The 261609-nt window shown below is 40.7% G+C and overlaps 18 protein-coding genes, 1 long non-coding RNA gene and 245 other non-coding genes across 271 annotated transcripts in view; 252 read left to right on the top strand and 12 right to left on the bottom strand.

The window, feature by feature from the left end:
* Nucleotides 1-4237: 4237 nt before the first annotated feature.
* Nucleotides 4238-10078, top strand: LOC116609540 (pancreatic secretory granule membrane major glycoprotein GP2). The gene is made up of 2 exons (XM_032370342.2): nt 4238-4575; nt 9708-10078. Exons 1-2 carry the CDS (start codon nt 4275-4277, stop codon nt 10076-10078), a joined length of 672 nt encoding a protein of 223 aa, XP_032226233.2. The 5' UTR covers nt 4238-4274.
* A 9906-nt stretch (nt 10079-19984) lies between these two features.
* On the bottom strand, nt 19985-36245 carry LOC5502060 (kinesin-like protein KIF2A). 3 transcript variants are annotated; one of them, XM_032370323.2, is made up of 13 exons: nt 35579-36245; nt 34719-34854; nt 33977-34232; nt 33500-33597; nt 33110-33328; nt 32586-32673; nt 29950-30180; nt 29713-29784; nt 28986-29119; nt 27653-27800; nt 25083-26131; nt 22401-22560; nt 19985-21064 (listed from the first exon to the last, which is right to left on the bottom strand). In XM_032370323.2, the coding sequence occupies exons 1-13, from the start codon at nt 35820-35822 to the stop codon at nt 20957-20959; spliced, it is 2943 nt and encodes a 980-aa protein (XP_032226214.2). In that variant the 5' UTR covers nt 35823-36245; the 3' UTR covers nt 19985-20956. The 3 variants fall into 3 exon arrangements, with proteins under 3 accessions (XP_032226214.2, XP_001623288.3, XP_032226215.2); XM_001623238.3 differs by having other exon boundaries at nt 29010-29119; XM_032370324.2 differs by having other exon boundaries at nt 34719-34851.
* Nucleotides 36246-36606: 361 nt separating this feature from the next.
* On the top strand, nt 36607-40971 carry LOC5502067 (OTU domain-containing protein 7B). Its single transcript, XM_032370325.2, has 2 exons — nt 36607-37112; nt 38527-40971. Exons 1-2 carry the CDS (start codon nt 36707-36709, stop codon nt 40422-40424), a joined length of 2304 nt encoding a protein of 767 aa, XP_032226216.2. The 5' UTR covers nt 36607-36706; the 3' UTR covers nt 40425-40971.
* A 1125-nt stretch (nt 40972-42096) lies between these two features.
* Nucleotides 42097-42738, top strand: LOC125563119. The gene has a single exon (XM_048727948.1). The coding sequence runs from the start codon at nt 42097-42099 to the stop codon at nt 42736-42738; it is 642 nt and encodes a 213-aa protein (XP_048583905.1).
* A 1861-nt stretch (nt 42739-44599) lies between these two features.
* LOC5502061 (ubiquitin-conjugating enzyme E2 R2) lies at nt 44600-49951 on the bottom strand. The gene is made up of 5 exons (XM_001623239.3): nt 49633-49951; nt 49472-49558; nt 49287-49384; nt 47251-47385; nt 44600-45792 (listed from the first exon to the last, which is right to left on the bottom strand). Exons 1-5 carry the CDS (start codon nt 49807-49809, stop codon nt 45576-45578), a joined length of 714 nt encoding a protein of 237 aa, XP_001623289.1. The 5' UTR covers nt 49810-49951; the 3' UTR covers nt 44600-45575.
* Nucleotides 49952-51844: 1893 nt separating this feature from the next.
* On the bottom strand, nt 51845-62119 carry LOC5502062 (galactose-1-phosphate uridylyltransferase). Of its 2 annotated transcripts, XM_048727624.1 has the most exons (14): nt 61840-62119; nt 60143-60270; nt 59748-59877; nt 59555-59611; nt 59136-59177; nt 58807-58887; nt 57154-57203; nt 56346-56428; nt 56149-56232; nt 55858-55897; nt 55408-55459; nt 55263-55328; nt 53284-53325; nt 51845-52566 (listed from the first exon to the last, which is right to left on the bottom strand). In XM_048727624.1, exons 1-14 carry the CDS (start codon nt 62116-62118, stop codon nt 52552-52554), a joined length of 1149 nt encoding a protein of 382 aa, XP_048583581.1. In that variant the 5' UTR covers nt 62119; the 3' UTR covers nt 51845-52551. The 2 variants fall into 2 exon arrangements, with proteins under 2 accessions (XP_048583581.1, XP_048583582.1); XM_048727625.1 differs by lacking the exon at nt 55263-55328.
* A 3484-nt stretch (nt 62120-65603) lies between these two features.
* LOC5502069 (trithorax group protein osa) lies at nt 65604-72279 on the bottom strand. The gene is made up of 7 exons (XM_001623241.3): nt 72084-72279; nt 71866-71992; nt 71657-71778; nt 71439-71566; nt 70796-70922; nt 69733-69908; nt 65604-68885 (listed from the first exon to the last, which is right to left on the bottom strand). Exons 1-7 carry the CDS (start codon nt 72232-72234, stop codon nt 65772-65774), a joined length of 3945 nt encoding a protein of 1314 aa, XP_001623291.2. The 5' UTR covers nt 72235-72279; the 3' UTR covers nt 65604-65771.
* Nucleotides 72280-74523: 2244 nt separating this feature from the next.
* LOC5502070 lies at nt 74524-76664 on the bottom strand. The gene is made up of 2 exons (XM_001623242.3): nt 75785-76664; nt 74524-74980 (listed from the first exon to the last, which is right to left on the bottom strand). Exons 1-2 carry the CDS (start codon nt 76337-76339, stop codon nt 74645-74647), a joined length of 891 nt encoding a protein of 296 aa, XP_001623292.2. The 5' UTR covers nt 76340-76664; the 3' UTR covers nt 74524-74644.
* An 11651-nt stretch (nt 76665-88315) lies between these two features.
* On the top strand, nt 88316-96076 carry LOC5502071. The gene is made up of 10 exons (XM_032370336.2): nt 88316-88531; nt 88765-89025; nt 90851-91114; nt 91201-91284; nt 91583-91657; nt 92340-92396; nt 93070-93360; nt 93677-94024; nt 94388-94639; nt 95072-96076. Exons 1-10 carry the CDS (start codon nt 88465-88467, stop codon nt 95287-95289), a joined length of 1917 nt encoding a protein of 638 aa, XP_032226227.2. The 5' UTR covers nt 88316-88464; the 3' UTR covers nt 95290-96076.
* A 1760-nt stretch (nt 96077-97836) lies between these two features.
* LOC116609537 (helicase-like transcription factor) lies at nt 97837-115048 on the top strand. 2 transcript variants are annotated; one of them, XM_048727812.1, is made up of 16 exons: nt 97837-98306; nt 98600-99388; nt 99584-100193; nt 101332-101406; nt 101582-101866; nt 102345-102535; nt 105412-105486; nt 105943-106282; nt 107068-107214; nt 107377-107645; nt 108197-108379; nt 108685-108827; nt 109350-109690; nt 110932-111219; nt 113002-113082; nt 113304-115048. In XM_048727812.1, exons 1-16 carry the CDS (start codon nt 98062-98064, stop codon nt 113511-113513), a joined length of 4272 nt encoding a protein of 1423 aa, XP_048583769.1. In that variant the 5' UTR covers nt 97837-98061; the 3' UTR covers nt 113514-115048. The 2 variants fall into 2 exon arrangements, with proteins under 2 accessions (XP_048583769.1, XP_048583768.1); XM_048727811.1 differs by having other exon boundaries at nt 98600-99505.
* Nucleotides 101053-104545, bottom strand: LOC116609538 (mediator of RNA polymerase II transcription subunit 1.1). Its single transcript, XM_032370334.2, has one exon. The coding sequence runs from the start codon at nt 104293-104295 to the stop codon at nt 103474-103476; it is 822 nt and encodes a 273-aa protein (XP_032226225.2). The 5' UTR covers nt 104296-104545; the 3' UTR covers nt 101053-103473.
* Nucleotides 115049-120523: 5475 nt separating the features above from the next.
* LOC5502063 (calumenin) lies at nt 120524-126458 on the top strand. Its single transcript, XM_032370330.2, has 9 exons — nt 120524-120807; nt 121593-121769; nt 122032-122245; nt 122809-122999; nt 123073-123236; nt 123620-123680; nt 124136-124236; nt 125543-125611; nt 126115-126458. The coding sequence occupies exons 1-9, from the start codon at nt 120645-120647 to the stop codon at nt 126361-126363; spliced, it is 1389 nt and encodes a 462-aa protein (XP_032226221.1). The 5' UTR covers nt 120524-120644; the 3' UTR covers nt 126364-126458.
* Nucleotides 126459-127994: 1536 nt separating this feature from the next.
* LOC116609536 lies at nt 127995-140692 on the top strand. Of its 3 annotated transcripts, XM_048727389.1 has the most exons (11): nt 128000-128205; nt 128284-128663; nt 132053-132255; nt 132747-133053; nt 133458-133547; nt 133643-133696; nt 134332-134643; nt 135019-135357; nt 136874-137037; nt 137275-137359; nt 138694-140692. In XM_048727389.1, the coding sequence occupies exons 2-11, from the start codon at nt 128495-128497 to the stop codon at nt 138885-138887; spliced, it is 1917 nt and encodes a 638-aa protein (XP_048583346.1). In that variant the 5' UTR covers nt 128000-128205; nt 128284-128494; the 3' UTR covers nt 138888-140692. The 3 variants fall into 3 exon arrangements, with proteins under 3 accessions (XP_048583347.1, XP_048583346.1, XP_048583345.1); XM_048727390.1 differs by having other exon boundaries at nt 127995-128663; nt 136833-137037; nt 138694-138851; XM_048727388.1 differs by having other exon boundaries at nt 128000-128663.
* A 2566-nt stretch (nt 140693-143258) lies between these two features.
* Nucleotides 143259-161194, bottom strand: LOC5502064 (threonine--tRNA ligase 1, cytoplasmic). 2 transcript variants are annotated; one of them, XM_048727385.1, is made up of 19 exons: nt 160764-161194; nt 159955-160036; nt 158677-158776; nt 157135-157168; nt 156948-157029; nt 156132-156379; nt 155658-155722; nt 155423-155501; nt 154985-155068; nt 154624-154686; nt 154329-154427; nt 153766-153861; nt 147894-147964; nt 147448-147610; nt 146559-146875; nt 146005-146109; nt 145507-145579; nt 144448-144562; nt 143259-144042 (listed from the first exon to the last, which is right to left on the bottom strand). In XM_048727385.1, exons 1-19 carry the CDS (start codon nt 160956-160958, stop codon nt 143894-143896), a joined length of 2220 nt encoding a protein of 739 aa, XP_048583342.1. In that variant the 5' UTR covers nt 160959-161194; the 3' UTR covers nt 143259-143893. The 2 variants fall into 2 exon arrangements, with proteins under 2 accessions (XP_048583342.1, XP_048583343.1); XM_048727386.1 differs by lacking the exon at nt 160764-161194 and adding an exon at nt 160247-160469.
* Nucleotides 161195-162606: 1412 nt separating this feature from the next.
* On the bottom strand, nt 162607-166108 carry LOC116609535 (ganglioside GM2 activator). The gene is made up of 4 exons (XM_032370328.2): nt 165964-166108; nt 164941-165139; nt 163344-163485; nt 162607-162752 (listed from the first exon to the last, which is right to left on the bottom strand). Exons 1-4 carry the CDS (start codon nt 166037-166039, stop codon nt 162663-162665), a joined length of 507 nt encoding a protein of 168 aa, XP_032226219.1. The 5' UTR covers nt 166040-166108; the 3' UTR covers nt 162607-162662.
* Nucleotides 166109-167246: 1138 nt separating this feature from the next.
* On the top strand, nt 167247-167328 carry Trnas-gcu. Its single transcript has one exon. It is a non-coding gene; the product is annotated as a tRNA-Ser (tRNA).
* A 75-nt stretch (nt 167329-167403) lies between these two features.
* On the top strand, nt 167404-167485 carry Trnas-gcu. Its single transcript has one exon. It is a non-coding gene; the product is annotated as a tRNA-Ser (tRNA).
* A 75-nt stretch (nt 167486-167560) lies between these two features.
* On the top strand, nt 167561-167642 carry Trnas-gcu. The gene has a single exon. It is a non-coding gene; the product is annotated as a tRNA-Ser (tRNA).
* Nucleotides 167643-167717: 75 nt separating this feature from the next.
* Nucleotides 167718-167799, top strand: Trnas-gcu. The gene has a single exon. It is a non-coding gene; the product is annotated as a tRNA-Ser (tRNA).
* A 70-nt stretch (nt 167800-167869) lies between these two features.
* On the top strand, nt 167870-167951 carry Trnaf-gaa. Its single transcript has one exon. It is a non-coding gene; the product is annotated as a tRNA-Ser (tRNA).
* Nucleotides 167952-168021: 70 nt separating this feature from the next.
* On the top strand, nt 168022-168103 carry Trnas-gcu. The gene has a single exon. It is a non-coding gene; the product is annotated as a tRNA-Ser (tRNA).
* A 70-nt stretch (nt 168104-168173) lies between these two features.
* On the top strand, nt 168174-168255 carry Trnas-gcu. The gene has a single exon. It is a non-coding gene; the product is annotated as a tRNA-Ser (tRNA).
* A 75-nt stretch (nt 168256-168330) lies between these two features.
* Nucleotides 168331-168412, top strand: Trnas-gcu. Its single transcript has one exon. It is a non-coding gene; the product is annotated as a tRNA-Ser (tRNA).
* Nucleotides 168413-168488: 76 nt separating this feature from the next.
* Trnas-gcu lies at nt 168489-168570 on the top strand. Its single transcript has one exon. It is a non-coding gene; the product is annotated as a tRNA-Ser (tRNA).
* A 75-nt stretch (nt 168571-168645) lies between these two features.
* On the top strand, nt 168646-168727 carry Trnas-gcu. The gene has a single exon. It is a non-coding gene; the product is annotated as a tRNA-Ser (tRNA).
* A 76-nt stretch (nt 168728-168803) lies between these two features.
* Nucleotides 168804-168888, top strand: Trnas-gcu. The gene has a single exon. It is a non-coding gene; the product is annotated as a tRNA-Ser (tRNA).
* A 688-nt stretch (nt 168889-169576) lies between these two features.
* On the top strand, nt 169577-169658 carry Trnas-gcu. The gene has a single exon. It is a non-coding gene; the product is annotated as a tRNA-Ser (tRNA).
* Nucleotides 169659-169892: 234 nt separating this feature from the next.
* On the top strand, nt 169893-169974 carry Trnas-gcu. Its single transcript has one exon. It is a non-coding gene; the product is annotated as a tRNA-Ser (tRNA).
* A 248-nt stretch (nt 169975-170222) lies between these two features.
* Trnas-gcu lies at nt 170223-170304 on the top strand. The gene has a single exon. It is a non-coding gene; the product is annotated as a tRNA-Ser (tRNA).
* Nucleotides 170305-170380: 76 nt separating this feature from the next.
* On the top strand, nt 170381-170462 carry Trnas-gcu. The gene has a single exon. It is a non-coding gene; the product is annotated as a tRNA-Ser (tRNA).
* A 75-nt stretch (nt 170463-170537) lies between these two features.
* On the top strand, nt 170538-170619 carry Trnas-gcu. The gene has a single exon. It is a non-coding gene; the product is annotated as a tRNA-Ser (tRNA).
* Nucleotides 170620-170694: 75 nt separating this feature from the next.
* On the top strand, nt 170695-170779 carry Trnas-gcu. The gene has a single exon. It is a non-coding gene; the product is annotated as a tRNA-Ser (tRNA).
* A 688-nt stretch (nt 170780-171467) lies between these two features.
* Nucleotides 171468-171549, top strand: Trnas-gcu. Its single transcript has one exon. It is a non-coding gene; the product is annotated as a tRNA-Ser (tRNA).
* Nucleotides 171550-171782: 233 nt separating this feature from the next.
* Nucleotides 171783-171864, top strand: Trnas-gcu. Its single transcript has one exon. It is a non-coding gene; the product is annotated as a tRNA-Ser (tRNA).
* A 406-nt stretch (nt 171865-172270) lies between these two features.
* Nucleotides 172271-172352, top strand: Trnas-gcu. The gene has a single exon. It is a non-coding gene; the product is annotated as a tRNA-Ser (tRNA).
* A 75-nt stretch (nt 172353-172427) lies between these two features.
* On the top strand, nt 172428-172509 carry Trnas-gcu. The gene has a single exon. It is a non-coding gene; the product is annotated as a tRNA-Ser (tRNA).
* A 76-nt stretch (nt 172510-172585) lies between these two features.
* On the top strand, nt 172586-172667 carry Trnas-gcu. The gene has a single exon. It is a non-coding gene; the product is annotated as a tRNA-Ser (tRNA).
* A 75-nt stretch (nt 172668-172742) lies between these two features.
* Nucleotides 172743-172824, top strand: Trnas-gcu. The gene has a single exon. It is a non-coding gene; the product is annotated as a tRNA-Ser (tRNA).
* Nucleotides 172825-172899: 75 nt separating this feature from the next.
* Nucleotides 172900-172984, top strand: Trnas-gcu. The gene has a single exon. It is a non-coding gene; the product is annotated as a tRNA-Ser (tRNA).
* Nucleotides 172985-173056: 72 nt separating this feature from the next.
* Nucleotides 173057-173138, top strand: Trnas-gcu. Its single transcript has one exon. It is a non-coding gene; the product is annotated as a tRNA-Ser (tRNA).
* A 74-nt stretch (nt 173139-173212) lies between these two features.
* On the top strand, nt 173213-173294 carry Trnas-gcu. The gene has a single exon. It is a non-coding gene; the product is annotated as a tRNA-Ser (tRNA).
* Nucleotides 173295-173369: 75 nt separating this feature from the next.
* Nucleotides 173370-173451, top strand: Trnas-gcu. Its single transcript has one exon. It is a non-coding gene; the product is annotated as a tRNA-Ser (tRNA).
* A 75-nt stretch (nt 173452-173526) lies between these two features.
* Trnas-gcu lies at nt 173527-173608 on the top strand. Its single transcript has one exon. It is a non-coding gene; the product is annotated as a tRNA-Ser (tRNA).
* Nucleotides 173609-173856: 248 nt separating this feature from the next.
* Trnas-gcu lies at nt 173857-173938 on the top strand. The gene has a single exon. It is a non-coding gene; the product is annotated as a tRNA-Ser (tRNA).
* A 76-nt stretch (nt 173939-174014) lies between these two features.
* Trnas-gcu lies at nt 174015-174096 on the top strand. The gene has a single exon. It is a non-coding gene; the product is annotated as a tRNA-Ser (tRNA).
* A 75-nt stretch (nt 174097-174171) lies between these two features.
* Nucleotides 174172-174253, top strand: Trnas-gcu. The gene has a single exon. It is a non-coding gene; the product is annotated as a tRNA-Ser (tRNA).
* Nucleotides 174254-174328: 75 nt separating this feature from the next.
* On the top strand, nt 174329-174410 carry Trnas-gcu. The gene has a single exon. It is a non-coding gene; the product is annotated as a tRNA-Ser (tRNA).
* A 70-nt stretch (nt 174411-174480) lies between these two features.
* On the top strand, nt 174481-174562 carry Trnas-gcu. Its single transcript has one exon. It is a non-coding gene; the product is annotated as a tRNA-Ser (tRNA).
* Nucleotides 174563-174632: 70 nt separating this feature from the next.
* Trnas-gcu lies at nt 174633-174714 on the top strand. Its single transcript has one exon. It is a non-coding gene; the product is annotated as a tRNA-Ser (tRNA).
* Nucleotides 174715-174962: 248 nt separating this feature from the next.
* Nucleotides 174963-175044, top strand: Trnas-gcu. Its single transcript has one exon. It is a non-coding gene; the product is annotated as a tRNA-Ser (tRNA).
* A 76-nt stretch (nt 175045-175120) lies between these two features.
* Trnas-gcu lies at nt 175121-175202 on the top strand. Its single transcript has one exon. It is a non-coding gene; the product is annotated as a tRNA-Ser (tRNA).
* A 75-nt stretch (nt 175203-175277) lies between these two features.
* Nucleotides 175278-175359, top strand: Trnas-gcu. Its single transcript has one exon. It is a non-coding gene; the product is annotated as a tRNA-Ser (tRNA).
* A 70-nt stretch (nt 175360-175429) lies between these two features.
* Trnas-gcu lies at nt 175430-175511 on the top strand. Its single transcript has one exon. It is a non-coding gene; the product is annotated as a tRNA-Ser (tRNA).
* Nucleotides 175512-175581: 70 nt separating this feature from the next.
* On the top strand, nt 175582-175663 carry Trnas-gcu. The gene has a single exon. It is a non-coding gene; the product is annotated as a tRNA-Ser (tRNA).
* A 248-nt stretch (nt 175664-175911) lies between these two features.
* Nucleotides 175912-175993, top strand: Trnas-gcu. The gene has a single exon. It is a non-coding gene; the product is annotated as a tRNA-Ser (tRNA).
* Nucleotides 175994-176069: 76 nt separating this feature from the next.
* Nucleotides 176070-176151, top strand: Trnas-gcu. The gene has a single exon. It is a non-coding gene; the product is annotated as a tRNA-Ser (tRNA).
* A 75-nt stretch (nt 176152-176226) lies between these two features.
* On the top strand, nt 176227-176308 carry Trnas-gcu. Its single transcript has one exon. It is a non-coding gene; the product is annotated as a tRNA-Ser (tRNA).
* A 70-nt stretch (nt 176309-176378) lies between these two features.
* Nucleotides 176379-176460, top strand: Trnas-gcu. Its single transcript has one exon. It is a non-coding gene; the product is annotated as a tRNA-Ser (tRNA).
* A 406-nt stretch (nt 176461-176866) lies between these two features.
* On the top strand, nt 176867-176948 carry Trnas-gcu. Its single transcript has one exon. It is a non-coding gene; the product is annotated as a tRNA-Ser (tRNA).
* Nucleotides 176949-177023: 75 nt separating this feature from the next.
* Nucleotides 177024-177105, top strand: Trnas-gcu. The gene has a single exon. It is a non-coding gene; the product is annotated as a tRNA-Ser (tRNA).
* A 70-nt stretch (nt 177106-177175) lies between these two features.
* Trnas-gcu lies at nt 177176-177257 on the top strand. Its single transcript has one exon. It is a non-coding gene; the product is annotated as a tRNA-Ser (tRNA).
* A 233-nt stretch (nt 177258-177490) lies between these two features.
* Trnas-gcu lies at nt 177491-177572 on the top strand. The gene has a single exon. It is a non-coding gene; the product is annotated as a tRNA-Ser (tRNA).
* Nucleotides 177573-177648: 76 nt separating this feature from the next.
* Nucleotides 177649-177730, top strand: Trnas-gcu. Its single transcript has one exon. It is a non-coding gene; the product is annotated as a tRNA-Ser (tRNA).
* A 75-nt stretch (nt 177731-177805) lies between these two features.
* Trnas-gcu lies at nt 177806-177890 on the top strand. Its single transcript has one exon. It is a non-coding gene; the product is annotated as a tRNA-Ser (tRNA).
* Nucleotides 177891-178578: 688 nt separating this feature from the next.
* Nucleotides 178579-178660, top strand: Trnas-gcu. Its single transcript has one exon. It is a non-coding gene; the product is annotated as a tRNA-Ser (tRNA).
* Nucleotides 178661-178893: 233 nt separating this feature from the next.
* On the top strand, nt 178894-178975 carry Trnas-gcu. The gene has a single exon. It is a non-coding gene; the product is annotated as a tRNA-Ser (tRNA).
* A 406-nt stretch (nt 178976-179381) lies between these two features.
* On the top strand, nt 179382-179463 carry Trnas-gcu. Its single transcript has one exon. It is a non-coding gene; the product is annotated as a tRNA-Ser (tRNA).
* A 75-nt stretch (nt 179464-179538) lies between these two features.
* Trnas-gcu lies at nt 179539-179620 on the top strand. Its single transcript has one exon. It is a non-coding gene; the product is annotated as a tRNA-Ser (tRNA).
* Nucleotides 179621-179696: 76 nt separating this feature from the next.
* Nucleotides 179697-179778, top strand: Trnas-gcu. Its single transcript has one exon. It is a non-coding gene; the product is annotated as a tRNA-Ser (tRNA).
* A 75-nt stretch (nt 179779-179853) lies between these two features.
* On the top strand, nt 179854-179935 carry Trnas-gcu. The gene has a single exon. It is a non-coding gene; the product is annotated as a tRNA-Ser (tRNA).
* Nucleotides 179936-180010: 75 nt separating this feature from the next.
* Trnas-gcu lies at nt 180011-180095 on the top strand. The gene has a single exon. It is a non-coding gene; the product is annotated as a tRNA-Ser (tRNA).
* A 72-nt stretch (nt 180096-180167) lies between these two features.
* On the top strand, nt 180168-180249 carry Trnas-gcu. Its single transcript has one exon. It is a non-coding gene; the product is annotated as a tRNA-Ser (tRNA).
* A 74-nt stretch (nt 180250-180323) lies between these two features.
* Trnas-gcu lies at nt 180324-180405 on the top strand. Its single transcript has one exon. It is a non-coding gene; the product is annotated as a tRNA-Ser (tRNA).
* Nucleotides 180406-180480: 75 nt separating this feature from the next.
* Nucleotides 180481-180562, top strand: Trnas-gcu. The gene has a single exon. It is a non-coding gene; the product is annotated as a tRNA-Ser (tRNA).
* Nucleotides 180563-180637: 75 nt separating this feature from the next.
* Nucleotides 180638-180719, top strand: Trnas-gcu. The gene has a single exon. It is a non-coding gene; the product is annotated as a tRNA-Ser (tRNA).
* Nucleotides 180720-180967: 248 nt separating this feature from the next.
* On the top strand, nt 180968-181049 carry Trnas-gcu. The gene has a single exon. It is a non-coding gene; the product is annotated as a tRNA-Ser (tRNA).
* A 76-nt stretch (nt 181050-181125) lies between these two features.
* Nucleotides 181126-181207, top strand: Trnas-gcu. Its single transcript has one exon. It is a non-coding gene; the product is annotated as a tRNA-Ser (tRNA).
* Nucleotides 181208-181282: 75 nt separating this feature from the next.
* Nucleotides 181283-181364, top strand: Trnas-gcu. Its single transcript has one exon. It is a non-coding gene; the product is annotated as a tRNA-Ser (tRNA).
* Nucleotides 181365-181440: 76 nt separating this feature from the next.
* Trnas-gcu lies at nt 181441-181522 on the top strand. Its single transcript has one exon. It is a non-coding gene; the product is annotated as a tRNA-Ser (tRNA).
* Nucleotides 181523-181769: 247 nt separating this feature from the next.
* Trnas-gcu lies at nt 181770-181851 on the top strand. Its single transcript has one exon. It is a non-coding gene; the product is annotated as a tRNA-Ser (tRNA).
* A 76-nt stretch (nt 181852-181927) lies between these two features.
* Trnas-gcu lies at nt 181928-182009 on the top strand. Its single transcript has one exon. It is a non-coding gene; the product is annotated as a tRNA-Ser (tRNA).
* A 247-nt stretch (nt 182010-182256) lies between these two features.
* On the top strand, nt 182257-182343 carry Trnas-gcu. The gene has a single exon. It is a non-coding gene; the product is annotated as a tRNA-Ser (tRNA).
* A 71-nt stretch (nt 182344-182414) lies between these two features.
* On the top strand, nt 182415-182496 carry Trnas-gcu. Its single transcript has one exon. It is a non-coding gene; the product is annotated as a tRNA-Ser (tRNA).
* Nucleotides 182497-182743: 247 nt separating this feature from the next.
* Nucleotides 182744-182825, top strand: Trnas-gcu. The gene has a single exon. It is a non-coding gene; the product is annotated as a tRNA-Ser (tRNA).
* A 76-nt stretch (nt 182826-182901) lies between these two features.
* Nucleotides 182902-182983, top strand: Trnas-gcu. The gene has a single exon. It is a non-coding gene; the product is annotated as a tRNA-Ser (tRNA).
* Nucleotides 182984-183058: 75 nt separating this feature from the next.
* Nucleotides 183059-183140, top strand: Trnas-gcu. The gene has a single exon. It is a non-coding gene; the product is annotated as a tRNA-Ser (tRNA).
* A 75-nt stretch (nt 183141-183215) lies between these two features.
* Trnas-gcu lies at nt 183216-183297 on the top strand. The gene has a single exon. It is a non-coding gene; the product is annotated as a tRNA-Ser (tRNA).
* A 247-nt stretch (nt 183298-183544) lies between these two features.
* On the top strand, nt 183545-183631 carry Trnas-gcu. The gene has a single exon. It is a non-coding gene; the product is annotated as a tRNA-Ser (tRNA).
* Nucleotides 183632-183702: 71 nt separating this feature from the next.
* On the top strand, nt 183703-183784 carry Trnas-gcu. The gene has a single exon. It is a non-coding gene; the product is annotated as a tRNA-Ser (tRNA).
* A 247-nt stretch (nt 183785-184031) lies between these two features.
* Trnas-gcu lies at nt 184032-184113 on the top strand. Its single transcript has one exon. It is a non-coding gene; the product is annotated as a tRNA-Ser (tRNA).
* A 76-nt stretch (nt 184114-184189) lies between these two features.
* Nucleotides 184190-184271, top strand: Trnas-gcu. Its single transcript has one exon. It is a non-coding gene; the product is annotated as a tRNA-Ser (tRNA).
* Nucleotides 184272-184346: 75 nt separating this feature from the next.
* Trnas-gcu lies at nt 184347-184428 on the top strand. Its single transcript has one exon. It is a non-coding gene; the product is annotated as a tRNA-Ser (tRNA).
* Nucleotides 184429-184504: 76 nt separating this feature from the next.
* Nucleotides 184505-184586, top strand: Trnas-gcu. The gene has a single exon. It is a non-coding gene; the product is annotated as a tRNA-Ser (tRNA).
* Nucleotides 184587-184661: 75 nt separating this feature from the next.
* Nucleotides 184662-184743, top strand: Trnas-gcu. Its single transcript has one exon. It is a non-coding gene; the product is annotated as a tRNA-Ser (tRNA).
* A 75-nt stretch (nt 184744-184818) lies between these two features.
* Nucleotides 184819-184900, top strand: Trnas-gcu. Its single transcript has one exon. It is a non-coding gene; the product is annotated as a tRNA-Ser (tRNA).
* Nucleotides 184901-184973: 73 nt separating this feature from the next.
* Nucleotides 184974-185055, top strand: Trnas-gcu. Its single transcript has one exon. It is a non-coding gene; the product is annotated as a tRNA-Ser (tRNA).
* A 247-nt stretch (nt 185056-185302) lies between these two features.
* Trnas-gcu lies at nt 185303-185384 on the top strand. The gene has a single exon. It is a non-coding gene; the product is annotated as a tRNA-Ser (tRNA).
* A 75-nt stretch (nt 185385-185459) lies between these two features.
* Trnas-gcu lies at nt 185460-185541 on the top strand. Its single transcript has one exon. It is a non-coding gene; the product is annotated as a tRNA-Ser (tRNA).
* Nucleotides 185542-185618: 77 nt separating this feature from the next.
* Trnas-gcu lies at nt 185619-185700 on the top strand. Its single transcript has one exon. It is a non-coding gene; the product is annotated as a tRNA-Ser (tRNA).
* A 75-nt stretch (nt 185701-185775) lies between these two features.
* On the top strand, nt 185776-185857 carry Trnas-gcu. Its single transcript has one exon. It is a non-coding gene; the product is annotated as a tRNA-Ser (tRNA).
* Nucleotides 185858-185932: 75 nt separating this feature from the next.
* Nucleotides 185933-186014, top strand: Trnas-gcu. Its single transcript has one exon. It is a non-coding gene; the product is annotated as a tRNA-Ser (tRNA).
* A 75-nt stretch (nt 186015-186089) lies between these two features.
* On the top strand, nt 186090-186171 carry Trnas-gcu. Its single transcript has one exon. It is a non-coding gene; the product is annotated as a tRNA-Ser (tRNA).
* Nucleotides 186172-186247: 76 nt separating this feature from the next.
* Trnas-gcu lies at nt 186248-186329 on the top strand. The gene has a single exon. It is a non-coding gene; the product is annotated as a tRNA-Ser (tRNA).
* A 74-nt stretch (nt 186330-186403) lies between these two features.
* Nucleotides 186404-186485, top strand: Trnas-gcu. The gene has a single exon. It is a non-coding gene; the product is annotated as a tRNA-Ser (tRNA).
* A 75-nt stretch (nt 186486-186560) lies between these two features.
* Nucleotides 186561-186642, top strand: Trnas-gcu. The gene has a single exon. It is a non-coding gene; the product is annotated as a tRNA-Ser (tRNA).
* A 75-nt stretch (nt 186643-186717) lies between these two features.
* Nucleotides 186718-186802, top strand: Trnas-gcu. The gene has a single exon. It is a non-coding gene; the product is annotated as a tRNA-Ser (tRNA).
* Nucleotides 186803-186874: 72 nt separating this feature from the next.
* On the top strand, nt 186875-186956 carry Trnas-gcu. The gene has a single exon. It is a non-coding gene; the product is annotated as a tRNA-Ser (tRNA).
* A 75-nt stretch (nt 186957-187031) lies between these two features.
* On the top strand, nt 187032-187113 carry Trnas-gcu. The gene has a single exon. It is a non-coding gene; the product is annotated as a tRNA-Ser (tRNA).
* A 75-nt stretch (nt 187114-187188) lies between these two features.
* On the top strand, nt 187189-187270 carry Trnas-gcu. Its single transcript has one exon. It is a non-coding gene; the product is annotated as a tRNA-Ser (tRNA).
* A 75-nt stretch (nt 187271-187345) lies between these two features.
* Nucleotides 187346-187427, top strand: Trnas-gcu. The gene has a single exon. It is a non-coding gene; the product is annotated as a tRNA-Ser (tRNA).
* A 230-nt stretch (nt 187428-187657) lies between these two features.
* On the top strand, nt 187658-187739 carry Trnas-gcu. The gene has a single exon. It is a non-coding gene; the product is annotated as a tRNA-Ser (tRNA).
* Nucleotides 187740-187814: 75 nt separating this feature from the next.
* On the top strand, nt 187815-187896 carry Trnas-gcu. The gene has a single exon. It is a non-coding gene; the product is annotated as a tRNA-Ser (tRNA).
* Nucleotides 187897-187971: 75 nt separating this feature from the next.
* Trnas-gcu lies at nt 187972-188053 on the top strand. The gene has a single exon. It is a non-coding gene; the product is annotated as a tRNA-Ser (tRNA).
* A 247-nt stretch (nt 188054-188300) lies between these two features.
* Nucleotides 188301-188387, top strand: Trnas-gcu. Its single transcript has one exon. It is a non-coding gene; the product is annotated as a tRNA-Ser (tRNA).
* A 71-nt stretch (nt 188388-188458) lies between these two features.
* Nucleotides 188459-188540, top strand: Trnas-gcu. Its single transcript has one exon. It is a non-coding gene; the product is annotated as a tRNA-Ser (tRNA).
* Nucleotides 188541-188616: 76 nt separating this feature from the next.
* Nucleotides 188617-188698, top strand: Trnas-gcu. Its single transcript has one exon. It is a non-coding gene; the product is annotated as a tRNA-Ser (tRNA).
* Nucleotides 188699-188945: 247 nt separating this feature from the next.
* On the top strand, nt 188946-189027 carry Trnas-gcu. The gene has a single exon. It is a non-coding gene; the product is annotated as a tRNA-Ser (tRNA).
* A 76-nt stretch (nt 189028-189103) lies between these two features.
* Trnas-gcu lies at nt 189104-189185 on the top strand. The gene has a single exon. It is a non-coding gene; the product is annotated as a tRNA-Ser (tRNA).
* Nucleotides 189186-189259: 74 nt separating this feature from the next.
* Nucleotides 189260-189341, top strand: Trnas-gcu. The gene has a single exon. It is a non-coding gene; the product is annotated as a tRNA-Ser (tRNA).
* A 73-nt stretch (nt 189342-189414) lies between these two features.
* Trnas-gcu lies at nt 189415-189496 on the top strand. Its single transcript has one exon. It is a non-coding gene; the product is annotated as a tRNA-Ser (tRNA).
* A 75-nt stretch (nt 189497-189571) lies between these two features.
* Nucleotides 189572-189653, top strand: Trnas-gcu. The gene has a single exon. It is a non-coding gene; the product is annotated as a tRNA-Ser (tRNA).
* Nucleotides 189654-189728: 75 nt separating this feature from the next.
* Nucleotides 189729-189810, top strand: Trnas-gcu. Its single transcript has one exon. It is a non-coding gene; the product is annotated as a tRNA-Ser (tRNA).
* A 75-nt stretch (nt 189811-189885) lies between these two features.
* On the top strand, nt 189886-189967 carry Trnas-gcu. The gene has a single exon. It is a non-coding gene; the product is annotated as a tRNA-Ser (tRNA).
* A 76-nt stretch (nt 189968-190043) lies between these two features.
* Nucleotides 190044-190125, top strand: Trnas-gcu. Its single transcript has one exon. It is a non-coding gene; the product is annotated as a tRNA-Ser (tRNA).
* A 72-nt stretch (nt 190126-190197) lies between these two features.
* Trnas-gcu lies at nt 190198-190279 on the top strand. The gene has a single exon. It is a non-coding gene; the product is annotated as a tRNA-Ser (tRNA).
* Nucleotides 190280-190526: 247 nt separating this feature from the next.
* Trnas-gcu lies at nt 190527-190608 on the top strand. Its single transcript has one exon. It is a non-coding gene; the product is annotated as a tRNA-Ser (tRNA).
* A 76-nt stretch (nt 190609-190684) lies between these two features.
* Trnas-gcu lies at nt 190685-190766 on the top strand. Its single transcript has one exon. It is a non-coding gene; the product is annotated as a tRNA-Ser (tRNA).
* A 75-nt stretch (nt 190767-190841) lies between these two features.
* Trnas-gcu lies at nt 190842-190923 on the top strand. The gene has a single exon. It is a non-coding gene; the product is annotated as a tRNA-Ser (tRNA).
* Nucleotides 190924-190999: 76 nt separating this feature from the next.
* On the top strand, nt 191000-191081 carry Trnas-gcu. The gene has a single exon. It is a non-coding gene; the product is annotated as a tRNA-Ser (tRNA).
* Nucleotides 191082-191156: 75 nt separating this feature from the next.
* Nucleotides 191157-191238, top strand: Trnas-gcu. The gene has a single exon. It is a non-coding gene; the product is annotated as a tRNA-Ser (tRNA).
* A 75-nt stretch (nt 191239-191313) lies between these two features.
* Trnas-gcu lies at nt 191314-191395 on the top strand. The gene has a single exon. It is a non-coding gene; the product is annotated as a tRNA-Ser (tRNA).
* A 73-nt stretch (nt 191396-191468) lies between these two features.
* Trnas-gcu lies at nt 191469-191550 on the top strand. Its single transcript has one exon. It is a non-coding gene; the product is annotated as a tRNA-Ser (tRNA).
* Nucleotides 191551-191799: 249 nt separating this feature from the next.
* Trnas-gcu lies at nt 191800-191879 on the top strand. The gene has a single exon. It is a non-coding gene; the product is annotated as a tRNA-Ser (tRNA).
* Nucleotides 191880-191954: 75 nt separating this feature from the next.
* Trnas-gcu lies at nt 191955-192036 on the top strand. The gene has a single exon. It is a non-coding gene; the product is annotated as a tRNA-Ser (tRNA).
* Nucleotides 192037-192110: 74 nt separating this feature from the next.
* On the top strand, nt 192111-192192 carry Trnas-gcu. The gene has a single exon. It is a non-coding gene; the product is annotated as a tRNA-Ser (tRNA).
* A 75-nt stretch (nt 192193-192267) lies between these two features.
* On the top strand, nt 192268-192349 carry Trnas-gcu. Its single transcript has one exon. It is a non-coding gene; the product is annotated as a tRNA-Ser (tRNA).
* A 75-nt stretch (nt 192350-192424) lies between these two features.
* On the top strand, nt 192425-192506 carry Trnas-gcu. The gene has a single exon. It is a non-coding gene; the product is annotated as a tRNA-Ser (tRNA).
* Nucleotides 192507-192581: 75 nt separating this feature from the next.
* Trnas-gcu lies at nt 192582-192663 on the top strand. The gene has a single exon. It is a non-coding gene; the product is annotated as a tRNA-Ser (tRNA).
* Nucleotides 192664-192910: 247 nt separating this feature from the next.
* On the top strand, nt 192911-192992 carry Trnas-gcu. Its single transcript has one exon. It is a non-coding gene; the product is annotated as a tRNA-Ser (tRNA).
* Nucleotides 192993-193068: 76 nt separating this feature from the next.
* Trnas-gcu lies at nt 193069-193150 on the top strand. The gene has a single exon. It is a non-coding gene; the product is annotated as a tRNA-Ser (tRNA).
* Nucleotides 193151-193225: 75 nt separating this feature from the next.
* Nucleotides 193226-193307, top strand: Trnas-gcu. Its single transcript has one exon. It is a non-coding gene; the product is annotated as a tRNA-Ser (tRNA).
* Nucleotides 193308-193381: 74 nt separating this feature from the next.
* Trnas-gcu lies at nt 193382-193463 on the top strand. The gene has a single exon. It is a non-coding gene; the product is annotated as a tRNA-Ser (tRNA).
* Nucleotides 193464-193538: 75 nt separating this feature from the next.
* Trnas-gcu lies at nt 193539-193620 on the top strand. Its single transcript has one exon. It is a non-coding gene; the product is annotated as a tRNA-Ser (tRNA).
* A 75-nt stretch (nt 193621-193695) lies between these two features.
* On the top strand, nt 193696-193780 carry Trnas-gcu. The gene has a single exon. It is a non-coding gene; the product is annotated as a tRNA-Ser (tRNA).
* A 72-nt stretch (nt 193781-193852) lies between these two features.
* On the top strand, nt 193853-193934 carry Trnas-gcu. Its single transcript has one exon. It is a non-coding gene; the product is annotated as a tRNA-Ser (tRNA).
* A 75-nt stretch (nt 193935-194009) lies between these two features.
* Nucleotides 194010-194091, top strand: Trnas-gcu. Its single transcript has one exon. It is a non-coding gene; the product is annotated as a tRNA-Ser (tRNA).
* A 75-nt stretch (nt 194092-194166) lies between these two features.
* On the top strand, nt 194167-194248 carry Trnas-gcu. The gene has a single exon. It is a non-coding gene; the product is annotated as a tRNA-Ser (tRNA).
* A 75-nt stretch (nt 194249-194323) lies between these two features.
* On the top strand, nt 194324-194405 carry Trnas-gcu. Its single transcript has one exon. It is a non-coding gene; the product is annotated as a tRNA-Ser (tRNA).
* Nucleotides 194406-194635: 230 nt separating this feature from the next.
* On the top strand, nt 194636-194717 carry Trnas-gcu. The gene has a single exon. It is a non-coding gene; the product is annotated as a tRNA-Ser (tRNA).
* Nucleotides 194718-194792: 75 nt separating this feature from the next.
* Trnas-gcu lies at nt 194793-194874 on the top strand. The gene has a single exon. It is a non-coding gene; the product is annotated as a tRNA-Ser (tRNA).
* A 75-nt stretch (nt 194875-194949) lies between these two features.
* Nucleotides 194950-195031, top strand: Trnas-gcu. Its single transcript has one exon. It is a non-coding gene; the product is annotated as a tRNA-Ser (tRNA).
* Nucleotides 195032-195278: 247 nt separating this feature from the next.
* On the top strand, nt 195279-195365 carry Trnas-gcu. The gene has a single exon. It is a non-coding gene; the product is annotated as a tRNA-Ser (tRNA).
* Nucleotides 195366-195436: 71 nt separating this feature from the next.
* Trnas-gcu lies at nt 195437-195518 on the top strand. The gene has a single exon. It is a non-coding gene; the product is annotated as a tRNA-Ser (tRNA).
* Nucleotides 195519-195594: 76 nt separating this feature from the next.
* Trnas-gcu lies at nt 195595-195676 on the top strand. Its single transcript has one exon. It is a non-coding gene; the product is annotated as a tRNA-Ser (tRNA).
* A 247-nt stretch (nt 195677-195923) lies between these two features.
* Trnas-gcu lies at nt 195924-196005 on the top strand. The gene has a single exon. It is a non-coding gene; the product is annotated as a tRNA-Ser (tRNA).
* Nucleotides 196006-196079: 74 nt separating this feature from the next.
* Nucleotides 196080-196161, top strand: Trnas-gcu. The gene has a single exon. It is a non-coding gene; the product is annotated as a tRNA-Ser (tRNA).
* A 73-nt stretch (nt 196162-196234) lies between these two features.
* Nucleotides 196235-196316, top strand: Trnas-gcu. The gene has a single exon. It is a non-coding gene; the product is annotated as a tRNA-Ser (tRNA).
* Nucleotides 196317-196391: 75 nt separating this feature from the next.
* Trnas-gcu lies at nt 196392-196473 on the top strand. The gene has a single exon. It is a non-coding gene; the product is annotated as a tRNA-Ser (tRNA).
* Nucleotides 196474-196548: 75 nt separating this feature from the next.
* Nucleotides 196549-196630, top strand: Trnas-gcu. The gene has a single exon. It is a non-coding gene; the product is annotated as a tRNA-Ser (tRNA).
* A 75-nt stretch (nt 196631-196705) lies between these two features.
* Nucleotides 196706-196787, top strand: Trnas-gcu. The gene has a single exon. It is a non-coding gene; the product is annotated as a tRNA-Ser (tRNA).
* A 75-nt stretch (nt 196788-196862) lies between these two features.
* Nucleotides 196863-196944, top strand: Trnas-gcu. Its single transcript has one exon. It is a non-coding gene; the product is annotated as a tRNA-Ser (tRNA).
* Nucleotides 196945-197020: 76 nt separating this feature from the next.
* Trnas-gcu lies at nt 197021-197103 on the top strand. The gene has a single exon. It is a non-coding gene; the product is annotated as a tRNA-Ser (tRNA).
* A 72-nt stretch (nt 197104-197175) lies between these two features.
* On the top strand, nt 197176-197257 carry Trnas-gcu. The gene has a single exon. It is a non-coding gene; the product is annotated as a tRNA-Ser (tRNA).
* A 75-nt stretch (nt 197258-197332) lies between these two features.
* On the top strand, nt 197333-197414 carry Trnas-gcu. Its single transcript has one exon. It is a non-coding gene; the product is annotated as a tRNA-Ser (tRNA).
* A 75-nt stretch (nt 197415-197489) lies between these two features.
* On the top strand, nt 197490-197571 carry Trnas-gcu. Its single transcript has one exon. It is a non-coding gene; the product is annotated as a tRNA-Ser (tRNA).
* Nucleotides 197572-197646: 75 nt separating this feature from the next.
* Nucleotides 197647-197728, top strand: Trnas-gcu. Its single transcript has one exon. It is a non-coding gene; the product is annotated as a tRNA-Ser (tRNA).
* A 76-nt stretch (nt 197729-197804) lies between these two features.
* Trnas-gcu lies at nt 197805-197886 on the top strand. The gene has a single exon. It is a non-coding gene; the product is annotated as a tRNA-Ser (tRNA).
* Nucleotides 197887-197958: 72 nt separating this feature from the next.
* Trnas-gcu lies at nt 197959-198040 on the top strand. The gene has a single exon. It is a non-coding gene; the product is annotated as a tRNA-Ser (tRNA).
* A 247-nt stretch (nt 198041-198287) lies between these two features.
* Trnas-gcu lies at nt 198288-198369 on the top strand. The gene has a single exon. It is a non-coding gene; the product is annotated as a tRNA-Ser (tRNA).
* A 76-nt stretch (nt 198370-198445) lies between these two features.
* Nucleotides 198446-198527, top strand: Trnas-gcu. The gene has a single exon. It is a non-coding gene; the product is annotated as a tRNA-Ser (tRNA).
* Nucleotides 198528-198602: 75 nt separating this feature from the next.
* On the top strand, nt 198603-198684 carry Trnas-gcu. The gene has a single exon. It is a non-coding gene; the product is annotated as a tRNA-Ser (tRNA).
* A 76-nt stretch (nt 198685-198760) lies between these two features.
* Trnas-gcu lies at nt 198761-198842 on the top strand. The gene has a single exon. It is a non-coding gene; the product is annotated as a tRNA-Ser (tRNA).
* A 74-nt stretch (nt 198843-198916) lies between these two features.
* Nucleotides 198917-198998, top strand: Trnas-gcu. The gene has a single exon. It is a non-coding gene; the product is annotated as a tRNA-Ser (tRNA).
* Nucleotides 198999-199073: 75 nt separating this feature from the next.
* On the top strand, nt 199074-199155 carry Trnas-gcu. Its single transcript has one exon. It is a non-coding gene; the product is annotated as a tRNA-Ser (tRNA).
* Nucleotides 199156-199230: 75 nt separating this feature from the next.
* Nucleotides 199231-199312, top strand: Trnas-gcu. The gene has a single exon. It is a non-coding gene; the product is annotated as a tRNA-Ser (tRNA).
* Nucleotides 199313-199388: 76 nt separating this feature from the next.
* Trnas-gcu lies at nt 199389-199470 on the top strand. Its single transcript has one exon. It is a non-coding gene; the product is annotated as a tRNA-Ser (tRNA).
* Nucleotides 199471-199543: 73 nt separating this feature from the next.
* Nucleotides 199544-199625, top strand: Trnas-gcu. Its single transcript has one exon. It is a non-coding gene; the product is annotated as a tRNA-Ser (tRNA).
* Nucleotides 199626-199700: 75 nt separating this feature from the next.
* Nucleotides 199701-199782, top strand: Trnas-gcu. The gene has a single exon. It is a non-coding gene; the product is annotated as a tRNA-Ser (tRNA).
* Nucleotides 199783-199857: 75 nt separating this feature from the next.
* Trnas-acu lies at nt 199858-199939 on the top strand. Its single transcript has one exon. It is a non-coding gene; the product is annotated as a tRNA-Ser (tRNA).
* A 75-nt stretch (nt 199940-200014) lies between these two features.
* Nucleotides 200015-200096, top strand: Trnas-gcu. Its single transcript has one exon. It is a non-coding gene; the product is annotated as a tRNA-Ser (tRNA).
* Nucleotides 200097-200171: 75 nt separating this feature from the next.
* Trnas-gcu lies at nt 200172-200253 on the top strand. Its single transcript has one exon. It is a non-coding gene; the product is annotated as a tRNA-Ser (tRNA).
* Nucleotides 200254-200328: 75 nt separating this feature from the next.
* Nucleotides 200329-200410, top strand: Trnas-gcu. Its single transcript has one exon. It is a non-coding gene; the product is annotated as a tRNA-Ser (tRNA).
* Nucleotides 200411-200640: 230 nt separating this feature from the next.
* Trnas-gcu lies at nt 200641-200722 on the top strand. Its single transcript has one exon. It is a non-coding gene; the product is annotated as a tRNA-Ser (tRNA).
* Nucleotides 200723-200798: 76 nt separating this feature from the next.
* Nucleotides 200799-200880, top strand: Trnas-gcu. Its single transcript has one exon. It is a non-coding gene; the product is annotated as a tRNA-Ser (tRNA).
* A 75-nt stretch (nt 200881-200955) lies between these two features.
* On the top strand, nt 200956-201037 carry Trnas-gcu. Its single transcript has one exon. It is a non-coding gene; the product is annotated as a tRNA-Ser (tRNA).
* Nucleotides 201038-201284: 247 nt separating this feature from the next.
* Nucleotides 201285-201365, top strand: Trnas-gcu. Its single transcript has one exon. It is a non-coding gene; the product is annotated as a tRNA-Ser (tRNA).
* Nucleotides 201366-201441: 76 nt separating this feature from the next.
* Trnas-gcu lies at nt 201442-201523 on the top strand. The gene has a single exon. It is a non-coding gene; the product is annotated as a tRNA-Ser (tRNA).
* Nucleotides 201524-201597: 74 nt separating this feature from the next.
* Nucleotides 201598-201679, top strand: Trnas-gcu. Its single transcript has one exon. It is a non-coding gene; the product is annotated as a tRNA-Ser (tRNA).
* A 75-nt stretch (nt 201680-201754) lies between these two features.
* On the top strand, nt 201755-201836 carry Trnas-gcu. Its single transcript has one exon. It is a non-coding gene; the product is annotated as a tRNA-Ser (tRNA).
* A 247-nt stretch (nt 201837-202083) lies between these two features.
* Nucleotides 202084-202168, top strand: Trnas-gcu. The gene has a single exon. It is a non-coding gene; the product is annotated as a tRNA-Ser (tRNA).
* Nucleotides 202169-202241: 73 nt separating this feature from the next.
* Nucleotides 202242-202323, top strand: Trnas-gcu. Its single transcript has one exon. It is a non-coding gene; the product is annotated as a tRNA-Ser (tRNA).
* Nucleotides 202324-202398: 75 nt separating this feature from the next.
* On the top strand, nt 202399-202480 carry Trnas-gcu. The gene has a single exon. It is a non-coding gene; the product is annotated as a tRNA-Ser (tRNA).
* A 76-nt stretch (nt 202481-202556) lies between these two features.
* Nucleotides 202557-202638, top strand: Trnas-gcu. The gene has a single exon. It is a non-coding gene; the product is annotated as a tRNA-Ser (tRNA).
* A 74-nt stretch (nt 202639-202712) lies between these two features.
* Trnas-gcu lies at nt 202713-202794 on the top strand. Its single transcript has one exon. It is a non-coding gene; the product is annotated as a tRNA-Ser (tRNA).
* A 75-nt stretch (nt 202795-202869) lies between these two features.
* On the top strand, nt 202870-202951 carry Trnas-gcu. Its single transcript has one exon. It is a non-coding gene; the product is annotated as a tRNA-Ser (tRNA).
* A 73-nt stretch (nt 202952-203024) lies between these two features.
* Trnas-gcu lies at nt 203025-203106 on the top strand. The gene has a single exon. It is a non-coding gene; the product is annotated as a tRNA-Ser (tRNA).
* Nucleotides 203107-203181: 75 nt separating this feature from the next.
* Nucleotides 203182-203263, top strand: Trnas-gcu. Its single transcript has one exon. It is a non-coding gene; the product is annotated as a tRNA-Ser (tRNA).
* Nucleotides 203264-203338: 75 nt separating this feature from the next.
* Trnas-gcu lies at nt 203339-203420 on the top strand. Its single transcript has one exon. It is a non-coding gene; the product is annotated as a tRNA-Ser (tRNA).
* Nucleotides 203421-203495: 75 nt separating this feature from the next.
* Trnas-gcu lies at nt 203496-203577 on the top strand. Its single transcript has one exon. It is a non-coding gene; the product is annotated as a tRNA-Ser (tRNA).
* Nucleotides 203578-203652: 75 nt separating this feature from the next.
* Nucleotides 203653-203734, top strand: Trnas-gcu. Its single transcript has one exon. It is a non-coding gene; the product is annotated as a tRNA-Ser (tRNA).
* A 75-nt stretch (nt 203735-203809) lies between these two features.
* Trnas-gcu lies at nt 203810-203891 on the top strand. The gene has a single exon. It is a non-coding gene; the product is annotated as a tRNA-Ser (tRNA).
* Nucleotides 203892-204121: 230 nt separating this feature from the next.
* On the top strand, nt 204122-204203 carry Trnas-gcu. Its single transcript has one exon. It is a non-coding gene; the product is annotated as a tRNA-Ser (tRNA).
* A 74-nt stretch (nt 204204-204277) lies between these two features.
* On the top strand, nt 204278-204359 carry Trnas-gcu. Its single transcript has one exon. It is a non-coding gene; the product is annotated as a tRNA-Ser (tRNA).
* Nucleotides 204360-204434: 75 nt separating this feature from the next.
* On the top strand, nt 204435-204516 carry Trnas-gcu. The gene has a single exon. It is a non-coding gene; the product is annotated as a tRNA-Ser (tRNA).
* Nucleotides 204517-204764: 248 nt separating this feature from the next.
* Nucleotides 204765-204846, top strand: Trnas-gcu. Its single transcript has one exon. It is a non-coding gene; the product is annotated as a tRNA-Ser (tRNA).
* A 76-nt stretch (nt 204847-204922) lies between these two features.
* Trnas-gcu lies at nt 204923-205004 on the top strand. The gene has a single exon. It is a non-coding gene; the product is annotated as a tRNA-Ser (tRNA).
* Nucleotides 205005-205251: 247 nt separating this feature from the next.
* Nucleotides 205252-205333, top strand: Trnas-gcu. Its single transcript has one exon. It is a non-coding gene; the product is annotated as a tRNA-Ser (tRNA).
* Nucleotides 205334-205409: 76 nt separating this feature from the next.
* Nucleotides 205410-205491, top strand: Trnas-gcu. Its single transcript has one exon. It is a non-coding gene; the product is annotated as a tRNA-Ser (tRNA).
* A 74-nt stretch (nt 205492-205565) lies between these two features.
* Trnas-gcu lies at nt 205566-205647 on the top strand. The gene has a single exon. It is a non-coding gene; the product is annotated as a tRNA-Ser (tRNA).
* Nucleotides 205648-205721: 74 nt separating this feature from the next.
* Trnas-gcu lies at nt 205722-205803 on the top strand. The gene has a single exon. It is a non-coding gene; the product is annotated as a tRNA-Ser (tRNA).
* Nucleotides 205804-206207: 404 nt separating this feature from the next.
* Nucleotides 206208-206289, top strand: Trnas-gcu. Its single transcript has one exon. It is a non-coding gene; the product is annotated as a tRNA-Ser (tRNA).
* Nucleotides 206290-206535: 246 nt separating this feature from the next.
* On the top strand, nt 206536-206617 carry Trnas-gcu. Its single transcript has one exon. It is a non-coding gene; the product is annotated as a tRNA-Ser (tRNA).
* A 76-nt stretch (nt 206618-206693) lies between these two features.
* On the top strand, nt 206694-206775 carry Trnas-gcu. Its single transcript has one exon. It is a non-coding gene; the product is annotated as a tRNA-Ser (tRNA).
* Nucleotides 206776-206850: 75 nt separating this feature from the next.
* Trnas-gcu lies at nt 206851-206932 on the top strand. The gene has a single exon. It is a non-coding gene; the product is annotated as a tRNA-Ser (tRNA).
* A 76-nt stretch (nt 206933-207008) lies between these two features.
* Trnas-gcu lies at nt 207009-207090 on the top strand. Its single transcript has one exon. It is a non-coding gene; the product is annotated as a tRNA-Ser (tRNA).
* Nucleotides 207091-207322: 232 nt separating this feature from the next.
* On the top strand, nt 207323-207404 carry Trnas-gcu. The gene has a single exon. It is a non-coding gene; the product is annotated as a tRNA-Ser (tRNA).
* A 75-nt stretch (nt 207405-207479) lies between these two features.
* Nucleotides 207480-207561, top strand: Trnas-gcu. The gene has a single exon. It is a non-coding gene; the product is annotated as a tRNA-Ser (tRNA).
* Nucleotides 207562-207636: 75 nt separating this feature from the next.
* On the top strand, nt 207637-207718 carry Trnas-gcu. Its single transcript has one exon. It is a non-coding gene; the product is annotated as a tRNA-Ser (tRNA).
* Nucleotides 207719-207793: 75 nt separating this feature from the next.
* Nucleotides 207794-207875, top strand: Trnas-gcu. Its single transcript has one exon. It is a non-coding gene; the product is annotated as a tRNA-Ser (tRNA).
* Nucleotides 207876-207950: 75 nt separating this feature from the next.
* Trnas-gcu lies at nt 207951-208032 on the top strand. The gene has a single exon. It is a non-coding gene; the product is annotated as a tRNA-Ser (tRNA).
* A 247-nt stretch (nt 208033-208279) lies between these two features.
* On the top strand, nt 208280-208361 carry Trnas-gcu. Its single transcript has one exon. It is a non-coding gene; the product is annotated as a tRNA-Ser (tRNA).
* A 76-nt stretch (nt 208362-208437) lies between these two features.
* Trnas-gcu lies at nt 208438-208519 on the top strand. Its single transcript has one exon. It is a non-coding gene; the product is annotated as a tRNA-Ser (tRNA).
* A 75-nt stretch (nt 208520-208594) lies between these two features.
* On the top strand, nt 208595-208676 carry Trnas-gcu. Its single transcript has one exon. It is a non-coding gene; the product is annotated as a tRNA-Ser (tRNA).
* Nucleotides 208677-208923: 247 nt separating this feature from the next.
* On the top strand, nt 208924-209005 carry Trnas-gcu. Its single transcript has one exon. It is a non-coding gene; the product is annotated as a tRNA-Ser (tRNA).
* A 76-nt stretch (nt 209006-209081) lies between these two features.
* Nucleotides 209082-209163, top strand: Trnas-gcu. The gene has a single exon. It is a non-coding gene; the product is annotated as a tRNA-Ser (tRNA).
* Nucleotides 209164-209238: 75 nt separating this feature from the next.
* Nucleotides 209239-209320, top strand: Trnas-gcu. Its single transcript has one exon. It is a non-coding gene; the product is annotated as a tRNA-Ser (tRNA).
* Nucleotides 209321-209567: 247 nt separating this feature from the next.
* Trnas-gcu lies at nt 209568-209649 on the top strand. The gene has a single exon. It is a non-coding gene; the product is annotated as a tRNA-Ser (tRNA).
* Nucleotides 209650-209725: 76 nt separating this feature from the next.
* Trnas-gcu lies at nt 209726-209807 on the top strand. The gene has a single exon. It is a non-coding gene; the product is annotated as a tRNA-Ser (tRNA).
* Nucleotides 209808-209882: 75 nt separating this feature from the next.
* On the top strand, nt 209883-209964 carry Trnas-gcu. Its single transcript has one exon. It is a non-coding gene; the product is annotated as a tRNA-Ser (tRNA).
* A 74-nt stretch (nt 209965-210038) lies between these two features.
* Trnas-gcu lies at nt 210039-210120 on the top strand. The gene has a single exon. It is a non-coding gene; the product is annotated as a tRNA-Ser (tRNA).
* Nucleotides 210121-210366: 246 nt separating this feature from the next.
* Trnas-gcu lies at nt 210367-210453 on the top strand. Its single transcript has one exon. It is a non-coding gene; the product is annotated as a tRNA-Ser (tRNA).
* A 71-nt stretch (nt 210454-210524) lies between these two features.
* Nucleotides 210525-210606, top strand: Trnas-gcu. Its single transcript has one exon. It is a non-coding gene; the product is annotated as a tRNA-Ser (tRNA).
* A 405-nt stretch (nt 210607-211011) lies between these two features.
* On the top strand, nt 211012-211093 carry Trnas-gcu. The gene has a single exon. It is a non-coding gene; the product is annotated as a tRNA-Ser (tRNA).
* A 246-nt stretch (nt 211094-211339) lies between these two features.
* Trnas-gcu lies at nt 211340-211421 on the top strand. The gene has a single exon. It is a non-coding gene; the product is annotated as a tRNA-Ser (tRNA).
* A 76-nt stretch (nt 211422-211497) lies between these two features.
* On the top strand, nt 211498-211579 carry Trnas-gcu. The gene has a single exon. It is a non-coding gene; the product is annotated as a tRNA-Ser (tRNA).
* Nucleotides 211580-211654: 75 nt separating this feature from the next.
* On the top strand, nt 211655-211736 carry Trnas-gcu. Its single transcript has one exon. It is a non-coding gene; the product is annotated as a tRNA-Ser (tRNA).
* Nucleotides 211737-211812: 76 nt separating this feature from the next.
* On the top strand, nt 211813-211894 carry Trnas-gcu. The gene has a single exon. It is a non-coding gene; the product is annotated as a tRNA-Ser (tRNA).
* A 232-nt stretch (nt 211895-212126) lies between these two features.
* Nucleotides 212127-212208, top strand: Trnas-gcu. Its single transcript has one exon. It is a non-coding gene; the product is annotated as a tRNA-Ser (tRNA).
* A 75-nt stretch (nt 212209-212283) lies between these two features.
* Trnas-gcu lies at nt 212284-212365 on the top strand. Its single transcript has one exon. It is a non-coding gene; the product is annotated as a tRNA-Ser (tRNA).
* Nucleotides 212366-212440: 75 nt separating this feature from the next.
* Nucleotides 212441-212522, top strand: Trnas-gcu. The gene has a single exon. It is a non-coding gene; the product is annotated as a tRNA-Ser (tRNA).
* Nucleotides 212523-212597: 75 nt separating this feature from the next.
* On the top strand, nt 212598-212679 carry Trnas-gcu. Its single transcript has one exon. It is a non-coding gene; the product is annotated as a tRNA-Ser (tRNA).
* Nucleotides 212680-212926: 247 nt separating this feature from the next.
* On the top strand, nt 212927-213008 carry Trnas-gcu. The gene has a single exon. It is a non-coding gene; the product is annotated as a tRNA-Ser (tRNA).
* A 76-nt stretch (nt 213009-213084) lies between these two features.
* Nucleotides 213085-213166, top strand: Trnas-gcu. The gene has a single exon. It is a non-coding gene; the product is annotated as a tRNA-Ser (tRNA).
* A 75-nt stretch (nt 213167-213241) lies between these two features.
* Trnas-gcu lies at nt 213242-213323 on the top strand. Its single transcript has one exon. It is a non-coding gene; the product is annotated as a tRNA-Ser (tRNA).
* A 247-nt stretch (nt 213324-213570) lies between these two features.
* Nucleotides 213571-213652, top strand: Trnas-gcu. Its single transcript has one exon. It is a non-coding gene; the product is annotated as a tRNA-Ser (tRNA).
* Nucleotides 213653-213728: 76 nt separating this feature from the next.
* Nucleotides 213729-213810, top strand: Trnas-gcu. The gene has a single exon. It is a non-coding gene; the product is annotated as a tRNA-Ser (tRNA).
* Nucleotides 213811-213885: 75 nt separating this feature from the next.
* Trnas-gcu lies at nt 213886-213967 on the top strand. Its single transcript has one exon. It is a non-coding gene; the product is annotated as a tRNA-Ser (tRNA).
* A 247-nt stretch (nt 213968-214214) lies between these two features.
* Trnas-gcu lies at nt 214215-214296 on the top strand. The gene has a single exon. It is a non-coding gene; the product is annotated as a tRNA-Ser (tRNA).
* A 76-nt stretch (nt 214297-214372) lies between these two features.
* Trnas-gcu lies at nt 214373-214454 on the top strand. Its single transcript has one exon. It is a non-coding gene; the product is annotated as a tRNA-Ser (tRNA).
* A 75-nt stretch (nt 214455-214529) lies between these two features.
* On the top strand, nt 214530-214611 carry Trnas-gcu. The gene has a single exon. It is a non-coding gene; the product is annotated as a tRNA-Ser (tRNA).
* A 247-nt stretch (nt 214612-214858) lies between these two features.
* Nucleotides 214859-214940, top strand: Trnas-gcu. Its single transcript has one exon. It is a non-coding gene; the product is annotated as a tRNA-Ser (tRNA).
* A 76-nt stretch (nt 214941-215016) lies between these two features.
* Trnas-gcu lies at nt 215017-215098 on the top strand. The gene has a single exon. It is a non-coding gene; the product is annotated as a tRNA-Ser (tRNA).
* Nucleotides 215099-215173: 75 nt separating this feature from the next.
* On the top strand, nt 215174-215255 carry Trnas-gcu. The gene has a single exon. It is a non-coding gene; the product is annotated as a tRNA-Ser (tRNA).
* Nucleotides 215256-215502: 247 nt separating this feature from the next.
* On the top strand, nt 215503-215584 carry Trnas-gcu. Its single transcript has one exon. It is a non-coding gene; the product is annotated as a tRNA-Ser (tRNA).
* Nucleotides 215585-215660: 76 nt separating this feature from the next.
* Trnas-gcu lies at nt 215661-215742 on the top strand. Its single transcript has one exon. It is a non-coding gene; the product is annotated as a tRNA-Ser (tRNA).
* Nucleotides 215743-215817: 75 nt separating this feature from the next.
* Trnas-gcu lies at nt 215818-215899 on the top strand. Its single transcript has one exon. It is a non-coding gene; the product is annotated as a tRNA-Ser (tRNA).
* A 247-nt stretch (nt 215900-216146) lies between these two features.
* Nucleotides 216147-216228, top strand: Trnas-gcu. The gene has a single exon. It is a non-coding gene; the product is annotated as a tRNA-Ser (tRNA).
* A 75-nt stretch (nt 216229-216303) lies between these two features.
* On the top strand, nt 216304-216385 carry Trnas-gcu. The gene has a single exon. It is a non-coding gene; the product is annotated as a tRNA-Ser (tRNA).
* Nucleotides 216386-216651: 266 nt separating this feature from the next.
* Trnas-gcu lies at nt 216652-216733 on the top strand. The gene has a single exon. It is a non-coding gene; the product is annotated as a tRNA-Ser (tRNA).
* A 75-nt stretch (nt 216734-216808) lies between these two features.
* Nucleotides 216809-216893, top strand: Trnas-gcu. The gene has a single exon. It is a non-coding gene; the product is annotated as a tRNA-Ser (tRNA).
* Nucleotides 216894-219450: 2557 nt separating this feature from the next.
* On the bottom strand, nt 219451-242136 carry LOC5501963. Its single transcript, XM_032370243.2, has 6 exons — nt 241896-242136; nt 237394-237608; nt 237123-237301; nt 234905-235030; nt 225217-225468; nt 219451-222976 (listed from the first exon to the last, which is right to left on the bottom strand). Exons 1-6 carry the CDS (start codon nt 241977-241979, stop codon nt 222660-222662), a joined length of 1173 nt encoding a protein of 390 aa, XP_032226134.1. The 5' UTR covers nt 241980-242136; the 3' UTR covers nt 219451-222659.
* Nucleotides 242137-245846: 3710 nt separating this feature from the next.
* Nucleotides 245847-248038, bottom strand: LOC116616787 (uncharacterized protein K02A2.6-like). Its single transcript, XM_048727947.1, has 2 exons — nt 247229-248038; nt 245847-247172 (listed from the first exon to the last, which is right to left on the bottom strand). Exons 1-2 carry the CDS (start codon nt 248036-248038, stop codon nt 245847-245849), a joined length of 2136 nt encoding a protein of 711 aa, XP_048583904.1.
* On the bottom strand, nt 247008-249612 carry LOC116603135. The gene is made up of 2 exons (XM_048728150.1): nt 249600-249612; nt 247008-249252 (listed from the first exon to the last, which is right to left on the bottom strand). The coding sequence occupies exon 2, from the start codon at nt 249248-249250 to the stop codon at nt 248099-248101; it is 1152 nt and encodes a 383-aa protein (XP_048584107.1). The 5' UTR covers nt 249251-249252; nt 249600-249612; the 3' UTR covers nt 247008-248098.
* Nucleotides 249613-261533: 11921 nt separating this feature from the next.
* The window catches only part of LOC125563184, a 1862-nt gene continuing 1786 nt past the window's right edge, over nt 261534-261609 (bottom strand). Inside the window, exon 2 of the long non-coding RNA XR_007308198.1 lies at nt 261534-261609. This exon is cut by the window's right edge and continues 431 nt beyond it. This is a non-coding gene — a long non-coding RNA (uncharacterized LOC125563184).

Raw genomic sequence — 261609 nt, 5'->3', positions numbered from 1 at the left:
AAAGTGATTGACAGGTGGGCTTGGCTATCACGTGACAAAGTGATCGACAGGTTTTTGACAAAATGATTGACAGGTGGGCGTGGCTATCACGTGACAAAGTGATTGACAGGTTTTTTACAAAATGATTGACAGGTGGGCGTGGCTATCACGTGACAAAGTGATTGACAGGTTTTTTACAAAGTGATTGACAGGTGGGCGTGGCTATCACGTGACAAAGTGATTGACAGGTTTTTTTACAAAGTGATTGACAGGTGGGCGTGGCTATCGCGTGACAAAGTGATTGACAGGTGGGCGTGGTCGTGCAAGAGATCTTTGGCAAACTCGCGCATGCGCAGGTCGCGAGGCTTGGCGGAGGTGTGCGGAGACTTTTGCGCCATTTTTGGAATGAAATTTGGGGTGATGAAAAAGTTGCGCCAGCTGCGCCAAAACCCTACTACTCATCGGTTAGATGTACTGTGGCACTCATCGGTTAGTTGTACTGCGACACTCATCGCTTAGGTGTACTGTGACACATCGCTTAGGTGTATTGTGACACTCATCGGTTAGGTGTACTGTGACACTCATCGGTTACGTGTACTGTGACACTCATCGATTAGATGTACTGTGGCAATTATCGCTTAGGTGTACTGTGACACTCATCGGTTAGGTGTACTGTGACACTCATCGGTTAGGTGTACTGTAACACTCATCGGTTAGGTGTGCTGTGACACTCATCGGTTAGGTGTACTGTGACACTCATCGGTTAGATGTACTGTGGCACTCATCGGTTAGGTGTACTGTAACACTCATCGGTTAGGTGTACTGTGACACTCATCGGTTAGGTGTACTGTAACACTCATCGGTTAGGTGTACTGTGACACTCATCGCTTAGGTGTACTGCGACACTCATCGCTTAGGTGTACTGCGACACTCATCGGTTAGATGTACTGTGGCACTCATCGGTTAGGTGTACTGTAACACTCATCGGTTAGGTGTACTGTGACACTCATCGCTTAGGTGTACTGTGATACTCATCGGTTAGGTGTACTGTGATATCAATCGCTTAGGTGTACTATGACACTCATCGCTTAGGTGTACTGTGACACTCATCGCTTAGATGAACAGTGACACTCATCGGTTAGGTGTACTGTGACACTCATCGCTTAGATGAACAGTGACACTCATCGCTTAGGTGTACTGCGACACTCGTCAGTTAGATTTACTGTGACATTCATCGGTTAGATGTACTGTGACGCTCATCGCTTAGGTGTTCTGTGACACTCATCGCTTAGATGAACAGCGACACTCATCGGTTAGATGAACAGCGACACTCATCGGTTAGGTGTACTGTGACACTCATCGGTTAGGTGTACTGCGACACTTATCGGTTATATGTACTGCGACACTGATCGGTTAGGTGTACTGTGACACTCATTTAAATTTTTTATTTCTTCGTCGTTCTTTGGTGTGACGGGCGCAGTCATTTCTAATCTTTTTGTTTGATCATTTTGTTTTGTATTTGCCACCCAAACGTCACGTGATCTCTTAGTGCCCTATTGTATGGTTTGACTGAAACGATTTCATCTCGATTGTATGTCCATGTCCTCCTTAAATTCGTTCGGTTAATAAGGAAGCTAAATTGAATTTGTTGTTGTTGTTATTTCTCAACGTTTGAACGTCAATTAACAGGACATACAAAGGTTTACCATGAGACGAAAATCATGAAGAGTCAAGTGCTTTTTTTTTTGGAAAACCGGGAAGTAGATAGTCTGCTTAGGAGTGTCACGCACGTCTAGCCTTCCCCACAAGCTTGTGCGTGACGCTAAAAACAACTGCTAAGCAGACTAGTAAGTAGAGGGAAGACGGACAAATCAGAAGTCGACGTTTTAACACCGTTTTACTTACAATACTTCATAAGCGCAGCTACCGAAACCCTTACAAGGATTGTTTTACACGGTTTTTTCAGCAGGTTCGGATATAGAATCTAATGCTTTAAAAACATAACAATATAAAGTGTAATCAAACGATAACTACTCAGACTCCATGCCCGCCAGCTGGGTGCTTATATCAATTGGATTGACATGAGAAAATACAATTAATTTTATAGTTACTTACAACTTACTTACAACTGCAGTGAAATTTTTTTTAAAGTGCTACATCTAAATCTTCTTAACCTTCCAATTCCTGTAAAATTTTTATACTGATCCAACGGTTACCGCTTGTGCATATCTGCATATCATTGCACGGGCGTGTCTAGACAATAACGCAGGGGGGGGGGGGGGGGGTAGTAATTAACTGTTCGCGGATCAATAGCCTTTCCGAATTACGCTCCACTGCTTCGAAGCTTTTAATCGAGGCCCTGTGCCCATTCTGTTTAATTTACTGTAGTTTAAGCACAGGGCCTCGATTTGAAGCTTTTCTTTGAGAGCACTCCAGCATAATTCGGAAATGGGCTATTAATTTCCAATCGGCATCTTCTGGTATTAAGTTACTAGATCTATCCAGAAACGTTTTTTTTTCCAAATACACACATAAAATCGCCTTCCTAACTACCAAAAAATGGGTCGACCTGAGTCGAACCCATCTCTTCTCGTGTCCCTCTGGACACGTGCCGTGACATTCCGTTCGTCCAATGGTTCATTATGGTGACGGTGACGGGGGCGCTTATTTGATGCTAGACTTAAGAAAAGCATTTACTTGAGAAAATCTGCTAGAGGGTGATAAAGTTTCACGCGCTAGCTAACACCCCAATCACCTCATTATTAAGGTCGGAATACAGGCGCGTTCCCAGGATTGGCCGAGGAGGGTGCGCAGTCATATGAATTATATGGAAAAAGCATAGTATTTAAAGATTCCTTAGTAAGGAATGATGACCCACTTTTTGGCCGCCAAGGGGCCCCTTGGAAATTCCCCCGGGGGAGGAGGGGGGTGCGCGCGCAGCCTGCGAAGCCTGGGAATTTAACAAAGAAGATATGGCGTCTGTCTCCCAGCCATACGCCAGTGCTGAAAAGCGCGATACTAGTCCAGTACCGCGCGGTTAGACCAGCCTTTTTGTTTTGAAATGGCGGCGCTTTACCTGCGAACTGTCACATTTTGGCGAATGCTAAGAAAACTAGACCAAACTTAAGGCTAAAATTTTCTTTATGACTCCATCATTATCAAACAAGTCTGTTATCTTTTGTAAAGTATGGTTTTAATGCTGTACAGCGACTGAAGTCAGCCTTTCGTACCTTTACTCAAACGATTCAACACTATAATTGTGCTTGTTTGCGCCAGAGCACGCGCATGCGCATACGTTATTCAGCACTGTCCAGCCATACTCAATACAATACGATGCCCTGCTATTTAGTTATGTTCTTGCTTGGATATTTCAAAGATCTTCAAACCCTAAGACTAACTAATTCCAAATGGGATTGGACAAATTTGTTTAACAGTGAAAATAGTAAAATATGGGAAAAATTGAAAAATGTTTATTATTAAAAATGCATAAATGGTGAGATGGAATTCCTATCTATTTATTATTAATCAAGTATTTTCTAGCATAATCCTTGGGCCAGCTGTTTAAGACATGGGAATATTTCCTTGTAATATATGTGTAGAAAAACTGAAGTTTATCAAAGACCTTTGGATTTAAAACCTCCAACTCTTGAAATTGTGTATAGGTTCAACTAACGAGTGGTTAAAATTCTATAGATAGATTCTACAGCCGTCTTAATTTGATAGACAACCATCATGCATTGTGCTTGACTATCGTAACCCCCAGTGGTTCATGGGTAACGAAAACCTGGTTGAATCCTGGTTTTTGAAAACCATATGACTATTTACAGGCACATGAACAAGAATGCTGCATTTTTCTTATTGTGGCTCTGTTTTTATTTTCGCTTACATTCTCATTCATTTATAAGAAGAAGGATTGCAAGTAAAATCCGAAACGTTGGCATCTCTCGACTGTTTGTTTGGCTGTTTTTGTTCCACTCATACATACTTCTGCAATTTCTCACGTTTTCGTCAATCCTCATTTATTTGATATCCATAAAGCACTGTGGGCTACGACACCTAAAAAGGTGTACACCACCAAATGGAAAATGGATTAGAAATCTTGGGATTTTTCAAGATTTCGTCACAATGAAGGCTTTCTGGAAGCTCCTCGAATATTTTGGTTGCAAAGCGATGCATTTTGGCGCTAGTACAATAATAATAATAATAATCAATTATTAACAACAAATCTGAATAACTAACTAAGGTATTGAGAGTTATTTTGATAGGAAAGTATTCATTTTAAGAAGTCTCTCATAATGGCACTTCTCCTGTTTTTGAGCACCGTTCTCTTGTGGGGAATCTATCTTCCCCATTCTTCCTCAGGGCAGAACGTCCAATACTCGGAGCCCAACACGGCTTTAGTGGACTCAGCGTACAAGACCATTGACGTATCGAACCTCGGAGAATGCAACCTCAAGTGCGACGAAGATCAGAAATGTCTCAGCGTCAACTACTGGAGGGTGAAAAAGAGGTGTGACTTGAATAACGCGACGAAGGTCATGTATCCAAAACGAGTGAAGAAAGACAGGACTGCCATCTACGCCAACATCCGATGGGGTAAGTTTCTTAAGATTGGCTTATTATTAGACTGAAATACCCTTTGTAATTATGTCACTTCACTATTGAAAGAGATTATAAGGGTTTTATAAAATAGATTTATCAAAAAGGCTGATTTCAAGACATGTAAGAAACCTGGCTTCTGGTCTTGTCACCTAATGTTCTACTAATTTTGCTCAATCTCTGAATTTTCGTATTCTCTCTGTGTCGCGTGTATAATAATTCTCCTCCTGTTCGTTGTGTCCCTCCACTTCGTTGTCGCATTTATACTCGCTCATCAAACCACCTATTTGTTGTCGCATTTATACTCCCTCATCATACCACCTATACGTTATCGCACTTATACTCGGTCATCATACCTCCTCTTCGTTGTCGCACTTGTACTCGGTCATCATACCTTCTCTTCGTTGTCGCACTTATACTCGCTCATCATACCTCCTCTTCGTTGTCACATTTATACTCGCTCATCAAACCACCTATTTGTTGTCGCATTTATACTCCCTCATCATACCACCTATACGTTATCGCACTTATACTCGGTCATCATACCTCCTCTTCGTTGTCGCACTTGTACTCGGTCATCATACCTTCTCTTCGTTGTCGCACTTATACTCACTCATCATACCTCCTCTTCGTTGTCGCACTTATACTCGGTCATCATACCTCCTCTTCGTTGTTTTTCTTATACTCGGTCATCATACCTTCTCTTCGTTGTCGCACTTATACTCGCTCATCATACCTCCTCTTCGTTGTCGCACTTATACTTCCTCATCATACCTCCTCTTCGTTGTTTTACTTATACTCACTCATCATACCTCCTCTTCGTTGTCGCACTTATACTCACTCATCATACCTCCTCTTCGTTGTCGCACTTGTACTCGGTCATCATACCTCCTCTTCGTTGTTTTACTTATACTTCCTCATCATACCTCCTCTTCGTTGTTTTACTTATATATACTCACTCATCATAACTCTTCTTCGTTGTCGCACTTATACTCGCTCATCATACCTCCTCTTCGTTGTCGCACTTGTACACACTCATCATACCTCCTCTTCGTTGTTGTACTTATACTCACTCATCATACCTCCTCTTCGTTGTCGCACTTGTACTTACTCATCATACCTCCTCTTCGTTGTCGCACTTGTACTCACTCATCATACCTCCTCTTCGTTGTTTTACTTATATATACTCACTCATCATAACTCTTCTTCGTTGTCGCACTTGTACTCGGTCATCATACCTCCTCTTCGTTGTCGCACTTATACTCACTCATCGTACCTCCTCTTCGTTGTCGCACTTGTACTCACTCATCATACTTCCTCTTCGTTGTCGCACTTGTACTCGGTCATCATACCTCCTCTTCGTTGTCGCACTTGTACTCACTCATCATACTTCCTCTTCGTTGTTTTACTTATATATACTCACTCATCATACCTCCACTTCGTTGTTTTACTTATACTCGCTCATCATACCTCCTCTTCGTTGTTTTTCTTATACTCACTCATCATACCTCCTCTTCGTTGTCGCACTTGTACTCACTCATCATGCCTCCTCTTCGTTGTTGTACTTATACTCACTCATCATACCTCCTCTTCGTTGTCGCACTTGTACTCACTCATCATACCTCCTCTTCGTTGTCGTACTTGTACTCACTCATCATACCTCCTCTTCGTTGTCGCACTTATACTCGGTCATCATACCTCCTCTTCGTTGTCGCACTTATACTCGCTTATCATACCTCCTCTTCGTTGTTGTACTTATACTCACTCATCATACCTCCTCTTCGTTGTTTTACTTATACTCACTCATCATACCTCCTCTTCGTTGTCGCACTTGTACTCTCTCATCATACCTCCTCTTCGTTGTCGCACTTATACTCACTCATTACACCCCCTCTTCGTTGTCGCACTTGTACTCGGTCATCATACCTCCTCTTCGTTGTTTTACTTATACTTCCTCATCATACCTCCTCTTCGTTGATTTACTTATATATACTCACTCATCATAACTCTTCTTCGTTGTCGCACTTATACTCGCTCATCATACCTCCTCTTCGTTGACGCACTTGTACTCACTCATCATGCCTCCTCTTCGTTGTTGTACTTATACTCACTCATCATACCTCCTCTTCGTTGTTTTACTTATATATACTCACTCATCATACCTCCTCTTCGTTGTCGCACTTGTACTCACTCATCATACCTCCTCTTCGTTGTCGCACTTATACTCGGTCATCATACCTCCTCTTCGTTGTCGCACTTATACTCGCTTATCATACCTCCTCTTCGTTGTTGTACTTATACTCACTCATCATACCTCCTCTTCGTTGTCGCACTTATACTCACTCATTACACCCCCTCTTCGTTGTCGCACTTGTACTCGGTCATCATACCTCCTCTTCGTTGTTTTACTTATACTTCCTCATCATACCTCCTCTTCGTTGTTTTACTTATATATACTCACTCATCATAACTCTTCTTCGTTGTCGCACTTATACTCGCTCATCATACCTCCTCTTCGTTGACGCACTTATACTCACTCATCATACCTCCTCTTCGTTGTCGCACTTGTACTCGGTCATCATACCTCCTCTTCGTTGACGCACTTGTACTCGGTCATCATACCAACTCTTCGTTGTCGCACTTGTACTCGGTCATCATACCTCCTCTTCGTTGTCGCACTTATACTTCCTCATCATACCTCCTCTTCGTTGTTGTGCTTATACTCACTCATCATACTTCCTCTTCGTTGTCGCACTTACACTCGCTCATCATACCTCCTCTTGGTTGTCACACTGATACTCGCTCATCATACCTCCTCTTCGTTGTTTTACTTATACTCACTCATCATACCTCCTCTTCGTTGTTTTACTTATACTCACTCATCATACCTGCTCTTCTTTGTCGCACTTATACTCGGTCATTATACCTCCTCTTCGTTGTTTTACTTATACTCACTCATCATACCTCCTCTTCGTTGTTTTACTTATACTCACTCATCATACCTGCTCTTCTTTGTCGCACTTATACTCGCTCATCATACCTCCTCTTCGTTGTCGCACTTGTACACGGTCATCATACCTCCTCTTCGTTGTCGCACTTGTACTCGGTCATCATACCTTCTCTTCGTTGTCGCACTTGTACACGGTCATCATACCTCTTCTTCGTTGTCGCACTGGTACTCGCTCATCATACCTGCTCTTTGTTGTCGCACTTGTACTCGCTCATCATACCTCCTCTTCGTTGTCGCACTTGTACTCGCTCAGCATACCTCCTCTTCGTTGACCCGCTCATCATACCTCTTCTTCGTTGTCGCACTTGTACCCGCTCATCATACCTCTTTTTCGTTGTCGCACTTGTACTCGCTTATTATACCTCCTCTTCGTTGTTTTACTTATACTCACTCATCATACTTCCTCTTCGTTGACTAGCTCATCAAACCACCTATTCGTTGTCGCATTTATACTCCCTCATCATACCTCCTCTTCGTTGTCGCACTTATAATCGATCAGCATACCTCCTCTTTGTTGTCGCACTTATACTCACTCAACATACCTCCTCTTTGTTGTTTTACTTATACTCACTCAACATACCTCCTCTTTTTTGTTTTACTTATACTCACTCATCATACCTCCTCTCCGTTGTTGCACTTGTACTCGCTCATCATACCTCCTCTTCGTTGTTTTACTTATATTCGCTCATCATACCTCCTTTTCGTTGTTTTACTTATACTCGCTCATCATACCTCCTCTTCGTTGTCGCACTTATACTCGCTCATCATACCTCCTCTTCGTTGTTTTACTTATACTCACTCATCATACCTCCTCTTCGTTGTCGCACTTGTACTCGCTCATCATACCTCCTCTTCGTTGTTTTACTTATACTCACTCATCATATCTCCTCTTCGTTGTTTTACTTATACTCACTAATCATACCTCCTCTTCGTTGTCGCACTTATACTCGGTCATCATACCTCCTCTTCGTTGTTTTACTTATACTCGCTCATCATTTCTCCTCTTCGTTGTTTTACATATACTCACTCATCATACCTCCTCTTCGTTGTCGCACTTATACTCGCTCATCATACCTCCTCTTTGTTGTTTTACTTATACTTACTCATCATACCTCCTCTTTGTTGTTTTACTTATACTCGCTTATCATACCTCCTCTTTGTTGTTTTACTTATACTCGCTTATCATACCTCCTCTTCGTTGTTTTACTTATACTTGCCCATCATACCTCCTCTTCTTTGTCGCACTTATACTCGCTCATCATACCTCCTCTTCGTTGTTTTACTTATACTCACTCATCATACCTCCTCCTGGTTGTTTTACTTATACTCACTCATCATACCTCCTCTTCGTTGTTTTACTTATACTCACTCATCATACCTCCTCCTGGTTGTTTTACTTATACTCACTTATCATACCTCCTGTTTGTTGTCGCACTTATACTCGCTCATCATACCTCCTCTTCGTTGTTTTACTTATACTCACTCATCATACCTCCTCTTCGTTGTCGCACTTATACTCGGTCATTATACCTCCTCTTCGTTGTTTTACTTATACTCACTCATCATACCTCCTCTTCGTTGTCGCACTTATACTCGGTCATTATACCTCTTCTTAGTTGTCGCACTTATACTCACTCATCATACCTCTTTTTCGTTGTCGCACTTATACTCACTCAACATACCTCCTCTTCGTTAGTAGTACGGTAGGTATGGAATTAGCCCCCTTTTTGCGCTGGAATACATTATCTTCCGTTCAGTTCCGACGGCCGTCCCATCGATTCTATCCGACGGCCGTCGTACGACGGCTATTCAGTTCCGACGGCTGTCGCATCTATTCTATTCCGACGGCCGACGACCCGACAGCCATTGGTTGATATTATGTTTCTCAGAACCCCCATCCATTACGACGAGTACCCCACATTCCCTTACTCCATACATACAGTGGGCCAGAGAAGACAACAATATGTGAAGTTCAGACGTGTCTAGATACTTTCAAACACCAAAAAAGGGAACACTAGGGGCGTGGCTGTCCCCCCCTTCCAAGTTATTGCTTCTGTTACGTTCCTCCCCCCTTTTTTGGAGGCCTGCTACAACTCTGATTATCCATTTCGAATCGCAGAAATAGACTACCCGGAATGCGCCTCTTACACAACATTGTCTGATGCAAGCCGCAACGTTAACTCGCCACAGACCACAACACTCTGCGACAGCGGGCTGTTGAAAAAGTGGTACCGCTTTGAAGGCGCCGCAGGGACGGTCATCCCATCTGCCTGTCCTTCTGAAAATTTGTGCAACACTCATGCAACTGGTTGGGTGAACGGCGCGCATCCTACGGTGAAAGAAGGAATTGTAACACGGAGAGTTTGTTATCACTGGTCCACTAACTGCTGCATCTGGTCCAATGACATCAGAATCCTTAACTGCGGCTCGTATTATATCTATGAGCTAATTGGACCTCCGACTTGTTCTCTGCGTTATTGTGGCAAGTGATCTATGTGTTAGGGGAATAAAGGGCCCTACAGGGTTTGACTTAAAATTTTTTGTCATTATTTTATCTTCGTGACGATTTTGAAATAAACAGACACAATGAGAACAATAAGAAAAGGCAACCCAACGAGGGTGGGGGGGTTAAAAAAATCCTATAACCCCCCTCTCGTAGATCCGCTACTTGCCCCAGTTAGCTACAACTTGTTATATTGCGATATTTTCCATTGAATTTGGTATTTCTTGAATAGTGTTATGAACTCTATGTTGTGAATTTAAAGAGTGGATGTAAATCATAATAAATTAACATAGTATGAATAGTCAATAAGAACGCACAATGCTTTGATTTGGGTACATGGATAATCGTAGTATAGATAACAATGGGCTCTTATCAAACGACCAGTGCTATTGACTCCATGAAGGCAAGAAGCGATGTTTTTAAAATACAAATCACAGTTCTAATTGGCCATGTATAGCCCAAAAGATGCCAAAATGTCGGCTTTCAAGTCCAGCACTTTTCACTTAGTCAAACATACAGATTATAGCATCGATGAAGACCACAAGTGCAATCTTGCTAAAACGAATTAAAAAAAAACTTAAACCTATATTTAATGCACCCGATATTGAAGGCCAGGTATATTGGCATCAAGTAATGTCCAACATGAGAATATTGTAATTATTGAGAATATTGTAATATTGTTACCAATTGTAAGTAAATGTCATTTGTAATTGACTTCTTTCGTATTCTCGGTACCCACTAAAAGCAAGCCGTTATGAACACTAATCGAATTGTAATATAACATCTTGCAGTTTGATTCTTTTGATTAAAGTGCACAAAAGTTACCCAATATCACGTTATTTATTTTATGTTTTTATCCTCAAATCCTTGCCTCAAAACAAAAGAAACGTATTTTCATAACAGCATTTTTTGCAAATGTTATACCAAATAACTGACCACCCCCCCTCTCCTTTCGTCATCAAATCCAGGCCACACTCCGACCTGATGGTCACCAACGCATGGTGTATATATACCTCATTGTGTATTAAGCGTCACAAGCAACATAACAATCGTAAGACTGTTTTATTTATTTTTAGCGGTACTCTATGCCTAGCCTTCCCCGGTCACTACCTCCCCCCTCCCCCCCCCCCCCCCCCCCCCCCGGCTATTTCTCACCACCGTGAGAGAGCAGTGCCTTAGCCGAAATATTAGAGACCTTAAAAGATCCCAAGCAACCCTTTGGGCTTCCTGTAGTTTTCTGTGTTTACTTCGGATTACTGTATATGCATTGTGTGTACTTTATATTTTAAGTACTCTATCTTGTACCCATCTACCTGTTTACTATATCTATAGTACTTTGTCTTCTTGTTTTATTCTTGAGTATCTATCAGCTAATGTTTCATCTACTAGTAAGCGCTATCAGTCGTCTTGACCTTTCTTAGGGGTCGTCCACAATAACACGAATTCAAAAGTATCCGGATTCGTTTCGCCAAAAACGCATCACTTGATTCTTTTTCTTTTCTTTGTGTTTATGTTAATCTACTATTCAACAATTCTTCAGAAGCTATGCCCCACTTTTACAATTCCCTCATCGTTTAGTTGTACTGTGACACCCATGTTCACTTGTCGTTCCCTCATCGTTTAGTTGTACTGTGACACCCATGTTCACTTGTCGTTCCCTCATCGTTTATTTGTACTGTGACACCCATTTTCACTTGTCGTTCCCTCATCGTTTAGTTGTACTGTGACACTCATCGCTTAGGTGTGTTGTGACACTCATCGGTTAGATGTACTGTGGCACTCATCGGTTAGTTGTACTGCGACACTCATCGCTTAGGTGTACTGTGACACATCGCTTAGGTGTATTGTGACACTCATCGGTTAGGTGTACTGTGACACTCATCGGTTAAGTGTACTGTGACACTCATCGATTAGATGTACTGTGGCAATTATCGCTTAGGTGTACTGTGACACTCATCGGTTAGGTGTACTGTGACACTCATCGGTTAGGTGTACTGTAACACTCATCGGTTAGGTGTGCTGTGACACTCATCGGTTAGGTGTACTGTGACACTCATCGGTTAGATGTACTGTGGCACTCATCGGTTAGGTGTACTGTAACACTCATCGGTTAGGTGTACTGTGACACTCATCGGTTAGGTGTACTGTAACACTCATCGGTTAGGTGTACTGCGACACTCATCGCTTAGGTGTACTGCGACACTCATCGGTTAGATGTACTGTGGCACTCATCGGTTAGGTGTACTGTAACACTCATCGGTTAGGTGTACTGTGACACTCATCGCTTAGGTGTACTGTGATACTCATCGGTTAGGTGTACTGTGATATCAATCGCTTAGGTGTACTATGACACTCATCGCTTAGGTGTACTGTGACACTCATCGCTTAGATGAACAGTGACACTCATCGGTTAGGTGTACTGTGACACTCATCGCTTAGATGAACAATGACACTCATCGCTTAGGTGTACTGCGACACTCGTCAGTTAGATTTACTGTGACATTCATCGGTTAGATGTACTGTGACGCTTATCGCTTAGGTGTTCTGTGACACTCATCGCTTAGATGAACAGCGACACTCATCGGTTAGATGAACAGCGACACTCATCGGTTAGGTGTACTGTGACACTCATCGGTTAGGTGTACTGCGACACTTATCGGTTATATGTACTGCGACACTGATCGGTTAGGTGTACTGTGACACTCATTTAATTTTTTTATTTCTTCGTCGTTCTTTGGTGTGACGGGCGCAGTCATTTCTAATCTTTTTGTTTGATCATTTTGTTTTGTATTTGCCACCCAAACGTCACGTGATCTCTTAGTGCCCTATTGTATGGTTTGACTGAAACGATTTCATCTCGATTGTATGTCCATGTCCTCCTTAAATTCGTTCGGTTAATATGGAAGCTAAATTGAATTTGTTGTTGTTGTTATTTCTCAACGTTTGAACGTCAATTAACAGGACATACAAAGGTTTACCATGAGACGAAAATCATGAAGAGTCAAGTGCTTTTTTTTTGGAAAACCGGGAAGTAAAAAGTCTGCTTAGGAGTGTCACGCACGTCTAGCCTTCCCCACAAGCTTGTGCGTGACGCTAAAAACGGCTGCTAAGCAGACTAGTAAGAAGAGGGAAGACGGACAAATCAGAAGTCGACGTTGTAACACCGTTTTACTTACAATACTTCATAAGCGCAGCTACCGAAACCCTTACAAGGATTGTTTTACACGGTTTTTTCAGCAGGTTCGGATATAGAATCTAATGCTTTAAAAACATAACAATATATAGTGTAATCAAACGATAACTACTCAGACTCCATGCCCGCCATGTGCTATATCTAAATCTTCTCAACCTTCCAATTCCTGTAAAATTTTTATACTGATCCAACGGTTACTACTTGTGCATATCTGCATATCATTGCAGGGGCGTGTCTAGACAATAACGAAGGGTGGGGGGGTAGTAATTAACTGTTCGCGGATCAGTATCCTTTCCGGATTACGCTCCACTGTTTCGAAGCTTTTAATCGAGGCCCTGTGCCCATTCTGTTTAATTTACTGTAGTTTAAGCACAGGACCTCGATTTGAAGCTTTTCTTTGAGAGCACTCCAGCATAATTCGAAAATGGGCTATTAATTTCCAATCGGCATCTTCTGGTATTAGGTTACTAGATCTATCCAGAAACGGTTTTTTTCCAAATACACACATAAAATCGCCTTCTTAACTACCAAAAAATGGGTCGAACTGAGTCGAACCCATCTCTTCTCGTGTCCCTCTGGACACGTGCCGTGACATTCCGTTCGTCCAATGGTTCATTGGTGACGGTGACGGGGGCGCTTATTTGATGCTAGACTTAAGAGAAGCATTTACTTGAGAAAATCTGCTAGAGGGTGATAAAGTTTCACGCGCTAGCTAACACCGCAATCACCTCATTATTAAGGTCGGAATACAGGCGCGTTCCCAGGATTGGCCGAGGGGGGTGCGCAGTCATATGAATTATATGGAAAAAGCATAGTATTTAAAGATTCCTTAGTAAGGAATGATGACCCACTTTTGGCCGCCAAGGGGCCCCTTGGAAATTCCCCCGGGGGAGGAGGGGGGTGCGCGCGCAGCCTGCGAAGCCTGGGAATTTAACAAAGAAGATATGGCGTCTGTCTCCCAGCCATACGCCAGTGCTGAAAAGCGCGATACTAGTCCAGTACCGCGCGGTTAGACCAGCCTTTTTGTTTTGAAATGGCGGCGTTTTACCTGCGAACTGTCACATTTTGGCAAATGCTAAGAAAATAACTAGACCAAACTTCAGGCTAAAATAAGTAAAGTAATTTATAGCATAATCCTTGGGCCAGCTGTTTAAGACATGGGAATATTTCCTTGTAATACATGTGTAGAAAAACTGAAGTTTATCAAAGACCTTTGGATTTAAAACCTCCAACTCTTGAAATTGTGTATAGGTTCAACTAACGAGTGGTTAAAATTCTATAGATAGATTCTACAGCCGTCTTAATTTGATAGACAACCATCATGCATTGTGCTTGACTATCGTAACCCCCCGCGGTTCATGGGTAACGAAAACCTGGTTGAATCCTGGTTTTTGAAAACCATATGACTATTTACAGGCACATGAACAAGAATGCTGCATTTTTCTTATTGTGGCTCTGTTTTTATTTTCGCTTACATCCTCATTCATTTATAAGTAGAAGGATTGCAAGTAAAATCCGAAACGTTGGCATTTCTCGACTGTTTGTTTGTTTGGCTGTTTTTCTTCTACTTATACATACTTCTGCAGTTTTTCACGTTTTTGTCAATCCTCATTTATTTGATATCCATAAAGCACTGTGGGCTACGACACCTAAAAAGGTGTACACCACCTAATGGAAAACGGATTAGAAATCTTGGGATTTTTCAAGATTTCGTCACAATGAAGGCTTTCTGGAAGCTCCTCGAATATTTTGGTTGCAAAGCGATGCATTTTGGCGCAAGTACAATAGTAATAATAATAATCAATTATTAACAACAAATCTGAATAACTAACTAAGGTATTGAGAGTTATTTTGATAGGAAAGTATTCATTTTAAGAAGTCTCTCATAATGGCACTTCTCCTGTTTTTGAGCACCGTTCTGTTCTGGGGAATCTACCTTCCCCATTCTTCCTCAGGGCAGAACGTCCAATACTCGGAGCCCAACACGGCTTTAGTGGACTCAGCGTACAAGACCATTGACGTAGCGAACCTCGGAGAATGCAACCTCAAGTGCGACGAAGATCAGAAATGTCTCAGCGTCAACTACTGGAGGGTGAAAAAGAAGTGTGACTTGAATAACGCGACCAAGGTCATGTATCCAAAACGAGTGAAGAAAGACAGGACTGCCATCTACGCCAACATCCGATGGGGTAAGTTTCTTAAGATTGGCTTATTATTAAACTGAAATACCCTTTGTAATTATGTCACTTCACTATTGAAAGAGATTATAAGGGTTTTATAAAATAGATATATCAAAAAGGCTGATTTCAAGACATGTAAGACACCTGGCTTCTGGTGTTGTCACCTAATGTTTTACTAATTTTGCTCAATCTCTGAATTTTCGTATTCTCTCTGTATCGCGTGTATAATAATTCTCCTCCTGTTCGTTGTGTCCCTCCTCTTCGTTGTCGCACTTATAATCGATCATCATACCTCCTCTTCGTTGTTTTACTTATACTCACTCATCATACCTCCTCTTCGTTGTTTTACTTATACTCACTCATCATACCTCCTCTTCGTTGACGCACTTATACTCGCTCATCATACCTCCTCTTCGTTGTTTTACTTATACTCACTCATCATACCTCCTCTACGTTGACGCACTTATACTCGCTCATCATACCTCCTCTTCGTTGTTTTACTTATACTCATTCATCATACCTCCTCTTCGTTGTTTTACTTATACTCACTCATCATACCTCCTCCCCGTTGTCGCACTTATACTCGGTCATTATACCTCCTTTTCGTTGTTTTACTTATACTCGCTCATCATACCTCCTCTTCGTTGTTTTACTTATACTCGCCCATCAAACCACCTATTCGTTGTCGCACTTGTACTCGCTCATCATACCTCTTCTTCGTTGACCCGCTCATCATACCTCCTCTTCGTTGACGCACTTATACTCACTCATCATACCTCCTCTTTGTTGACTCGCTCATCATACCTCCTCTCCGTTGACGCACTTATACTCACTCATCATACCTCCTCTTCGTTGTTTTACTTATACTCACTCATCATACCTCCTCTTCGTTGTTTTACTTATACTCACTCATCATACCTCCTCTTCGTTGTTTTACTTATACTCACTCATCATACCTCCTCTTCGTTGTTTTACTTATACTCGCTCATCATACCTCCTCTTCGTTGTTTTACTTATACTCACTCATCATACCTCCTCTTCGTTGTTTTACTTATACTCACTCAGCATACCTCCTCTTCGTTGTCGCACTTGTACTCGCTCATCATACCTCCTCTTCGTTGACGCACTTATACTCACTCATCATACCTCCTCTTCGTTGTTTTACTTATACTCGCACATCATACCTCCTCTTCGTTGTTTTACTTATACTCGCTCATCATACCTCCTCTTCGTTGTCGCACTTATACTCGCTCATCATACCTCCTCTTCGTTGTTTTACTTATACTCACTCATCATACCTCCTCTCCGTTGTTTTACTTATATTCACTCATCATACCTCCTCTTCGTTGTCGCACTTATACTCGCTCATCATACCTCCTCTTCGTTGTTTTACTTATACTCGCTCATCATACCTCCTCTTCGTTGTTTTACTTATACTCGCTCATCATACCTCCTCTTCGTTGTCGCACTTATACTCGCTCATCATACCTCCTCTTCGTTGTTTTACTTATACTCACTCATCATACCTCCTCTCCGTTGTTTTACTTATACTCACTCATCATACCTCCTCTTCGTTGTCGCACTTATACTCGCTCATCATACCTCCTCTTCGTTGTCGCACTTATACTCGCTCATCATACCTCCTCTTCGTTGTTTTACTTATACTCGCTCATCATACCTCCTCTTCGTTGTTTTACTTATACTCACTCATCATACCTCCTCTTCGTTGTTTTACTTATACTCACTCATCATACCTCCTCTTCGTTGTTTTACTTATACTCGCTCATCATACCTCCTCTTCGTTGTTTTACTTATACTCACTCATCATACCTCCTCTTCGTTGTTTTACTTATACTCGCTCATCATACCTCCTCTTCGTTGTTTTTCTTATACTCGCTCATCATACCTTCTCTTCGTTGTCGCACTTATACTCACTCATCATACCTCCTCTTCGTTGTCGCACTTATACTCGCTCATCATACCTCCTCTTCGTTGTTTTACTTATACTCGCTCATCATACCTCCTCTTCGTTGTTTTACTTATACTCGCTCATCATACCTCCTCTTCGTTGTTTTACTTATACTCGCTCATCATACCTCCTCTTCGTTGTTTTACTTATACTCACTCATAATACCTTCTCTTCGTTGTTTTACTTATACTCGCTCATCATACCTCCTCCTCGTTGTTTTACTTATACTCGCTCATAATACCTCCTCTTCGTTGTTGTACTTATACTCACTCATCATACCTCCTCTTTGTTGTTTTACTTATACTCGCTCATCATACCTCCTCTTCGTTGTTTTACTTATACTCGCTCATCATACCTCCTCTTCGTTGTTTTACTTACACTCGCTCATCATACCTCCTCTTCGTTGTTTTACTTATACTCACTCATCATACCTCCTCTTCGTTGTTTTACTTATACTCGCTCATCATACCTCCTCTTCGTTGTTTTACTTATACTCACTCATCATACCTCCTCTTCGTTGTTTTACTTATACTCACTCATCATACCTCCTCTTCGTTGTTTTACTTATACTCGCTCATCATACCTCCTCTTCGTTGTTTTACTTATACTCACTCATCATACCTCCTCTTCGTTGTTTTACTTATACTCGCTCATCATACCTCCTCTTCGTTGTTTTTCTTATACTCGCTCATCATACCTTCTCTTCGTTGTCGCACTTATACTCACTCATCATACCTCCTCTTCGTTGTCGCACTTATACTCGCTCATCATACCTCCTCTTCGTTGTTTTACTTATACTCGCTCATCATACCTCCTCTTCGTTGTTTTACTTATACTCGCTCATCATACCTCCTCTTCGTTGTTTTACTTATACTCGCTCATCATACCTCCTCTTCGTTGTTTTACTTATACTCACTCATCATACCTCCTCTTCGTTGTTTTACTTATACTCGCTCATCATACCTCCTCCTCGTTGTTTTACTTATACTCGCTCATAATACCTCCTCTTCGTTGTTGTACTTATACTCACTCATCATACCTCCTCTTTGTTGTTTTACTTATACTCACTCATCATACCTCCTCTTCGTTGTTTTACTTATACTCGCTCATCATACCTCCTCTTCGTTGTTTTACTTATACTCACTCATCATACCTCCTCTTCGTTGTCGCACTTATACTCACTCATTACAACCCCTCTTTGTTGTCGCACTTGTACTCGGTCATCATACCTCCTCTTCGTTGTTTTACTTATACTTCCTCATCATACCTCCTCTTCGTTGTTTTACTTATATATACTCACTCATCATACCTCTTCTTTGTTGTTTTACTTATACTCCCTCATCATACCTCCTCTTCGTTGTTGTACTTATACTCACTCATCATACCTCCTCTTCGTTGTTTTACTTATACTCGCTCATCATACTTTCTCTTCGTTGTTTTACTTATATTCGCTCATCATACCTCCTCTTCGTTGTTTTACTTATATTCGCTCATCATACCTCCTCTTCGTTGTCGCACTTATACTCGGTCATCATACCTCCTCTTCGTTGTTGTACTTATACTCACTCATCATACCTCCTCTTCGTTGTTTTACTTATACTCACTCATCATACCTCCTCTTCGTTGTTGTACTTATATTCGCTCATCATACCCCTCTTCGTTGTTTTACTTATACTCGCTCAGCATACCTCCTCTTCGTTGTCGCACTTATACTCACTCATCATACCCCTCTTCGTTGTTTTACCTATACTCGCTCATCATACCTCCTATTCGTTGTTGCACTTATACTCACTCATCATACCCCACTTTGTTGTTTTACTTATACTCGCTCATCATACCTCCTCTTCGTTGTTTTACTGATACTCGCTCATCCGCCTCTTCGTTGTTGTTTTACTTATGCTCGCTCGTCATACCTCCTCTTTGTTGTTTTACTGATACTCGCTCATCCGCCTCTTCGTTGTTGTTTTACTTGTACTCGCTCATCATACCTCCTCTTCGTTGTTTTACCTTAACCCGCTCATCATACGTCCTCTTCGTTGCTGCACTGATATTCGCTCAACGCCGCCAGCCTTTCTCTTTCATATGGATGGGAAGAGAAATACAGAAGGATAAGGGAGGGAGGGGGTAGGGGAGGGAGGGGGTAGGGGAGGGAGAAGATAGGGAAGAACAATATAGAACAAAGGTGGTTAAGTATTAGGGGGAAAAGGGGTAAGGAAGGGAAATGAAGGCATGAAAAAAAGGACAAGCGAGGGAGGCTATGCGGAAATGAAAACAAGAGGGATAGTGGATAGAAGTTATGAGTAAAAGGCAACATATTTCCAATCACAAAACAGTATCCTATAATAAGATAACCTGTGAATGTACGGACAGAGGCCAGCCTGGACCGTTTTTACCTGGGTATTCACACAAACAGAGATTCATTGTCATAGACCTGATGAAGCTGTCTCACGGTTCATCTCCAATGGCAGGAAAAGCAGTAAGAAGCATACAGACATATTTTTTTTTTTAAGAAAACCCATCCACCACCCAACGCAGTAATAAACACAGTGACCATACTAGAGACAATAATGTCTCCTATATAATAAATAAGTTATAACTTAAGAGATCCTTTGTTGATACAAACTAAAAAAAGAGCTAATCAGTTATTCTAGAATACCCACAGCAACATTCTTTAAAATAAATTCTCTAGATGCTCATAGCTTCCAGGCTTTCAAAAAACCATCTAAACAAGCTTGTATTTTATGAAATATATTAGTTTTGCACTCCCCTCCCCCCCGCCCGATGGCATGCCGTCAAATAGGGGACATGCGTAAGGAGATCACGCGATAAATTCAAGCCAAAATAAACACCGACTGCGAAGAACAACGAAAAAAAGGAATGTTTTTTTTTATGAAAATAAACCCTTTCTGAAAATAATACATTGTGGCTTTATTCGTAAACACTAAATAAATTGCTTTCTGTTGCTGTTATTTTGTCGCTAAATGCCTTAGTGCACGCGAGTTTGCCACCCAAACAATCACGTGATCTCTTAGCGCAAGTCCCGTACTGCCTACATCATAACAATGTGACGGTTGATTTACTATTTTCCTTCAGCTTCAAAGGGCAAGATGATCGGCATAACCTATATAGACTCACAACACATTACTCAGAGGAGGGCACTCATCACATGATTCCTGTAGTGCCACGCAGCTTGTAGAGTATAGCTGTATCACTGCACAGTCCTGATAAATAATAGACCGTTTTCACGATGTTGCGCGCGAATCCAAAATGCCACAGACAGGGGGCAACAGCTGATCTACAATGTCGTACAAAGTGGAGTTTACAGACGAAGCTATAGAAGCTTTGCTAGAGTGCTTCTTTTGCAGAGTTTTGGCGCTAGAGTCAAATTCCCCTTGTCCGCATCATTTCGGATCAGCTGTGGCCCGCCAGTCTGTGGCATTTTGGACGCGCGCGGAGCATCGCGAAAACTGTCTGTTCATCTTGCCAAGCTGTCTCGAGACGTGGCTTACACTCTCATGTACTGTCAGGTGCATCTTGATTTCCACCGTAGCAGTTTTTCTTGTAAATTATCTATACATGCTTGCTTTTGTATCAAGATGTCCTCCAACTGGGCTACGTACTCCACAAAGTCCTGGAAAATAATGCAAAATTGGTGGTTTACGTTTAAAATATACAAGGTTGTTTAACGTTATGGCAAGTTGCCTTCATCAAGGATAACAGAAAATGTTAACGGTGTCTCTCCTGGATCTCTGGTCCTACCTGCCCCCCCTTGTCTATGTGTTTGTGGTGCCCCCCCCCCTTGTCTATGTGTTTGTGGTGCCCTCTTGTCTATGTGTTTGTGGTGCCCCCTTGTCTATGTGTTTGTGGTGCCCCCCCCCCTTGTCTATGTGTTTGTGGTGCCCCCCTTGTCTATGTGTTTGTGGTGCCCCCCCTTGTCTATGTGTTTGTGGTGCCCCCCCTTGTCTATGTGTTTGTGGTGCCCCCCCTTGTCTATGTGTTTGTGGTGCCCCCCCTTGTCTATGTGTTTGTGGTGCCCCCCCCTTGTCTATGTGTTTGTGGTGCCCCCCTTGTCTATGTGTTTTCAGTGTCCCCCCTTGTCTATGTGTTTGTGGTGCCCCCCCTTGTCTATGTGTTTGTGGTGCCCCCCCCTTGTCTATGTGTTTGTGGTGCCCCCTTGTCTATGTGTTTGTGGTGCCCCCTTGTCTATGTGTTTGTGGTGCCCCCTTGTCTATGTGTTTGTGGTGTTCCCCCTTGTCTATGTGTTTGTGGTACCCCCCCTTGTCTATGTGTTTGTGGTGCCCCCCCTTGTCTATGTGTTTGTGGTGCCCCCCTTGTCTATGTGTTTGTGGTGCCCCCCCTTGTCTATGTGTTTGTGGTGCCCCCCCTTGTCTATGTGTTTTCAGTGTCCCATCCTTGTCTATGTGTTTTCAGTATCCCATCCTTGTCTATGTGTTTGTGGTGCCCCCTTGTCTATGTGTTTGTGGTGCCCCCTTGTCTATGTGTTTGTGGTGCCCCGCCCCCCTTGTCTATGTGTTTGTGGTGCCCCCCCCTTGTCCATGTGTTTGTGGTGTCCCCCCATGTCTATGTGTTTGTGGTGCCCCCCCTTGTCTATGTGTTTGTGGTGCCCCCCCTTGTCTATGTGTTTGTGGTGCCCCCCCTTGTCTATGTGTTTGTGGTGCCCCCTTGTCTATGTGTTTGTGGTGCCCCCCTTGTCTATGTGTTTTCAGTGTCCCCCCTTGTCTATGTGTTTGTGGTGCTCCCCCTTGTCTATGTGTTTGTGGTGCCCCCCTTGTCTATGTGTTTTCAGTGTCCCATCCTTGTCTATGTGTTTGTGGTGCCCCCCCCCCTTCTCTATGTGTTTTTGGTGCCCCCCCTTGTCTATGTGTTTGTGGTGCCCCCTTGTCTATGCATTTATAGTGACCCCCCTTGTCCTTTTGTCTGAGGTTCCCCTGGATCTCTGGTCCTACCTGTTCCCCTTTGTCTATGTGTTTGAGTAGCACCATCTCCTCATGGCATAGCCCTGTCACCATTGCTAGGTGGGTGTGGTGTGCAGCAACTACTTGCTCATCAGTGATGGCACATGGTGATGTCTTGCTGGCAGGAATAGGCTCTAGATGTCTTGTAGGTCTGAAAGTCCAAACAAATTACAAATAATATAAGTTTGTAACTTGATCCATACCAGCAAACATAAAAACAAAACGTCTTCTGATATTAATCTTGAAATTATGGGATATCATCATTGTACAATTATAAATCCAACCTAAGACACCGCACTACACTAAGACACCACACCACACCCATCATATTACACCACTACACCATACCACACCCATCACATTACACCAATACACCACAGCCATCACATTACACCAATACACCACACCACACCCATCAAATTACACCAAGACACCACACCCATCACCTTACACCAAGACACCACACCACACCCATCACATTACACCAAGACACCACACCCATCACATTACACCAAGACACCACACCACACCACACCCATCACATTACACCAAAACACCACACCCATCACATTACACCAAGACACCACACCACACCCATCACATTACACCAAAACACCACACCACACCCATCACATTACACCAAGACACCACACCCATCACATTACACCAAGACACCACACCACACACATCAAATTACACCAAGACACCACACCCATCACATTACACCAAGACACCACACCACACCCATCACATTACACCAAGACACCACACCCATCACATTACACCAAGACACCACACCACACACATCAAATTACACCAAGACACCACACCCATCACATTACACCAAGACACCACACCACACCCATCACATTACACCAAAACACCACACCACACCCATCACATTACACCAAGACACCACACCGCATCCAGCAAATAACAACTGTCTATCTACACTTCATTCAGAACACTACACCCAACACACCACACTACATCTACCACACCAGGGATGGATCCAGGCCTAAAGTCACGGACCAATCAAGGGGGGGGAGGGGTATAGGGGCATGCCCAACAGGAAATTTATGAAATTACGTGTTTGAAACATGGAATCTGCAGAATTTTTAGGGATGCATTTGGCATTTTAGGAATTTATATAGTGAAATCATTAAAACAAGGTTATGTTTCACAGGTGCTGTATTAAACTTTTGGTCATTTTAAAACTGAGTGACTTCATTAATCGATTAGTCAGATAATAAATATACTATTTATACCTAATTCAACCAAATTTGTGTTCTTGAAAGTGTGGCGAGGCAAGTACCAGTTATTCTCTTTGAATACCCCTTGGCAATATCCAAATGATTAGACTCCTTTGCAGCCACCCGAGGTCGGAGTCACGCAAAAACGCTCCCCGCCCCACCTACCAAATGGTGTGATTGTAATATATAAAAAACAACCCCCCCCCTTGTATTATAACGTAGCTTGTGCCACACAGACAGCAACTCGTATCAATAATTGACTCCATGACCTCTCAATTCTAAGCAATTTTACGGTGCATTATCCCATCTAGTTGCTGATCTATTGGCACTTCTCCTCTTTGCATGTTTCTCCTAGATTCATCCATTAGAGGCATCGGTCAATTTTGCTCATGTGTGGTATTTTACCAGCCTATTTACCTTACTAAAATAACAGCCGAAAATCTTCCCAAATAAAACACAGGGCAAACAGAAATGCCATTAATATACTAAGAATACACTGTCCAGGGGTTTTGCTAAAAACATTATGTTTTTCACTCACGAGGGCGACCACTTTCCATTGCCATAACTCATAGAGAATTCTAAAGAGCTATCGTCCTGTCGCCACACTTTCATCATTAATTCCAACTTCTCGGGATCTGAATTCGATCAAATTCTACACCATAATCAAAAGGATAACACTCCTCCTTTCGGCAGACAGGCTCTCCACGAGAAACGTCTGCATTTTATGAAGCCATGCTTCGCTTTTCAAGATTTCGGTTCGAGAGATATGTACAAGAGATCACACGCTAAAGCAAGCAAAGGCCTACTTTCTCATGGGTAGCATCGGGATTTTATTGTCAACTGATTCCAAAGTGATTCACACGTTATAGCAACCAATCAAAACAGAGCTTGAGTAGTTCAGCGTGGGCCGTAGCCAATCGGTGAAGAACTTGAGTGGTTCCAGAACACGCGCAAAATTTTTATACACGCGCAAAATTTCTAAATGGTTCCCCTCCCCCAAACTAGATTTATCATTTACCATCAGGAGCAATATTTCCCGTGGGGGGACCGGAAATGCTGTCTAAGCGCTAAAGGAAATAACAGCGAAATAACTTAGGAAGCAGGTTTTATAGTGTTTAAATAACAGACAGCAGATGGATGTTTATTTTTATTGAACGTTTTAAAATTCAAATCTACAAAAAAACCAAAACATTTTTCTGGGATTTTGATAGTCTCCTTTGCAGCCGCCCGAGGTCGGAGTCACGCAAAAACGCTCCCCGCCCCACCCGACTAGGATTTTGAGTGATTCACTGGAATCAGTTGAATCAGTCTGGATCCACCCCTGCACACCACACCCTCTCACCACATTACATCCAACACACCACACCCACCACATAACATCATACACACACCACACCCAACCAAGTTATACATTCCTTACCGAACAGGAGACTCGTCCACAGTGATGGTATGACTCTCTTCACCTGTCTTCCCGTTAAACAGCCTCGCCAGACGAGCTTTGATCCGCTTGCTGTACCGATTATTCATGTTAGGTGAGACTTCTTGATCCCCTCCCTCTTCTCCTCCCATCTCCTGATGAGACCCGCGTTGTTCGCCTCTAGACTCTACTACCATGGACTTAGTACAGGAAATACTCGTGACGATAGGCGCCTGCTTACGAGGCGGCTTTTCTTCATCTACAACGCGACCCTCATTACCGGAAGTGCAACTGTCTCCTATTACAGCCCTTCCGCCTGTAGGTTTCTCAGTCTTTTTAGCGCCTCCCGGCTTTCCGGACACTTCCTCATCTCCAATAGAAAATCCACGAGAAGACAAGCTACTTTGAGCATTCACATTGCCAACTGAGCGATAGTCACGGCTTCGCTGAGCAAAACGCGAAGTCTTCACTTCACCAGCCTTCTTTCTACCCTTGCCATTCCCCTCGTAACCATAAAACCGTCTTTGGGAAGCGTCCGAATTTCCGGACACTTCTGTGGAATCTTCTAATACTTCCTGGTTGGGTTCTTTAAGCCCCTTAACGTCACGTTTATCTTGGGTTTTGTTTTGCGAAGCATCTGACACCTGTTCCATATTTACATGTTCCATGTTCTCGGCTTTGCCTGCTCTGTTTGTGAATCTCGACTTGGTTCTCCTTTCTGCTGTGCTCGGGTTGACCCTACCCCTAGACACACCCCTTGGTACCTCCTCGTCACTTGGTACCTCCTCATTCACCTTAAGGACATTTGTTATTCGCTTGGTTGCTAATCTGGGTACACCTTGGGTACCCTCACTCGAAGTCTCCGGGGCTCGAGTTGATCTGACTGTCTTTGTACTTCCCGAACTAACTGAAGCACTTGTTCGGGAGGGTGTGGCCATAGTATGGGGTCTGGCGTTACCCCCTGTTAGCTCTGCCTCGTCCATCTTAAGGCGTTTAAGCGCCTTTTGCAGATGAGCCGTGTTTTGAGACTTGGACATCTGAAGACGTGCGTTCTGAAAATGTAAAACACTTTTTTGTTAAGTGAGGAAAATAATGCTATAAATAAGAGGATAGTGCTTGTGCCTTTAGCTCATGATGTTTTTATAAGTTGTTCTTGTTGTTGCTAATTCAATACCGTTGCCACATCTTATGACATGCCACATCTTATGACGATTAGGATGATGATAAATTTAATTTTGATTGAAGATGTTGTTGATGACGATAAGGATGGTGATGGTTCGCTGGGATACCTTGCTGTCATTATACCATACCTGTCGCCTTACCCAGTTCGTTCGCTGTGATACCCTGCTGTCGTTATACCACACCTAACTGGTCGCCTTCACCAGTAAGCTGTGATACCCTGATGTCGTTATACCATACCTGACTGGTCGCCTTACCCAGGTCGCTGTAATACCTTGCTGTCGTTATACCATACCTGACTGGTCGCCTTACCCAGGTCGCTGTATACCTTGCTGTCGTTATACCATACCTGACTGGTCGCCTTAACCAGTACGCTGTAATACCTTGCTGTCGTTTTACCATGCCTAACTGGTCGCCTTACCCAGTTTGCTGTGATACCCTGCTGTCGTTATACCATACCTAACTGGTCGCCTTCACCAGTAAGCTGTGATACCCTGATGTCGTTATACCATACCTGACTGGTCGCCTTACCCAGTTCGCTGTGATACCCTGATGTCGTTATAACATACCTGACTGGTCGCATTACCCAGTTCGCAGTGATACCCTGATGTCGTTACACCATACTCGACCGGTCGCCTTACCCAGGTCGCTGTAATACCTTGCTGTCGTTATACCATACCTGACTGGTCGCCTTAACCAGTTCGCTGTAATACCTTGCTGTCGTTATACCATACCCGACTGGTCGCCTTACCCAGTACGCTGTGATACCCTGATGTCTTTACACCATACCTGACTGGTCGCCTTACCCAGTACGCTGTGATACCCTGATGTCTTTACACCATACCTAACTGGTCGCCTTACCCAGTTTGCTGTGATACCCTGCTGTCGTTATACCATACCTAACAGGTCGCCTTCACCAGTAAGCTGTGATACCCTGATGTCGTTATACCATACCTGACTGGTCGCCTTACCCAGTTCGCTGTGATACCCTGATGTCGTTATAACATACCTGACTGGTCGCATTACCCAGTTCGCAGTGATACCCTGATGTCGTTACAACATACTCGACCGGTCGCCTTACCCAGGTCGCTGTAATACCTTGCTGTCGTTATACCATACCTGACTGGTCGCCTTAACCAGTTCGCTGTGATACCCTGCTGTCGTTATACCATACCTAACTGGTCGCCTTCACCAGTAAGCTGTGATACCCTGATGTCGTTATACCATACCTAACTGGTCGCCTTACCCAGGTCGATGTAATACCTTGCTGTCGTTATACCATACCCGACTGGTCGCCTTACCCAGTACGCTGTGATACCCTGATGTCTTTACACCATACCTGACTGGTCGCCTTACCCAGTTCGCTGTGATACCCTGCTGTCGTTATACCATACCTGACTGGTCACCTTTCCCAGGTCGCTCCCATATGATGCTGTGTCCGAAGCTTGAGTTGAGTCAGGCCAAGACTTGCTATCTGTCCCGTGCACGGTCACGGGTCTCGCAGGCGTCGCGAGTGTTCCTTCTTTCTTCAGCTCCTTCACCCTGAAAGAGAGCATTTACTGTTACACGTTACACTGTTAAACATTGCACTGTTATGTCTGGTGCACACTAGTGACATAACGCGATAACGACACAGGGTGACCATCATACGGTAGCAACTCAACCAGGTAAGACACAGGGAGGCCATTAAACGCTAACGACCCTATTCAGGTAAGACACAGGGAGACCATCAAACGTTAACAACACTGACCAGGTATGACACAGGGAGACCATCAGACACTAACGACCATATTCAGGTAAGAAGGGAGATCGCCAGACATTGATAACACTACCACGTAAGACACAGGAAGACCGCCAGACATTGACAACACTAACCAGGAGTGACACAGGGTGACCATCATACGGTAGCAACTCAACCAGGTAAGACCGTTTATTATGTAATCTCTGGTGCAGACTAGTGACATAACGACATGGGTGCGCGCACTCTTATGTTCGTGTGTTCAAGTGTGAATGGTTCGACATAAGTCCGACAAGACATAAGTCCGACATAACGACATGGGCATAACGACATAAGAGAAATAAACAAGTTTTTTTTTTCTTTTATGTTATTATGTCCTGGTCGTTATGTCGGGCTTAACATAAGAATTTAAGGGTGCGCGCGCCTATGTCGTTATGACACTAGTGACGCTATTACCCATGCATAAATAGCAACGAAATATGAAACGAAATGTTCTGTATTTGTGTATAGCGCAAATTAAGATGGCGAAACATGATCAAATGTTCTTCACGTGTGTCCTTTGCTCGTCAGTGTGTAGATACGGACTGCTCCACGCAGTTTACAATCATGATCGTTGGTTAGTGTATAAGCACTTTAACTGACAATTGTACCACGGACTTATAGCGCCCCTAGCAGTTCTTTTACATCCCCAATACAGGTTAATGATGTGCGGTGAGAGAAGGGACCTCCAGCTCAACGTCCTTCTCCAAGAAGACGAGGAATTAACAGTCCTCAATGTAGAGAGCGAGGAATTGATCTGACCTGAGTTCGCGCACTGGTCATCTTGAGATATGAAGCCCGTACTACTAAGGTATCGCGCAACTCTTTATATCTCGTAAAGAGATATAGAGATTTTAATCAAAATGTATGTTTTAGCAATTTGTTGTTTCATTTGATGGGGCCGCTTGTCGCTGAGCCAAGAGTACACTTTCAGACGACGTTCTCTATACCTGTACACACGCCCTAAGTAATACCTGTCGGCGTATCGCAGGGTGTTCAGCGTGTTCTCGCACGATGACAGGCTTGGCGAGATGTTAGCGATCATGCAAGTCATGGTATTGCCTACAAACGAGTCCTTCAACACCTGAAAGAGAATCCAAACACGCGCAATGGGGTTAAGGTTATACAATGCAATTTTCCCTGCAACTTTGAACAGCAATTTTCTTTTGCGCTACAAGTTGCAAGAAAATTACGGGTGTAACATCCTCTTAATGCAACTTGCAGTGCAATTTTTTGTTGCGTTTCAAGTTGCAAAGAAAGTAAGGAAGGTTTCTACTTTTCGCAGCATTTCGAGAAACATCGCCCTGTGTATCATGTTTCTGCTATCTGTATTCTCTGTAATTCCCCATCGTTGAATTGCGGTACCCTGGTACTACCAAGTACATACGCAGAAAAATACTACAAGATTTATACCCTACTCAGTCACAACTTTGTTGTTATTTTGATACAGCATTGGAAAATAAATTAGAAGATGACATTTCGAAATAACCACCTAAAACATGAGTTTTTAATTCATGTCCCCAAATTTAATCGAAAATATTTTGGAAGGCCCCCCCCCCCCCAAAAAAAAAAAAAAAAATCAGCAGATGGAAATAGATGCTTTCTCACACTTGGTACTTTGCTAGGGTGACAAAATGCCGAGCCCACAGCCCTTCATAGTGTGGAGTCTCGGTTTACCTGGGTGAGCTTGCTCTGTCTGAACGGCGTATGACGTGACTCCTGGTCCAGAGATCTGATGCATTCCTTTAGCTGGACACAAGGATAATGCAGAAGTGATCAGTGAAGGACGCACAGCCGTGTGTCCGGACAAAAAGTTCCGAACCAAGACAACGCGAGTAGCTAAAGCCACGAATACAAGTACAACCGAGAAACACTATGGAAAAGCCTCTGTTAGCAGGGTACCTTGTAACTCACCGCTAAAAGGCTCTGGTTGATCTCCGCGCCCTCCATGCGTGTCTGCTTATCCGTATCTGTCACATCCACCGCGCGCTCGCTTCCCGCGAGATCGATGAAGGAAAATCGACCTATGCCCTCTCCTGACGAGTCGGCTTTGAGTTCTAGCTGCAGGATTGCGTGGGACCGGGACGAGTCGGCGTTGACGCCTGTAGCGCCTGTACTGCGAGCGTTCCCACCAGACTCGATCACCTGCAACGTACATATGTACATATAACTCGCATATGTCTCGTGATGGGATTAGAGTTTCCACTAACATCCGCCCTCAGACATCTAAATGATCACAAGCAGGTAGAGAAAAGTGTAGAAACAATAGACATTGCCAATTCACCTTCACCATTTTTCGCTAAATTTTTTTTTGCGACGCGAGCGCGAAACCGAGGTCAGCAAGTAAACTTCGCCATCTTGTTAACGATTCCCCTGATCTCGGTTTCACGCGGGCGTCGCACTGAATTGTGGGAAGACATGGGGAAGGCGAATGAAAATTTGCTCGCATAGACGACGGCACTTTTAAGAGGATTAAAATCCTCTCCTCTGAAGTGTGTCTGCTGAAATCATCGTTGACGTACAAGAAAAAAAAAATTGCCGATGGAAAATTGCTGGAGGATACATGATACACAGCCAATGTCTATCGTCAATGAAATTTTGACAATGAAAAATTGGTGTTTTTGAAGCGTCACGGGACATTATCAATGACACATCACCAATGGGGAACTGATGGAACATCTACACAGTCAATGTCCATTGTCCATGGAAGTTTGCTAATGAAAATTTACTTGTGTAGACGGCATGGTGAACTGATTATTTGCTACTTTTACTCAGCAACGCGTGAAAACGCCCTTAATGAAATTTGAGTGTTTCAGTGTTCAAACTTTAACCATATTTGTCAGTGCAGGATTATGTATCAAAAGACAACAAAATTATATTATTGAAAATAACATGCTTTTCTCTAACACCAAAGCGCAATTTGAGGTGATTCGGCGGAATATCTTTTTAGATATTCCACCCGCTATAAAGAAATATACACCTTTCTCAAGCAATACATAAGATAATGAAGTTGAAAGTGCACAGAAAACAACAAAACTGTAGACAACTAAAAAAACACACAAAAAACGAATTTTCCTACCACTACCGAAGTCATACCTTTGTCGATAACGAAACGCGATTAGTTACGCGATTATACAACTCTCATCAAATATTTAGGAGTTTATGATTTTTAATGAGATAAAATTTGGGGGAAGTATAATAGACTGCCCTTAAAAGCCCGGCCGCAAAAAATGAATATCTGCTTAGTGGTAAAACAAAGAGCATTGTTAGAAGGGAAAGAAATAAAACAAAAGCCTGCACTTAAAGCCGCATTGTCACCAGTTTACTTCCAGAGGTCCGACGGAAACCTCAACCGTTAGAAGACAAAAGAATCTATTAAAATCCGAGATATTAAACAGGCCATCCGCTCTAAATTATCAATCACATCCTCAAAGAAACTTCCAATAAACACACTGCTTTCAATATTTTGAAATATTTTTCGCGTTTTCCGTTAAATATCATCGGAGATTGTTACGTAATTGACCGGAAGTAAACTGGTGACAATGCGGCTTAATTACAGCCAATTTATTTGAAAAAATATAGCCGAAATACCGATTGCAACAGAATTTACTTCAAAGTTAAAATATCAGAAATAGCAAATAATTGTTTTCGCAACTATCAGACAACTCTAAAAAAAACACATGAATTGGTTCGCAAATCTGGATAATTATAGGTTTTTTTTTCAATAGCACTTAGAAAGGAATGCACCGCCAGCAGGGTTTTTTGGTTGTAATTTTGAGATGTTTCGGTATTTTTGAAAATTTTTAGTATGTCATGGAGGTCACCTCATAATATCATTTAGCGGGAAATTCATTTTTGTCGCAATATCCGTAAATGCTAGTTTTAAGGCTGATTCCTAGACAAAACGATTTAGTCGTATGTGACATGCCTACATGTCGTAGCCCTCAATGACACACTACAACTTTCGTATCCGAACTTCGTAGCGGAGTCGTAGCCTGACTTACACTCTTTGAATTGAGTTGTGGAGGTGTTGCGAGCAAGTCGCATACGACTAAATCAGGCTGTCTAAATCGCAAGTGCTGAAAAACGCAAGACTAGTTCCAGTACCGCGCGGTTAAACCAGCCTTTCTGTTTTGAAATGGCGGCTTTTTACCGGCGAACTGTCACATTTTGGCGAATGCTAAGAAAACTAGACCAAACCAAAGGCTATAGTTTTCTTTATGACTCCCTCATTATCACACAAATCTGTCATTTTTTGTACAGTATGGTTTTAATGCTGTATAGTTAGTCAAATCAGCGACTGAAGTCAGCCTTTCGTACCTTTTTCTCGAACGATTCAACACTACGATTGTGCTTGTTTTCGCCAGAGCACGCGCATGCGCATACGTTATTGAGCACTGTCGTCTACATCAGCCTTTAGAGCAAAGCTTCCAATAAACGCATCGCTTCGAATAAGCCCCCCCCCCCCCCCCCCCGATCAGTGTCTTACTGATCGACGACTTCGTTTTCTTGGTTTCCTTGCGAGAAAATGCAGTCACACTAAAACTGACCTCCATAAGTTGTTCGACGTTCTCAACTCGTTTGTGCGTCAGACCAGCGATGCACACTTGATGCGTGGCATTTTCACGTGCAAACAACCTGTAAATGTCAGAAAAAGCAACTCTGATCTGCACTTTGCAAGCGTCAAATCTATTGAAAACTATTCCAAGCTGTTGAGTATTGTTATTGGACACAAGCTGCGTGTCACCTTTCTAACGCATTATTTATATGTGTCAAATAAGATAATAAAGCAATGAAATTTACTGTCTTTGGTTAAAATGACCAAACGGTTTTTCTGTACTTGCTTTTCAGCCCTGTAGCTAAAAGTTTGAGCGGGGTGGGGTCGTTTACTCATTTATCAGACCATTTTTTCTTATGAAGCTCGTCCTAGCTCAAAGTGGTACTTAATTTTCCTCCATAAGAGCAGACCTCCCAGTTAAGTGTAGCGGTTGTTCCGAACCTCTGAACCACCCCACCCCCCACCCCCCACCCCCTGGCTTCTGTAAAGAAGGTAGGTGGGCTGTCCTTGACTTACTTTTCCCTTCCGTTAAGAAGGTCAAACAGTTGCCCACAGTAGATTTCATAGAAGCTTATCCACATGCTAATTCCGTGGCCATGATGAGATGAGTGCAGCACGGTGAAGATGTCGCTTGCTGCTAGGAGGTACAGTCCGGGTATATCCTCTGTGCCTAGCATGGTGTGGGTCTTACCACTACCAGTGCACCCATACGCGAAGCACGTGGCCTTCACACCTCTGCAAATGTTAATATCACTTTGTCCTGGGGGCTGTACTTATGACAAGTGTGAGGTGGGGTCAGGGGGTATTCTCAAGTGAAGGTGTCCAAATAATGTTAGTCAGCAGAAGACTGGGGGGGGGGGGGGGGAGAATAGAATAGAGGGGAGGGGAGCAACCCTCAATCCTTACCTTGAAAAGATAGCATTGACCATTGGTTTAGCTGTCCTCTCGTACACCTCCCGGTTTGTGTACCGCTCATCAAACACTTCATCAAACATAAATGGGTACTGGAAAACAAGGTCAAATTTCTTAAACTTTTTAACGCTTTTTTTTAACGCTTTTTGGGAATTTGATTTTCAATCACATTTAATCATGTTTTTTATGGAAAACAAATCCCAAGCAGTTCGCTGATACTCCTTCGCATGTACAAAACATTCTTTTCAACTTAGCAATGATCGATTTACGGAGCTCTGCACTCGACAAGGTCTAGCAGGAATCGACCCTTCTTAGGAACGTCCGTAATTGCGCGGGTTTGTATTTCAACTTTTGCCGTGAAGAATGCTGATTGGTACATGTTCGCGCATGCGCATGCAATAAATACTGGACCCTCTTTCCCGCGAGCCAGAATGCCGAGCGCAAAGAGAGTCCCAGGTCTGGACTATGTACCTGTTGAGTATACTTCTTGAGGTCAACCGCTACCTTGGGCGAACTTATTACGATGGAGTCTCTAGCATTCACTGCAGCAACATCTTCCTCACCACTCTCCTTCTCATCTCTGCTCAGTGGTCTCTTCCGCACACACACTCGGATCCTAGACTCATGGCTTGCATGACTTGGGGCCTGAAACATCTGCTTTGCTGCCCCTTTGGATTTGGGTTTGGATGAAGGAACCCCATAGTTGTAGCCAACAGGAGCTTGGCTTCTGTTAACAAAGTGCTTTAAATAAGATAATAGGGACCTTCACATTTAAGACGATGTAGAGTCTATGATGGTACCCATGCAAGATTTCAGCACCCACTACCAACATTTCCTTTAGCATGTGGAATTGTGTGTGTGCCATTGCCGCCATACCTTAAGAATCAAACACACAGTGAGCCATATAACACTATAACACAATATACCACACAAGCTGTAACTAGAAAAAACATGGGCAGTAGGCTTTGGACTAACAAACTGCACCACACAAGCTATACCTACCTACCTACACCACTACCTACCCAGAGCCACATGCACCACATCTGTGAAACTTAAACTTCTTAGAAAATGTGAAGAAACTATCATAGGTAAATGATCTTTGCTAAGTTACTTTATAAATATTACACATGGAAAAATATGATGAAAACATTCATTTATATACGAAATTTGGAGCAAACTTAGGCAATAACCTGTTTTCTGTTGTTGTACTTACTTGATTGGAGTGAGTGTGATTCTTTTTTCCTGCTTGCTTTGGCTTTCTCTGACAAATGTTTTGCTTTTTGCTTTTTCAAGAGCTGGGCTATCATTTGTACTAACTCTTGGTTTCTTTGCAGCAACCTCGGATCCTACTTAAACAAAAAGATTATTCAGTTATTTACTTTACTTCTTTTTATTTACTATATAGTAAGTATAAGAGACAAAACTTCTACTGATTATGAACAAAAACTATAATGAAAAAGCCATTGATAAAACTAAAAAAAAATATGCCCAGCATTATCAGCTGTTTTTGCACTCAGAAACATACCTGTCAACTCTCCCGCTGGAGTCTCAAAATTCCGGACCCCCTCTCCCACTCTTCCACTATTTTTATCGCTATTAAAATTGGACCCCTTCTCCCACTTTCCCAGGTTAAGCACTAGATCTCCAGCTTTTTAGCGATTTTTATCACTATCAAAATTTTGCATTCCATTGTGTAATGCAATTTATCTAACACCCTCACAAGATCTATAAATGGATTTGTGCATGAGAGCTTTCTTATCAACAAATGCCTGCAAGAGTATACCAACACCTCCCCTTAAAAATAAATATACCCCACCCCTACCCCCAAAAATCCTCAAGCCTTGAGTTTTACGGGGGTTGACAGGTATGCAGACAGACCAGACAAACAGACAACGAGCCGACAGGTATTGATGGACAGACAACAGACATTAACAAACAGACAGACAGGCAGCTATTGACAAACAGACCAAAGAAAGACAGATACACATTGACAAACAGACATTAAAAAAACAGACAGTATTGACAAACAGACATTGAGAAACAGACAATATAATTGAGCTATGTCGTGCATACCTGATAGCAATGGATCCAGAGTCCTAGATGACCTTGTTGTCGCCTTGTTCTCCTTGATTCGTTGTATAAGTGCAAACATCATCTCTCTGTCATGCATGCTGGTTATCCCAAAGGCCGGATAGTCTTGCATGGTCAGTGCCACCAAGCTTTCAGGATTCTCAATTCCTTGGGAGGTAAAGTTCTCGTAGTATTTATCTAAAGATGATTGCTGGAGGATTGTATAAAGAATCGTGTCACTCGCCATGTTTCGACAAAACGTGAGTCAGTTTTGTTTTTCCCGCTCAAAATAAGAGTTAGATTTGAGGTAAAAGATATTTAATTCGGGTGTGACAACATGCAAATTTTCACCCATTTCGCGCAGCACATTAGTCGTGTTTTGATTCCGCCAAGCAACGGTCCTTTTTTTACACTTTACGAATCGTTAGTAGCTTTATCCGTTGTTTTCATCTTTTTCCATGACAACTTGCGATTTTTTAAACATCTTCTGAGAGCACTGTCTGGCGTTTCTATCAAAGTCAAAGGTCTACAATATGGATAATTATTTTACGAAGATCCCAACAGTTTAGTTCTTTTAGCTTTCCTGTATGCTTTAGTCGTGAAAAGAGAGTTATTTTTCGTTCGTTCAACAACAAATCGACGCCATCTTGAAAATGTATAGTTTTGTAGTAAGACCGCTGACCGTCAGCAGTGCGGTCAGTTAGCACAAGGTAAAGGAAAAAAAAAACTTTTTCCTTATCATTGTTTCTTATCCTCGTTATTAATCCTTCTTTTTGATTTTCTCTAAAGCCTGGCTTACCAAAATAAAACATACTTCATTGAAAATAAATGAAAATAGCAATTCATAATAAAATAAGATCTTTTAAATTTTAAAACCAGAATCCATGCTAGATGTTTTTTTCTTGGCAGACATCCATTTTTTTATTTCCATTATCATTTAATGGTTTGTTATATTTTATTATCAATTTTAAAAAGTATCCAAGTCCGCTGGCCAGGGAAAAGAGGCTTGCAGCCTCAGCTAGTCCTAGTCCTCCTCAATTCGCGCTAAATAACAACAACTTGACCGACTCGACTCGTGCATCGAGGACAAAGAGAAACTGAATAACTTTTCCTTCACAAAATCCTCCAAAAATGGATGAAACCTTGAGCAGATTTGTAGATCGTACGGGGGCTGATCCTGCTCTCGCCAGAGACTTCCTACAAGGAACGAACTGGAACTTTGAAGAAGCATTGAAGGCTTTTCAAGAGCTTTCCCTCGGAGGGTCCTTTCCGAACAAATCCCAGAATACAGTGAAAACAAAAACTAGTAAACCACAGAGAGGTCTGTCTGTTGTGAACTCAGAGATTGTCCGTGAAGCTAGAAACAAAGTTAGCGAGAAGGATGTTACATCAAGCAACGGATCAAACGAGTGTTTTGATGAAATGGCCAAGTTCACTTTTGTGCTTCCAGATTTGACGAGATATCCACAAGATTTTAGTGAGTTTTTACGTAGGGATCTGATCGAGACATCAACGCTTGTTTCCCTTGAGCAATCAGGTGGGTTCTAAGGAATACAAGTCTGAAAGACGCTTTATTAATAGAGACTTTCAAACCCTATGGGTAACAAGCCTTCATCCTGTAACGTTTTCTAAGGAAACACAACATACTCGCCATTTCCTCTAATGCGGAACGTACTTAGGTAATTTAGCATTGATAATTGATACATAAGGTTATCGTTCTAACATTGTGAGCCGGAAATGACAAATTACGATATCTATTTGACCATTTCTTCAAGTAAGTTGAATTCAAAGAGAGATAAGGTTTTTATTTTGTGTTCAAATTGGTCATTATATTTTATTTAGCATGATATCACCGTCTTTGTCACTATACACCCTATACATGTTTGTCGTTTGTTTGTATGCTTCATTTTGTCTATCTGTATTGCTTATCATCAACTTTGTAAACAGTATTTCGATTAACATATACATTATGTTTGACACTTCTTTTGTGTAAAAGTGTTAGGAATGCCATTAAATGGCAATACAGTCTTCATTTAATATCAAAAACGTAATCAGTGCACAATCAATTATGTGAGCAACACATATATCAAATATTAGTTTAAATCCATTCACATACTATCACGAATCTTGCAATTTGATTGGCTCCCGTACTCACTATCTAATGAGCCATAATTAGTGAGTAGTGAAAAAGCGGCGACAAAAGTGGTTATTTATTACTGAGAATAATTAAATATTTTATTATTTGAAGGTAGTATGTGAGTATATTTATACTACATTAATTAAACCACCCGTTCTCGCTAAGCAACTCGTTGACGACAGAGCAAAAAAAATGTCAAGTTTTTCCAAAATAAGGTCTGGTTAAGTTTGGTAAGCTTGAATTTTTGCATAGCAGGTTTTTTATGTTATGTCAACCAATATATTAAAAAGTATTTTTTTCTAATAGATTTGTCTTCGAGATATGAGGCTTGAAGTGCAATTTTCAAATGTTCAAATTATGAATTTTCCTCGTTTTTAGGGATAAGTTAGGCTCTGATTAGAAATTAAGCCAACTTTGCTCGCTTATATCAAAATTTCTTTAAAATTTGGAATTAAGCTTTTGGTTAGAGGAACTCCGTGTATGCGGAATCTTGAGCTTATATATTGAGAATTGGAAAATTTCATGCCATTTTTTTTCCTCTGTCACTCGTTGACTATCTATTGACTCATAGAAAACTCAGAAAAACTCAGAAAACTTGTAGTCTAATATGACAGTACACAGCATATTATAGCAAGTGCACCATACCATACCGTACCATACACACAAATATTAAATGTGTGACAGTACACATCACATTTAATAGGAAATATGATGACTCTACATGTGTGAGATATGACAGTACATTTATCATATCAAATATGATGACACTATTGTTCTTTGCTGCTGCAATTACATTTATTCGTTTTTATCATAGGACATTTAAACTGGTGGGCAGATATGGGTGTCTGTCAACGCCTTGTTCCCTTAGCAACAGTTGGTGATGGCAACTGTCTTCTGCATGCTGCCTCTCTCGGAATGTGGGGATTTCATGATCGTCTTTTGACTTTGCGCAAGGCATTATTTCGCACTTTGGTAGGTGATAAGGCCAGTGGGGCAATCAAGAGACGTTGGCGACTGCAGCAGTGGGTGAGAAACATGGAGGCAGGGGGACTTATCTATACAGAAGAGGAGTGGGCAAGAGAGTGGGAGGAAGTGTTAAGGATTGCATCTACCGTGAGGCGTCACTCGCAGCATGCTTCAGAAGACAGCCTAAATCCTGGCACTTTGTTAGAGGAAGATGGCGAACCTAGAGAAAATGCTGTCAAGGAATCAGGACTGGATAACTTAGACAATGATTGCAAATCAGATCAAAAGGATGTTTTAAACGGCAATGAAGGTTCTCCTCTTTTCAACGACAACAAAGGAAATAAAACTACTGCTCAGAGCTCTGAGGAGAGTGAGGATGAAATAAAAGGTCTAGGAGCTTTCGAGAGTTTAGAAGAAATTCATGTATTTGTATTAGCTCATGTCCTTCGAAGACCTATTGTTGTTATAGCAGAACAGTTTCTTAGAGATTTCAGTGGAGATGCAATTGCGCCAATACCTTTTGGGGGTATATTTCTACCCCTGGAGTGTCCCCCTGAACAATGCTACAAGAACCCTCTAGTGTTAACATTTGAGTCAGCCCACTTCAGTGCTGTGGTTGCTAGTGATGGCAAGCAAAATGGAAGCAAGAAAGAGAAAGTGGTGGTGAGTGGTGTGCCAGTTGTTGGGCCAAACTATGATCTGCTACCTATTCATTTCTCTGTGGACCCTGGAGCAGACTTTGCTTGGGAAGAGCTCAGTGCTAGAGTAAAGGACCAGCATATGGAGCTGAGCATGGAACAAAAGCTTATACTCTTGGGGAAATATTTAGAAATTGCAGAGGTAAAGATACCTGGAACTGGAAAGGACCTTAGCAAGGATGGGAATAGCGGGGAAAAGTGTACAGCCCATGCAGCAGAGAAAATAGATCCAAAGAATAAGGATGCTAAATCCAAGCAAGACTCCAAATTAAAACTTGGTTCCAATAAAGGGGATAAAGGCAAAGGATCAGGCTCTTGGTTAGCAAACAAGTTAGTCAAGGTAGGGAACCTGGCAGGAGCTTTAGGCACAACTGTGCACTCCATGGTCTATGTCGCAAAACTGCAGGCCAACAACAAGCCAGTTTACTATGATAAAATGATCGAGAATTATATCCAGTCTGCAAAACAAAGATTCGAAGAGGAGAAAAAGAAGCAAGTGGAGGCAAAGAAAAGTGGTCCTCATGACAAGACGAGGCCTTGCATTGCTCCAGGTTGCCAAATGTATGGAACTGCAGCTACTAATTACTTATGCTCAGGGTGTTACAAGACGCAAAAGACAATTAGTGTGTCTGGTGATTATGGAAACAGTCAGGGAGCTACTACAAGCGGTGCGAATGCTACTGTTGGAAAGGCAGACTCAAAGTCCTACTTCCCACCACCTTCTTTCTCTTCGTATGTTCCATATGACTACTTTGGCGCAGTTGGGGGAGGGAATGGACAAAGAGGACCTAAGCCAGAAAAAGCCTTGCCACCTCTCAGGGGTTCAGTTCAACCGTCACCCCCACCTTCCTACAAAGAGGCCACTAAAGCACCATCAAGGCTAGTGTCAATGGGACAGGAAGGAAAAGACACATGGAGCTGTTCCCATGGTAGTAGGTGTGCCACAGAGGGATGTGACTTTTATGGTAACCCTTCAAGTAAGGGGTACTGCTCATCTTGTTTCAAGAAAACAACAACTCAGGGACAGAATACAACTAGAAATGGTTAACTAAACAATCAGAAGGAAAACTATTTCCATTTCTCTAAAGAAAAAGCCAGCTCATGCTAATCAACAGGGGAGATGGTTTAAGCCCTGCATTACCCAGGTGCATGTCCAAAGGGGGTTCCAAGGGATCCGGACGTCACCCTGCTTATGTACCATGATAGGAAATTATATGGGTAACACCTGAATTCGACTCTGTCTGCGTAAAAGACCCAGTACAAACAGCATTAGCATTGCTGGACCAGCAATCTGGGCCAGTAATCAGGGCAGTTTAATTGTACTTAAAAAAACTAGGGGGGGGAGGGGGCCGTCACATGCCTTCTGGTAATTTCATTATACTTTAAGAAAAAAAAAACTGGGAGGTTCCAAATCAACCCACCCCCCTGGTATCTTGTAATTTGTAATGCTGGCTCTGAATGGGGTATCATTTTACTTCATTAATTGGTGACGGTACCACTACAAGCTTCTATTGACAACTTTTTGTAAAAAAGATAACATTGCACTTTTATTTTTTTCAGTGATATAATAATCCTCTTATTGAAAATTACAAAATTACAAAATAATGTCTTACTTTTAGTGGGAATTTTGCTCAACGTAAAAGAACAGTGGGTACCCGTACAGTATCTGCCGGTGCCTTACCCCAGTGACAATTGTTCATTTCAGTTCCTTTCACAATTTTATATTTATTTATTTATTCATTTATTTATTTATTTCCACCAATTTTCACCAGTTATACTGGTGCGGAACGTACAACAGAGCCAGGCTCCAAATCAAGTGCTCCCCTGAGTGTATTGTTAGTAAGCATTGTAAGCACTGTCACTATGGGTGGTCACTGCCAGAGGGTTTATTGCGTCCCCAGTGGTTCTTTTACGTCCCTTCATTTCAGGTTAGTGTAGTGCAGCTTGAAGAGAAATTATTGGTGTAGCCCGAAAAAAATAATGTAAAGAGCAGATGTCATTTTCGAAAAGTATTAATATTTTGAAGGCATTTTTTTCTTTCCCTTCTGCAATCAAAGATGTATCTTGCCGTTTCTCTGTTTATATCTTCAATTATCCACACTTTATCCACACAAAATAGAAAGGCCCTTTTGTTTGTCATCGTCCTGATATCTTTATGCAGGGCCTCTTCCTGGTGTGCAGATCGTGCACATTTTCTTATTCGGGGTTATGGTCTAGCGTGTCTCCCGGTCTGAATGGCTAAAATTGTTGGGCTGAGTCTTCGTTTTGTGAGGGTGACCCTGTGTCGTGCATTATTTATATCAGTTAGGTAATCTTCGCATTTGTAGGTCTCCTTGAAAGTCCTAAAATGTCTCAATTTGTTCTTTCGGATTGGATCTCGTCTATTATTGTAAACTTCGCTTAGCTTCACCTGTCGCTCAATATCTTCTAATATCAGCTTTAAAGTTTGCATTGAGATGTTTAAATTATGAGCATCAAATCATATAAAACCTAATCCTGCGTGAATTTTTTAGCCCAAGTTACCCTGCTATTGTTTTCTGCCGACTCTAGAAGTGTGCTATCAGGGTCACACCAAGTGCTATCAGGGTCACACCATTTGCCATCAGGGTCACACTATGCGCTATCAGGGCCACACTATGCGCAATCAGGGTCACACCATGCGGTATCAGGGTCACACCATACCCTATTAGGGTCACACCATACGCTTTCAGGGTCACACCATGCGCTATCAGGGTCACACCATGCGCTATCAGGGTCACACCATGCGCTATCAGGGTCACACCATGCGCTATCAGGGTCACACCATACGCTATCAGGGTCACACCATGCGCTACCAGGGTCACACCATGTGCTATCAGGGTCACACTATGTGCTATCAGGGTCACACCATACGCTATCAGGGTCACACCATGCGCTATCAGGGTCACACCATACGCTGTCAGGGTCACTTCATGCGCTATCAGGGTCACACCATGTGCTATCAGGGTCACAACATGCGCTATCAGGGTCACACCATGTGCTATCAGGGTCACACCATACGCTATCAGGGTCACACAATGCGCTATCACGGTCACACAATGCGCTATCAGGGTCACACCATGTGCTATCAGGGTCACACCATGTGCTATCATGGCCACACTATGCGCTATCAGGGTTACAACATGCGCTATCAGGGGCACAGTATGCGCTATCAGGGTCACACCATGCGCTATCAGGGCCACACCATACGCTATCAGGGTCACACCATGTGCTATCAGGGTCACACCATGCGCCATCAGGGTCACACCATGTGCTATCAGGGTCACACCATGCGCCATCAGGGTCACACCATGTGCTATCAGGGTCACACCATACCCTATTAGGGTCACACCATGCGCTATCAGGGTCACACCATGCTTTATCAGGGCCACACTATGCGCTATCAGGGTCACAACATGCGCTATCAGGGTCACACTATACGCTATAAGGGTCACACCATACGCTATCAGGGTCAAACCATGCGCTATCAGGGTCACACCATGTGCTATCAGGATCACACCATGCGGTATCAGGGTCACAACATGCGCTATCAGGGGCACAGTATGCGCTATAAGGGTCACACTATGCGCAACAGGGTCACACCATGCGGTATCAGGGTCACACCATGCGCTTTCAGGGTCACAACATGCGCTATCAGGGTCACAACATGCGCTATCAGGGTCACACCATGTGCTATCAGGGTCACACCATACGCTATCAGGGTCACACAATGCGCTATCACGGTCACACAATGCGCTATCAGGGTCACACCATGTGCTATCAGGGTCACACCATGTGCTATCAGGGCCACACTATGCGCTATCAGGGTTACAACATGCGCTATCAGGGGCACAGTATGCGCTATCAGGGTCACACCATGCGCTATCAGGGCCACACCATACGCTATCAGGGTCACACCATGTGCTATCAGGGTCACACCATGCGCCATCAGGGTCACACCATGTGCTATCAGGGTCACACCATGCGCCATCAGGGTCACACCATGTGCTATCAGGGTCACACCATACCCTATTAGGGTCACACCATGCGCTATCAGGGTCACACCATTCGTTATCAGGGCCACACTATGCGCTATCAGGGTCACACCATGTGCTATCAGGGTCACACCATGTGCTATAAGGGCCACACTATGCGCTATCAGGGTTACAACATGCGCTATCAGGGGCACAGTATGCGCTATCAGGGTCACACCATGCGCTATCAGGGCCACACCATACGCTATCAGGGTCACACCATGTGCTATCAGGGTCACACCATGCGCCATCAGGGTCACACCATGTGCTATCAGGGTCACACCATGCGCCATCAGGGTCACACCATGTGCTATCAGGGTCACACCATACCCTATAAGGGTCACACCATGCGCTATCAGGGTCACACCATTCGTTATCAGGGCCACACTATGCGCTATTAGGGTCACAACATGCGCTATCAGGGTCACACTATACGCTATAAGGGTCACACCATACGCTATCAGGGTCAAACCATGCGCTATCAGGGTCACACCATGTGCTATCAGGATCACACCATGCGGTATCAGGGTCACAACATGCGCTATCAGGGGCACAGTATGCGCAACAGGGTCACACCATGCGGTATCAGGGTCACACCATGCGCTTTCAGGGTCACAACATGCGCTATCAGGGTCACACCATGCGCTATCAGGGCCACACTATGCGGTATCAGGGTCACACCATGCGGTATCAGGGTCACACCATGCGCTTTCAGGGTCACACCATGCGCTATCAGGGTCACACCATGTGCTATCGGGGTCACACCATATGCTATCAGGGTCACACCATGCGCTATCATGGTCACACCATGCGCTGTCAGGGTCACACCATATGCTATCAGGGTCACACCATGTGCTATTCTTTTTGATTACTCGCATAGGTAGCTTTCCGAGTCCCTCTCCACTTTTTAGTTAAAACATAGTACGTTTTTCGCGCAATTTGAGCTTTGCCGAGTCTTAATTTATGATAAGGATCCTCCCTGTGTACTCCCATAGTAACGGTAGGCTCAGTACTCCATGCATTTTAAAAGGAGTTGGGGGCCGGCCTTTTTGGTGCGCAGGATTGGGTTTTACATGTTTGGTACATATGCGAGTTTTTTTTTTTTGCAATAGTAGTTATCTTGACCACACAACCTAATCGTAAATTATTTAGATATAGTTTAATGATAGAGTAGCGTGTATTGACATTTATTTTTATATATTCAAAAAGCAGATGCGACTAGAACATAAATCTCTACAAACGAAATAATATGCATTGTACCATGCAGAATATACCACGATTCTCAAAATGCGTCTTCCCGAAAGTCGTACCTGCTTTATAATTTGTAAAGATATCAAACAACCGATATACCTATTTACTAGAAATACACAGGGGTCTTGTTATATACAACTGAAACCAATCTCAACTGAACAAAACCCTGGAAAGCTATTCTTTACCTTTACCCTTCGTGGTTTATCTAAATCATCGCGAAAAAAAAAATCCATAGAAATAAAAGACGGTCGAAAAGCTGAACTTTGATGACTACATCATTTCTCCTGTCAGCCATGTCATAAAAATTCGTCCTTGTTACCGTCAGTAGTCCCTTATAAAAAAAACTAATAGTGGCAATAGCTACGAGCACCTGTTAATCCGGGCACTACTAACACAATTTATTCTACAATATGGCATTACATCGCTTACAGTCACGATGTCACAGTAATACGATATGATAATAGGGTGTATGTATAAGAGTGATGGCTCTTTAATGGACTTTGTTTGCTCTGACTAGCACGATGCCTCTCTGTTAATAATTTAACCTTTCATCTTTCACACTGAATAAAGTATCCTGGATTCAAGGCAGTATTAATATAGAACCTTTTCTAAAAAAAACCATCTTGCACATCATCTTGGCCATTGCGGGCTTAAATGAATGCTCACAGTGAGTGCCAAAGGGAGAGTCTACTACATGCGAGACAAAAAATTCGAGTTACTGACCAAGCTAAGAGCTACAGAACTAAAGAATAGCTTTCAGAAATAGGGCCCTCTGTCGTGGCCCTTTCTTGCAAACTGCACATTTCATATGCCTCAAGAGTTCGCGATTTAAAGGTTATCATACAAGTAACAAAATATACAGCTTTGATTGGGAGCTATAGTATGCTTGACATTTGTCATGTCTCCTCGTTCCCAGAATCCTCACTGTACTCCATGCAGTCATCATCATCATCGTCATCATCTAAATCATCGGCATAATCATCGTCATAGAAGTCATTGAAGTCATCACTGTCCGACTTAGTAGGCTTAGCCTTGACGCAGTATTCTTGCACCGTGGTGGGGACGTGAATGCCATCTTTTTCAGCATCTATCTTTGATCTCTGAACTTGTTTTCTATTTTCAAAAATTAAACCACATTATAAGACTGAAAGAGGAAGTAGAAAGTGGTAACTACAAAGCCATAACCTTCGCTGACCACCATGGTAAATGCAAAGCCACACCCCCAGCACTGGTTACTACAAGTTTACTTCCGGTCGATTAACTAACAATATCTGATGATTTTTAATGAAAAACGCGAAACATATTTCAAAGTATTGAAAGCAGTGTGTCTATTGGAAGTTTCTTTGAGGATGTGATTGATAATTTAAAGCAGATGGCCTGTTAATTATCTCGGATTCTAATAGATTCCTTTTAACTGTTGAGGTTCCCGTCGGACCTCTGGAAGTAAACTGGTGTTAATGTGGCTTTAGGAGTGCGGACTATGAAGCCATAGCCCCACCCATATTTAGATTGGTAACAAAGGCACACCCCCACCACCCTTGTTAAATGTGGTAACTTTGAAGCCAAAGTGGTAAATTTGAAGCCACACATCTCACAATGGTAACTATGATGCCATATCACCCACCATAGTAACTTTAAAGCCATCCACCCCCACCCTTGTTAAGAGTGGTAACTATAATGCCATACCCCCAACATTGGTAACTACAATGCCATACCCCCAACACTGGTAACTACAAAAGACATACCCCCAAACACTGGTAACTACAATGCCATACCCCCAACACTGGTAACTACAAAAGCCATACCCCAAACACTGGTAACTACAAAAGCCATACCCCCAAACACTGGTAACTACAAAAGCCATACCCCCAAACACTGGTAACTACAAAAGCCATATCCTCAAACACTGGTAACTACAAAAGCCATATCCCCAAACACTGGTAACTACAATGCCATACCCCCAACACTGGTAACTACAAAAGCCATACCCCAAACACTGGTAACTACAAAAGCCATACCCCCAAACACTGGCAACTACAAAACCAATACCCCCAAACACTGGTAACTACAAAAGCCATATCCCCAAACACTGGTAACTACAAAAGCCATATCCCCAAACACTGGTAACTACAATGCCATACCCCCAAACACTGGTAACTACAAAAGCCATACCCCAAACACTGGTAACTACAAAAGCCATATCCCCAAACACTGGTAACTACAAAAGTCATATCCCCAAACACTGGTAACTACAAAAGCCATATCCCCAAACACTGGTAACTACAAAAGCCATATCCCCAAACACTGGTAACTACAAAGCCATTCCCCACCCCACCATGGTAAATATGAAGGCAAACCTTCATATAGAAGCGATGTGATCAACTTCTACCCTCCCTCCTAATTGTAGCAATATATGTTATTCTATTGAAATCTTCTTAGAAAATTTCAACCATCATGCATATCTAAATCATGAGTGTCCATTTGGTTAATTGCCTATTCTAAAGGTTAACAAATGAAAATGCAATTGCAGGTAGCAATATAGTGGTTAATTAAGTTTCTGTGCATTTTTACCTAATAATTTTCTCATATTCTGAATCTTTTCCCTTGGTTTCCCTCCACTTGCGGAACATAACTGAAGCATCAACATTTGCTGGCGAGAAGGTGTTTGGCTCATTCAGTAGCGAAATTACACTAAGTAGAATTGTTCTGAAGAAAAAAAAACAAGAATATGTTATAATTTTTTACTGGATTCAACTGGCAATCCCCATGGTACTATTAGTACAACTATCAGTCACAAATAGAGAACAAAAGAGAACAGGTCAGGACAAGATGTTTGGTGGTTAGGTTACGTACTTTTAATTCAGCTGGTACATTCTACACTGAAGCAAAAGATTATCCCAGATTGATGTTGTGATTTTACTTTATTATTGAATGAAAGTGCAAAAACACAAAATGATATCTTGATGTATGTCTTGCAACAAGGGTTAAAAAAAGTGCTGATTTTGTGATAAAATTTACAACTTTGGCTACAATGCATTTTAGACCATGGGATTGGGTATTTTTCCATTAAGGTGAGGAAACCAAGGCCTTGGACAAATTAGGCAATGATATCCACATTTCTTTCGGATTTTAGGCAAGGAAATTCTGCCTAAAGTGATGATGTTGGAAGCTATAAGGCAGCAAAATGAGGAATTCATAAAACCTGAAGAGTAAATTTTAGAAGTTATCCTATACTCTTTTGGAGAATCCTAACAAAGTTCCTGATGTGAATACTGCATCTTTTATTCTCATTGCAAGGGAAAGAGATAAATGTTTATACACCCATTTCAATTAAGGTTGACTATAAGAAAATGGAAAATGATTAATGCCAAACACCCCTGGTAAGGGAAAACAAGTCTTGTATCTGTTAACGACATTTAGTGAGGCTAAATTAAGTTTGTAGTGAGGTCCTTGTAATGAGTAAACGAATTTTAAATACAAGGAAACATTACTATTGGCCAAACTTTGTTCCATTTTCCATTCTCTTATCGTCAAACTTTTTTGAAATAGGTGTATACTGTAGCTTACCTTTTTATTTATTTTTTTCAATGTGAATACCTTGTTTAGACAAACTGTTAAGTAGGTTAATGTAGCATTATTATGTATACATGTAACCAAGGCTGTTGTCGTACTTCTTTGTAGCTTAATTATGAATACGTCATAAGTTTTGTAAAGTGATTGACCAATTAGGTGTAAGACAGGTTGGCATTTTTAGAAAGGAACTTTTTCAAAGGAAAAACAAATATAAGCAAGAACTATAATTTTAGCTGGATATATTCAGTAAAAGATAATTAAGTTATAAAAATTATATTTAGTTTCATTTGATAAATAAAAAATATATATAACATGGATAAAAATTCAAAGTAAAAATAAAAGTAAGGCTTAAGCATAAAAAAATGCGAGTGAAAAGAATGGAAATACCAGCATATTACTTATTCTATAAATGATAATGATACACAATCCACCTGGCTGGTACTTTCATAATACAGAAACAATGGCAACATATACTAGTAAACAATGCAAGAATCGATTGCACACTAGAGAGAAGTATTGTTTCTTGGGCATGCTCTGGGCTTTAAAGAAAAAGCTCAAGGAAATATTCAAGGCCACTGGGCTCATCTCAAACACTATATCTGAACATTTCGAGTTACCAGACTAAAAAGTAATACATTTATGCAACCCGAACTTAGAAAAACTCGATACCACGTTGTGAACGCGTGCGGAATGAAGAATGGCCTGGTGTTTTCTTGTTTTCGCGCATTACAAAAACCCGACTTAAGGTTAAGCTTTAAATTATAGGCAAAGTAATGTTTTTGTGACTATTTCGTCGCAAATCGGATGTTAAAACAACTATATACGGCTCTAACTTAACAATGTAATGGAAATGGACTCATCCATCAGCAGATGCTACTGGGGAAGAAAAGAATGATTGAACTTGGAATCTAAAGGATCTTAATGTATTGGAGGGGATAGTGGTATATATAGCTATCACGTCAAAACGGAATGAAATGAGTGTTCTTGAAAGTAATATACCAGTATTTTGAGAGGAAATATTTATAGTTTCTCACCTAACATTTTGTGTTGGGTTCCATCTTTCCGAAGGGAGCTCTCCACTCTGTGGATCGTCTACAGGCGGATGTAATATTGAAATACAAACATCCCCCGACTAAAAACAAGAACAAATGAAAGATTATTTGTCGTTGTAGATACCAACAGAATGTAAAAAAGATCGGACAAAACTTTGCCAGCTTACCTCGTAGATATTTGGGTGCCACATTTTTGTCAAAAAGCGAAATGTCGGCGGTGAGTATGGGTAATCGTGTGGGAATGACATATGCGCCTAAAAAGCGAAAAACATCACTTGAAATACCACAGTATTAACAGGAATAGAAGGAGAAATAAAGGGAATACTACCTTAAAGTATCCACCAGCATAGAGAGTGCCTGGTGGCCCGAAAATCGCTACATCCCATTCAAAAGTGTTGCTCTCATCAGGGACTTCTACTGTAAAGCCTTCGACTGGCTCTTCTGTTAGCTTCTTTAATTCGAGCTGTAAAGCCCGAACAGCCGATGAACTAGGAGGGGTGGCCATTACACAGGGTAATCTGCCTTCCTATAGTAAAATCTCAGAGAGAGCAGTTTATTTTTTATGGCTTTTTAAGGGAATAAGTAAAACAAGATGGAGCCACAGATTTTTTTCTTTTTCAATGCCAAAAGAAGTTTTGTTGTGTATTTACTAGTTCCAGTCCTTCGAACCGTCTGTGACGTCACAATAAATGCGCAAATTAGGAAACCAGAAGTAAAGACAACAGCCCTGTAATTTTACGGGCTGATTTATATTATATTTCCGGTTAATTTTTTTCTCTTGCCCGATATGAAACACAGTAACAGGACATGCTATCGGTAATCTCTGTATAAATGAATAGTCCAACCCTAAAAATAATTGCTTTCCATCCTCTAATAAAACAATTCTCTATAATGAGAAATGATGAAAAAAAAAACATTTTTTATTTTTCTTAGAATTCAGGTGTTAAGTTCTTTTCTTTTATAAACATATGGCTATTTTTGTGCTCATTTAAAATTTTTGTGCTCATTCAAACAATGCCTTGTTCACACTAGTGACATAATACATACATACATACATACATACATACATACATACATACATACATACATACATACATACATACATACATACATACATACATACATACATACATACATACATACATACATACATACATACATACATACATACATACATACATACATACATACATACATACATACATACATACATACATACATACATACATACATACATACATACATACATACATACATACATACATACATACATACATACATACATACATACATACATACATACATACATACATACATACATAGACTTTATTTAGACACGGACAAGACATCAGTACAAACGTTTACATATTTCAGCAATAAAAATACGAAAACTACTGTTTTACATGTCTGCCGTGTAGTGAGCCCGGCTTACAGATCGAGTTTTGCCAATTCCCTTTTAAATTGATTGAGACTCGTAGCTGTTTCGCAGCGCCTTCGGAAGGTTATTCCATAGAACTGCTCCACTATAGCTGAAAGACCTCCTCATATAATTAGTGCGCGGCTTTGGTATGGCTAGCCTGTTCTCATGATCCCTGAGGGTATAGGGGACATGATTATTGTATTGAAACATATCGCACAAGTATTCGGGCGTCAGGTTATTAAGGACCTTAAACATAACGGTGGCCTTATTCTTAGTCCTAGTAGTGGACACCCTGTCCCAGCCAAGCACACCAAGTAATTCGCTAGATCTGGTGTCATAGTTTGATTTCGTGACCACTCTTGCAGCGCGATTTTGCAATTTTTGGAGTTTGTCAGCCAAATGTACTGCCAACCCATCCCAGACTGCACTGCAGTACTGGAAGTGGGGTTCTATCAGAGAGTTGTAAATTTTGATGGCAGTGGATTTTTTAATAAATGACCTGATGCGCTTTAGTGCTCCAATCGCAGCTGATATTTTCTTGGAAATTTCCTCGATATGCTTGGCCCAAGACAGGGTGTCGTCAATGTATAGGCCAAGCGATTTCGCATGGCGGACCTGATTAATGCGTTTATTATCAATAAATATTTCAATTTCCAAGTCAGATTGGGTTTTTAGTTTTTGTCTAGAGCCTATTACCATAAATTCGGTCTTGGCAATATTTAGGCTTAGTTGATTAGCGATAAGCCAAGAATGAAGATTTTTAATGTCTTTGTTTATAAGCGATTGGAACTCTCACCGCTGAAACTAACGGATGTATCATCCGCGAACATTTTTGGTATTCCAACGTCCAAGCTATTTGGGAGGTCGTTGATATATATTAAAAACAGCAACGGCCCGATTATTGACCCCTGAGGTATGCCGAGCGAAATAGCTTGGGCATTTGAAAGATGGCCGTTGACAGAGCATTTTTGTGATCTTACTTCCAAGTAGGACTGGAACCAATTTATGGCAGACCGGTCGATTCCGTATCGGGAAAGCTTTTTTAAGAGTATTGCGTTATGCGTTAATGACATATGCGCACACTCTTATGTTCGTATGTTTATGCTCTTATGTCATTATGTCGGGCTATATGTATTTATTTCAAACCATTCACACTTATACATATGAACACATGAGTGTGCACGCCTGTGTAATGCCACTAGTGTGCACCAGGTGTAATCCATGTATTTCAATCCTTCTAGAGGTCTCATGGTCTCTGAGTCAATTCCGTCAATTCAATTTTTTGCTAGTAAGAGTATTATGCAATTTTATTTTTCGAAACCTGAAAAGGAAAAATAAGCAGTATATACTTCAAAGGGAACAATGAAAGGTCCTAACACTCGAGCTGGCCTTTTGCTTCATGAGCTTTTTACTCAGAGACTCAGAGATTCACTCTTAGCAAGTCAATTTGTATACTTGTAGCCCAAAACATTGTTTGGTCTGGTCATTTGTCTATCAAATCCGGCAATTTTATAAAACTAATCAGAATGCAGCATTTTATGATAGACCACTAGGGTGACTAATGTATCACACTTCATAAAGTTAACATCCTATCCAGATTTGAAACAGAAAACAAAATCAAAGAAAAAAAGTCATTAGTCAATAGCACAAGTTAAAAATGTAATTATAAGCATTATAATGGCAAATGGTATCAAGGCACGTACATTTCATTGTTAATTGAATATAATCCTGGTTGTTGTCCTCATGCAAGCTACAGCCAGGTTATTACTGTACAATAAAATTCTAAATTACATCTAATACTACTACATCTTATATATGTGAACTCCTTCATGAATCTTGCATCTGTGGGTTTAATAACAAAAAAAAAAATATTTTTAAGAAAAAAACAACAACAAAAAAACAAAGCAAAGTTTCAAGAGCAAAATCTATCAAATATAAAAGAGTTTATTGGCTGTATGCATAACACACCATATCAGTGGTAAAGGCTTAAATTACGCCTGAAAGTTTTGATAATTTTTTAAATTTCACATAAAAAATATTTGCAATACCAGCCAACTGCGACATCTTTTGTCAGGCGCCATCTAGCTTCCTGGTTGAGTCTCCAAAGCTAAGGGCAAAACTAAGAGCTGAATAGAACCCCAATCTTTATGGGTTTTTTTTGGTGTGGAGGTTGGCAGATATGAAGTGTTTTTTTTATTGTTTGCCAAAAAGTAAACATCTTCAGCAGGGGCGGATCTAGCTTTTCGCTAAAGGGAGGGGTTTTGCTGAGTGACAAAGGGGGGAGGGGGTACTTTTTTGTTACACATGGCTTTCGGGCAGCCAAAAGGGGAGGTTTAAACCCCCTAACCCCCTACATATGCTACTGTTCAGTGACAACACCGAGAGAAATTTGTGCAAATTGAGTACAAAAACTTAATGTCTTTAGTGAGAACACGGTGAGAAATTGTGTATATTGTACATATGCTTCTTAAATATAGTCTGCTGTTGCTTAATGTTGTGGAAAATTGTAGATAATAGAGCCTATTCACTTTCATGGACTCAGGCCAGTTCTCATTTTACCTTGTAGTGAACATCAGGTAAATTCCTTAGCTTTTCTGCAGCCTAAAAAAAAAAATTAAAACGGAACAAAAAACAAAACAATCAGTTCAGAGCAAATGTGGGTGTATCGACCAAAAGCAACAAGAGATAAGCACTCTATCCACATACACTATGGATATCATAAGACCTAAGCATTGAGAGGCAGATGCCACTGATCTGATAAGACTTAACCATTGAAAGGCAGACAACACTGATCTGATCTGAAATAAGCATTGAAAGGCAGACGACACTGTTCTTAGAAGACCTAAGCATTGAGAGGCAAACACCAGTGATCACATAAGACTTAAGCATTGAGAGGCAAACACCAGTGATCACATAAGACCTAAGCATTGAGAGGCAAACACCAGTGATCACATAAGACCTAAGCATTGAGAGGCAAACACCAGTGATCACATAAGACCTAAGCATTGAGAGGCAAACACCAGTGATCACATAAACCTAAGCATTGAGAGGCAAACACCAGTGATCACATAAGACCTAAGCATTGAGAGGCAAACACAAGTGATCACATAAGACTTAAGCATTGAGAGGCAAACACCAGTGATCACATAAGACCTAAGCATTGAGAGGCAAACACCAGTGATCACATAAGACCTAAGCATTGAGAGGCAAACACCAGTGATCACATAAGACCTAAGCATTGAGAGGCAAACACCAGTGATCACATAAGACCTAAGCATTGAGAGGCAAACACCAGTGATCACATAAGACCTAAGTATTGAGAGGCAAACACCAGTGATCACATAAGACTTAAGCATTGAGAGGCAAACACCAGTGATCACATAAGACCTAAGCATTGAGAGGCAAACACCAGTGATTACATAAGACCTAAGCATTGAGAGGCAAACACCAGTGATCACATAAGACTTAAGCATTGAGAGGCAAACACCAGTGATCACATAAGACTTAAGCATTGAGAGGCAAACACCAGTGATCACATAAGACCTAAGCATTGAGAGGACCTAAGCATTGAGAGGCAATGAACTTATAAGACCTAAGCATTAAGAGGCAGATGCCAATGAACTTATAAGACCTAAGCATTGAGAGGCAGATGCCAATGATCTCATAAGACCTAAGCATTGAGAGGCAAATGCCAATGAACTTATAAGACCTAAGCATTGAGAGGCAGATGCCAATGATCTCATAAGACCTAAGCATTGAGAGGCAGATGCCAATGATCTTATAAGACCTAAGCATTGAGAGGCAGATGCCAATGATCTCATAAGACCTAAGCATTGAGAGGCAGATGCCAATGAACTTATAAGACCTAAGCATTGAGAGGCAGATGCCAATGAACTTATAAGACCTAAGCATTCACAGGCAGATGCCAATGATCTCATAAGACCTAAGCATTGAGAGGCAGATGCCAATGATATTATAAGACCTAAGCATTGAAAGGCAGATGCCAATGAACTTATAAGACCTAAGCATTGAGAGGCAGATGCCAATGATCTCATAAGACCTAAGCATTGAGAGGCAGATGCCAATGATCTCATAAGACCTAAGCATTGAGAGGCAGATGCCAATGATCTTATAAGACCTAAGCATTGAAAGGCAGATGCCAATGATCTTATAAGACCTAAGCATTGAGAGCCAGACAGCACTGTTCACATAAGACCTAAGCATTGAGAGCCAGACAGTGCCAGTTAACATAACGGACAAACACAACACCAGATCGTGTAAGGGCTTTATAAATGAAACAGCCGAACGGAAGACTAAACAAGGTGGCGGTCCAATAACACAAGAGTGAGGCATATCTCTGCACATGGATAAATAACTAAGTCAGCAACGCTGACTGGCGTAGCATGGGTCTCATATAAAGCCTGTGTATAGCGGCTAAACTGACCTTAGCGGCTGTACACAGGCGAGTCTGATCATAAGGCCATAAAGCCATCATTACCCTATACACATACACCCACTAGTTTCATGTCAACACAAACCTGCTCTGATGTCAAGTCCCTTTGTGACTGAGCCAACATTTCATATCCAACCATAAACTTCTTTACCTAAATATAGTAGGTGGGTAGAGTCAGGAGTGAATTGCAGCAGTAATTAAAGATACCATAAGGAAAATATGAAACTCACACTTGCTGATCGGAGGAGAGGTGGGTAGTAGTGTGCATGAAGTTGCCAATGGCTAAAGAGAAAAAAGTCAAACATTTATCCTTTGATCATGCCATTCTCAGGTGGTAATAACATGTAATAAACCAGGGGCAAATCCGGGAGTTCCTAAGCAAGGGCTCATAGAAAGGGGGGCCAAATGTTCTTCCGTGGACTTCCTTATATTTCTTGTTATTTTTATGCCAAATATATAAGATTAAGTGGGCTGGGGCCAGGCCACCCTAGATCTGCCCCTGAGAGCTATAATAGTAACATACTCATGGAAGTAGATTGGGCCATAAGGTGTGGGTGGGGTACAACAGTGTGTGAGTATAGGCAAGTAATAACATGTTTCCGGTAAGGAATCACCCCCCATCACCTCCCTGTAACCCCCGTACAATTATAGCAGTGTTGTGTGGAATCTGGGTGTTGTACCTGAAATCAGTGTCTTCAGACTCACTGCCTGTTGGTGCCCCTGAAAAATAAGTAAAAATACAAAACGCTCCATTACCACATGAACAATACAGAATATCAATTTTCACAGGGACAACATCAAAAATAGCGAATGTTTTAATGCCATGTCGCAATTTAAAACTGAATAGTAAAGTCAATACATATGGGTTCCACGCCAGGTTATAATATTTCAGACACTGTTGTTACCTTTAAAAGTCTGTTGCTACCTTTAAAAACTACCACTTAAGGCCAAATGCGAAATATGAAACTCACCATGCCACCCCATAGAGTAGGGAAACGAACATTGAAATAAATTGTCATACTTTGTGAGAAACACCTTCATGATCTGAGCAAGGCCTGAAAAAAAAACACAAAAAAACCATGTCTATGCCACAAAAGCCATAATCACTAGTTATGTAGTCTTTATCATACAGATAATAAAAGTAATGGAAATAGTTAGACAGACTGACCCATTTGTTCATCTGAAGAAAGATCTGAGATTCGCTGCACATGACGTTTTGGAAGTAGAAGGACTTCATAAGGCCAGGTTGCCCTGAAAATGAAAAAAAAAGAGAGATCAAGAAGATCAAATATATTACATTTGAAATGAAATAAAAATTTTTCTCTGCTTTATAACACAAATTCATGCAACCTTATTACACATTTGCTATATCAGCTTATCCCCAACTAAGCTTGATGGCTCAGTATACACCAGTTACTATTATTAACTTTTATTGTAAGACACCTTGTATGGTTTAACATACACCTATTTCATAATATATTGTCAGTGCAAATGGCAAATGCCAATTGTCAAATGGCAGTTTTGCTATGAAAAAATAGCAATGGAACTTGTCAAAACTCTACTGAATGTAGAAAAATGTGTATAACTTCTGCGATTATATTACTTATCATCTTTATTCAGCAGCGTAGCCAGAATTTTTAACGGGAGGGGGCCAAAAAGGGACTTTCAAGGCATTTTCTCCTGTATTTAAGATAATGTCTCATATATTTACGGCATTTTTGGCTGCTAAAAGAGGAGGGACCGGGCCTCCTGGCTACGTCTCTGTTATTCTTACGAATAATTATACCAGCAGTGATTGGTCTTGTGTCATTTGCCAATTGCCATTCACCATTTGCCCTGACAATGTTATTTTATGAAAAGGTGTGTACGTCTAAAAGAGATAATAACACCTCTGGCATCTTTACCTTCTTTAACTTGGGCATACACTGTACCAACTAAGTTCAGCTAATTTATATAAGATTTACATGTAGGCTCACCAATAAGGTACAACCACTAGCCAGTATTGGTTTTTAACAACACTTCTAACCTAGGATAAAAATGAAGGGCATATGAGGTCAATTTAGTTCTGTTAAGGGTGTACTGACATTAGTGTTGCTCAGTAACCACGTTGCTACGCTGGTGGCGTTGAGCGCGCGCGTACATAACACGGAATTCGTCATTCACAAGCTTTCTTGAAATAAAAGAAATAAAAATATGCACTTTAATTTCACCAAAATGGACTTTAAGTTGAACTCAACCTTACCTTATTTCCCATGTTTGTAAAAACAAACAAACATTTAAGCGAATATTTTTAAGGCAATGTTTTTAAAGCCCAAGTTTTCAAATTCCACTATATCTGCGCGCACTGCAAACACCGGTCGCAGACGCTCGCGCACGGATTGAAAATCTTATTTCAAAGTAGCGCGCGCTGTACCCGAATTTATAAAAAACTATTTCAGTTTTAATCATGACATGACGGATATCGTTCCTTAGAAGTGTAAATACCACGAAACACTATTGGAATTTGTTTTTAAACTTCATTTCAATTTCATTATCAGATCATCTGAGATATCAGCATGTTTGAGCAGGCCGTCTGTGCACACGCTGGCTTTGTTTTACTCCCGGTTCTGCGTTTTCTAAAGAAAAGTTTTTATTGTCGCCAAATTATTTCAAAACGCAATATTTTTTCATTATATCTTATTGTTGAAATCTCCTTTATATAGTCAAGCATGGATTTAGCGTTAATCTAGCAGAAACGGAAATTATTTCAAATAATCTGGATTTCATGACCTTTGAAAAATTGTCAACAAATAATTCCCAAATTATTCCTAAAATGCATGCTTGGCTTAATGCGCTCAAGATTCCCCAAGATTCATAAAACGTATTGAATAATTATTATCAAGCAAGTTTACTTGAAATATTTGCTTTTTTCTGTATCTATGACGTCACACGATGACATCACGGGATAACATCATCAAAAAAGTCAGCACACTTTTGGTGGTCAACTTAGCAAATATCATACCCTCATTACTTTCTACAAGGATTTTATGCTATATTTAATTTTCCTTAGCAACAGATGTCAGTACACCCTTAAACAATCTTGTAGGCAGCATTCCTCAACATTTTTTTTAGATTCTACAATAAACACAAATAAAAAAAAAAATAAAAATTAAGATAATGCCAATTTCCTACTAGCGACAAAAAATCCCTTCCCAAAAACACTCATGGACAAAAACAGATATATAACCCAGAAAACCCCTATGTCCTGAAGCACCCCTGTACCTATGAACACTTTTGCAGCCCTGGATCACCCCTAGGTCCATGAACAACCCTGCGCCCATAACTCCCTGCACCCTGAACAACCCTGCGCCAATAACCCCCTTTTGCGTCCAAAAGCAATATAACAACCTGCACCCTGAAACAACTTGGAGCTCCTCTGCACCCATGAACACTCCTGCACCCTGGCACATCCCTTGGCCCTGGAAGACCCCTGCACCCTCAAACATCCCTGGGCGTACAAAAAACCCTGTATCCTGGAACACTCCTACACCCTGGAACGGCCCAGCACCCTGTAACACCCCTGCACCCACAAACACCTCTTCACAAGGGACACCCCAGAAACAATCTGTTCAGTATTAGTAATAACCAACCTTTTGCTCTAACTCTAACTTGGCATAGTCCACAAGGAGTGGTACCCCATGTTTCTCTTGATAGTCTTTCTGCATTCTTTCCTATGCACAAGGGGTAAATGAGAATAAATAATTGTAAGAACACCGGAATTAAACTATAACGTTGGTAAATTTAAAAAAAAACATACACAATGAGAAAAAGGATTTTAACCAAATCAAAACAGCACATGCTGAATTAGTCCATAAAAAGCCCTTAAGTTTAAATAAATATTTACGGAGTACTCTTAAAACAGCACCCAATTGATTAAATACTTTTTGCTCAGGACAAACATGAACTTATAGCATTGTACCTCTGCTGCTGGTTCATTTGGAAGAAAAGAACTTGACCAGATCTATCAGAATAGAAAATTGTTAACTGATGTAACAAAAGAGAAACTAAGTAAAGCAAACAACTCTCCCACAAGAACATGTGGATTAATAACAGCAAGGCTGAAATTTGGTAATAAAGGAGTACACTCAGCCTGAAAAATAAAACTTGTGCTTGTATAAAATATACATATATTCCCTTTTACATTAGGAGTGTGCAGTCTTATGCTGTTATTTTTTTTTTGTTAAGATATGAAATTTACAGTCAGCAAAAAAACATGTTCAGCCTATTTTGCATATCCCAATATAAAGAACTCAATCCCACAAATAAATGTACTGTTTTTACTGCATTTTTAAAAGTCTGGGGTGGTCTAGTTAAGTAAACATCCTGTTGTCTCTGCACCTGGCAGTGGGGATGAGGATTGGAACAGCCCATTACAGCTCCTTTATTCTCGAATATCTGTCAAGAAAATAGAGCAAAGCAGACAAATTGTTATGTAATTGACCAGAGGTAAACTGGTGACAATGCGAGTTTAAGAGTTAAAGAAAACTCTGTGCATGCAAGCATATTGGACAGTTTTCATGAGGTTGAGTACCTGGACCCATTTGTAGGTCTTGCTGAGTTCATTAAACTGCTTGATCCATTCCTGGATGACTTTCAGGATTTCAGGGACGGACATCAAAGGCAAAGTCACATCAGACCAGGGATGAAAACACATAACACGACTACAAAAGAGAGAATAAATAACAGGTAACTGAAATCCAATCTGACCATCTTTTTATTGAAGAGAAAAAAATCTGAGATATTAGTCTAATAGAAAACTTTACGACCATAAACTGTACTATCAAAATGGGTCCAGGTTGTTCAGATGGATAGTTAATGATTCAACTGGTAATGAGGGTTAATCGTAATATAGCCATCTTACTCCGTCCCTTCAAAAGTAAATAAATTTTAGAAGCAGGCTTCCATTCAGCAGGTTCCACATCTTACCATGTTCCCTGTGCAGGTTCACTTCTCAGCAAAGGGTGGGTGAGGTAATCTTGTGCCACGGCAACATCTGGTCGTAGAGCGGGGAAGTCATTCTCAAAGACATATGTGCTCTCATAGTCTGGGTTTTCCTGTGGAGGAAGACACATTTTTTTCCCTTTATTTTTTCTTTGTACTCTGCAACTTTGCATTGTTTCAACCAATAGCAAGAGCTATAGAACTCCCCAACATGGTACACATACAGTGCCAGCTTTATTGGACCAGCAAAGCACATTTAAAAGGCTGCTCACACCCAAAAGCCTGCTTTCTAGGATAAAATCACAACCAAAAAATATCATCGGTCCTTGTGGTCTTTAGATTAAAATTTCCTATTATTAGAAGCAAATAAAATAAAAAAAAAACAAATAAAGTATATTTGAAGATTTAAGGCTAATTTTTATTAGGGAAGGAAACAGAGAAGGAAGTGGACTGTAAGATGCTTGTTCACAAAAGGAGAATTATTGCGATTGGATTGTTTCTTTTCGAATGAATGAATGAATGAATGAATGAATAAATGAATGAATGGGTTTATTATCTACATTTGCAGTAGGTTAAAACTGGAGTACAGTGGTGGTCAGATTTACAACACAAATTCACTTAGTTACAAAACTTTCCAAGTGCTTAGTTTTAGGTAACAATCTTTGACCCTCATGCTACCTGATCGAAGGCCATATCCATGGTTTACAGACTCAGTAGTATTTAAAATGGTACAGAGTGGCGCAGCGTTATTGGATGTTGCTTCACCGTGCATGTGCACTTTTTGTTTTCCCCGCTAAAAAAATTTGGCAGACATGTATGAAAAAGAGCAATCCCCATTCTCAGGACAGTAGTAGGGACTAGGGTCATTTGACCCCAGTAATTTTAAAAACTACAAGAAATGACCATTAGAGCATGGCTGTGTCCCCCAATATTTTCTTAATTTTGCCTTCCCCCAATATTCCAAGGCCCGCAAAAGCTCTGATCCTGTATGAATGAAATAAACTTGAGAAGTTTGATTCTAATAAATTAAATAAATAATAGAGCTAGATGGTGAATAAAGAGCCCAGATTTAGACGTGGTCGAATTCATACGTGGTCGTATGAAACAATGAAAAAATAATGAGGTTTAAAGATTCAAGTAAAAAAGAGCAAAGCATGTTTGCTGTTATTTTGTCTATTTATCATCTCATGTAAAAGTTTGTCCTAGCCAGCAGCTGTGCAGAAGGAGAACTTTATTCCTTCTCCCCCCTGTATTTCCTCCGCAGATTTTCACACAAAGATAAGTAATTAGATATCTGCTTCCTTCTCCGTCTCCACTATTGGAATGCCAGGTTTAGAAGACTACCGTTTGTAGTAGCTTAATTCAGTTATTATTTACCAACTTTAACAATTGTTATTTACCTCAGTTGCAAACTTAGCTAGTATGTTTGGCAACAGCATTTTCACCGTATGAGCTCTGGGTATTTGTGATACCATCCCCTTGTTTGCCTTTCCAGGGGCGTATCCAGGAGCTCCAAAAAGGGGGGGGGGGGGGGGGGGGAAGCAAGGGTTTCAAGAAAGGGGGGCCGGATTCAATGTTCTTCTGTGTATTTCCTTATATTACTTGTTATTTTTAAGCCAAATATCTTAAAATAAGGGGGGGAGGCGCTCGGCCTACCCCTAAATACGCCTCTGCTTTCCTACCTTGCCGCTAGCGCGCGCAGTGCGAGGGCACAGAGGGTTATTTTGGTCCCATCTAGGAACTTCCTGTTCACATGCTTTCTCTTTCTGTCCTTGCCACGGTCTTTTCATGCGATGAGGGGACACGAGGATCCACTCTCCCTTCAAGGGATTATATCTCCTATGTTGATGTTCTGTAGGGTCAAACTTCTCGAGTTTGATTTGCTTTGTTATCGGCCAGTGCTCTTCCGCGGAGTCCGCCATATTTATTTTTTTACAGAACCGCGAGGGACTGGGTACCATCACAGGCAACCCAAACGTCAAAGCGTGTACACCAAGCGCAAGTTAGCCTCCCTTGCAGGTGTTATAAGCGCAAGTTAGCCTTTAGTTCGGCTATAAGGCAGGCTACTGTAATGATGCACGAGAAAAGAGAACGAGCCAGAACAAGGCCGGCGGAGAGGGAGAAGAGAAAGGAGCGAGGAGGCGTTGTCTTTCTCTCCTCTCCTGTCCCTTGTTAGGCTGAACTCTACGCCCTGGGTTCCAAAGGAAGACTACGATCTTCACACGTGAAACAAACTTGGCTTTGCTTCGTGTTCGATTTTTTTACTCAAACAATTAATTTGAAGAAATGGTATTTTATTGATGTTTACATGATAAACGGAACTATGCATGGTCACTGGAGATACAATTTTCAAATCAACACTTAGATAAATTCGACCTCCGAGCAGCCATGTTGTAGACCTCTTTCGCTTCTGCGTATTAAATGTTTTTCAATTTCATATCACATGAAGGTCCAATTCGTGCTTTCGTTTTCCGCTATGATTATAAAGGTTTGTGAATATGAAGCTTTCCAAACAAACAAAGCCATGGCAAGGTTATTCATATCAATACCACGTGATCTACCATGGGAAAAAATTCTAGATCATTTACAGTTTTCCATACCCTAGCTTTCAATGTCGCTCGCGGAGCAAAGTTAACGAGCGACACATAAAGCTTTGCGCAGGATGGTAAGTTTTGCATCGAGTCATCTTGTTTACAATAACAATAACATGGCGGTTCAAAAATACCCAAAAATATGAAAAGTCAAAAGTTAATCAGTGATTACCCCGTATGTTATAACCGCCGTCTCCCTATCAGCAGCTGTAGAGAGAGTTGTACCCAGTCGCCACACAACTGAGCGCGCCTAGTTAATCACCACAGGCAACCCGCGCATAAATTATGTTTCCCTTATTTCTTCTTATTTTCTTCTCATTTTGGCGACTGGGTACGAGCTGGCCCGCCCATGGGAACTTGTACCTGGGATCCGGCTCGGCGTGTCGTCGCTCGTGTCCTCGTTCGAGTCGTTGCCACGTTTCTCTTTCCGCGTCATACTCTTCTGAACCGTCACCCGTATCACCATTAGCAAGCGGACATCCTCTTCAGGGGTTATTTCATATGTGACAGAATTATCGGTGCTATAGTGTTCAACTTTGGCAAGAATCCTTTTTGGAGAATTCAAAGCACAACTCTCACCTACCGTGTAAACTTGCCTGTCATCTGTCGAAACGGTGAACCCTTTGAAGTCTACGGGTTTTTCTAGGAAGTTGCCGCCGTCTACTTTATGGACGTCTTCTTTTAGGAGCGCTAACCAGTAGGGTACAACTTCTCTGGTTCGGTTATGGGAATTTGCCACATCATCTCCCTTGTTAAATACCGTTGAAACTTGCACGACTTGCCCGACCCCCTCCCTCACAACCCCCGTTTCCTGACATGCTCCAACAACATCAACGGTTGGACTGAACAGACTAAGCAGACGTGATTTCTGTCGGAAGAAAGCTGATTTGCATTAAGAAGTGTACCTTGTCTTTTGCTTTGTCTTGGCCCTGACGTTGAGTTGACGTACCTCATTCCTAAACCATCTTGCAAACTCTCTATTAGCACCTGCTCCTCTCTTCGGGATTGCAGCTTCGCGTTCTTCCGAGAACAATCGTCGAGATTTGGTGGGCCTTCTTTTATTTTTTCAGGGTAATACGAATTGGGGCCAGTGAAGTACGAGAAATCTTTTTGGTAAATCCTCCTAATATTATCCTTCATAAACCGCGTTTTTTTTGTATGCGTAGTTCACTAAGGCCCGACTGGACATAGAAAATCCGAAATTTGTACTTCGTTCGACTGCGCTCGGCGTCATCCTTTTTTTTGTCAGCAGTTCTATAACAGGTAGGGATTCCAGATGCGATATGTTCTGGATTCCGGATTCCAGTAAGCAATTAATTCCGGATTCCAACGTTAGGTATTTCGTTCCAACGTTAATATTCCGGATTCCAAATTCAAATTTGGGGTATTCCGGATTCCGTATTACCTTACATGAGGCGACAGATGAGAATACTTGGGTCTAGGCTCGTAATTTCATGTTCCCTGCTAGCAGAGGCCTCCTTTCTCTAAATACAGAGAAAAGAGGCCTCTACTAGCAGGGAAAATTTCATGCGACTCGTCCACAAGTCACCCAAGACGATTTTGATCGTCACATATCACGCCTCGGCGGGTAAATCGGTCTCAGGTTGAATTTTAATAAACTGTTGAGGGTGATATGAAGTGCACAGATTTATGGTGACATATTTTTTATGAAGCGCGTTCGTGTTAAAGCAAGGTAAAATGCAATGAAATATGCCAATTGGGAGATCACGTGACTTTTTCGGTGGCAAATAGGCCTGGCACATAATTCCCGAAAAAACGACCGAAAATTAATTCCGGAATTTCCCACAAAATGCTCTACCTTTCCCCTAGAATTCCAAAAAAGTAGTTGGAAATTGCTGATTTATTGTACAGCAAACCCTTATGTAGTAGAAAACCGCTGACTAGTTGTACTGCAGACATTTGTGGGATGGCAAACCACTTTGTATTGAGGTGACCGCCCTGGCCAAACGAGGACACGTTGCCCGCAACTTGGGGAAACATGTTTCTTAAATGTTTCCGAGGGTGGCCACACGGTCACGAAACATGTTAACGCGCGCTTGAAACATGAAATTATTTAGTATTATATTATTATTTAGTCCTTACGAATAAAGACAGAAGTTTCTATCTCAGAAAGGGCTTACTTTTATTGAATTATTAAATTTTGTCGTTCTTTGGCGTGTTTGTTTTGGCTTGCATTTGTCACCAAAAAACGTCACGTGATGTCTTAGCGTAAGTCCCCGATTGGGACCATCCTTTGGTGACCGCGCCCACATAATACGGGTAATCGCTAGATAGAGGTCATATTACAGTAAACAGTACACAGTTGGGTTTTATTTGAAATAGGTCACAACAGGAACGAGTTTAGCCTGCGTAGCAAGCGCAAAGGGCTGGGAAGACGAGGAATAGACCCCGCGCGCTTGCAGCCGACCCTAGTTTATGCCTGGTGTACACTAGTGACATAACGACAACGGTGCGCGCACTCTTATGATCGTGTGTTCAAGTGTGAATGGTTCGGCCTAAAAGCATAAGTCCGACATAACGACATAAGAGAAAAAAAGACGTCTTGCATTTCATGTCAGTATTTCCATGTCGTTATGTTGGGCTTACGTCAAGCCGGTTCTAACGCGACACAACACTTTTACGCTTCCGTCTCCGCTTATATCGCTCGTGAGAACCAGCCTTAACATACGGACATAAGGGTGTGCGGAGCTATTTCGTTTTTCATTATGCCACTATGGTGCACCTGGCATAGAAAAAAACAACAACAACAGGGGGTCGGCTGCAAGCCCCCCGCGCCTCGTCACCGTCTTTTTTTCTTTCTCAACCCCTGGGCTTGCTACGCACGCAAGGAGGAGTTTGAAGACATGATGTCTAGTATAATTAACAACGTGTCAGTTAAATTGTACAGATAATAAACATAAAAACAATAGTGTGATTCATATATATATGTAAAAAGGTAATCAGGGTTTTTTTGTTTTGAAAAGTATAAACTTGTCTCTAAAAAGCTTGAAGTGTCCTGGACATTAAAAATACGGTCGTTTTGGAGGCCCTGCATGCTGGAATGGTGGACCTGGTCTCTTACTGGGAAAATTTCCTTCAGGGCCTAATTGGGGCCGTATTCCCGTATTAGAATGTCTCTCCCATTCAGGGTTTCTAAATCGTTCATTTTCCGTCCACGTGTTCGGCCCATTATCATGGTACGGACGATTTTCAGGAGGGCCTGGACGCTCCCGCCAGAATTCTTCCCGCCTATCAAACCCAGGAGAAATGGGAACTCCTCTAGGAGAGCGATCTCCTGGAGGGTAGCCTCTCCCTCGGCCAGGACCAGGTCGCCCTGGATCAAGTGAGGGTCTGCCTTCATCAAGTGGTGGTCTAGATTGATCATGCCTTGGACCAGGGGGCATACTTGGCCTGCCTTGGTCATAAGGTGGCCTTCTTTGGTCAAAAGAGGGTCTTCCTGGTTCGTGAGGTGGTCTTCCTGGCTCAAAAAGGGGTCCTCCGTGTTCGTGAGAAATTCTTTGATGTTCAAAGGCTTGCCAACTTTTTTCATGCGGAGGTCTTCGTTGTTCATATGGAGGTCTTCCTGGTTCATGTGGAAGTCTTCCTGGCTCATGTGGAGGTCTTCCTGGCTCATGTGGAGGTCTTCCTGGTTCATGTCGAGGTCTGCCTGGTTCGTGTGGAGGTCTTCCTAGCTCATGTGGAGGTCTTCCTGGCTCATGTGGAGGTCTTCCTGGTTCATATGGAGGTCTTCCTGGCTCATGTGGAGGTCTTCCTGGCTCATGTGGAGGTCTTCCTGGTTCGTGTGGAGGTCTTCCTGGCTCGTGTGGAGGTCTTCCTGGCTCATGCGGAGGTCTTCCTGGCTCGTGTGGAGGTCTTCCTGGCTCATGCGGAGGCCTTCCTGGCTCATATGGGGGTCTACCTTGGTCATGAGGTGGTATTCTAGCCTCATGTTGGAGTCTATCGGGCTCAAAAGGTGGTCGACCAGGGGGACCAGGTTTTTGATCATAATATTCCCTCCCTGGCTCTTGCCTTCTCACATCAATGGGCGGTCTCTCTCCTAGTCTAGGGTTATCAGGGTACGGAATTCCAGGGGGTCTCTCCTCTCTGGATGCTCCCTCGTGAGAAGGTCTTCTGTATCCTTCAGGTCCTGGGGGACGATTGGCAAATGATGGCCCTCTATTCATGTAAGGGCTTATTTGCCCATCACTAGGTTGTCTTCCAGTAGATGGTCCTGAATGATCTGATCCAAATGATGGTCGTCGCTGCTCGCTGTGAAACTCTTCTGGTGGAAGACCCCTAGGCGAGTGACCCTCTCTTGAATTAGGTGGAAACTCTATTGGAGACATCAGTTCCCTCTCTTGGTAGGGTACACTTTGTGGCATTCCAGGTAGCCCCGGGTGTCGCAATGGCTTCAAGATGCCCTTAGGAGGTGTGTTGAATCCTTGAGGGCCAGGAAATTGATGCCTTGGACCTGCTAACCCAGGGGATGGAGGTTCTCTTCCTTGCCACTCTGGGCGTGGGTCCCCTAACCTGGCAGAGTGACTTCCATTGTGCCACTGTGGTCTGACGCCTTCAAGGCCCATGTGTCGAAAACCTGGCGAATGGAAGTGTGGATTTAAGTGATCCTCTTTAGGTCTATCAGCCTCTGAATCATCGTCATCCTCAGGGTTCAACTCTATCTTGGCCTCAGGAGACCCCTCTTCAGATGTTGAAGTCGATGCCTCGTTTTCTTTAGTCTTGATCATATTAAGAGATGTAGCAAGTTTAGGAAATAACGAGTCTATCAGATTCTTTAAAGGCCTTCCTGTATTTTCTTGTGGAGGGTGCGGTTCTTCTATCGGTGTTGAGGTACCAGAAGCATCCCCCTGGTCACTTTTGCCCCTGTTTAGCAGCTTTGCTAGGATGTCTGACGCACTGACTGTTTTGGACATATCTGATGACTGTGGGGCACTACCTGTTCCACCAGAGGGTGATTGTGGGTCGCTTTCTCCTGCTTTCTGCATGTAACTAGTAGCTGAAGGAAACTCTATGATTTTCATGTCAAGCGCTTCTCTAGGAGAAGCAGTCTCAGGTGTCTCATCCCCACCCAGGGCAAGCTCAGGGGACCCTGTAGGCGAAGGTGCAGACAGCTCGGAGCTTGGTGACGCACATTCCACACTTGGAAGCTTAGTAGTAGACATGCGTGGGGCAGATAATGATTTTGTTGTGGTGGTTGAAGCTGATGCAGTAGTTGCTACTTGCTGCGCAAGAGGCGCTGTTCCAGGTGATGTGACTGTCGACATTGTGCTCAAGCTTCCTGAAGTAGCTGCTTGGCTTGGATTTCCTTTGCTGGAACTTGTAGCATCCTGATTCGTACTTGACAAGCCAACAGAGTTAGCCTGGGAAGGCAACTGGTGGGGCATTACTGTCGGCATAATTCCTGGTTGCATAGGCTGTAATTGTGTAGGAATGAGCGGCATGCTTGTCATTCCCGGAACCATACCATAAGGGACCATGGGCTGGCCAAACTGACCTAATGGGAGGTATGCCCCTTGGCCTGGCAAACCCATTGTCATCATTGGCATTCCAGACTGATTAGGAATGAATGACATGGTTGGGCGCTGCAGGATCATTGGTGCTTGACCTTGGACTTGTGCTGGAATCACGATAGGCACTGCTGAGGTACTTGCAATATCTGTTGTGGTAGCAGCACTCTTTGTGGTATTTTTAACTGAAGAGCTTGAAGTTTCACTGATCGACACAGCAGACTTAGAGGCTGTTACAGTTGCGGCTGTAGTCATTGCTGTGATAGGGCTATCTTGTGCGGAGGGGGTGGTCTTCTGGCCAGTTGAAGAACTCTCACTGCTTTTACCATTTTCACTATCAGAGTCTTCATCTAAATCCATATCAGCAACTTCGGTATTATCAACTGTCTGATCACTAGGCTTGCCCTGCTTGGCTTCCCCTGTGTCTTGAGGAGGGGTGGTGGAGGGTGTGTCTGTTGACATTTCAGGTAGGCCAGACGACAGAAAAGACGCCTGAGGAGTGGTTATAGGGCCCATCTTCTTTTTCTCGTTTTCAGCTTGGATGAGCTTATCAACCTTGTGATCAAGTTTTTTCTTCAGTGAGTTGAGTCTGTTGCCAAATGTTTTGTAGGCCTGTGAAAAAAAGTTTAAAATAAGATCGATTTTAAGGTGCTGTTATAGACACAAAATAGATAGAGAACAGCAGTCTGATACTAATTTGTGTATTAATGAGTAAGATTGGCTTTATGTACTTTTGTACTTTTATCCAAATAACATAAACAAAATTCATCCCCCATATGCGATTAATATTGCACTCAGCAATGTCTCCTGTCTCATAATATTTCTATTCCTCCTGTCTCATAATATTTCTATTCCTTCCTCCTTGCTATTTTAAACATTAAGTTTAAAATAGCAAGGAAAAAAAAAGTTGCTGACAAGCCACATCCCTCTTCAAAGTTAACTTAATATTTAGGTGCTACATAAAATAGGAAGGGAGTGAAACAACACTCAATTCCATTGTTTGAAAACCTGCTTAGGCACAGCCAATGTTGTCATCTTGTCTTTGAACCTACCTCCCCACCGACACACGCCCAGGTACATGGTTAGTGCTGAGATTGAGGCTGATGTTTAAAATGTTGTCCAGGTGGAAAATAGCATTGTTTTTCTGCTAGTATAGTGAAAGATGTTATGAAACTGCACTTAAGAAGAGGGATGCAGGAAAACTATTATTAGCTTATCATCAGCAACCATTTATTTTTTTGGGCTTAAGCCAAGAAACACAATGGTCCGATAGAAACATTTTAAAAATCAGCCTTTCATCACAATCTAGGGAAAAAGTAGGAAAAATTTGACTCCCCATAATGTAGGGAAAATGACATGAGAATGACACAGATCAAATACAGGGGCCATAATAAGGAAAGCAATGATAACTCAGTCTAAACTAGGAGAGCAAGTCATACTCTAAAAGAGTGACACTCACATGAACAATGACTTTAACCTCTCCATAAGCAGCGTCATAGAACAGACCACCATCCTCGACCACAGAGATAAGCTGGGACCTCTCCTCCTTCTCCTGTTCAATTGTCTTACAGAATTTCTCAAGTTTTTGAGAAGCCATCTCATATTCCTCTGTGAATCGAGCTCCAGTGGATCGATCTGAGACAACCAATGTGAAAAGTGTAAGAAAAAATCAATAAATTAAAAAAAAAACATATAAGGGCTTGATTAAAATATTGTTTGTGGCATTATTGCATGAAACCCAAGATAAGCCTACTTCAAATTTCTGACTGTAAATCAAAGCATAAATCTAACAGAAAAAACTGTGATCTTTGCATCTTCCATCACCATCGCATAGTTTATCTTTTCATTATCTTGTCATCCTTCCACTGGTAAATCTTGGCTTGATTTTTTACATACTTTGCTTTTCACTCAAGCCTCTACTAACGAAGTATTAATTTTCATTAATAACAACAGGCTTCTCTTCAAATAGCTTTTTTAGCTATTTTATAGCTCAACCAAGGAATTGTTTTTCAAAAATCGAAAACAAAATTAAAGAATATTTGTTATTTTCTTTATAATGAATAAACAAGGTCGTAATAATAGAATAAAGCCATATATAACATATTTTGAAGGGAAATAAAAATATATTTTCTGATAAATCAAAGGTATTTTGATCAAACTTTACAGTCTATAACTACACAAATTGCTCCTCTACAGCTCATCCAAATGTATAAATTCATTTAAATCAAGAAACAAACTCCTGTAGCCACTCTCATTCTGTAATTTTATGCCCAAACAAACACTGAATAACACATACTTTACCATCAGCTAATTCAAATAGGTAGCTGAGAGACAGTCAAATATTGTCAATAAGTGTAAGACTTTATCTGTGGATGGTTATTTCGAAGTAAATAGATGGTTGTATTCTAAAATTAAAACAACAAAAAAGTGGTTGATCAACTTTTCTCAAAGCATCCTATTTAGATTGATGTATAGTAATATGACTCAATAAGATATATACAAGGGGGTAGCTTGCAAATCACCTTTTAGTTGTTTGATAGCCTCCATGTCAGATGCATCAATTCTCAGTGAATTCAATTGGGATTCCTGCAGAGTGACTTCTGACTCAAACTTCCGCATGGCATCAAGAGCATCAATCAACTTAGATGGCTGACATGAAAAAAAATACTGGTTAATGAAATACTGGTTAATCTTGACTGACATTTGAGGCTTAATAAATTTCTGTATGGCCCAAGCAAACAAGAAATAAGACATTGATTTTAAAGCCTTTAGAAAAATATTTATAGCAAAGTATTGTGCTGTTTCTAAGTGGGCCGTACTTTTACAGGAATTTACAGCATGTATAGAATAGCCACAAGTTTATAGAATATTATACATGTATACCTTACTTTACTTTTAATTGCTAATTATATGAGGACCACTTGTATTCTATCATTTGATATTTGGTGTTAGCCTCAATAAAAATTTTTATCAAAAATGAAATAGGGAGATTAATGGAGTTTTGACAGTATTTGCATTTCTTGATGTCGTCTATGAATAAATATAATAAAATATTCAAAGAAAATGTTCCAAGAAATGTTTCAATGGTTAAACATGTAAACGAAAAGAATGTTTTGGAATGACTTCTAACATAGAATACATATAGTTATGCTAACGAGTCATTACCTTGAAATCGGCGGGAGGTAGTCTCTTCTCAGGTTTGCTGGGTTTGGAAGCTGGCTTCTCGACGTCCTTAAGATTGGGTTTTTCTTTCTCTTTTTCCTTTTTTCTTACGCTCTTGCTGGGTTGCGAATCTAGGATAACAACAACAGACACACGTTGAAATTAAACAAAATATGCATGCTTTAAAAACATTGTTGACAGCTTTTCGCATTACTACTCACGATTAGAGCTGTTAGATTTGTCCAACTTTCCACGCAGATCGTCAATAAATTCCACTTCAAAGACTTTCCGATCCTGCCAGATTTGTAGAACTCTTTTGACTGCATCTTTTATGGATTTATCGCTGCGAAATTAAGTAGAAATTATGAGAAATATTCGGGAAAATCTCGATGTGAAAGATAGTAAACGATTCTTCATTTGACGTCTTTACCTCAGAAGGGGAACAGCTTCTCGTAAAACCCTTGCAAAGGCGGAGGAAAACTCTTTGCCCTTTTTCCGGCTATTTTGCAGGACGTCATTTGCTAGATAGAATAGTATCAGTCTGCGATCAGTGTTACCTGCAAACGATCAACAATAACAGTTATAAGCCTGAGACCGCGAAAACACATGCTCTTAAAATTGTTTCTCCAAATGCGAGAAGACGCGTACATTTCTTGAGCTGATCTATCCAAACTTTAACGATGTCGTTGGCTGATCTCTTGTGATGAATAATCCATAACGACAGAGTTTGCACGCTATCTTGTGCGGAGGACATGTTCTGTAGTTTGCGAAGGAACGACTTTGGATTGAAGGCCGCCATCTTGCCTCAGCTCCGCACATGACAAGTTAGTGCGCCTGACCAATAGGCTCCGTCCGCTGGTAAACTTTCCGCAGGCCTGCAGGCGCATATCAAATTAAACTACTCATTGACTGATTGACTCAAAAGTCAACCCATCTCTGAATATATATAAAAAAAACTTTTAAAGTTTATTTCCCTTGGATTTTTCAAATGTATTACCTGCATTTTTATACCCCAAATTCTAACCCACGTCCTAAGTCCTTTCGCGGGGATGTACAAGGACGGATTTAGGGGCATGGGCCGAGCGGACCATGGTCCCCCTATTTTCAGATATTTGTCTTTAGAATAACAAAAAATATAAGGAAATACAAGGACGAACATTGAATCCGGCCCCCCTTTCTTCAAACTCTTGCTTCGCCCCCCCCCCCCCCCTTTTTGGAGCTCCTGGATCCGCCCTTGAAGTAGTGAGGGAGAGGTTACAAAAACGTCATTTGTTTGGCATTTTTAACTTTTTCCGTGTGAAGGTGGACACTAATGGGGGGAAATGAACCTGGGGCCGGTTCCTGAAAAGCTGTTTTTTTACCCCCCCCCCCCCCCCCCCGGATTAGTTCTGTTCCCGAAACACTGGCTAGCGCTAACTCTAAGTTAGTTAAGTAAAATCTAACCCTGCTCGCGAGGACAGGCCCCCCAAACTTTGTATTAGAACTAAAGTTTTATAAAATGAAGTTGCCGACAAAAAAGACGCTGCACAAAAATTAGCGATAAAATATCCTAACATTTCGCTTTGTTATGCGACATTCGTTTTGATGCTGACTCGAAAATTGTGCTGGGACAGACAGAAAGTTACATCAAATTTATACTCGAAATGAATCTGTCTCGCTTGTCACCACCAAGTCAAATCATGCAATTGATATTTTGACATTGAAATGGAGGTAATATACTTCTACTACTATAGGCTATATAGAGGTGTTTTGGGACTTCTCTGCGAAAATAAAACACCAAAGGTAAATTTTAGTTGCTCTCTATTAATCTACTGGATTTCCTGTGTGAATTTCAAGGAATTTTACTTGTCAATCAGTTTTTCACTCGCTTAATCCAGGGTTAGTAAATCGGGGGATTACTTGCCTTCGGGAACGTTGAGTTACCCATAGGTTAGCTAACCTACGATTAGCGACTATTAACCTGGGATTAGGGGCTGAACTAGGGTTTAATCGGCCTTTCAGGAACCCCCAGGGCCGTAGCAGAGGGTGGGGCACTGGGGGCGTGTGCTCCCACCCCCAATATTTTCAAACACTATAAGAAAGGAAATGACCAGTAAGGGCGTGGCTGTGCCCTCCAATATTTTCTTAATTTTTCTGTATGGTGCCTCCCCCCCTAATATATCTAGGCCTGCTACCTCACTGACCCCTGATGTTTAGCCATCAACTTCAGAATAACCCTCCACAAAGACGTATTGGTAATTTAGAATAACCCTCCACAAAAACGTGCTGCCCAACTCCAAAGTACCCGTCCACCAAGATAAAGATGTGATGGAACTTCACGACCACAAAGACTGAAGGGAAACAAGTGAGAGTGGGGGGTGTTGCGGCGAGAGGAAAATCGCATTCTTCTGTTATTTCCTGTTTTTTCTCTAGTAGCGAGTATTACAAGAACGTTAATCCGCCGTGACATTTTGTGATGGGTGACCATCAAAAACGGCGCGCGCTCTGACGAATTGTTGGAAAAACGGCGTTGACGTCCGTGACCGCGCGCGTAGAACGTAAAAATAGGGAAAATGCCGTTCTAGATTTCCTGTCACGGCCGTTTTTGATGCCGTTTTTGATGCCGTTTTTGATGCCGTTCGTGTTGACTTGCTTAAGCTCTCTAATAACACTGATCAGTAACGAATCCCTATAATTATCGAGCAAGCAATAAGAGACAATGACACATCTATATCCCAGAGAGAATTAAAAAAAAGCCCGTCAAAAGGCCATTCCAGCTATAATTTTGGGCACGCATTACCATAGAAACTTACCACAACTACCAGAATGCAGCGCGCGCATTTTTAAGCTTGCACCAAACGAAGCGCGCGCTGCATGCAGGTAGTTTAGGTAAGTTTCCATGGTGAGTGCGCGCGCATGCTTATAGCTGGAATGGCCTATTGCGAAATAAACATCGAGCAGAGGACAAAATTGCCAAAACGGGTTTGAAGTGGTATGTTAACGACTCCTTGAAGTAAAACCCCTTGAAACCCACGCTCCCCATCCCTGGAAAGGGAATATTTTTAATAAAAAGCCCATTTTTTAGCAACCACCCCTAGCTACGAAGTGCTCTAACAATAATCTATTTATTTTCGGTAGGGATCGTGTAAGTAACAGACAAAATGTATAATTGTTGTTGCAAGAGAACATCGGGAAGGCGTGAGCCCGCGGTGCCCTGGGTCCCATCTACGTCACAACCTCCAGTCTTTCTTCGGCCGTTCGCCTTCCTGATTTTGCCACACTCCGTCTCTGCACTTAAACTCATTAGCATCAACACAACCAGGTCCATACCAGTCCTCAAGCAGTCTCTCCGGGTTGCGCGGACACAGGCATTCCAAACCCATGTAGTGGCAGCGCTGAAGGGGGAACATATCAGCCTTGTTCATGACAAAACGCTTTCCCTCAGGAAGAGCGAAGAGTTTATCACCGACTTCCACATAGGTGTAAATATCGATGAAGAACCATTTGAGCAAAAGTCGCGCTAATGGATCGACAAACGAGCACGGATCCATCACCTTGTCCACCGCCTATAATGACAGAAAAGGTAAGAACTCGCGCACTCCCTTCCTATGAGCATCTTGTTAGTAAGTTAGCACTATTTTTGAGGTAATGGTCACTTGTTTAGTCTGGTCCCTAGTGGACTTACTACTCTTCTTCTGTGTATATTACTGTAACTTCTTAAAGAAGGCCCCTAAACTGGAAACACAACAAAGAAAGAGGCCCGGGGCAGCAACAGGGAAAATTAACACTACATGGAGTACCCCAATTATTACTACTGGGTCCCCTTTTAACATCCAAAAGACAAACCAATTCATAATGTAGCGGAGAAGTTACTGTTTTTCTGCTCATTGTCGCAATGCGAACAAATCAAGTTTTTTTTTTCAAGCCGGCCTTTAAGGTAAAATGAAGAAAATAATTATTAAATTAAATCCAGTGCAGTCCTGAAAAACAACTTACCAGGCACATCGAGTGGTTTTAGGCTGGACGTGTGTTTTTGGGCTCCCATTAAAAGTCCATATAAATATGTAGTCAATATAATGGAACACGCTTGTTATAGATTTTAGATTAGAAAACAATTCATATAAACAACAACAAAATAAGCGTCATGGAAGTGTCCTCACTCCCCTGCCTACGGGTCTGCTTAAGCTCAAGATGTATTCATTGGTAATCAACAAAGAAATGTTTGTTATAGATTTTAAATTAAAAAAAAGTCTACGGGTCTCCTTAGTCTCTTGACAGGAGTATGACAGCCGATGATGGGCAGGTGATGATAAAGCAAACTGAAAGTTGAATACACGAGGTTGTTATCAATGAATAATTACCATGATTACCTCGCCACGACAAGAAAGCCGCGCACGTTTCTCCGCGGACGTGTTGAAGCTCTTTTCTGGTTCAGCCATGACAGCCAAATGAATATTCCCATCGTTATAGTCGAAAGAACCCTCCGCCTCGGCCAATTTCCTGAGCTTTACCAAGTCCTTTAAACTAACAATCACATCTATGTCATAGTCCCAGGCCATTATATCGTTCGTTCGTAATAAACCTAGGAGTGAACCCCACATTATGGCGTATGAGATATTGTTGTTTTTTGTGAATTTGTTCCAATAGTTCAATAACTCTGTTAATTGAGCTCGCATTTCATTATCGAAGCAACCAGTATCGTTGTAGAACCTCCGCCATCGTGACTTCAACACTTCACCTCTGCTTGAGCCAGTACTGCGTAAAAAAACAAATTCTGTCCTGTTTGAGACCGTCCTTTTTGCTTCACTGGGTCGGGGGAAAACTCTTGTTATTGTCCAATTGGGTTTGTGGTATAAAATTATCACATACACTAAAGTTAATAATATTACACCAAAGAACATTTGCCTTATAAGTCTTGCAGCCATGTTTACATCGACGACTTTAAAAGATGTAAATCTATTACGATCTTTTGAGGCAAGTCTTGCAAGCACTTGTCAACCTTTGAATAACAATCAATGAAAATTATAATCCATGTTTGCTCTTCTGCTTGATGCTTGTCCGCATCAACCGCCAATGATATAAAGTAGAACACATTGCGGCCGACTCTGTTGTAACACGATCCGTTAAAATGAGATAGCGTGACAAGCTTTTCAACTCGCTTCATTCTAAAAAGGGTAGCGAAAGGTAAATCCGAGACTTGCCGAGGCGCCTAGACCCGCGTTTCAGAATCAGAGAGCCCGAGACTTTGTCAAGTTTCCGAATCCGAGCCCGAGCTTTTCCGAGCTTGTTTTCGGATAACTTGCTGGAGGTATGTCATAAACATCAGTCGGGAAAAAAAAGGAGAGTTACAATACAATCTTGCTACAGTAGCTCTGTTTAGAAGCGGAAAGGCTCAAGACTCGAAAAAGAAGGGGAAACCCGTAGCATAGTAACAACATAAAACAGATCGCGTTTAAGGTAATTCCCTTGAAATAGTTCTACATCCCAGAATTTTTTTAAACTTGGCATAAACAATATTGAAGTTAAGGGCTTTCAAAAAATGTAATAATAAAATGGGGGTACCGACCTCGTTTTCACAACAGAGGGGCGTAGAGTTGACGCGTTTTACTGATCGCGCAAGGAAAAATACCAACTCTTAGTTTTCAAAAAGAGTGCCTATAGTCTTTAGAAAATTAAGTTCTGTTTGTCGAGCTGCCAAAATCCGATCTCCTAAACAATAACCCGTAGTAGTTAATGCTCAAAACAAATCACATTTTAAGAGATCGCACTAAAAGACATTGTTTTCGCCAATATTCGTACGGTAAAAAGCGCCATTTTGAAGTATTTTTACGGCTTTTAAAAGAAATAACAAAACTCCTACAACCCAACTTTTTTTCTTCTTTCAGTAAATCATTTTTCCGTATATATTTAACTATTTGAGCAAATAAAAAATGGGGGTAACCGACTTCGTTTTTCTGTCAAAGCGTAAAAAACGTGCGCCTTTTGCTGTGTTTTCTTGTACAACTGTGGCGCGCGCGCACTTAATACCGGAAAATTCGAACAAACAGCGCGCGCCACTATGCGCAGAAGGGGTGCGCAATGCAAGGGAATTACCTTAACACAGACTAGATTGCGTTTAAAAGTCCGAGACTCCGAGACCGTGGTAGAAAAAAACCGAGGCTCCGAGTTAAAATTTAAAGGAAAAAAAAAAAAAACAAAGAAAAAAAAAACGAGACTTCGAGACTTGCGTAAAAAACGCCGAGATTCCGAGACTTTGCAAATATTTTGCGAGACTTCGGAAATTTCAAGGATCGCTACCCCTTCTAAACAGGCATTCAAAATGTCAGTAAAGGGAAAAAACAAACCAATTCCATTCAGGATCCGATATGGAGCCTTGAAGTGTTCGTCTTTGTCTGAAAAATGTAAAAAAGGACCTCTAATCCGAGGGAACCTCCAAAAAAAAACTTAAGATTAACGAACTTACTGGTGAAACCGTCGGAACTTGACATTTACCGTGCGGTTACGAAAAATGTAGAAACAAATGCAATACTGAAAGCAAAACTATCAGGTTCTGACACCAGCCAAAAAGTAGGCAAAAATAAATGGAATGAAACGAAAACGATCGAGCGAAAGGCAACGTGAAAACGAATACATGATGCAAGGCATGGACTTATAAGTATTTATTAACAAATTAAATAATAAATTTTAAGTGATAACAAACATAGTCAAATCCGGAGAAAAGTTGACCTAAGCCAAAGGCTAGTTTTAAAAACAAAGTACTTACAACCGGTAAATCAAACTGAACACAACTGGCATGACAGGCCCGTACGGACAGCGCTCTAAGCTTATAGCTTATCTCTGCTGACTGTCTTCCCTGAGCAACTGCATTTCTCGCTCCCGCATCACGCCGCGCAAGCAATGCGTCTCCTTTGCTCAACGGTACTAAACTAAAAAAAAACTAACAGATACTGTAAAAACAGCCGCTTTTATACTCGCTTTTGGACGCGCATTTTTCTAGGGACGCTAACATTTACTACCGTTCAAATTACTCAGCGTCCATTGACCTGTCAAATTTAGAAACTAATCTTCCTGGGAAATGGTAAAAGGACGCTAAACTTAAGTCAATTATCACTATCAAGCTATTGATACTAATCTAAAGGAATTTGAAACATGTTGAAAGTAAATTCCTAAACGTGTACGGATCGAATTAGAATCACGTTTGAGAAACAATCCGTAAAATACGTAAAACAATTATAATCGCAATCCAAAAATCACTTCCTTAAAATCTTAGCAAAATCTAAAATTACCCAAAATACCACCCGGTCACACTGGCACTCAAATATTGACGAAGTTTCTGTAAAATAGAAATTGTAAAATTGGACCAGCCCATCAGTGAATATAATTTGGTTCTTTTGTTATTTTTTGTTGTTGTTTTTGACGCACCTTGTAAAAAAAAAACTTTACTGCATTTAACTTTACTGTCGGACTCCCCTGTCTTTTGTTGCTTTTTTTTAATACCTTCATTTCGGACAGAACATGTTCTGCGCAAACATCGAGTTTCAACTGAGTCTTGTACATTTATTAGGTGTAACCTAATCTATCCAAACTTTAATTAACGATGTCGTTGGCTGATCTCTTGTGATTTATAATCCATAACGACAGCGTTTGCACACTATCTTCTGCGGAGGACATGTCCTGTGTAGTTTGCGAAGGAACGACTTTGGATTGAAGGCCGCCATCTTGCCTCAGTTCCCCACATGACAAGTTAGTGCGCCTGACCAATAGATTCCATCCGCTAGTAAGAGTTCCGCAGGCCCACAGTCTCATATCAAATTACTCGTTGACTCAAAAGTCAAACCACAGCGGGATTAACAGGAGGGGGCTAAAAAAAGGCCTTTCCATCCTGTGATGGTTTAGAGAATGTCTCATACATTTACTGTATTTTTGGCTGCTAGCGGGCCCTCTTGGCCACCCCCCTGCCTACGCCTATGAACCCCCGCTAAATAAATTTTCTCAATATATTAACTGCATTTTTAAATCCAAAATTGTAACCCTTGTCCTAAGTCCTTTCGCATGCCCGGGTAGGGGGGTGGGGGTTGGGGGGTTAGGCACTCCGATAAAAACAGACAGGGATGATCGTCGGCAAAATCGTCAACCTTTTAGGAAGGCACTTTGGGCGTGAAATCCTTCCCCCTCAGAGATTTTTTTTTGCAAATTTTTTGCAAATTGGATGTGGACGAAGAAATTTTTAACTGTAAGAGATAGCAGAATCGGAAATAAAGTTAAACATCCCCTTAGGAATAGCAATTTGTCGGATTCTATACCCTAAGAGATAACAGAATCTAAAAGAAAAATACATTAAATACCCCTTTTGGAATAGCAGTTGGTCGAATTTTATACCCCAAGAGATAGTGAATTCGGAAAATCCTTCAAAACTCCCTAAGGGATGGCATTTGGTCGAAATTCTTTTTCCCTAAAAGATTAGACGATCACCCCCGTCTACTTTTCTGGAGAGTCCCCCCGGGCCACAATCGGACTTCACAACTATACAGAAAAAGCCAGTAAATACAAGAAAATGCAAAAAAGTGGACGGGTATTCCACCTATCAAGTGTCTGAAGTTTAGCCAGCAATTTCAGTACACCGTCCACAAAGACGTATTGGAAATTTAGAATAACCGTCCACAAAGACGTATTGGAAATTCAGAATACCCGTCTAGAAAGACGTATTGGAGAATTAAAATACTCGTTCACAAAGACGTATTGGAAATTTAGAATACCCGTCCACAAAGACGTATTGGAAATTTAGAATACCCGTCCACAAAGACGTATTGGAAATTCAGAATACCCGTCTAGAAAGACGTATTGGAAAATTAAAATACCCGTTCACAAAGACGTATTCTGGAAATTTAGAATACCCGTCCACAGAGCGTAATGGAAATTTAGAATACCCGTTCACAAAGACGTATTGAAAATTTAGAATACCCGTTCACAAAAACGTATTGGAAAATAAAAATACCCGTTCACAAAGACGTATTAGAAATTTAGCATACCTGTTCACAAAAGACGTATTGAAAATTTAGAATGCCCGTTCACAAAGACCGTATTGGTTCACAAAGACTTATTGGAAATTTAGAGTACACTTCCAGAAAGAGGTATTGAAAATTTAGAATACCCGTGACAAAGTTGTGATGGAACTTCACGACCACAAAGATATGGAAGGGAAACGCGTGGGGAGGGGGGGGGGGGGGGGGTGAAGTAGACTCCGGCTGCGTAACGAGTGTAAAACCGACTTCAGGGATTTCTTCTAACATTAAAACAAGATTAAAACATTTTGGGATAGATAAATGATTACAGTATAACTAAATTACGGGCATATTCCGATCATATTTTAAAAACGATACAGATTTGCAAAACGAAATTTACAAGCAATGGAATTTACACTTGATTTGGCACTCATACTAGATAAAACACACAAATCATGCATTGTAAGGCTGGTATCAATGGATCATGGTACCTGAAGGGTGGATCCCTGCGCGGTCTTGACTTAAACTTGATTCTGCCCTAATCTCGGGTTTTCGTTGTGCGCTCTGTTGAATCTGAATAACCGATCTCAATTTACCGGATGCCTTTTAAACAATAATTATTTACGTCCGTCAATTCATTAGCCTCCCTCGCAGGCGTTTTTAGGCAGGCGTCCCTCGCTTCCCCCTCCTGCGAGGGAGGCTATTAATCCCTCTAAGTTACATATTGAACTTTAGAAGCACACTAGCATACACACATTGGCACCAGTCGGGCCAAGACGGGACGCTAGCACAGTCTATTACCCGTGCAGTTCGGCAACCATGGACAGCTGTTTCGTCCTTATTAGGACTCGTCAGCATGGCATAGCCGGTTTGCCTCAGTTAAACTTCATCGGCAAAATAAACTGCAGGGCGACTTCGACTCGAACGAAGTGCTTTAAACCACAGCTTAGATCCATGTGGGATCTAGAGCTGCGACCGGGCTAGCGTGATGCCAATTGTGCGGATCACGCATGCGACCTTTGCTAGTCTAAAACTCCGTCGGATAGCCAAACTATCCTTGCGAGTATGTATACATAAATGTGAACTTTAGAAGCACACTAGCATACACACATTGGCACCAGTCGGGCCAAGACGGGACGCTAGCACAGTCTATTACCCGTGCAGTTCGGCAACCATGGACAGCTGTTTCGTCCTTATTAGGACTCGTCAGCATGGCATAGCCGGTTTGCCTCAGTTAAACTTCATCGGCAAAATAAACTGCAGGGCGACTTCGACTCGAACGAAGTGCTTTAAACCACAGCTTAGATCCATGTGGGATCTAGAGCTGCGACCGGGCTAGCGTGATGCCAATTGTGCGGATCACGCATGCGACCTTTGCTAGTCTAAAACTCCGTCGGATAGCCAAACTATCCTTGCGAGTATGTATACATAAATGTGAACTTTAGAAGCACACTAGCATACACACATTGGCACCAGTCGGGCCAAGACGGGACGCTAGCACAGTCTATTACCCGTGCAGTTCGGCAACCATGGACAGCTGTTTCGTCCTTATTAGGACTCGTCAGCATGGCATAGCCGGTTTGCCTCAGTTAAACTTCATCGGCAAAATAAACTGCAGGGCGACTTCGACTCGAACGAAGTGCTTTAAACCACAGCTTAGATCCATGTGGGATCTAGAGCTGCGACCGGGCTAGCGTGATGCCAATTGTGCGGATCACGCATGCGACCTTTGCTAGTCTAAAACTCCGTCGGATAGCCAAACTATCCTTGCGAGTATGTATACATAAATGTGAACTTTAGAAGCACACTAGCATACACACATTGGCACCAGTCGGGCCAAGACGGGACGCTAGCACAGTCTATTACCCGTGCAGTTCGGCAACCATGGACAGCTGTTTCGTCCTTATTAGGACTCGTCAGCATGGCATAGCCGGTTTGCCTCAGTTAAACTTCATCGGCAAAATAAACTGCAGGGCGACTTCGACTCGAACGAAGTGCTTTAAACCACAGCTTAGATCCATGTGGGATCTAGAGCTGCGACCGGGCTAGCGTGATGCCAATTGTGCGGATCACGCATGCGACCTTTGCTAGTCTAAAACTCCGTCGGATAGCCAAACTATCCTTGCGAGTATGTATACATAAATGTGAACTTTAGAAGCACACTAGCATACACACATTGGCACCAGTCGGGCCAAGACGGGACGCTAGCACAGTCTATTACCCGTGCAGTTCGGCAACCATGGACAGCTGTTTCGTCCTTATTAGGACTCGTCAGCATGGCATAGCCGGTTTGCCTCAGTTAAACTTCATCGGCAAAATAAACTGCAGGGCGACTTCGACTCGAACGAAGTGCTTTAAACCACAGCTTAGATCCATGTGGGATCTAGAGCTGCGACCGGGCTAGCGTGATGCCAATTGTGCGGATCACGCATGCGACCTTTGCTAGTCTAAAACTCCGTCGGATAGCCAAACTATCCTTGCGAGTATGTATACATAAATGTGAACTTTAGAAGCACACTAGCATACACACATTGGCACCAGTCGGGCCAAGACGGGACGCTAGCACAGTCTATTACCCGTGCAGTTCGGCAACCATGGACAGCTGTTTCGTCCTTATTAGGACTCGTCAGCATGGCATAGCCGGTTTGCCTCAGTTAAACTTCATCGGCAAAATAAACTGCAGGGCGACTTCGACTCGAACGAAGTGCTTTAAACCACAGCTTAGATCCATGTGGGATCTAGAGCTGCGACCGGGCTAGCGTGATGCCAATTGTGCGGATCACGCATGCGACCTTTGCTAGTCTAAAACTCCGTCGGATAGCCAAACTATCCTTGCGAGTATGTATACATAAATGTGAACTTTAGAAGCACACTAGCATACACACATTGGCACCAGTCGGGCCAAGACGGGACGCTAGCACAGTCTATTACCCGTGCAGTTCGGCAACCATGGACAGCTGTTTCGTCCTTATTAGGACTCGTCAGCATGGCATAGCCATGACGAAATAGCTGTCCATGGTTGCCGAACTGCACGGGTAATAGACTGTGCTAGCGTCCCGTCTTGGCCCGACTGGTGCCAATGTGTGTATGCTAGTGTGCTTCTAAAGTTCACATTTACATATTGAATCACTAAGCAAACAAACAAATATTCAATATTAGCCTCCTCCGCAGGCATCTCTTCTCATCGGAAAGAAAAAAAGCGTTTTTTCGATGCGGGGTTTCTGTGGCGAATAGAGAAGAAAAATAACGCTGGGGGAGGTTGGGAGGGCGAAGAAAAGTTACCAGTCTCCCGCATCATTTAATCACAAACACAGGTATCCCGAATCTCTGAATAAAGGCCATTACAGGGTAGAGTTGGCTCTCCAAACTTTATTGATTGCGTTGAGATATTTAATAAAGGCTGACATGTATCATCCTGTCATAAATTGCTTAATAAGACCTTTCTTGTCTTTATATTATGTGTATTATGTATTTAGTCTTTTCGAAGATACAGCAACTTTTTCAACATTATCATAACTACATAAACTACAGTTACAAGAGAATTTTCTCACCAAAAATGCAACTCCTATTACCCTATATATTTTTGCCTAAGCTTTTATTGTCTGATCTTGCATACTATCTAATGTGTTTATTTATTTTTATTCAAATAGTTGTGGAAAATTAGTAAGGTTATAAAATAATGGCATGATGAAAATAATATTGTTTTGAAAGAAAAAATACTTAATTGTTTTCACTTTTATTTAGGTAAAACCAACCAGAAACTACCTGAGGGCCATGATTGATGCTAAATGCTACAAGGCATGAGAATAGGCAAATGTCTTAAAGCTAATATGGTAGGGGATTTCTTACTTTGATACAGCAGTATAAGTGTAATAGTTTTTTTCAGATCAGATATAATTGCTCTCAATGATAAATCTGTAAAGAACACATTTTTTCTTTTAACCTAAAGATAATAAGGAAAGGGGAAATGTTAGGAGAGTGCTCAATCAAGTTGTTAATTTTTTTATCAAAGGTATAGTCCCATTTCTTCCTTTTTTAGTATTTGCTGTTCCCCATCTGCACCCTAAATAAATTAAAATAGGTCTAGGTTTGAAATTAGACATTTTCATTTAGCACTTACAGCAATATCAAAGATTTTTTTAGAATTTACTTCTCATGTTAATTTCTTCTTTTCCATTGCATTCAATTTTGGAGTAGCATTAGCATTGGTGGATAAAAAAAAAAAAACAGTAGGCCACTATGCTAAAGGTTGGGTTCATCAATATGTAATGCATGACTGGAGGTACAGTAAATTTGTGGATTTGAATTTCCTTGGTGATGGACCAGTAAGTGATAGATGAAACTTTTATATGGCACGCATGGCACCTGAAGTGTATAACTTCTCATTCTATCTTTGGAATGCTGTTTCATCAATTATTTGTTTCTTTGCAAGGGCAAAGCTTGTCATAATGTAGCTTTGATACAAGTGTACATTAAGCCTATTCAGACCGGGCTTTTGGGGGCTTCCTCTGACACAATATGACGTCATTATGACGTCATTTAAGGACATATGGTTATCTTTCGAAACCTTTGCAAAAAACATCTAAAATCCAAATAAATTATCATTATCAGTTTGTATTCAATAAGCGACCGATATTCTTAGAAATTGTCATTGTGACGTCATGACGACGTCACTTAAGTGAGCAGAAACGGGCAATATTTCTGTTTTTTTTAGATATGTATTTCTGTATGTCTTATTTCGATAATCTTATTATCTTGCAGTTGACATATATTATTAGTGACACTGTTTCTATGACAACAATATATGACATCATGACGTCATGACGACGTCCTTTCCAAAAATGTTTTTTTCTACTTTCTATTTACAATAGAGGAATATAAAAAGGATTTTTCCAAATTTAGATGTTAATTTTAAAAAATCAGTGATTTTTAGCTAATTATGTGACATCAGCATCCGCCGTCTTGGATCCGCCATCTTGGATTTAATGAAAGTTATTTATTTTAATCAATAAAAACTGGGTAGCAAAATCTAAAGCTTTTTGACATTATTTGATCATCGTTTCAGGCTATATTAATGATTTCAGGTGGATATGAATGTTTTTTTTTATTTTTACAAGCACTATTTCGAAAAGGTAAAAAAAATTAACAAAAAAAAACACCACCCCTCCCCCCCTAAAATAGTCGGGCCAAGACGGGACGCTAGCACAGTCTATTACCCGTGCAGTTCGGCAACCATGGACAGATGTTTCGTCCTTATTAGGACTCGTCAGCATGGCATAGCCGGTTTGCCTCAGTTAAACTTCGTCGGCAAAAAAACTGCAGGGCGACTTCGACTCGAACGAAGTGCTTTAAACACATCCATGTGGGATCTAGAGCTGCGACCGGGCTAGCGTGATGCCAATTGTGCGGATCACGCATGCGACCTTTGCTAGTCTAAAACTCCGTCGGATAGCCAAACTATCCTTGCGAGTATGTATACATAAATGTGGACTTTAGAAGCACACTAGCATTTAAAGTCCTAAAATAGAGATGTAAATTTTTATTGTGTTTTTTTTTCAAAACTTGGTATAAAACGTTTATATGACATGGATTAACGTTGAGCACGTCGTATTAATAGTTGATCTTAACGACTTTTAAGTCTATGTCTCAAAACTTGGTTGCTATGGTTTCCAAGGTGCGCATATCCAAATTTTGTTTACACCAAACTGATCCCAGATAAATTTTAGGGAAAGTCATCAAATTTCAATGCTCTTGCTCTACTAGTTCAAAAATTATTACATCTCAAAGGTACTGGGGGCCTCAAAAGTCTCCCCCGGTATGAATAGGGTTAATAGAACTTCTATATACTTAATTTATATAAAGATAACAACAAACTTGTGCTTTTTTAATAATAAATCTGTAAAGAAAACTGTTTTATATCAAACCTAAAAGTAATAGGAAAATGTTAGGAAAGTGCTCAGTCAAGCTATTATTGCATTATTGTTATTTTAAAAGTAGAGTCACATTTCTCCTTTTTTCTACTCCCCATCGACTTTTTGTTTATTTATTAATTAATTCCTCTCTACCCCCAACATAGGTCAATAAACATGGTTTGGTTTGAAATTAGAAATTGGAATTAAGCACTTTCAGTAATTTAGGATTTGCCTCCATTGCATTCATTTTTTTAGTAGCCAATGGATGATTCCAGGGTTTCTAAAAAACAACAGGCCAAAGGGTGGGTGCACCAATATGTAATGCATGACAGGAGGTATATTTAATTTGTAGATTTTAATTTCAACACATTCTTCAAAATAATCAGTTGCGGTACATGAAATATTATTAAAGTATGGCATCTAAATCTTTGAAATGCTGTTACATCCTTAATATATTCTTCAAGGTCAAAGCTAATACATAGTGAAACTTCTATGAAGGGAAATAAGAATATTAGACTCACTCTTGAAAAACATTCTCATCAGCTAAGACACCTTGAACTTGACAGCCTTTTTCACAGCAAGGCTTGGTATTTGTTAATTTTCATACTGCTTATTTAATTTTATGGATTGAGTGCTTGCTTGATCCATTTGGAGGGGCCAATAAAATTCATAATTACATGGCAGTAGAAAATTGACATATCTTTAATTTAATTAAAAAAATATTCTAAAAGAACCTAGATCCCTCTAAACCTACCCCTATCAGTCAATAGAGATTTAGGCACTGCCTAAATCTATATCTATATATTAGAACCTTTTTTTATAAGTAAGGCCAGCTTTATCCCATGTGTATTTTCCTTCAACGTTTCACTCGCTAAAAAAATCTGGGGACAGTAACAAACGAACGGACTTCGCTGTGTCTACTTGCACGGCTTCCGGTAAAGGAGGAAAAAAACTAGCTGCACGGCTGTCTCCAGTTTTCTCGATTTTTAGCCTAAATAACAAGTTTCTTGCTTTAAAACACTTGCTAAAAAACTTCTTGCTTTAACAAACTTGATAAAAAAATTCGAGGCCGACCGTGAGCAGTAATTGGGCTTTGATGTTAAATTCCTAGCGCATGCTTACTTTTCTTTGGGTACGACTCAGCCTCCTGGACTGGTATGTATTTATTTATTTTCTATATTCTCATCTTCCAGCTGGTCCACTCATGTTTAATTTGATTGCATATATTTTATAACATTGCATCGTACCATATTACCTACCTATGCGTTATATCGCACCTGAAAACCCTACATCTGACTGCAATTGTTTGTTGTATGACCTGAAACGTCAAATAGAATTGTCATTGCTAGGTGCAATGGTCTTGTGGGGGTTACAAATCACCCCTGTACACCTCCATAGATTTGGGCCTGCGTTCTTGTGATCTTCCTTTATGTACCGAGTTGTGGTGAAGCAAGGCTTTGTATATGTACCTTTTCGTGAAAAGTCGATCTAAAATATTACTCTGTCTGGAAAGGGGAAGTTGCCCCACCACACCACCACATTCGAAACGTCCTACACTTGAAAGTCAAGTTGTTAAAGCCGCATTGTCACCAGTCTACTTCCGGAGGTCCGACGGAAACCTCAACCGTTAAAAGACAAAATAATCTATTAAAATCCGAGATATTAAACAGGCCATCCGCTCTAAATTATCAATCACATCCTCAAAGAAACTTCCAATAGACACACTGCTTTCAATATTTTGAAATATTTTTCGCGTTTTCCGTTAAAAATCATCGGAGATTGTTACATAATCGACCAGAAGTAAACTGGTGATAATGCGGCTTTAAATTTTCCGTCGGTTAACTGCCATCGTTTTTTTCCGTCGGACCTCCGGAAATGAACTGGTGACAATGCGGCTTTAAGTCCTGCTATAATGTATCATATACGTCATAGAGATCACGGGCAGGTTGGCGTGACTCGAAAGTGTAAGGTTCGCACGTGATCACAGTTTGATTCGGGGAATTACCGCGGAATACAAATACGGAAGAGAGACGTGAGATGATTCATGCCAATACAACTTTGATAAGACACAACGACAGATTTCATGCTTTGGAATCGAAGCTCTTGGCTTCAGCAATTTTCTAAAAGGACAATAATATGACACAAGCCAGACCAGAAGACGATCTTAGTGATTTAAACGAGATTCTGCAGCCTCTATTAGACGGTAAATATCGCATAAATGGTACTTAATAAGTGGTATATGTTTGCGCAAATAACGATAGATCAGAAACGTATCGCTTTCTGTTTTAAAGCAAAGCGTTTTATCATTATGTACTTGACCGAATATACGTAAATACAGCTGGAACGGCTCGTAGAACCAACTTAAACTGATACAAATCAATAAGTTCACAAATGAAGTTCTTTAATTATTGTTTTTGGTTTCAATCATATACCAAGACCCGAATAGTGCTGCATCTCTCACTGTGCCTGTGGATGTGTTTGACCCCCCTTCACAAGTTCCTGAGGCATCTGTCGAGGTGAAGGATTTAAAAGAGGTTTATGACAAGACACAGAAGAAAACCACAGCCACAGGCTCTGAGCAGAGAATTGCAGATGGTGTGGTTCACATGGTTGTTAAGGCGTCTGCCCAGCTCAGGTCGATTAGAGTGTTTGTGAGGAGAGTTGAAGAGGCTGCACAAAAGACAAATGACACAATCGGTATGTCTAACAGTTTTCCATGGCTTTCCCCAGGGGCTGACCCCCGGGAAAACCTCGGGCAATGTGGGGCGTTATTCGAGATTGCAAGACAATGTTTGGCCTTGGGGAAGAGGAATTATATCGCATTTGAAAATATAGTACTTACCCATAGGATTACACTGGGGATTTGTATGGTTAGCGGTATTATACAAGATTTCCAGCCGTTGTGACTGGTGGCGGCCATATGAAATCATTGAAATTCCATTTTTAGTGTCATTATTTTTTCTGATCCCATTAGATAACAGTGGAGATAACTTCTTATCTTCAGACTTCTCGGTATTTCATTGATTTATACAGCCTGTTATAAGTTGCGTGCAATATATGGCTCGTTCATTGGTTCATATGTACAGTTGAGGAATAACGAGTTTTGCGCCGCACCCGCCTGTAATAAGTCCCTTGCAATATGGCTCGATCATTGGTTCATATGTACAGTTATAGAAAAAACTGTGTCATTGTTTCACGCCTGTTAGTCACATGCATTATGTGGCTTGTTTATCGGTTCATATGAACAGTCAGAAATAACAAGATTTGCGTCGCGCTCCGCCTGTAGGTTGCGTGCAATCAAATGTCCTTAATTGCTTCTTGTTGAAAAATGTCTAGGAAAAAAATCACAAATGTTTGACATGTATTTCTTGCAAAACAATGGAAACTTCTATTTCCTTGCATACAGCTTATTTGGAACTTAAATTGTTCCAGAGGAGTAGGGATTTTGTCACCTTTTTATTGCCCCATAACCCAGGGAGATTTTAAGCGTATGAATGCTTCTGCAAATCCCCCATGGTTCCCAGGGATCAACCCCTGGGGAAAGCCGCTGATACAGGCATTAGCGAGCTTGGAGAGGTTTGTTTTGTGAAATACATCAAATATGTCTCAGAGTTTTTTTTCTTACTTTGTGATTCATCAGAGGACAATAAACATTCCATATAATTGCTGCTATGCTCACTGTTTTACGACTCATGCAGAGCTCCAGTATCTTCAAGGCCACAGTGATGATATGGAACATTTCATTATTCATGCTCAGTATGCAAACCTGACATGCAAACCTGACAACCAAACCTGACATGCAAACCTGACATACAAACCTGACATGCAAACCTGACATGCAAACCTGACATGCAAACCTGACATGCAAACCTGACCTGCAAACCTTACATGCAAATCTGACATACAAACCTGACCTGCAAACCTGACATACAAACCTGACATGCAAACCTGACATGCAAACCTGACATGCAAACCTGACCTGCAAACCTGACATGCAAACCTGACCTGCAAACCTGACATGCAAACCTGACATGCAAACCTGACCTGCAAACCTGACATACAAACCTGACATGCAAACCTTACATACAAACCTGACATGCAAACCTGACATGCAAACACGTCAAAATTGGGGGATGCCACACGTCTTAATAAAAAATTGCCCTCCACAGTGAGCTAACATGGGAGAATTTTGACACGGAAAAATAAAATCCCAAAATCCAGACAGGTCTGATTATAAAGGGAAAGCTCTGTCTCTCTAAAACAGGCCTTGTATATACGGCAAGAGGAATCAGACAAGTTTGGAATTTATTGTCCATTTTTACCTTCCACAGGGAGATTAAGGAGGATGTGGGAGGGGGGAGTGCAGATAGATAATTAAAGATATATCCAAAAAATTTTGTGGGCTCTTAAATTTTAAGGTGTCCTTGAGTCAATTTTTTTAATTAATGTCGACACTCCCTAAAAATAAGATAAGATGAGGGGATATTGTATAGTTTGACAGGCTGCCACATCCTATTTGCAGGTGCTGTTGAACTCCCTGTTCAAATCAATTACCATGAGATGCACAAAACAGAGCTGTGTGTCAACCTTGATTCTGTGTACAAAACACCATCTGGCTCATTCATCTACTGGCTTGATAGAGTGGAAGTTGAAGATAGAAACAGATGGGAGCTTGTCATTTTTGTTGAGTTCATTGATGGCACAAACTGCTCATTTCAATCTAATGCATTCAGGATTCGTACAAAGCCAAGGGCCACTAAGAAACCCGACAATTCACCATTTCCATGTAAGTATAAGAAGTCATCATCAGTAGATGCACTCATACCTTCATATTTTAATTTTATTTTGAATTTGTTTCAAATTTACCTATAGACCCATCACCTCATGAATCTGACCAAACACGCAGTGATGAGTCTACTGGGCCTTCAAGCAAGAGAAAGCGCATGCAGTCTCAAAGTAAAAATTTTATCTTTCTTAAATCTCTCATAATGAAATTGAAATCCAAATATCAGTGAATTAAACCAGTAACCATTCAAATGTGGAAGTTCTTGTCACCTTACTTTTACAACTTGTTGTTTCTGTAATAGTACAAATCTCGGAAATCTAGGGTTTTTTCCAGCGTTACCATTCTTTTAGTTCCCAAAGGATGAATAAGATGTACAGTCTTTTAGTCTACTAGCTAGTCTACAAACTCTTCTGTGTATTCCAATGTCAACCCCTGCTATTAGCTACTGACAAATTTTCTTTACTTCAGGTGCGAGTGATGTTCTCTCTTCTCCTGGCAGTACATATAACGGCCCTATTCAAATCAATGGATCTCCATTTTCAGGTAATTCACAATGTTAAAGAGCCTTTGTCAGCCACACCTTTGTTATTGTTTTTAACCAGACTTGGAAAACAAATTATGAAAGAATCCCCAAAATAACACCACCTAAAAATAAAATTTTATGCTTTATCAAATTAAATCGAAAATACCTCTCTTTGTTACTTTGCTAGGATGACAAAATGACAGCTAGCGAAGGCAATGTCATCAGTTTACTCTCTGGTCGATTATGTAACAATCTCCAGATAGGAAAATAACGAAAAATATTTTGAAATTCCAAAAGCAGTGTGTCAATCTCCATGGCCTATACCCTGCAATCGTGTTTAGGCAGGTGTTGCTCTAATAACAATAAAAGGCTACAATCTCGAATGATTTTTAACGGAAAACGCGAAAAATATTTCAAAATGGTGAAAGCAGTGTGTCCATTAGACGCTTATTTGAGGAGTTAACTAATAATTTAGAGCGGATGGCCTGTATAGATTTTTTTTGTCTCTTGTCGATTGAGGTTTTTGCCGGCCCTCTGGAAGTAAACTGGCGACATTGGTATCATTATTGGTACCATTATGGAGGCCACTGTTTGTCACCCATTTGAAAACAAAAACAACAGCTGATATGATGACCTAAATTCAAATCTCAAAGAGGTGCTAAGTTTAATTTTCCAAAATAAAATAATGTGCCTTCTTTACAGATCAAGAGGATCATGGGTATTATGATGGAAGGTCCACTCCACCAAGGACCACAGAAGGTGAGTTTATCTTGTCACTTTGTTCTACAAGGGCCATAAAAGGTGAGTACATCTTGTCACTTGTTGAACAAATGCCATGGAAGGTAAGTCCATCTTGTCCTTTTGTTCTACAAGGGCCATAAAATGTGAGTCTATCTTGTCACTTTGTTCTACAAGGGCCAAAAAGGTGAGTCCATCTTGTCACTTGTTGAACAAATGCCATGGACGGTAAGTCCATCTTGTCCTTTTGTTCTACAAGGGCCATAAAATGTGAGTCTATCTTGTCACTTTGTTCTACAAGGGCCAAAAAGGTGAGTCCATCTTGTCACTTGTTGAACAAATGCCATGGACGGTGAGTCCATCTTGTCACTTTGTTCCACGGCCAAAAAAAGGTGAGTCCATCTTGTCAGATATTTGGCATAAAAATAACAATAAATATAAGGAAATCCACGGATGACTATATCCGGCCTCCACTTTTTGAAAACCTTGCCCCCCACTTTTTGGGAACTCTTGGATCCGCCCCTGAATGGTTTACCAATATCTGCTACCGAATTTCCTTTTGCCACCTTCTCTTAGATATGGTGCTCCGCTGATTTCATTAGGGGTTGCCTTTGTAAGATTTTTCGTTGAGGAGGGGTAGGGGGGTTTAATGCTATGTCATAAATAATGTAGACACTTTTACTGACTCCTGCAGCTCTTCTCACGGATTACTTGGAGGCCCAACGCGCCAGCATCAAAGAGCTCCACGTTAAAAAGATGATCTGCACCCCTAACGCGGATATAGCATATCACGTGGAGCTCAAGGGGCCGTATTACAGGAGTAAGGACCAGGAGGAGGGAGACGTTGTCGGGTTCTTTGAGCAGGAAAAGACAGGAAAGACAGTGATTGCGTTACTGACGCATGACAATGCCCGAGAGGCGCGCATGGCAGGAGTCATAAGTCGTTCGGCATATCTACAGGGAAACGTCCCATCTGGGAATCTAGGTAAGATTCTTTACAAAAGGTGTGATCCTGAGTGGCGTGTAATAGAGGCAAGTTAGGTCGTCGTAAGTAGGCATATCAATAAATCGTTGTCTGCTTTTCAAGGCTTTCTTTTTTGAAAACGCTTAAGCACTTGAAAATAGGTTGAAGACAGACAAAACAGGAGTCGAGAGATGCCAACGTTTCGGATTTTACTATGAATTCTTCATCAGGGCGGCTACAGGAATAAAACCCAACAACCGTATTCATTTGTACCCCTTTGCACTGCCTAAGTACAGCACAGTATAGAACATCTTTAAGTTTCTGCTATTGTGTATAGGTATGACCGATACAGTTTGCGTCATCGGCATTGTCCGCGTGAAAGTCACTGGACCCGTACAGAATGGTGAGCGCGTATATGCATCACTCGACCAGCCGGGACTAGCCGTCCCCGAGACGCAAATACCCCTGCGGAGGATGGCCGGAAAGTCACCAATTCTTCTTGGTCAGACGCTTGAATCGCGTGATGCAGCCAAGATGAGTGACGTCTCCTTGGTGAAGTGCTTTGTTTCCATAGTCATGGGAATCCAGTCTCGGCAGATGGCTGACGCGGTGTCGAGTCTGCAAGATCGCGTACACAACACGATTAATGACGCAGTCAAGTCCGAAAAGAAGAGATTTGTCAGAGGTAAGGTATAAATTATAACAAAAACTTACAAGAACAGGAGCCATCTTTTAAAGTCTTACAAAGGACCTGCCTAAGACAGTCAAACGTCTCTTTTATATTGACTGTAACGTTCGGTGTCAGTAAAAGTTGCTGATTGACTCGTTACCCTCAAAGAGTTGTTATGCATTTCCCTTTTACTATTGATCACATCCTGGCCCCAGTGACGTTTTGTTGTTGATCTACAGGGTTGATATGGAGGTCCATACTAGTATTAGCCATTCTTGCCCTAATGAACGTCTTGTTGTTAATCATCAGGATTGATATGCATTTCCATATTAACATTGGCCATCCTGGCCTTACTGAAGGTCCTGTTTTTATCTACAGGGTTGATATTGAAGTCCATACTGGTATTAGTCGTTCTGGGCCTACTGGCAGTCTTGTTGTATGAGTTCTTGATGCCCGGCAGTGCTTTACGTTACTTTATTTGCAAGCGAGGTTCCATCAGACCACAGAGAGACGTATTCTTCACATACGAGACTTACGACATGCAGACTCCTCGAGTCCACGGCATCGAGTTTACTTGGGCGAACCTGAAGAAGAAGATGGGGCTTACATTCAGAGCTTACAACAGAACAGGTACTTTTAAGTTAGCTTTTTGATGAAAAGCGCACCTTCATTGATAACTAAAACAACACCCTTGCGCCCATCACCTTGTGTGAATATGGTTACTGCTCCCAACACAAGCATAGCTCCTTGTATTTACATGACCAGAAATATGTGCATCGCATAGTTTTTACATAATTTAAACTGGGCCCATAACCTGTTGTGTCAGTAACGCATCTTGGGGGATGGTTTAGGGTGTTTAACCCCCCCCCCCCCCCCCTTCGGCTGCCAGAAAGCCATATCTAACAAAAAATTACCCCCTCCCCTTTTGCCACTGAGCCAAACCCCCCTTTAAAGAAAAGCTAGATCCGCCCATGTGTAGTTATTGCATTTCACTTAGTATGTAATACTGGGCACTGTTTACCAATCAAGTAGAGGTCTGAGGTATTTTTTTCTTTTGAATAGGCATGCATTTTTACTTGAACCTGGACCGCTGTGCATATGGAGGTGTGGTAATGGTAGGGTCTTTACTCGACCACAAGAAACAAGTACGCGGGGCAGAGGTGTTTGCTGTAAACTCCACGTGTAGTGGTGTTTATTACGAGATGGGATCCGGAGAACAGGGGCAGTGGCATCCATACACAAGCGCACGGGACTTTGTCTGCATACCACCTTATAACTAAATCCTGGTCTACACCAACAAAAACTTGTAATGAAGCAGTGAGAAAGTGTCTCATTGCCTGGCTTGACATGTGAACAATTTAGTTGTAATAGTTATGTGTCTTATGAATTCACCTGAAAGCCTGGTACATGGTTTGCTTTGCTTAGGCAAATGATACTGCAAATGCTTGTTTTAGCACCTAGCTTCCAATAAGCACCCCTCCCACCCAAAAATGTGTGACTGAACCAAAGACTTAAAGCACCCATACTTTTTTAACAATGAAAGACACATACCAAAAAAATTGGTTGGAGTTGTTCTTGTTTCTTTCTTACAGTCCCAAGATTTGAATCCCCTAGTGAATAAAAAATAAAATATCAGGGCCTTAAAACAAGCATCTACATTATGCCACACAAGGTTTTGATGCAGATTGCCTGTACTAAAACGTACAAAATATTGGAGATTTGATGTGGTGCATCTACTTTTTTCTCATAGTCACTGTCTGAGAAAACGTCACATCCATGGTGACCACAAATAAATGACAGTGCAGGCACGAGGCAACGAGGGCTGAATCTTTAGAATTATTTTTATAAATAAATTTGTATTTTTATAAAGTGCGACTGTAACCCTGTCCCCCAGATCTGGTAAAGTGCACAAAAATAAGTATAACAAATGTTTACAGTAACAAATCAAAGTAAAACATGAAGTGAGAAATAAGAAATGTTTGGTGGTTACTGCGGGTCTTTCTAAAGTATTATATACTGGTATTATTTATTTTATTTTGTACATTTATTAAAGTTTCATACACTTGGGCTGTGTGGTTTACGAGTTTTATCTTACACTCCAGGGGCTTTTATTCTCAAAGTATCTGAGAAGTCTGGAAAGTCACATTTGTAAGGGCATGTGATGTACTTGATGCCGTTTGTGCTCTCTATTAAGAAAAATGCTGGGGGCTGCACAGCCATGCCCCTACTGCTTATTTTCTTATAATTTTAGAAAAAGAGAAAACTAGGGTCTTATGGGCACTAGAGCACTGAAAAAGGACAATTTGAAAATCCATACTTAATGGCATCCACAAATATATGATCATTTGTCTTTTGTCCCCCGGTCAAAACTACAGTAAAATGTATGAAGGACATGAACTGGATCTATAGAATAAATCCTTGATCGGTAATTGAGGAAATTTGACACTTTCTAAACTAAAAGTACAGCACTTCTCCTCGTCCTTGAAAACTAAGGGTTTTTTTATGTGCCTAACTGTTTTACTAAAGGAAACGAAATGCGAGAAAAAAAAACAGGAGTTTCCGAGGATGATGAGAACCACAGGTAGCCACGGTAAACATAGGGCGAAAAACAAAATGAGTGAAACGGAAAACAACTTGTTGAAAAGACGTGTAGTCTAGTGTTGTGTTTATGTTTAGTTTTTGCGTGTTCTCTGGCCCTATTAAAACGCCTTTCGATTTTTTTTTAAGATTGTGATTTGAACTCGATTTGATCTTCGTTCTGATAAGCGTTAATGTTGAAAAAAAAAAACACCAAGGCGCTTTAATATGGCCAGAGAACACCCAAAAAGTAAACATGTAAATACCACTAGACTACATACACACGTCTTTTCAACGAGTATTTTTTTTTATAATATCACTAATTTTGTTTTTCGCCCTTTGTTTACCGTAAATATCAACAGGGACAAATAACGAACTACCTGTGATATGACTTATTAACTTATACATCAGCTTTTAAATTTTATAGAAAATAAACTTAACTTCGCATGCAGAATTATTTTTGCTGCCGAATTTGTTTTTTACCATCCTATCGTTCCCCTTTATTTAACTAGAGGGTTCTTCTCCCTTTTAAAATCTGTCAATATTTGCTCCTTCGCAATCAAAGACTTGCTGTTGTCAATTGGAGGTAAAATCGTTCTATATTTTGACATCTTCATAGCATCCATATTTGGGACGGCTGTTCTTTCGTATTTGGCTGCATTTCGTTCTTGTTTTGCGCTCTGTTTTCTCAGTCGCCTCTTTAGTTTCTTGTTGACAGCCAATGCTTGTTGAAGTAGCTCTTCGATCTGTTCTTCTGTTAAATTGTCCATGCCTTCCGCGATAGAAGAAGGGTCCGCCAAATCAAACGTTATGTCTTCTTCGCCATTAGGAAGTTCGATAGTCCCACTCTCTTCGGTAGCCATCCGTTCTCTCTGTGCCATTTTGATTTAGCAAAGATCACCTTTTCTTCGTCTTTGAATATCACAGTAGGATTCCATATTAGCAAAGACTAAACACACCATAATAAAACTAGAAGTAATTGTTTGCACATGGCTTTGCCTGTAGTTGCTTTGCGTACACTGCCCGCTTGGAGACATTACAGAGTTTTCTGTACAGTTTTCTTTGTCTTATAGCCAATCAATGACCCCCTTCTATTAAGAAACGAAATCTGTTCTCCAATCACGATGAAGAATCTTACGCACTTATGATTTTATTTTGGCCATTATTTTGATCGTGTTGCCTGAGTAGTTCTGTTTCCATATAAGGGTAACATGACCATATTTGTCGCGGCTTTATCGGGCGCGCGAATCTGAACCGGGAAAGTGTGAAAGATGATCGTGTGAAAGTCAACAACAAGCCAAGAAAGCGTGCGAATAGCAGTTTTCCTTTGAAATGTGATATCGATATTGCGTCCACAACAACAGATTACTCTGATTTGTCCTTGGATGACATAGTATCGCGTTCAATTCTAGATTGCTAAGAATCAATCGGTGTGTTTCGCGCTATTTGCATCTTCGGATCTCACATTTCACAATATGGCCTCCGCTGTGAGCGGCGAAGTTCAGTTTTCCACGATCAAGACACAGGTCTTTACTGATAATACACTGTCCTCTTTGCCATTAAATGATGTAAAATCACTAAACCCCGCCATTTTGAGGTCTCCGATAAATGGGACGGCGCTAAAAGTGTTTCTAAATGGCCGAGAAGTAGGCGCGCTCGAGTCGGTACTGGCTGCCGCTATCACGTGTCTTATGGACTCCAAGATGTGTCGAGTCGTTGGGTGGGTATTTACAGTCCCTCCCTCATGGTCTTTGTAAATATCAGCTTTTTGTGCTACTATGGCATGGGTTTGTAACTTGTGCGCCATTGTGAACTCTTTAGGGATTATCAAACTTTATTAGGCCACCCAGTATTATGGTTGGCAGTAGTGTGTTGTGTGTGATAGACAATATTGTATGTATTTTCTGTGGTTGGCATGCAACAGCTTGTTGTTTTGTATTGCTAGCACTTTCCATATAGCCTGATTCTTCTATATCTGTTTTTGTCTTTCTGAATCCTTTTTCTCTGTTTCAGTTCTGTAGAGTTCAATCCAGCCCTCCCAAACTGCCTTATATGCATCATGAACTTGTTTGCCATGCAACAAAATATACCGATTGCTCTTGCCATCATGAAACTCAAAGGGATTGTCATGAATTCTGCAATACCTGGAAACTCCACATTGCCTATTGATGGTACACCATTGATAAAGAACTGTGAAAAAGTTGGAGGAAATGAATCTAAAGCTCAAGTTAATACTCCTAGTTTACAAAATGGCACAGCAAATAGCTCCAATGAACATGACAATCAAAGGGTGATGTCACAAATTCATACTCCTGGAAATTTTGGAACTAACAATCTGGAATATGCTATTAATGAAGTGGTTCCTGCCTTAACACCCCCTCAAACAAATATAATTTCTGTACCTGGTAAATCAGACAATAAGCCCCAACCAACTAAGAACACTACTGCAGTACTACCTGGCCAGGATGATGTTGCGTTTCCATTATCTAAGGACGTACCAAGCTCCCCGGCACTTCCTACTCAGGCTGATCCATCATTAGGATTATCCAAGGGCTTACCTCGCCCACTAGAACTAGGGACTCTGAGTACACCTCCAGTCAAAGTCTTTAGAATGGTATTACGCAATAAATCAACACCAGTGTCTTCTAAATCATCACCTAATAAAGTGCAATCTAAGGCAACAACAGCACCAAGATCTCATCTGGTAAAGTCCAAACCAACAGCATTACCAGCATCTAATATGGTACAGTCCAAGCCAACAGTATTACCAGCATCTAATATGGTACAGTCCAAGCCAACAGTATTACCAGCATCTAATATGGTACAGTCTAAGGCAACAGTATTACCAGCATCTAATATGGTACAGTCCAAGCCAACAGCATTACCAGCATCTAATATGGTACAGTCCAAGCCAACAGTATTACCAGCATCTAATATGGTACAGTCTAAGGCAACATTAGCATCAACATCTAATATGGTACAGTCCAAGCCAACAGCATTACCATCAACTAGACCCATTGCTACAAATCGAGCTGATTTGTTGCTGTCACCTAAGAGTGGTTTCCAAGATGTTTTTGCAGTAGAGACTACTAGACCTGGCTCTTCGAATCTAAAGCTAGACACCCTTCATGTGGAGTCCATCACAGACTCTATAGTACAGAAGTACCAAGACTCACAAGGGAAGAAAACAGCAGACATCAGCAGTGGCACTCAGAGGATATGTGATAAAAGTATTGGTAAAGGTGCAGATATTAATGATAATGGCACCATGGTTACCAGTGATGTCCTGGATGCTGAACAAATAAGTAAACTCAAAATTCTCCCAGGAAGAGATGAGATGAAAACTAATGATTCATTGATGGAGCCAGTTACAGTAAAACCAGAAGTGAAGTGTAAAGACAAGTCTCTGAACGCTAAGTGTCCTTCTTTCTGCAGCTGTAGAGTTTGCGTATTTCAGTCAGTCCCAGGGCCATCCACAGCACCAAGTGTTTTGAACCAAGATGAAGGAACAGTTTCCACAAGTGCTTCTCAGGCCTGTAATGATTCCCCACCCAGTGCAGCATCTGAAGACGAAGATATGAAGCCGTTTTTACCTCCCCCTACACAGGTACTTAATAAGGCATCAATTTAAACAAACTCGCTTTAAAGCATTTTAATTTTCCTTACACAGGTACAATACCTGTGTATGTTTAGCAATTAGACTACAAGTTCGAGTTTTCTATGAGTCAATAGATAGTAAACGAGGCACGTAGCACCTCATAGCGCCGCGTAATGACTCATAGAAAACGAGAATGAGTAATCTAATTGTTTGGGTCAGTACGCAGCTCTTACAAGCTGCAATTTGATTGGGCAAATGAACAATATCCGCACCTCGACACAAAGAACGAGAAGAATAGAGACAAAAGAACTCCTTTGTAGAGCAAAGATAATAGGAGACAAAGCAGCTGCGTACTTACTCAATTGTTTAAGTATAAATCTACTCCCATACTACCTTCGAATAACTGACAATTTTAATAAAAATGTATGTTGTTTTTGTGAAAAAAAACCATTTTTTTCACTACTCGCTATCTATCGCTCAATAGATGAGTGAGTACGGGAGCCAATCAAATTACAGGGTTCATGATAGTATGTGCGTAGATTTATACTTAAATATGTTATACTAACTAACAGTAACACATGTTACCTCTCCCTACACAGGTACAACGCACCCATGTTATACTAACTAACAGTAACACATGTTACCTCTCCCTACACAGGTACAACGCACCCATGTTATACTAACTCACAGTAACACATGTTACCTCCCCCTACACAGGTACAATGCACCCATGTTATAATTACTCACGGTAACACGTTACCTCCCCTTACACATGTACAATGCACCAATGTTTTTTTTTGCTAGAAGGGGGCTTACATCTGAAAGCTTGCCTTGACTCTTTCTGAAATTGAAGATACATACAATGCAATACAATAAAATAGTCTTTATTGAAAGAGGATTATATTTTAATCTTTACAAGTTTTCTAGCCAAAAGAGATTTGGCCTGTTCATTCATGTGGAAGAGCGGCTGAAACCTCAAGGCCTTCTTCTATGCTGCTTAGTTCAGGTGTAACTTTTCAACTTTGGTAAGACAAAGAGATGTAGAAGAGCGCCTTAAGAAAGTGCCTTGTTGGCTGTATAATGAATCCAATGCAGCCTTCTGCTGCATGTTAATAGCATTTAATCATCATCTGCTTAACATTCTTAGCCAATTGGGGAACTCGACAAGATGTTTGAAAGTCTCCAAGAATATGACAAGGATGGTATTCATGAACCAGCATCGGTAAGCAATGCACTTATCCCTCTTTACTTGCTACCCTATGGTAAGGGCAAAGTGTCAACTTAAGGAGGTCAACTCCTCCATGTAATCATCTATTATTTTTTGCTTTTTGTGAAAAACAAATATTTTAAAACTTTGTAAGATGTGCTGTATTTGATGTCAATTCTATTTCTTATAGGTTATTTTAACTAAGATGTTTCTGCATCAAAAGCAAGCACTTAACTGGATGATAACAAGGGAAAGAAGTACAGATCTGGCACCATTTTGGGAGAAGACCTCCAGCCGTTGTTGGTACAACAAGGGGACAAAGCTATCAACAGATGTCTACCCATATGGCATCAAGGGTGGTATCCTTGCAGATGACATGGGACTAGGAAAAACCCTGACTGTCATCTCACTGATTGTCACCAATCATCTGGATGGAATGCCAATGTTTGCTAAGAAAGAGTCATTCTCCAAGAAGGTAAGTGGCAATTCAGCAAGTGCTATGTGTCATCTAAGATGGGTGGTTACAGGGTGAGGTAAGGTGTTGCCTAAGAAGGTTTGTTACAGGGTGAGGGTAAGGTGTTGTCTAGTAAGGGTGGTGTGGTTACAAGGTGAAGGTAAGGTGTTGTCTTAGAATGGTTGTTACAGGGTAAGGGTAAGGTGTTGTCTAGTAAGGGTGGAGTGGTTACAAGGTAAAGGTAAGGTGCTATCTAAGAAGGGTGGTTACAGGGTGAGGGTAAGGTGTTGTCTAAGAAGGGTTGTTACAGGGTGAGGGTAAGGTATCACCTAACAAGGGTAGTTACCTCACCTCACCCTGTAGCAAGTATGATTGCATGAAGATTGCATTGTTATCTTGCTATATTGTTATCTTATTTTTTTTTATCTGACATTGGATACATTCCAAATACAGTAATTTATTCTTAGGTAACTATTGTTGGCAATTTTTTTCTTGGCAGAGAGATGTGTCTCATCATTCTAATTGTGTGGATGAAAATGCTGGGTCGCCCTCCAAAAAGACACGGGTTGAGTCCTCTTCAGATGAGTGTGAAGTCATTGATCTGACTCCAGCAGTAGAAGAGCCAAAACTTACTGAAAGACACAAACAACTGGCCAAGAGAAGACACCAGGAAATCAATAACAAGAAGAAGTAAGTACTATATTCCTGATATCACAAAAAACGATTTCAGTTATGGTTTTATTAATCAGCTACGGCTGATTGGTTAAGACCCTAAGATTGTAAGATTTTCAAAATAAAGTGTGCACTTTTAGCCAATCAGAATTGACATAGTTATAATATATGATAATGAAATGTTTTCTTTAAATTCTATCTCTAACAAATGCTCTATTCAGCAGTTAGCACTTACTTTAGTATCACATTGTAAACTAATTGTGTGATCAATCTGTCATGTAATGTCCAATAGAAAACTGATTTCAATTGATTTTGCCTTGTTACTGCTTGTGTGCCCTTAGGGCCTTTACTTGCGTTATCACAGACTTATTTCTTGCATTACCACAGACCATTACTTGCGTGATTTCAAGCTCACCAGTTGTGCAGTGACTACAGTTTGACTATTTGCGTGACCACTGACCAATCACTTTCTTGACCACTTCCGTGACCACAGAACTATTTCTTGCGTGATGACAGACCTATTACTTGCGTGACCACAGACCTATTACTTGAGTTATTAAAGGTTCCCTATATGCTTGACCAAAGATCCATTACTTGTGTGACCACAGACCCTTCACTTTTGTTACCACAAACCCATGTGTGACCACATGTTCATTACTTGCGTGACCACAGACTTATTACTTGCGCGACTACAGACTCATTTCTTGCGTGACAACAGACTCTATTGCGTTACCACAGAATCATTACTTGCGTGACCACAGAATCATTACTTGTGTGACCACAGAATCATTACTTGAGTGACTACGGCTGATGGTTCCTCAGTTTCTTCGTTTGCGTGAAAATTTTTTTTTCGAATGGGAGTAAGACGCCTTTTAATGTTTTCTTTTGGCAGGTGTACAAAATGAACAACACAACAACATCGGCCGCAAATTGGCATCTTTACAAATAATCACTTTCTACACAACAAGCCTTTCTGTCCACTCATCCTCACCCAATTCTACTATGCTTTGAAACGACGGGGTTCCGATCTGCGGCTCAGCTTTCTGGGCCAAAGCAACAAGATGGTGTGGTGTAGGTGTCTCGGTGTTGTTTACCCCGCTCTCAGCCTCTTTAGCTAATTCTGGCTCGCTTGTTTTACCTTTCTCACCACCTACGTCGTCAACTTCCTCTTTATTTTCGGTGGTTGGTTGGAAAGGTGGTTGTTTAGCCGCAAGAGTGCTCTCCGCGCCTCCTCCAGTGGTTGCTTTCTCTTTAATTTTCTCGTCAACTTCCTCTCTAGTTTCGTTTTCGGTTGTTAGAGTCTCCTGAGAAGCGTTAGTTTCTGCTGGAGAAGAGTTTCCCTCGTCTCCGCTCGGTTTATGTTCATCTTCCACGTTGATCACTAATTTTTCTTTGTTCGCATTTTTTCGTTTCTCATTTGGGCGCTTGCGTTTGGGCTGGCTTCCCTTGTTGTCCTCCATTTTTCCGCTCGCTTGACTCCTTACTGTATCTCGCTCTCTCTTCTTCCTACTCGAAGAAAAGACCCTTGGGCAGGCGTCATCCCTTAGCACTCTGTCTTGCACGAGTCTTCCCCGCGAGTCCCTCACTTCCTTGTAGTCACTGTCAGTGAAGTGTTTCCAGCAAACTCGCGACTTCTTAGTGAACTCAACCTCGCCAGCCCCCTCCGAGATGATGTGTAACCATTGCCGCTTGCGCTCGGCGTTCTTCGGGAAAGGGTGGAAATTCTTGGCTTGCGCTGCCCGCGAGCGACAATATGGGACACAACATGGCGAATACATGTTCTTCGCTCTAATGCTGTCAGATGCGAGACGTGATGAACTCGTGATTCTCGTCTAGCGAGCTATGATAATATATCCGGAATTCTTATGCCCTATTTGAATGCCTCTAAGACTTCAATAAGATTTCAGTCAAACTCCCTCACTCCTCGATGGTATGATTTTTGTATTGGTGTTTAAAGAGAATGGAGCGCTTTTTTCTCTGACGATGGAGTGTTTTGAGTTGGAAGCTCTTTTCTATCCCCCCTCGAGCCACTTGTGATGTCATCTGTGATTGGTAGTCGTGGGTATTGAGGTCAAGTTGGTTTCCATTCACATCGTAACGCAATGCAGAAAAAAACGCAAAGTAAATAAAATTCCACATCTTCCCTTCATTGGTAAATAGATTCTAAATCTATTATTTTGCAATATTTTTTTGTAATATATGATTCGATTGATTTTTGAAGGCTTCATTCTTAATTATTGTTCGATGTTTATTCACAGATCAGTCTTGTAAATGTAGGGGGGGGGGGGGGGTATCAACCCTTATACGAATTGTAAGTAATAGTTTTCGATCCGCATCTCATTCAGTAACCTCGTTTGTTCATTATTTGTGATCAAATTTTTTCATTATTCATTTTTGATGACTTGTTTAATAATATTCTACATGAGTGCTACTATAATTTACACTCTAAGGGATACCATTCCAAAGTTTGTTTAGCTTTTTTTCTGCTTTCAAATATAATGTAATTATATTCATTATGTTCATTAGTTGTCAAAGGTCTCCTTTTTTATGTCTCGAGTTACTGTTGTCATAATAAAGAATTAAGGTGTTTTTGACACAAAAAAATATCCTTTAAGTGTACTTGTAAGCGACACTTTTGTTTTTATTTAATATTGGATGGCACATAATCTTTTAAAATCTCGAAATAACCATCTGAAACAAAGTTTAATCCTTTATTTAACAAATTCAATAAAAAAAATATCGCATTGGCTTCCCCAAATCAGCCGATGGAAATGGATGCTTTTTCGCACTTGATTCTTTGCTAGGACGACAAAATGGCGGCTGACAGAGGCTGTTAAAATACGTAGACAAAGTGCCTTGAGGATACCCACGTGTTGCCTCTATTTCTTCCACAGGTTGCTAAGTCACAAAGCATTAAAGCAGCCCGGGTTTTCTTTTCGCCAAATCTTCCTCCCTAAGTGTCTGAAAAGGTAGGTTCTAAATAAAATTTATTAGAACCCTTTCCGTCGGGTAGCATACCTGCTAATATTTGTCCGCTAGTGGAAAAAAGGCCGACAAGTACCGTGCCGCGTTAGAAAATAGAAGATTTCTCGAATAGAGATGTTTGTATACCTATTTCGAATAAGGCTGCGCTCGGAGAATCCGTGTCGTACATAACCAGCAGTACTTTATCGGTATAGTATTGTGTGCCTCTAAAGGATGGTTTCCATATGATCGCACTCGATCGTACAATCACAGGTAATTTGACCGTAAGATCGCAACTGATCTCGAAGTGGTCTCCATATAATCGCACACGATCGCAGGTTGAGTTTCCATATAAGCGTAAACGATCGCCGCGCGATCGAGTGCAATTATATTAAAACCATTTTTTTTAAACTTAAAAACCCCTTTTGCCAACCAGCTTAACGATCATTGTTATTCCTCAGACAAACCAAAAAAGAGAATAAGGCACCTAAAGTTGAAAAGAAACCAGTCATCAACTCTTTGAGCCACACGAATCCAACTGCGTCAGTCCATACTCCTGTAGCTATTACCCAAGAACCACGCCCATCCCAAGACAAAAACAACCCTCGACCCCAGATAATTGAAAAGTTGAACGTTCAGATTCCTGAGCAGCCCTTTGGGCCCTCATTCAATGGTCGGGTGGCCCACAATTCGGACATGCCACGGTTAACAATAAAGCCGTACAAACCGGATGCTGGTCCCAGCGGTTCTGCAAGAGCTACTCTTATTATTTGCCCACTTTCTGTTCTCAGTAACTGGACCGTAAGTAGCCTGCTTAATAGATGTAGAATTGCAATTATTGTACCCACTTTTTACAGTAACTGCACTGTGAGCGTGGTTTGTTTTGGAACCTTTCATGAAATAGTGATCAATCTATCCCAGACTTAGGTTAATAGGCCAGCCAGGGGTTTATGGGTTGTATATGCTCATGCACCAATGTGTACATGTATTAAGTCAATGTCCGTATTAACGAGGTTTTACTGGTTAACAGGATTAGATCTGTACACACGTGAACCCATAAGTCCGTCTGAACGTGTTCAAGTATTAAATCATGTCCGTATTAACGAGGGTTTACAGGTTAACAGGATCAGATCTGTACACAAGTGAACCAATAAATCCGTCTGAACGTGTTGAAGTATTAAGTCGTGTCTGTTTTAACAAGGGTTTACTGGTTAACAGGATCAGATCAGTACACACGTGAACCAATAAGTCCGCCTAAACGTGTTCAAGTATTAAGTCATGTCCGTATTAACGAGGGTTTACTGGTTAACAGGATCAGATATGTACACACGTGAACCAATAAGTCCGCCTAAACGTGTTCAAGTATTAAGTCATGTCCGTATTAACGAGGGTTTACTGGTTAACAGGATCAGATCTGTACACACGTGAACCAATAAGTCCGCCTAAACGTTTTCAAGTATTAAGTCATGTCCGTATTAACGAGGGTTTACTGGTTAACAGTATCAGATCTGTACACACGTACACCCATCAGTCCGCCTAAACGTGTTCAAGTATTAAGTCATGTCCGTATTAACGATGGTTTACAGGATCAGATCTGTACACACGTACACCCATCAGTCCGTCTGAACGTGTACATGTATTATGGCGGGGAGCGCATCAAAGAAGTCAAGTACTTGAAAAAACAGGACATCATTCTCACCACATACCCAACCATAGGCTCCGACTTCCGAATGGTAAGGGCATCATGGTCACTATATGAAATCTAGACTCAAGTGTGTACCCGTACTTGCCAGCCCCACCTGGCAAATGGCAGTCTCCTGGACAAGACTGATGTTGCGCTTTCTTTTCAAAATAACCCTCTTCTGAAGAGATTGATGTTGCCTTTTTTTTTTCAGAATGACTCCCCCCTCCACAAAATCAAATGGCTGCGTATTGTTCTTGACGAGGGTCATGCCATCCGTAACAAGAACACAGTTTGGACCAAGGCAGTGCTCAAGCTAGAAGCGGAAAGGAGATGGGTGGTGACAGGCACGCCAATACAGAACCGGATTGGGGACCTGTGGTCCATTGTCCGGTTTCTCAGGCTAGACCCGTTTAGCGATCCAACCTGGTGGAAGATCTCGATCGCTAATGGTGTTACACGGGGCAATGAGGACGCGCAAGAGTAGGTTGAGATAACTTTACATGGGAACCTCTTTGTTTTATAGTAGACGTATTAGGCGTTTACTAAAAAAAACTTAGTAGAAGTAACAAAGAAACCTCTGTATAATGGAAACACAAATTTAACTAGCCTTACGTGGAAACCTCTTTGGCTATATAATAACCGTATTATGCTAAATGATTTTACACGGGAACTTTTTTGACTTTACAATAAACGCATTAGCTTTAGATAAAATCCTATACCTATATACCTATAACATATATAATCAACTCCACTTGATTAAGATAATCTGACACAATACACGGTAACATCTACAAAACGGACATGTAAAGTTTAGAGAACCTTTCACGGCATATTAAGAAGTATTTCAACTTTGTTCTAGACTTCTACGCTCGTGCGAGTGAAATTGCCGATATCTAGACGTCTGTTCTTTCGATACTGGCGATCAAATTCGCTGGCGATCGCCGGCGATTGAATTCGCTCACATACGAGAGTACAAAATTGCCTAGTGTGTCGTTAAAAGAAATCAACTCTAAATTCTCTGCTTTCCATAGGCGACTGCAGGCGTTAATCAAGCACATCTCAATCCGACGTCTGAAGGATGACAAGATGGCAGATGACAAACCTCTGGTTCAGTTACCAGCACGCACCGTGGTCACACAAGAAATCGAGCTGTCAGAGGAAGAGCGCAAGATCTATGACACGCTACAGCACCGAGGGAGGCTCACTATCAAAGGGTAAGGACGTCCATCACACACCCTTCAGCAATGGGTGAGGTACACCCATCACACACCCTTCAGTAATGGGGGAGGTACACCCATCACACACCCTTCAGTAATGGGGGAGGTACACCCATCACACACCCTTCAGCACAGGGGGAGACTTACTATAAACAGATCCATCACATATGCTCCAGAAGCTAGGGAGACAACAATAAGTGTGTATGAAGGCGAAAAAACTGACGGTTTTGGAAACCGCGTTTATTTTTATACTGAAAAAAATGTAAAACGCGATAGCAGATTATTATTGTCTTTGTTGCTAGGTACATGCAGCGTGGCACAGTGCTCAAGAACTACGCCAACTGTTTTGCGATCCTGATGCGCTTGCGGCAGTTGTGTCTTCACCCTAAGTTAGTTGAGAGCGCGTTGTCTGAGCTAGAGCGGAACATGGGCGTGTTTGCTCAAGGTCAGTACAATATACAAGGTCAGTACCACATGCAAGTGTGGTAATTGCTCAATTCAGTATCTACTTCAATTAAACGTAATATCCTTTTCTGATTTGTGTTTGGCTTTGGATGTCTTAATGCCACGTACAAAAAGGTGCAACACATTAGCTTGTTTAACAAATGACTCCTTACTTCTGTACCTTAGCGTCCTTGACTAGGTGACTTAACCTTACTAACAAACCCTCCTTGACTAGGTGACTTCACCTTACTAACAAACCCTTCTTGACTAGTTGACTTCACCTTACTAACAAACCCTTCTTGACTATGTGACTTCACCTTACTAACAAACCCTTCTTGACTATGTGACTTCACCTTACTAACAAACCCTTCTTGACTATGTGACTTCACCTTACTAACAAACCCTTCTTGACTAGGTGACTTCACCTGACTAACAAACCCTCCTTGACTAGGTGACTTCACCTTACTAACAAACCCTCCTTGACTAGGCGACTTCACCTTACTAACAAACCCTCCTTGACTAGGTGATGACTCTGATGATGACGATGACCTCGACCATGACATGAGCACTGAAAGACTCATCAATCAACTCCTGCAAGTGCTGTCTTCAGGTGTGAGTGAGGAGTGCCCCATCTGCCTTGACCCCCTCGATGACCCAAGCATCACACGCTGTGCACACGTGTTCTGTACGGGATGCCTTACAGACGTGATTGAAAACGAGAGACTGGCGCCCAGGTGTCCCATGTGCCGTGCACCCGTCAATCAAAATGAACTGGTAAAGGTCCCGGAAGAAAGGCTGAGGGAGAAGGAGACTGAAAAGGAGGCTGGGGAAGAAGAAACTGCAGGGCGCAAATCAAGTGCCAAGGTAAAACTCTCATGTTTAGATCTATCTATTTCTAAAGCACTAGAGACCATCTGTAACATTTAAAGATCATGTTTACGTCCATCTATTTCTAAAGCACTAGAGACCATCAGTAACATTTAAAGATCATGTTCAGATCTATCTGTTAAGCACTAGAGACCATCAGTAACATTTAAAGATCATGTTCAGATCTATCTGTTAAGCACTAGAGACCCTCTGTAACATTTAAAGATCATGTTTACGTCCATCTATTTCCAAAGCACTAGAGACCATCAGTAACATTTAAAGATCATGTTCAGATCTATCTGTTAAGCACTAGAGACCCTCTGTAACATTTAAAGATCATGTTCACGTCCATCTATTTCTAAAGCACTAGAGACCATCAGTAACATTTAAAGATCATGTTCAGATCTATCTGTTAAGCACTAGAGACCCTCTGTAACATTTAAAGATCATGTTCACGTCCATCTATTTCCAAAGCACTAAAGACCCTCTGTAACATTTAAAAGATCATGTTCAGATCTATCTGTTAAGCACTAGAGACCATCAGTAACATTTAAAGATCATGTTCAGATCTATCTGTTAAGCACTAGAGACCATCAGTAACATTTAAAGATCATGTTCAGATCTATCTGTTAAGCACTAAAGACCATCAGTAACATTTAAAGATCATGTTCAGATCTATCTGTTAAGCACTAGAGACCATCAGTAACATTTAAAGATCATGTTCAGATCTATCTGTTAAGCACTAGAGACCATCAGTAACATTTAAAGATCATGTTCAGATCTATCTGTTAAGCACTAGAGACCATCAGTAACATTTAAAGATCATGTTCAGATATATCTGTTAAGCACTAAAGACCATCAGTAACATTTAAAGATCATGTTCAGATCTATCTGTTAAGCACTAAAGACCATCAGTAACATTTAAAGATCATGCTTACGTCCATCTATTTCCAAAGCACTAAAACCCATCTGTTATCTTTAAGAGATCATGTTCAGATCTATCTGTTAAGCACTAGAGACCCTCTGTAACATCCGATCTTCATGTTCTGAGACCCTCTGTTTCATGTAGAGATCATGTTCAAACCTATCTACTGTAGTCCCAAAGCACTAGAGACCCTCTGTAACATTTAAAGAAAATGTTAATTTCCATCTATTTCCAAAGCGCTAGAAATCCTCCGTAACATCTGATGAATACATCCTGGAATATTTCCTCCGTAACATCTGATGTTCATGTTCAGATCGATGCTCTTCTGAAAGCGCTTGACACACTACGTGGCCAGGACCCGTCTATCAAGAGCCTAGTTGTGTCTCAATTCACTTCCTTCCTGGACATCCTGGAGTATTTCCTGGAAAGAGATAGTATCGACTACTTGCGCCTGGATGGAACCATGGGCCAGGAAGCCCGTGTTAAGGTCATTGACCGTTTCCGGGACCCTGACTCGCCGAAAGTGTTTCTTTTGTCTCTGACGGCCGGTGGAGTTGGTCTCAACCTGACTGCTGCCACTAGGGTGTTCCTGATGGATCCGGTACGTACCACAATATCCAGGTGACCCAGGTATCACAGCCCATGAGAGACAGGCATCCCTCGTGTTTTAAAGTGACCCGATACGTACCACAGTATCGAGATGACCCAGGTATCACAGCCCATGAGAGACAGGCATTTCTCGTGTTTTAAAGTGACCCGATACGTACCACAATATCGAGGTGACCAGGTATCACAGCCCATGGGAGCCAGGCATCCCTGGTTATGTTAAATGGGCCGTATACGTACCACAATATCCAGGTGAACGAGGTATCACAGACCATGGCAGCCAGGGATCCCTGGTTATGTTAAATGGGCCGTATACGTACCACAATATCCAGGTGAACGAGGTATCACAACCCATGGCAGCCAGGCATCCCTGTTTATGTTAAATGTGCCGTATACGTACCACAATATCCAGGTGAACGAGGTATCACAGACCATGGCAGCCAGGCATCCCTGGTTATGTTAAATGGGCCGTATACGTACCACAATATCCAGGTGAACGAGGTATCACAGACCATGGCAGCCAGACACCCCTGGTTATGTTAAATGTGCCGTATACGTACCACAGTATCCAGGTGAACGAGGTATCACAGCCCATGGCAGCCAGGCATCCCTGGTTATGTTAAATGGGCCGTATACGTACCACAATATCCAGGGGAGCAAGGTATCACAGCCCATGGGAGCCAGGCATCCCTGGTTATGTTAAATGGGCCGTATACGTACCACAATATCCAGGTGAACGAGGTATCACAGACCATGGCAGCCAGGCATCCCTGGTTATGTTAAATGTGCCGTATACGTACCACAATATTCAGGTGAACGAGGTATCACAGACCATGGCAGCCAGGCATCCCTGGTTATGTTAAATGTGCCGTATACGTACCACAATATTCAGGTGAACGAGGTATCACAGCCCATGGCAGCCAGGCATCCCTGGTTATGTTAAATGGGCCGTATACGTATCACAATATCCAGGGGAGCAAGGTATCACAGCCCATGGCAGCCAGGCATCCCTGGTTATGTTAAATGGGCCGTATACGTACCACAATATCCAGGTGAACGAGGTATCACAGACCATGGCAGCCAGGCATTCCTGGTTATGTTAAATGTGCCGTATACGTACCACAATATTCAGGTGAACGAGGTATCACAGACCATGGCAGCCAGGCATCCCTGGTTATGTTAAATGTGCCGTATACGTACCACAATATCCAGGTGAACGAGGTACCACAGCCATGGCAGCCAGGCATCCCTGGTTATGTTAAATGGGCCGTATACGTACCACAATATCCAGTGAACGAGGTATCACAGCCCATGGCAGCCAGGCATCCCTGGTTATGTTAAATGGGCCGTATACGTACCACAATATCCAGTGAACGAGGTATCACAGCCCATGGCAGCCAGGCATCCCTGGTTATGTTAAATGGGCCGTATACGTACCACAAACCAAGGGAGTCAAGTATCCCTGATTATGTAAACTTGGCCCTATACATAACTAAATATATAGGGTGCAGGATAAGTACATATTCCCATATACTCCCCAGAGGAGCCAGGTATTTCAAATACGCCCGATACGTGCCACAAAGCCTGGGAGCTGCGTATTCCTGGTACGTTTTCCCGATAGTCTTTGCCTCGATCCAATGTATAAAGAAGCTCTAATTCTCTATGTCGATTCAAGTTCTGCCTACAACTCAAAAGACTATGGCTTATCAATCTGCAGAGTGAGTGGGGACTCGATTTGAAATATACTAAGCAGATACACTTTTCTTATCACTTGTAGACGTGGAATCCTGCTACAGAAGAACAGTGCTTTGATCGTTGCCATCGACTGGGACAGACCGAAGAAGTTATCATCACTAAGGTACAAATCCTTGCATCTTTTCCTCGGCATTTTATGGTAACTCGTTTTTGTAGCTCAGGGACGGATCTAGCCTTTCGCTAAAGTGGGGGAGGGAGTAAATTTGTATTGTTACATATGGCTTTCTGGCATCCCAAGTGGGAGGTGTAAACCACCTAAACCCTCCCCCTAGATCCGCTACTGTTCCTCCACAATGCGAGGCTAACTTGGTGTTTATTTCTTAGTACATCGTGAACGACTCGGTGGAGGAGAGAATGCTTTCGCTACAGGAGGAAAAACGGGAGCTCATGACCGCTGCGTTCGGCCTGAAGGCTCGTAGCGAGGAGGACACGCGACGCGCACGTGTTCGCGATATCGCCCACCTAATCGGCATCCAGAACATTCGGAACTACGCGCCGCGCGCCGTGCCTGGATCAACCTTCATTCGAAACTAGGTGGATATAACTACATCACGGGAATTAGAATATATAGAACAACCCATAGACATGCCCTGGATCAACCTTCATTCGAAACTAGGTGGATATAACTACATCACGGGAATTAGAACATATAGAACAACCCGTAGACATGCCCTGGATCAACCTTCATTCGAAACTAGGTGGATATAACTACATCACGGGAATTAGAATATATAGAACAACCCGTAGACATGCCCTGGATCAACCTTCATTCGAAACTAGGTGGATATAACTACATCACGGGAATTAGAATATATAGAACAACCCGTAGACATGCCCTGGATCAACCTTCATTCGGAACTAGGTGGATATAACTACATCACGGGAATTAGAACATATAGAACAACCCGTAGACACGCCCTGGATCAACCATCATCCGAGCGGGATATAACTAAATAACGTGATTTAGAACAACCAATGCACGAATTTTTATTGAACTTGCTCAAAAAAAGGACATACCAGCGTACGAAAGAAGAGAGTAATAAAGCCCTTACCTGTTACCTGCCCTGAAACAACCGTCATCCTAAACTTGGAGTGTATAACTACATTACGCAACTACGGAGCAACCATTACACGAATGAGTATTGATCTCGCTCAGAAATGACCTACCAGCGTACGTATGAAGAGGGTAAAGAGCTTACTCGTTACTATCCTTAATCTCCTTGTAACAGCTTACAGACGCGAAATGTTGTCAAGTCACCATTGTGCAGCTCGTGAAGAATGCCAAAGGATGAGTGCAACAAGTCCGTTTGGAAGAAACCAACTTGAGATTGGACACAAGTCTAATGGAGGATTTTACACAGTTTTTTATTGCTCTTTGTGCTCTACCTCAACACTTTGCTCGACAACGAAGGAGATGTACTAAATCGGACGAGCAAAGGGAGACGTGCACGTCGTATAAAATATGAATTACATGCCCGTTTTGTTTGCAAATCCATGGTGTCGGCCCGATTTCTGAAAATCTGACGTTACACAACATACTTCGGTATCGAGATCAGATTTATTATTATATTATTTATTATTACTTGGGAAGATGCCCGAACACGGTCCCCAGCTATCATATCGGAACGAGTTAATTAGCCTCAAAAGAGTGCCCTACATGTCGCCGCTGGTCTCGCCCTATTTGCGTCAACGTTTTTTTTAGTTTTTACAAAGAAAAAAACATATGGATAATTGTTAATTTTTTTACTGCAATAATAATTTGTTATTGCATAGATTTGAAATGGTTACATTTTAGAATAAATTTTGATTTTTTTTTTGATTGACTGATGATGGTGAATGAACACCTCGAATTGTTAGATTGGAAGGAGTAAAATTGTAAATATTTGATCTGAAGTCGATACTACATCATAAAATTTGTCCAGTCGAATAATTATAATCAGGTTATATATTTATCTAGCTAGGAGCGAACTTCTGAAATCTGAGGGGATGTGTGCTTCCTCTATTGGTGCATCCCTTGGATGAAACACCTGTTATGTTTCTAAGTAAAAAATAAATTGCTCTAATTGTCATCCCTTTGCTAGTATGTTTCTAAACACCAGCATTTACTTAATTTGCTATATTATTTGTAGTATTTGTAGGTTCTATGAGTGAGCCCATCACTAGGAGTGTGCAACTGACATAGGTACTATAAATGAGCCCATCATTAGGAGCGTACAACTATGATATAGGTACTATGACTGATCCCATCACTAGTAGTGTACAACTGTGACATAGGTACTATGAGTTAGCCCATAACTAGGAGTGTACAACTGTGATATAGGTACTATGAGTAAGCCCATCACTAGGAGCGTACAACTGTGATATAGGTACTATGAGTAAACCCATCACTAGGAGCGTACAACTGTGATATAGGTACTATAAGTGAGTCCATCACTAGGAGTGTACAACTGTGACATAGGTACTATGAGTGAGTCCATCACTAGGAGTGTACAACTGTGATATAGGTACTATGAGTAAGCCCATCACTAGGAAAGTACAACTGTGATATAGGTACTATGAGTAAGCCCATCACTAGGAGTGTACAACTGTGATATAGGTACTATGAGTAAACCCATCACTAGGAGCGTACAACTGTGATATAGGTACTATAAGTGAGTCCATCACTAGGAGTGTACAACTGTGACATAGGTACTATGAGTAAGCCCATCACTAGGAAAGTACAACTGTGATATATGTACTATGAGTGAGCCCATCACTAGGAGTGTACAACTGTGATATAGGTACTATGAGTAAGCCCATCACTAGGAGTGTACAACTGTGATATAGGTACTATGAGTAAACCCATCACTAGGAGCGTACAACTGTGATATAGGTACTATAAGTGAGTCCATCACTAGGAGCGTACAACTGTGATATAGGTACTATAAGTGAGTCCATCACTAGGAGTGTACAACTGTGACATAGGTACTATGAGTGAGCCCATCACTAGGAGTGTACAACTGTGATATAGGTACTATGAGTGAGCCCATCGCTAGGAGTGTACAACTGTGAAATAGGTACTATGAGTGAGCCCATCACTAGGAAAGTACAACTGTGATATATGTACTATGAGTGAGCCCATCACTAGGAGCGTACAACTGTGATATAGGTACTATGAGTGAGCCTATCACTAGGAGCGTACAACTGTGATATAGGTACTATGAGTAAGCCCATCACTAGGAGTGTACAACTGTGATATAGGTACTATGAGTAAACCCATCACTAGGAGCGTACAACTGTGATATAGGTACTATAAGTGAGCCTATCACTAGGAGCGTACAACTGTGATATAGGTACTATGAGTGAGCCCATCACTAGGAGTGTACAACTGTGATATAGGTACTATAAGTGAGTCCATCACTAGTAGTGTACAACTGTGACATAGGTACTATGAGTGAGGCCATCACTAGGAGCGTACAACTGTGATATAGGTACTATGAGTAAACCCATCACTAGGAGCGTACAACTGTGATATAGGTACTATAAGTGAGCCTATCACTAGGAGCGTACAACTGTGATATAGGTACTATGAGTGAGCCCATCACTAGGAAAGTACAACTGTGATATAGGTACTACGAGTGAGCCCATCACTAGGAGCGTACAACTGTGATATAGGTACTATGACTGATCCCATCACTAGTAGTGTACAACTGTGACATAGGTACTATGAGTTAGCCCATAACTAGGAGTGTACAACTGTGATATAGGTACTATGAGTAAGCCCATCACTAGGAGCGTACAACTGTGATATAGGTACTATGAGTAAACCCATCACTAGGAGCGTACAACTGTGATATAGGTACTATGAGTAAGCCCATCACTAGGAGCGTACAACTGTGACATAGGTACTATGAGTGAGCCCATCACTAGGAAAGTACAACTGTGATATAGGTACTATGAGTGAGCCCATCACTAGGAGCGTACAACTGTGATATAGGTACTATGAGTGAGGCCATTACTAGGAGCGTACAACTGTGATATAGGTACTATGAGTGAGCCCATCACTAGGAGCGTACAACTGTGATATAGGTACTATAAGTGAGTCCATCACTAGGAGTGTACAACTGTGACATAGGTACTATGAGTGAGCCCATCACTAGGAAAGTACAACTGTGATATAGGTACTATAAGTGAGTCCATCACTAGGAGTGTACAACTGTGATATATGTACTATGAGTGAGCCCATCACTAGGAGCGTACAACTGTGATATAGGTACTATAAGTGAGTCCATCACTAGGAGCGTACAACTGTGATATAGGTACTATGAGTGAGCCCATCACTAGGAGCGTACAACTGTGATATAGGTACTATAAGTGAGTCCATCACTAGGAGTGTACAACTGTGACATAGGTACTATGAGTGAGCCCATCACTAGGAAAGTACAACTGTGATATAGGTACTATAAGTGAGTCCATCACTAGGAGTGTACAACTGTGATATATGTACTATGAGTGAGCCCATCACTAGGAGCGTACAACTGTGATATAGGTACTATAAGTGAGTCCATCACTAGGAGCGTACAACTGTGATATAGGTACTATAAGTGAGTCCATCACTAGGAGTGTACAACTGTGACATAGGTACTATGAGTGAGCCCATCACTAGGAGCGTACAACTGTGATATAGGTACTATGAGTTAGCCCATCACTAGGAGCGTACAACTGTGATATAGGTACTATGAGTGAGCCCATCACTAGGAGCGTACAACTGTGATATAGGTACTATAAGTGAGTCCATCACTAGGAGTGTACAACTGTGACATAGGTACTATGAGTGAGCCCATCACTAGGAAAGTACAACTGTGATATAGGTACTATAAGTGAGTCCATCACTAGGAGTGTACAACTGTGATATATGTACTATGAGTGAGCCCATCACTAGGAGCGTACAACTGTGATATAGGTACTATAAGTGAGTCCATCACTAGGAAAGTACAACTGTGATATAGGTACTATAAGTGAGTCCATCACTAGGAGTGTACAACTGTGATATATGTACTATGAGTGAGCCCATCACTAGGAGCGTACAACTGTGATATAGGTACTATGAGTTAGCCCATCACTAGGAGCGTACAACTGTGATATAGGTACTATGAGTGAGCCCATCACTAGGAGCGTACAACTGTGATATAGGTACTATGAGTGAGCCCATCACTAGGAGCGTACAACTGTGATATAGGTACTATGAGTAAACCCATCACTAGGAGTGTACAACTGTGATATAGGTACTATAAGTGAGTCCATCACTAGGAGTGTACAACTGTGACATAGGTACTACGAGTGAGCCCATCACTAGGAGCGTACAACTGTGATATAGGTACTATGAGTTAGCCCATAACTAGGAGTGTACAACTGTGATATAGGTACTATGAGTAAGCCCATCACTAGGAGCGTACAACTGTGATATAGGTACTATGAGTAAACCCATCACTAGGAGCGTACAACTGTGATATAGGTACTATAAGTGAGTCCATCACTAGGAGTGTACAACTGTGACATAGGTACTATGAGTGAGCCCATCACTAGGAGTGTACAACTGTGATATAGGTACTATGAGTAAACCCATCACTAGGAGCGTACAACTGTGATATAGGTACTATAAGTGAGTCCATCACTAGGAGTGTACAACTGTGACATAGGTACTATGAGTGAGCCCATCACTAGGAGCGTACAACTGTGATATAGGTACTATGAGTGAGCCCATCACTAGGAGTGTACAACTGTGATATAGGTACTATGAGTAAACCCATCACTAGGAGCGTACAACTGTGATATAGGTACTATGAGTAAGCCCATCACTAGGAGTGTACAACTGTGATATAGGTACTATGAGTAAACCCATCACTAGGAGCGTACAACTGTGACATAGGTACTATAAGTGAGTCCATCACTAGGAGTGTACAACTGTGATATAGGTACTATGAGTGAGCCTATCACTAGGAGTGTACAACTGTGACATAGGTACTATGAGTAAACCCATCACTAGGAGTGTACAACTGTGATATAGGTACTATGAGTAAACCCATCACTAGGAGCGTACAACTGTGATATAGGTACTATAAGTGAGCCTATCACTAGGAGCGTACAACTGTGATATAGGTACTATGAGTGAGCCCATCACTAGGAGCGTACAACTGTGATATAGGTACTATGACTGAGCCCATCACTAGGAGCGTACAGCTGTGATATAGGTACTATAAGTGAACCCATCACTAGGAGCGTACAACTGTGATATAGGTACTATGAGTGAGCCCATCACTAGGAGCGTACAACTGTGATATAGGTACTATGAGTGAGCCCATCACTAGGACCGTACAACTGTGATATAGGTACTATGAGTTAGCCCATCACTAGGAGCGTACAACTGTGATATAGGTACTATGAGTGAGCCCATCACTAGGAGCGTATAACTGTGATATAGGTACTATGAGTGAGCCCATCGCTAGGAGCGTACAACTGTGATATAGGTACTGTGAGCGAACCCATCACTAGGAGTGTACAACTGTGATATAGGTACTATGAGTGAGCCCATCACTAGGAGCGTACAACTGTGATATAGGTACTATGAGTTAGCCAATCACTAGGAGTGTACAACTGTGATATATGTACTATGAGTGAGCCTATCACTAGGAGCGTACAACTGTGATATAGGTACTATGAGTGAGCCTATCACTAGGAGCGTACAACTGTGATATATGTACTATGAGTGAGCCCATCACTAGGAGCGTACAACTGTGATATAGGTACTATGAGTTAGCCCATCACTAGGAGCGTCCTTCCTGTCGTTTTCAATTGTGACCGCCATTGTTTTGCTTCAGTTGATATGCACCAAATGCTGTAGCCGTATAGAATGGCAATAACGTCTCGATTAATAAAAATATAGGGCAAAAAGGAGACAGTTATGCACTCTAAGGTAGTTAAAGTCAATTATAATTGTGAATACTCCGAATTTGATCGAAAAAAAGGCGACCTACATTAAGCGGTCACCTTTCACGGTTTCGAGGGTGTCCGTTATATATTCCACTGTATTATTATCACTATCATTTTATCATTATCATTTTTGAGGGGTTTTCAAAATCCAGCCAGAACAAAAGAGAACAAAGACTTTATTGTGTATTAGTACAAAATAAACTAAATAGTATTTCACGAGTTTTTGAAAACCGCTTTATCACCTCTAACACAGTTGTACGCTTCTAGTGATAGACTATTGTTACACAAATTTCCCCGGTATGCACGAGTTCTTCCGTCTTTTATTGGAGGTAGAATACGATATTCGATATTCCCGCCTGAAAGCTTTTCAAATGCAGTCACGCAAGTGCTGGATATAAGAAAGTGGGTGATTTATTTTCTAACTTCATATGTATCAAAGAGGCGTGTTCTTTCCCTCGGAAAAGTACTTCTATATTGATTACAATAAAGCGGCTTGGGCACTGTAAAACATCTTTCCTCTTTCCGTTTAGTCCTACCGATAATACAAACATGGCTTGGCCAGTCATGTATATCATATTTAACGTCTCAAGTCAAGCGACGCCGTAACAACGCTGACTCACAACTCAAAACCTACAAAACGTCTTTGCAAGGCCTTCAACACTTCCCTGATATATCCCTCATCAAAACCGTGCCAAAATGCGAATACTCGGGACAAAACTCGCGCTTTTCTCGATATTATTAATAGCACCGATCTTTATCTTCGTCAAGGGAGGATATGGAAGTCTTGAGGGAGGATGTAGCGGGGCTTCTGACAGTGGAAGCTGTGGTTCTGCTCCTCAGGACGGCGGTGGACCTTCAGGTTTGTATTCTTTTGTGATATATTTCCCGCGTATGTTGCACCTGTGTGGTATATGAAAGGAGCTCAACTTGTTTGTTGCTGATTATATGAGACTGCTTTGTTTGTTTTTGATTTATAAGAGACTACTAATTGCTTAGGCGATTGCTTTTTTTTATTATTAAAAAATATTCAGTATAAGTTTATCGGATAGATTCGCTTTATCATTGTCTTTAAACGTTCAAAGCACAATAGGCTGTTCGTTTCTAGATCATTAAATTTGACCGAGAAAGCTTTTTAAGTTTGTTTACAGCCGTCTTACAAATTTTTCAAATTTTTTTTTGTTTTGCAATGAAGCCTGAAGGGCTTATAAGAAAAAAAAAACATCATACACTTTAATCATCCTGAAAAACGACCTATTGCACATGTACAGCGGGCTTTCTAGTAAGAGTACGTGGCGTGTGTATGATATTGTCTTTTATGAAGCAATTGATTTATATATGTAACTCTCGATACATATTTAGTCACACGTAAACCCCGCGTTCATGTAATAATAAAAAAAAACACACACTCCGCTCAGAAAAGTTGGGGGGCATGCGCTACTCTCCCCCTCCCCGTCCGCTGCCCCTGGGCTTTCTAGTGAGAGTACCTCGTGTGTAATTAAAAGACTTTTTTTTATTATTAAAAAATATTTAGTATAAGTTTATCGGATAGATTCGCTTTATCATTGTCTTTATAAAAAAGAGAAGATTTTTGGCGTTAGTCCACAGTGAAGTAAAGCGTTCTATTTAAACAAATGCTCTCCTCAGCGGACGCCGGTTCATGTGGTGGCGATGCCCCTCCAAGTGGCGGCCCCTCAGAGGGCATGTGCGGTGCCCCACCCAAGGACGAAGGAGGCTCTTGCGGGGGTGGTAGTTCTAGCCCTGGCCAAGGCATGTGTGGCGCTGGTGGTGGTGGTGACGGTTCTTCTGCTAGCAAGCGTTCATGTAATAATAAAAAAAAATCCACACACTCCGCTCAGAAAAGTTGGGGGGCATGCGCTACTCTCCCCCTCCCCGTCCGCTGCCCCTGGGCTTTCTAGTGAGAGTACCTCATGTGTAATTAAAAGACTTTTTTATTATTAAAAAATATTTAGTATAAGTTTATCGGATAGATTCGCTTTATCATTGTCTTTATAAAAAAGAGAAGATTTTTGGCGTTAGTCCACAGTGAAGTAAAGCGTTCTATTTAAACAAATGCTCTCCTCAGCGGACGCCGGTTCATGTGGTGGCGATGCCCCTCCAAGTGGCGGCCCCTCAGAGGGCATGTGCGGTGCCCCACCCAAGGACGAAGGAGGCTCTTGCGGGGGTGGTAGTTCTAGCCCTGGCCAAGGCATGTGTGGCGCTGGTGGTGGTGGTGACGGTTCCTCTGCTAGCAACATGCCACAAGTTTCTCGGAGTATGGAAAGCAAGATCAAGCTGCGGTATGGCGTGGCTAATGTGGCTAAATGTCACAATAGAGTCGCACAATCTCTAAAAAAACAACTTATTGCACTCGCTGTACAATATCACGCGCTACACAATGGCTTGTAGCTATGTCTTACTGTTTGATAGTAATTTGAGTGGACGCAGGTCGGTTCCTCCCCCACAATATTGATGATAAGAACTATAGATCATTGTGATGGCGATGGTGATGACAATGATGATTATGATGACGTCGATGATGATGATGACGTTGATGATGATAATGATGATAATGATTTGATAATGATGGTAATGAAGACGATGATGAGGATTAAGAAGAAGCTGATGATATATATAAAAGTTCTAGATCAATATGATGGCGTTGGTGATTATGATAATCATGACGCTAAAAGTCGATAATCATTAAGATGACGATGATGGTGATGATAATAAAAGTCATAGATCATTATATTATGGCGACGATAATGACGATGTTGATTATGATGGTGAGGACGATTATGACGATGATAATGATGATTAAGCTATTTAGTCAAGTTTTAGCTATTGTTCTGTTAAATCATAGTCGTATTTTGAGGAAAATTGATACCAACAAGGACCGGAAAATCACCGAGCAGGAACTGAAAGACCACATCAAGACAATGATCGATGCTCGTCTCGCGGAGGAAGGCAAAAAGCTAATGGAACTGTACGACAATAATATGGATGGCGGTGTCACATGGGACGAGTATGCTAATAGGTCCGGCTACAACAGTGGTAAGCAAGCTAAAGCTGTTCGAGACTTCAGCTTCTATTTGCGCCCTTAGATTGTCTTTATTTGTTTCCCCAGGCGACCTTTCAGAGCCCACCGGAGATCAGGAAAAAGCTAAACTCAATGAAAAGCGTCGATTCGCCGCTGCTGATACCGACAAGGACGAAAAACTAACAGCGGTAGAGATTGCCATGATGATGATGCCAGAGGACTCCCCTAATATGGCAGACGTGGTGATTGCGGTAAGTATACACGAGGGTAGGGTAGGGTAGTTCTCTGACACCAATCCTTTATACGGCAGACGTGCTGCTTGCCCTAAGTATAAATGTGAGGGTAGGGTAGGGTAGTTCTCTGACACCAATCCTTGTCAGGGCCGTAGCAGGCCTCGAAATATTGGGGGGGGGGGGGGCACAATACAGAAAATTTAAGAAAATATTTGGAAGGCACAGCCACGCCCCTACTGGTCATTTCCTTATAATTTTTCAAATTATTAGGGGGCACGTGCCCCCAGTGCCCCACCCCTGCTACGGCCCTGCTTGTATGGCAGACGTGCTGCTTGCGTTACATAACGCATTCTTCCCAAATGTCGAATTGGAAATTTACGGTTTGGGAATTTTATTCATAGGAATATCTCGATAATTTTGACAAAGATAACGACGGAAAAATCTCGAAGAAAGAGTTTATTGGTAAGTGTTATTACAACTGCCTCACTTGCTATTTTGGTTTCTTTCAGTGGAATGTGGGAGTATTTATTTATTGTTTGACTATGTTATTCTTCGAGCCCTCACATTAAAACACTAAAATTTGTATCTAAAACTTGGTGCTGTAGCTCCTGTGTGTTACTAAAGGGTTATATCTCTAAAAGATGGGTTCCTTACAATGCAGTACTTGTGAAGTGTTGGTTGTTATGCATCGAAGAAATAGAGATTGGTCAAATAGGTGAAATTCCACAAGGGTCCATCATAATAAAAAGCTTGCGTTTCCACACTGGCTAGTCCAGAAAGTGGTGCATGTTAATAAAAGGCTTGCGTTTCCACACTGGCTAGTCCGGAAAGAGGTGCTTGATAATTAAAAGATTGCGTTTCCACGGTGGCTTGTCCAAAAAGGGGTGCTCGAGAATAAAAGGCTTACGTTTCCACAGGGGCTGGTTCAGAAGATGAGAAGTTGGACAAAGAGGTAGAGGAAGGCTTGGCCACTCAGTTTGATGATGACGACAGGGACAGCAGTGGATTCCTGGAAAAGGTTATGACCGCTGTACTATGCGCTCTGACTTTCGTCACCAAAGGTTTAAAGCTCATGTTACCATTGTAATACCCGCAGTTCGTAATATTGTAGCGACCTGTAAGCGCGCCCTGATGGCCAAAACACACTATTATGTCTTTTTTCCATTTTTTATTGGACGATGACAGAGCTACTATATTTACTTGTTTAACGCCCTTGGCGCTTATTTCCTTAATCGAGTCGCAAGGGGGTGGTGGGAGGCTGGGCGCTGAGACGAGCAGTTACGGTAGATCCTGGGTCAGAGCAGTTACGGTAGATCCTGGGACTAATCAGTTACGGTAGATCCTAGGGTTGAGCAGTTACGGTAGATCCTGGGGTTGAGCAGTTACGGTAGATCCTGGGGTTGAGCAGTTACGGTAGATCCTGGGGTTGAGCAGTTACGGTAGATCCTGGGTCTGAGCAGTTACGGTAGATCCTGCGTGTGATCAGTTACGGTAGATCCTGGGGTTGAGAAGTTACGGTAGATGGTGGGGTTGAGCAGTTACGGTAGATCCTGGGGTTGAGTAGTTACGGTAGATCCTGGGGCTGAGCAGTTACGGTAGATCCTGGGGCTGATCAGTTACGGTAGATCCTGGGTCTGATCAGTTACGGTAGATCCTGTGTCTGAGCAGTTACGGTGGATCCTGGGGCTGAGCAGTTACGGTACATCCTGGGGCTGAGCAGTTACGGTAGATCCTGGGGCTGAGCAGTTACGGTAGATCCTGAAGCTGAGCAGTTACAGTAAATCCTGGGTCTGATCAGTTACAGTAGATCCTGGGTCTGATCAGTTACGGTAGATCCTGGGGCTGAGCAGTTACGGTAAATCCTGGGGCTGAGCAGTTAGGGTAGATCCTGTGTCTGAGCAGTTACGGTAAATCCTGGGGCTGAGCAGTTACGGTAGATCCTGTGGTTGAGCAGTTACGGTAGGTCCTTGGGTTGAGCAGTTACGGTAGATCCTGGGGTTGAGCAGTTACGGTAGATGCTGGGGCTGAGCAGTTACGGTAGATCCTGGGGGGCTGAGCCAGGTTTTCCTTTCCGAATTGGGGTCCACCCTGTTGATGTTAGGAGGGTTCGTTCTTGCCCCTCCTGAGTACGTGGCCATTTTAGCGATGACGCCGTACTCTAGTGCATTGCTAGAACCCGTCCTTTTGTGATGTTGTTAGAGCTCAGAGCTTTTGAGTCTGTGCTGATGAAATCCCTTTTAAAAAAGCATGGATGTGTTCTGGAATTACAGCAAAAAAGTATCCCAAACAAAGAACATATTCTGATTTATCACGCCTAATTTCAGGATGAGATTGCTGGTATGCTAATGCCTGATGATGCATCCCTGTTATTCCGCAACACCGACACGGATATGGTAAATCATTCACCCAATCCTATTCACACTGTATTCATAATCCAATCAACAAATCTGGATCGAAAGAACGAGAAAAAGGGAGTTTGGGTTGGGGGATGAATGTGGCGAATAATAGCTTCGACTAAAATCCAAAGCAAAGACAATGGGACTGCGAAAATCAAAACATCCTCACCGTACTTCGATATGCGAAATGTTTACTGTCAAACCTGAGAAGCGTAGCTCTGAAAGCAAGTTTCTTTTACTTCTTTCACAGGAAAAAATAAAACAACTACATATTTTTCAGCAAATAAGGGTGAGAGAAAACAATATTTGATCAAGAGCTGTTTTTGGCGATTTAATATAGCGAATTTTCTTCATTGCTTTTCTGTAGTATTTCAAGGTATTCACCAATAGATGACCGAGGTAAAACAATATATATGCCCAAGTATTTGTATCATAAAATATGTTTCGTAGTGTGTGATTTGTAAAGTATCTTCGCCCAAGTTGATTATCTCTTCCTCTAGGATGGGTTTCTGACTGAGAAGGAGATCTATAAGAACTACATGCAGTTTGCCTCGAGTCGCATCACTGACTTTGGGGAACTTATCAAAGAAGATAAAAAAGTCACACAGGAAGACCAAGAGCCCGAGAAGAAGTCAAACGAATCTGATCCACAGAAAGACCAAGAAACTGATAACAAGACAAGCAAGAAGGAGTCACAGGAAGAGTTGCGTGAGGCCGATGAAACGCCCAAGAAAAAGGATGAACTATAAACCGTTATTGTTGTTGTTGTTTTAATTTCAAAATATCCAAGAAGTTGATTGTTTTTAGTATAATGACTTAGAGAAATAAACGGTTGCTCTTCTAATATCTTCTAACATCATACAAAGTTAAATCGTATGAACATTACAGGACAGGAGCCTGTTTCGCTTATATCCATAGAAAAATACTAATACTCGGCCACGAATCGTATAATTTATAAGGTTTTGAGTTTATTGCTTTACCAGTGGTTCTTTTACGTCCCTTTGGTTCAGATTAATGTAGTGCAGCTTGAGAGAGAAGACGAAGAGACGGGACCTCCGGTTTAGTGTCCTTATCCGAGAAGACTGGAATAACGGGAGAATAATTTCAACTCACTTGTGACACAAATTCTCACCAGAAAAAAATCCCCAGTAAAACCTTATAACCTTTTAACATTTACGGGTAAAACCTTATTACATTTACAGTGTAAAACCTTATCACATTTACGGGTAAAACCTTATCACATTAGCGGGTAAAACCTTATTACATTTGCGGGTAAAACTTTATTACATTTGCAGGTGAAACCTTATCACATTTGCGGGTGAAACCTTACCACATTTGAGGGTAAAACCTTATTACATTTGCGGGTAAAACCTTTTTCCATTTGCTGGTAAAACCTTATTACATTTGCGGATAAAAACTTATTACATTTGCGGGTCATTTATCACATTTGCGGGACTCGCGCTACACCCCGCTGGTTCTTATCGAAGATTGCACGGTGAGCACGCACATGCCTTCCTGCCTTTTATTCTATATAACCAGGGGATCCTCATCTTTTCGGGCTAGATCAGTAGGATGTCGTGCTAATGTTCTTTTTTGGTCAAGTTCTAAAATTTGTTAACATATATTTTAAGGTACATGCTTTTGAAGTACTAATTGCGCTTAAAAGAAGCATTGCTTGTGTTTATTAATTAACGTTTACGAAATTCAGAGGTGTCCTGCGAGCCCGAGGGAGGGACTCCGATAAAAACAGACGTGAGTGATCGTCGGCAAAATTTTAACCCTAAGGGATAGCACTTGGGACGTAGTCAACAGAGATTCTTCCCCCTAATAGCAAACTTGGTGAGGGCGAAGTAATTTTTAACCCTAAGAGATGACAGAATCGGATAAAAAACTTTAAACACCCCCTCAGGGATGGCAGTTAGTCGAATTTTTATACCCTTATCCGATGGGACGATCACCCCCTCTACTTTTCTGGTATATCAATTAATAAAGACACCTTACACAGTCAAGAGTTCTAGACTTTTTGCGTGAGTTGACAAGTTTAGGTAATTGGGAGCAACTGCAGAATACCCGCCCACAAAGAGTTAACAATGAGACTTCACACCTCGATTTCTATAGAACGAGGCAGTAAATACAAGGAAAATGCAAATAAGTGGACGGGTATTCTGCAGTTTAGCCGGTAATTGTTGTACAAGTGTGTTTGTCGTTACCAAAGAACTAAAGACAATCGTCAAGTCAGCGGTAGTATGTGATAACACTAAGATAAGACTTGTTTGCTGTGAAACATTAGTGAGTTTCGCGATGACGTTATTAGGACTTGTCACCCGTTTCCTGCTCTCACCATATATAGATATATGACGTAGTACGTTAGAACTGAGGGTAACTATAAAATTTGTTTCGTATCAAATTAGCTAATAATTTTATTTTAAAGTACCAACAATTTCCTCAACTCTTGTGTATAAGACCGAGAACATTTTATAATATCCTGAAAGCTTTAAGTATTTTGTTTCGGATGTGACCGAGTTTGATAGCGCAGTGAAACCGGAAACGAGAACGTGAGAGGATGTCTTTGACACTTTAATTGTTCTTAGGTATGTATTCTGAAGATTTTAGATGCCGTACACATTAATGTATAACCAACCAAAACTTCCTGTCTAAATTGACACAAGATATTGAGCTGAGTCAACGTAAAGAGTCAAGCTCTACAAAAGTGCAATTTGTCTTTGGAAGGGCCGCGAGTAATTCGTACAACTGCGAGCTAGAACAGTCATTGCCCTATTGCGAAACAGATCATATATTGAAGCCTTAAAAAAAAAGCAAGATAAGTCGTAGTTGAGGAGGCTTCCATTCACGATTGAACTCGGGAAGGTTGGATTGCGAATGGCAAGCGAAATCAAGTTTTGGAATGAGACAGCTCCGAGTCAGGGCAGCGTTCCCGGGGATTTCAATATCGACGATTTCATCTTGGATACAACAAGCTCAGCTAACATGTTCCCTAGTTATAGCTCAGGCGGCTCAACACAACCAAGTCAAACGAACACAGGTCAATGTAAGTAAACCAAACATATCCCTTCTGCAACTAAAACGTTTTCGATTTTTTATCTTAGTTTTCCTAGCATTCCATCACTAGTGTGATATTAAGCATTTGTGGTGCGACCTTTATGCCCCTTCTTAAAGCATTTTTGTATATATTATTTGTTGAAATTCGCTTAAAAAGAAGTCAGCTTTTAGTTTTTTAAGAAGATTAGTAAGTAGTTTCACCCGTTAGCCATCTGTCGCGTAAAACCAATAATAGATTAGGAAATAAGTCAATATTCAATTAGAGACTCCTCAAGTTCAATTTGCGTATCCATGGCTAGCGTTAGGCTGTAATTTGATAGCGGAACTTTTGTTTGGTGGGATTTCTCCTTTTAGTAATTGTAAATGGTTTTTGTAAGTGGTGGTGATTCTTCTTAATTACTAGAATTGATTCATGTAATTTACGACTAAGCTTTTTTCATATAAACGGGTTTGTACCATATCTAATGATAAAAACAAAATAACAAAAATTATAAAAAAGAGATTTTGTAAAAAACAAAATTGAAATACGAGATGTTTGTAGTGAAAAGTTTCGAAAAGGCTTTGTGCTTTGTGCTAGTCGTTTTATTAATTACCCTGCGGGTGGACAAAAACTAATCTAAGTGGCTTCACCGAGAGGTGCATGTTGTTTGCATAGCCTTTTTATTCAAGTTGAAAAGCTTTTCTGGCGTGCGGGTTTCTCGTGATTTGTAGCACTCGTGTCTTGAGTATGGCGTGGTTTTTATTGATTGTTGGATCACACCCCTCGAGATCTATTGCTTAAGTTACGCGTTCTTGTTACATCATAATCAATCGTAAATGATTCTACTTAAAAAAGACTAGAACTTTCTAACGCTTTTGATTGAATTTGTTACAACATTTACAGAAAAGATACATGCAGACAATAATGCTCTACATTAATTTTTTTCTAAGTCCGAACCTTTTTTATAAGAAAAGTTCAGCCTGAGACTCCTAAGAACGCGCCGAGGCTCAGATATTAGAACTCAAATTGTGTTTTCTGCCGAGGCTCAGGAACAGCAAAATATTTTTTATTAAAATGTTGTGATCTTAATAGCATCGGTTTAGTACCAGCAACCTTTATTATAACTACTGTTTTCAATTCGTTTTTAATACTTCATTTTAGACTTGGTTGAGGTGGAAGATTTGTGCCTTTTTTTGTTACTCCTTTTGTCGTATACCTTACATTTCCTTTCAAAATATGAACAAAAATTGGAATTCTAAAATGAAACAAGCACAATTTTATCCAACAAGAAACAAGTTTGAAACAATAAGAGAGATTATTGTGTGCGCTAATTTGAATTTTCTTCCATGCAATCTATCAGGTTGAATTTTCGGAAATTAACTTTTCGGAAATTAACTAGTTTAGCCGTGTACACGAATACTTCTTTGTGCGAAAACCTACTTGGAGAATAGGATAGTATCGATTTAACTAACAGCCATGCGACCCTTGGACGCATATAAACAGGGGCAGATCTAGCTTTTCGCTGAAGGGGGGTTTGGCTCAGTGTCAATGGAGGGAGGGGGTAATTTTTTTTACGTATGGCTTTCTGGCAGCCCAAAGGGGGGGGGGGGTTCAAACCCCCTAAACCCTCCCCCTAGATCCGCTACTGATCAACTCTAAATGAGCATACTCCAAAGCTCCACTCGACTACTTAGAAAATTCAACTTGATAGATTGCATGGAAGAAAATTCAAATTAGCGCAAAGGTTAGATTCTGTGACCCTGAAATGCCTTGATATGAAGGTCACGTGAAAATGTCAAGTTGTTGTATGGCGTGACACGTCTTTCCTGTTCAAGGCGGTTGCCAACCTTTTTTTCAAGGGAATAAAATAGTGGTTCTATCGAGAAATAAACATAAGACAAAAAGGAAAGGACTACATTATATCTCTGGGCTTGTGTGATAATGGTAAGGCCTCTTCCTCGAGTTAACCTCTCTAGATACATATTACGAATGTCACACGTTATCAACAAAAAAAAACTCGATTGACTTGTTGGGATAATTGACGTCTGCGTGCAAAACCGGATTTCGCAGGGATCACGTAGGCAGGAGAGTTGAACTTCCCGTCATTAGTCGGCACGAGTTTGCTGGCACGTAAACATAAATTTTCCGGTGTAACTAATCGAACATTTGATAATCGAACTCAGCCGAGTACAAATCGCTCGACTGGTATTGATCGGGTTCGGAAATCGATCATAATTTTACTCACCGAACCCATATTTTTTTCATTCAAATAAAATTATTTGATTTTCGTTTGAGTACCGAAACTAATCAAAACCCACTCGACTGGAGTTCGATTGAGATGTTTTTGATTTTGTTCGATTAGCTTCCCCGGGACAATATAAGGTGTAACAGGCCCGTACCCAGGATTTTTCTTGGGGGGGAGGGGGGGGGGAGGTTCGGAATCCGAAAAAGTGGACCTCATTTTTCGGGGGGGGGAGGGGGGGGGGGGGGAAGGAGTTCTCTGATAAAAAAGTTAACCACCTCCGAAAAACAAAAAGGGATTTTTTATGCCTTTGCAGTATCTCCACGTATTGTCGGATTTGGCCACCAGAGTGATCTAGCTTATGATTTTTATTTTTTTTCTACAAATAGCACGATTACCAAAAGTAGACTTTCGGCCGTTCTGTGTGTGTGTGGGGGGGGGGGGGGGGTTACACCCAGGCCTGCACCCCCCTGGGTGCGGGCCTGGGTGTACATTGTTTTAACTTACTTGGCTCTGACACACCAGCTGAGTATACGCACATGCGCATGGATTTTGAGGCTCGTGGTGAGAGTTTCAAGCTAACTCACGGAAAGCTCGTACAAAGCGCTTTTGTTTATTGATGAGTTCTATTTTGATGTAAAAAAAAAACAGGGGAGCGTTGGGAGGATGGGAAAGATGTGTGTGTTATGGGGGGGGGGGGGGGGGTGCAAAATAATCGTTTCTCTTTTCTGATGATGTTCATTAATACGTGTCGGTCTAACTTAGATCAGTGCTGACATTTGTAATCAGCGTTTAATGCTATCTCAAGAGTTGCCTAGAATCGGTTCATTAATCCATCAGATTTAATCGCATTGACGCCTACTCGCTCACAACCTACAGTCACCTTTAACCACGAGGGGAGATTCTTAGCAAAGCCCCCACAAAGGAAGGGCTTCCAAGGGGTTGATTAAACAAACAGAAGACTAAATGAGCGAATAAAAGAATAAAAAAAAACTGAAACTGTCGACGCAAACCACATGCAGTGGTACCTCTGGATATTTTAGTGAAAATCTCATATATTTGGGCATTGTAGAAAGAGGCCGCTTTAATTAAGGTACCATAGAAGCAAACGAATAAATGAAACACTATATAAATATTCAACCTTTAACTCTTTCAGCTCACAGCGCGCCAGTGACGTCAGCGCCCGTATTTAGTTTCCATAGCAACCCAATGGCATCATCAGAGCCGTCTGTGATTGTGCAGGCGCTGGACTTGAAGGAGTCGTATTTAAAAGGCCAGAGTCGGCGAAAGGCGAACTCCCAACAGAGGCTGCTGGACGGGGAGGTACACTTCATCGCCAAGTTCTCGCATCCGCTGCAGGTCAGTCTCCTTTGTATACACTCGAAAAATCTGTGTATCGTAACCCGCAGTGCTTCATGGGTATCAAGTAAATAAGCAAATAAAATACAAATCCATATTTTAAAAGCTGTAGAGGTATTGTTTACATTCTTATTAACATTCACATGGCTTTCAAGGATTCGTCAGCCGCGCGCGCCACCCATGCGCCTCCCATGAATCACCGCGGGTTGCGACACATGAGTTCTCAAGTGCAACCATATTTGAAATGGGTGTATGATGGATTTTACTTTAAGCTGTCAGTTAATCATATATAATTTTACTGTCCGATTCCGTTTTTGCAGTCAGTTTCAAACACAGGCTTTGAATTTGATTGCATTACAGGGACCCAAACAAATAAGGCATGAGGTGAATTGGAAAAGGGAATTTGAAATAAAGAGAATGTTTTAGCGCTCTTGCTGTAACTCGAACTACCTCGAACCATAATAAGTTCCTCACAACCCCTCCCTCCACAGGCTCTCCATGTCTACGTCGAGCGGATACCGGAAGCTGCGCGAATCCTGCAGGACACAACCGGCCGCGTGCCCCTAGCGGTGATCTTGGGCGAGACACAAGGACTAAAGGCCAGCTTCTCTGTGGACCTCGATTCCGTGTACGAGACGTCACGTGGTACGAAGGTCTACGAGCTCTCCCGAGTGAAGGGCGATGAGAGAAATGTCTTTCGATTGGTACTTTCGTTCGTGTTACTCAACGGCGTCGCCAAAGATTACGTGACGAAAGCATTCCGTGTGAAAAGCAAAACACAACATCCTAAATCCACAGGTAAACGAAAACACAACATCCTATACACAGGTAAACCAAAACACAACATCCTATCCACAGGTAAACCAAAACACCGCATCCTAAATCCACAGGTAAACCAAAACACAACATTACAAATCCGCAAGTAAACCAAAACACGATATCCCTAATCCACAAGTAAACCAAAACACAATATCCCTAATCCACAGATTGCCACGTGATGTCTATTGTTTCAGATTGTCACGTGATGTCTATTGTTTCAGATTATCATGTGATGTCTATTGTTTCAGATTGTCACGTGATGTCTATTGTTTCAGATTGTCATGTGATGTCTATTGTTTCAGATTGCCACGTGATGTCCATTGTTTCAGATTGTCACGTGATGTCTATTGTTTCATATTATCACGTGATGTCTATTGTTTCAGATTCTGCTGAAGACATCGTCAACAGCTGCAGCAGTGATGACTCCTACTCGTACCAGTCTTCCCCGGAGAATACGCGAAAACGCAAAAGAGGTACTGATTATGAGTGTAATCATATCTACAATCTGATATTTTGATATTTTAATGCAAAAATTTGTTATGTTTGAGACATTTCGGTTATTTTGCAGAGAAACTCGGTGCATACTCCCCAAGCAGTAGCAGCAGCGGACTTGGCAGTGACGGTAGGTCATGAAGTGCAATAGCCATGACGTCATCATCATTACTATCATCGTGATCACCAACATAAGCTACATCATCATAATCACCACTACAAGCAACATCATCACCTCCACAAGAAACCAAACAACCATCACAAGCAACATCATCATAATCACCATCACAAGCAACTTCATCATAATCACCATCACAAGCAACATCATCATAATCACCTCCACAAGCAACACCATTACCACCACAAGAAACACCATTACCTCCACAAGAAACCAAACAACCATCACAAGCAACATCGTCATAATCACTACCACAAGCAACATCATCACCTCCACAACCATCATCATAATCGAATTACTGAATTGAATATCATAATTGAAGTAATAAACTTAAATAAACGCAAAAGTTTGTACCGAACTCTTGTGAAATGAAGGCTTCTTGTTTTTTAAATAAAGTCAAAACTCATTTTGTATCATTTTGTTCTGGAAAAGTGTTGTAAAAGTCATCGAGATATTTTATCAGTTGCTCTTCTACCCTTGTTGTATTTTTTTGTGTAACGAGACTTACAAACTCGCCAATACTATAGTTAACCAACCACAAGCAGAAAACAGCATTTAATTTACTTTGTTTTTCATGATAAATACAGGCGCCAGCATCCCTGAGATCATTACTGACCACTTAGTGGCCCAGACAGCGATCATTGAGGAACTCCGTGTCAATAGTCCAATTCTGTCACAGCGTGGAGACATCGCCTACCACTTTCCCTTAAAGAAGTCTCTGAAAACCGAGAGCGAGGCCCTAGAGGAGGGTGACGTCATAGGGTTCTTTGAAGACCCGGATGGTGCCACGTATATCCAGCGCCTTACACATTTCAACGCGAAAAAGGCAAAGTCTGCTGGGGTGATCAGTAGGTCGGCATACCTCGAGGCGAAAGCACCGACTGACAGCGATCAAAAAGGTATATTAAAACACAATACAAAAAGCAAGATAGAGCCAATTGCTATATGTGCCTCTCATAAGTTTTCAGGAAGCGAAAAAAAAAATTCATATAACTACCTTAATTGCTCGAATAAGCGCTTCCCTCGAAATAGTCTTGCCTAAACGTATTGTAAGTTAGACTCCAATGAAAAACATGTTATCATTGTAAGCTTGTTTTTTTGTGATTCTGGAGGAATTTGTACTCCTTTTTTTTAAAAAAAAAGGCGATACGAAATACGAAAATATGAACTTGAAATATACGCGCTTCTCCCTCGCCTAGGACACGTAAAACTATGTAAACGCCGCGGCGCTTTTTCGAGAAATTTGAATGTTGTAACCACAGCTTCGTTTTTAGATCTAGACGAGGTAGTCTGCGTCATCGGTATGGTAGGGGTCAAGGTCATGGGACCTGTGGTCAACGGGGAACGAATCTATGCATCCATGGAAACACCAGGGGTCGCCGTCCCTCAAAGCAGGATCTGTGACGTTTCCACCCATGATGCTTTTCTGCTCGGCCAGAGCCTGGAGACGTACGAGTGCAAGCCAAATGACGTCACTGCCGTGCAGTGCTTCGTGTCCATTTTGTTGAGTATCAGTTCGGGTCACGTGACACAAGCGATTAGTGACTTACGTCACAACGTGAAAGAGGATGTCAAAACAGAAGTGAGACATGTCAAGAAGAGATGCATGATGGGTAAGCTCTGTTACTTGTTAGCAATACTAGTGTTGCTGTTGTTTGTCAGTTGTTTCGTGGCACCCCTTTTGAATACTTTTCTCTGATCAACCCGTCAGTTGACTTATAGCCACCCCTTTTGAATACTTTTCTCTGATCAACCCGTCAGTTGACTTATAGCCACCCCTTTTGAATACTTTTCTCTGATCAACCCGTCAGTTGACTTATAGCCACCCCTTTTGAATACTTTTCTCTGATCAACCCGTCAGTTGACTTATAGCCACCCCTTTTGAATACTTTTCTCTGATCAACCCGTCAGTTGACTTATAGCCACCCCTTTTGAATACTTTTCTCTGATCAACCCGTCAGTTGACTTATAGCCACCCCTTTTGAATACTTTTCTCTGATCAACCCGTCAGTTGACTTATAGCCACCCCTTTTGAATACTTTTCTCTGATCAACCCGTCAGTTGACTTATAGCCACCCCTTTTGAATACTTTTCTCTGATCAACCCGTCAGTTGACTTATAGCCACCCCTTTTGAATACTTTTCTCTGATCAACCCGTCAGTTGACTTATAGCCACCCCTTTTGAATACTTTTCTCTGATCAACCGTCAGTTGACTTATAGCCACCCCTTTTGAATACTTTTCTCTGATCAACCCGTCAGTTGACTTATAGCCACCCCTTTTGAATACTTTTCTCTGATCAACCCGTCAGTTGACTTATAGCCACCCCTTTTGAATACTTTTCTCTGATCAACCCGTCAGTTGACTTATAGCCACCCCTTTTGAATACTTTTCTCTGATCAACCCGTCAGTTGACTTATAGCCACCCCTTTTGAATACTTTTCTCTGATCAAGCCGTCAGTTGACTTATAGCCACCCCTTTTGAATACTTTTCTCTGATCAACCCGTCAGTTGACTTATAGCCACCCCTTTTGAATACTTTTCTCTGATCAACCCGTCAGTTGACTTATAGCCACCCCTTTTGAATACTTTTCTCTGATCAACCGTCAGTTGACTTATAGTCACCCCTTTTGAATACTTTTCTCTGATCAACCCGTCAGTTGACTTAGGGGTGGTATTTCTACGTGTTGTTGGTTGTTGCCTGGTGCGTATTTGTACGTGTTGTTGGTTGTTGCCTGGTGAGTATTTGTACGTGTTGTTGGTTGTTGCCTGGTGAGTATTTGTACGTGTTGTTGGTTGTTGCCTGGTGAGTATTTGTACGTGTTGTTGGTTGTTGCCTGGTGAGTATTTCTATGTGTTGTTGGTTGTTGCCTGGTGAGTATTTATACGTGTTGTTGGTTGTTGCCTGGTGAGTATTTGTACGTGTTGTTGGTTGTTGCCTGGTGAGTATTTCTACGTGTTGTTGGTTGTTGCCTGGTGAGTATTTCTACGTGTTGTTGGTTGTTGCCTGGTGAGTATTTCTACGTGTTGTTGGTTGTTGCCTGGTGAGTATTTCTACGTGTTGTCTCTGACCGTTAGTTGCCTTGTAGGCACTCCGTGTGACCGTTCTGTGTGTACTATGTCACCCCAGGTGCGAGTCGCTGGTTCCTTGGGGCTCTGGTCCTGGCCATCCTCATCACCATCCTGCTGTACCAGCTCTTCGCCCCAGGCACCGCCCTTCGCTATTACCGCTGCAGCCAGGGGGCGATTGAGGGCAAGGAGCTGTACTTCACTTTCGAGACAAACGATAAACAGGTATAGCAATGAAGTACGTACTTGAAGGGCCGGAAGACATGGAGAAAGTGATAGAAAGGATTAGACTTGCGTGTTTGCACAAAGGAAACTTTGGAAAAAGGGGTAACATATAACTTCATATAAAACTGAAGTGAAATAACAACAAATGAAAATCATTCTTATTTTAAAAAAAAGCTGAAGTGAAATAAAAACAAATAAAAAACATTCTTATTTAAAAAAAAAGACTTTTTCTTTTAGCTTCCCAGAGTCCATGGCCGCGGATTCACGTTCGCTAATCTCAAGAAAAAGCTGGATCTCAATTTCGGAGAAATCGACATTGAAGGTATCTGTTTCCAGCACAACACTTTGTGCTTCATGGTGGTTTACCCACTAGATCACGGGCAGTCTTCTGATCGATGAGCTATAAATCACAAGGTTGAAAAAGTATGTTGAACCTTGTGTGATTTATTATGGGTGTACTGACATCTGTTGCTTAGGAAAAGTGAATATAGCATAAAAGCCTTGTAGAAAGTCATGAGGGTCTGATATTTGCCAAGTTGACCAACAAAATATGCTGACTATTATGATGACGTTACCCCGTGACGTCATACTGTGACGTCATGGATACAGATAAAAGCAAATATTTCAAGTAAAATTGCTCGAAAACAAATATTGAATACGTTTTATGAAGCTTGAGGGATGGGTGCATTAAGCAAAGCATGCGTTTTAGAAACGATTGAGTAATTCTTTTTGTATGATTTCTCAAAGGTCCTGAAATCCAGATTATTTGATATAATTTTAGTTTCTGTTAAATTAACGCTAAATCCATGCTTGGCTATATGAAGGAGATTTTAATAAAAAGGAATACAGAAAAAAATATTGCGTTTTGAAATAATTTGGCGAAAAAAAAGCTTTTTTTAGAAAACGCATAACTGCAAGTGAATCAAAGCCCGCGCGTGCACATTCGGCCTGCTCAGACACAGACAGACATGATGATATTGAAATGAAGTTTCGTGGTATTAACACTTCAAAGGAACGATATCCGTCATGTCATGATGGAAATTTAAAAAGTATTTTAAAATTCTGATACAGCGCGCGCTACTTTGAAATAAGATTTTCAGTGCGTGCGCGAGCGTTTGCAACCGGTGTTTGCAGCGCGCGCAGGTAGTGAAAATTGAAAACTTTGGCTTCAAAAACGTACGCTTCACTTAATCTTTGCTGAATCTTCGTTTTTACAAAATATGGGAAATACCATAACCCGAAAAGGCTGAGATCAACTTAAAGTCAATTTTGGGGAACTTGAAACGCATATTTTTTTTTTTGTTGTTTCTTTTACTTCAGGAAAGCTTTTGAATGACGAATTCCGTGTTATGTATATGCGCGCGCTCAACGCCACTAGCGTAGCAACGTCGTAACTGAGCAACACTAATGTCAGTACACCCTTAAAGGAAAGTACACCTGATCCCATTGTCACACCCTGGTCGAACCCTTTAAGTGGACCCCCCCCCCGCCACCCTTACTAGAAAGCCGGGACTAACTTAAGCTAGGTTATGTATGCACTACCCAGGGAAGAATACTATAACACATTCTGCTGTCCAATCGTAGCACCAATTCACTACCGTTGTTGCATTTTCTACTATACTAAGCGGCTAATAATTTATGTATCTCTTCCCTAAGGTGCGCAGTACTACCTGAATATTGACCGTTGTGCGCATGGTGGCATTAGACCTGTGGCTTCCACTCTAGATGGGATGCCTATGGTACGCGGAGCGGAGATCGTAGCTGTCAATCATAACTGCTCCACAGTGTATTACCATAGTGACCGATGGCAGCCTTATGACACGGCAAAAGACGTCGCGTGTATCACGTGACATTTTTTGTATCACATGAAAGACTCCGTTGGCCGCTCAGCTCGCTGGCTCGAGTGTAGTATATTGGATGATTTTAAGGATAAATACAAAAAGCCCAAATTGTCGTGATCGTGAACCAGAAGAATAAATACAATGCACCAAAAACTGGTATTCGACTCTGCCAAATTTTCTCTGAAGAAGTCTTATTAAAGACGAAAATTTTGTAGAGCCGAATACCAGTTTTTGGTGTATTGGATGATTTTTAGAATATACAAAGGTTGATAACGAAACGCCTAAGCAAATAATTAATATAAGACTTACTCATCGTACATTACATATTTGAACAAGATAAAGGGTTGGAATACGACTTTACCACGCCTCGCAGATGCAAAATTTCGCGATTTCTGGATTAAAAAAAACAAAAACAAAACGAAATACTAGGTCCAACATGGATGGCATATTCTAACCTGGACTGGACTAAAAGCCGGATTCCACTGAAATAAGGAAATTCATTATAAGAATTTTCTATAGCTCGGGAGAATTGCCGGCTGATTAAAAAAAGTTACTGATTAAAAAAAGATACAGCGGGATATTTGAGACAAGTTACAGACAAGATACAGATACTTGATACATATATTTGAGAATTCCTAGTCCAGATTACAGTACATAACATACCATTATAGATTCACTATCATGCTGGAAAAGATGATGATTTAAAAATAAGGTGAAGTTTTATTATCAATCCCTTTTTTGACCTTGCAAGACCTTGTATTTTAATTATTGCTTTATCACCTTGTGGCCGCCGGACGGCTTTTGAAGCCGGTGGTTCGTTATATGTTATGGTTTTGCGTGTTTCATTACGAGCAGAACACAAACATGGTACTCGATGAACAGAACGCTTCAAAGTGTGTAAATAGAAGTTAATTCAAATACGTTATTACTGTATGCATGGCAATTAAAAAAGCACGAAATACCAAGTTCTTTTCTATAGTTGTGTGATATTCTAAGGACTTTTCCATTGCGATGAGCGCTACCGTGGCCACCTTAGTTTTAGGAAATAAGACGACTCAATGAGACGACTCAATTCATCGTTCGGTGGTTAATCTATTTGGACTTATTTTGCGATTTCCTATTTACCTGGGACACGTTTTTCTCCCTAATAATAATAGTCTGAACGGTGTCCCCATGTCATGGCGGAAGGACGCTCTAGAGATCGCTCCTCTGAAAACGTAATTTCATCTTCTCCAAGTCCATCCAGGACTCGCTCATGGTCAGTATCAGATCTCAGTAGCATGGATTTCGATCTCCGATCGAATATTTTAATCGCTTCGAAGAGTTAATAAAGGCAGTAGACGATGAAGACAAAGAGCACGTGATTCTTGGGGATTTAAATTGTTGTTTACTCAAGAAGAAAGTCTTTGATAATAAAACAAAAAAGTTAAAATCAATTTATGAAGCATATCAACTATCCCAGTTGATAAACGAGCCTACGCGTATAACAATTGATTCTAAAAGCCTAATTGATCACTTTGTCACATCGTCTCCTGACAAAATAAACTCATCAGGCGTAATTCACATTGGTCCGAGTGATCATAGTTTGATCTATGGAATAAGAAAGATAAACCCTTATAGGTGTGCGCGAGATAAAGCAAAAACCATTGAAATACGTAATTTTAAACATTTCGATCAACAAAAGTTTGTAAAGGACCTCCTTACTCAGTCGTGGGAACAGATTGTTTTGTGTCATGACACTAATGAGATGTGGGCACATTGGAAAGACCTGTTTCTAAACGTGTTAGACAGGCATGCCCCTGTACAATCTAAAAGAAAAAAAGCATTTAATGTCCCATGGCTGACCAGAGAGATCAAAGATTTAATTAATAACAGAGATAAGTTAAAGCGCAAAGCAATGGTGAGTAAATTACGTAATGACTGGGATGATTTTAAGGCATCCCGAAATAAAGTAAACATTGCCTTGCGCCAAGCCAAATCCAACTATTATCGTAATAAGATTGCAAATCAAAAGAATAATCCCAAAGAGGCTTGGAAAACGATAAATAGTCTACTTGGTCGCACCAAAGAAAATACAACTGTAAATGAACTTAAATTTGACGACCAAAGCCTTTTTTCACAAGAACATATTGCCGAAGCATTTAATGATTATTTTTCTAATGTTGGTCCAAAATTGGCAAGTTCAATGGCAAACCCTAGTAAATCATTTGAGCATTTTATTAAGCCATGTAGTGCTCAAATGTCACGTTTTAAGTTAGTATCCAATACAAAAGTACTAAAGCTTTTGGGTTGCCTTTCTAATGCCAAAGCGACTGGTATTGACAAAATCTCTGGAAAAATACTCAAGTGTGCAGCCCATGCCATTTCTCCATCTCTCACTTACATTTTTAACAACTCTATAATTTCCAACTGTTTTCCAGATGAGTGGAAAATGGCTAGGGTTTTGCCCCTCTTTAAAAAAGGCTCTAAGACTATTCCCGACAACTATAGACCAATAAGTATATTACCAGTGATTAGCAAACTAATGGAAAAAATAATGTATGAACAGTTATACGATCATTTTACAGCAAACCAAATTTTATCCGAACAACAATTTGGCTTTCGAAGACTACACTCTACTGTTTCTGCTCTCCTTGATAGCACTAATAGCTGGTATATTAACATGGACAGACAAAAGTTTAATTTAGTTGTATTTTTGGATCTAAAAAAGGCATTTGATACCGTTAATCATGACATTTTGCTTCGAAAACTAGAATTGAATGGTATCACTGGAAATGCCCTTTTATTAATTCAATCTTATTTGTCCAACCGTAAACAGAAATGCCAGCTAAACAGTACAGTGTCCTCTGAAAGTAAAATCACATGTGGCATTCCTCAGCGTTCAATTCTTGGCCCACTTTTCTTCCTCTTATATATTAATGATCTACCAGAGTGTCTATTGCACACTACTCCTAGATTATTTGCTGACGATACAAACTTGACAGCGTCTGGTAGTACTGTAGGGGAAGTTGAGTTGGCCATGAATTCGGACCTTGAGCAAGTGAAAGAATGGCTCTTGGCTTATAAATTAAGTCTCAATGTAGCAAAAACAGAATTCTTATTAATAGGATCCCACCACAAGCTAAGAACCCTTCCTTGCAAACCTTCTATTTCTATTGATAACAAGGAACTAAAACAAGTTCAGCAAAGTAGGGTTCTTGGTGTGGAAATTGACGAACACCTAAATTGGGATCAGCACATTGATTCTCTTGCTAAAAAAGTCAGTTCTGGTATAGGAGCCATGAAACGAATTTCTGAATTTGCTAATCAAAATACATTAGTCTCTATTTATAATGCAATCATCCAACCACACCTTAACTACTGTAGCGAGGTGTGGGATACTCTTGGGCAATGTAACACAATCCGTCTTCAAAAATTGCAAAATAGGGCGGCAAGGGTGATCACAAACAGGTCAAATGACACCCCTGCCACAGAGGCTCTAGCTGAATTGGGCTGGCAAAATTTAGAGACCCAGCGAGCAAAGACAAAAGCCAAACAAATGTTTAAAGTTTTGCATGATATGGCTCCAAACTGTCTCACGGACCTTTTCAGCTTAAAGAAAAATATTACAAATTACAATCTCAGAGGCTTCTCCACCTCGCTACAGCTGCCACTCCCAAAAACTGAATTTATGAAAAAAAGTTTCAGCTATGATGGAGCTAAATTATGGAATTCCCTCCCAGAGGCTAGTCGAGATTGTACAAGTTTATCATCATTTGTCAGAGAATTAGAGGCTCACACTTTTATCTAAACAAATAATTAGTTTAGCGTATTTACAGTATTATATATCCACATAGATCAAGTTTTTTTTCTTTCGTTATTTATTTAAATACTTTTACTTATAGTTATATTTCTAATTATTATATATATATATATATATATATATATATATATATATATATATATTTTTTTTTTTTTTTTTTCTTTCCACACGCCCCTTGTGGAAATCAGCTGTTGTTGACGGGGCAAGCGTGTCTTAAATAAAGTCTATCTATCTATCTATGAACGTATACGATTAACATGACTTTACCAGCCGGCCAGTGCGGCAAAGAAATTCTTGATTATAATGCCAGATTATAACCCCCTAGCTAGGAATCACACTACGATCCTCGCATGTTCATTGACCAACTTACTAACAACTTTGTCTTGGTTGCCACGTTTGCGCTAGTCGCTCTCTGTTTCCTTGTACTTTTTCCGATGACCGTACTCCGTAGATCCCCCTCACCATACACACTACCCACCCTCCAAAAATATCTCAAAATTGCATTTTTGATCGATTTCTTTATTTTTTGCGGGTGTTTATTACGTCTTGAAACTCCATGAGGAAGATATGCACAATAATAGTGGTGACTGTTTTTATTATCTTTTATTTTCAATAAAATTATAAGCAGGCAAGAGAATTTTTGAATCGACCCCGTTAATTCAAACTGATTTTTGTCTTCCGTAAGAGTTCGAATTATCGGGGTTTAACTGTATAACCACTACCTATAAGACCCGTCAATGTTCGGGTTATCGGGGTTCTACTGTATTGACGTTATCCATAAGACCCGACAGAGTTCGAGTTATCGGGGTTCTACTGTATAATTAATCAAGGTAATAGCTTTCGTTATTATTCACTCGCTTGGGTTGCTGCGCCGTTAATTCAAGCAGAACTACATATGGCGAAAGCAACACAAATACTTCACTAACATGTGTAAAATGTCAAAATGTCCTTGAGGGAGGGTTTTTTTTTATTTGAAAGTAAATATTACAGCTATTTATTAATGACAATCTTGATAGCTTTGGCAGTACCAGAGTAGCACATTTTTTTACTAGTGGTAAAAAATGTTTTTTTTTCCTATAGGGTAATACCACCATTCGAGAATTGTTTTTGACATTTTTAGCCTATTTTACCAAACTAGAACTTCGCACTACTTTCCCAGCAAAAGCAAGAAGTGATAAGGCCTTTTGCCACAACCACACCGCTGACCAGTAATTTAGAATTCTTCCTCGCTATTGCGCACGCGCTCAGAGGTCAGCGTCGCGAACTTGTTGAGCACGGCTTCCACGCTAAACTCGCCGTGAACCTTGTTATCCCGAGTGCGCACGTTTACTGTGCCCGTGGTCGCCTCCTTCTCGCCAACCACTGACGACAGATAAAACACAAAGTTGTGTTAACAAACAAAGTGTTATATGTGAGTCATACACGCTTCTGCGTGTTTGCCAAGACCCCTGTCAGCCACACCTTTGTTACTCTTTTTACCCAAAATTGTAATACAAATTATTTGAAGAAAATTCGGAATATTTATCTATACTCTGTTATCTAAACAAAGTTTTCTACATAATTTGTTATTGGAATTTTCCTAGGATGAAAAAACGGCGACTGGGAGGAAACCTTTTATTTTTTTTTTAAACACAAATCTGCTCCCGGTCCTGTATTCTATGGATATGGTAACGCCCACATTCCCCCTCCGGCCCTGCCTCGACTCCTGTGGTTCCGATGTTCCTGCCCCGTCATTTTCTCCCCGTCTCTTGTGAATGTGCTACTCACCAAAGATAAAGTTGTACTGTGCAAGCTGTGCGTTGCGAACTTTCTTGTTGAGAGTGGTGCCGTGGTCTAGATCAGCGTCCACGTGGTATCCAGCAGCAAGGATGTCACTCATGACCTGGAGGCATGTGAAAAACCTTTAGATGTACCTTACAAACAACGAATCTACGCCTGACTTTGCCTTGAAGCGGCAGTGTGACCAGTTTACTTCCGGTCGATTACGTAGCAATCGCCCATGATTTTTAAATGAAAACGCGAAAAATAATTTAACATTTTAAAAGCGGTGTTTCAATTGGAAGTTCATTTAAGAATGCGGCCGATAATTCAGATCGGATGGCCATGATGGCGCGGATTTTAATATATCATTTTCACTTGTCTTTTTTCAGTTCAGGTTTCCGTCGGTGGTGACAATTAGGGCCCGGTCGCACCAGCAAGATGTCCAGGAGATGTCAGGGACAAGGTGGACAAATTTGTCCCGTGACATCTACGCACTATCAGGCATTAAGGTCGCAACATCCGTGGATCACGAGCCCTAAAAATAACATCGTATGTCATTCATCTGTTTTTCCTTCGCGCGCGGGATATTCGAAGAGCAAATACTCTCTGCATGCTGCACGTCTGCATATTAAGTCATGAATTGAAAAAAAATCTGCTGCTTTTCGTTTGGATGTACCTATACATCGTGCTGCGTTAGTCGGCATAGCTGTTACTGTTTGCAAATGAAGTTGTCTATTATGCACCGAAGGCGAAGACGTACATTTTGGTAGGTTGCTATTTGGGACCATTTACGTTTTTTGTGTGAGTGACGTTCCTTGCGCGATAAGAATAAAAACAGAGTTCCCCTGATATTAGGTAGATGTCCTGCCCTGGGGCAGGACATCGGCTCTTTTGATGTTTTGTCCCGACCGGCGAATTTGTCGTGTTGCGTAAAAACATAGGTCGCACTTGGCTTCATAACATGTCACGGACATCTGTCAGTTTTTGAGCTTATCTAAACAGAGATGTCCTGAACATCTTGCTAGTGCGACTGGGCCCTTATCATTTTGATTTAAGACAACATACCTTCTGGGCATACTCGTCATACTTTGGTCCAATAGGTATGACAATGGCTTGACGCGGAGACAGCCAGAACGGCCTGGAATGCACAAAGACATGCTTCAATAAAACTTAATGTCCAGGAATAAATAAAAATAAATTTAAATAAACAAATAAAATTTGTTTACAAAGTATTGGTCCAAACTTATAAGTGGATGGCATAGATTTCAAAATTAATCGCTTTAATAAGGTGTAAGAATTATGACTTCAGCAATATTATAAGATCTACAATGGATGCTGAGGTACTGCTGATAGAGTAGATATTATGAGATCTACAATGGATGCTGAGGTACTGCTGATAGAGTAAATATTATAAGATCTACATTGGATGCTGAGGTACTGCTTGTAGAGTAAATATTAAAAGATCTACAATGGATGCTGAGGTACTGCTGATAGAGTAAATATTAAAAGATCTACAATGGATGCTGAGGTACTGCTTGTAGAGTGGGTGTGTGTTGCACTCACCACTTGCCGCCAAAGCTCTCGGTAAGAATAGCGATCATTCGCTCCACAGAGCCCAGGATAGCACGATGTACAATGACCGGTCTTTTCCTCTCGTCTCCCTCACCCCTGCAATGCAGGATGAAAAAAACAAAACAATGGTCAGCAAAAAGTGCAACCTAAATGTCCTTGCCCTTATTTGCAGTGCGTGAGGTTGATGGGCCAGGCCAGAGTTTGTTTACAGCCTATACTGCATATAATTTGAACTTCTTATGAGTTTCAGGGTTAAACACCTGGTTAAAAGGGCTTAAAATGCGGCAGTTCAGTATAATAAAAACATGCAAATATTTGAAAAATAAAAAGCAGTTAACAAACTCCGGGCTGTCAAAACTCTGGGAATACTCATCATACTGAGATAGGTCAGTTGATGATACTCACGTGATATAGGTCAGGCCGAGAAACTTACATGACATAGGTGTGGCCGTGGTACACGCGTCACATTGTTGAGGCCGTGATACTCACGTGGCATAGGTCAGGCCGTGATACTCACGTGGCATAGGTCAGGCCGTGATACTTACGTGACGTAGGTCAGGTTGAATCTCTCTGGCAGCTGGAAGTCCAGCTGTATTGTAGCACACTGGTGGTAGCGGCGCAAGGCATCTTGGATCTGGATATCAATCTTGGGGCCATAGAACGCGCCATCTCCAGGGTTCAGGACCCAGGCCTGGCCAAAGCCATTAAGGGCTGCTTCTAGTTCTTTCTCTGCTTGGTTCCAAAGCTCGATCTTACCCAAGTACTTTTCAGGGCGTGTGGACAGGTTGAGCTTGAAGGTGAACCCAAAAACACCGTACACATGTTTCAGGAAGTCCAGACAGCTGATGATCTCCTGTCCAATCTTAAACAAAGAACAGGTTCTCAGGAAGATGTGAGGTGACTCTCTATCTTCCAAAGTGCTGAGTGAATCCCATGCTGTATATGTAAAACTTCAAACTTCATACTTTAAACTTCAAGCATTATTTTCGCATATACCACTAATTTGCTAATACTTCTTTTTTTTTTTTACAAATACATACTGTATATTTAAAAATAACTAATCATAAACAAAGCTTTCCTCTATGTTTAAGTCCCTAGTCACTAATGAATTATAGTCACCTGGTCGCATCAACTTCTAAAATTGCTAATACTTATATAATTGCTTATACTTCTACTTTTTTTTAATAATTAATACATATATTTCAAAATAACTAATGATAAACAAAGCTTTCTTCTATGTTTAAGTCCCCAGTCACTAATGAACTACCGTATAGTCACCGGGTCGCGTCAACTACTAAAATTGCTAATACAAATATAATTGCTAATTGTTCTATTTTTTTTTTAACAAATACATATTTTTCAAGATAACTAATCATAAACAAAGCTTTCTACGTTTTTAAATTAACTAGTCACTAATGAACCATATATAGTCACCTGGTCGGCAGTGCAGAAGATGTGGGCGTCATCCTGTTGAAAGCGCCTTACCCTTGTCAGGCCACTTAGTGTACCAGAGAGCTCATTACGGTGGAGGACACCAAAATCTGCCATGCGCAGGGGTAGCTCCCGCCAGGACCGGGGGCGGTGATCAAACATTAAACTAAAAAAAAAAGGTATACTTAACAGAAGTGCAACAACTGCTAAGGAACTTGTATCAGAATCATGGGTGGTGATCAAATCAAATGAAACTGTCATCTCAAAATCCAATCATTGCCAACTAGTTATTGACATATATTCATATATGATGCCTTGTTTTAGACAGTCCCTTAGACAAGCAAGCCAGGTCCCATTCCCAATACCAAACACCCTGATTTGAACAAGCACCCCTCTCAAATACAATCCAAAAGGAGTAATTGTCTACGTGGAGGAACATGATAACTTACCAATGACCAGGGCAGTTCATAGGCTTGAGGGCATAGCTCTCCTTTTCAACTTCAAAGGAAAACATGTGTTCCTAAAAAGAAACAAACCAGAGTGTTACTACACTGATTGTATCCCTTTTCCTTTTCTAAACTGTGAGGGCGTGTTTTATAAATACCCCCTCTCTACACTGTGAGGGTTTTATATATAACTCCTCTTTACACTGTGAGGGTGTGGCAAATGTACCTCCTCTTTTCGCTGTGACTCTGTGTGATATGTATGTATAAACCCCTCTTTCCACTGTGAGAATGTGTGTTACAAAGTAACCCCTCTTCTTGACTAAGAGGGGACATGACGGGAAAACATGATGCGACGCTTCAAATAAGCCCATTTAACATCTAATAAGGCGGAAAATTTCTCTAAGTACTTAGTGAGTAATAGCAAACAAAATATCAAATTTTGTATTTTGTAAAGTGTCATTGAAATTTGAGCTACGAATCCGTCCCTGAGCCCATACACAGCGCAAGGATGATCAAGGAAAAAAATATATAAAAAGCCAAAAGTCTCGGTATGGGTATTTAGGCCCTGAGCCCATACACAGCGCAAGGATGATCAAGGAAAAAAAATATATAAAAAGCCAAAAGTCTCGGTATGGGTATTTAGGCCCTGAGCCCATACACAGCGCAAGGATGATCAAGGAAAAAAAATATATAAAAAGCCAAAGTCTCGGTATGGGTATTTTCGGCCCTGAGCCGATACACAGCGCAAAGATGATCAAGGAAAAAAATATATAAAAAGCCAAAAGTCTCGGTATGGGTATTTCGGCCCTGAGCCCATACACAGCGCAAGGATGATCAAGGAAAAAAAATATAAAAAGCCAAAGTCTCGGTATGGGTATTTAGGCCCTGAGCCCATACACAGCGCAAGGATGATCAAGAAAAAAAATATATAAAAAGCCAAAAGTCTCGGTATGGGTATTTCGGCCCTGAGCCCATACACAGCGCAAGGATGATCAAGAAAAAAAATATATAAAAAGCCAAAAGTCTCGGTATGGGTATTTCGGCCCTGAGCCCATACACAGCGCAAGGATGATCAAGGAAAAAAAATATAAAAAGCCAAAGTCTCGGTATGGGTATTTAGGCCCTGAGCCCATACACAGCGCAAGGATGATCAAGAAAAAAAATATATAAAAAGCCAAAGTCTCGGTATGGGTATTTCGGCCCTGAGCCCATACACAGCGCAAGGATGATCAAGAAAAAAAATATATAAAAAGCCAAAAGTCTCGGTATGGGTATTTCGGCCCTGAGCCCATACACAGCGCAAGGATGATCAAGGAAAAAAAAATATAAAAAGCCAAAGTCTCGGTATGGGTATTTAGGCCCTGAGCCCATAAACAGCGCAAGGATGATCAAGGAAAAAAAAATATAAAAAGCCAAAGTCTCGATATGGGTATTTAGGCCCTGAGCCCAAAAACAGCGCAAGGATGATCAAGGAAAAAAAATATATAAAAAGCCAAAAGTCTCGGTATGGGTATTTAGGCCCTGAGCCCATACACAGCGCAAGGATGATCAAGGAAAAAAAATATAAAAAGCCAAAAGTCTCGGTATGGGTATTTAGGCCCTGAGCCCATACACAGCGCAAGGATGATCAAGAAAAAAAATATATAAAAAGCCAAAAGTCTCGGTATGGGTATTTCGGCCCTGAGCCCATACACAGCGCAAGGATGATCAAGGAAAAAAAAATATAAAAAGCCAAAGTCTCGGTATGGGTATTTAGGCCCTGAGCCCATAAACAGCGCAAGGATGATCAAGGAAAAAAAAATATAAAAAGCCAAAGTCTCGATATGGGTATTTAGGCCCTGAGCCCAAAAACAGCGCAAGGATGATCAAGGAAAAAAAATATATAAAAAGCCAAAGTCTCGGTATGGGTATTTAGGCCCTGAGCCCAAAAACAGCGCAAGGATGATCAAGGAAAAAAATATATAAAAAGCCAAAGTCTCGGTATGGGTATTTAGGCCCTGAGCCCAAAAACAGCGCAAGGATGATCAAGGAAAAAAAATATATAAAAAGCCAAAGTCTCGGTATGGGTATTTCGGCCCTGAGCCCATACACAGCGCAAGGATGATCAAGGAAAAAAAATATATAAAAAGCCAAAGTCTCGGTATGGGTGTTTCGGCCCTGAGCCTATACACAGCGCAAGGATGATCAAGGAAAAAAATATATAAAAAGCCAAAGTCTCGGTATGGGTATTTCGGCCCTGAGCCCATACACAGCGCAAGGATGATCAAGGAAAAAATATATAAAAAGCCAAAAGTCTTGGTATGGGTATTTAGGCCCTGAGCCCATAAACAGCGCAAGGATGATCAAGGAAAAAAAAATATATAAAAAGCCAAAGTCTCGGTATGGGTATTTCGGCCTTACGTTATTTGTGTTTTGAAAGTTAGTACGCAATACAAGGAACCGATGGCCATTGTAAGAAATTGTATCTTCCTTTTCTATCTAGAATTGTGTATTTTCCAGGTTTTTCTGTCATGTCCTGAGAGGGTGTGTTACTGTATACAGTCGTTTGACAAAAGGTTGTCATCAACCGGCTTTGCGACAACGCATGGGTAAAAAGCATGGGTAAAAAGCACTGAAGAGCTTAGCTGCATATATTAGCCACTGCATAACTTCAAACTTAGACGGTGTAGCGGTGGCTAATATATGCAGCTAGGCCCTACAGTGGTTTTTACCCATGCTTACATGTGGGCTTGTCGCATAGTCGCAAAGCCGGTTGATGACAACCTTTAGTCAAACAACTGTATGTACCCTCTCCACTGTGAGGGTGTGTTACTGTATATGAGCCTCTCCACTGTGAGGGTGTGTTACTGTATATGTACCCTCTCCACTGTGAGGGTGTGGTACTGTATATGTACCCTATCCACTGTGAGGGTGTGTTACTGTATATGTACCCTCTCCACTGTGAGGGTGTGTTACTGTATATGTACCCTCTCCACTGTGAGGGTGTGGTACAGTATATGTACCCTCTTCACTGTGAGGGTGTGTTACTGTATATGTAACCTCTCCACTGTGAGGGTGTGGTACAGTATATGTACCCTCTCCACTGTGAGGGTGTGGTACTGTATATCTACCCTATCCACTGTGAGGGTGTGGTACTGTATATGTACCCTCTCCACTGTGAGGGTGTGGTACTGTATATGTACCCTCTCCACTGTGAGGGTGTGTTACTGTATATGTACCCTCTCCACTGTGACTGTAAGGGTGTGGTACAGTATATGTACCCTCTCCACTGTGACTGTAAGGGTGTGGTACAGTATATGTACCCTCTCCACTGTGAGGGTGTGGTACAGTATATGTACCCTCTCCACTGTGAGGGTGTGGTACTGTATATGTACCCTCTTCACTGTGAGGGTGTGTTACTGTATATGTACCCTCTCCACTGTGAGGGTGTGGTACAGTATATGTAACCTCTCCACTGTGAGGGTGTGTTACTGTATATGTACCCTCTCCACTGTGAGGGTGTGTTACTGTATATGTAACCTCTCCACTGTGAGGGTGTGTTACTGTATATGTACCCTCTCCACTGTGAGGGTGTGTTACTGTATATGTACCCTCTCCACTGTAAGGGTGTGGTACAGTATATGTACCCTCTCCACTGTGAGGGTGTGGTACAGTATATGTACCCTCTCCACTGTGAGGGTGTGGTACAGTATATGTACCCTCTCCACTGTGAGGGTGTGGTACTGTATATGTACAGTCTTCACTGTGAGGGTGTGTTACTGTATATGTACCCTCTCCACTGTGAGGGTGTGGTACAGTATATGTAACCTCTCCACTGTGAGGGTGTGTTACTGTATATGTACCCTCTCCACTGTGAGGGTGTGTTACTGTATATGTACCCTCTCCACTGTGAGGGTATGGTACTGTATATGTACCCTATCCACTGTGAGGGTGTGGTACTGTATATGTACCCTATCCACTGTGAGGGTGTGGTACAGTATATGTACCCTCTCCACTGTGAGGGTGTGTTACTGTATATGTACCCTCTCCACTGTGAGGGTGTGTTACTGTATATGTACCCTCTCCACTGTGAGTGTGTGGTACAGTATATGTACCCTCTCCACTGTGAGGGTGTGGTACTGTATATGTACCCTATCCACTTTGAGGGTGTGTTACTGTATATGTACCCTCTCCACTGTGAGGGTGTGGTACTGTATTTGTACCCTCTCCACTGTGAGGGTGTGGTACTGTATACGTACCCTCTCCACTGTGAGGGTGTGGTACTGTATACGTACCCTCTCCACTGAAAGGGTGTGGTACTGTATACGTACCATCTCCACTGTGAGGGTGTGGTACTGTATATGTACCCTCTCCACTGTGAGGGTGTGGTACTGTATATGTACCCTCTCCACTGTGAGGGTGTGGTACTGTATATGTTCCCTCTCCACTGTGAGGGTGTGGGACAGTATATGTACCCTCTCCACTGTGAGGGTGTGTTACTGTATATGTACCCTCTCCACTGTGAGGGTGTGGTACTGTATTTGTACCTTCTCCACTGTGAGGGTGTGTTACTGTATACGTACCCTCTCCACTGTGAGGGTGTGGTACTGTATACGTACCCTCTCCACTGAAAGGGTGTGGTACTGTATATGTACCATCTCCACTGTGAGGGTGTGGTACTGTATATGTACCCTCTCCACTGTGAGGGTGTGGTACTGTATATGTACCCTCTCCACTGTGAGGGTGTGTTACTGTATATGTACCCTCTCCACTGTGAGGGTGTGGTACTGTATACGTACCCTCTCCACTGTGAGGGTGTGGTACTGTATACGTACCCTCTCCACTGAAAGGGTGTGGTACTGTATACGTACCATCTCCACTGTGAGGGTGTGGTACTGTATATGTACCCTCTCCACTGTGAGGGTGTGGGACAGTATATGTACCCTCTCCACTGTGAGGGTGTGTTACTGTATATGTACCCTCTCCACTGTGAGGGTGTGGTACTGTATTTGTACCTTCTCCACTGTGAGGGTGTGTTACTGTATACGTACCCTCTCCACTGTGAGGGTGTGGTACTGTATACGTACCCTCTCCACTGAAAAGGTGTGGTACTGTATATGTACCATCTCCACTGTGAGGGTGTGGTACTGTATACGTACCCTCTCCACTGTGAGGGTGTGGTACTGTATACGTACCCTCTCCACTGTGAGGGTGTGGGACAGTATATGTACCCTCTCCACTGTGAGGGTGTGTTACTGTATATGTACCCTCTCCACTGTGAGGGTGTGGTACTGTATTTGTACCTTCTCCACTGTGAGGGTGTGTTACTGTATACGTACCCTCTCCACTGTGAGGGTGTGGTACTGTATACGTACCCTCTCCACTGAAAGGGTGTGGTACTGTATATGTACCATCTCCACTGTGAGGGTGTGGTACTGTATATGTACCCTCTCCACTGTGAGGGTGTGGTACTGTATATGTACCCTCTCCACTGTGAGGGGGTGGTACTGTATATGTACCCTCTCCACTGTGAGGGTGTGGTACAGTATATGTACCCTCTCCACTGTGAGGGTGTGGTACAGTATATGTACCCTCTCCACTGTGAGGGTGTGGTACAGTATATGTATCCTCTTCACTGTGAGGGTGTGTTACTGTATATGTACCCTCTCCACTGTGAGGGTATGGTACTGTATATGTACCCTCTCCACTGTGAGGGTGTGGTACAGTATATGTACCCTCTTCACTGTGAGGGTGTGTTACTGTATATGTACCCTCTCCACTGAGAGGGTTTGGTACAGTATATGTACCCTCTCCACTGTGAGGGTGTGTTACTGTATATGTACCCTCTCCACTGTAAGGGTGTGGTACAGTATATATGTACAAATATAGCACCTACAGAGTAATGCTGCCAGTGGCCTGAAGTTTCCCATAGTTTTGTGCTGTAGATGTTGGGTGAGACTACTTCTTGGAATCCACGTTTCCAGTATTGCTCCTGAAACAAAAAAGAAAATCTCTTGTTTACTGCACAGATGTAATGAAAGCATTTGACAAATTTCTATGTATTACCGAGGCGTACAGTAACTTTGACATAATAACAGCTGCTCTGTGACAAAGTTCATGAGGGTGTTATAAAGCAGCCCTATCTTTGACAACATCTTTACTCCACTTTGACAAAGTTGATAAGGGTGTTAAATAGCAGACTCGGCAAAATCGAATACCAATCTTTGGTTTATTCTATCTTTGACAAGGTATTGCCTGTTTACTGCAACTTGATAAAGTTGACAAGGGTGCGTTTAGTAGCCCTATCTTTGACACCAAATTTACTGCACTTGACAAAGTTGATGAGGGTGTTATTTAGCAGCCCAATCTTTAACACCATATTGACTGCACTTTGATAAGGTTGATAACAGTGTTATTTGACAGCCACATTTTTAACAAGGTATTGACTGTTTACTGCACCTTGATAAAGTTGATGAGGGTGTTGTAGATGACGGCACCCTTGGGCAAGAAGAAACAGCTTCCAGGACTTAGCTCATGGAAAAAGAAAAGCTCTTGATCCTGACAAAGAAAGAAAAAACATTATACCACTAGTTAAAGGGATGCTTTACCAGGAAACAGGCGCGTACACAGGATTGGCTGAGGGGTGCACAGTCATAGGTATCATATCGAAAAAGTGCTGTTTGTGTAGTGTGCGCACCCTACGCATCCCCCTGTGTATGTACCTGGGAAGAACCTGGGCTTTTCTTTCCCTTACCCTGCCAATCTTCCTGTGATCTCTCTTTGCTGCCTCCTCCTGGAATTTCTTCCACTCTTTCATCTTGAAAAGTTCACAAAGATATATAATTAAAGATTTTGTGGAATTTAACTAAAAGAGACTACTGGTGTGTAAAGGTACTAAGCTTTGGGGGTGGGTTGTCCTCTAACATGCAATAGTATTTCTTGTTTTTTTTTTTGAAAACATAGAGTGTTACCAGATAGAACAGCTAAAGTAAAATAACTACTTTGTGAAAATACTGTAGGTGAACAATTGTAGAGCCATCTCTATTCAGGTGTTGGTACTGTAACAACAAATAGAAAGGGATCTTGAACTCTGACAAATATGTACTTTACTGTACCTGCTTGTCATTGGGAAAAGAGATACCATAAATTCTCTGAAGAGATTCTGCTTCACAATTACCTTCCCAATAAGTGGCAGAATTCTGCAAAAGAAAATCTTATATTTAAAGGCATCCATTTTATTATAAAATAAAAAAACAAAAAACAAATGTCATTTGGCGTGATTTTTACTGATGGAGAGCACAGAAGGCAATAAATAATGGTCATGCAACTCGACTTACAACAACTAAAGTGATTTTTGTAAACAGGCATTTTGAGCTAGAGTTTGCTGTTTTAAATGTTCTGCATCTTTACTAAAATAACGCAGGGCCACCAGACCAGGGCATGGTGTTTTATTATACAGTTTAACGACCACATACCTGACCCCCAGGCAGATAATTGTAACTATTTGGGTATTTTCAATTATTTGCTAAGAAACCCTGATCATGAGTGCTAACCTTCGTAACAGCAATGGATTTGATTTTGCCTGTGTGCCTGACATGGGGACCTCGACACAAATCGATAAGAGGCCCGCATCTAGGAAATAAGAGAAAAAGTGATAAGATATAATGGTCAAAAACTAGAACAGACATGGTTAGTAAGACAAACATGATGGGTGTTGGAAAACATGCAAATTTTAAAATGTAGCCCCTTATAAATAAAGATTATTGTATTGTATAATATGATACCCACCTGTAAACAGTGGTTGTTGGGGTCTTCACTTTGTTATTTAATATTCTGCACTTGAACTCATTATACTGAAAAGATATCAGAGTAAACCTTTGAGTTAATGAGGTTACAATACATGGGCTCTCGGGTGCAACTTTATTTGAAATTGGTGTACAAAAAAAACAAAGGTTGTCAACTGTGTCGAATGATATTTTAAAAGAAGTCCACCTAACAAATATATGTACACCATGCTACAGTTCCATTCAAGAAGGTCAATCATGCTGCCATTTTATGCTCCTGCGCAATACAGAGTCACTCAATGAGTCTATTTCCATCGGCTAAATCAAGCAGGTGACTGAGATACTTTTCATCAAATACTGTATCATTTACAAAGTATCATTATTTTAGGTTTTACTTGCAAATAAACCATTGTATTTTCAATTGTAAACAATAACAAAGAACTGTTTGATCATTGTTCTTTAAATAAATAAACAGTACCTTGAACATTTCTAATAGATCTTCTTTTTTCATTTCAAGTCTTTCAAAGGGCTGTTTCTCTTTGGTGATTTTCTTAGTGAGATTGTCCAATGACGAAAAATCATTTGAAGAGACTTGTCTTCCTTCAAGATGCATGTCGTAGTAGTATCCCTCTTCGATGGGAGGACCGTAACATAGACAGCCACCATAATGCCTCTCCATTGCTTCACCGAGAACGTGTGCACTTGAATGCCAAAACACAGCACGGCCTGGTACAAAATAAGGGTTGAAACAAGATTTGTTAATATTATACAAATATCGTGGTGGTGGACCCGTTTTGACAGGATAAGCTCCTTCAGACTGTGTCTGACAGTACTGGTGCAGTGGTAGGCCCAGCAATTTTACTATACCATAAACATTCACCCGTGTCATCAGTGTCATTTTAATGCCATGAAGTTTGAAAAGTATCGAAATTGACAGTAAGACTAATTTGGATTTCGGCAACTGAGATTGAGATTCACATTATACAGTACACTTTAGGAGTTGGGTAGATATAGCCATGAACACCAAATTTTGGATTGTGATAAGGGAATTGTTGTTGTTAAAATAGTAACACACTTTTGTTTCAGATTTGTTATCAGGATGTAAGGGTTGTTCAATACACTAACAAATTCATGTATGCCATTATCTAAAACAAAGTTCACTGGAGTGTATTAAAGAAAGAGGATAAAAAAAATAGGATTAAACAATGCCATGAATTTGTCAGGGAATTGATCAATACATTTGTAAGGGTATTGGAATAGTTTTCAAGATCTGATTAACACAAGAGCAACACACCTTCATCATCATCAAATTTTAAGAGCTGCAAACTACAGTCTCCCTCCAACACGCGGTCTAGATCCCACACCTCACCATTTACCTGTGATGACAAATAGAAAAGTATGTAAGGGAATACATCTCACAAAATGGTGGCTGCCATGTTTTTCATCACTGGGACGAGAGGTTTATGTGCTGTACATCTCACCTTGGCAATTACTGTGTTATCTGCAAGACCTTGACTGAAATTATCAAAGGATAGAATTGTAACGGTTACGAAAAGGGTAAGAATCATGTAAAGCATTACAATGGATCATTTTATGCATCCAAATAAAGAGCTGATATAAAACAAACAATTTAAAAACTCTGCAAGCTTTGAAAGCTGTGTTATTATAGGGGGTTTGTTATTGCAAGGGGTTTGCAGGGGTTTTGTTGTAGGGGTTTGTTTTTATTGGTGTTTGTAGTTGTAGGGAGTTTGTTCTTGTAGGGGTTTATATATGGTTTATTGTCGTAAACAACAAACCCCCACAACAAAAAACCCCTTACACAAACAAACTCACTATAAAAACAAGCCCCCATAAGAACAAGCCCCCTACAACAACAAACCCCTTACAAAAACAAACCCCCTATAAGAACAAACCCCCTTCAAGAACAAACTCCCTATAAAAACAAGCCCCAATAAGAACAAGCCCCCTACAAAAACAAACCCCTTACAAAAACAAACTCCCTATAAAAACAAGCCCCCATAAGAACAAGCCCCCTACAAGAACAAACCCCCTACAAAAACAAACCCCCTATAAGAACAAACCCCCTATAAGAACAAACCCCCATATAAGAACAAACCCCCTACAAGAGAACAAACCCCCTACAAGAGAACAAGCCCCCAACAAGAACAAACCCCCAACAAGAACAAACCCCCTACAAGAACAAACCCCCTACAAGAACAAACCCCCTACAAGAACAAACCCCCTACAAGAACAAACCCCCTACAAGAACAAACCCCCTTCAAGAACAAGCCCCCTACAAGAACAAACCCTCTACAAGAACAAGCCCCTTACAAAAACAAACCCCTGACAAAAACAAACTCCCTACAAGAACAAACCCCTTACAAAAACAAACCCCCTACAAGAACAAACCCCCTACAAGAGAACAAACCCCCTACAAGAGAACAAGCCCCCAACAAGAACAAACCCCCAACAAGAACAAACCCCCTACAAGAACAAACCCCCTACAAGAACAAACCCCCTACAAGAACAAACCCCCTACAAGAACAAACCCCCTACAAGAACAAACCCCCTACAAGAACAAACCCCCTACTACAAGAACAAGCCCACTACAAAAACAAACCCCCTACAAGAACAAACCCTCTACAAGAACAAACCCCCTACAAGAACAAACCCCCTACAAGAACAAACCCCCTACAAGAACAAACCCCCTACAAGAACAAACTGCCTATAAGAACAAACCCCCATATAAGAACAAGCCCCCTACAAGAACAAACCCCCTACAAAAACAAACCGTCTATAAGAACAAACCCCCATATAAGAACAAACCCCCATATAAGAACAAACCCCCTACAAGAACAAGCCCCCTACTACAAGAACAAGCCCCCTACTACAAGAACAAACCCCCTACAAGAACAAACCCCCTACAACAACAACAACAAACTACAACAACAAGCCCCCTGTAAGTTTGTTCTTGTTTGGGTTTGTAGTAAGGCTGGGCAGTCAGGCGGTTGTGTAACGTATACCTGATGGAACAAGCTATCTCATAGGGAGTGGTTTTCCATGACAGACCCTCTATCTCTTTACCATCAGGCAATGTGATCTTAATAGGTGTCTTCTCCTTCGCTACAGATGAAAAGTACTATTAATGTGCATTATTATAATCTAAAAATAGGATAATGATGATAGTCCATGGTAATTAATATATGGTATAATATTTATATTAAGCTTATACTGTACAGTATACACCATGTCCTAAGAGCTTCACATTTAAAATCCTAATATTTATCATAACATCAGGCCCGACCCCACAACGGTCGAAGGTCCACTTTCGGTTCTCAATAGACGTGCTATTTGTAGACAAAATTATAAAGCATATGCTAGATCACTCTGGTATGTCACCAATCCATAAGTCAGACTTTTTTGTAGCCAAATCTGACAATAAGCGTCCCTTGGAGATACTGCAAAGGCATAAAAATGTCCCTTTTGTTCTTTCAGGGGTGGTCAGATTTTTATCAGAGAACTCCCCCCCCCCCCCCCCCCCCCCCCCCGGAAAAATGAGGTCCATTTTTTCCTGGATACCGGCCTGAACATGCATGTTCCATCCTGGAGCTGTCGAACACAAGCTTCTTGTAAGCACACAAACATTCAAATATTTCAATTCAAAGCCAAAAACAGATATATACTATCCATGTCTCGACCAAGATTCCAACCAATTTCAACAGAGGTAAGAGGCCCCACACGCTGATGCGCTAACAAACTGGGCAACCTGTTATTTTTTTGGTTAATTAGACATGACGTGATGCTTCAATTAAGCCCATTTTACATCGAATAAGGCAGAGAATTTCTCTGAGTACTTAGTAACTTATAGCAAACAAAATATCAAGTGCAACTTTTTTTAAATTAATGAGACTTTTTGTAAAGTGTCATTGAAATTTGAGCTTTTCATCCCTGAACTGATACACAGGGCAATGATGATCAAGGAAAAATTTTCTTAAAAAGCCAAAATCTGGTTATGTGCGCTTCGGCCTCACATTATTTGTGTTTCGAAAATCAGTCCGTAATACAAGGAACCTATAGCCATTGTAAGAAATTGTGTCTTCTCTCTATATGGAATTGCCCGTTTTCCAGGTTTCTCCGTCATGTCAGTTAATTAAAATTTATTTTATTAAAACTTGTCTAGTAATTTTCTAAGTGGCATTTTCAATGGCCAAGCAGCTGTAGTAAGGACTAGAAGGTCTATAAAGTGCTAGGATGTCTGGTCCTTGGAGTGCTGAATCTCAGCTAGTAAGCCCATTACTTACCTGCAATCTCGGCATCGTATTCAGCCTTAAGTCGATCAAACATCTCAATTCTGGACTGAATATATGATGGGGGAGGGTCCAGCTGGGAAAGTGACACAGGAATAAAAATCTACTAAAGCAAATACGTCATAATTATATGGAATTTAAGCTTATTAAAAAATACTTTAACAGTGATATGGTGTGCTGAAAAGTACTTAACAATCTTTAAATATCGCGATTATAAATTAATCACAATGACCGAACTCAAAGACCAAAGTGCGCACGAGAATTTCACCAAAACATTCAACTGCACCTCTAGCGGGCCCGAAGGTTGCTTGTCATCTCCTTTGCCTTTCTTTTTTTCGCTTTTCCCTTTCTGGTTATCTTTCTTCTGTGGTTGTTTCTCCTCTAAACTCATTTCTTTGACTTTTTCATCAATTTTTTCTTCCATTTCTGTGAACACGTTGAATACGTGGAGCCGAGATTCTGATGTAATTCTAGGTGCGCATGCGCTGTTTTATTTGGCGCTGACAAGATATACCCGCAGCTTCAAGCATGGCGGACGAAAAGTGCAGGTTCGAGTTTATGCTTTTAAAGTGAGAAAATATGACGGCTATTAACTAAAAAAAAATGATTCTACGAATGATGGAACAAATACTTTTCTTAAGATGTCATTCGGCGTTTATCGAAGCTATAATAATAAATCTAAAATAATATCATTAGTCCGAAAAGACTCAGTTACTTATTCAAAAGTTTTCCTTGCTCTATTTAGCATACCAATTTGAAGTCTTATATGAATGTAATTACAGGATGGCCATATACTGCCTTACCTCTAGAGGATATGTTTTAAGCTCCTCATTCTCTGGGTATTTTTTGGAAGAATCAGACACCATTCTGCATTGGATCAGGGGTGACGATTCCACGGACGTCTTCAAAACGTTTCGTGCAAAACATCGCTTTAAAGATGCTATGAATACTCTGGTTTGTAATGCACTTCCAAAAAGGCTTTTTGGAATTCTCACCATTGTGTATTTTCATTCTATTACGATATATTGAAGCTACATAATATGAATCTAGGTATTATTGGCGAACACTTAAACTCAGTCCATTCCTTCTTGCACATCAAACCTTTATCAATCGCTTCCCGAACAATTCGTAAGAAATAGAGTGCTTCACTTGATGAGGGGCATACAGTTGTAGTTGGTCTAGCCGCTACGCAGGCTATAGTTGATCACCATTATAACAAATTGCAAAGTCACTTCTTGGTAAATACCGCTGACTGACTTGAAGCCGCAACAACCTGCGTGACATCTGTCATGCCAGCCGCAAATAATCCCGGTGCTGGTGTGGTGTGTGCGAAATCTGAGAAAGTGGGTGATTTGTTCGCAGGGGAGGGGGGGGGGGGGGGGGGGGGGAGGAAGTTTTCTGATAAAAAAAATCTCACCACCCGGCCAAAAGAACAAAAACGGATTTATTTTTATGCTAGTGCAGTATCCACGGGACGTTTTTTCATCGGCAACAAAAAAGTTTGACTTATAGATTTATGACATTTATGACCAGAATGTTCTAGAATGGCACCTTGTGGGAGAAAACGCACCCCCTGAATAAAATTATCCCAAGTTATTGGATAGAATTCCGCATGTGTTTAGAATTCCCTTATCACGGTAGCTAAAACACACGAAATCCCGCATACATTTATCATTATAATTTGTTATTGTGATAGTTTCAAGCACTTCATTCCGCGTTCGTTCCATTCCGTAAACTGTTACGGGATCATTTACGGGCCTTCTATGTTTTTTTTTTGTGGTATCATTTTCTGGCTACCGTGTGATGTTTTGAGGGCCGGGGATCATTTGCGGGCCTGTACAGTTTCACCCTATAACGGAGAGCCTGATTGGCGCAGTTGTACGGTTGGCAGAGCGTCTCTCTGAGTGCCTGTGCCTCTCATCTCTCTGGGTTCTGGGTTTATTCCCGGTTCTATTCACATGGGGCGTATATAGCGATTCTCTTTCACTTGCAATTTTTTCATCCTAGCAAAGTACCAAGTATGATATCCGCTGTTTTATGGACGATTTACAATATTTTCTATTGAATTCGGGGAAACTTTGAGTGTTACTTCGAGATTTCGTCTCATAGTCTGTCTTGACCTGATGCTCGTCGTATTTTTAGGGGTCAAAATTGGTCCTCAGGTCTTTTTTTTAGGGGGAACTGGGAGAAAATAACCATTTCTAATAGAATTGGTGGCGCTATGCTACGAGCAACGTTTTCTAGATATTTAATACTTCCTTAACTTCTAGAGCTCTTTTATCTTCTTCTAAGCATGCGATCGATCTGGACTGTTGCGAGCAAAATCACCAATGCTTCTTAGTTATTTGCAAATTCATACAGAAATATGTTATTAATCAGCGAGGCGCGATGCACGTGCAAATGAAATCGGAGTTTTTGGGGTTTGGTACAAAATCTAAAATACGGTAGTTGCAAACCACTCATTTTTGCGTATATAAAGTCAGTCCCCCTTGATCTCTTATACTGTATGACAAGCGGACAACGTACCGAATCGATTCCTTAAAAATATAAGAGTAATTTTGAAATCGATATTATTAAGTATTTGCCGCAAATGGCCAGGTAATATAAATTGCAGAGGGCAATCATTTATAGATAAGTGAAAGCAAATGAAAAGTACATCATTTTTTTATTCATTCATTCACAATCAAATCAATTCTGTTCTTTCATGATATGGTGCGCAGTTCAACCTCTGCACATGCAATCCGTCGGTTGGATCCCTCTTCGCGCAAGTCCGCCTTGATGTAGTACTCGCCCTGTTAGAGTCAATACACTTATAAACTCCAAAAAACTAGTAAGTAGTCAGACTCTACACAATGGAGGGGGGGAGGGGGGGGGGAAAGTGCGTGTACCCCCTGTCCCTGTTAGAGTCAATAAACTTATAAACTCCAAAACACTAGTAAGTAGTCAGACTCTACACAATGGAGGGGGGGGGGGATGTACAGAGTGCGTGTACCCCCTGGCCCTGTTAGAGTCAATAAACTTATAAACTCCAAAACACTAGTAAGTAGTCAGATTCTACACAATGGAGGGGGGGTGAACAGAGTGCGTGTACCCCCTGTCCCTGTTAGAGTCAATAAACTTATAAACTCCAAAACACTAGTAAGTAGTCAGACTCTACACAATGGAGGGGGGGGTGTACAGAGTGCGTGTACCCCCTGGCCCTGTAAGAGGCAATATACTTAGTCACAAAACCTAGTAGTCAGGCTCCGCAATCCAACCATCCCTTCCCATCCCCCGTCCGCCAAAATTATTGACGGCATATTTGTCGTGTGTCTGTGTCACAAGTCACTACTTTTCCTTATGAAGACAAAGGGGGTTGTTGTTGGGAATAATGCAATACTTACACTGGTGAGGAATGAAGGAAGATTGATGGATGGGACTGTCAGAGTCTGACTGGCCAAACTGTGTTCTCCTTGTTGAAGAGGGCATTGTTTATTGCCGTCAGGGTGCAGTCCAACAAGCTTTTGGCAGTCCAAATTGTACGTGCTGAAAAATATTTCGATTTCTTTAATCTAAACTCAATGCTGTTCCTAAGATTACAATACTTGTTTGCAGCATTCGAAATATTTGGAAAGCTACAGCAACTACTAAGTTCATACGTCGTATTATCCATGAGCCGTATTCATCAATGCAAAAATACAAAAGAATCAAGTCAATTGTTTCATCTTCATTTGCGTGTATTTGCATTGAATACGGCTCATGAAGGCACTTTTATATTACGAGGGCAGCTTGGTACCATGATTTTTAACGGAAAACGCAAGTTTCTCTTAGAATGTAACTGATAATTCAGGGCGGATGGCTTTCGAGAATTCTAATGTATTCCTATTTCTCCTTCTAACAAAGGCGGCGGTTGAGGTTTCCGTCTGCCCGCCAGATCGTAATCGAATTGAAATAAAACGATCGAGTTGTGGGCGAGAAAGGTACACGTACACAGCTAGGGGCACTTGCACGCTGGTTTTAAGAAAGTTTAAAAAAATATGAAAAAGTGTGTAAAAAAAAAAAAACATAAAAAAACTTCCTGATCACATAAATTCTTCCAATCGTAATAAAAAGAAATGAACAAATTATCTACGTAAAAGAAATTTTATGCAAAGGTTCTGGTTGGTATATTAATGCAATTTCAAGCTTTGAATAAAGGTACAGCCTGTTCCGAAACCTAAAAGTACTATTTTCAATCCATTTCCATCCGCTCGATGTGAGGCATTCAAACCACTATATTGCATTTATCTGAAAGATCTAAGGTAATTTAATAAACCGGGATAGTTATTTTAATTATTCCGCATGATTTTGACTGTTTTTTAGATTGCCTAAATGACACTAAATCACTCTTTACAGTGATAGTGCCCCTTTAATGTTGGTCTGCGTGAAATGCGCGCCGTTCAACAGAGCAGGGGAAAAGCTAAGGGTAAAGCAGGGTGCGATCGCATCCTCCCCAAAGAAAGGGTTGAAAAAGTCGCCTGTGAACTTTCTGCATGTGATATCTACATGCCTCCGCTCTCCCTCGACAGATGGAGAGCGCCTTTTAAGCGCTTAGATATGCTTGTCATATCAAGAAAATTTAGCCAAAAGTTGTCGTTTCTTCCATGCGGTCACTTCCAGAAAAGGAAACTAATATATTCCTTATTTGGAAAACCTGCACGATTCTTGTCATTTTTAGGGCTGCCGTACCGCAGGTGCTTTGCAAACTTTGTGAATTGTATTCAGAAGAGAAAAACAGTGACTGTGACCATCTTTAGTCAATGGAGAAAGCCTCTGAAAAGAAACTAAAATTCCTCGGTACCAGACCCCTAAAACGACAACGGTTTCTTCATATGATTAGGGAAAACACTTATCAAGATATGTTTCAGGTATATGTTTGTTATCGTTTTTGAATGGTTCCCAACTCGTAAAGAACCCCCTCCCACTTTTCCCAGATCCAAGAACTTGATGTCTTTTACTTACCATGAGCCGAAGTTCCCACTGCAGGGCACAGTGATCCGAAACCATGCTTTCTTCTGCAGCTTGACGTTGATCTTATACCGAACACCTGCGTTACCGTAGACTCCGATGCGGCCGGAGAATGTTATCCTAGAGCCCTTAGTAAGGCGGATTGGGTTGGGCGAAACACGCACATCCAAGAACTTCACTACATTGTTACTACCTGCATGGAATGGAACATATTACCAGTATTTATCTAAAGGATTGCAGAATTTATTCGCGATCTACCAAGAATATTGGCTTGCGCGAGATATTTGCTTTTCTGTACAGTGTACATGAAAAACATTGGAATTTTTTTCTGCTTCACATAGAGAGAGCAATGTGCATTCTCTATGCGTATAGACCGAAACTTCTTGCTCCTGTCGAAAAATGGTGAAGGTAGAGTGAATGACCTTATTTCTCACCAAAACCTTGTTACTCAACTTGTTCGTTACTTGTTATTATTTGATATAAAAGCAAATAGAAAACTGAAAATTTTAGTCGTTATTCTTACAAGCGTTATTCTTAAAAGCAAGATAAAAGGAAGAGTTTGACTATAATATAATCAGGGTTTGGATGGGCTTAAACGACTAGCGACAAACGGCTTAAAAAGTAACCGAATACCGACAAAACATGAAAAAAACTAGTGACTAGCGACGAAAAATATTTGCCGACTACCTACATTTGATTTTTTCCCCGTAATTTTCCGCCGGTCAATCTACTTAAATTCAGCCATTTCAGAATATGCACTATGCATTTCCTGTTGCATCAACTTTTCTGTCAGTTATTAATCCATAATTAATTTATTATCAATGAATTATCAATTACAAATCAATTCTAAAAAATGATAAATTTAGTATCCGCATACTGTAAATAAGCGAAATATCGAATGGAAAATGAGAATAGTGAAATCTTACTGACGTGTCAGAAACTACTTTTGCATAGATTAACGATTCTTCCACAACACGAAAAAACTCCATAGTGGTGTCTTTCGCAGTCTTAGCCTACCGCAATTCTTCCATGAGAATGCGTTTGCCGACAACACGAATAGTGCCAAGACCATTAATTCCTTGACGACGGCCATAATCAGTCAACGATAAGTACAACAGTTAGAGTGGGTGATTTAAATCTTCTTATTGAGTTAAATACCCTGACGAGAAAGAGCTCTAGCCAATCACCACAGCTCGCGAGCGTTTTGGTTGACTGCTAGGCAAACAGTAAAGCATACTCAGCTGTGTTTACGTGCACTCGCACCTCTGAAAGGAACACTGTCTTGGCTGTGCCATCCTCGTAAAACCTTGTGCCGCATGTATTGGTTTACCTGCCTGCATTGTTTGTACGGCCTTTATCATTGCGTACCCAGTATTTGCTGAGGGGAAAGGCGTGTGCATAGATGTCATATGTATTTGAATAAGGAATTACCTTTTTTTTGGCGGCAACCAATGCCAACGGTGCCAGCATACTCGAACATATTTATTTTTAACCATTTTCCGGCACGGGAAAATATCTTTGCTTAAAAAAATATAAGTGGGGGTTAAATTTACAAACATAATTGGTACAGATAAGAAATATATATTTTTTTAAATAGCTTGTATAACTGGTATTATAGCTGTATTGTAGCATTTTGTTAACTGGTGTCATGAATTATTTTACGATAAATAATGGTTTGAAGAAAGCACAGAAAGCAAATGGTAAGATTGCATTGAAGATCTGGAAGATAATGCATAAATACACAAATTGAGTAAAGAATAATATCGTTTATAGCGAAATTCGTTGTCCCGCGCCTTCCGTTTTCAAAAATCGAAACATTTACTTTGTTTTCTGATCAGTTAATAGTCGGAGGAGGCCAGTTCCGTTAAAAATACGACTCGAGATTTTCCTTAGGAATGGCGTTGACTATGGTTGTTTTGTTAAGATGTAAACGGGGGGCTCGCAACAACGAATTTGGCTATAATTTAAATATTTCTAAAACGCGAAATAAAATAAAAAGGCTGAAGTGAGCTCTAAAAAAGACTAATTATTCGCTAAGCTTGGATATCAAGGTATAAACAAGAAATACATACATACAAATACATACAAATGAAGCAATTTCGATTGTGTTCTGTTCATTTGCATATGGAACAGTACATGAAAAGTATGGCGTTTGTTCAAGGCCTTAGAGTGAAGTTAGAGAGAAGTTATCTCTGCACGCATGGTTTCGAATCCCATCCTCGTCGTCAAAATATTTTTTAGATCATTTAAATGTTGTGTATAATACAGGCATAATCTATTATAAGCTATTAAATGGAAATGACGAGGTGGCCGAGTGGTTAAGGCGTTGGACTGCTAATCCAATGTGCTCTTCACGCGTGGGTTCGAATCCCATCCTCGTCGTCAAAATATTTTTTAGATAAATTAAATGTTGTGTATAATACAGGCATAATCTATGATAATCTATCAAATGGATATGACGAGGTGGCCGAGTGGTTTAGGCGTTGGACTGCTAATCCAATGTGCTCTGCACGCGTGGGTTCAAATCCCATCCTCGTCGTCAAAATATTTTTTAGATAAATTAAATGTTGTGTATAATACAGGCATAATCTATGATAATCTATCAAATTGATATGACGAGGTGGCCGAGTGGTTAAGGCGTTGGACTGCTAATCCAATGTGCTCTGCACGCCTGGGTTCGAATCCCATCCTCGTCGTCAAAATATTTTTTAGATCATTTAAATGTTGTGTATAATACAGGCATAATCTTTTGTAATCTATCATATGGATATGACGAGGTGGCCGAGTGGTTAGGGCGTTGGACTGCTAATCCAATGTGCTCTGCGCGCATGGGTTCGAATCCCATCCTCGTCGTCAAAATATATTTTATATAAATGGTGTGTATAATACAGGCATAATATATTATAATCTATCATATGGATGTGACGAGGTGGCCGAGTGGTTAAGGCGTTGGACTGCTAATCCAATGTGCTCTGCACGCGTGGGTTCGAATCCCATCCTCGTCGTCAAAATATTTTTTAGATAAATGTTGTGTATGATACAGGCATAATCTATTATAATCTATGATATGGACATGACTAGGTGGCCGAGTGGTTAAGGCGTTGGACTGCTAATCCAATGTGCTCTGCACGCGTGTGTTCGAATCCCATCCTCGTCGTCAAAATATTTTTTATATAAATGTTGTGTATAATACAGGCATAATCTATTATAATCTATGATATGGACATGACGAGGTGGCCGAGTGGTTTAGGCGTTGGACTGCTAATCCAATGTGCTCTGCACGCATGTGTTCGAATCCCATCCTCATTGGCAAAATATTTTTTAGATCCTTTAAATGTTGTGTATAATACAGGCATAATATATTATAAGCTATCAAATGGATATGACAAGGTGGCCGAGTGGTTAAGGCGTTGGACTGCTAATCCAATGTGCTCTGCACGCGTGGGTTCGAATCTTATCCTCGTCGTCAAAATATTTTTTTAGATCTTTTAAATGCTGTGTAAAATATAGGCATAATATATTATAAGCTATCAAATGGATATGACGAGGTGGGCGAATGGTTAAGGCGTTGGACTGCTAATCCAATGTGCTCTGGACGCGTGGGTTCGAATCCCATCCTCGTCGTCAAAATATTTTTTAGATAAATTAAATGTTGTGTATAATACAGGCATAATCTATGATAATCTATCAAATGGATATGACGAGGTGGCCGAGTGGTTAAGGCGTTGGACTGCTAGTCCAATGTGCTCTGCACACTTGGGTTCGAATCCCATCCTCGTCGTCAAAATATTTTTTTAGATCTTTTAAATGCTGTGTATAATACAGGCATAATATATTATAAGCTATCCAATGGATATGACGAGGTGGCCGAGTGGTTAAGGCGTTGGACTGCTAATCCAATGTGCTCTGCACGCGTGGGTTCGAATCCCATCCTTCGCCCCATGACAGGTTCTCAAATAGGGTTCTGGATTCCGGATCCTAGTGTGTGGATTCAGGATTCCATGTGGGTTTTTTCTCGTGGATTCCGGATTCCAGCAGCATGGATTCCGGATTCCATATCTCATTTTTTCATGGATTCCGGATTCCATATCTCATTTTTTCATGGATTCCGGATTCCATATCTCATTTTTTCATGGATTCCGGATACCATATCTCATTTTTTCATGGATTCCGGATTCCGGATTACCTGTCATGGGGCGACATCCTCGTCGTCAAAATATTTTTTAGATCTTTTAAATGTTGTGTATAATACAGGCATAATCTATTATAATCTATCAAATGGATATGACGAGGTGGCCGAGTGGTCAAGGCGTTGGACTGCTAATCCCATCTGGTCTGCACGCCTTGGTTCGAATCCCATCCTGGGATTCAAACCATCCTCGTCGTCAAAACATTTTTAAAAGTTTTAAATTCTGTGTATATACAGACATAATATATTATAAGCTATCAATTGGATATGACGAGGTGGCCGAGTGGTTAAGACGTTGGACTGCTAATCCCATCTGGTCTGCACGCGTTGGTTCGAATCCCATCCTGGGATTCAAACCATCCTCGTCGTCAAAACATTTTTAGAAGTTTTAAATTCTGTGTATATACAGACATAATATATTATAAGCTATCAAATGGATATGACGAGGTGGCCGAGTGGTTAAGGCGTTGGACTGCTAATCCAATGTGCTCTGCACGCGTGGGTTCGAATCCCATCCTCGTCGTCAAAATATTTTTTAGATCAATTAAATGTTGTGTATAATACAGGCATAATCTATGATAATCAATTAAATGGATATGACTAGGTGGCCGAGTGGTTAAAGCGTTGGACTGCTAATCCAATGTGCTCTGCACGCGTCTGTTCGAATCCCATCCTCGTCGTCAAAATATTTTTGTTAGATCTTTTAAATGTTGTGTATAATACAGGCATAATCTATTATAATCTATCAAATGGATATGACGAGGTGAGCGAGTGGTTAAGGCGTTGGACTGCTAATCCAATGTGCTCTGCACGCGTGGGTTCGAATCCCATCCTCGTCGTCAAAATATATTTTTAGATCAATTAAATGTTGTGTATAATACAGGCATAATCTATGATAATCTATCAAATGGATATGACTAGGTGGCCGAGTGGTTAAGACGTTGGACTGCTAATCCCATCTGGTCTGCACGCGTTGGTTCGAATCCCATCCTGGGATTCAAACCATCCTCGTCGTCAAAACATTTTTAAAAGTTTTAAATTCTGTGTATATACAGACATAATATATTATAAGCTATCAAATGGATATGACGAAGAGGGCGAGTGGTTAAGGCGTTGGACTGCTAATCCAATGTGCTCTGCACGAGTGGGTTCGAATCCCATCCTCGTCGTCAAAATATATTTTTAGATCAATTAAATGTTGTGTATAATACAGGCATAATCTATAATAATCTATCAAATGGATATGACGAGGTGGCCGAGTGGTTAAGGCGTTGGACTGCTAATCCAATGTGCTCTGCACGCGTGGGTTCGAATCCCATCCTCGTCGTCAAAATATTTTTTAGATCTTTTAAATGCTGTGTATAATACAGGCATAATCTATTATAATCTATCAAATGGATATGACGAGGTGGCCGAGTGGTTAAGGCGTTGGACTGCTAATCCAATGTGCTCTGCACGCGTGGGTTCGAATCCCATCCTCGCCGTCAAAATTTTTTTTAGATCTTTTAAATGTTGTGTATAATACGGGCATAATCTATGATAATCTGTCAAATGGATATGAAGAGGTGGCCGAGTGGTTAAGGCGTTGGACTGCTAATCCAATGTGCTCTGCACGCGTGGGTTCGAATCCCATCCTTCGCCCCATGACAGGTTCTCAAATAGGGTTCTGGATTCCGGATCCTAGTGTGTGGATTCCGGATTCCATGTGGGTTTTTTCTCGTGGATTCCGGATTCCAGCAGCATGGATTCCGGATTCCATATCTCATTTTTTCATGGATTCCGGATTCCATATCTCATTTTTTCATGGATTCCGGATTCCATATCCCATTTTTTCATGGATTCCGGATACCATATCTCATTTTTTCATGGATTCCGGATTCCGGATTACCTGTCATGGGGCGACATCCTCGTCGTCAAAATATTTTTTAGATCTTTTAAATGTTGTGTATAATACAGGCATAATCTATTATAATCTATCAAATGGATATGACGAGGTGGCCGAGTGGTTAAGGCGTTGGACTGCTAATCCCATCTGGTCTGCACGCCTTGGTTCGAATCCCATCCTGGGATTCAAACCATCCTCGTCGTCAAAACATTTTTAAAAGTTTTAAATTCTGTGTATATACAGACATAATATATTATAAGCTATCAAATGGATATGACGAGGTGGCCGAGTGGTTAAGACGTTGGACTGCTAATCCCATCTGGTCTGCACGCGTTGGTTCGAATCCCATCCTGGGATTCAAACCATCCTCGTCGTCAAAACATTTTTAGAAGTTTTAAATTCTGTGTATATACAGACATAATATATTATAAGCTATCAAATGGATATGACGAGGTGGCCGAGTGGTTAAGGCGTTGGACTGCTAATCCAATGTGCTCTGCACGCGTGGGTTCGAATCCCATCCTCGTCGTCAAAATATTTTTTAGATCAATTAAATGTTGTGTATAATACAGGCATAATCTATGATAATCAATTAAATGGATATGACTAGGTGGCCGAGTGGTTAAAGCGTTGGACTGCTAATCCAATGTGCTCTGCACGCGTCTGTTCGAATCCCATCTTCGTCGTCAAAATATTTTTTTAGATCTTTTAAATGTTGTGTATAATACAGGCATAATCTATTATAATCTATCAAATGGATATGACGAGGTGAGCGAGTGGTTAAGGCGTTGGACTGCTAATCCAATGTGCTCTGCACGCGTGGGTTCGAATCCCATCCTCGTCGTCAAAATATATTTTTAGATCAATTAAATGTTGTGTATAATACAGGCATAATCTATGATAATCTATCAAATGGATATGACTAGGTGGCCGAGTGGTTAAGACGTTGGACTGCTAATCCCATCTGGTCTGCACGCGTTGGTTCGAATCCCATCCTGGGATTCAAACCATCCTCGTCGTCAAAACATTTTTAAAAGTTTTAAATTCTGTGTATATACAGACATAATATATTATAAGCTATCAAATGGATATGACGAAGAGGGCGAGTGGTTAAGGCGTTGGACTGCTAATCCAATGTCCTCTGCACGAGTGGGTTCGAATCCCATCCTCATCGTCAAAATATATTTTTAGATCAATTAAATGTTGTGTATAATACAGGCATAATCTATAATAATCTATCAAATGGATATGACGAGGTGGCCGAGTGGTTAAGGCGTTGGACTGCTAATCCAATGTGCTCTGCACGCGTGGGTTCGAATCCCATCCTCGTCGTCAAAATATTTTTTAGATCTTTTAAATGCTGTGTATAATACAGGCATAATCTATTATAATCTATCAAATGGATATGACGAGGTGGCCGAGTGGTTAAGGCGTTGGACTGCTAATCCAATGTGTTCTGCACGCGTGGGTTCGAATCCCATCCTCGTCGTCAAAATATATTTTTAGATCTTTTAAATGTTGTGTATAATACAGGCATAATCTATGATAATCTATGAAATGGATATGACGAGGTGGCCGAGTGGTTAAGGCGTTGGACTGCTAATCCAATGTGCTCTGCACGCGTGGGTTCGAATCCCATCCTCGCCGTCAAAATTTTTTTTAGATCTTTTAATTGTTGTGTATAATACGGGCATAATCTATGATAATCTGTCAAATGGATATGAAGAGGTGGCCGAGTGGTTAAGGCGTTGGACTGCTAATCCAATGTGCTCTGCACGCGTGGGTTCGAATCCCATCCTCGTCGTCAAAATATTTTTTAGATCAATTAAATGTTGTGTATAATACAGGCATAATCTATGATAATCAATTAAATGGATATGACTAGGTGGCCGAGTGGTTAAAGCGTTGGACTGCTAATCCAATGTGCTCTGCACGCGTGGGTTCGAATCCCATCCTCGCCGTCAAAATTTTTTTTAGATCTTTTAAATGTTGTGTATAATACGGGCATAATCTATGATAATCTGTCAAATGGATATGAAGAGGTGGCCGAGTGGTTAAGGCGTTGGACTGCTAATCCAATGTGCTCTGCACGCGTGGGTTCGAACCCCATCCTCGTCGTCAAAATATTTTTTTCATCTTTTAAATTCTGTGTATATACAGGCATAATATATTATAAGCTATCAAATGGATATGACGAGGTGGCCGAGTGGTTAAGGCGTTGGACTGCTAATCCAATGTGCTCTGCACGCGTGGGTTCGAATCCCATCCTCGTCGTCAAAATATTTTTTAGATAAATTAAATGTTGTGTATAATACAGGCATAATCTATGATAATCTATCAAATGGATATGACGAGGTGGCCGAGTGGTTAAGGCGTTGGACTGCTAATCCAATGTGCTCTGCACACGTGGGTTCGAATCCCATCCTCGTCGTCAAAATATTTTTTAGATCTTTTAAATGTTGTGTATAATACAGGCATAATCTATTATAATCTATCAAATGGATATGACGAGGTGAGCGAGTGGTTAAGGCGTTGGACTGCTAATCCAATGTGCTCTGCACGCGTGGGTTCGAATCCCATCCTCGTCGTCAAAATATATTTTTAGATCAATTAAATGTTGTGTATAATACAGGCATAATCTATGATAATCTATCAAATGGATATGACTAGGTGGCCGAGTGGTTAAGACGTTGGACTGCTAATCCCATCTGGTCTGCACGCGTTGGTTCGAATCCCATCCTGGGATTCAAACCATCCTCGTCGTCAAAACATTTTTAAAAGTTTTAAATTCTGTGTATATACAGACATAATATATTATAAGCTATCAAATGGATATGACGAAGAGGGCGAGTGGTTAAGGCGTTGGACTGCTAATCCAATGTGCTCTGCACGAGTGGGTTCGAATCCCATCCTCGTCGTCAAAATATATTTTTAGATCAATTAAATGTTGTGTATAATACAGGCATAATCTATGATAATCTATCAAATGGATATGACGAGGTGGCCGAGTGGTTAAGGCGTTGGACTGCTAATCCAATGTGCTCTGCACACGTGGGTTCGAATCCCATCCTCGTCGTCAAAATATTTTTTAGATCTTTTAAATGTTGTGTATAATACAGGCATAATCTATTATAATCTATCAAATGGATATGACGAGGTGGCCGAGTGGTTAAGGCGTTGGACTGCTAATCCAATGTGCTCTGCACACGTGGGTTCGAATCCCATCCTCGTCGTCAAAATATTTTTTAGATCTTTTAAATGTTGTGTATAATACAGGCATAATCTATTATAATCTATCAAATGGATATGACGAGGTGGCCGAGTTGTTAAGGCGCTGGACTGCTAATCCAATGTGCTCTGCACACGTGGGTTCGAATCCCATCCTCGTCGTCAAAATATTTTTTAGATAAATGTTGTGTATGATACAGGCATAATCTATTATAATCTATGATATGGACATGACTAGGTGGCCGAGTGGTTAAGGCGTTGGACTGCTAATCCAATGTGCTCTGCACGCGTGTGTTCGAATCCCATCCTCGTCGTCAAAATATTTTTTATATAAATGTTGTGTATAATACAGGCATAATCTATTATAATCTATGATATGGACATGACGAGGTGGCCGAGTGGTTTAGGCGTTGAACTGCTAATCCAATGTGCTCTGCACGCATGTGTTCGAATCCCATCCTCATTGGCAAAATATATTTTTAGATCAATTAAATGTTGTGTATAATACAGGCATAATCTATGATAATCTATCAAATGGATATGACTAGGTGGCCGAGTGGTTAAGACGTTGGACTGCTAATCCCATCTGGTCTGCACGCGTTGGTTCGAATCCCATCCTGGGATTCAAACCATCCTCGTCGTCAAAACATTTTAAAAAGTTTTAAATTCTGTGTATATACAGACATAATATATTATAAGCTATCAAATGGATATGACGAAGAGGGCGAGTGGTTAAGGCGTTGGACTGCTAATCCAATGTGCTCTGCACGAGTGGGTTCGAATCCCATCCTCGTCGTCAAAATATATTTTTAGATCAATTAAATGTTGTGTATAATACAGGCATAATCTATGATAATCTATCAAATGGATATGACGAGGTGGCCGAGTGGTTAAGGCGTTGGACTGCTAATCCAATGTGCTCTGCACACGTGGGTTCGAATCCCATCCTCGTCGTCAAAATATTTTTTAGATCTTTTAAATGTTGTGTATAATACAGGCATAATCTATTATAATCTATCAAATGGATATGACGAGGTGGCCGAGTTGTTAAGGCGTTGGACTGCTAATCCAATGTGCTCTGCACACGTGGGTTCGAATCCCATCCTCGTCGTCAAAATATTTTTTAGATAAATGTTGTGTATGATACAGGCATAATCTATTATAATCTATGATATGGACATGACTAGGTGGCCGAGTGGTTAAGGCGTTGGACTGCTAATCCAATGTGCTCTGCACGCGTGTGTTCGAATCCCATCCTCGTCGTCAAAATATTTTTTATATAAATGTTGTGTATAATACAGGCATAATCTATTATAATCTATGATATGGACATGACGAGGTGGCCGAGTGGTTTAGGCGTTGAACTGCTAATCCAATGTGCTCTGCACGCATGTGTTCGAATCCCATCCTCATTGGCAAAATATATTTTTAGATCAATTAAATGTTGTGTATAATACAGGCATAATCTATGATAATCTATCAAATGGATATGACTAGGTGGCCGAGTGGTTAAGACGTTGGACTGCTAATCCCATCTGGTCTGCACGCGTTGGTTCGAATCCCATCCTGGGATTCAAACCATCCTCGTCGTCAAAACATTTTTAAAAGTTTTAAATTCTGTGTATATACAGACATAATATATTATAAGCTATCAAATGGATATGACGAAGAGGGCGAGTGGTTAAGGCGTTGGACTGCTAATCCAATGTGCTCTGCACGAGTGGGTTCGAATCCCATCCTCGTCGTCAAAATATATTTTTAGATCAATTAAATGTTGTGTATAATACAGGCATAATCTATGATAATCTATCAAATGGATATGACGAGGTGGCCGAGTGGTTAAGACGTTGGACTGCTAATCCAATGTGCTCTGCACACGTGGGTTCGAATCCCATCCTCGTCGTCAAAATGTTTTTTAGATCTTTTAAATGTTGTGTATAATACAGGCATAATCTGTTATAATCTATTAAATGGATATGACGAGGTGGCCGAGTGGTTAAGGCGTTGGACTGCTAATCCAATGTGCTCTGCACACGTGGGTTCGAATCCCATCCTCGTCGTCAAAATATTTTTTAGATAAATGTTGTGTATGATACAGGCATAATCTATTATAATCTATCAAATGGATATGACGAGGTGGCCGAGTGGTTAAGGCGTTGGACTGCTAATCCAATGTGCTCTGCACACGTGGGTTCGAATCCCATCCTCGTCGTCAAAATATATTTTTAGATCAATTAAATGTTGTGTATAATACAGGCATAATCTATGATAATCTATCAAATGGATATGACTAGGTGGCCGAGTGGTTAAGACGTTGGACTGCTAATCCCATCTGGTCTGCACGCGTTGGTTCGAATCCCATCCTGGGATTCAAACCATCCTCGTCGTCAAAACATTTTTAAAAGTTTTAAATTCTGTGTATATACAGACATAATATATTATAAGCTATCAAATGGATATGACGAAGAGGGCTAGTGGTTAAGGCGTTGGACTGCTAATCCAATGTGCTCTGCACGAGTGGGTTCGAATCCCATCCTCGTCGTCAAAATATATTTTTAGATCAATTAAATGTTGTGTATAATACAGGCATAATCTATGATAATCTATCAAATGGATATGACGAGGTGGCCGAGTGGTTAAGGCGTTGGACTGCTAATCCAATGTGCTCTGCACACGTGGGTTCGAATCCCATCCTCGTCGTCAAAATATTTTTTAGATCTTTTAAATGTTGTGTATAATACAGGCATAATCTATTATAATCTATCAAATGGATATGACGAGGTGGCCGAGTGGTTAAGGCGTTGGACTGCTAATCCAATGTGCTCTGCACACGTGGGTTCGAATCCCATCCTCGTCGTCAAAATATTTTTTAGATAAATGTTGTGTATGATACAGGCATAATCTATTATAATCTATCAAATGGATATGACGAGGTGGCCGAGTGGTTAAGGCGTTGGACTGCTAATCCAATGTGCTCTGCACGCGTGGGTTCGAATCCCATCCTCGTCGTCAAAATATATTTTTAGATCAATTAAATGTTGTGTATAATACAGGCATAATCTATGATAATCTATCAAATGGATATGACTAGGTGGCCGAGTGGTTAAGACGTTGGACTGCTAATCCCATCTGGTCTGCACGCGTTGGTTCGAATCCCATCCTCGTCGTCAAAATATTTTTTAGATCTTTTAAATGCTGTGTATAATACAGGCATAATCTATTATAATCTATCAAATGGATATGACGAGGTGGCCGAGTGGTTAAGGCGTTGGACTGCTAATCCAATGTGTTCTGCACGCGTGGGTTCGAATCCCATCCTCGTCGTCAAAATATATTTTTAGATCTTTTAAATGTTGTGTATAATACAGGCATAATCTATGATAATCTATGAAATGGATATGACGAGGTGGCCGAGTGGTTAAGGCGTTGGACTGCTAATCCAATGTGCTCTGCACGCGTGGGTTCGAATCCCATCCTCGCCGTCAAAATTTTTTTTAGATCTTTTAAATGTTGTGTATAATACGGGCATAATCTATGATAATCTGTCAAATGGATATGAAGAGGTGGCCGAGTGGTTAAGGCGTTGGACTGCTAATCCAATGTGCTCTGCACGCGTGGGTTCGAATCCCATCCTTCGCCCCATGACAGGTTCTCAAATAGGGTTCTGGATTCCGGATCCTAGTGTGTGGATTCCGGATTCCATGTGGGTTTTTTCTCGTGGATTCCGGATTCCAGCAGCATGGATTCCGGATTCCATATCTCATTTTTTCATGGATTCCGGATTCCATATCTCATTTTTTCATGGATTCCGGATTCCATATCTCATTTTTTCATGGATTCCGGATACCATATCTCATTTTTTCATGGATTCCGGATTCCGGATTACCTGTCATGGGGCGACATCCTCGTCGTCAAAATATTTTTTAGATCTTTTAAATGTTGTGTATAATACAGGCATAATCTATTATAATCTATCAAATGGATATGACGAGGTGGCCGAGTGGTCAAGGCGTTGGACTGCTAATCCCATCTGGTCTGCACGCCTTGGTTCGAATCCCATCCTGGGATTCAAACCATCCTCGTCGTCAAAACATTTTTAAAAGTTTTAAATTCTGTGTATATACAGACATAATATATTATAAGCTATCAAATGGATATGACGAGGTGGCCGAGTGGTTAAGACGTTGGACTGCTAATCCCATCTGGTCTGCACGCGTTGGTTCGAATCCCATCCTGGGATTCAAACCATCCTCGTCGTCAAAACATTTTTAGAAGTTTTAAATTCTGTGTATATACAGACATAATATATTATAAGCTATCAAATGGATATGACGAGGTGGCCGAGTGGTTAAGGCGTTGGACTGCTAATCCAATGTGCTCTGCACGCGTGGGTTCGAATCCCATCCTCGTCGTCAAAATATTTTTTAGATCAATTAAATGTTGTGTATAATACAGGCATAATCTATGATAATCAATTAAATGGATATGACTAGGTGGCCGAGTGGTTAAAGCGTTGGACTGCTAATCCAATGTGCTCTGCACGCGTCTGTTCGAATCCCATCCTCGTCGTCAAAATATTTTTTTAGATCTTTTAAATGTTGTGTATAATACAGGCATAATCTATTATAATCTATCAAATGAATATGACGAGGTGAGCGAGTGGTTAAGGCGTTGGACTGCTAATCCAATGTGCTCTGCACGCGTGGGTTCGAATCCCATCCTCGTCGTCAAAATATATTTTTAGATCAATTAAATGTTGTGTATAATACAGGCATAATCTATGATAATCTATCAAATGGATATGACTAGGTGGCCGAGTGGTTAAGACGTTGGACTGCTAATCCCATCTGGTCTGCACGCGTTGGTTCGAATCCCATCCTGGGATTCAAACCATCCTCGTCGTCAAAACATTTTTAAAAGTTTTAAATTCTGTGTATATACAGACATAATATATTATAAGCTATCAAATGGATATGACGAAGAGGGCGAGTGGTTAAGGCGTTGGACTGCTAATCCAATGTGCTCTGCACGAGTGGGTTCGAATCCCATCCTCATCGTCAAAATATATTTTTAGATCAATTAAATGTTGTGTATAATACAGGCATAATCTATAATAATCTATCAAATGGATATGACGAGGTGGCCGAGTGGTTAAGGCGTTGGACTGCTAATCCAATGTGCTCTGCATGCGTGGGTTCGAATCCCATCCTCGTCGTCAAAATATTTTTTAGATCTTTTACATGCTGTGTATAATACAGGCATAATCTATTATAATCTATCAAATGGATATGACGAGGTGGCCGAGTGGTTAAGGCGTTGGACTGCTAATCCAATGTGTTCTGCACGCGTGGGTTCGAATCCCATCCTCGTCGTCAAAATATATTTTTAGATCTTTTAAATGTTGTGTATAATACAGGCATAATCTATGATAATCTATGAAATGGATATGACGAGGTGGCCGAGTGGTTAAGGCGTTGGACTGCTAATCCAATCTGCTCTGCACGCGTGGGTTCGAATCCCATCCTCGCCGTCAAAATTTTTTTTAGATCTTTTAAATGTTGTGTATAATACGGGCATAATCTATGATAATCTGTCAAATGGATATGAAGAGGTGGCCGAGTGGTTAAGGCGTTGGACTGCTAATCCAATGTGCTCTGCACGCGTGGGTTCGAATCCCATCCTCGTCGTCAAAATATTTTTTAGATCAATTAAATGTTGTGTATAATACAGGCATAATCTATGATAATCAATTAAATGGATATGACTAGGTGGCCGAGTGGTTAAAGCGTTGGACTGCTAATCCAATGTGCTCTGCACGCGTGGGTTCGAATCCCATCCTCGCCGTCAAAATTTTTTTTAGATCTTTTAAATGTTGTGTATTAAACGGGCATAATCTATGATAATCTGTCAAATGGATATGAAGAGGTGGCCGAGTGGTTAAGGCGTTGGACTGCTAATCCAATGTGCTCTGCACGCGTGGGTTCGAACCCCATCCTCGTCGTCAAAATATTTTTTTCATCTTTTAAATTCTGTGTATATACAGGCATAATATATTATAAGCTATCAAATGGATATGACGAGGTGGCCGAGTGGTTAAGGCGTTGGACTGCTAATCCAATGTGCTCTGCACGCGTGGGTTCGAATCCCATCCTCGTCGTCAAAATATTTTTTAGATAAATTAAATGTTGTGTATAATACAGGCATAATCTATGATAATCTATCAAATGGATATGACGAGGTGGCCGAGTGGTTAAGGCGTTGGACTGCTAATCCAATGTGCTCTGCACACGTGGGTTCGAATCCCATCCTCGTCGTCAAAATATTTTTTAGATCTTTTAAATGTTGTGTATAATACAGGCATAATCTATTATAATCTATCAAATGGATATGACGAGGTGAGCGAGTGGTTAAGGCGTTGGACTGCTAATCCAATGTGCTCTGCACGCGTGGGTTCGAATCCCATCCTCGTCGTCAAAATATATTTTTAGATCAATTAAATGTTGTGTATAATACAGGCATAATCTATGATAATCTATCAAATGGATATGACTAGGTGGCCGAGTGGTTAAGACGTTGGACTGCTAATCCCATCTGGTCTGCACGCGTTGGTTCGAATCCCATCCTGGGATTCAAACCATCCTCGTCGTCAAAACATTTTAAAAAGTTTTAAATTCTGTGTATATACAGACATAATATATTATAAGCTATCAAATGGATATGACGAAGAGGGCGAGTGGTTAAGGCGTTGGACTGCTAATCCAATGTGCTCTGCACGAGTGGGTTCGAATCCCATCCTCGTCGTCAAAATATATTTTTAGATCAATTAAATGTTGTGTATAATACAGGCATAATCTATAATAATCTATCAAATGGATATGACGAGGTGGCCGAGTGGTTAAGGCGTTGGACTGCTAATCCAATGTGCTCTGCACGCGTGGGTTCGACTCCCATCCTCGTCGTCAAAATATTTTTTAGATCTTTTAAATGCTGTGTATAATACAGGCATAACCTATTATAATCTATCAAATGGATATGACGAGGTGGCCGAGTGGTTAAGGCGTTGGACTGCTAATCCAATGTGTTCTGCACGCGTGGGTTCGAATCCCATCCTCGTCGTCAAAATATATTTTTAGATCTTTTAAATGTTGTGTATAATACAGGCATAATCTATGATAATCTATGAAATGGATATGACGAGGTGGCCGAGTGGTTAAGGCGTTGGACTGCTAATCCAATGTGCTCTGCACGCGTGGGTTCGAATCCCATCCTCGTCGTCAAAATATTTTTTAGATCTTTTAAATGTTGTGTATAATACAGGCATAATCTATTATAATCTATCAAATGGATATGACGAGGTGGCTGAGTGGTTAAGGCGTTGGACTGCTAATCCCATCTGGTCTGCACGCCTTGGTTCGAATCCCATCCTGGGATTCAAACCATCCTCGTCGTCAAAACATTTTTAAAAGTTTTAAATTCTGTGTATATACAGACATAATATATTATAAGCTATCAAATGGATATGACGAGGTGGGCGAGTGGTTAAGGCGTTGGACTGCTAATCCAATGTGCTCTGCACGCGTGGGTTCGAATCCCATCCTCGTCGTCAAAATATTTTTTTTGATAAATTAAATGTTGTGTATAATACAGGCATAATCTATGATAATCTATCAAATGGATATGACGAGGTGGCCGAGTGGTTAAGGCGTTGGACTGCTAATCCAATGTGCTCTGCACGCGTGGGTTCGAATCCCATCCTCGTCGTCAAAGTATTTTTTAAGATAAATTAAATGTTGTGTATAATACAGGCATAATCTATTATAATCTATCAAATGGATATGACGAGGTGGCCGAGTGGTTAAGGCGTTGGACTGCTAATCCCATCTGGTCTGCACGCGTTGGTTCGAATCCCATCCTGGGATTCAAACCATCCTCGTTGTCAAAACATTTTTAAAAGGTTTAAATTCTGTGTATATACAGACATAATATATTATAAGCTATCAAATAAATATGACGATTAGGGCGAGTGGTTAAGGCGTTGGACTGCTAATCCAATGTGCTCTGCACGCGTGGGTTCGAATCCCATCCTCGTCGTCAAAATATTTTTTAGATCTTTTAAATGCTGTGTATAATACAGGCATAATCTATTATAATCTATAAAATGGATATGACTAGGTGGCCGAGTGGTTAAGGCGTTGGACTGCTAATCCAATGTGCTCTGCACGCGTGGGTTCGAATCCCATCCTCGTCGTCAAAATATATTTTTAGATCAATTAAATGTTGTGTATAATACAGGCATAATCTATGATAATCTATAAAATGGATATGACGAGGTGGCCGAGTGGTTAAGGCCTTGGACTGCTAATCCCATTGGTCTGCACGCGTTGGTTCGAATCCCATCCTGGGATTCAAACCATCCTCGTCGTCAAAACATTTTTAAAAGTTTTAAATTCTGTGTATATACAGACATAATATATTATAAGCTATCAAATGGATATGACGAGGTGGGCGAGTGGTTAAGGCGTTGGACTGCTAATCCAATATGCTCTGCACGCGTGGGTTTGAATCCCATCCTCGTCGTCAAAATATCTTTTTAGATCTTTTAAATGTTGTATATAATACAGACATAATCTGTTATAATCTATCAAATGGATATGACGAGGTGGCCGAGTGGTTAAGGCGTTGGACTGCTAATCCAATGTGCTCTGCACGCGTGGGTTCGAATCCCATCCTCGTCCTCAAAATATTTTTCAGATAAATTAAATGTTGTGTATAATACAGGCATAATCTATGATAATCTATCAAATGGATATGATGAGGTGGCCGAGTGGTTAAGGCGTTGGACTGCTAATCCAATGTGCTCTGCACGCGTGGGTCCGAATCCCATCCTCGTCGTCAAAATATTTTTTAGATAAATTAAATGTTGTGTATAATACAGGCATAATCTATTATAATCTATCAAATGGATATGACGAGGTGGCCGAGTGGTTAAGGCGTTGGACTGCTAATCCAATGTGCTCTGCACGCGTGGGTTCGAATCCCATCCTCGTCGTCAAAGTATTTTTTAAGATAAATTAAATGTTGTGTATAATACAGGCATAATCTATTATAATCTATCAAATGGATATGACGAGGTGGCCGAGTGGTTAAGGCGTTGGACTGCTAATCCCATCTGGTCTGCACGCGTTGGTTCGAATCCCATCCTGGGATTCAAACCATCCTCGTTGTCAAAACATTTTTAAAAGTTTTAAATTCTGTGTATATACAGACATAATATATTATAAGCTATCAAATAAATATGACGATTAGGGCGAGTGGTTAAGGCGTTGGACTGCTAATCCAATGTGCTCTGCACGCGTGGGTTCGAATCCCATCCTCGTCGTCAAAATATTTTTTAGATCTTTTAAATGCTGTGTATAATACAGGCATAATCTATTATAATCTATAAAATGGATATGACTAGGTGGCCGAGTGGTTAAGGCGTTGGACTGCTAATCCAATGTGCTCTGCACGCGTGGGTTCGAATCCCATCCTCGTCGTCAAAATATATTTTTAGATCAATTAAATGTTGTGTATAATACAGGCATAATCTATGATAATCTATAAAATGGATATGACGAGGTGGCCGAGTGGTTAAGGCCTTGGACTGCTAATCCCATTGGTCTGCACGCGTTGGTTCGAATCCCATCCTGGGATTCAAACCATCCTCGTCGTCAAAACATTTTTAAAAGTTTTAAATTCTGTGTATATACAGACATAATATATTATAAGCTATCAAATGGATATGACGAGGTGGGCGAGTGGTTAAGGCGTTGGACTGCTAATCCAATATGCTCTGCACGCGTGGGTTTGAATCCCATCCTCGTCGTCAAAATATCTTTTTAGATCTTTTAAATGTTGTATATAATACAGACATAATCTGTTATAATCTATCAAATGGATATGACGAGGTGGCCGAGTGGTTAAGGCGTTGGACTGCTAATCCAATGTGCTCTGCACGCGTGGGTTCGAATCCCATCCTCGTCCTCAAAATATTTTTCAGATAAATTAAATGTTGTGTATAATACAGGCATAATCTATGATAATCTATCAAATGGATATGATGAGGTGGCCGAGTGGTTAAGGCGTTGGACTGCTAATCCAATGTGCTCTGCACGCGTGGGTCCGAATCCCATCCTCGTCGTCAAAATATTTTTTTAGATCTTTTAAATGCTGTGTATAATACAGGCATAATCTATTATAATCTATCAAATGGATATGACGAGGTGGCCGAGTGGTTAAGGCGTTGGACTGCTAATCCAATGTGCTCTGCACCCGTGGGTTCGAATCCCATCCTCGTCGTCAAAATATTTTTTAGATAAATTAAATGTTGTGTATAATACAGGCATAATCTATGATAATCTATCAAATGGATATGACGAGGTGGCCGAGTGGTTAAGGCGTTGGACTGCTAATCCAATGTGCTCTGCACACGTGGGTTCGAATCCCATCCTCGTCGTCAAAATATTTTTTAGATAAATTAAATGTTGTGTATAATACAGGCATAATCTATGATAATCTATCAAATGGATATGACGAGATGGCCGAGTGGTTAAGGCGTTGGACTGCTAATCCAATGTGCTCTGCACGCGTGGGTTCGAATCCCATCCTCGTCGTCAAAACTTTTTTAAAAGTTTTAAATTTTGTGTATATACAGACATTATATATTATAAGCTATCAAATGGATATGACGAGGTGGCCGAGTGGTTAAGGCGTTGGACTGCTAATCCAATGTGCTCTGCACACGTGGGTTCGAATCCCATCCTCGTCGTCAAAATATTTTTTAGATCTTTTAAATGTTGTGTATAATACAGGCATAATCTATTATAATCTATCAAATGGATATGACGAGGTGGCTGAGTGGTTAAGGCGTTGGACTGCTAATCCCATCTTATCTGCACGCCTTGGTTCGAATCCCATCCTGGGATTCAAACCATCCTCGTCGTCAAAACATTTTTAAAAGTTTTAAATTTTGTGTATATACAGACATTATATATTATAAGCTATCAAATGGATATGACGAGGTGGCCCAGTGGTTAAGGCGTTGGACTGCTAATCCAATGTGCTCTGCACGCGTGGGTTCGAATCCCATCCTCGCCGTCAAATTTTTTTTTAGATCTTTTAAATGTTGTGTATAATACGGGCATAATCTATGATAATCTGTCAAATGGATATGAAGAGGTGGCCGAGTGGTTAAGGCGTTGGACTGCTAATCCAATGTGCTCTGCACGCGTGGGTTCGAACCCCATCCTCGTCGTCAAAATATTTTTTTCATCTTTTTTTAATTTCTGTGTATATACAGGCATAATATATTATAAGCTATCAAATGGATATGACGAGGTGGCCGAGTGGTTAAGGCGTTGGACTGCTAATCCAATGTGCTCTGCACGCGTGGGTTCGAATCCCATCCTCGTCGTCAAAATATTTTTTAGATATATTAAATGTTGTGTATAATACAGGCATAATCTATGATAATCTATCAAATGGATATGACGAGGTGGCCGAATGGTTAAGGCGTTGGACTGCTAATCCAATGTGCTCTGCACACGTGGGTTCGAATCCCATCCTCGTCGTCAAAATATTTTTTAGATAAATTAAATGTTGTGTATAATACAGGCATAATCTATGATAATCTATCAAATGGATATGACGAGATGGCCGAGTGGTTAAGGCGTTGGACTGCTAATCCAATGTGCTCTGCACGCGTGGGTTCGAATCCCATCCTCGTCGTCAAAGTATTTTTTAGATAAATTAAATGTTGTGTATAATACAGTCATAATCTATGATAATCTATCAAATGGATATGACGAGGTGAACGAGTGGTTAAGGCGTTGGACTGCTAATCCAATGTGCTCTGCACGCGTGGGTTCGAATCCCATCCTCGTCGTCAAAATATTTTTTTAGATCTTTTAAATGCTGTGTATAATACAGGCATAATCTATTATAATCTATCAAATGGATATGACGAGGTGGCCGAGTGGTTAAGGCGTTGGACTGCTAATCCAATGTGCTCTGCACGCGTGGGTTCGAATCCCATCCTCGTCGTCAAAACATTTTTAAAAGTTTTAAATTTTGTGTATATACAGACATTATATATTATAAGCTATAATAATGGATATGACGAGGTGGCCGAGTGGTTAAGGCGTTGGACTGCTAATCCAATGTGCTCTGCACGCGTGGGTTCGAATCCCATCCTCGTCGTCAAAATATTTTTTAGATCTTTTAAATGTTGTGTATAATACAGGCATAATCTATGATAATCTATCAAATGGATATGACGAGGTGGCCGAGTGATTAAGGCGTTGGACTGCTAATCCAATGTGCTCTGCACGCGTGGGTTCGAATCCCATCCTCGTCGTCAAAGTATTTTTTAGATAAATTAAATGTTGTGTATAATACAGGCATAATCTATGATAATCTATCAAATGGATATGACGATGTGGCCGAGTGGTTAAGGCGTTGGACTGCTAATCCAATGTGCTCTGCACGCGTGGGTTCGAATCCCATCCTCGTCGTCAAAATATTTTTTAGATCAATTAAATGTTGTGTATAATACAGGCATAATCTATGATAATCTATCAAATGGATATGACGAGGTGGCCGAGTGGTTAAGGCGTTGGACTGCTAATCCAATGTGCTCTGCACGCGTGGTTTCGAATCCCATCCTCGTCGTCAAAATATTTTTTAGATAAATTAAATGTTGTGTATAATACAGGCATAATCTATGATAATCTATCAAATGGATATGACGAGGTGGGCGAGTGGTTAAGGCGTTGGACTGCTAATCCAATGTGCTCTGCACGCGTGGGTTCGAATCCCATCCTCGTCGTCAAAGTATTTTTTAGATAAATTAAATGTTGTGTATAATACAGGCATAATCTATGATAATCTATCAAATGGATATGACGAGGTGGGCGAGTGGTTAAGGCGTTGGACTGCTAATCCAATGTGCTCTGCACGCGTGGGTTCGAATCCCATTCTCGTCGTCAAAATATTTTTTAGATCAATTAAATGTTGTGTATAACACAGATATAATCTATTATAATCTATCAAATGGATATGACGAGGTGGCCGAGTGGTTAAGGCGTTGGACTGCTAATCCAATGTGCTCTGCACGCGTGGGTTCGAATCCCATCCTCGTCTTCAAAACATTTTTAAAGTTTTAAATTCTGTGTATATACAGACATAATATATTATAAGCTATCAAATGGATATGACGAGGTGGGCGAGTTGTTTAGGCGTTGGACTGCTAATCCAATATGCTCTGCACGCGTGGGTTTGAATCCCATCCTCGTCGTCAAAATATCTTTTCAAATCTTTTAAATTTTGTATATAATACAGGCATAATCTGTTATAATCTATCAAATGGTTATGACGAGGTGGCAGAGTGGTTAAGGCGTTGGACTGCTAATCCAATGTGCTCTGCACGCGTGGGTTCGAATCCCATCCTCGTCGTCAAAATATTTTTTAAATAAATTAAATGTTGTGTATAATACAGGAATAATCTATGATAATCTATCAAATGGATATGTCGAGGTGGCCGAGTGGTTAAGGCGTTGGACTGCTAATCCAATGTGCTCTGCACGCGTGGGTTCGAATCCCATCCTCGTCGTCAAAATATTTTTTAGATAAATTAAATGTTGTGTATAATACAGGCATAATCTATTATAATCTATCAAATGGATATGACGAGGTGGCCGAGTGGTTAAGGCGTTGGACTGCTAATCCAATGTGCTCTGCACGCGTGGGTTCGAATCCCATCCTCGTCGTCAAAATATTTTTTTAGATCTTTTAAATGTTGTGTATAATACAGGCATAATCTATGATAATCTATCAAATGGATATGACGAGGTGGGCGAGTGGTTAAGGCGTTGGACTGCTAATCCCATCTGGTCTGCACGCCTTGGTTCGAATCGCATCCTGGGATTCAAACCATCCTCGTCGTCAAAACATTTTTAAAAGTTTTAAATTCTGTGTATATACAGACATAATATATTATAAGCTATCAAATGGATATGACGATTAGGGCGAGTGGTTAAGGCGTTGGACTGCTAATCCAATGTGCTCTGCACGCGTGGGTTCGAATCCCATCCTCGTTGTCAAAATATTTTTTAGATCTTTTAGATGCTGTGTATAATACAGGCATAATCTATTATAATCTATCAAATGGATATGACGAGGTGGCCGAGTGGTTAAGGCGTTGGACTGCTAATCCAATGTGCTCTGCACGCGTGGGTTCGATTCCCATCCTAGTCGTCAAAATATATTTTTAGATCTTTTAAATGTTGTGTATAATACAGGCATAATCTATGATAATCTATCAAATGTATATGACGAGGTGGCCGAGTGGTTAAGGCGTTGGACTGCTAATCCAATGTGCTCTGCACGCGTGGGTTCGAATCCCATCCTCGTCGTCAAAATATTTTTTAGATCTTTTAAATGTTGTGTATAATACAGGCATAATCTATTATAATCTATCAAATGGATATGACGAGGTGGCTGAGTGGTTAAGGCGTTGGACTGCTAATCCCATCTGGTCTGCACGCCTTGGTTCGAATCCCATCCTGGGATTCAAACCATCCTCGTCGTCAAAATATTTTTAAAAGTTTTAAATTCTGTGTATATACTTACATAATATATTATAAGCTATCAAATGGATATGACGGGGTGGGCGAGTGGTTAAGGCGTTGGACTGCTAATCCAATGTGCTCTGCACGCGTGGGTTCGAATCCCATCCTCGCCGTCAAAATATTTTTTTAGATCTTTTAAATGTTGTGTATAATACGGGCATAATCTATGATAATCTGTCAAATGGATATGAAGAGGTGGCCGAGTGGTTAAGGCGTTGGACTGCTAATCCAATGTGCTCTGCACGCGTGGGTTCGAACCCCATCCTCGTCGTCAAAATATTTTTTTCATCTTTTAAATTCTGTGTATATACAGGCATAATATATTATAAGCTATCAAATGGATATGACGAGGTGGCCGAGTGGTTAAGGCGTTGGACTGCTAATCCAATGTGCTCTGCACGCCTGGGTTCGAATCCCATCCTCGTCGTCAAAACATTTTTAAAAGTTTTAAATTTTGTGTATATACAGACATTATATATTATAAGCTATCAAATGGATATGACGAGGTGGCCGAGTGGTTAAGGGGTTGGACTGCTAATCCAATGTGCTCTGCACGCGTGGGTTCGAATCCCATCCTCGTCGTCAAAATATTTTTTAGATCTTTTAAATGTTGTGTATAATACAGGCATAATCTATGATAATCTATCAAATGGATATGACGAGGTGGCCGAGTGGTTAAGGCGTTGGACTGCTAATCCAATGTGCTCTGCACGCGTGGGTTCGAATCCCATCCTCGTCGTCAAAGTATTTTTTAGATAAATTAAATATTTTGTATAATACAGGCATAATCTATGATAATCTATCAAATGGATATGACGAGGTGGCCGAGTGGTTAAGGCGTTGGACTGCTAATCCAATGTGCTCTGCACGCGTGGGTTCGAATCCCATCCTCGTCGTCAAAATATTTTTTAGATCAATTAAATGTTGTGTATAATACAGGCATAATCTATGATAATCTATCAAATGGATATGACGAGGTGGCCGAGTGGTTAAAGCGTTGGACTGCTAATCCAATGTGCTCTGCACGCGTGGGTTCGAATCCCATCCTCGTCGTCAAAGTATTTTTTAGATAAATTAAATGTTGTGTATAATACAGGCATAAATCTATGATAATCTATCAAATGGATATGACGAGGTGGGCGAGTGGTTAAGGCGTTGGACTGCTAATCCAATGTGCTCTGCACGCGTGGGTTCGAATCCCATCCTCGTCGTCAAAACATTTTTAAAGTTTTAAATTCTGTGTATATACAGACATAATATATTATAAGCTATCAAATGGATATGACGAGGTGGGTGAGTGGTTAAGGCGTTGGACTGCTAATCCAATGTGCTCTGCACGCGTGGGTTCGAATCCCATCCTCGTCGTCAAAATATTTTTTAGATCTTTTAAATGTTGTGTATAATACAGGCATAATCTATGATAATCTATCAAATGGATATGACGAGGTGGCCGAGTGGTTAAGGCGTTGGACTGCTAATCCCATCTGGTCTGCACGCCTTGGTTCGAATCCCATCCTGGGATTCAAACCATCCTCGTCGTCAAGACATTTTTAAAAGTTTTAAATTCTGTGTATATACAGACATAATATATTATAAGCTATCAAATGGATATGACGAGGTGGGCGAGTGGTTAAGGCGTTGGACTGCTAATCCAATATGCTCTGCACGCGTGGGTTTGAATCCCATCCTCGTCGTCAAAATATCTTTTTAGATCTTTTAAATGTTGTATATAATACAGACATAATCTGTTATAATCTATCAAATGGATATGACGAGGTGGCCGAGTGGTTAAGGCGTTGGACTGCTAATCCAATGTGCTCTGCACGCGTGGGTTCGAATCCCATCCTCGTCCTCAAAATATTTTTCAGATAAATTAAATGTTGTGTATAATACAGGCATAATCTATGATAATCTATCAAATGGATATGATGAGGTGGCCGAGTGGTTAAGGCGTTGGACTGCTAGTCCAATGTGCTCTGCACGCGTGGGTCCGAATCCCATCCTTGTCGTCAAAATATTTTTTTAGATCTTTTAAATGCTGTGTATAATACAGGCATAATCTATTATAATCTATCAAATGGATATGACGAGGTGGCCGAGTGGTTAAGGCGTTGGACTGCTAATCCAATGTGCTCTGCACCCGTGGGTTCGAATCCCATCCTCGTCGTCAAAATATTTTTTAGATAAATTAAATGTTGTGTATAATACAGGCATAATCTATGATAATCTATCAAATGGATATGACGAGGTGGCCGAGTGGTTAAGGCGTTGGACTGCTAATCCAATGTGCTCTGCACACGTGGGTTCGAATCCCATCCTCGTCGTCAAAATATTTTTTAGATAAATTAAATGTTGTGTATAATACAGACATAATCTATGATAATCTATCAAATGGATATGACGAGATGGCCGAGTGGTTAAGGCGTTGGACTGCTAATCCAATGTGCTCTGCACGCGTGGGTTCGAATCCCATCCTCGTCGTCAAAACTTTTTTAAAAGTTTTAAATTTTGTGTATATACAGACATTATATATTATAAGCTATCAAATGGATATGACGAGGTGGCCGAGTGGTTAAGGCGTTGGACTGCTAATCCAATGTGCTCTGCACACGTGGGTTCGAATCCCATCCTCGTCGTCAAAATATTTTTTAGATCTTTTAAATGTTGTGTATAATACAGGCATAATCTATTATAATCTATCAAATGGATATGACGAGGTGGCTGAGTGGTTAAGGCGTTGGACTGCTAATCCCATCTTATCTGCACGCCTTGGTTCGAATCCCATCGTGGGATTCAAACCATCCTCGTCGTCAAAACATTTTTAAAAGTTTTAAATTTTGTGTATATACAGACATTATATATTATAAGCTATCAAATGGATATGAGGAGGTGGCCCAGTGGTTAAGGCGTTGGACTGCTAATCCAATGTGCTCTGCACGCGTGGGTTCGAATCCCATCCTCGCCGTCAAATTTTTTTTTAGATCTTTTAAATGTTGTGTATAATACGGGCATAATCTATGATAATCTGTCAAATGGATATGAAGAGGTGGCCGAGTGGTTAAGGCGTTGGACTGCTAATCCAATGTGCTCTGCACGCGTGGGTTCGAACCCCATCCTCGTCGTCAAAATATTTTTTTCATCTTTTAAATTCTGTGTATATACAGGCATAATATATTATAAGCTATCAAATGGATATGACGAGGTGGCCGAGTGGTTAAGGCGTTGGACTGCTAATCCAATGTGCTCTGCACGCGTGGGTTCGAATCCCATCCTCGTCGTCAAAATATTTTTTAGATATATTAAATGTTGTGTATAATACAGGCATAATCTATGATAATCTATCAAATGGATATGACGAGGTGGCCGAGTGGTTAAGGCGTTGGACTGCTAATCCAATGTGCTCTGCACACGTGGGTTCGAATCCCATCCTCGTCGTCAAAATATTTTTTAGATAAATTAAATGTTGTGTATAATACAGGCATAATCTATGATAATCTATCAAATGGATATGACGAGATGGCCGAGTGGTTAAGGCGTTGGACTGCTAATCCAATGTGCTCTGCACGCGTGGGTTCGAATCCCATCCTCGTCGTCAAAGTATTTTTTAGATAAATTAAATGTTGTGTATAATACAGTCATAATCTATGATAATCTATCAAATGGATATGACGAGGTGAACGAGTGGTTAAGGCGTTGGACTGCTAATCCAATGTGCTCTGCACGCGTGGGTTCGAATCCCATCCTCGTCGTCAAAATATTTTTTAGATCTTTTAAATGTTGTGTATAATACAGTCATAATCTATTATAATCTATGAAATGGATATGACGAGGTGGCCGAGTGGTTAAGGTGTTGGACTGCTAATCCCATCTGGTCTGCACGCCTTGGTTAGAATCCCATCCTGGGATTCAAACCATCCTCGTCGTCAAAACATTTTTTAAAGTTTTATATTCTGTGTATATACAGACATAATATATTATAATCTATCAAATGGATATGACGAGCTGGCCGAGTGGTTAAGGCGTTGGACTGCTAATCCAATGTGCTCTGCACGCGTGGGTTCGAATCCCATCCTGGTCTTCAAAATATATTTTTAGATCAATTAAATGTTGTGTATAATACAGGCATAATCTATGATAATCTATCAAATGGATATGACGAGGTGGCCGAGTGGTTAAGGCGTTGGACTGCTAATCCAATGTGCTCTACACGCGTGGGTTCGAATCCCATCCTCGTCGTCAAAATATTTTTTAGATCTTTTAAATGTTGTGTATAATACAGGCATAATCTATGATAATCTATCAAATGGATATGACGAGGTGGCCGAGTGGTTAAGGCGTTGGACTGCTAATCCAATGTGCTCTGCACGCGTGGGTTCGAATCCCATCCTCGTCGTCAAAACATTTTTAAAAGTTTTAAATTTTGTGTATATACAGACATTATATATTATAAGCTATAATAATGGATATGACGAGGTGGCCGAGTGGTTAAGGCGTTGGACTGCTTATCCAATGTGCTCTGCACGCGTGGGTTCGAATCCCATCCTCGTCGTCAAAATATTTTTTAGATCTTTTAAATGTTGTGTATAATACAGGCATAATCTATGATAATCTATCAAATGGATATGACGAGGTGGCCGAGTGATTAAGGCGTTGGACTGCTAATCCAATGTGCTCTGCACGCGTGGGTTCGAATCCCATCCTCGTCGTCAAAGTATTTTTTAGATAAATTAAATGTTGTGTATAATACAGGCATAATCTATGATAATCTATCAAATGGATATGACGATGTGGCCGAGTGGTTAAGGCGTTGGACTGCTAATCCAATGTGCTCTGCACGCGTGGGTTCGAATCCCATCCTCGTCGTCAAAATATTTTTTAGATCAATTAAATGTTGTGTATAATACAGGCATAATCTATGATAATCTATCAAATGGATATGACGAGGTGGCCGAGTGGTTAAGGCGTTGGACTGCTAATCCAATGTGCTCTGCACGCGTGGTTTCGAATCCCATCCTCGTCGTCAAAATATTTTTTAGATAAATTAAATGTTGTGTATAATACAGGCATAATCTATGATAATCTATCAAATGGATATGACGAGGTGGGCGAGTGGTTAAGGCGTTGGACTGCTAATCCAATGTGCTCTGCACGCGTGGGTTCGAATCCCATCCTCGTCGTCAAAGTATTTTTTAGATAAATTAAATGTTGTGTATAATACAGGCATAATCTATGATAATCTATCAAATGGATATGACGAGGTGGGCGAGTGGTTAAGGCGTTGGACTGCTAATCCAATGTGCTCTGCACGCGTGGGTTCGAATCCCATTCTCGTCGTCAAAATATTTTTTAGATCAATTAAATGTTGTGTATAACACAGATATAATCTATTATAATCTATCAAATGGATATGACGAGGTGGCCGAGTGGTTAAGGCGTTGGACTGCTAATCCAATGTGCTCTGCACGCGTGGGTTCGAATCCCATCCTCGTCTTCAAAACATTTTTAAAGTTTTAAATTCTGTGTATATACAGACATAATATATTATAAGCTATCAAATGGATATGACGAGGTGGGCGAGTTGTTTAGGCGTTGGACTGCTAATCCAATATGCTCTGCACGCGTGGGTTTGAATCCCATCCTCGTCGTCAAAATATCTTTTCAAATCTTTTAAATTTTGTATATAATACAGGCATAATCTGTTATAATCTATCAAATGGTTATGACGAGGTGGCAGAGTGGTTAAGGCGTTGGACTGCTAATCCAATGTGCTCTGCACGCGTGGGTTCGAATCCCATCCTCGTCGTCAAAATATTTTTTAAATAAATTAAATGTTGTGTATAATACAGGAATAATCTATGATAATCTATCAAATGGATATGTCGAGGTGGCCGAGTGGTTAAGGCGTTGGACTGCTAATCCAATGTGCTCTGCACGCGTGGGTTCGAATCCCATCCTCGTCGTCAAAATATTTTTTAGATAAATTAAATGTTGTGTATAATACAGGCATAATCTATGATAATCTATCAAATGGATATGACGAGGTGGCCGAGTGGTTAAGGCGTTGGACTGCTAATCCAATGTGCTCTGCACGCGTGGGTTCGAATCCCATCCTCGTCGTCAAAATATTTTTTTAGATCTTTTAAATGTTGTGTATAATACAGGCATAATCTATGATAATCTATCAAATGGATATGACGAGGTGGGCGAGTGGTTAAGGCGTTGGACTGCTAATCCCATCTGGTCTGCACGCCTTGGTTCGAATCGCATCCTGGGATTCAAACCATCCTCGTCGTCAAAACATTTTTAAAAGTTTTAAATTCTGTGTATATACAGACATAATATATTATAAGCTATCAAATGGATATGACGATTAGGGCGAGTGGTTAAGGCGTTGGACTGCTAATCCAATGTGCTCTGCACGCGTGGGTTCGAATCCCATCCTCGTCGTCAAAATATTTTTTAGATCTTTTAGATGCTGTGTATAATACAGGCATAATCTATTATAATCTATCAAATGGATATGACGAGGTGGCCGAGTGGTTAAGGCGTTGGACTGCTAATCCAATGTGCTCTGCACGCGTGGGTTCGATTCCCATCCTCGTCGTCAAAATATATTTTTAGATCTTTTAAATGTTGTGTATAATACAGGCATAATCTATGATAATCTATCAAATGTATATGACGAGGTGGCCGAGTGGTTAAGGCGTTGGACTGCTAATCCAATGTGCTCTGCACGCGTGGGTTCGAATCCCATCCTCGTCGTCAAAATATTTTTTAGATCTTTTAAATGTTGTGTATAATACAGGCATAATCTATTATAATCTATCAAATGGATATGACGAGGTGGCTGAGTGGTTAAGGCGTTGGACTGCTAATCCCATCTGGTCTGCACGCCTTGGTTCGAATCCCATCCTGGGATTCAAACCATCCTCGTCGTCAAAATATTTTTAAAAGTTTTAAATTCTGTGTATATACTTACATAATCTATGATAATCTATCAAATGGATATGAAGAGGTGGCCGAGTGGTTAAGGCGTTGGACTGCTAATCCAATGTGCTCTGCACGCGTGGGTTCGAACCCCATCCTCGTCGTCAAAATATTTTTTTCATCTTTTAAATTCTGTGTATATACAGGCATAATATATTATAAGCTATCAAATGGATATGACGAGGTGGCCGAGTGGTTAAGGCGTTGGACTGCTAATCCAATGTGCTCTGCACGCGTGGGTTCGAATCCCATCCTCGTCGTCAAAACATTTTTAAAAGTTTTAAATTTTGTGTATATACAGACATTATATATTATAAGCTATCAAATGGATATGACGAGGTGGCCGAGTGGTTAAGGCGTTGGACTGCTAATCCAATGTGCTCTGCACGCGTGGGTTCGAATCCCATCCTCGTCGTCAAAATATTTTTTAGATCTTTTAAATGTTGTGTATAATACAGGCATAATCTATGATAATCTATCAAATGGATATGACGAGGTGGCCGAGTGGTTAAGGCGTTGGACTGCTAATACAATGTGCTCTGCACGCGTGGGTTCGAATCCCATCCTCGTCGTCAAAGTACTTTTTAGATAAATTAAATATTTTGTATAATACAGGCATAATCTATGATAATCTATCAAATGGATATGACGAGGTGGCCGAGTGGTTAAGGCGTTGGACTGCTAATCCAATGTGCTCTGCACGCGTGGGTTCGAATCCCATCCTCGTCGTCAAAATATTTTTTAGATCAATTAAATGTTGTGTATAATACAGGCATAATCTATGATAATCTATCAAATGGATATGACGAGGTGGCCGAGTGGTTAAGGCGTTGGACTGCTAATCCAATGTGCTCTGCACGCGTGGGTTCGAATCCCATCCTCGTCGTCAAAGTATTTTTTAGATAAATTAAATGTTGTGTATAATACAGGCATAATCTATGATAATCTATCAAATGGATATGACGAGGTGGCCGAGTGGTTAATGCGTTGGACTGCTAATCCAATGTGCTCTGCACGCGTGGGTTCGAATCCCATCCTCGTCGACAAAGTATTTTTTAGATAAATTAAATATTGTGTATAATACAGGCATAAATCTATGATAATCTATCAAATGGATATGACGAGGTGGGCTGAGTGGTTAAGGCGTTGGACTGCTAATCCAATGTGCTCTGCACGCGTGGGTTCGAATCCCATCCTCGTCGTCAAAACATTTTTAAAGTTTTAAATTTTGTGTATATACAGACATAATATATTATAAGCTATCAAATGGATATGACGAGGTGGGCGAGTGGTTAAGGCGTTGGACTGCTAATCCAATGTGCTCTGCACGCGTGGGTTCTAATCCCATCCTCGTCGTCAAAATATTTTTTAGATAAATTAAATGTTGTGTATAATACAGGCATAATCTATGATAATCTATCAAATGGATATGACGAGGTGGCCGAGTGGTTAAGGCGTTGGACTGCTAATCCAATGTGCTCTGCACGCGTGGGTTCGAATCTCATCCTCGTCGTCAAAGTATTTTTTAGATAAATATAATGTTGTGTATAATACAGGCATAATCTATGATAATCTATCAAATGGATATGACGAGGTGGCCGAGTGGTTAAGGCGTTAGACTGCTAATCCAATGTGCTCTGCACGCGTGGGTTCGAATCCCATCCTCGTCGTCAAAATATTTCTTAGATAAATTAAATGTTGTGTATAATACAGGCATAATCTATGATAATCTATCAAATGGATATGACGAGGTGGCCGAGTGGTTAATGCGTTGGACTGCTAATCCAATGTGCTCTGCACGCGTGGGTTCGAATCCCATCCTCGTCGACAAAGTATTTTTTAGATAAATTAAATGTTGTGTATAATACAGGCATAAATCTATGATAATCTATCAAATGGATATGACGAGGTGGGCGAGTGGTTAAGGCGTTGGACTGCTAATCCAATGTGCTCTGCACGCGTGGGTTCGAATCCCATCCTCGTCGTCAAAACATTTTTAAAGTTTTAAATTCTGTGTATATACAGACATAATATATTATAAGCTATCAAATGGATATGACGAGGTGGGCGAGTGGTTTAGGCGTTGGACTGCTAATCCAATGTGCTCTGCACGCGTGGGTTCGAATCCCATCCTCGTCGTCAAAATATTTTTTAGATCAATTAAATGTTGTGTATAATACAGGCATAATCTATGATAATCTATCAAATGGATATGACGAGGTGGCTGAGTGGTTAAGGCGTTGGACTGCTAATTCCATCTGGTCTGCACTCCTTGGTTCGAATCCCATCCTTGGATTCAAACCATCCTTTTTGTCAAAACATTTTTAAAAGTTTTAAATTCTGTGTATATACAGACATAATATATTATAAGCTATCAAATGGATATGACGGGGTGGGCGAGTGGTTAAGGCGTTGGACTGCTAATCCAATGTGCTGTGCACGCGTGGGTTCGAATCCCATCCTCGTCGTCAAAATATCTTTTTAGATCTTTTAAATGTTGTATATAATACAGACATAATCTGTTATAATCTATCAAATGGATATGACGAGGTGGCCGAGTGGTTAAGGCGTTGGACTGCTAATCCAATGTGCTCTGCACGCGTGGGTTCGAATTCCATCCTCGTCCTCAAAATATTTTTCAGATAAATTAAATGTTGTGTATAATACAGGCATAATCTATGATAATCTATCAAATGGATATGACGAGGTGGCCGAGTGGTTAAGGCGTTGGACTGCTAATCCAATGTGCTCTGCACGCGTGGGTTCGAATCCCATCCTCGTCCTCAAAATATTTTTTTAGATCTTTTAAATGTTGTGTATAATACGGGCATAATCTATGATAATCTGTCAAATGGATATGAAGAGGTGGCCGAGTGGTTAAGGCGTTGGACTGCTAATCCAATGTGCTCTGCACGCGTGGGTTCAAACCCCATCCTCGTCGTCAAAATATTTTTTTCATCTTTTAAATTCTGTGTATATACAGGCATAATATATTATAAGCTATCAAATGGATATGACGAGGTGGCCGAGTGGTTAAGGCGTTGGACTGCTAATCCAATGTGCTCTGCACGCGTGGGTTTGAATCCCATCCTCGTCGTCAAAATATTTTTTAGATAAATTCAATGTTGTGTATAATACAGGCATAATCTATGATAATCTATCAAATGGATATGACGAGGTGGCCGAGTGGTTAAGGCGTTGGACTGCTAATCCAATGTGCTCTGCACACGTGGGTTCGAATCCCATCCTCGTCGTCAAAATATTTTTTAGATAAATTAAATGTTGTGTATAATACAGGCATAATCTATGATAATCTATCAAATGGATATGACGAGATGGCCGAGTGGTTAAGGCGTTGGACTGCTAATCCAATGTGCTCTGCACGCGTGGGTTCGAATCCCATCCTCGTCGTCAAAATATTTTTTTAGATCTTTTAAATGCTGTGTATAATACAGGCATAATCTATTATAATCTATCAAATGGATATGACGAGGTGGCCGAGTGGTTAAGGCGTTGGACTGCTAATCCAATGTGCTCTGCACGCGTGGGTTCGAATCCCATCCTCGTCGTCAAAACATTTTTAAAAGTTTTAAATTTTGTGTATATACAGACATTATATATTATAAGCTATCAAATGGATATGACGAGGTGGCCGAGTGGTTAAGGCGTTGGACTGCTAATCCAATGTGCTCTGCACGCGTGGGTTCGAATCCCATCCTCGTCGTCAAAGTATTTTTTAGATCTTTTAAATGTTGTGTATAATACAGGCATAATCTATGATAATCTATCAAATGGATATGACGAGGTGGGCGAGTGGTTAAGGCGTTGGACTGCTAATCCAATGTGCTCTGCACGCGTGGGTTCGAATCCCATCCTCGTCGTCAAAATATTTTTTAGATCAATTAAATGTTGTGTATAATACAGGCATAATCTATGATAATCTATCAAATGGATATGACGAGGTGGCCGAGTGGTTAAGGCGTTGGACTACTAATCCAATGTGCTCTGCACGCGTGGGTTCGAATCCCATCCTCGTCGTCAAAATATTTTTTAGATAAATTAAATGTTGTGTATAATACAGGCATAATCTATGATAATCTATCAAATGGATATGACGAGGTGGCCGAGTGGTTAAGGCGTTGGAATGCTAATCCAATGTGCTCTGCACGCGTGGGTTCGAATCCCATCTTTGTCGTCAAAGTATTTTTTAGATAAATTAAATGTTGTGTATAATACAGGCATAATCTATGATAATCTATCAAATGGATATGACGAGGTGGGCGAGTGGTTAAGGCGTTGGACTGCTAATCCAATGTGCTCTGCACGCGTGGGTTCGAATCCCATTCTCGTCGTCAAAATATTTTTTAGATCAATTAAATGTTGTGTATAACACAGGCATAATCTATTATAATCTATCAAATGGATATGACGAGGTGGCCGAGTGGTTAAGGCGTTGGACTGCTAATCCAATGTGCTCTGCACGCGTGGGTTCGAATCCCATCCTCGTCGTCAAAACATTTTTAAAGTTTTAAATTCTGTGTATATACAGACATAATATATTATAAGCTATCAAATGGATATGACGAGGTGGGCGAGTTGTTTAGGCGTTGGACTGCTAATCCAATATGCTCTGCACGCGTGGGTTTGAATCCCATCCTCGTCGTCAAAATATCTTTTTAAATCTTTTAAATGTTGTATATAATACAGGCATAATCTGTTATAATCTATCAAATGGTTATGACGAGGTGGCCGAGTGGTTAAGGCGTTGGACTGCTAATCCAATGTGCTCTGCACGCGTGGGTTCGAATCCCATCCTCGTCGTCAAAATATTTTTTTAGATAAATTAAATGTTGTGTATAATACAGGCATAATCTATGATAATCTATCAAATGGATATGACGAGGTGGCCGAGTGGTTAAGGCGTTGGACTGCTAATCCAATGTGCTCTGCACGCGTGGGTTCGAATCCCATCCTCGTCGTCAAAATATTTTTTAGATAAATTAAATGTTGTGTATAATACAGGCATAATCTATGATAAGCTATCAAATGGATATGACGAGGTGGCCGAGTGGTTAAGGCGTTGGACTGCTAATCCAATGTTCTCTGCACGCGTGGGTTCGAATCCCATCCTCGTCGTCAAAATATTTTTTAGATCTTTTAAATGTTGTGTATAATACAGGCATAATCTATTATAATCTATCAAATGGATATGACGAGGTGGCTGAGTGGTTAAGGCGTTGGACTGCTAATCCCATCTGGTCTGCACGCCTTGGTTCGAATCCCATCCTGGGATTCAAACCATCCTCGTCGTCAAAACATTTTTAAAAGTTTTAAATTCTATGTATATACAGACATAATATATTATAAGCTATCAAATGGATATGACGAGGTGGGCGAGTGGTTAAGGCGTTGGACTGCTAATCCAATGTGCTCTGCAAAGTGGGTTCGAATCCCATCCTCGCCGTCAAAATATTATTTTAGATCTTTTAAATGTTGTGTGTAATACGGGCATAATCTATGATAATCTGTCAAATGGATATGAAGAGGTGGCCGAGTGGTTAAGGCGTTGGACTGCTAATCCAATGTGCTCTGCACGCGTGGGTTCGAACCCCATCCTCGTCGTCAAAATATTTTTTTCATCTTTTAAATTCTGTGTATATACAGGCATAATATATTATAAGCTATCAAATGGATATGACGAGGTGGCCTATTGGTTAAGGCGTTGGACTGCTAATCCAATGCGCTCTGCACGCGTTGGTTCGAATCCCATCCTCGTCGTCAAAATATTTTTTAGATAAATTAAATGTTGTGTATAATACAGGCATAATCTATGATAATCTATCAAATGGATATGACGAGGTGGCCGAGTGGTTAAGGCATTGGACTGCTAATCCAATGTGCTCTGCACCCGTGGGTTCGAATCCCATCCTAGTCGTCAAAGTATTTTTTAGATAAATTAAATGTTGTGTATAATACAGGCATAATCTATTATAATCTATCAAATGGATATGACGAGGTGGCCGAGTGGTTAAGGCGTTGGACTGCTAATCCCATCTGGTCTGCACGCGTTGGTTCAAATCCCATCCTGGGATTCAAACCATCCTCGTTGTCAAAACATTTTTAAAAGTTTTAAATTCTGTGTATATACAGACATAATATATTATAAGCTATCAAATGGATATGACGGGGTGGGCGAGTGGTTAAGGCGTTGGACTGCTAATCCAATGTGCTCTGCACGCGTGGGTTCGAATCCCATCCTCTTCGTCAAAATATCTTTTTAGATCTTTAAAATGTTGTATATAATACAGACATAATCTGTTATAATCTATCAAATGGATATGACGAGGTGGCCGAGTGGTTAAGGCGTTGGACTGCTAATCCAATGTGCTCTGCACGCGTGGGTTCGAATCCCATCCTCGTCCTCAAAATATTTTTCAGATAAATTAAATGTTGTGTATAATACAGGCATAATCTATGATAATCTATCAAATGGATATGACAAGGTGGCCGAGTGGTTAAGGCGTTGGACTGCTAATCCAATGTGCTCTGCACGCGTGGGTTCGAATCCCATCCTCGTCCTCAAAATATTTTTTTAGATCTTTTAAATGTTGTGTATAATACGGGCATAATCTATGATAATCTGTCAAATGGATATGAAGAGGTGGCCGAGTGGTTAAGGCGTTGGACTGCTAATCCAATGTGCTCTGCACGCGTGGGTTCTAACCCCATCCTCGTCGTCAAAATATTTTTTTCATCTTTTAAATTCTGTGTATATACAGGCATAATATATTATAAGCTATCAAATGGATATGACGAGGTGGCCGAGTGGTTAAGGCGTTGGACTGCTAATCCAATGTGCTCTGCACGCCTGGGTTCGAATCCCATCCTCGTCGTCAAAATATTTTTTAGATAAATTAAATGTTGTGTATAATACAGGCATAATCTATTATAATCTATCAAATGGATATGACGAGGTGGCCGAGTGGTTAAGGCGTTGGACTGCTAATCCAAAGTGCTCTGCACGCGTGGGTTCGAATCCCATCCTCGTCGTCAAAACATTTTTAAAAGTTTTAAATTTTGTGTATATACAGACATTATATATTATAAGCTATCAAATGGATATGACGAGGTGGCCGAGTGATTAAGGCGTTGGACTGCTAATCCAATGTGCTCTGCACGCGTGGGTTCGAATCCCATCCTCGTCGTCAAAGTATTTTTTAGATCTTTTAAATGTTGTGTATAATACAGGCATAATCTATGATAATCTATCAAATGGATATGACGAGGTGGCCGAGTGGTTAAGGCGTTGGACTGCTAATCCAATGTGCTCTGCACGCGTGGGTTCGAATCCCATCCTCGTCGTCAAAATATTTTTTAGATCAATTAAATGTTGTGTATAATACAGTTATAATCTATGATAATCTATCAAATGGATATGACGAGGTGGCCGAGTGGTTAAGGCGTTGGACTGCTAATCCAATGTGCTCTGCACGCGTGGGTTCGAATCCCATCCTCGTCGTCAAAATATTTTTTAGATAAATTAAATGTTGTGTATAATACAGGCATAATCTATGATAATCTATCAAATGGATATGACGAGGTGGCCGAGTGGTTAAGGCGTTGGAATGCTAATCCAATGTGCTCTGCACGCGTGGGTTCGAATCCCATCTTTGTCGTCAAAGTATTTTTTAGATAAATTAAATGTTGTGTATAATACAGGCATAATCTATGATAATCTATCAAATGGATATGACGAGGTGGGCGAGTGGTTAAGGCGTTGGACTGCTAATCCGATGTGCTCTGCACGCGTGGGTTCGAATCCCATTCTCGTCGTCAAAATATTTTTTAGATCAATTAAATGTTGTGTATAACACAGGCATAATCTATTATAATCTATCAAATGGATATGACGAGGTGACCGAGTGGTTAAGGCGTTGGACTGCTAATCCAATGTGCTCTGCACGCGTGGGTTCGAATCCCATCCTCGTCGTCAAAACATTTTTAAAGTTTTAAATTCTGTGTATATACAGACATAATATATTATAAGCTATCAAATGGATATGACGAGGAGGGCGAGTTGTTTAGGCGTTGGACTGCTAATCCAATATGCTCTGCACGCGTGGGTTTGAATCCCATCCTCGTCGTCAAAATATCTTTTTAAATCTTTTAAATGTTGTATATAATACAGGCATAATCTGTTATTATCTATCAAATGGTTATGACGAGGTGGCCGAGTGGTTAAGGCGTTGGACTGCTAATCCAATGTGCTCTGCACGCGTGGGTTCGAATCCCATCCTCGTCGTCAAAATATTTTTTAGATAAATTAAATGTGTGTATAATACAGGCATAATCTATGATAATCTATCAAATGGATATGACGAGGTGGCCGAGTGGTTAAGGCGTTGGACTGCTAATCCAATGTGATCTGCACGCGTGGGTTCGAATCCCATCCTCGTCGTCAAAATATTTTTTAGATAAATTAAATATTGTGTATAATACAGGCATAATCTATGATAAGCTATCAAATGGATATGACGAGGTGGCAGAGTGGTTAAGGCGTTGGACTGCTAATCCAATGTGCTCTGCACGCGTGGGTTCGAATCCCATCCTCGTCGTCAAAATATTTTTTTAGATCTTTTAAATGTTGTGTATAATACAGGCATAATCTATGATAATCTATCAAATGGATATGACGAGGTGGCCGGGTGGTTAAGGCGTTGGACTGCTAATCCCATCTGGTCTGCACGCCTTGGTTCGAATCCCATCCTGGGATTCAAACCATCCTCGTCGTCAAAACATTTTTAAAAGTTTTAAATTCTGTGTATATACAGACATAATATATTATAATCTATCAAATGGATATGACGAGGTCGCCGAGTGGTTAAGGCGTTGGACTGCTAATCCAATGTGCTCTGCACGCGTGGGTTCGAATCCCATCCTCGTCGTCAAAATATATTTTTAGATCTTTTAAATGTTGTGTATAATACAGGCATAATCTATGATAATCTATCAAATGTATATGACGAGGTGGCCGAGTGGTTAAGGCGTTGGACTGCTAATCCAATGTTCTCTGCACGCGTGGGTTCGAATCCCATCCTCGTCGTCAAAATATTTTTTAGATCTTTTAAATGTTGTGTATAATACAGGCATAATCTATCATAATCTATCAAATGGATATGACGAGGTGGCTGAGTGGTTAAGGCGTTGGACTGCTAATCCCATCTGGTCTGCACGCCTTGGTTCGAATCCCATCCTGGGATTCAAACCATCCTCGTCGTCAAAACATTTTTAAAAGTTTTAAATTCTATGTATATACAGACATAATATATTATAAGCTATCAAATGGATATGACGAGGTGGGCGAGTGGTTAAGGCGTTGGACTGCTAATCCAATGTGCTCTGCACGCGTGGGTTCGAATCCCATCCTCGCCGTCAAAATATTATTTTAGATCTTTTAAATGTTGTGTATAATACGGGCATAATCTATGATAATCTGTCAAATGGATATGAAGAGGTGGCCGAGTGGTTAAGGCGTTGGACTGCTAATCCAATGTGCTCTGCACGCGTGGGTTCGAACCCCATCCTCGTCGTCAAAATATTTTTTTCATCTTTTAAATTCTGTGTATATACAGGCATAATATATTATAAGCTATCAAATGGATATGACGAGGTGGCCTAGTGGTTAAGGCGTTGGACTGCTAATCCAATGCGCTCTGCACGCGTTGGTTCGAATCCCACCCTCGTCGTCAAAATATTTTTAGATAAATTAAATGTTGTGTATAATACAGGCATAATCTATGATAATCTATCAAATGGATATGACGAGGTGGCCGAGTGGTTAAGGCGTTGGACTGCTAATCCAATGTGCTCTGCACGCGTGGGTTCGAATCCCATCCTCGTCGTCAAAGTATTTTTTAGATAAATTAAATGTTGTGTATAATACAGGCATAATCTATGATAATCTATAAAATGGTAATGACGAGGTGGCCAAGTGGTTAAGGCGTTGGACTGCTAATCCCATTGGTCTGCACGCGTTGGTTCGAATCCCATCCTGGGATTCAAACCATCCTCGTCGTCAAAACATTTTTAAAAGTTTTAAATTCTGTGTATATACAGACATAATATATTATAAGCTATCAAATGGATATGACGAGGTGGGCGAGTGGTTTAGGCGTTGGACTGCTAATCCAATATGCTCTGCACGCGTAGGTTTGAATCCCATCTTCGTCGTCAAAATATCTTTTTAAATCTTTTAAATGTTGTATATAATACAGGCATAATCTGTTATAATCTATCAAATGGATATGACGAGGTGGCCGAGTGGTTAAGGCGTTGGATTGCTAATCCAATGTGCTCTGCACGCGTGGGTTCGAATCCCATCCTCGTCGTCAAATATATTTTTAGATCAATTAAATGTTGTGTATAATACAGGCATAATCTATGATAATCTATCAAATGGATATGACGAGGTGGCCGAGTGGTTAAGGCGTTGGACTGCTAATCCCATTGGTCTGCACGCGTTGGTTCGGATCCCATCCTGTGATTCAAACCATCCTCGTCGTCAAAACGTTTTTTAAAATTTTAAATTCTGTGTATATACAGACATAATATATTATAAGCTATCAAATGGATATGACGAGGTGGGCGAGTGGTTAAGGCGTTGGACTGCTAATCAAATATGCTCTGCACGCGTGGGTTTGAATCCCATCCTCGTCGTCAAAATATCTTTTTAGATCTTTTAAATGTTGTATATAAAACAGACATAATCTGTTATAATCTATCAAATGGATATGACGAGGTGGCCGAGTTGTTAAGGCGTTGGACTGCTAATCCAATGTGCTCTGCACGGGTGGGTTCGAATCCCATCCTCGTCCTCAAAATATTTTTCAGATAAATTAAATGTTGTGTATAATACAGGCATAATCTATGATAATCTATCAAATGGATATGACGAGGTGGCCTAGTGGTTAAGGCGTTGGACTGCTAATCCAATGTGCTCTGCACGCGTGGGTTTGAATCCCATCCTCGTCGTCAAAATATTTTTTTAGATCTTTTAAATGTTGTGTATAATACAGGCATAATCTATGATAATCTATCAAATGGATATGACGAGGTGGCCGAGTGGTTAAGGCGTTGGACTGCTAATCCAATGTGCTCTGCACGCGTGGGTTCGAATCCCATCCTCGTCGTCAAAATATTTTTTAGATCTTTTAAATGTTGTGTATAATACAGGCATAATCTATTATAATCTAACAAATGGATATGACTAGGTGGCCGAGTGGTTAAGGCGTTGGACTGCTAATCCCATCTGGTCTGCACGCCTTGGTTCGAATCCCATCCTCGTCGTCAAAATATTTTTTAGATCTTTTAAATGTTGTGTATAATACAGGCATAATCTATGATAATCTATCAAATAGATATGACGAGGTGGCCGAGTGGTTAAGGCGTTGGACTGCTAATCCAATGTGCTCTGCACGCGTGGGTTCGAATCCCATCCTCGTCGTCAAAGTATTTTTTAGATAAATTAAATGTTGTGTATAATACAGGCATAATCTATGATAATCTATCAAATGGATATGACGAGGTGGCCTAGTGGTTAAGGCGTTGGACTGCTAATCCAATGTGCTCTGCACGCGTGGGTTCGAATCCCATCCTCGTCGTCAAAATATTTTTTATATCAATTAAATGTTGTGTATAATACAGGCATAATCTATGATAATCTATCAAATGGATATGACGAGGTGGCCGAGTGGTTAAGGCGTTGGACTGCTAAACCAATGTGCTCTGCACGCGTGGGTTCGAATCCCATCCTCGTCGTCAAAATATTTTTTAGATAAATTAAATGTTGTGTATAATACAGGCATAATCTATGATAATCTATCAAATGGATATGACGAGGTGGCCGAGTGGTTAAGGCGTTGGACTGCTAATCCAATGTGCTCTGCACGCGTGGGTTCGAATCCCATCCTCGTCGTCAAAGTATTTTTTAGATTAATTAAATGTTGTGCATAATAAAGGCATAATCTATGATAATCTATCAAATGGATATGACTAGGTGGGCGAGTGGTTAAGGCGTTGGACTGCTAATCCAATGTGCTCTGCACGCGTGGGTTCGAATCCCATCCTCGTCGTCAAAATATTTTTTAGATCTTTTAAATGTTGTGTATAATACAGGCATAATCTATTATAATCTATCGAATGGATATGACGAGGTGGCCGGGTGGTTAAGGCGTTGGACTGCTAATCCCATCTGGTCTGCACGCCTTGGTTCGAATCCCATCCTGGGATTCAAACCATCCTCGTCGTCAAAACATTTTTAAAAGTTTTAAATTCTGTGTATATACAGAAATAATATATTATAAGCTATCAAATGGATATGACGAGGTGGGCGAGTGGTTTAGGCGTTGGACTGCTAATCCAATATGCTCTGCACGCGTGGGTTTGAATCCCATCCTCGTCGTCAAAATATCTTTTTAAATCTTTTAAATGTTGTATATAATACAGGCATAATCTGTTATAATCTATCAAATGGATATGACGAGGTGGCCGAGTGGTTAAGGCGTTGGACTGCTAATCCAATCTGCTCTGCACGCGTGGGTTCGAATCCCATCCTCGTCGTCAAAATATTTTTTAGATCAATTAAATGTTGTGTATAATACAGGCATAATCTATGATAATCTATCAAATGGATATGACGAGGTGGCCGAGTGGTTAAGGCGATGGACTGCTAATCCAATGTGCTCTGCACGCGTGGGTTCGAATCCCATCCTCGTCGTCAAAATATTTTTTAGATCTTTTAAATGTTGTGTATAATACAGTCATAATCTATTATAATCTATGAAATGGATATGACGAGGTGGCCGAGTGGTTAAGGTGTTGGACTGCTAATCCCATCTGGTCTGCACGCCTTGGTTAGAATCCCATCCTGGGATTCAAACCATCCTCGTCGTCAAAACATTTTTTAAAGTTTTATATTCTGTGTATATACAGACATAATATATTATAATCTATCAAATGGATATGACGAGCTGGCCGAGTGGTTAAGGCGTTGGACTGCTAATCCAATGTGCTCTGCACGCGTGGGTTCGAATCCCATCCTGGTCTTCAAAATATATTTTTAGATCAATTAAATGTTGTGTATAATACAGGCATAATCTATGATAATCTATCAAATGGATATGACGAGGTGGCCGAGTGGTTAAGGCGTTGGACTGCTAATCCAATGTGCTCTACACGCGTGGGTTCAAATCCCATCCTCGTCGTCAAAATATTTTTTAGATCTTTTAAATGTTGTGTATAATACAGGCATAATCTATGATAATCTATCAAATGGATATGACGAGGTGGCCGAGTGGTTAAGGCGATGGACTGCTAATCCAATGTGCTCTGCACGCGTGGGTTCGAATCCCATCCTCGTCGTCAAAATATTTTTTAGATCTTTTAAATGTTGTGTATAATACAGTCATAATCTATTATAATCTATGAAATGGATATGACGAGGTGGCCGAGTGGTTAAGGTGTTGGACTGCTAATCCCATCTGGTCTGCACGCCTTGGTTAGAATCCCATCCTGGGATTCAAACCATCCTCGTCGTCAAAACATTTTTTAAAGTTTTAAATTCTGTGTACATACAGACATAATATATTATAATCTATCAAATGGATATGACGAGCTGGCCGAGTGGTTAAGGCGTTGGACTGCTAATCCAATGTGCTCTGCACGCGTGGGTTCGAATCCCATCCTGGTCTTTAAAATATATTTTTAGATCAATTAAATGTTGTGTATAATACAGGCATAATCTATGATAATCTATCAAATGGATATGACGAGGTGGCCGAGTGGTTAAGGCGTTGGACTGCTAATCCAATGTGCTCTGCACGCGTGGGTTCGAATCCCATCCTCGTCGTCAAAATATTTTTTAGATCTTTTAAATGTTGTGTATAATACAGGCATAATCTATTATAATCTATCAAATGGATATGACGAGGTGGCCTAGTGGTTAAGGCGTTGGACTGCTAATCCAATGCGCTCTGCACGCGTTGGTTCGAATCCCACCCTCGTCGTCAAAATATTTTTAGATAAATTAAATGTTGTGTATAATACAGGCATAATCTATGATAATCTATCAAATGGATATGACGAGGTGGCCGAGTGGTTAAGGCGTTGGACTGCTAATCCAATGTGCTCTGCACGCGTGGGTTCGAATCCCATCCTCGTCGTCAAAGTATTTTTTAGATAAATTAAATGTTGTGTATAATACAGGCATAATCTATTATAATCTATCAAATGGATATGACGAGGTGGCCGAGTGGTTAAGGCGTTGGACTGCTAATCCCATCTGGTCTGCACGCGTTGGTTCGAATCCCATCCTGGGATTCAAACCATCCTCGTTGTCAAAACATTTTTAAAAGTCTTAAATTCTGTGTATATACAGACATAATATATTATAAGCTATCAAATGGATATGACGATTAGGGCGAGTGGTTAAGGCGTTGGACTGCTAATCCAATGTGCTCTGCACGCGTGGGTTCGAATCCCATCCTCGTCGTCAAAATATTTTTTAGATCTTTTAAATGCTGTGTATAATACAGGCATAATCTATTATAATCTATCAAATGGATATGACTAGGTGGCCGAGTGGTTAAGGCGTTGGACTGCTAATCCAATGTGCTCTGCACGCGTGGGTTCGAATCCCATCCTCGTCGTCAAAATATATTTTTAGATCAATTAAATGTTGTGTATAATACAGGCATAATCTATGATAATCTATAAAATGGTAATGACGAGGTGGCCAAGTGGTTAAGGCGTTGGACTGCTAATCCCATTGGTCTGCACGCGTTGGTTCGAATCCCATCCTGGGATTCAAACCATCCTCGTCGTCAAAACATTTTTAAAAGTTTTAAATTCTGTGTATATACAGACATAATATATTATAAGCTATCAAATGGATATGACGAGGTGGGCGAGTGGTTTAGGCGTTGGACTGCTAATCCAATATGCTCTGCACGCGTAGGTTTGAATCCCATCTTCGTCGTCAAAATATCTTTTTAAATCTTTTAAATGTTGTATATAATACAGGCATAATCTGTTATAATCTATCAAATGGATATGACGAGGTGGCCGAGTGGTTAAGGCGTTGGATTGCTAATCCAATGTGCTCTGCACGCGTGGGTTCGAATCCCATCCTCGTCGTCAAATATATTTTTAGATCAATTAAATGTTGTGTATAATACAGGCATAATCTATGATAATCTATCAAATGGATATGACGAGGTGGCCGAGTGGTTAAGGCGTTGGACTGCTAATCCCATTGGTCTGCACGCGTTGGTTCGGATCCCATCCTGTGATTCAAACCATCCTCGTCGTCAAAACGTTTTTTAAAATTTTAAATTCTGTGTATATACAGACATAATATATTATAAGCTATCAAATGGATATGACGAGGTGGGCGAGTGGTTAAGGCGTTGGACTGCTAATCAAATATGCTCTGCACGCGTGGGTTTGAATCCCATCCTCGTCGTCAAAATATCTTTTTAGATCTTTTAAATGTTGTATATAATACAGACATAATCTGTTATAATCTATCAAATGGATATGACGAGGTGGCCGAGTTGTTAAGGCGTTGGACTGCTAATCCAATGTGCTCTGCACGGGTGGGTTCGAATCCCATCCTCGTCCTCAAAATATTTTTCAGATAAATTAAATGTTGTGTATAATACAGGCATAATCTATGATAATCTATCAAATGGATATGACGAGGTGGCCTAGTGGTTAAGGCGTTGGACTGCTAATCCAATGTGCTCTGCACGCGTGGGTTTGAATCCCATCCTCGTCGTCAAAATATTTTTTTAAATCTTTTAAATGTTGTGTATAATACAGGCATAATCTATGATAATCTATCAAATGGATATGACGAGGTGGCCGAGTGGTTAAGGCGTTGGACTGCTAATCCAATGTGCTCTGCACGCGTGGGTTCGAATCCCATCCTCGTCGTCAAAATATTTTTTAGATCTTTTAAATGTTGTGTATAATACAGGCATAATCTATTATAATCTAACAAATGGATATGACTAGGTGGCCGAGTGGTTAAGGCGTTGGACTGCTAATCCCATCTGGTCTGCACGCCTTGGTTCGAATCCCATCCTCGTCGTCAAAATATTTTTTAGATCTTTTAAATGTTGTGTATAATACAGGCATAATCTATGATAATCTATCAAATAGATATGACGAGGTGGCCGAGTGGTTAAGGCGTTGGACTGCTAATCCAATGTGCTCTGCACGCGTGGGTTCGAATCCCATCCTCGTCGTCAAAGTATTTTTTAGATAAATTAAATGTTGTGTATAATACAGGCATAATCTATGATAATCTATCAAATGGATATGACGAGGTGGCCTAGTGGTTAAGGCGTTGGACTGCTAATCCAATGTGCTCTGCACGCGTGGGTTCGAATCCCATCCTCGTCGTCAAAATATTTTTTATATCAATTAAATGTTGTGTATAATACAGGCATAATCTATGATAATCTATCAAATGGATATGACGAGGTGGCCGAGTGGTTAAGGCGTTGGACTGCTAAACCAATGTGCTCTGCACGCGTGGGTTCGAATCCCATCCTCGTCGTCAAAATATTTTTTAGATAAATTAAATGTTGTGTATAATACAGGCATAATCTATGATAATCTATCAAATGGATATGACTAGGTGGGCGAGTGGTTAAGGCGTTGGACTGCTAATCCAATGTGCTCTGCACGCGTGGGTTCGAATCCCATCCTCGTCGTCAAAATATTTTTTAGATCTTTTAAATGTTGTGTATAATACAGGCATAATCTATTATAATCTATCGAATGGATATGACGAGGTGGCCGGGTGGTTAAGGCGTTGGACTGCTAATCCCATCTGGTCTGCACGCCTTGGTTCGAATCCCATCCTGGGATTCAAACCATCCTCGTCGTCAAAACATTTTTAAAAGTTTTAAATTCTGTGTATATACAGAAATAATATATTATAAGCTATCAAATGGATATGACGAGGTGGGCGAGTGGTTTAGGCGTTGGACTGCTAATCCAATATGCTCTGCACGCGTGGGTTTGAATCCCATCCTCGTCGTCAAAATATCTTTTTAAATCTTTTAAATGTTGTATATAATACAGGCATAATCTGTTATAATCTATCAAATGGATATGACGAGGTGGCCGAGTGGTTAAGGCGTTGGACTGCTAATCCAATCTGCTCTGCACGCGTGGGTTCGAATCCCATCCTCGTCGTCAAAATATTTTTTAGATCAATTAAATGTTGTGTATAATACAGGCATAATCTATGATAATCTATCAAATGGATATGACGAGGTGGCCGAGTGGTTAAGGCGATGGACTGCTAATCCAATGTGCCCTGCACGCGTGGGTTCGAATCCCATCCTCGTCGTCAAAATATTTTTTAGATCTTTTAAATGTTGTGTATAATACAGTCATAATCTATTATAATCTATGAAATGGATATGACGAGGTGGCCGAGTGGTTAAGGTGTTGGACTGCTAATCCCATCTGGTCTGCACGCCTTGGTTAGAATCCCATCCTGGGATTCAAACCATCCTCGTCGTCAAAACATTTTTTAAAGTTTTATATTCTGTGTATATACAGACATAATATATTATAATCTATCAAATGGATATGACGAGCTGGCCGAGTGGTTAAGGCGTTGGACTGCTAATCCAATGTGCTCTGCACGCGTGGGTTCGAATCCCATCCTGGTCTTCAAAATATATTTTTAGATCAATTAAATGTTGTGTATAATACAGGCATAATCTATGATAATCTATCAAATGGATATGACGAGGTGGCCGAGTGGTTAAGGCGTTGGACTGCTAATCCAATGTGCTCTACACGCGTGGGTTCGAATCCCATCCTCGTCGTCAAAATATTTTTTAGATCTTTTAAATGTTGTGTATAATACAGGCATAATCTATGATAATCTATCAAATGGATATGACGAGGTGGCCGAGTGGTTAAGGCGATGGACTGCTAATCCAATGTGCTCTGCACGCGTGGGTTCGAATCCCATCCTCGTCGTCAAAATATTTTTTAGATATTTTAAATGTTGTGTATAATACAGTCATAATCTATTATAATCTATGAAATGGATATGACGAGGTGGCTGAGTGGTTAAGGTGTTGGACTGCTAATCCCATCTGGTCTGCACGCCTTGGTTAGAATCCCATCCTGGGATTCAAACCATCCTCGTCGTCAAAACATTTTTTAAAGTTTTAAATTCTGTGTATATACAGACATAATATATTATAATCTATCAAATGGATATGACGAGCTGGCCGAGTGGTTAAGGCGTTGGACTGCTAATCCAATGTGCTCTGCACGCGTGGGTTCGAATCCCATCCTGGTCTTCAAAATATATTTTTAGATCAATTAAATGTTGTGTATAATACAGGCATAATCTATGATAATCTATCAAATGGATATGACGAGGTGGCCGAGTGGTTAAGGCGTTGGACTGCTAATCCAATGTGCTCTACACGCGTGGGTTCGAATCCCATCCTCGTCGTCAAAATATTTTTTAGATCTTTTAAATGTTGTGTATAATACAGGCATAATCTATGATAATCTATCAAATGGATATGACGAGGTGGCCGAGTGGTTAAGGCGTTGGACTGCTAATCCAATGTGCTCTGCACGCGTGGGTTCGAATCCCATCCTCGTCGTCAAAATATTTTTTAGATCTTTTAAATGTTGTGTATAATACAGGCATAATCTATTATAATCTATCGAATGGATATGACGAGGTGGCCGGGTGGTTAAGGCGTTGGACTGCTAATCCCATCTGGTCTGCACGCCTTGGTTCGAATCCCATCCTGGAATTCAAACCATCCTCGTCGTCAAAACATTTTTAAAAGTTTTAAATTCTGTGTATATACAGAAATAATATATTATAAGCTATCAAATGGATATGACGAGGTGGGCGAGTGGTTTAGGCGTTGGACTGCTAATCCAATATGCTCTGCACGCGTGGGTTTGAATCCCATCCTCGTCGTCAAAATATCTTTTTAAATCTTTTAAATGTTGTATATAATACAGGCATAATCTGTTATAATCTATCAAATGGATATGACGAGGTGGCCGAGTGGTTAAGGCGTTGGACTGCTAATCCAATCTGCTCTGCACGCGTGGGTTCGAATCCCATCCTCGTCGTCAAAATATTTTTTAGATCAATTAAATGTTGTGTATAATTCAGGCATAATCTATGATAATCTATCAAATGGATATGACGAGGTGGCCGAGTGGTTAAGGCGATGGACTGCTAATCCAATGTGCTCTGCACGCGTGGGTTCGAATCCCATCCTCGTCGTCAAAATATTTTTTAGATCTTTTAAATGTTGTGTATAATACAGTCATAATCTATTATAATCTATGAAATGGATATGACGAGGTGGCCGAGTGGTTAAGGCGTTGGACTGCTAATCCCATCTGGTCTGCACGCCTTGGTTCGAATCCCATCCTGGGATTCAAACCATCCTCGTCGTCAAAACATTTTTTAAAGTTTTAAATTCTGTGTATATACAGACATAATATATTATAATCTATCAAATGGATATGACGAGGTGGCCGAGTGGTTAAGGCGTTGGACTGCTAATCCAATGTGCTCTGCACGCGTGGGTTCGAATCCCATCCTGGTTGTCAAAATATATTTTTAGATCAATTAAATGTTGTGTATAATACAGGCATAATCTATGATAATCTATCAAATGGATATGACGAGGTGGCCGAGTGGTTAAGGCGTTGGACTGCTAATCCAATGTGCTCTGCACGCGTGGGTTCGAATCCCATCCTCGTCGTCAAAATATTTTTTAGATCTTTTAAATGTTGTGTATAATACAGGCATAATCTATGATAATCTATCAAATGGATATGACGAGGTGGCCGAGTGGTTAAGGCGTTGGACTGCTAATCCAATGTGCTCTGCACGCGTGGGTTCGAATCCCATCCTCGTCGTCAAAATATTTTTTAGATCTTTTAAATGTTGTGTATAATACAGGCATAATCTATTATAATCTATCAAATAGATATGACGAGGTGGCCGAGTGGTTAAGGCGTTGGACTGCTAATCCCATCTGGTCTGCACGCCTTGGTTCGAATCCCATCCTGGGATTCAAACCATCCTCGTCGTCAAAACATTTTTAAAAGTTTTAAATTCTGTGTATATACAGACATAATATATTATAAGCTATCAAATGGATATGACGAGGTGGCCGAGTGGTTAAGGCGTTGGACTGCTAATCCAATGTGCTCTGCACGCGTGGGTTCGAATCCCATCCTCGTCGTCAAAGTATTTTTTAGATAAATTAAATGTTGTGTATAATACAGGCATAATCTATGATAATCTATCAAATGGATATGACGAGGTGGCCGAGTGGTTAAGGCGTTGGACTGCTAATCCAATGTGCTCTGTACGCGTGGGTTCGAATCCCATCCTCGTCGTCAAAAACATTTTTAAAAGTTTTAAATTCTGTGTATAAAATATTTTTTAGATCAATTAAATGTTGTGTATAATACAGGCATAATCTATGATAATCTATTAAATGGATATGACTAGGTTGCCGAGTGGTTAAGGCGTTGGACTGCTAATCAAATGTGCGCTGCACGCGTGGGTTCGGATCCCATTATCGTCGTCAAAATATTTTTTAGATCTTTTAAATGTTGTGTATAATACAGGCATAATCTATGATAATCTATCAAATGGATATGACGAGGTGGCCGAGTGGTTAAGGCGTTGGACTGCTAATCCAATGTGCTCTGCACGCGTGGGTTCGAATCCCATCCTCGTCGTCAAAATATTTTTTAGATCTTTTAAATGTTGTGTATAATACAGGCATAATATATTATAAGCTATCAAATGGATATGACGAGGTGGCCGAGTGGTTAAGGTGTTGGACTGCTTATCCAATGTGCTCTGCACGCGTGGGTTTGAATCCCATCCTTGTACTCAAATTATCCTCGCATGAAAGTTATCTTTTAATTATTGGTATGCACATATTTATAATTTGATTTTATTGTGGATGGTTAGTAGATTGCTTTGATAGAACCTTTGCATTATAGGGTCGCCTTATCATTTCTGTTTTCCATTTTATTCTACAAAAGATTCGTGCTCTTTTTTTTTGCTTGAACGACGCAAAAGACTCTACCTGTCCTGCTATGTGTACTTCGCCTTCCTTCTTGACTTTTTCTTCGCATTTTGGACAGAAATCAAAGGAAGTTTCAAGAGCGATTCCACATTTTCTGCAAAACATGGCGGACACGAGGCGACTTGGTAACCGATCCTTCCTTTGATATAGGAGGGAGCCTGGGTCGAATGTGTTTTTGAATTTGCGAATGTGTTTTTGAATTTGCGAATTTGTTTTGGATTTGCGAATGTGTTTTGGAATTCGCGAATGTATTTTGAAATTTGCTAATGTGTTTTAGATTTGCGAATGTGTTTTTGGATTTGCGAATGTGTTTTTGAATTTGCGAATGTGTTTTAATCTTTTGCGAATGTGTTTTTTTTCCAAGGAAGACCGTAAAACCTCGACTAGAAAAATTGGGCCTACTTATCACTGACGTAGTGACAAATATTACAACGACAGCACTCATACCGGATCGGTAAGCTAGTTTATCCTTTTTTTGATCACAAGCGCTGGACTCCTTTTTTTCGAAACCAAAGGACCGAGTTTGTTTGAGTTTTTGCTCACTCTCCACACGAGCCATCAACGCATAAAGGTTTTCTAAATGTCTCTACGTCTAATGAATTCGAATACCATCTTAGTGCTATTATAGTACGTAACGATGGAATGACGTCCTCTGATTGGTTCATTGCTCTCGCTTTTGCAACAGACATGAAAATAAAATGCATGTTTCGAAAACGAGAACACAAACTCTAATAATAACTTAAACCAAAATATGAATCACACTCAATTTTTTTCGCCCTTCAAGAATACCAATCAAATATGAAAAACAATATCAGACTGCATTCTTAAGCTATTTGCGCATGCTCCAAATAGCTTCTAAGTCGTCGTGAAGCGTGGTTGCTGGCTGGCTGGCTTTGCTTCCCAAATGAACTTTGGACCCTTCTTTCAGGTTCAGGTACCACCCCTACCGTAGTGTCAAATTGTTTCTTGTGAATCTCATACCACCCCTCCCCTTTTCAGTAGATGTCTAGTCATGTGCTTATTTGCTAGCGTGGGTATCCTGTGTCGTGGCCCACTATCTCCCTATCAACTACGTGACTCGCGAACGAATATTTATACGCTATATAATTGCTGTGTAGACAACCATGTGGGAAGCTAATTTGATGGAAAAGCGCAATCACGTATAATCAGGATAACCGCGACGTGTATCAAACTCATTTCCCGGTATAACTCGAACTTTTCATGCTCGATCGAGTCTTTTCTATGATCCATGCTACAACTGCAAACCCAACCTCAAACTTTTCCACAGGGCTCCCATTTCCACAGGTAGACCACACTAGAGTATTTACCGAATCTAACTAGACGCTGCGCGCAGGGTTGGCTGGGATAACTGAGATCTGCAACTTGTTTGGGCACTGTGTTGTGACATGTATGACAAAGATTTGAATGACAACTTTAGATATAATAAAAATATATGTTGAATCTTGTTTTTCATTTCAAATGCCTATCACAACACTGATTAGGGCAAGAAAGGTACGAAGCAACATCTGTTGAGGCCACATTTGTTATATTGGCCACATTTGTAATAAGGTAGGCCACATTTGCAATAAACTATCCGATATCTCATAAAAGAAACATCGTATGACATCCAAACTTGGTAGGTGTCATGGGGAGTGCAACCAGATGGTCACGTTATATGTAACGTCATCCATGACGTCATTTCAAAATAAGAAATATAAACATAAAAGGTATGTATGATAGACACATCGTCAGGCTGTCAAACATGCAAGATGTCATGCCTATGGGGCTACGCGCGCGGCCTGCGGCCGCGCTTGGCTCCGCTATTACATATGTGGCCTCAACACTCCTTGTCCGTCGGTGAAGGAATTAATCCGATTTCCAAAGTGTAAAAAGAACAGGGAACACGGGGTTGAGCAAAATAAACACTTAAAGATCCAAATTTGTTACAATAAGAAAGGGGTGGTAGAGGGTATACCGTACTATTGAGTATAAGTCGCACCCAAAACGGGCTGGGAGACTAAATAAAATCAGCTCAACAAACATACAATTATCCATTTATTCATCAAGTGTGTTTATGTGCTATTTACAACAATGTAACTCAGCCAGGCATCCGTAAACACGTTCCTAATACTATTTCAAATACTTATTTGGACATGAATGTTTAGACTCCCCCGACACCATTTAACACGGCGTGAAGCCCTTGGTTACACTTTTTCTTGTTTCCCTAGCAGTGGGGGGGGGGGGGGGGGGTGCTTAGCAGGGGGTGGCGCAATGGGTGCATAATGCCCCCCAATATTAAAAAAAATACAAGGAAATGACAAGTAGGGGCGTGGCTGTTTCCTTGATGTTTGTATTGCCCCCCCCCCCCCCCCCCCCCAATCTTACGTTGCCCTGCTACGGCTAGTTCTCGGATACCGTAAAATGAAATGAATATATAGCTTAGTGGAGCTGTTAAAAGTATAATCCCGAGTAAAAATTCCACGTATAAAAACCTTTCAGTGTGATATATCCCTAACGCCAGCCTTTAATTTTAAACTAGTTTCTTATTTGGTAAAAAAGAGTTCTTTTTGGTACGCGGATTACTGCGAAACAGTACTAGGACGATTTCAAGACAGAAAGCAAAATGAAAAGTTGAAGCCATACCGAACCAACACAGTAAGTGCTTATATACAGGAGCAAAAAAAATGGCAAAATTAAAATTGTAAGGTTGTGTTAGCTTACATTTAATTTATATTTTGCCTAGAGGTTCCTTGCATAATATAAAACAAAATGAGTTTTTTTTGGAACATGATCCGTTCTTGGTATGTAATTGAGAAAGTTTCCATAGATCAATTTTGCCTAAATTGGGCAATTTCAGACAAATCAAGAGTCTTACAATTTACACAATATTTTTTATGCAAGAAACCAAGCGAATATAAGCTAACACGACCTTACAATTATTATTTTCGTTTTGATATGTCGTTTGATACGAGTAATATATCGGATATTTTTAGTTAAACTAAGGGACCGTTCATTATTTAAACAGGGGTGAAATTTCTCAGATCCCTCTAGTTGAAATCTGAGTTTACAGAGTCACAAAACTTCCAAGCCCCCTTATTGAAATTACATCTAATTGAGAGGCATGGCTTTGCATACTTACCTTTTAAAACTCCCCACCCCTTCCTTTGGTTAACCTGCCCCTGCCCCTTGAACGGTCCCTTAATTTGTGTGAAACAAAAACCACTAGAAACGACAACTACAGAAACTAAAACTACTAGAAACAACTAAAAACTGAATCTATTTGAATCTACAGAAATTAATATCCCTTTTTTTATATCCCTATTTATAGAACTGCAGTACTCTATAAATAGTGCAAGCAAATTCCTAGAGGGACTTTACGATTGTTATGATATTATTTTCCAATTCAAAGTCTGTGTTACCACCTGACCTGGCCACAAAACTCCTCAGCTCTCTGTGTGTTTTCAACTCAATTAATATGGCCACCATAATTTGCAAGTGAGAACTAAATGTAAGTAGCGCAAGAAAGCATCTAAGATCATTTGAAAATTCAATCCATCATGCATGAAATCAATTTTTCGTTCAAACTACAAAATCCAATAGATAGAATGTGTTCTGTTGAATGTTCATATGAATGCCTTGTTTGATGTATCTTCACAAACAAAAACTTGTTTTTTCTTTCGGTTATCGTTTATCTTTGTACATCAGATCGACACAAAAACTTGTTTTCTTTTGGTTTATCATTAATCTTATTACATGAAATCGCAACAAAAACTTGTTGTCTATCGGTATATCATTGATCTTTGTACATCAGATCACCTATAAAAACTCGTTGTCTTTTGGTTCATCATTGATCTTTGTACATGAGATCACTACAAAACCTGGTTCCTTTTTGGTATATCATTGAATTATTTTTTTTTATATCAGGTAATATATGAAAAACGAGTGCGAGGGTTTCATTAGGGATTCCAACACCAAAAAAGATGAAATCACGAGGCCGTCTGCGGCCGATTGATAAACAGGCTAAGCCAACCAGAAAGAGAAGCAACAACAAATGACATTTGAAAAGAGTCCAGTGGAAATCTGAACACACTCATTGCTATTTTGCCCTAATTGTAAAAGGCGGTTTAAGCGGAACGCAAAACTGCTTTTCAAACTATTGAGCAAACAATGCCGAGAAGTAATTGCAAAGTTATGTTGTCAAAAAAGAATATGTGATCCACAGTCCAAAGTTTGTGTCCAATCAGAACCTGCTTTTCCTCAAGGGAAACACAATAAATACATTTTGAAATTACATTACTTTTTAAGTACATTTAAAAATTGGTTGAAGCTAGCATCCCAAAGTCTTTAATGTGCAAAAGCCAGTGGCCTTTTTTTTTTTTTTTCATGAGTGGCATCTTATTAGAAAGCCATTAGAAAGTGCCCTTGATAGATCCCGGTGGAATGTCTAAAGATTGGCCAAATCTTCACAAAGTCAGCTGACTGACGACAGATATAACCAGCATGGACCCCGGACACTAAACTACTGGCTCAGTAAGTCATGGAAGGTTGTCAACGGAAAGGGCGGGAGATACTCGACAAGAACTGTTCATGGTATCACTTGTGGGCTCCGCAGTCATTTGATAGAGGCGGTATACATAAATCTTTGCACATGAGATCACTAAAAAAACCTGGTTGTCTTTTGGTATATCATCGATCTTTGCACATCAGATCACTAAAAAACTTGTTGTCTATCGGTATATCATTAATCTTTGTACATCAGATCACTACAAAAACTTGTTGTCTATCAGTATATCATTAATCTTTGTACATCAGATAACTAATTAAAACTTGTTGTCTATCGGTATATCATTAATCTTTCTACATCAGATCACCTAGAAAAACCTGTTGTCTATTGGTTTATCATTGATATTTGTATATCAGATCACTACAAAAACTTGTCTTTTGGTTTACATTGATCTATCGGTATATCATTGATCGGTCGGTATATCGTTTAACATTCACATCAGATCACTAAAAAAAACTTGTTGTCTATGATCTTGGTACATCAGATCACTACAAAAACTTGTTTTCTACCAGTATACCATTGATCTTGGTACATTATATCACCTATTAAAACTTGTTGTCTATATCGGTACATCTTTGATTGGTTATCGGTATATCATTGATTTTTGTATATCACACTCGACAAGGCAGACTTATTGTCTACCAGCATACGAGAGATTATAATAACTTTTAAACGATTGATTTAATCAGAGTTATGTTGTTGGATCTTCGGTCTTTCTAGGTCTATTCACTTTATCGGTATTATAATGATGGATCTACGATTATCTACATCAACATTTACAACTTGATTTGTCGAATTGAATTTGTATATGACGGATCTTCGTACATCCTGTCACTATGGAAACCTTAAACTAGTTATTCTTGTTAGCAAACGACGGATCGTCGAATATCCGATCACTATGGAAACCTTAAACTACTTATTCTTATTAGCAAACGACGGATCGTCGAATATTCGATCACTATGGAAACCTTAAACTAGTTCTAAAAAGCATTTAATTTTACCCCACTCACGGCACTTCGTAGAATACTTCTACATCACTCGGGGTAAAGTATAGAGACCCAGACCCAGCCAGGCAGGTATTGAGCGTGCAGCCGCTAGGGAGATGGTAGGAATGTGGGAATGTGTAAGATAATCTGTTGCTGTTGGCATTATTGGCGATGACCAGGTCGCTTCCACGGCCAAAGTCCGGGCCAGCCGAAGAAAAGTCTCCGATGGCACTTGTATCTGGGGTGGACTTCAGGAGCATTTTATCGGGCTTGTAGCCTTGTGTATTATAAAGAGTAAAGAGGAACGCCTTGCTCGACGAGACCCTACAGTTACACCCTGAAAAAACACAGACATTCATTAAGATACTTATTGGAATCGCGGTGATGCTAGATACTTATCCCTCAGATACTAATCAGTTACTAAACAGATACTAAAACAGTCGGGGGAGTCCTTCATTAAAAAATAAAATAATAAAAATACCTATTTACCGAGTAAAATTAGCTAGAATATTATTCACAGCAACGTCTTTAATTCGTGTGGATCCTTGACAAATGTCTGATTAGAATATCTTGTCTGATTCCTGGTTTAGACGCTATCCTGGGTAGCAGAGCCTCCAGACTTCTCTCGTCTAGTGACGCTCAGCCAAAATGCCGCAAAGAGCGAAGCGAGGAGGCTCTGGGCTAGCCTGCGTGCATCCGGTTTCATTCCCTGCTAGCAGAGGCCTCTTTTCTTTGTATTACAATGGGATGGCGAAATACAATGGAAAGAGGCCTCTGCTAGCAGGTAACCGGTTTCAAAATTCTTATTGTATAACCGTCTGCGTGTTACCGGCTTTTTTGTCCGTTCAACTAGCACGGGTATGCGAAGCGATTTCTGATTGGCTACTATTTCGTTTTGATTGTATAACGCTCTCTGATTGGCTCACACTCTGATATGCGTGTGACAGCTGAAGAGAGCTTTGCATTTCTCTCGTGATCAACAATGGCGGAATGTGAATTTTTTTAGTGAAGTCCTTGGAATACTGCATTCAAAGCTGTCGAAGAACAATATAACATTGAGACCCTAATGTCAGAGCAAGAAGAAAGTATGAAACATTTTTTTGAAGCGGAAAACATATTTATAAAACTCCAAACCGGCTACGGCAAGTCATTGATATACTTACCAATGTTTGCCGATCGTAGCGGATGTTCTTGAACGGGAAACCTAGAGAATCAAGCCTAGTAGTTGTTGTATCTCTGGCTCTTATGAACGATCAAGTGGCAAAACTCAATAACATAGGAGTCCCTGCATTAGCACTGAAAGATTTTATCCAGCAGATACTGAACGGGTTTTATGTTGTTATTTATTCGCTTTCTCAGCGCCTTAAAGCCGCTTCGACAAATGTGCTGGCTATCCTTAGTTTCTGGTGACTTGAGATCCCGTAGCTTACGCTTTATATCAAAAGTCCCTTTTCTTCCAATAAGGCCTGATGCACACTGGCGATATAACGACATAACAACATAAGAAATTGACATAATGGCATAAGGGAAAAAACATGTTTTTTCTTTTATGTCGTTATCTCCATGTTATTATGTCGACGTAATTGCCATAAGTCGCACCCTTCACACTTGAAAATAAGGACATAAGAATGCGCGCGCCTATCTTGTTATGTCATTATATTGCCAGTGTGCATCAGGCTTAAGAACACGATCGTGCACCTTCGATATCAGAACATACGATCAGCAAAGACCGCAAACAGGCAAATCTATGTATAGTGCAGAGCTGTAGATTTGCGCCCGGCGAACTGTCCCTTTTCTTCCAATAAAAATAAACCGGTTTTGCGGTTATGACGTCAGTCACACAACACGAGAGCTGTGAGCATTCAAAGTTTTGTTGTTATTTTCATACTGGAGTGATTAAAAATATCGCCGAATGGCCCATGGAGAATTTTTTCTGCACTAATTTATGTCATATCTGCAACAACACTTCTTTAGGCAAGTTTTATTTGTTTACTGGCTCTAAGACGAAGAAGGAGCAATTCCTAGAAGGTCTGTTTATTTTTCTTTACCAGCAAACGTTACAATAAGAAACAGCCTGCGCAAGGCAGCTTGAAAAGCTAGAGAATGTAGTAAAGTAATTATTGATAAAGAACTGCAAAAATTCCCGTCCGTCCGCCTGTCTGTCTGTCTGTCTACCACTTAGCCACGTGGCTCACGACTGGCGTCCGTAAGATCACGGATTCTCAAGTGTTTTCACTGTTTTTTTGTCTCGAAACAATATATCTTTTTATTTTTCTTGTGCAATACACAGACAATAATTGTCGAGTTTGTTTACGGGCCTATTTTTGCCTGTACCTTCTGTTTAAAAGTACAATTTGGTGTATTGGCGACATAAACAATAGATAGCCCAATCTCAATAGGATCGTTTTTATATCTTACACACACGAAAAGGATCGCCTAGATATCGTACACACTCGTAACATATACCACTTATTTTATCGTACACACTCGTAACATATCACTAATAGTATTCATCTCTATCACCTATTCGCGGTAAAAAAACTCACTTGTCTTATCACAGAAAGAGGGCGCGCTTACCAGTCCATGGCTTATCGGCGTAGCCACCGAACACATATTGGCCAACCTCGACGATCGTGACGGTAGGGCCTTTGTCTTCGCAGAGGAAGCGAAATTTACTCGCCGCCCATCCATCTGACGACGCATGCCAGCAGCGCCGCCAGGAGCTCGTGGGAGAGCTCAGGACGGGAGCGAGAAAGGTGTGCAGGTCTCTCGTGTAGTTCAGTGTTAAGCTTGAGGCGTTCATCAGAATGGAGGACGAGTTTAAAAACACTTAAAACAAAAAAAAAATAATATGGCTTCTGTTTGATGGTTTCCATGACTAAAAGCTGAAAACTCTTCAAGCTGCTACTTTCACTTCTCTTGCTTACTTTCGAGCAAAATCAATAACTCTGTAAAAACGTCCTAGAGGCCATTGGCGAAAACGCTGCCCCGTCAATGCGCTTTAAGGAATCCCAACTGGCCATTGAGTATACAGAAATGGTGGACACAACAGTCAAACGATAAAAGATGCCGCTGACAATTGCGGGCTTGTCCCGCAATCTCAAACCATCGGAATACATGGGCTGCACCGTGCTGTGATTGCGAAGTTGCCTAAATGCATATGTTTGCCTCGTTGAATCATGCAAATGATTAGTATAGTACTTGGCGGTTCTGGCGCATTTTGGTGAAATGCGCTAAAACCAAGCCAAGTCTATACTACTACTGTTACCACAGTATATGAATAGATTAGTGGAAACTATATGTTATAATTTTTTGGTGAAACTATATGTTATATTTTTTTGGTGAAACTATATGTTATAATTTTTGGTGTCAGCTTATGAATAAATAACTTGAGTCACAGCATGACGTCATTTATAGGGGTTCGGTGTAGGATAGCAACACTATATGGTATCATATTGTGCTGAAACTATATGATACAAGATTTTGGTATCAGCTTATGAATAAATTAGCATAAATTGCCATAAGTTAGTGGCTACTATATAATGAATAGGGTAGCGTAGATTGGCATGAATTAGTGGAGACTATTGGTATTATTTCTTAGGATCATCACTAGTCAGATTGTCCTGCCGTGGTGCGTCAGCCATGCGCTGGCTATTGAGCACGGCCTCCGCTTTTCTCTTCACTGTCGTCTTCGCTTTCGCTTTTGCTGCTGTCGCCGTGGTAGCGTGGAGTCGTTCTGAGGGCTGACTTCATCTTCGCCCTGTCGCTCTTGTTTAGACCGCGTAGGGTTTCGTTGGTGTTTGATTTGTCGTTGATGACGTTGCCGTTGGGGTCCTTATATTCGTTTTTTTCCGAATATGAATACGGGGTGTTTCAAACCCGTGACTAGAGTTTCGGCGTCTACAACGGTTTTCGTGCTTCTGTCGTCGAAGTAGATGGTCGTTTTCGTCTCGACGTCTCGCGCGACTTTGGTCATATACTACTATATTAGGGATTATTTTAAAATAGTTTCGGTGCCTTAAGATGGTATACCTTCTCCAAATTAGTGGATGCCAGTATGTGTCAAATAAAGATTCGTCTGTCAAATGGGTGATCGGGGTTATTGTCCGATCTTATAGTGCCCGTAGGCTAAACTTTTGATTCCGTCTTTTGATATATACCTTTTATAATCGAAACAGCTGAGTGACACTTTATTGATTTCGTAGCTTCCTAAGTTATGGTTTTGGCTTCTGGTGGTCTTCATTTTTTGGTGCATCTGTCTGTCGTCCCTTAATGTAGTTTTTATAGTCTTCATGCTTGATGTTAATCTTGATCACATTATTTTTTATTCCCTTTGCTGTCTTTCCTCCTGATTGGTCGTTCTTTACGCAACTGTACATCTTCGATCGTAGTCCAACAAACTCGCAGATCGGGATTCCTGCGGCCTCGTCTTTGAACTTGCCGATGACTTTTTTGTTTGTTTTGTCGACGTATGTGGAGCTCTTTGGGTAGTCACTATTGTCGAATCTGTGTTTGTCGTTCCAGAAATCTTGGTACACGTCTTCTGTCTCTATCTCGTAGGTCAGACTGTCTGTATCCATGAATAGTAGCCTTGCCTTGTCTCCGTACTTCTCTTTGATGTAGTTGTAATGGTAGTCGTACATCAGTACCTTGCTGAGGTCTAGGATGCACATGCCCGAATAGGCCGGACTGTTAAGGGTCAGTGTCTCTTTGATTTTGTGGACGGCCACTAAGTCCTTGTCGAATATCTTACTACTCACATAGGAGGGCTTGCATGTCAGTTTGAGTAGTTTCTTCTCGTCAGTCACCAGTCGGACGTCTTTTTCGTAGGTTCTCCATGGTCTTTCCAAACACGCTGTTGTTCATCAGTTTGAAGAAATCTTTCTCGAACCAGTTTTTGGCGTTTTTACGTTTTTCGGTGTTGAAGTCTATACACTGCTTTAGCCATGGTGATTGGTCTAACTCTAAGACACGGTGGACTCTAGTTACTTTTAGGCCTAGGTCTGTGTATAGCTGGAGGTTTCTGTAGTGTAGTACGTACTTCTATTTATAAGGTTGGGATCAGTTTTGAAACTAGACCTTTTTGTATGCCGTTTTTGGCTGCTATTTTGCCGCAGTAGTCGGACAGCATGTCTTTTTGCACGTTCGCTCTTTCAGCGGCTAGTGGGTAGTTGTTGTGCAGGTCGTGGAGGCTTTTGGGGTACTCTAGGTCGACTTCTAGTATCAAACCCTTTTTACTATTCTCTTCGTACTTTGCTAGGTTTAGATTGTTGATGTTCTTTTCTGTCATCCACTTGAACCCACCAGTTGGTAGGTATTGGCTCATAGCCCACCCGTACAGGTTGTTTGCGTCGAGCTACATAACATACTTTGAGGGCGCCGTCTCATCGTATGATTCCATGTACTTATTAATGGCCTTGCCGTATCTGTTGGCTATGTATGATATGCCACCGCGCATACCCTTCTCAATGATTTGGAACATGTCAATGTCTGTCATGAGTTCATGTTTGATGTCTGTCATCTTTAGCATAGCATCCCATGATAGACCGGGGGATGTGAAGTAGTCGCATGGGTCTAGCTTATAGTACTCTAGGCATGTCTTTCTAAAGTTTTCAAACACATCGGCCAATAGTAGTATGTCAGAGTCAAGGTATAAGTCGTGGTTGTCGCCCATGGTTTTAAGCTTAAACTTCTTCCACACGGTTCTAGCATGTTTGTAATCGTCCTCTGAAATGTGTTGGTCGTACATGATGCTATAGAAGTCCTCCTTAGCTGGTAGCTTGTCGTCGAACCTCTCAAAGCTGTCCATGTAGTCGTATGGGTATACTCCCTTTCTAGCCATAAGGTCGAGTCTCTTGCCTTTAAAGCTCTTGGAGGTGTATTTCAATCCCTAGGTAGGTTGCCTACCAATCTCTCCAAGCTGAAGTTCATGACCTGGAAGCTGTCTATAAAGGTGAGGTGGTTGCCAAGCATGAAGGCCATGTACTTCTCCATGTTGTTTGGTATAGCGTTGATGTTCATTTGCTTCTCCTCACCCTTACTGTTCACATCTGTGTGCTTCTTTACAATGGCTCCGATTTCCTTCATTATGAAATGGCTGTCGTAGCCTCTTAGGTTGTGAAATATGACGGGTACCTTTATCTCTTCAGGATTGATTCAGGTTACACTCTTGGTGCGCCGAGCCTCTTACCTACTTACAAGTTATGTGGCAGTTGTCTCGAACTCGAGTGTCCTTCTTAGTGTATTCCTTGTTGCAGACGTGGCATTCTTGGGCTTTTTGGAATTGGTCCTCATCATGCTTTGACATTTTTGGTGTTTTATTGAAGTGCTTCCTCATAATGTTCTTACAGTATTTGACTTCTTCTAGCATCTTCTCCATGAACTTGTACTTGGCTTTTTCGCCTCTGTAAATCCGCGTCTGCTTTGTACACTTGTCACCATAGGTGCAGACTACTTTATGGGCACATCCGCAGTCAGTGTGTCTTTGGTAGGCTTCAGTTTATGATTTATCAAAATCGGGCTGGCATCCATGGATCTTTTCAGCTATAGCCTCAAAATCAGCGTAGATGACGAATGGTACTGGTTGTTGCTTGTGGTGGTTTGTGAACTTGAGTGTGCTGTGTTCCTTATCAGGCATCTTGACCGCCTGTGTCCCATTAATCTCGAGGCAGTTCTCAATGTGGTTGGTTAGTACTCTTTCAGAGCTGAAGCACTGGAGGCAGCTCATACAAAAGTGCTTATTATGTTAATGTTTCGTCTGGTTGTACATGAATTTGTTGAAGTCTTTGATGAGTAGGTAGTGCTTGTTACTACCCTCAGTGATTAGTAGAAGCTCCATATGGTCTTCGAACCTCTCGTTTGATATGTATATTGGGTACGGTTGTTCACTACCTTAGCTAAATACATTAATGTTGATATTGTTTTGCTTCTCGATTTTACTATAGTGTTATTTGACAGTCACCGGGAACTCAACACCTGAGTAGCCCAATTCGTTTACAATCTTGTCAGGTTTCTTAATTCTTTACCCTGTGGGTTCAGGTGTCTGATGTGGCACCGTCTGAAGCAATCGTTGTCCTCGTTCTTCATGTTGATCAGCCCTTTAGCACTATTTCGTAGTTCTTTCTGTGTGGGGGGAATGGCGGTCTTGTCTTGCGGGTCCTAGGTGCTGGACAGGCTTCGTCTCCTGGGGCTTAGCAGTAGACCGATTAGTTCAGTCAGTTTATTGAGGTATCTCTCATTCATATATATATTAGGGTTACATATTTTCTGTGAGTCGCTCATATATACAGTTACTATTTACTTTATTTTTTAAGTGTCGAACGCACTTTCCTTAGATCCGAGTGGTCCGTGACGAACCCGTCGGATTGTATGCTTATATATGTTTTTAATTTTTCTAGAATGTCTTGATGATCACGTCGATTATGTTGCGTGTATAGTGGTTCCTCTGGTGCTTCCTCGTATTCGTGTGGTTAGTCTTTCCGGCCAAAGAGTAGTTCTTGCCGTTCCCACACACTGGACAGTACCACTCCTTGTTAAGCATTTACTTGGTTTTCGACCTTTTTATGGATTCTCTTTTTTCTTCGTCAGTTGCGCAAACTGGGGGGCGTCCTCGTCCTCTCTAGACTTGCATATATACTACTACTATACTTTTTTCTATAAGCTTTTATGGTGCGTTTAAATCCCTAAATGGTATCCAACTGTTAAATTCGTCACTGTACCCCTTCTACTTCACCAAAGCTTGCTTCTTTTTATAATTTCTACGAATGACTTTATCAATACGGAAAACATCCTGCTTGGCTTTTAATAGTTCAGGCTCATAGGAACTACCTTGTATGTCTTCATTATTTAGATTTTTAATTTTGTAAGTGACTGGATAAGTGTATTGTATTTTAGACTTCCTCAGTCTAATTCGGTGTGTAACCCTTGTCGAACACATTTCGTTTGTATTTACTTATCCTAACCTTATCACCTGCTTTAAACATAGGTTTTTGTTTTGGTGTCTCCATGTTACCATATAGACTGAAATATACTAGACCTTCATTCTTCTTTTTGCTAGCTTCTACAGGCGTCATCTTAATGCTTGAGTGTTTGGTGTTGTTATACTGTTTCAAAATCTTAGGTAGCATCTCTAAATATTGCGTATTACCTTGAACAGTAAACTGTCTCCACATTTTAGTTTTAATTGTTCTATTCCATCGTTTGCAAACGCTGCTCTTTTTTTCATTTTCGGTGGAATACATTTGTATAGCATTTTTCTCTAGTAGGTCTTTCAGGTGTCTGTTAAAGAATTCTTTACCCTTATCAACCCATAGATACTCTGGTTTTCTTTCTTCCTTGAAAATTGTTTTGAATGCTTCAGTTACAGTTTCACCTTTTTTTTTATCTTTTAACGGTATGATCCAACCATATTTACTAAATACGTCTAAAACCATGAGTAGGTATCGAAACCCTTTATTCCATTTGCTAAACTGTTGCATCTCGACTAAGTCGGAACACCATATTTTACCGGCTTGAGTAATTCATCAGCTAGTTTCTCTTGCAAGTTTTCGTCTCTCGACGGGTTTTCCCTTTTTTTTTACTTTTTGACACCCAGGCCTAGCTTCTTTCTCGTATTGATTACATTGCGTACGACAGTGGTTCCTCATGGTTTCTCTTTCCAAGGTATTTGATCGGTTGATTCAACCATTTGTCTATCACAATCACCCTTATCCTTTCCCGTGTCATAGCAAATATCATAGTGGGCTGATATCTCATCCAATTTATTCAATGGTTTGACTTTCCAATCAGTTACCTGGCCAGTCTCTTTATCATACGTAAGTTGTTTTTCGAGCGTATTGTACGGCCCATGTATTTATAGCTCCCAGGCGTGAACCCACTTTTAGGCTTGGGTAGATAGCCGATTATTTTATGGACGTCGAGTTTGCCACCTTTCTTTGGTGATACCTTGGCCGACAAATCTGATGTGGTACTATCAATACCTTGTTCCACATATCGGTCTGCCGCCTTCTTTATCGCTCTATTAGCAAGATCTGATTTGACAGCTTGAGAGGCTGTTTGACGGAGAACTAGCTCTCAGAGCTTTCCGAAAGCCTTTGCCCCAGTCGCGAACAGGAGCTTACCAAGACTTCCACCTTCTGTTGCCTTAATAAATTTAGACTTCATCGCACCACATTCACCACACTCTCCAACCATACGGAGGCGCCCATTCCCAGATACCTCTGTTATCTTGTTGACGGTATCAATGAATTTCCTCTGTCGCAAACAGTACATTTTGCACAATATAATATCATTAGATAATAGATGCGAAAGTCTGGATGAGAATCTCGTCGGGCTTCAGTTTGAAATCTAGTAGAACGTCAATAGGTCTCCGCCCTTTATTACGCTGCTGGATGTAGTAAATACAGTAGTATGCACAAATAATCGAGTTAACAGTCTGGATCTGAGATGAGTTGTATTCAAATGGCTTGTCGCTAGTTCTCATATATTTAACGCACTCGATGGGGGGTTGGAGGCCGAAACTGTAAAAGTACTCTACGCATTCGTTATCCGTTTTATTACATATAGCCACCCAGTGTGTGCCATCACCGTCTTGTAGGTTAGCGATTAGACTACCATTTTTTAATAGGAGGTAGCATGTCTTTACTAAATGTCCCGACATAGTTTTTCACGTTCCTCATAATTGTGTCGGTCTTAATGTTGCTTAGCGGCTGTTCCAGGTTCCGAGAAAGGGGGGGGGGGGGGGGTGGGAGTGGGCGGCTCATTGTCCCTGGGAGTTGAACCCTTTTGCTGTCTTTTTTTAGTGCGCCTCCCCTCGGTCTCCTAACAACTGTCCCAGGCAACACGATCCCTTTACCACTAAAGACACCCCCCAGTAGATTAGGGAGTAGGGACGCAGCGAGGCCACCGAGAAGGGCTCCGAGAAACCCCCCTTATTTTGTTAGTTGTGTTTTTGATAGCTTGATATCAACACCTACACCATTCATTTTAGCCTTACTTCATTTGCTGTCTCGTTAGACGAATCCCTGTGGTTGTACCTTAAGGAGTTCTGTCAGGTGTTAGTGCTATTGTTTCAACAGTGACAGCATCAGTTTCTAAGAGACTATCGAAAAATGTACAGAAACACGCAGACATCGTGATGCTAGCTAAATCTAAATTGAGTTCAATCGATTATCTTATTAGTAAAGCATTGACCGACAACCAAATATCCTCAGACGGATACAATCTCATTATCAAAGAGGCTTTATTATGATAAGACCCCATATGGGAAGCTTATACATATCTCTAGAGAAAGATGGTGATCACTTTAGTTATAAACTCACTATCATGAATGTACGTCCATCCTAGATGATCACAAACCTGCTTCCATAACTTCTCATAATATGTCAGTGTCTTAGGACTGATATATTTCATACATTGCCTCATACTCTGCTTTTCATCTTTCAATTGAAACAATTTGTAGAGAATGAATTTTACCTGAACAAACCGTTTTCTAGTAAACAATTAATTCATAGCCGTTTCAACTAGTCTAAACCTCCTGTGTAGGTCATGCTTATTCCCTTCTAAGTCAAAATGAAACTACACATTTTCTAAATGGTACTTCCGATGGTACACTGACTTCCTACGTACCCTGTACAAACCACTCGGCGGCATAGTCGTATCCATGGTGAACACCACAACTTCTACTCACATTAGCTCCATTGTCATTTACCATATCCTGCCTACCACAACACGCCTCGAATCTTTCCGAATCTTCCTTAGTCACGCACTCCGCTATCCTTAGATCACAAAATGGACAATCGTAATATCCCTCTTCCTCTAATGCCATGTGGATCCTTGCATTACAATCCATTCTATATACTAACACAAGAGATTATATAGATTATATATTATATATTATATTATATTATATTATTATAGAGTCGATTTCCAGTTTTTGGTGTATATATATATATATATATATATATATATATATATATATATATATATATATATAAATGATGGTTGAAGGCTTTCATAGAAAGTGCTCAATACTCGAAAGTAGAGCGGTGTATAGTGTTGGTTTGAGAAAAATACAAACTACATAGGTTTCCCTACAGGTCTGTTTCGTGGTTGCCCACTCATCAGGGGATTTAATGAGAATATTCCTACCATCGTATATATACTATTAACATTGAAATTTACATAATAATAGACTGATAGTTTTAGCTAAGGCGGTAAGAGGAACAATAGCGAGTCAGTGTTTGCTGAGTTCGGTGGAGTTTCTGTGTTTGGCGTGTCGGAATGATGCGGTGTGGTTTCTGTACCTGGTCTTGAAGCTGTTTTCAGTGAGCCCGACGTATGTATATATATATATATATATATATATATATATATATATATATATATATATATATATATATATATATATATATATATATATATATATATATATATATATATATATATATATATATATATCGTACATTATCATTGTGATATTAAGTGAATCCCTCATTTAAAAAAGGCATCTATCCATCTATCTATCTATTATATTTTCATGTGACGTCATGACACAGCACATCTAGAACGTTCCACTTTGTCGGCGGGAAAGTCCCTTAATACAATAGACATACCCAGACTCGCCAGCAGGGAATCCCCTGACTCACTCCTAATGATTAAAATTCTAAGAATGTCACGCAACAGCCGTAACCATAGGATTGTATCTTAAAAATGAAACCAGCACACACCGCACAAAAATATATAGTATCCATAAAACTAAAAATAACATATAGTTTCATAAAAAATTATAACATATAGTTTCCACTTATCTATCCATAGGCTTTTGCCACAATATAGTAGCGACTAATTTATTCATAAGCTGACACCAAAATCTCACCACAATATGATACCATATAGTGTTGCTATCCTACACCGAACCCCTATAAATGACGTCATGCTGTGACTCCAGTAGTTTATTCATAAGCTGACACTAAAAATTATAACATATAGTTTCACCAACAAAATTTAACATATAGTTTCACCAAAAAATTATAACATATAGTTTCCACTAATCTATTCGTATAATGTTACCACATTATGAAATCTACTGATTTACTTATAAGCTGTTACCATAATATGGATTCCATACGATGGTGAGTAATTCAATGACCCCCATTGCCTTTTCCCATTTTACGAGAAATTCTTCTTTATTTTTCCTTACAAGTACCCTTTTGTTGTTCCACTACTAGTATGGCAAATATGACTCTTTGCTTGTGTTTTACTGTACCTTTACCGCTACAGGTGAAACCGTCCCCATTGAAACCGGGCTTGCACAAGCATTCGTATGAGCCCACGGTGTTTGTGCACGTGGCGTTCACATGGCAAGGATCTGAGGTCTCGCACTCATTCAAATCTAAAACAAAAGTCACGAGAATAAAGGTTCTCTCAATCACCGATCTATCCAGTCATGCCATGTTTACTTCCTGTCAGATAGTAAGTTAGCCAAACAATTCACGTTTTATCCACTAGAACTTAAAACTCTCGAATATTCAACCCTAGTAATTGCTATTACTTCTAAACCATAAAAGCTAAGTGGCTAAAACTTGGTGACTTTTCCTAAAATCTATATGCGGACGTTTTGATGCCATTGAAATGTCGAAGAGACGCTCAATGTTACCATGGCAACCGTTTTTTCACACATAGGTTTCCCAAAAACTAAAAAGTGGTGTTTTTTGTATGTTGGTCCTGTTTCTCAGATTTAAATGCCTCTTTTGACTTTATAAGTTTGTTCAGGTGACAAGTTTTACAACAGCGCTAGAATTTTTACCTAGGATATTTGGGGGGAAGGGGTGAGGAAATTGTGCTTTCTCAAAGCTGTTGTTAAAAAATGTCACTAGAGCTAATGTTGTGCATTTATCATATGAGCAGAAATACATGCATGCAAATACTTTTTTGTAACAATTACAATTTTTGTTTCTTTTGCAAAAATCATAAGAATCCAAGATGGCGTAAATTCTTCCAAAAAATGATTATAAACGTTTTTATGGCCGTTATGCATTGTAAAGCAGTTGAAAGGTTGATTTTGACGTATCTAAATAAGGTAAAATGATTTCAACCCGATATCTGATAATTGAGGCAATATTTGAAAGAATATCTAGACATCGTATTTATGACGTCATTATAACGTCATAATTGATTCGACCACACCCAAAATAGGGCGATTCTTTGCATACTGATGATTATTGTCTGTCAGTTCAATGGTCATAGCCTAAGCGGTTTATGAAATACGAAGATGGGGGGTGCCTTTTAGCCCCCCCCCCCCTCCCCAAGTCACACAGCTCAAAATAGCCCAGTCTGAATAGGGTTTATGGAATGGTCATTATTTAACAGGGGGGGCTGCTTTATTTGAGGGCCGATTGAGAGTGCCGATTTTGGGGAGGGCCTCAATTATTAAAAAGAGTTAGGGGAGGGCCGAGCCTTCTAATAGTCTGAAATTTCAAAATTTCGTAAAACCCCTTATAGTTAAAAAAACAAGAAGTTCTCGTGTAGAAGTTAAGTGCTCGAGCTCATAGATTGGTTGGCCATTCAATTGCAAAGGTTAAATCTATTTTTTTTCTTAGATTTGTGTGGGGCAGTTCACACATTTTTCATAAACCAGATTTATGCAAGACACCCATTTCTTTGCATCCACTGTCTTGGCTGATCACTAACCCTTTGTTTCATAATTTCTCTGTTTGTTTTATAAAAGAAATAGAACAAAAACAAATTGCTTGTAGTCTTATTTTATTAAACAAAAGAGATTATTTTATTGAAGGCATTGTATGTCTAGAAAAGGAAAGGTGAAGTCTGATAACCATAACAAACAATCTGATTAGCTGTGGAGGGGATGTGCAGTCATAGATATTATGGAAAGTAAGTCTATTTTAAAAGACTGCTTTTTTTGGTGGTTGAGTGGGAGGGGCACAACCCGTGTGCCCACCCCGAGCTGCATGCCTGTACATACCCAGTAAGCCATTTTGGTCTAAATGGTGGCCATGATAATAGCTACTGAAAAGATTACTGCTCATGTATTAAAATATAGTGCAGGGGGCGAACGCAGCCTATAGGCCTGCAGTCACTGGACTGCAAAAAAAAAAAAAAAAAAATTGAAAATCTTATTTGCATAATGAGGGGGGAAATTCAAATGTTTACTCCTTCGAGTACGTAGTTTTATATATATGATGAGTGTAACCGTCGGAACTTGACATTTACCGCGCGGTTTATTCTTTTCTTAGACGCCTAGTATTCCTGTGGTTATTTCTGAAATATCTAAAAGTTATGTTACGTCAGATGGCTTGATTCTTCGACTTTTCCAAAGATTTTGACGTGAGCTTATTCTTAATAACAGTTTTAGAGAGTGGGAGATTTATTTTACCAGCTCGTCATATATCAAAAATTTATTCGACGCCCGGGTAGCTAGGGAACAAAATTATGACAGCATTTCCTTAATAACATGCAGTATTTACCTTCACACTTGTATGTCTTTCCGCCTTCTCGCATCTTGCACGTCATACCACTGCTACAGAACATGTTACTGCACTTGGTCACTGGTTTCACAATAGCGTAGTACGCGTCAGGTGCTCTGCCAGGAATGAAATGTTCAGGGAACGCAAAATGGGTATCGCTATTCAACTCACATTGCGACCTGAAAAAAGGTTAGAATTCAGATCAATTGGCGCGAAAAATTTCACTATATTTGTCCGTTTGTCCGTCTCTCTGTTTATCAGTATAACTTACGTTTTACGGATGTAGTTGATCGAGTTACAAGCGCTGTTGCGCCTGCATATCGCTCGACAGTCTTTCTCGGTTGCTGTTATTGTCTCAATCACATGACCCTTCAGCATGGAATTCGGCATCTTGAAAAAGCCATCGCAAACATCTGCATTGACGTATCGCCATAGCAGCAGAATGATTGACAGTACAATCTTCGATGTAGCCATTGGTGATTTTAGCTGAAATATAATGATGGTGTTTAAATGTTTTTATTTGTTACTGAGATGTGAAAAATGGTATTTCGTTAGTTTTTACCTTTGATTCTCTACTCGAACTTACTAGGTTATATACCAAGTTCCCTATTGAAGACTCATTTTGGGCGCGATTTTCGTATTTTTTTTTGGTTTTTATTAATACATATATACTTGTTCTGATTGATTCTTTTTTAGAAGATGCGCGTTTGCGCTCAGATGTTGAAAAGAAATAATTTATTTAGGTTTTCAAATCATCTTATAAAAATACTCTCGAATTGACTATCTGGAATTTATTCTTGTGCAACACTGGTCCTCTTGTCCCTCTCACAGTTACCTTAGGGTTCGGACTTAGCAGGGGGCGTAAATTCGGGGATGGATCTTTGTAGGCAAGAGTGCATTTATTGTTTTCAAAGATTGCGAGGACAATTTTGGGGTAAAATAAAAATTCATCTATTTTGACAGGTCAGTTTTAAGCCAACAATTCGTGTTCTTCAAGCTGAAGTGTTGTTAGGTGTTACTCTGAATTTAGGAAAAAAAATAATCGGGCAGATTCAGATATTTTTATTTTAATAAAAAAACATTGCTTCCATTTAACTTGAATGTAAAATAATTTAACTTAAATGGAAAATAATTTGATTTTCAAGAAGATTGAATCTAGCGGAATCTGATAAGTTATGGATGTATTGATGCGAAAATTGCGCCGAAAATGAGTGTTCTATAGGGAACTTGATATAAGCTGTCAAGCCAAAACAACCTCGGCGCGCCACCTTAAACTAAATTCCGTTATACGATAAGACCATCTACGTTTCAATGACTTCTTATGGAATTTTCACTGGCCACGGAAACCTTGATCTAATTTTCGAAAAGATGTTCTTCCTTATAAAGGAAAAAATATTTAAAGGAAAAGATTAAAAAGAAAATTCTGAAAGACCCCAAAAAACATAATCGTGTTAAGTGCCCTAGTGATCTACACTTTTGTTACTGTCTCATTTAAAATTGCAAACATTTTCTTGGTTCTTTTTACTTTTACTCTCAACTAATTAATTTTGAGCAACGGGGAGAAAAAAGCCAGGTATGCTCCATGGTCTAGTTTTTTACAAAGTTTAACCAAACTACGTCATGATCAACCTTTTTTCGTTTCTCTGATTTCCCTTAAGACAAACTCGTCGAGCTTTCACTGTCTACAAAAACCTGAGCAAATTTTTTAACAGCTCTTCTTCCTAATTAAGGAGAAATATTTAACAGAAAAAAGTGAAAAGAAAATCTTTGAATGTTGGAGTACGAACTTCATGTACAGACGCGTTTTTCGCAGGCCTGCTCTAGGATGTAGTTTCCTACATTCTCATTTTGAATATCATATTATCAAAGCACACTAAAAAATGATATGTTTTATACAGGCATGTACCCAGGATTGTCTGGGGGGGGGGGGGGGGGGGGTTAGCAATCATAGCAATCATAGGTATCAAACTTTTAAAACCCTTATTGATAAATATGTGAAATCCAAACCTAAAAAAGCTAAGAACCTTCTATTCTCTTGTTTTGTAGACTTTAATAGAGCATTTGACTGTATTCCTAGAGGAAACCTGTTTAGCAAACTTAAAAAAGTGGAAGAACATGGCAGTTTCTTGTCCGTTCTACAATCTATGTACTCCAATGAAAAATCAGCTGTAAAACTTGATAACCTGACCACACCCGCCTTCAGTTGTGACTCCGGGGTGAAACAAGGGTGCATGTTATCGACTACATTTTTTAATATGTACTTAAATAACCTACCAGAGGCACTTAACACTGAACAAAACAACGCCTTAGAATTAAAAGGGGAAACATTAAATGCTTGCTGTACGCCGATGATCTAGTTTTAATCTCCGAATCGGCGCGTGTATCACCGCTTAATGTAACAACTGCAAGACAACCAAACTTAGGGTAAGTCGTCTAAGCGTCAAGGGGGTGTAACAGGGGTGTCATTTAGCTTTGCGTCACCGATGACGTCATACCAAATACGAATATCAATATCTTGAGCTACGGGAGTTGTTGGCTAGAGGTCAAGGGGGGGAAGGTCCAGCAAAATGGACACGTGACATAACGTCATTGATTACGTCATCATAACTAGGAAAATCATATCTTGAGCTACGAGAGTTGTGGAACGACCAAACTTAGGACAAGTTGTTTTAAGGTCAAGGGGGGTCAACAAATGGGACACGTGACATTACGTCATTAATGACGTCATCATAACTAGGAAAAATCATACCATGAGCTACGAGAGTTGTGACACGACCAAATTTAGGCCAAGTTGTCTTGAGGTCAATTGGGGTCCAATAAAATAGACACGTGACATGACGTTATTGATTACGACATCATAACTACTAAAAGTCATATCTTGAGCTACGAGAGTGGTGACACGACCAAACTTAGGGCACATTTTCTTGAGGTCAAAATATGCCGAAAATCCGTCGTCCCTTAGGGCCCTTTAGAAACTGTTTACCGGCAAACTTAAACCCTCTTAAATTGAAATAGAATAACATGATTGAGGTGTCTTAGAAGTCCTTTCATTTTGATTATATCTTATAAAAACGCTAAAGCGACGGGGTATTACATTCTAAGAACTCTTTGGGTTTTTGTCTTCTGCGAGCCGAGCATTTTGAACGGACATTTGACTACCCGGAAAGAACCAAGCACTCGAAGTAAACTAGCCAAGCATTTAAGCATTAAGCGTTTAAAACTTGTTACATTAAGCGTTAACTGTTTTATTACATTAAGCGTCGCTTTTTGGTAACATTAAGCGTCAGTGTTACCTTAAGCGGCGATTTTTATTACAGCGTTAGTGTTACATTAAGCGGCGATGTTTGTTACATTAAGCGGCAGTTGTTACTCTAAGCGGTGATACAGGGTACGTGTGGAATGAAATCACACCAGTAGAGAAAAAGAAATACTCTATGTTGATGTTTGTAGACAAAGATTTGAGAACATTGACTTGCAACTTTGGCAAAATGAAGTTTTCAACGATAAAAGACATCAAACCACGCAACGCAATAAGCTTAGAACATATAGCGACCATAAGGATAACTATGAACTAGAGAACTACCTTGAGATTTCAAACCAAAACCACCGAAGGTGCCTCACCAAATTGCGCATTAGCAACCATGACCTCGAAATAGAGAAGGGGAGGTAACACAGACCTTATGAGCAAGTTCATGAACGGACATGCCAATTCTGTCCGGACACGGTAGAGGACGAGTTCCACTGTGTCGTCAACTGCAGTTAAAGAGAACGTGACACGAAATTCTCTTTTGCTTATTTTGACAAAATTGACTAGTTAGTATTATAGCGTAATATCCCAACAATAATTCCCCCAATTTTCGATACTTGATTTAAAGAAAAACCAGATTTTTGATCCTTTCAAAATGAGCAATTTTGGCAAATTTTCGCACGAAACCGGCGACATCCGAATATCTAATTTGCATATCACTTGTGACGTCAAGAGTTGGTGATACACATTAGCCATTCCCATACAAAATAAGACGCTCTCACCCAAATTACACATATAATTGATATCGTTGAGCCCGAATCTTCCCCAGAAAATAGCTGAGTGTAACCTGAGCAAATTATTCAATTTGCAGCAATTGGAGCGGTGATTTTTAATAATATTTTTTATAAGCTTTTGAACACCATTTGCGCGCGAATCACCCAACTTTTCGGCAAACTCACTCCTTTTTCGATCACAGTTGTGATCAAAGCAATAAGATATACGCTGTAAATAATTGCGAAACGATATTACAAGGCAAAAAGTAACGCATCTATATTTCTGCAGAGCAGAATGCATATTTTGAAAGCGTCTATGCTTTCCAATAATACAACAGTAGATGATGATGCAGTAGATGATACTAGCATTATAATCCCTGAATAGTTCTAATGTTTTTCTAAAGAAAAACTGCCATCAAGACTTGGTTTATGTGAAAGGGAATGCACAACAACCGCACAAATGTACATTTACTGGCAAAACAAAGCGTACTGTGCGATAAGAAAACACTCACAAGAAAACCTGCTGTGCTGTTTGAAGGCGAACTGGTATTTTTGCGAGTTTACTAACTTTAGTGAAGTTGTTCGCCCCATCTTGGTTTTATGGCCGTTCGCATTTGTACGTGGAAGAAATCGTTTATCTACAACTCAGTTTGCGAATAAAAATGCATTGAAATGAAGTCCAATCCAATAGAACATATTCTAATAAAATTAACCATTCATCCTTACCGGTAAAAATGTAGCGTTGAAACTCACCGGTAAAAATGAACCGTTGAAACTCATTTGCTTGAATGAACGGATCGACTCGAACTGGTAAACACTCCAGGGATGTCTTTTCATTCCATTCACTTCAGTTGTCGATTAAACCCCTATCTTATTGATAGGAAAAAGTTATTCTTGGATCCATTGTTTGAACATTGTAATCATCTTTCTTTACCAAATCTTGAAAAGCGATGAAATATAAAAAAAATACAAGAGATATGCTCGTTCTTAGACGAGCAAAATCTACAATGGCAAGCAAAGTTCCACTGGAACCCCATCAAGTGTGTACAACTCTTGGCGTCAGCCAATCACAAAAAAGTCGCCAAGACAAGACATTTTCAAAACACGATTACAAAATAACTGTTATCAATAAGCGCAGAGGCATTTTTAAAACCAAACATCGATAGCTATATTTTGTTATAAAAGCTTATGTATTTTTCGTGTCATGGTCTCTTTAAGAACTTTTTTTCTCTAATATTTAACCCTCCAACGAAAATAGCAAAAGAGGCGGAAAAGTATGTTTTCTCATGCTTTCAATTAGGAAACGAAAAATAGAAGGGTAATGTTATTGGAGTTTACGTTTTTATAATTCGCTTTCAGTCAAAGCAATGTACTAAATATGTATACGGTGAAGTGAATAAATTGTATTGAACCCTGTGCACCTCCCGGTGTACGCTCCTGTTATATGCTGTTCTGGCCAAATACTTGTTTTTATCCTTGGTTTATTTCAAAATTCAGAAAGTTTCAAGTGAAATAAAAATATCCTTTAATTGGCAATCATCAAGGTGATCTAATTTCTGAGTCAAATTAGTTTCTCTATTATCATTATGGCAGAATAACGGAAAGAAGTGTAAAATGGGTAAAACAGGGCCCTATGGTAAAAACAACCTCTTTTAATATAAATTATTGATTGTTATTAAAATAATTTAGTCAAAGTTTTCAACGCTCCCACTACAATGCATTGAAGTGTAGAACAACGCTTAGGAGTTTAACCTAATTTAATAATAGAATCAAACCCTTTACGTTTCTTTTGTTTCTCTAGAGTTTCTCTCTTTCAAATTCGAACTAAATTTACACTGAATGTGAAAAATTGAGCATTTTTTTAAAAAATAGCTGATGTCGTCAGGGGGTAATCGTGTAAGGGAAAAAGTTCAATCTTTCATTGGTTACAAAAACTTAAAACGCAAATTTTCAAATAGCTCTTTTTCCAAAATGAAGGAGAAAAATTTAAAGGGAAGAATGAAACCGAAATTCGTGCTAGTTGTTTTGTGGGTAACAGTGTTGAGAAAATGATAGATTTGTAAAGAACCCTTGTCAGCCACACATTTGTTATTGTTCTCACTCAAGAATATCCGCTAAGAATTCGTTGTGTACTCTTCAGAACCAAAATAGATAACGAAATTTCCTACAAATTCTGAATACTAACAAGGATAGCCATCGCTCTGTGACAATCTGGCATAGCAATACATAATACAATATAAAAAAAGGTTGTTAATCAAAAGAAATTCTCACGAAGTCTTGAGAAAAAGGATGTCTTCAGTTATGCTGCTAAATAAACATGGTTTGGTCTTTTGTCACTTCTAAAACCTCCATTAAGCTGCTTTTACAAAGTTTAATCAAACTCCGTCATCATCAAATCGTTTCGTTTCTCGGATCTCCCACAAGACTAATTCCAACTTTCATTTAGTTACAAAAACTTTGCGCAAATTTTCAATTATCTCTTCTCCCTGATAAAGGAGAAAGATGTAAAGGATAAAAAGAGATCTTAAAAAATTCCAAAGGTTGTGTTCAAGTCCAGGAATCTTATTGGTTAGTGGATTGAGAAAATTATACATTTTGTAAATGGGCACTTCTCAGCCACACCTATTGTTCTCAATTAATATTGAAAAACCAAAGGTTAAGAAATTTTGAAATAACTATTTAAAAACGAAGGTTACTGTTGATTTAGCAGATTCTATCCAAACAATTGTGAAATAATCTATAAAATAGCTGATGGAAATAGCCCTTTCTAACACTAGTTATTTTGCTAGGATGATAGAAACTTTAAACAGCAAGAACACTAAAGACCAAAGACCTTTGAGTAGTACTGTAACTCTCGTTCAAACGGTTCCCCCCCCCCAGAAAAAAAAAAAAAAAAAACTAAAGAAAAGCTCAGTTTTCTTTAAAAAATGATGGTTTTTGTGCTGTTCTACCCTCATCAATGTTTTATATAAATGAATCCCAACCATCAGATCATATTCTAAAATGATAATTCATTGGTATATTTGGATCATTCGAAACACAAGATGTTATTTCATAATGCGTTTTTTTGAAGGTCCGTTAAATTAGCTTTCATTGAAATAAAAATTTCCCTGATTGGCAATCGTCAACTTAACCTTAAATCTAATTTTACTAAAAATAACGCTTGTACTTAACGGAAAGGAGAAAAATGTTGCTTTAGAAGCACACTAGCATACACACATTGGCACCAGTCGGGCCAAGACGGGACGCTAGCACAGTCTATTACCCGTGCAGCTTTTAAAGTCCACATCTATGTATACATACTCCGCCGGCTATCCGGCGGAGTTTTAGACTAGCAAAGGTCGCATGCGTGATCCGCACAATTGGCATCACGCTAGCCCGGTCGCAGCTCTAGATCCCACATGGATCTAAGTTGTGGTTTAAAGCACTTCGTCCGAGTCGAAGTCGCCCTGCAGTTTTTTTTTTGCCGATGAAGTTTAACTGAGGCAAACCGGCTATGCCATGCTCACGAGTCCTAATAAGGACGAAACAGCTGTCCATGGTTGCCGAACTGCACGGGTAATAGACTGTGCTAGCGCCCCGTCTTGGCCCGACTGGTGCCAATTTGTGTATGCTAGTGTGCTTTTAAAGACCACATTTATGTATACATACTCGCAAGGATAGTTTGGCTATCCGACGGAGTTTTAGACTAGCAAAGGTCGCATGCGTGATCCGCACAATTGGCATCACGCTAGCCCGGTCGCAGCTCTAGATCCCACATGGATCTAAGCTGTGGTTTAAAGCACTTCGTTCGAGTCGAAGTCGCCCTGCAGTTTTTTTTTTTTTTTTTTTTTGCCGATGAAGTTTAACTGAGGCAAACCGGCTATGCCATGCTGACGAGTCCTAATAAGGACGAAACAGCTGTCCATGGTTGCCGAACTGCACGGGTAATAGACTGTGCTAGCGTCCCGTCTTGGCCTGACTGGTGCCAATTTGTGTATGCTAGTGTGCTTTTAAAGTCCACATCTACGAACTTTAACCGAATTCCATAATAATCAAACCCTTTTTGTTGATTTTATTTTTCTCGAGACGAATGACTTTATTATCTCAAAACCATGACGTCATACAACCTCACGCAATCATACATAATACAACATCCCCCTTTCAGTCTGCCCGACCTTCTAACTACTGCCTTAGATGGGCTAGGGGAGGGAGACGCAGCAGGTCCTGGCGATCCTTCTCCCCCTTCGCGTACTGGTGGTCGGTTGGAAGGGCTCGGCAGGGAGCTGGACTCTCCAGATGTCGCCACTGGTTCATGGACTAACGCTCTTCTGTTTCTTCTGATCCCTGAGCCATTTTCTGTTACCAGTTGGTAGGATCTCGGGCTTGCAAGTTTCTTCTCTATCTCTCCGTACCTTTGCTGGTCCCTTATGAACACCTTGTCTCCTTGGTGGAGTGTTGGGAGTTCCACAGCCCTGTGGCGAGAGTTGTAGTTACTGGAGTAGCGCTCTCGATATTCTTGTTCTCTCTTAAGCAGCTGTTCTTGGTCGATCTTTCGGGGTTTTAGGTTCTCGGGGACCGATGGCAACTTGTTACGCAGTTTCCGCCCCATCAGAATCTCACTAGGGGTTAGGCCGTTTGCCAGGGGGGGGGGGGGGGGGCAGAACGGTATGCTAGGAGACCAAGGTGTGGGTTTGTGTTCTTTCGCAGGATGTTCTTGGCGGTCTATACCGCTCTCTCGACCTCACCATTTGCTTGTGGGTAGTGTGGAGAGGAGGTGATGTGGGTGAAACCCATGTCCTTGGCAAAGTTGGTAAATTCCTGGCTAACATACTGGGGTCCGTTATCCGAGACGACTTTGTCCGGTATTCCGTGCAGAGCAAAGATCTCGCACATGTGGCGCGTGACTGCAGCTGAGCTAGTTGATCCTAGTTTTCGGATTTCAAACCATCGGCTTGCGTAGTCGACAACAATAAGGTAGTCGGTCTGTTCTAGTTCAAAGAGGTCTGTACCGACCCGGCTCCATGGTAGGTTTGGGAAAGACAGCGCCATAAGGGGTTCTCTTCGCTCTGGTCTAAGTTTGGCGCAAGTTTGGCATCTGTTGACCATTGCTTCTATCTGCTTTGTTATGAGCGGCCACCACACCGAGGAGCTCGCGCGCCCTTGGCACTTGGTAATGCCAAGATGGCCTTCATGAATGGTCTCCAGCATCTCTAGTTGCATGCTTGAGCGGATAACTAGCCTGTGATCATACATCAGGATTCCTCGGTTGACCGTCAAGTGTTGCTTCTTCTCCCAGTATGGCTTTAGGAGTGGTAGGGATGGCATAATGGGAGGCCATCCCTCTAAGCAGTAGGTCTTCACCTGCTTGCATATGGCGTCGCAGTCCTGGGCTTCCTGGATGTCTTTGAGGCGCCGTTCCGTTGCAGGTAGGAACTCTAGGACTGATTCGCTGTGTTCTTCTAATTCCTCGATTTGTTTTAAGTCCTGGGGAGTGGGACTGCTTGTGGATGCACGAGACAGGGCGTCCGCTGTTTTTTGGTGCACCCCTTGCACGTAAGTGACCTCTGGTGAATACCTGGCCATTCGGAGGCGAAACCTCAAAACCCTCGGGGGCAGCTTGGAGAGGTCTGTGCTTGAGAGAAGGGGTACCAGTGGGCGGTGGTCCGTTTCTAGGGTGAATGGTGTCCCAAGGATGTAGTCTGAGAACTTTTTACATGCCCACGTGGCGGCCAGCGCCTCCTTCTCGATGACTGCGTATCGTTTCTCCGTGTCGTTTAGAGAGCGTGAAGCGAAGGCGATTGGGCGCCGGTTACCGCTGCTGTCGCTTTGCAGTAAGACTGCTCCAAGCCCGTCCTGGCATGCATCGGCAGCGACGATGCTTCGTTTGTTTGGATCGTAGTGTGCCAGCACATCTGTAGAGGTCAGTTTCGTCTTGATCGCCTGAAAGGCAATTTCCTGAGGCTGATCCCAAAGCCACTGGTGCTCTTTCTTAAGTAGCTGGCGTAGGGGCTCATTGATGGTTGCTAGGTCGGGTATAAATTTGGCCAGCTGGTTGACCGGGGAAAATCTTGGATTGCTTTGGTTTTCTCCGGGTCTGCTTCTACCCCATCCTCCGAGATTACATGCCCGAGAAACTTCATGCGCTGTTTAGAGAACTCACATTTCTCGTTCAATGTGACTCCAGCGTCCTTGAGCCGCTGTAACACTTTTCGGACACGGCTGTCGTGAAGCTCCTGTGTCGGCCCATGTATGGGGATGTCATCCATGTGACAAACTGTGCCATCGAGGCCCTCTAGGATTCGAGACATGGTACGCTGAAATATCTCAGGGGCTGAGCTGATTCCAAATGGGAGGCGGTTGAAGCAGTACCTGCCAAATGGTGTGACAAAGGTGGCGAGCAACCGAGACTCCTCGTCAAGGGGTATTTGCCAAAATCCAGAGTTGGCGTCTAGCTTGGTGAAGACTTTGCTGTCCTTAAGCTTTGCCAAGTTCTCGTCGACACTTGCCATAGGGTGGATCTCTCGTTTTACCGCCTTGTTCAGAGGTGTCAGGTCAACGCAGATCCTTACATCACCATTGCGCTTGGAAGCGATCACCATGCCTGAGCACAAGTCTGTTGGCTCACTTACTGGTGAGATTACCTTCTGACGAACCATGGCCAGTAGCTTCTCTTTGACCTTAGGGAGAAGTGGGTGCGGTACACGTCGGGGTGTGTATAGACAAACTGATACTGCGTCCGGTTTCAGAGGTATCTTGTACTTATCCCTCATGAGGCCCCGCCCTTTGAATAACTCGGGGAATTCTGCCTTGAAATTAGGGGCGGTCTCCACATTGTGCACTGCTGCTGACGGTATTAACAGCTGGAGTGCCTGGATTGCTGACTTGGAAAGTAGATTCTTAGGTTGGTTCTTCATGACGTAAACATTTCCGCGGTGTGTCCTCCCTCCGACTGCAAATAAGGCGTCTGTTATCTGTCATTTTATCAAGTGGGACAAGTTCACTCCACCGGCTCCTCTGAACATGCTTGTCGCCTTGTCCAGTCGCCGGTTTTCCAACCACGGTGCCTTGTCGCCAACCACTGTCACCTTTGACCCACTATCAAGTTTCAAGGTACAGGGGTTGTGGTTTATGAGCACTTCCGCTGACCAGAATTCATCGTTGGTGGTGATCACTTCGCCCATGAAGTAGCAGTCGTCTAAATAGTAATCTTCCTGGTAGCTTCCTTCCTCTTCTCTATTTACTTCATGCACTTGTTTGTTTGACCGACAGACTACGGCGTAGTGGCCTGTTTTGCCGCAGTTACGGCACTTTGCATCCTTAGCAGGACAATCTTTCTTGACATGGTCTGCCTTTTTTCCACACCAGTGACAGGAGGTGGAGGAGTTATGGCTTTCCGGGGTTGGTGGTCTACGGTCTTGGGTTTGCCTTCTTTTGTTCCCGTTTGTTTTTTGTTGCCCACCGTTGTTACCGTTGTTACCCCGGCCCTTTCTTTGGTTGTTTCTTCTGTTCGGCTGCCTCTTATCTGTATGGTGAATGGTTTCTGCCTGGCTCGAGTATGGTTTCCCGCTTATCACTTGTCGGTGAGTTCTTGATATCTCAGCAGCTCGAAGGCTTTCCACCACCTTATCTAGGCTTGGCACCGGCCGTTCCCTTAAAAGGCGTTCACGTCCACCCTCATCGGTAGTACCTATGACTATCCGATCTCGGATGAGAGAGTCCTTCAAATCACCGAACTCACAAGACTTGGCTAGATGACGCAGGCGGACGACATATTCGTCGACGGACTCGGAGGGCTTCTGTGTTGCAGAGTTGAAAACAAACCGTTCATACAGCACGTTGCGTTGGGGTACAAAGTAATTTCTAAGCCCTTCTATAATCCTCTTCGGGTCTTTCTTGTCGGCGTTGGTCAGGGTGGGTAATGAGTTCATTATCTTCTTGCTTTCAGGGCCCATTACCGTGCAAAGTGTTGCGGCTACTATTTCCTTGCCTGGAGGGGATGTCAATTTCGACCTTAGATCGGTAGCAATGGTATAATAGTCCCATGAGGATTCGAAGTCCCGCCAGTTCTCCACTACGTCTCCCTGTAACGACATTGGGGGTGGGGCTGGGATCTGATATGTAGCCATTACTGTAAGTAAATTCGCACAATAACAAAGACAGAGTGATAATTTTAAGAAGTAAATAACGCTTAAAAAATATATGAAAAAAATATGCGCGAAAAAACGTCGCGAAATCGCGAAAAAGATCGTACTACAAAATTATAGCGTGCGCGGTATACCTGTGTTACGGTCCCAGGCCGCGCGCGGTCGTCAAAACGTCGATGGCACGTTTTGTTTTCGTGAATGAAAACTCTCAAACTGAATAAGCCTGCCGAGTCCCTTTTGGAACGGCAAGAAAACCACGTTATGCTTACTTTAAACTGCCCTAACACTACTCTAGTTAAAGTCTGTGCACGTCCGGAGTCGTTATAAATACCCGCTTGAGATGAAAGTCCCCCCAGAGTTGGAATTGATGGGAATCTGCCGGCTTGTCGTAGTTTATTTCTGACAACGGTAAGCTTGTCTTTGTAAGCTTATTTACAGAAAATACTTTTTGAATAAATCAACTCAGCTGTTAAGTCGAAGTAGATTGTACTTCCCAGTGTGTGGTAGCTGTCTGTGGTTCTTTCCAGCTCGGTGAATTGAAGTCGGCGGTATGTTGTCCCTTGACTTGAACTATACTCGCTGAGGTTAAGTTTTTGTGCAGTGTCGAACGGATCGTGTCTCCCACAGTTTTTTCCCTGTTTTTCTTCGGTTTGTCCAACGGAATGTCCCAGATAAAACGCTGACTTGTTCACTTGGGTGTTAGGCTGCTAAAAACTGATTTTTAGCGGGTCCTCAGGGCTGCCACCATATTGTACGACGGTCAAGTGCTAAGTGACTTTATTATCTCAAAACCATGACGTCATACAACGTCACGCAATCATACATAATACAACAAAACGTTTTAAATAAATTTTAAATGTCGTCAGGGAACAATCGACTGAAAAGAAAAGAAAAATATCCTGCAGTTTTGGGACCGTACTGCCTATGGCTAAGAATTAGTTGTAGTACTCAAAAACAAAAATAAATAACGAAATTTCAATACAAATTCTGACTACTAAAAAAGGATAGCCATTGCTCTGTGACAACCTTGCATTGCAAGAAAAAAACGATGTAAAAAAATAATTAAAAGAATTTCTCCCGAAGTCTCGAGAAAAAGGAGGTCGTTCTTGAATTATGCTGCTAGATAAATATGGTTTTGTCTTTTGTCGCTTCTAAAAACCTCCCTACATCTGCTTAACTCCGTCATCATCAAACAATTTTCGTTTTTCGGATCCCCACATGACTTATTCGAACTTTCATTGATTGAAAAAGAATTTTGCGCAAATTTTAAAATAGTTTTTCTTCCTGATAAAGAAGAAAAAACAAAGCAAAAGATTGGAAAGAGATCTTAAAAGATCCCAGAGGTCGTTTTTAAGTCAAGGAATTTTCTGGTAACTGAATTGAGATAATGATAAAGTTGTCAAGTTGTTGTGCGCCTTGTCAGCCGCACTCTTGTTATTGTTCTAATTGATTCTCTGAAAACAAATAGGTGAACAAATCTTGAAATAACTATTTAAAAACAGAGGTTATTCTTGATTTAGAATATTCCATCCAAACAATTGTGAAATCCTCTGTAAAATAATCGATTGAAATGGTGCTTTCTCGAACTAGGTATTTTGCTGTGGTGACAGAAACTTTAAACAGCAAGAACTTGAAAAACACTATAGACCGAAGACCCGTAACTTTCGTATAAACGTGTTTCTCGCAAGAAACTAACACCCTTTTAAAAACTTTTTTCCCTTTTTTAATCTTTACTATCAATTAATTAATTTTGCGCAGAAGTGAGAAAATAGTCACGCGTGCTCCAGTATCTAGTTTTCTACTCTTGAATATCATCTTATCAAAGCTCATTTTTCTTTAAAAAGCTGATGTCTTATGTGTTGTTCTGCCTTCGTGAAATATCCTCCGTAAACCGGTCGATGGAACTGGTGCTTTCTCACACTAGGAATTTTTGTCTGTGTGGTGACAGAAACTTTAAACAGCAAGATCACTAGAGACCGAAGACCTTTGAATACTTCTGTGAATCTCGTACAAACGTGTTTTTCGCAAAAACAAGTAACACCGTTTTCATAACTTTTTTCTGCCTTTTCTAAAATATAAAAAATAAAATTCGCAAAAAAGGGGGAAAATAATCATTTGTGCTTCGTGATCTAGTTTTCTACTTTCTTATCTTGAATATCCTCTCGTAAAAACTCACTTTTCTTTTAAAAAGAATGTTTTCTTGGTATGATCAAGACTAGCCAGCAGTGAAAATTCTAAAATAATAATTTATTGGTATATTTGGATCATTCGACAAGACGTTTAGGCCCCGAATGCATTTTAAGGTCCGCGTAGATCGGCATATATTGAGATGAAAAATGTTTCTTGATTGGCAATCGTGTCAACTTAATCTTAAATCTAAATTTACTAAAAACGTTTGCACTCACCGGCAAGGAGATCAATGCTGCTCTATTTTCTCTATCATCATTATGGGAGAAAGACGTGTTAAATGAGTAAAAACAACCTCTTAATAATTCATGCGATTTTTTGAACGGGTGAAGTTATCCCACTACAATTTATTCAAGTGCAGGGACAACGCTACGTAGTTTAACCGAATTTCACAATAATTAAACCCTTTCGGTTTTTTTTCTCTCGAGACGAATTCGAACTTAAACATCGACTGACTAAACAATTTTGTCAAATTTTTAAAATTCTGATGTCATCGGGGGGCAACCGAGTGACGGAAAGAAAAAAAACCTGCAGTTTTGGGACACATACCGCCAAGAATTCTTGTGTACTCTGAAAACCAAAAATAGATAACGAAATTTCATACACATTCTGAATACTAATAAGAAGATAGCCATCGTTCTGTAACAATTTTGCATAGCAAGAAATAAAGCAATATAAAAAAGGTTGTTAATCAAAAGAGATTCTCACGAAGTCTTAAGAAAAAGGATGTCTTTAGTTATGCTGCTAGATAAACATGGTTTTGTCTTTTTTTGCTTCTAAGAACCTCCCTAAAGCTGCTTTTACAAAGTTTAACCAAACTCCGTCATCATCAAACCTTTTCGTTTCTCAGATCTCCCACAATACTATTTCCAACTTTCATTTAGTTACAAAACCTTTACGCAAATTTTCAATTATCTCTTCTCCCTGATAAAGGAGAAAGATCTAAAGGAAAATATTGAAAAGAGATCTTAAAAAATCCCAAAGGTCGTGTTCAAGTCTAGGATCTTATTGGTTAGTGGATTGAGAAAATGAAACATTTGTAAATGGGCCCTTCTCAGCCAATTAATGTTGAAAACAAATAGGTGAAGAAATCTTGAAATAACTATTTAAAGTAACTCTCGTTCAAACGGCTTTTTCCCAAAAAGAACTAAAGAAAAGCTCAGTTTTCTTTAAAAAATGATGGTTTTGTGCTGTTCTGCCCTCATCAATGTTTTATATAAATCAATCCAAACCATCAGATAATATTCTAAAATGATAATCCATTGGTATATTTGGATCATTCGAAACACAAGATGTTTCATAATGCGTTTTTTTGAAGGTCCGTTAGATTAGCTTTCATTGAAATAAAAAATTCCCTGATTGGCAATCGTCAACTTAACCTTAAATCTAATTTTACTAAAAATAACGCTTGTACTTAACGGCGAGGAGAAAAAAATTTGCTCTCACATTCTCGATTATAATTATGGGAGAATAAAGTCATTAAGACGTGTTAAATGGGTAAAAACAACATCTTAATAATTCATTCAATTCATTAACGGGCGAAGTTATCCCACTACAATTTATTCAAGTGCAGGGACAACTCTACGAACTTTTACCAAATTCCATAATAATCAAACCCTTTTTGTTAATTTTATTTCTCTCGAGACGAATTCGAACTAAATATCGGCTGGCTATAAAACTGGAAAAACGTTTTAAATACTGATGTCGTCAGGGGGCAATCGAGTGAAAAGGAAAGAAGAATATCCTGCAGTTTTGGGACCGTACTGCCTACGGCTAAGAATTAGTTGTAGTACTCAAAAACAAAAATAAATAACGAAATTTCAATACAAATTCTGACTACTAAAAAAAGATAGCCATCGCTCTGTGACAATCTTGCATTGCAAGAAAAAAACGATGTAAAAAACAATTAAACGAATTTCTCCCGAAGTCTCGAGAAAAAGGAGGTCGTTCTTGAATTATGCTGCTAGATAAATATGGTTCTGTCTTTTTTCGCTTCTAAAAACCTCCCTACATCTGCTTAACTCCGTCATCTTAAAACAATTTTCGTTTTTCGGATCCCCACATGACTTATTCGAAATTTCATTGATTGAAAAAGAATTTTGCGCAAATTTTAAAATAGTTTTTCTTCCTGATAAAGAAGAAAAAACAAAGCAAAAGATTGGAAAGAGATCTTAAAAGATCCCAGAGGTCGTTTTTAAGTCAAGGAATTTTCTGGTAACTGAATTGCGATAATGATAAAGTTGTCAAGAATCCTTGTTAGCCGCACTTTTGTTATAGTTCTAATTGATTCTCTAAAAACAAATAGGTGAACAAATCTTGAAATAACTATTTAAAAACTGAGGTTATTCTTGATTTAGCAAATTCCATCCAAACAGTTGTGAAATCCTCTGTAAAATAATCGATTGAAATGGTGCTTTCTCGAACTAGGTATTTTGCTGTGGTGACAGAAACTTTAAACAGCAATAACTCGAAAAACACTATAGTCCGAAGACCCGTAACTTTCGTATAAACGTGTTTCTCGCAAGAAACTAACACCCATTTTAAAAACTTTTTTTGCCTTTTTTAATCTTTACTATCAATTAATTAATTTTGCGCAGAAGTGAGAAAATAGTCACGCGTGCTCCAGTATCTAGTTTTCTACTCTTGAATATCATCTTATTAAAGCTCATTTTTCTTTAAAAAGCTTATGTCTTATGTGTTGTTCTGCCTTCGTGAAATATCCTCCGTAAACCGGTCGATGGAACTGGTGCTTTCTCACACTACGTATTTCTTTCTGTGTGGTGACAGAAACTTTAAACAGCAAGATCACTAGAGACCGAAGACCTTTAAATACTTCTGTGAATCTCGTACAAACGTGTTTTTCGCAAAAACAAGTAACACCGTTTTCATAACTTTTTTCTGCCTTTTCTAAAATATAAAAAAAAATATTCGCAAAAAAGGGAGAAAATAATCATTTGTGCTTCGTGATCTAGTTTTCTACTTTCTTATCTTGAATATCCTCTCGTAAAAACTCACTTTTCTTTAAAAAAAATGTTTTCTTGGTATGATCAAGACTAGCCAGCAGTGAAAATTCTAAAATAATAATTTATTGGTATATTTGGATCATTCGAAACACAAGACGTTTAGGCCCCGAATGCATTTTGTTTAAGGTCCGCGTAGATCGGCATTCATTGAAATGAAAAATGTTTCTTGATTGGCAATCGTGTCAACTTAATCTTAAATCTAAATTTACTAAAAACGTTTGCACTCACCGGCAAGGAGATCAATGTTGCTCTTATTTTCTCTATCATCATTATGGGAGAATGTCATTAAGACGTGTTAAATGGGTAAAAACATCCTCTTAATAATTCATGCGATTTTTTGAACGGGTGAAGTTATCCCACTACAATTTATTCAAGTGCAGGGACAACGCTACGTAGTTTAACCTAATAACACAATAATTAAACCCTTTCGGGTTTTTTTTCTCTCGAGACGAATTCGAACTTAAACATCGACTGACTAAACAATTTTGTCAAATTTTTAAAATTCTGATGTCATCGGGGGGCAATCGAGTGACGGAAAAAGAATATCCTGCAGTTTTGGGACACATACCGCTAAGAATTCTTGTGTACTCTCAGAACCAAAACTAGATAACTAAATTTCATACTGAATACTAATAACAAGATAGCCATCGCTCTGTGACAATCTGGCATAGCAATAAATAATACAATATAAAAAAAGGTTGTTAATCAAAAGAAATTCTCACGAAGTCTTGAGAAAAAGGATGTCTTCAGTTATGCTGCGAGATAAACATGGTTTTGTCTTTTTTCGCTTCTAAGAACATCCCTAAAGCTGCTTTTACAAAGTTTATCATCAAACCATTTCGTTTCTCGGATCTCCCACAATACTAATTCCAACTTTCCTTTAGTTACAAAACCTTTGCGCAAATTTTCAATTATCTCTTCTCCCTGATAAAAGAAAAAGATCTAAAGGTAAAGATTGAAAAGAGATCTTAAAAAAATCCCAAAGCTCTGAGTTGAGAAATGATAGATATGTGTAAAGTGCCATACTCAGCCACACCCTTGTTATTTCTCTCACTATTGGAAAACAAATATGTGAAGAAATCTTGAAATAACTATTTGAAAACAAAGGTTACTCTTGATTTAGGATATTCCATCAAAACAATTGTACACTCTGGAAATTTTCGGCCGTTATTTTAGTAAGGTAAATAGGCTGGTAATATCACCTCTTGTCCTTTCGACATAAGCGTATTATCCCAGTGCCATGGTGTGCGATGATGTGCCGTGTTTTTAGTATACTCCCATGGACTGCCACGACTTGTTATTGACTACAACCCACATTAGTCACTCAAGGATGCGACCCCTATATTCGTGACGATTATCATTGACTTTCTACCGACAAGTTTAGTGGTCTTTCGGTCTCCCCATTCAGCGTCGAAAACAGCACTTCCTATTCGTAGTTCTGTGCCAAATGCCACGGTTTTAATGCTTTCGCCATCCGTGCATTTTCACGGTGTTTTTATTATTATAATCTTTGGCTTTGTAACATGTTTAGAAAACGACGAAAATGAAGAAAATTAAAAAATATTTTCCTGTACGCTTTCTTTCCTCCACTTCCGCGCCATTCAATATTCGAACAATCAGAAAAGCTTTCAGTTTCAGTTTCAGTTTTAATGCTCGGTTAGGCTGAGTTGCATTACACCAAGATACGTGACTGTTCCATTTGAGATCATTTGAGAACTGCACACCGAGGTAGGGATGACTCTATCGCTCCTCCAGCTTGGACCCGTACAGGAAGTAATCTGCGTATATGGTAGATCTTTTGTTTGTTATGCACAGAACACAGCACTTTGAAGGATTAAAGTCCATCTTCCAAGTTTTGGACCATGCGGCGAGTTTTTTCAAGTCTTGCTGAAGGTGGGAGGGAGATTCATCGGATGTCAGGTGGAGGTAGAGGGCACAATCATCAGCAAAGTGTCTTATTTTGCAGTTAATTCCATCTGGAAGGTCGTTGATATATAGGAGGAATAACAACGGACCAACCACTGACCCTTGAGGCACGCCTGAGGTTACAATGGCAGGCGAAGAGTGCTCCCCGTCAACAACAACTGATTGTGTCCTGTTCTTGAAGAAATCCTCCAGCCAGTAGTACACTTGACCAGAAATCCCATAGTGTTGAAGCTTTATTAAAAGACGCGAGTGTGAGACCGAGTCGAACGCTTTTGAGAAATCCAGAAGTAGAAGATCAGTTTGTTGTTTTTTATCCATAGCAAGGGCCAGATCGTTAAAAGTGAGAAGCAGTTGAGTTTCACAGGAATGGCGTTCCCTGAAACCATGTTGGAAGGGAGAGAGAAGGCCGTTGGCTTCCAGATGATTTATCACATGACTTGCTGCAATGTGTTCCAGTAGCTTACAAGATATACATGTCAATGAGATAGGCCTGTAGTTTGCTGGAGTTGACCGAGAGCCCTTTTTATGTATTGGAGCGACATATGCATGTTTCCAGTCACTAGGCACCACGCCAGGGCTCAGAAAATGTTGGAAGATCTCCCTCAAGATTACTGCGGTTTCATCTGGAGCAAGCTTCAGAATTCGTGCAGACACCTGGTCCGGGCCACATGCTTTGTTGGGTTTCAGTCGACTTAAAAGCTTGACAATTCCATTTACAGTCACACAGATTTCGCCAAGAAGTGGTAAGTCCTTAGGAGCCAAGACAGGAAGGGGCTCGTTTGGGGCGTCCGTCTTAAAGACAGATTGAAATTAACCATTTAAAGCTTCTGCCTTTTCCTTTGGAGCCGTTAGGGTGGTAGTATCATTTGGCCGCAGGGCAGGTATTCCAACAGAGTCTTGCCTCTTCGATTTAATATACTTCCAAAATTTCTTTGGCTGGGACTTGTAGTTTTCATCTAGGAGGCCGCAAACGAAGTTGTCCCTGGCTGAATTTATGGCGTTGGTGGTAAATTTACGCTGGTGTCGATAGGCTCCCCATGCGGCTGCTGTATTGATTTATTTAGCCCTTTTAAATAAGCTATGTTTTTTACGACATGCACGCCGTAGGGATCTGTCAAACCATTGTTTTTTCCATTGAGGCTTCAGGATTTTCACAGGATAGTGTTAATTGGCAAGGGAAAGAATCGTGGACTTGAATATTTGCCAGTTTTCATGAACGGAGCGCTAAGAGCAATTTCGCATGAAGGAAGCAGCGAAAGCTTTTCATGTCCCGACAGAAATCTTGTAGGTTTCCCTTGTTGAAGTCAAAGACTTTACGTTCCTGTGAGAAACCATGGTCGACAAACTGGTCAATACGAGCAACAACCTGTTCGTGGTCACTTACACTCCAGGCTTGCCGAAAATAGTAGTGTTTGCCCAGAAGACACCTTCGCTTGTTTATCCATCTCTCCAGGAGAATTTGGAGACCAGAGGCTCAACGACACAGCAAGAAGAAACAAAACTGTGGGAGCTATGAATTTCATGGCCGCCATCTTAGAAGACCGCTGACCGGATTCAATTTTCGACCAATAAGAGACGTGAGGGGCAAGTGCACGGGAAGAGCACATACATCACATCTTGACCACGGGAACTTTATCATACAGCTATTTTCACCGATAGAACAGCTACAAGACACGGGGTCTGGACTCAACGCTTCGCCATCTAGGAGATGTTGGCCAAGCCTGCTTCCATTTCGATGCCCATTGTGCCATGGCAGCTCTGGGAAACCTAGTAGATGTGGCCAGAAAAACAACGACACCCCAAGCCTCTCGGTACTCGGTCATCTTACGACAAACGCGTCCTTTAGCTGGCAGTTCTCAATTACAGACTTTACTGTTAAAACTCCTTGGGTCTGAGGAAGAAGTGGCCATAGCTAAGGAGATTCAGAAAGCGATTAAATCTGCGTCCTCTGCAACTCCTCGGCGCTTAGAGTCTGGCCCGTACTACCGAGACTCTTCTGTCCGAGGAACTTCCAGTCACTCACGGGGTGCCCCAAGGAAGCATCTTGGGCCCGTTGCTGTTTGTCATCTACATAAACAGCTTGCCCGATGTTTTGGAGTCCTGCTGTGCCTCTCTTTATGCGGATGATACTGTGATCTACTGTTATGGTTCTTCCTCTAAGCAGTTGAGCGATAACCTCAATCAAGATCTTTTGGCCGTTGCTAAATGGATGGACGATCACAAGCTAACACTAAATTTGGAAAAGACGAAATGTATGCTCTTAGGCAGCAACAGGAAACTAGAGAGTAAAATCAAACTTTCTGTGTCGATTTCAAATTACAATGTATCTAATGTGAGTAATTTCAAATATCTTGGAGTATTCATATCTTCCGACTTGACATGGTCAGAGCATGTTGAATATTTATCTGGCAAAATCAACCAAAGACTCGGTCTTCTAAGGCGCATTAAGCATTTATTGCCTTTTAGAGCTAGACTTCTTTATTATAATAGTCTAGTTCTGCCCCTTTTCGAATATGCAGATTTAGTTTGGGGCGATAAGCATAATGTCACTATCATGTCAAATTTACAAATCCTCCAGAACAAGGCTGCAAAAATAATACTTGATAGACCACTGTACTCGTCGGCAACAGACGCTTTAGCCAAACTTAAGTGGTTACCTCTAGAAAAGAGGCGTTTTCTTAGAAGATGTGTATATGTCTTTAAATGTTTAAATGGTCTCGTAGAGCATGAAATGGATCTGTTAAAACTCGAAGATCAACATAATTATAATACCAGAAACAAATGTAATATTAGGCTCCCTAGTGTGAAAAGAAACTGGGGCAAACAAAGAACTGAGTACCATGCAGTCAAGGATTTTAGCTCACTTAGCCAGGACATTAAGAGATGCACAAATATTTGTACTTTTAAACGCAGTATTTCTCAATTTTTAACCTAGGTATTTTTTATCATAGTATTTTTTAATGTAACGATATATCAACAATATATTTTTTTCTCTTAATTTTTTTTCCATATATTTTTTATAGATTATTGTTATTATTTATAAGTCGAGGTCCTTTTTGAAAATCATTTTAAATGAAAAAGCTCTCCTCAATAAAGATTATTATTATTACTATTATTATGTAATTTGTGATTTCTGTGGTCGCAGAGGACACATAAGCAGAAACTGTTATGCCAAACGAGGTGGTCGTGGCCAAGGTCGCGGCTATTAATATGATCGAGTCATTTCAATTTCATGTTAATGTATTTCTCAATAAAGGGTTAATTACAGGTGTAGTTACTTCCTTTTTCCTGCTTCTCTGTGGAATATTTTTATTATAGTTTATATCTTTACAGTTTACATACTCGTGGTTTTTATTACTTATTATTAGTAAATGTATTCAATGGAAGCTATTTTGCACTATACCCGTAATTTTTCGTTTCCATTAATTTTGGCATATTTCGGCTTTTTATATCTCACTAACTTGTCGCGATCAGAGGGGAAATCTAAATCAACTCCCTATAGCTTGTCTTCGGCTTCTGGTCCGGCGCAGTTAGTGGAGTCTTTCCCTTCATTCACATCAGTAACTTTTTTTATATGTATTTAATCGCGGCAACTAAATATGTATCCATCCCTTATAGATTTCCATTTTCTTTTCGTTTTAGACATTTTCGGAGTTATGTTGCCGTTATATGCAACTACAACCACACGAACCTGTACTCTGGTGTGGAAGGGAAGGCAACCCTACTAACTGGGCCGGACCACTCCCGTCAGTTGAAAGTGTAGCTCAAGGATTGGTCGTTGCATCCCCGGACATGCTATTGTTTTGACATCCCGACCATTTTTGCGCTGGAAATCTCAGCTCTTGTTTAGATCAGTGGCGTCCAATCCTTCAAGATTCATTGCTTAGTAGTTTTCGTCCTTCCTATCATTTCCGATGGTGTCAACGTTTATGATTACTTTACGTCTTCAAGGAAATTTTCAAGGAAAGAGTTATTATAGCAATTTACCACCCCGCACGAGTTTTCCCAACTCTAAGTCATGCTCCTTGTTCGAGAGCTTTGTTACTGACACAATAAAGGAGAGACTTTGTAATGGCTCTCTGAACGTCATCGGTCGGGTGGGAACTGTAGATGCACCCCATTTAGTGCTGCCTATTACTATTGAGCCGAACAAGCCAAGGATGTGCCACGATGAACGTTTTTTGAACTTGTGGATAAAGGACAGTCCTTTCACGTTGGATTACATTACAGATTTGCCTCTGTACGTAGACGCAAACCATTTCCAAACTACATTTGACGACAAGAGTGGCTACGACCACATCCGTCTCCACCCTGCCAGTTCCACCTTTTTCGGATTGGAATGGGACGGATGGTATTTCACTTATGCTACACTTCCTTTTGGGTGGAAAGCCAGCGCGTTTATCTACCACACTGTCGGCATGGCAGCTACCAACCACATAAGATCTCTACACTGTTAGTTTCAGAGAGTAGTTTTAACTCCAAAAAGGGAGTAAAAAACCGAGGTACAAAATGACTCCCTTTTTGGAGTAATTTTTTACTCCCTTTTTTCTACTCTATCAAGGGAGTAGATTTTACCCCTGTAGGGGAGTAACTAAAGGGAGTGATTTACTAGGTTGCTTGCTATTACTCCATTAAAGGAGTACAATTTACCCTCAAAATGGAGTTATTTTTTACTTCTTTTTTTCCTACTCTCCTAGGGGAGTAAATTTTACCCACTTTAGGGGGTAGCTAAGTGGAGTAATTTACTAGGTTGCTTGTTGTTACTCCATTCAAAGAGTACAATTCACCCTCAAAATGGGAGTCAATTTTTACTCCCTACTAATTGAGTAACTAAAGGGATGATTTCAACCCCCTCCCCCCTGTTTTTACAAAATGGCCGTTTAAACTCCACCTACTTCAGGGGTTAATACTGGAGAAATTAGAGTAATTTAGAAACACCAAGGAAAAGACGTTATTATGAATTTGACAAATCATTTAATTAAACAATTCAGTTTAAAAAATAACAAAAATATAAGTTGAAAAAATGTTTGAAAAATAATAGTCATTTGACATAAGGTATCCAGGACAAAATTACTAACAAGTGTCCCAACATAACAAAGCTGAAACAAACATACACAATATTATTTTTCTATAACAACTTTAACAGCTTTTGAACATTACCCTTTTTGGCGTCATTACGGTTTTCCAAAAGAACTGCCTCCTCCT

Source organism: Nematostella vectensis, chromosome 5 (genome assembly GCF_932526225.1).
Source record: "Nematostella vectensis chromosome 5, jaNemVect1.1, whole genome shotgun sequence".
NCBI lineage: Eukaryota > Metazoa > Cnidaria > Anthozoa > Actiniaria > Edwardsiidae > Nematostella > Nematostella vectensis.
Note: the sequence above shows the minus strand (reverse complement) of the source record. Positions and strands in the feature narration are given on the sequence as shown.

What these genes read in the sequence shown, in the direction of transcription:
- LOC116609540 (XM_032370342.2), top strand. Translation starts at nt 4,275, where the DNA reads ATGGCACTTCTCCTGTTTTTGAGCACCGTTCTCTTGTGGGGAATCTAT. An exon ending in CTACGCCAACATCCGATGGG is followed by an intron (nt 4,576 to 9,707) that starts GTAAGTTTCTTA and finishes TTCGAATCGCAG; the next exon opens with AAATAGACTACCCGGAATGC.
- LOC5502060 (XM_032370323.2), bottom strand. Translation starts at nt 35,822, where the DNA reads ATGGCGAGTGACACGATTCTTTATACAATCCTCCAGCAATCATCTTTA. An exon ending in ATCACACTCACTCCAATCAA is followed by an intron (nt 34,233 to 34,718) that starts GTAAGTACAACA and finishes CTTTGTTAACAG; the next exon opens with AAGCCAAGCTCCTGTTGGCT. An exon ending in TACTTAGGGCGTGTGTACAG is followed by an intron (nt 27,801 to 28,985) that starts GTATAGAGAACG and finishes GCTCTCTTTCAG; the next exon opens with GGTGAAGGAGCTGAAGAAAG.
- LOC5502067 (XM_032370325.2), top strand. Translation starts at nt 36,707, where the DNA reads ATGGATGAAACCTTGAGCAGATTTGTAGATCGTACGGGGGCTGATCCT. An exon ending in TGTTTCCCTTGAGCAATCAG is followed by an intron (nt 37,113 to 38,526) that starts GTGGGTTCTAAG and finishes TTTTTATCATAG; the next exon opens with GACATTTAAACTGGTGGGCA.
- LOC125563119 (XM_048727948.1), top strand. Translation starts at nt 42,097, where the DNA reads ATGCGCTATCAGGGTCACACCATGCGCTATCAGGGTCACACCATGCGC.
- LOC5502061 (XM_001623239.3), bottom strand. Translation starts at nt 49,809, where the DNA reads ATGGCCACCCCTCCTAGTTCATCGGCTGTTCGGGCTTTACAGCTCGAA. An exon ending in GGCACCCAAATATCTACGAG is followed by an intron (nt 49,385 to 49,471) that starts GTAAGCTGGCAA and finishes TCTTGTTTTTAG; the next exon opens with TCGGGGGATGTTTGTATTTC. An exon ending in AACCCAACACAAAATGTTAG is followed by an intron (nt 47,386 to 49,286) that starts GTGAGAAACTAT and finishes TTTTTTCTTCAG; the next exon opens with AACAATTCTACTTAGTGTAA.
- LOC5502062 (XM_048727624.1), bottom strand. Translation starts at nt 62,118, where the DNA reads ATGGTACCCAGTCCCTCGCGGTTCTGTAAAAAAATAAATATGGCGGAC. An exon ending in GAACCTGCACAGGGAACATG is followed by an intron (nt 59,878 to 60,142) that starts GTAAGATGTGGA and finishes TCTCTTTTGTAG; the next exon opens with TCGTGTTATGTGTTTTCATC. An exon ending in AGACCTACAAATGGGTCCAG is followed by an intron (nt 59,612 to 59,747) that starts GTACTCAACCTC and finishes TTTTCTTGACAG; the next exon opens with ATATTCGAGAATAAAGGAGC.
- LOC5502069 (XM_001623241.3), bottom strand. Translation starts at nt 72,234, where the DNA reads ATGGCGGCCTTCAATCCAAAGTCGTTCCTTCGCAAACTACAGAACATG. An exon ending in CAAATCTAACAGCTCTAATC is followed by an intron (nt 71,567 to 71,656) that starts GTGAGTAGTAAT and finishes TTGTTATCCTAG; the next exon opens with ATTCGCAACCCAGCAAGAGC. An exon ending in GGCTATCAAACAACTAAAAG is followed by an intron (nt 69,909 to 70,795) that starts GTGATTTGCAAG and finishes TGGTTGTCTCAG; the next exon opens with ATCGATCCACTGGAGCTCGA.
- LOC5502070 (XM_001623242.3), bottom strand. Translation starts at nt 76,339, where the DNA reads ATGGCTGCAAGACTTATAAGGCAAATGTTCTTTGGTGTAATATTATTA. An exon ending in GGCTTTCTTGTCGTGGCGAG is followed by an intron (nt 74,981 to 75,784) that starts GTAATCATGGTA and finishes CTGTCATTATAG; the next exon opens with GCGGTGGACAAGGTGATGGA.
- LOC5502071 (XM_032370336.2), top strand. Translation starts at nt 88,465, where the DNA reads ATGACACAAGCCAGACCAGAAGACGATCTTAGTGATTTAAACGAGATT. An exon ending in TCCACCAAGGACCACAGAAG is followed by an intron (nt 92,397 to 93,069) that starts GTGAGTTTATCT and finishes TGACTCCTGCAG; the next exon opens with CTCTTCTCACGGATTACTTG. An exon ending in CGTCCCATCTGGGAATCTAG is followed by an intron (nt 93,361 to 93,676) that starts GTAAGATTCTTT and finishes TATTGTGTATAG; the next exon opens with GTATGACCGATACAGTTTGC.
- LOC116609537 (XM_048727811.1), top strand. Translation starts at nt 98,062, where the DNA reads ATGGCCTCCGCTGTGAGCGGCGAAGTTCAGTTTTCCACGATCAAGACA. An exon ending in AAGATGTGTCGAGTCGTTGG is followed by an intron (nt 98,307 to 98,599) that starts GTGGGTATTTAC and finishes TCTCTGTTTCAG; the next exon opens with TTCTGTAGAGTTCAATCCAG. An exon ending in CTGTTCTCAGTAACTGGACC is followed by an intron (nt 106,283 to 107,067) that starts GTAAGTAGCCTG and finishes GATGGTTTACAG; the next exon opens with GATCAGATCTGTACACACGT.
- LOC116609538 (XM_032370334.2), bottom strand. Translation starts at nt 104,295, where the DNA reads ATGTATTCGCCATGTTGTGTCCCATATTGTCGCTCGCGGGCAGCGCAA.
- LOC5502063 (XM_032370330.2), top strand. Translation starts at nt 120,645, where the DNA reads ATGCGAATACTCGGGACAAAACTCGCGCTTTTCTCGATATTATTAATA. An exon ending in GGACGGCGGTGGACCTTCAG is followed by an intron (nt 120,808 to 121,592) that starts GTTTGTATTCTT and finishes TGCTCTCCTCAG; the next exon opens with CGGACGCCGGTTCATGTGGT. An exon ending in CTCGAAGAAAGAGTTTATTG is followed by an intron (nt 123,681 to 124,135) that starts GTAAGTGTTATT and finishes ACGTTTCCACAG; the next exon opens with GGGCTGGTTCAGAAGATGAG.
- LOC116609536 (XM_048727389.1), top strand. Translation starts at nt 128,495, where the DNA reads ATGGCAAGCGAAATCAAGTTTTGGAATGAGACAGCTCCGAGTCAGGGC. An exon ending in ACAACATCCTAAATCCACAG is followed by an intron (nt 133,054 to 133,457) that starts GTAAACGAAAAC and finishes CTATTGTTTCAG; the next exon opens with ATTCTGCTGAAGACATCGTC. An exon ending in GACTGACAGCGATCAAAAAG is followed by an intron (nt 134,644 to 135,018) that starts GTATATTAAAAC and finishes CTTCGTTTTTAG; the next exon opens with ATCTAGACGAGGTAGTCTGC.
- LOC5502064 (XM_048727385.1), bottom strand. Translation starts at nt 160,958, where the DNA reads ATGGTGAGAATTCCAAAAAGCCTTTTTGGAAGTGCATTACAAACCAGA. An exon ending in GAGATAGCTTGTTCCATCAG is followed by an intron (nt 157,169 to 158,676) that starts GTATACGTTACA and finishes TGATAATTTCAG; the next exon opens with TCAAGGTCTTGCAGATAACA. An exon ending in ATGACGAGTATGCCCAGAAG is followed by an intron (nt 144,563 to 145,506) that starts GTATGTTGTCTT and finishes ACATGCCTCCAG; the next exon opens with GTCATGAGTGACATCCTTGC.
- LOC116609535 (XM_032370328.2), bottom strand. Translation starts at nt 166,039, where the DNA reads ATGGCCGTCGTCAAGGAATTAATGGTCTTGGCACTATTCGTGTTGTCG. An exon ending in ATTCTCATGGAAGAATTGCG is followed by an intron (nt 165,140 to 165,963) that starts GTAGGCTAAGAC and finishes CATTCCATGCAG; the next exon opens with GTAGTAACAATGTAGTGAAG. An exon ending in TTCCTTCATTCCTCACCAGT is followed by an intron (nt 162,753 to 163,343) that starts GTAAGTATTGCA and finishes TGACTCTAACAG; the next exon opens with GGCGAGTACTACATCAAGGC.
- LOC5501963 (XM_032370243.2), bottom strand. Translation starts at nt 241,979, where the DNA reads ATGAAAAGACATCCCTGGAGTGTTTACCAGTTCGAGTCGATCCGTTCA. An exon ending in TCAACGGTTCATTTTTACCG is followed by an intron (nt 237,609 to 241,895) that starts GTGAGTTTCAAC and finishes ATTATATTTCAG; the next exon opens with CTAAAATCACCAATGGCTAC. An exon ending in TTTCACCTGTAGCGGTAAAG is followed by an intron (nt 225,469 to 234,904) that starts GTACAGTAAAAC and finishes TTTTGTTTTAAG; the next exon opens with TGTTTTTAAACTCGTCCTCC.
- LOC116616787 (XM_048727947.1), bottom strand. Translation starts at nt 248,038, where the DNA reads ATGAAGAACCAACCTAAGAATCTACTTTCCAAGTCAGCAATCCAGGCA. An exon ending in ATGTAATCTCGGAGGATGGG is followed by an intron (nt 247,173 to 247,228) that starts GTAGAAGCAGAC and finishes CCGGTCAACCAG; the next exon opens with CTGGCCAAATTTATACCCGA.
- LOC116603135 (XM_048728150.1), bottom strand. Translation starts at nt 249,250, where the DNA reads ATGGCTACATATCAGATCCCAGCCCCACCCCCAATGTCGTTACAGGGA.